At 47.1% G+C, this 244227-nt stretch overlaps 18 protein-coding genes and 2 long non-coding RNA genes across 26 annotated transcripts; 9 read left to right on the top strand and 11 right to left on the bottom strand.

The window, feature by feature from the left end:
• Positions 1–15151: 15151 nt before the first annotated feature.
• LOC131259989 (filamin-A) lies at positions 15152–63117 on the top strand. Of its 2 annotated transcripts, none has more exons than XM_058261610.1 (17): positions 15152–15251; positions 18323–18692; positions 25989–26475; positions 27824–29368; positions 29589–29827; positions 29970–30536; positions 31079–32214; positions 32296–32429; positions 32513–32645; positions 42386–42577; positions 42648–42867; positions 58950–59260; positions 59334–60282; positions 60363–60602; positions 60868–61058; positions 61128–61776; positions 61863–63117. In XM_058261610.1, the coding sequence occupies exons 2-17, from the start codon at positions 18407–18409 to the stop codon at positions 62045–62047; spliced, it is 7464 nt and encodes a 2487-aa protein (XP_058117593.1). In that variant the 5' UTR covers positions 15152–15251; positions 18323–18406; the 3' UTR covers positions 62048–63117. The 2 variants fall into 2 exon arrangements, with proteins under 2 accessions (XP_058117593.1, XP_058117592.1); XM_058261609.1 differs by lacking the exon at positions 15152–15251 and adding an exon at positions 26959–26973 and having other exon boundaries at positions 18345–18692.
• A 282-nt stretch (positions 63118–63399) lies between these two features.
• Positions 63400–64379, top strand: LOC131260916 (probable U3 small nucleolar RNA-associated protein 11). The gene has a single exon (XM_058262774.1). The coding sequence runs from the start codon at positions 63505–63507 to the stop codon at positions 64264–64266; it is 762 nt and encodes a 253-aa protein (XP_058118757.1). The 5' UTR covers positions 63400–63504; the 3' UTR covers positions 64267–64379.
• LOC131260915 (DNA-binding protein Ets97D) lies at positions 64272–66225 on the bottom strand. 2 transcript variants are annotated; one of them, XM_058262772.1, is made up of 3 exons: positions 64912–66225; positions 64724–64837; positions 64272–64655 (listed from the first exon to the last, which is right to left on the bottom strand). In XM_058262772.1, exons 1-3 carry the CDS (start codon positions 66116–66118, stop codon positions 64360–64362), a joined length of 1617 nt encoding a protein of 538 aa, XP_058118755.1. In that variant the 5' UTR covers positions 66119–66225; the 3' UTR covers positions 64272–64359. The 2 variants fall into 2 exon arrangements, with proteins under 2 accessions (XP_058118755.1, XP_058118756.1); XM_058262773.1 differs by having other exon boundaries at positions 64724–64834.
• A 417-nt stretch (positions 66226–66642) lies between these two features.
• On the top strand, positions 66643–68804 carry LOC131272257 (uncharacterized). Its single transcript, XM_058273926.1, has 2 exons — positions 66643–66809; positions 66879–68804. Exons 1-2 carry the CDS (start codon positions 66717–66719, stop codon positions 68529–68531), a joined length of 1746 nt encoding a protein of 581 aa, XP_058129909.1. The 5' UTR covers positions 66643–66716; the 3' UTR covers positions 68532–68804.
• Positions 68805–69302: 498 nt separating this feature from the next.
• Positions 69303–70452, bottom strand: LOC131259418 (retinaldehyde-binding protein 1-like). The gene is made up of 3 exons (XM_058260902.1): positions 70278–70452; positions 70040–70199; positions 69303–69966 (listed from the first exon to the last, which is right to left on the bottom strand). Exons 1-3 carry the CDS (start codon positions 70450–70452, stop codon positions 69303–69305), a joined length of 999 nt encoding a protein of 332 aa, XP_058116885.1.
• Positions 70453–76303: 5851 nt separating this feature from the next.
• On the top strand, positions 76304–77511 carry LOC131258461 (formylglycine-generating enzyme). Its single transcript, XM_058259786.1, has one exon. It carries the CDS (start codon positions 76375–76377, stop codon positions 77434–77436), a length of 1062 nt encoding a protein of 353 aa, XP_058115769.1. The 5' UTR covers positions 76304–76374; the 3' UTR covers positions 77437–77511.
• A 146-nt stretch (positions 77512–77657) lies between these two features.
• On the top strand, positions 77658–79201 carry LOC131258438 (uncharacterized). Its single transcript, XM_058259759.1, has 2 exons — positions 77658–77746; positions 77820–79201. The coding sequence occupies exons 1-2, from the start codon at positions 77707–77709 to the stop codon at positions 78890–78892; spliced, it is 1113 nt and encodes a 370-aa protein (XP_058115742.1). The 5' UTR covers positions 77658–77706; the 3' UTR covers positions 78893–79201.
• On the bottom strand, positions 79136–81404 carry LOC131258437 (traB domain-containing protein). Its single transcript, XM_058259758.1, has 2 exons — positions 81095–81404; positions 79136–81025 (listed from the first exon to the last, which is right to left on the bottom strand). The coding sequence occupies exons 1-2, from the start codon at positions 81201–81203 to the stop codon at positions 79677–79679; spliced, it is 1458 nt and encodes a 485-aa protein (XP_058115741.1). The 5' UTR covers positions 81204–81404; the 3' UTR covers positions 79136–79676.
• Positions 81405–84594: 3190 nt separating this feature from the next.
• On the bottom strand, positions 84595–128234 carry LOC131260068 (metastasis-associated protein MTA1). Its single transcript, XM_058261729.1, has 14 exons — positions 128089–128234; positions 123818–124696; positions 115929–116090; positions 106692–106799; positions 89275–89531; positions 88764–89084; positions 88477–88665; positions 88061–88333; positions 87667–87989; positions 87337–87599; positions 86604–87263; positions 86386–86510; positions 86181–86296; positions 84595–86084 (listed from the first exon to the last, which is right to left on the bottom strand). Exons 2-14 carry the CDS (start codon positions 123879–123881, stop codon positions 85520–85522), a joined length of 3426 nt encoding a protein of 1141 aa, XP_058117712.1. The 5' UTR covers positions 123882–124696; positions 128089–128234; the 3' UTR covers positions 84595–85519.
• A 557-nt stretch (positions 128235–128791) lies between these two features.
• On the top strand, positions 128792–131031 carry LOC131259119 (uncharacterized). Of its 2 annotated transcripts, none has more exons than XR_009178117.1 (10): positions 128792–128915; positions 128990–129133; positions 129205–129367; positions 129444–129584; positions 129659–129736; positions 129832–129981; positions 130069–130240; positions 130320–130446; positions 130544–130614; positions 130964–131031. It is a non-coding gene; the product is annotated as an uncharacterized LOC131259119 (long non-coding RNA). The 2 variants fall into 2 exon arrangements; XR_009178116.1 differs by having other exon boundaries at positions 128834–128927.
• A 7227-nt stretch (positions 131032–138258) lies between these two features.
• LOC131260509 (protein hairless) lies at positions 138259–166496 on the bottom strand. Its single transcript, XM_058262251.1, has 4 exons — positions 165313–166496; positions 143302–143448; positions 139923–143216; positions 138259–139513 (listed from the first exon to the last, which is right to left on the bottom strand). Exons 1-4 carry the CDS (start codon positions 166181–166183, stop codon positions 139485–139487), a joined length of 4341 nt encoding a protein of 1446 aa, XP_058118234.1. The 5' UTR covers positions 166184–166496; the 3' UTR covers positions 138259–139484.
• Positions 166497–166504: 8 nt separating this feature from the next.
• On the bottom strand, positions 166505–171033 carry LOC131260510 (uncharacterized). Its single transcript, XR_009178160.1, has 3 exons — positions 170630–171033; positions 168058–168752; positions 166505–167645 (listed from the first exon to the last, which is right to left on the bottom strand). It is a non-coding gene; the product is annotated as an uncharacterized LOC131260510 (long non-coding RNA).
• A 3400-nt stretch (positions 171034–174433) lies between these two features.
• LOC131261477 (mucin-2-like) lies at positions 174434–179968 on the bottom strand. The gene is made up of 4 exons (XM_058263520.1): positions 179726–179968; positions 177140–179627; positions 175275–176593; positions 174434–175197 (listed from the first exon to the last, which is right to left on the bottom strand). The coding sequence occupies exons 2-4, from the start codon at positions 179620–179622 to the stop codon at positions 174743–174745; spliced, it is 4257 nt and encodes a 1418-aa protein (XP_058119503.1). The 5' UTR covers positions 179623–179627; positions 179726–179968; the 3' UTR covers positions 174434–174742.
• A 600-nt stretch (positions 179969–180568) lies between these two features.
• On the bottom strand, positions 180569–181187 carry LOC131258883 (probable RNA 2'-phosphotransferase). The gene has a single exon (XM_058260275.1). It carries the CDS (start codon positions 181123–181125, stop codon positions 180598–180600), a length of 528 nt encoding a protein of 175 aa, XP_058116258.1. The 5' UTR covers positions 181126–181187; the 3' UTR covers positions 180569–180597.
• A 196-nt stretch (positions 181188–181383) lies between these two features.
• On the top strand, positions 181384–187864 carry LOC131261076 (titin-like). Its single transcript, XM_058262978.1, has 3 exons — positions 181384–181556; positions 181647–185119; positions 185343–187864. Exons 1-3 carry the CDS (start codon positions 181526–181528, stop codon positions 187560–187562), a joined length of 5724 nt encoding a protein of 1907 aa, XP_058118961.1. The 5' UTR covers positions 181384–181525; the 3' UTR covers positions 187563–187864.
• Positions 187865–194423: 6559 nt separating this feature from the next.
• Positions 194424–198284, bottom strand: LOC131271379 (uncharacterized). Its single transcript, XM_058272793.1, has 3 exons — positions 198159–198284; positions 197215–197653; positions 194424–196149 (listed from the first exon to the last, which is right to left on the bottom strand). The coding sequence occupies exons 2-3, from the start codon at positions 197624–197626 to the stop codon at positions 195992–195994; spliced, it is 570 nt and encodes a 189-aa protein (XP_058128776.1). The 5' UTR covers positions 197627–197653; positions 198159–198284; the 3' UTR covers positions 194424–195991.
• A 1926-nt stretch (positions 198285–200210) lies between these two features.
• On the top strand, positions 200211–202223 carry LOC131258886 (synaptic vesicle glycoprotein 2B-like). The gene is made up of 5 exons (XM_058260279.1): positions 200211–200244; positions 200336–200395; positions 200474–200798; positions 200873–201862; positions 201924–202223. The coding sequence occupies exons 1-5, from the start codon at positions 200217–200219 to the stop codon at positions 202132–202134; spliced, it is 1614 nt and encodes a 537-aa protein (XP_058116262.1). The 5' UTR covers positions 200211–200216; the 3' UTR covers positions 202135–202223.
• Positions 202224–202444: 221 nt separating this feature from the next.
• On the top strand, positions 202445–205292 carry LOC131271576 (probable ATP-dependent RNA helicase DDX43). The gene is made up of 2 exons (XM_058273052.1): positions 202445–202986; positions 203057–205292. Exons 1-2 carry the CDS (start codon positions 202698–202700, stop codon positions 204886–204888), a joined length of 2121 nt encoding a protein of 706 aa, XP_058129035.1. The 5' UTR covers positions 202445–202697; the 3' UTR covers positions 204889–205292.
• A 330-nt stretch (positions 205293–205622) lies between these two features.
• LOC131271577 (succinate--CoA ligase [GDP-forming] subunit beta, mitochondrial) lies at positions 205623–207931 on the bottom strand. 4 transcript variants are annotated; one of them, XM_058273054.1, is made up of 5 exons: positions 207825–207931; positions 207226–207373; positions 207013–207148; positions 206840–206939; positions 205623–206764 (listed from the first exon to the last, which is right to left on the bottom strand). In XM_058273054.1, exons 2-5 carry the CDS (start codon positions 207286–207288, stop codon positions 205801–205803), a joined length of 1263 nt encoding a protein of 420 aa, XP_058129037.1. In that variant the 5' UTR covers positions 207289–207373; positions 207825–207931; the 3' UTR covers positions 205623–205800. The 4 variants fall into 4 exon arrangements, with proteins under 4 accessions (XP_058129037.1, XP_058129039.1, XP_058129040.1 ...); XM_058273056.1 differs by having other exon boundaries at positions 207226–207362; positions 207825–207898; XM_058273057.1 differs by lacking the exon at positions 207825–207931 and having other exon boundaries at positions 207229–207620.
• A 997-nt stretch (positions 207932–208928) lies between these two features.
• LOC131261140 (tyrosine-protein phosphatase vhp-1) lies at positions 208929–243389 on the bottom strand. The gene is made up of 4 exons (XM_058263069.1): positions 242858–243389; positions 237478–237588; positions 231886–232110; positions 208929–212071 (listed from the first exon to the last, which is right to left on the bottom strand). The coding sequence occupies exons 1-4, from the start codon at positions 242916–242918 to the stop codon at positions 211212–211214; spliced, it is 1257 nt and encodes a 418-aa protein (XP_058119052.1). The 5' UTR covers positions 242919–243389; the 3' UTR covers positions 208929–211211.
• Between the last annotated feature and the right edge of the window lie 838 nt (positions 243390–244227).

Here is a 244227-nt window from a genome sequence, read left to right as displayed (position 1 = left end):
TGTTGTGGAAAACTTTCCGCAGAACGCTTTTTTTTTAATGCAGAAATTGTTTAAAATTAATTTACCGAAGGTCCAAAAAGGATTCAATGTTAAGTAGTCTAAGTAAAATAACTAATCCTCCATCCACGTATCGTTTTTGATGATTCGATTAATTTATGACAAAAGTACGAAATAGATTCACTGTCAAATATCATGTTCTCCAGTAAGAATTGAGATTAATTTGTGAGTATTCTCCATATATTTCCATTTGTGGTATTTAATTGTTTTATTTATTATGGTATGACGGACTTAGCCGTATTGGAAGATTTGTGATATTTCATCATTAAAACTAACCATGAATTCGATGTTCTTAATTTTTTTATCGTTAACTAGTTTTTCTCAACTACTCAAAACCAACATAATGGTCGTTAATGGCGTTGCGTTTGTCCCAATTTCTTTTCGAAAACAAAAATCCTTGCTAAAATCTTATGATTTGTCTCTAGTGGTCAGTCCGTCTAATGCCTCTATGGGAAGGTTTCACTTTCATCCGAACGATCCAGAACGGCGTTTTTAGCTAAATCACCCCTCAATCATGATGATCTTGCACCGCGATCATGAATCACTAGAAAAACGGCCCTCCCTTTTGACCCTCGCGGTTTTGCTCGCTGGCGCAATTCCGTGACGCATCGCTTTGATCCACTCTGTTGTATTGAAAGAAGGAAAAATAAAAGCTACCCAACGAAAACGAAGGCAACGATGACGACGCTCACGGCGAAAGCAGTTTGGCTCGTCCGGCTGGAAGATTCAAAAATAAAACTCCCGTTATCCCCGAACGAGATGAAACGAGACCCGCGGCCTGCGCTGGGGATGCTAAGAAACCCCACGGTTCCGTTTGGACGCCATGCTGCCCCTAACCTATTTATTTCTTCTGCCCGAACGGCGGGGAGAAGAAACTTTGGGTTGGTTTACTTTCACTGCTTCAGCCGTGGTGTGGATTGAAAAGTGTGAAAATGGAACTTTCGGGATGGAAAATTAAATTAAGAACTTCTTGGTAAATCTAATTCTTTGGTGTCTTGAAATCATGCCCGCCGAAACATCATTTCCATAATTTGCTACACCATTCCATAAACTTATCGGTCCATCGAGTGTATCGCGTGTCGAAAACCGAAAACCGGCGCGTCATCCCGATGCAGTAGATCCGGTGAAGCCCTTCCCAAAGCCTACCGATGGCGTTAGGGATACCGGTAAAGAAAAAGAAGAAGCAAATAAATAGGTCGCTGAACTTGAAATCGCTTGAATGCCGGTGAAAACGCAATCGAAAGTGAGTCCTCATCAATCCGGCGTCCAGGCTTTTATTTTTCTCTCGCGTCCCATCAGGTTCACGCAAGGAGGCAAAACGGGATCTCCGCTTGGGAACGGGAAAAGAAAGTGAACGTTCGAAGAAAATGGCTCCCGTGGCTCGGGGTTTTCGTTTTCTGTGCCGACTCTACCCGTGAAGAAGCTTGCACAACTGACACCACCCCTTCCTCCGACCAATTTGCGCTTAGCTAAAGGACTTTTTGATGAAAAAAGGAAAACGAACATCAAAACCACCACAAACTTCTTGCACCGGGATACAATCAAACCTGTTCGCTTTGTACGCATTTCGGGTGGCGTATGTTGCCGCTTCTTCCTTCCGAGACCTTCGGCGAAAGGGACGGTACCGGCATTAATCATCACGGTAAGGACCCAATCGTGGGCGTCGATGGCCCTGAACCCGGATCCGACTTCACGACGGAAGGAAACTGCTGGTTGCCAGCCACAGTGAGCCCCCATTCCGGCATCGCAACATTTCACAACAACTCGCAAACTAAATTAACCGACAAACGACGGGAAAAGCGTTTCGGTCGGTAACAGGTGGGCGCTCGTAAGGATAAGAAATTCGCATAAGCGATACCGGGACGCACGTTTGGGTCTGCGGAGCCCACTTCAAATCAATTCGACAGAACCGATCTCTGCGTGGGACGCGCGCCATGCTTGGCCGCATTTTGTTTGCTCTAGAATTGTTCGGTGGAAAACTCAAAGGAGCCAATCTACCTCGAGCACCCTCTGCTGGTAAAGCCCGAAGCAATAAATTCAAGCCCACTTTCGAATGGTCCAATTGTGCTCCCAATTTGAAGATGCTCAGTAGGCCATTTAGTCCATCATCCGTTGGTTGAGACCGTTGAGTCGTGAAAGACAATAACACTTCTTGGCAGTTTTTAAACCTCACACAAAAAGAAAGTTTTTAAATAAAGAATAAAGTGTCGATTATTATTATTCATCCTCACAGTAAACTGATGAAGTTCATGAGAGTAATTCAAAACTCTTTTGAATACTAAAAACGAATTCAAATGATTCTATGAACCAATAATTGCCCTACTTTTCGCCTCTTGTTTGTTAACGGAAACTGCTCCGGGCATTCACTTTAAATTCAAACCGATTTCAGGGATTTCCCTGAGGGTATGTATAATGGCGGAGACTAATCATGGTGCCAGGAAAATTTCTTGCTTTTCTCAAGCCTAATGGTACGTCGTTGATGATTATAAAACAACCCTAACGAGTAGCCTGTCGTCGATAGATAATTGACATAAATTGCTAGTCAATCTACCTCTGTCTACATAAGTTTTAAGGGTGTTTTGGTATCTTTCGGTACGATGACAAAAAGGACAGAGATTTGTCAAAGAGGAAAATGAAAGAAAATAGCGAGCTCCATGCAAACTGCGATGAAATTTTTCATAAGATTACGCGCATTAAATCAAAAACAAGAAAAAAAAAACAAGAAAAAAAAAGAAGAAACCAATTCCGAGAGGATCAAAGCCACTTTCCTGAAACCGTCGTCAGGCAGGCGGCGTTGTGACGTGATGCTAATTTTATTTGATCCAAAGAACGGTGTGCGCGTATGCCCGGTGGGATACGCAATTTAGCATGAAACCAGGGGATAAGATGTTTTAATCTTTCACGTTTTCGTCACCCGGTAGGTTTTTTTTATTTATATTGCCTTTCACGCTTTGCTCCGGAACGTCTTGTACGACAAAAGAATGCCCCAACTGGGAGGCTGCCGGTGAAGGTGAAAACTTTTTTCCTACGCCTGATGAAAAAGGGTCCTTCCAACAATGGCAGTGAATCGTTGTCTTGGCTGTTGATATTTTTTCTTTGGGTTCGTGTTTTTATGTTATACTTTAAACAGCATCACACACCCTTTAAATTTCCTGGTTTTTATGATTATACTATTCTTTCGAATCCATGTCAGATGGCTTATTTGAAATGAGTTTAAATTTAAGTAAGAATAACATTTATTAACTGATCAATTATTGAGAATTTTAATTTCACGTTAATATCTACTCAAAATTCGACTGTTTTATATGTATGTGTTTTATATATAAACCGAGAAGGTGTGGTAAATAAAATTAGTTAAATTATATCAAAACCTAAACAACTAATCAATTCACTGACATGCATCTCGCTAGATATTCGCTTATACTAACATTAGCACAAACTTGCACACTTCAATGTCATATAACGTTTGGACCGATACGGGACATGCATTTGATGCGAAACTACCGCGAAAACCACACCACGTGCCAAAAATGACGCGTGACCGTGAGCGAAGCTTTCCCAACAATCCACTCCCACCTGGAACGATGCCAACCGGGCATCCCCACCGCTCTGCGAGACAAGAGGCACTGCTGGACTTCTGCCGCAAACCACCGACGCATTTATGAGGTGAAACTATCCTAGTTGTCCTGCGGTGATGGACCTGTTGCTCACGAGCCCGTACTGTAGCAGAATAATAACGATCCAATCTCACTCGGGAAAACAGCTGGGAAAACGGCTGGCAAGCGAGAGCAGTAAAACCGTCGAAGCCACAGCTTGGCCGCTTTGGAAAAACGATCGGTGAAAATTGACAAACATTCAGCGGACATCGCACGTATACGTGTCGGGTCGTGTGTTTGATTTTATCCTTTCAACCTGTTACGCATTTTGACGAGCGCGTGGTCTAGCCGGTGGAAAACGGGGAAACCTCTCGTTTTTCACATACAATGTTGCTCAACTGTCGTTAAATTTGGGGTGTCAGCATTCACTTAAAGTTACCTCAAAGCTGGCGTCAAAACAAAGGAAATTAAAGCCCAAAGATAATTTGAAATTGTTTTCATAATTTTTAAACCGTATAATAAAGGGTAAATTTAAACTATGTAGTTTTTTCATTGTACATGTCTTTCAGAGACAATAAAGCTATAGAAATAATTGTCTTTATTTGACTTATAATGGATCAATAGCGTGCATACAGCTTTTCCACTGGTCAAAAGCGACATATAATGTAATTTTAAGTTTTAAAAAACCCTGTTTGCCGAAAAATATAAAGAAATACAAGCCATAAGCTTGTTTAATAATAATACGCTGCAACTGGATTCAAAGTTTTTTTCGTACTCGTGCATCAAGCCACAGAAGACGGTTCACTTGACTGTCACGTTTACAATCCCATCAGTTTGCAAATCCCCTCGCAAGCAAACCAAGAAAAACCGTCAACCTGCATCAGTACGCTCTAGTTAATCCCTTTGACTAACCATCGTGCGCCAGATTTCCTATCATTTCCGTGGCTCGTAGTCGGCGCCGAGGATGTGGGTGATTTTCCTTCCCAACCAACATCCACCAGTCCTTCGTCATTAATCTTGCCCAACAGTTTGACGGTGTGTCTTTTCCCCAAGCGCTCATTTATCATCGGCAAGAGCGATGGGTGAGTTGTTTCACTTGGGAAAATCCTGTTTTTCTTTCGCTTCCTTAAGAGAGCGGGCACTTATGATAATAACGTACATTAGAACATGCTCTGAGGCTCGGGTCGGGGGTTTTTTTGCGACCATGACCAGCCAACCAGCTGAAGGGCAGGGAAAACCGTTGCTCGGAAAACATACTTTACACGTTTACCAGCTACTGCGAGTCGGCTAAGTTGTTTTAGGCACAACTTAAGTATCCGCTTTAATGGAGCTTCAAACATCCTTAACTTAGATCGGCTTTGTCGGTTGACGTTTTTTTACTCCCCGTGGCTTACATAAATCACACAAATACACACGCATACACACATCATTAGTGTCCCAATCGAACACGAAACGCTCATTGGGTCCAACCTCGAAGAATTGCATATTCGTGTGGGATTCTTCGTAGAATCCCTTCAAGAAATCCTCCCTGGGGGTTTCTTTTTGGAGTGTTTACCGACGCTATATTACATATTTCTCTTCCCTCCCCATCTACCCCTGGGCAAGCGTGTCCTTCGTCTCTGGGAAGGTTTAAAACAACGTAGACTGACGGTGTGATGTTTGCATACGAAAATGATGCTGACGAACAAATATGAACCTACGAAGGAATGGAAATTGTTATGGGGATAAAAGTAACCTAAACCTCGTATTGATTGAAGCTTGTTTACGTGCCATTCAGTAATTCAGCAGATGGAATTGCTCATTGCAGAAAAGAAATCGATTCTCAAAACGTTCATATATGACTATTTTAGAGCACTTCTTAAAGCTACCAAGAATACCCTGTACACTATTTAACTTTAAACTAGGAATAATTTCTAGAATTCCCAAAATACTTACATGAAACAGACACTGAGTCTTCAGTTTTGCTTTATCGTCAATGTTTGATTTAGTTTTTGTTGAATCAAAACATTAAACAAAAAAATATGTATTTACTTAAACACATTCCGTTACATATTGGCTCTTTTCTTTCTAAACTTACAGTTAATCGCCTGACCAATTCTAGGATGGCAAACATTTGGTTCTTTGCTGGGAAAACTCGCAGAAAACGACTACAATAATCAACGTCAAGCCGCCAATAAACAACATTGAGTTTCCTTATTGACACAGTGTATTTACCCTTCGTACAAACGCTCATCCTTGGTTCTTAGTTTTTCCTCCGACTTAACCGGACATGCATAATTAAATTTCCTATCAAAACTTTTTTCCATCCTTTCATGTTGCTTCCGCGTACTCTACTTAATACTTTTCTTTTTACCTCTACGGGTAGGTTTTTCCCCAAACCTCCTAGCTTAGTGTTGGCCTTGTATCCTCATACATCCAAGCAGATTCCCAGTACGCTGTTCGATGGTTCCGTATTATCTCATTTTAATTAGCCTTTATTTACTCAACATGTCCCGGGAGATTGGAAGCCACGTAACGCTTGGCCAAAGGTACATATACTTTGCCAAAGTTACATTTGCTAACAGGGTGCGCATTGAGAGGAAGGAATAACTGTGAGAGATACTGAATGTAATTCGCCTTTAATTGATTGATGATAGGAAAACTTTATCCTTTCTATGTGGTTATCCCCAACCTAGCGAAGGAGCGCGCTGCGATGAGCGATTATTGAATTTATGTTTACTCGCTTTATTTTATTTATTTTTGTATGAAGGGGTACCCTGACTAAAGGAATCACTAGGAACAAACAATGGAATTTGACTTTAAAGTATTAATTTCACAATATACATGTTTTTTAGTAGACAACCCCCACATGCCTCCCATGTAACGTATCGTGATGATATATCTACTGTTGCATACATTCGGGTACTACAACACGATTCAGCGTAACGTTTCATAACGCATGTTAACGTTTTAAAATTAAATTTGAACTCGATGTTCAGTCAGCTTGTTGTTTACAAAAACTATTCAATGTCGCAATCAAATTGAAACTTAATGTGTATTAAAAAAATTAAACAAAAAAAAAGCAAAATGTGAATGTGATAAAATGTGAAATAATATACATAGCTAGTACATCAACTATTTTTCCATTTCAGATATGTATTTAGAAACAAATTTTTAGAAGATGTGATAGTTTTATGGAAATATGTTGTGTTGTTGTAAATTACACCTTAATATTCGTTATGAATTTCATACGATTCTTGAACTTTTACCATGTATATAAGAAGCTAGCGATTTCAATAACGTGTTTGTATTGCTCATACATTTGAAATAGTTTCGGTATGGAAACTTCTTGCGATGCAATAATAAAAATGGAAAACAATTTTAAAGATGATATGTTCGATGCACGTCGTAAATTGCGCTGCCTGTGAATGTCTTATTATAGTTTATAGCTTATTGTACTTGAAACAAAGCAAGCAACACATCCGGTCTAATGATAATGAAAGCCGAACAGTATCTGTACGCAAACATGATATCTTATGCCAATCATGTCGCAAATCAGCAAATATGTTGTGGCAAGGTGCAAGATCGAAACCCATCTATGTCAAACGGTTAGATTCATTCGATCAATTTCCGGTTGGTATATTTCTGTTTTGAAGGTTTGCAAGGCTTTAATATTCGTTAGCAAAAGGGGTGAGGGAAAGGAAAGGTGTTTGCTAGAGTTGTATTTCAATCTTCCATCTCCAACGAAAGAAAGTCAAGTAGAAGTAGCCAGGAAGAATACAACGTGCAATCCTATATGCGATCTCAAGATCACATCGATGAACATAAAAAAGGTTTATCCTTCACCGATTGACGAACTGGATGGTTCGACGAGGTCGGCCAAGGAATGCATAAATATTTTCGAACCACCATGTATATATATCTCTCTCTCTCAGTTGCTTTGGGTGACGCTGGCGCCATGTTTGGAGACCTTTATGATCACCCTTGCCTTCCCGCACGCCCGCTCGCTCCCTGCGATTCCTCCCGGACGGTCCACGAAACGTCCCCACTGACAGCCCCGGAGGTCACGTCAGCTGTGGCGCTTGCCGAGACGAAGCCACCGGTTACACGTACACAATCGGTTAAGATTCATTACCTTTTAAGGCGCTGCGAATGCGAGTAGGTCTGCGCCCGGGCTCTTCGGCGGTGGCTGCCTGCGCTTGCCACCACCCTTTTGATTGTCCCGCCCCGGATCGCGACCTAAAACGAACCAAATGAAGGAAAACGTCGCATGTTGGGCTCCTTCGTCCACTCTCTCACTGCGCCTTCCATAGCACCCTAGGGTAGCATTGCCATCGCCATTTGGAGCGTTGGCCATTTTAGGCGCACTGTCCGTGGCACTCCGTACGTATCCAAATTTTTATGATCACCACACGCGAGCCCACAGGGACCTACAGCTCGATCGTGCTTGTTCTGGAAGCTGTCAGCTGTGCAAACGAATGCGGGAAAACAGACGGCCAGAATGCATCCCGCCACACCCCGGGAGGCGGTGGGAACGGGCGGGAGTGAAACAACGCTGCAGAGAAAATCGTAAACAAATTTTCACTTACGCTTTTCCCCTATGACGAAGGTGTTGGTGGAATGAATCCGAAACGCCGGGTGGTAAACAAATTTCCTCACGCACGAACGGTCGGCAGAAAAGATCGTCAACTTGAGCGTCTGGGGCCAAGCGTGTTGGTGTGCGAGAGACGCTACGTCGGGCCAGCGAGGGATCCTTTCTGCGCAGACGCCCGTTCCCTTCGCGCATGTCCATCCGAAGGCCGAATCGATGTGCTCAATACAAACAGATGAGTCACATGTGAATTTAAGATATACGTCGATTGGTCAAAATACAACGTCGCTGAACTGAAATTTAACATACTCAACAGAGATCGAACAAGATTTTTTATTCTTGATTGTCACCAGAGTCTACTTAATAATTTACAAGAATAAACCTCTCAAGAATAGTGACTCTCAAAGAAAAGCTCGACGAACGAACTATCTAAAAGTACAAGCAATGTTGCCATAAATCCAGTAAGAAAACCGTAAAATAAAATCGAACAAAGTTTATCGCATGTCAAAGCCTGAATTCCGGAAATCTGAAATGATAGAAGCAAAACAATCTCTCTTAGCATAAAATTTGTCCCTTTTTTAAGAGAGAGAAACATATAATAAGAGTTAGAAAAATATATTACTTTATGAATATTTAACGAATCACCCTTTAGTTAAGCACTATTCACAGTCAGATCAATGTATATAAATCACTATCCTTTTACTTTCTTACCGTAATAATGTAGTCGTAAATTGATACGTATTCTAAAATCAACAAAACAAAAGTTTCAAAATCTCAAAAAAATTGTAAAACAAGGCATGGTAGGTGCTAATAATTCATCTTACAAGTGGTTTTGACCTACACAAGATCGAGTGACTTTTTTAACCAGCTTGATTAACCACTTGCAACCAGTGTGGGGCACCAATCTAGCCATCCCAACTCACCGCACCAGCCAAATCCGGCCACGAGAAGGCACGATCGTAGTCAACGTTCTCGGCTCGATCGGTAAGCACGCGTTTTGGTTCCTAAACGTGCTGGTCAGGAAACTCTGCAGCCTCAACTCTTCTCCCCCGGTGTCAAACTCAGTGTTCGATGGAGGAAGTTGATCTTCCAACCAGCGGAAGAATGAAGCAGTACCCGTAGATACTTATTAACGATACGAAAGTGAATGCGTGAACACCAAGTGCAGGATGACGCAAGTGTTATGAAAGCAGGGCCTTTGCGAGGCAGAAGAAAATAACCTACAGATGGGCTTTTCCACTGCCAAACAAGTGAATTTACACGGAAATACTATCAGTGCAATATTTAAATAGTTTTTCTAAGTGAATCAGAAACAGAATAGGGGCATAGTGAAGGCATGCGATGAGCGGCTGAAAAACGGTGGCCAATTTTCTTCTCGTTGAAATTTGCAATCGTGAAAATCTCATTTTCTATTCGCGTCCTGCCAAGGTGGTGGACGAGGCGAGACGAGGGTGGAATGAACCGGAGAAGATGGATGCGAAGACAGAAGCGCACACACGAAAACATATCTTCAACATACACGCACACACAAATGCAGAAAGCCGACCGTTTGTTTGTTTTCCCGTTCTGCCATCCGAGCGAGGCAGGCGCCGGAAAGGAAAATCTATCGGCGTGATCTTCGCAGCGAAAGGAAAAACATCACCTCCAAAGCGAGAAAAGCCCTTGTTTGCGATGAAGCGAGAAAAGGAGCGCGTGAATGTGTTTCTAAATGTGTCAACGACGAACAAGCGATTGAGAGTGAGCGAACAAGCGATAGCATCCACAGGGATGGGTTCTGGGAAGAAAAATTTGCGCCAGGGAAAACGCGGCGAGGTCGCATTTTCGATAGTGACAAAAACCATCCCAGACTGACAGACGTTGGCCGCGCCGTTCGGTTGCTCTGCGCTCGCATGGACGGGAGGCACTGCGCTAATTTGGCACCAGAAAAGCGGCTAGCATTGACATATTTTCCGCCCGGCTCGCGGTCATCCGGCGGAACGGCGTGCAGCTGCCTTTTGGCGTGCCGTTTGATTTGAGTTAACGGTCCTGACCGTCACCCCGAGCTATGAGCGATGGTCACATGGTCCGGTCCTGTATTTAGAGATTTTTTTCAATTCACCCTTGACTCTAATATTATCAGCTAGCATAAAAAGGAAATATTTTAATCCCGTGTTAATCCGATTCCATGAAATGAAGGAATCTGGACAATATGAATAATAGTGGCTTATTAGCTCATTGATCGTGATTAAGTTATAATCTTTTTCAAGGTTTGATTTCCCTTTCAAACTCCTTCAGCTATGTTTGTATCAAAGTTAATTTAAAATTTACTTTGCATAAAACAGTATTGAAGAAAAGACAATCGACACTCATTTAATTGCATACTTGAAAAACAATAAATCGATTATGAAAAATCCTAGCTAAAACTTTATTACTCGATGATCCAAAATTATACTTTATGGCCTTGTAAACATCGGAGAAGATTAGTAGCAACCATAAACCATAGAAAGACATCACATCAAACGCTTTGCCTGACGAAATGATGAAGTAACGCACGCGATTCAAGCTGACGGAAACCGCGATGGGAAATCTTGCCACGAAACTCAGGCTGGCAGGAGTTAAACTCCCGCCGGCATGAAAACATTGTTCGCGTTAAAGATGCGTAAATGCTCTCCCAAAACTGACACTTGTGACACTCTTCTACGGGGAACAAAGCGGGGAAAACGAGGAAAATGCACCAACAAGAAGCGTTTTCATTCTGACTGCATTCAAAACAATGGCCAAAAATAGACAGACACTACGCTAACATGGTACGCTGTTTTTTCTCGGCACGTCACACCCTCGTGGGGCATTACCCACACCCCTTCCTCCTACCAGCACCGAATTTTCCTCTTTTATTTGTGCTTTTTCTCATCGCGCTCGGATTGCAACGATTGGTATCACCTGTTCTACGCTGCAACGGTGCATTTGCACATTTTGTGAGGAATTGCACCCTCCGTGCCAGCTGAGCAAGTAGATTTTCCACCCTCTTAGTGTATCTCTAGTGTTTGGATCGAATGGTATCGAAATGTTTCCCATTAATAAAACATACATGCAGTTTTTACAGAGTGCAAGAATAACTTATCCATTTTAGAAAATGTTCACCATCTTTCGATCCATCTCGGTTTGGTGAAAACTGTACGATCGACACGGACCCCGGATGCGTCCAACAAGATACCAAAGATCGCCGGTTGAGTAGTTCATTTATTTTTAAACCATCCACCAACGGCGGAACGGCGGCTCTCGAGGAACCGATTGCCATCGGTGGAAAACTTAGCAAAAAAACAACCGACCGTACGGTGGAGTGTGTGCGGGAGGGAAGCATTTACCTTTGGCGAAATTTGAACTCACCTCTGCGATCGTACAGTGGGTGTATGGTGAGCAATTCGATCGCTGTTGATGGTGGTTCAACCCTGCGGAGAAGTGTAGTCCTAGAAGTTCTTGGCCTTCCGTTCACCCCGAAAAGTGTGACGGGAAGTATGTCCTTCCGATGGGCCACAGACTGAATTGACCGAAATGTGGATGTATATCGAAAAGAGTTGACGAATGACGTGTTAGAGAGCTCGTTAAACGAGTTCGAGTGGAGGCGAAACGACAAGTGCGAAGTGAACAGTGCACTCCAGGAAACATCCACACTTCAGACCGCCCAGTTGGAGGGTTGTAAATTATCCTCGCCATACCCACACGCAGTGGCTGCAGGTTTTCTCTTGTGTATTTTGGAGTGTTTAGATTTGTGTGTGTGCGTATGTGTGCGTGAGTATGTTTTGTATTCTCGAGATAGAGAGCGATCAGGTTGTTTCTTAATAGCATCATCCGCGTGGTTTCTTCGTTTCCGTGACTAAATATACCAGCAACCATATTGCAGGCAATTAAACACGAACACCGGAAGGTTCGGGAAAACCTCACGCCAAAACGGCCTTGCTGCGTCGTGAAAAACAAAGTGTTGCCACGTAATCTCCCAGCGACGATCAGATGCATGTGTGTTGCTGCGCGTATCGCGGTTTACAAAAGTGTTGCGGATTCTTCTCGTCCTCTGCTGCGTTCGTCTTCGCCCAGGCAACACAAAATAAACCAGCAAAACTCTTAAATACGGTGTATATTAAACGTGACATGTGTTTCGGTTGTATGGCCCGTACGTTGATCTATGTTTATTTTTATCCAACAGTGTAATTTATTGTGAGCAGAAAGGAAATACGAAAGGCAAATCTGCAACGCCATTCCTGTAAACAAATTCAAATACATACCCCTTATTTTTGACCGTTGAATCATACACGTGTTGATTGGCGATCTCGACTGATTGTGAATCATACCGAAGTGCCCATACCCTCCCCCGTCTTCAACGATACGTACTTGTTGCATGTTTCCTTGCAACCTACACACCCCGCCGGTTTGAGCCGGATTTGACCACGAGGGAAAGTAAAACACAAACATTGTTGGGATCGATCCCTATCGTACATTTCGACTAAAGTGCTCCATTCGAGTGCTGCATCGAGAGGGACAGAGGACACACGGCAGGAGCGTTTACACGGCAGTATACGGAGCAGAACACAGGGCAGGAGACCCTCGGGAGGGCAACAACCACAGCCTACACCGACAACTACTCCTTACACACTTCCCATCTCACCAGCTCACAGCAATACAATCCCTTCCAGCAAAATGGACGTCCAAGTGCAGGTATTTACGTACATTTCATGGTCAAACGCATAACGTTTGGTGGAGGTCTAAAGGATGCTTTCGAGTCGTTAATAGGCTTAGCTTTTTACTGACTAATGAAGCATATTCTTTGAAGAATCATATTTTGTCCAAAGCCCTATCAAACTGAACACCTTTGGTGAGACGCATTTTCCCTACAAAGAGTTACATATTTGTTACAAAGAGTTACGCACGCCTTTCGAAACACACACCTTTACTATTTCTGGCGTTCAAACAAGCGAAAATCGCCAATCACCTGAACGAGATCTTCGCCTCCGATCTAACCCATTCTTCGCCGATCCTTACACGTGTTTGCTAAAAATAGTTGCCCACCACTCAAAACACGAAACCTCGTTAGCTTCATAACATAACATTGTTTACGGCGCGGCCAAGCCTCGAGAAATTCACAGCTTGTAGGAAGTACTTTTCTTTCTACAGATTAAAAAAAACCAACAGTTTGCCGGATGGGGGCATTGGTTGGTCGCGTTCTGTGGACAGATGTTTGATTCCCTTGATTAAATTCACTCCTTCATGGCAATTTGCCTGCTGTGAATCACGTCCTTGAGCGATCTTTGGCCTTCCGGCGGATCTCGTTTAGCATGAATCAGCTGCTCGTCGAAACGAGAAAAGCATGGGGGTGTTTGAGAACGATCATTTGTGTTTTGTTGAATCATCACGAATAACGTATGGTAAAGGAAAGCGCGATGGTTGGATGTTGGTTAGCCGGAAAATGCGCATCATCAACGAGAGTTGAAGCATCACACAGCAAGTTGACAAAAGCAAGTCAAGGCGTGGGCGTACTAACGACATTCACTGATCGTCTTGCCGTGGGTTTGTTTTGAAATCCGTTTTCAAAAATATATGGAGAAAAAATGTGAGTTGTTTATTATGCTTTTCCTTTTTTAACTGAAGTAAAAGCAGATGTGCAAACTCCTCTGAAGCAAGTTCTTCGTGTTTTATTTTTAAATTACGGTCAATGAAGTTTAAGAAGTTCGAACCTCCATCAAAAACTCGGTAATTGTCCTTCGAAACAGTTTTTAGGAGTTACGAACCCAATATGATTACATCCCTGATCCACTGACCAGAGCTCGTGTACCTCCGGTTGCCTACATTTAGGAGCCAACCACCGATAGCACGGCAGACTCGCGCCGTTGTCAAGGCAACGATCAATTTGTTTACGTGGATTGTTTGCTACTGTTTCCATTGCCGAGCTCGTGTTCCGACTAGACTTTTGATTCCGTTGAATAAAAATATGGCGCGAGAAAATACTGATAAGTGATAGTCTGTTACTGCTTCCATGACACGTCTTATCGGGAGCTTTATCATTCACGTCCTGCTTGCGATAGTCGTTGAATTGGTGATCGAAGTACTTGCTACTTTATCATCATTTCGCTGCTAACCGGTTTCCCTTTGCCGGTCAGTTCTTCAGGCGAACGCAACAAGTGGTTCCCGCGGAAGGGCACGAAGGACAGGCGGAGAACAGTGAGAAGTGCGAGAAGAAAACAGCGAGGAAGAAGGGAGCAAAGGGTCCGACAGACTCGCAGAGAGATACAGTGGTAACGCGCAGTGCCGGCTATGAGCCGGATCGGGAGCTGCTGAGCGAACGTGGAGCCTCCTCGCGACGGAAACAGAGAGAAACAGAGCAGAGCCCCTGATTGAGCTGAGCAGACGGATAGGAAGCAAGGAAGGGGGAAGCCCCAAAATCGCAACATCGCGGCAATTAAGCCATGCGCGGCAGAGAAAGAGCCTCCGAGAACCGCGAGCACATAATACATTCCGTTGTTAGGAGCGGTGCCGGCGGCGGTGGAACCGGTCCGGAAGCGTCGTCGAGCCCGGCCGCGCGAGAGCAAACCGATGTGACCACTGAGAGACCACCGCCGCCGCCGCCGCGGCCGCCACCGTTTGCTCTCGATGCGGCGATGAGCCTTCAGCAGCGGCGCAGCAGTCAGCTACGTGATCCCCGGCCGGTGCGGCTGTCATCAGTTGAAAACGAACCGCGTGCCCAACGAGACGCACGATCGCCATTCGTCGCTGGAAACAGTTTCCAAGCCCCATCATCATCAACAACAACAACAGCAGCAGCAGCAGTAGCAGCAACCGGTGCTATCAGTAGTGACCATTGTGCAACGCATCATCTGTCTGATTCCGCGAGTGTCGGTGTTGGTAGAACCGAGTCGGTACCATCTCCCGTTCGGCACAGTTTACCCCGGGGTTTCGGCGGTGGGTTTTATCCCGGCCGGCGAGCGTCTTCGATCGGTGTTAGTCCCGGTGCGGCCAGCAAAAGCGGCAACAACAAATTGCGTGGCAGCAGCTGCCAAAAGGTAAACAAACGTGGCCACGTACTGCCGAGGCGAGGCTGGCAGGAGCGCAGCAACGACCAAAGAACGGTTGTCGTGGGGAGCTTTGCAGGAGACACATCATCATCATCTTCCCCCGCATCTTCCCTACCTCCATCTCACCATATCTCATCACCTTGCTTCTCGTCACCTGTCAGTGCAGCGGTTGTTTACATACGGCATTTGTTGCGGTGCACCGAGATAAAAAGCGCCACATTGTCGGATTACCGTGCGTTCGGATTCGCGTGTGACGAACTGCAATGAACCACTGCACTACTTTACTCGAACCTTGCCGGGACTGTAGGACATGCTGAGGGGAACAGAAAAAGTGTAAACAGAGGGGCCAAAAGTGAATGCATTCCACAGTGACGTGTAAGTGTTCCGGTGGAGAGAAACTGGAAAGAAGCAACCGCGGCCCAAGAAGAGAGTGCCCAAGAATCGCCGGAAAGACGACGGCCCGAGAAAGTAGAAGATGCGGAAAGCGAATGACGCTGACGCTGCTTCCAGTGATTCCCGGACCAATTCCGGCCAACGATGGGCATCGGAGAAGGGGGGGGAGAGCCTACGACCCCTTGAAGGGGAGGTAGTTTCATTTGGGAAGTTTTATGTTGCTTTATTCTTGAAAAGATAACAAAAAAAAAAAAGGTAAACCCGCACCCAACATCCTAACCGTTCTCTCCCTGTTCTACCGAGTGCTTTTGTGGGCCCTGAGAATTCGATCTCAAGCTGCTGGGGGAAGTTTAGGATGAAGAATAAATAAGATATGAGTAAGTTGGCACATCGACCGAAGAAGTGAAGAACTGGAACTGCGAGTGCGGTTCCCTTAGAATGTGTGAATCGCGTAGGAACTGCGTGTGGCGATGTCCGTGTGTCCCAGTGTTGAGCTAAAAGATCGAAATCTTAGTGTCCGCGTTGTGTTCAAAACGCTTCGAAAACATCACCTTCGGAACGGGATGACACGTACTCTTTCATTAGTGGCTTAATTGGTGTGTTCGACAAGCCCCAAAACAAGCGGTTTTGGCATGGCGCCGGAAAGCAAGAAACAGCCAAGAAATGCACCCCCACAAAAGCGCCGTTGGTGGGCTCCACTCGCCTTGTTTAATGTTTCATTCGCCCCAAATTATCCACACACCGGCTCCGAATGCCACCGCTCAAGGTGAACGCCACTATGCCCGGTGGCTCGTGAAGGTGTTTGGGAACCAAAGTGATTTCAATTTCAAATCCCATGGGAACCGCAACGGGTCCGGAATCAAATGGCGTCGAAAAATGATACCCACCGTTTGTGTGTAGGGTCACTTTCACGGCAAAGCCGATACGCGTTACAGCTTAACCGCTCATAATTTGCCGCTCTGGAGGTGGTTTTTCCTGCCCCGGGCTCTAACGCAGGCGGAGGACTACGGAGGGAATTTAAAGAAAAAAAGGCAGCCCAAACCTGACACCGAATATCGGTCACGTCGACGTTGCAAACTGACATGATAATCCAGCGCTTGAGGTGGCATATAACGCATTAACAAAAAAGAAAAGAACGTACCTTTATTTGTAAACAAGTCCATCGTCTGCAAACAACAAAATGTTCCATGCCAATCTTCCCCAGTCGTGTTTTTTTTTTGGTCCGCCTGTTCGAGGAAACAAGTTTCTACTACCGGTTTGTTTTATAACCTCGGACAATCAATTTTTTCAACTCATTAAAACGGTAAACTGCAGAATGGTTTTATATCGACGCATGTGCCATAAAATCTTTGCTGCAATTCGAACTTCAACTCGACACCGGAGCCACCATATCTGCACGATATGAGCAGGTTGTTTGTAAAATGAAATCAGTTGGATTTCAAATGAATCGCAGTTGAATCAGCAGCTTCTCAATGGCACTCTCCGGCGAATAGGGTGATGATACATGAGCCTTTGCCAGCTGCAGCTGAATAAGTTTAATGATTCAGACAAAAATCTCTAGCATAAACACCTGGCTTTATGATTCATCTGTGAGTCAGATGAACTTGTCACGAATGGTCATAATATTGCTGATCATATTTTACATCTTTTTATCGTTTATTTTCAACAATGGTTTACGTTATTGTTTCTCTATTTCCATTCAAGAACCGTTACGAATATAGGGTTTAGTTTCTGTCAAATCGATGCAACACATTAAGGGTCTTTTTTAGTTTCTACCTTTTTAAATTATCGTTACCTTCTACTGCATGTGATCGAGTGTGAAAATGCAGAACTCGCACGACTGTGAATGAGCTTCATAATTCGGAAAATAACTTTTTTCTGTGCTCTCTAAAATTTCATGTATATTTAACCCTTAAAGTCGTTTGTTACTTTCTGTAATCAATAACTAAAAAACTGTTGGTTACTTGTTATGATGTCTCGTCGCGAACTAAAATTTAACTGGTGCTCGTACATGTAACTAAACCATTTAATTGACTCTCGAGCTCGATTGCATTGTTCGTCCTGCTCGACCAATGAAACTGGTTCGTTTTCGGTGTTCGCCTCTGTTCGCGTTCTTTTCCAACGCAAAACCCTTCGAACCTGCGCGCGACCAGTTCAACGTTCCACAAGCAAACGAGAGAACTGGCTGTTGGCAGCGGCGAAAAGTCGATTAAAACCGAGCAGAAAGCTATAAATTATCAAGTCCCTTGCGTACCCGCCCCCGTCCCCATGTGCTGCTTCTCCAATCCAGCTCCTGCTTGCCAAACCCTTGCATCCTTCCCGAGCGAAAAGCTGCGCCATCGCCCTCCAGGGATAAGCAAAACCAAAGCCGATCGCCGGCGGCTTCCACCGGCGCTTTCATGCTCACGCATATGATCTCAGCACAGTCTCGTGGAGCGAGGGTTCGATCTTTGTCGATCCTCCGGATATCTTGCGTCTCGCACAGGGACATAACCCGGGATGGTTCATATTCGTCCCTAATTTCCCGCAGTGCATGAAATGAAGTAACTAATTCGCTCCTGCGACTCCGATCCCATCAGCCCGCACATTAATAAGTTTGTTTCCATTTATTTTTCCTTCTTATCCGACCCATCCTTCCCGGACCACCACTTGCACTTGCCACACAGGGTGCCCCGCAGTACTACCAGGAGTTGCAGCAGCAGCAGCAACCGCGCGACTACGACGACCCGGACGCGGACGAGGAGGCCGAGATGGAGGCGGAGCGGGATCTGGCCGAGGACGCGCAGTGGAAGCGAATACAGCAGAACACGTTCACACGCTGGGCGAACGAGCACCTGAAGATCATCAACCAGACGATCGCCAACCTCGAAAGCGATCTCTCCGACGGCCTGCGGCTGATCGCGCTCATCGAGGTCCTGTCACAGAAGCGCATGAGCAAACACAACAAGCGGCCCACCTTCCGCAGCCAGAAGCTGGAGAATGTCTCCGTCGCGCTCAAGTTCCTCGAGATCGAGGGAATCAAAATTGTCAACATCGGTAAGTCTGACCATCGGTTACTGATAGTTCTAAAATGATTAGTTTTCAATCAGTCATGTTATTCTGTTGAGCAGTTTTGGTATTATGTAATGGTTTAGCAATACAGTAAGCTTGATGCAAGTAGAACGAGGACATTGGTGCAATTGCGGAACTTGTTATTCAACTCTTTTGAAAACTGGTCAGTTTCCGAGGTCGAAGAAACACTCACTCCACCAAAACTTGGGAATCCCGGAATTGGTTCGTTAACCGTGTTTTTTGACAAACGCCATCTCCAGTTACACGCACACAGACAACACGTGGCACTTGAGCCAAACACTGTGAAGCCTTGGGTGGAAAAAAATGTTAAAACAAAAAACAGTCGAAACCCGCACCATGGGCATTGTTATGTACGTCGCGTTCTGCGCCAAGCGCTCGTTGGCGTGAGGATCGTCATTTTTGCACCAACACACCAAAGAAGCGAACTAAAAACATGCAGCAACAACAAAAAAAACATGACGATCTGCCTCGCCGAAGCCTCGCGGGAGCAGAAGAGGCAACCACTGTGGCTGCGTGCACAAAACCACTTTGCAAATTCCTTCCCGTGCCGGCAGCTGCCCGCAAACGCACGAACGCCGAAAAACTGTCGTCTTCCTATGGTTGGTTATACCATTCGAAACCTTCCGCCCTCCCTCCGGATGGGCTAAAGAACCGAAACGAGCCGAATTGCGACTGAAGCGACAGAAGAGATTAGATGAGCCCGATACGCGGACCCGTTGCCAAAACAAAAAACCAAAAAATGGCAGAAGGAAAAGCGGTCTTCCACGACCAAGGCCAAGGGTTCCGGAGGAGGTAACCGACGCCGAAGACATGCAACACAAACAGTCGGCGGTTTGTTTCTTCGTTCGCACCGAAAACTGAACGAATGAGGCAACGGTGATCTCCTGCATAGTTTGTGGGCACAAAACGATTTTTTTGCAATGGTTTTCGTGGTTTTTTTTTTTTGTGGGGAGGCTTGCATTTTAGTGACTTTTGTTGCCTTCTTGTTGCCATTTTTGCGTCGTTCGCCGGGCTTTTTGGCAAAGCACTGTGTGTGTTTGTGTATGTGTTTTTGTGTGTGCCGTGGGTTTGTTTCATCTACCCGCAATAAAGAAGAAAGCAGCAGAAGATCCGCTTTTATCTTTGCGTCTTCGCTGCAAAACGAAAGACTTCAACGACCCGCCAGCGACGAACCCGGCGACCAGCGACAAATGCTGCTGCATCTCGCACTGGAACGGGTACTCGATGGCGCAGAGATGTTTCCGACAGCATTTCGGTACGTGCACTCGTCGTGCCTTTTTGCGCCGGTTGCGCCAAGATGGTGGTGGTGCGATACCGATTCCGGTCGTCCGGTCTTGTTGTCTTGTTTATATGGACAGCGGCGAAAATATGGCACTCCGCCAGTGCACCGCCAGAAACGAGGACTCGTGCCGGATGGCGTGACGACTGTGAGTTGTTTTACAAATAACTCGGTTAATTAGCTCGGTGCGTTTTATCGCTCCACTAGGTGGTCAACCGAGCGAAGCTAAGCGTAATGGAATGGACATCGACACCAACGGCCGACACCGTGTGTGCCCTGCGTAACGCCAGCGGACAACTTTGGGTTTTCGCACGCGGTGCACCGAAGTTGGCATTCGGTTGGGAGAAAGCGAAAGCGTAGTCACATTGCGATTTTTAGTAGCATCTTTGGCAACCGGTCGATGTGCATCGATGCACCACTGCGGCCGGATCCGTTCTTGGTGTACGAAAGTGCAAGCGGCTATTAGGGAAAAAGTCGGTCAAATGTCTTCGGCTGATAGGAATGCGACCGATGCTCATAAACTGCTCACCGCCGAGGACGCCTTGAGATGAGTTTGACGAGCCGGACAAAGTCTCACGGAAAGAGGACTTTTGTTGACTAAATGATCTCAACTCTCAATTAGAAATCTCAAATAAATCTGACTTTAAATGGTAGAGCAAGTAAATAGTGGATGTTATAACTAAGGGAGAGCTGTTAGTTATATTTTTCATAGCCTATCGGATCTCTTTTGCAAAATTAATTTAATTTCAAACTTTTGACCACCAATTTGATTTACGTTATTTTAAGGCATGAGGCCCTCAAAAATGGAGTAATGGAATTATACTGGAGTAATGGAATTAATGGAGTAATGGAATTAATGAAGTGATGGAATTAATGGAGTAATGGAATTATAAAAATGGAATAATGGAATGATGGATAAGTTATACAAACCCTTCAGTTAAAAGCAATGTTGCAATAGATTTCTAAGTATCGATGGGTTGTAACCTCCTTGATGTTAAGCACGTTCCGTCATCGTTCATAAAATGCATATTCTTATAGATCGCGTCGCAGCGGCCTCTTACCATGACATCACCATCGATGTGTTTTACTTGCAAGGTGCATCTGGCTTATCGGTCGTTGTACATCTGCAACACGAGGCATATCGGCGCTATGTACACGTACCTACAGCTCCCACTTCGTCGCTTCCACCGTTTTCGTGACCTCCAACAAGCACGGACCAGACAACTCTTCGCCTTCGTAGGATTACTCACGGCGAGCAATCTCTCGTTCGTTTGCATACTGTTCTTACTCGTGTACGTTGGTTCTGCACTATTTTTGCTATCCACGGGTGTGGTTATTCGGAGCATTCCGCGCATGCACCACCTGCAAGTTGCATTTGTCTGCTTTGTGACACTTTGATTATTCACCACAACCTGCCCTCCGGGGTGTGTTAATTTGTATTCATTTTTTGAGGTTAAGTTTGCCAACTGTCTCGTCGCCTCCTATGTTTCCCGCCTGCATGCGGAAAAATCTTTGAAGCAGAAACAAACAAACGAGAAAAAAACACTTGGAGAGCGAGTGGAGAGATAACAAGACGCTGACCGCGATTGACCGAAAACGGGGAAGTATAAAAAACGTTAATTTCACACTCATTCGTTAATGCAAAACGACGACGTCCGGCTCGGGCGCCATGAGGTCATTGGAGGAGGAGGAGGGAGAATGCGGGGTGAGCGATCCAGCGGTTCGTTCATCGGAACGGATTTAACCGATGGCGTCACTGTGGCTTGTCAGCCCGAGCTTCTGTGTCTCATCTGCGTGACACAATCGATGTTCTGGTTAGTCGTGATTATTTTTGCCCATGTCTGAGTTTTATTCCAAGAGAAAAAGACGAAATGCAGCTTGACCGACAAATTGTCAAGGCCTTTGGGGTGTGGAAGAGTTTTACGAGTGACAATCAATCATTATCAGAGCAGAGCGCGTATCAGTTTTCTATCCCTTTCGAGCTCGTGCAATCAGCCCGGCCCTGATGATGATCGATGGGTTTTTGCGATGCAGTTGAAAATAGTGCCCGCCTTCTTTAACTCATAGTAGTGAACTTACTTCATAACGAGGTCAAATAAAGCCGAAAAAACGTGCATCAAAGGAACTGCATCCAAGCATGCCGTACCAACTTTGTTGTAGGCTAAACCCGATATATCGGAATTCCAAAATGGCTGCACAAATGTCAGCCACCACCGTCGAAAGGATGGCCATGGAGTTTGAAGTTGTCTGCGGCCGCACATACGCATGAAATTTATGCACGATCCACCACCTTTCCCTCTCCCGTTCCGTTTTTCTTCCCTCTGTTACAATGATGATTCCCACCTTCACCCCAACCAGTCAACAACAGTTGCCCTGCACTAATTTCCATTGAATTGGCCCGCGTGACGACGAAGCCGGAGACTTTGGGAGCTCCCGGTTGAAGAAGAAAAAAATAAACAGAATGGAAAAGGTAACCTAACCTAATCGGAAAAAGGAAAAAGTGGAATAAAATCTCCTCTACATATTCGGCGCTGTTAACGTCGATGGAGTTCGGACGACCAACGTCCGTCGCTCTGGCCTTGCCGCTTATGGACTAGGCGCAGTGCGCAGGCCGACGCGGGAATCGGATATTTCGTTCATATTTGGAGCCAGCAGAACGCATCAACCTAGTGTGGCAGGAAACAGGTTCTTGGGTTTTGGACAGCTCCCTGCACACAAACACACACAAACACACTCACCTCAGCGTCTTGTGATTCGCCCGTCTTCGTCCTCTCCGGCATGAATGCACCCTCGCGCTTTATTATACCCTTGCCCTCCCTCCCCCCGCGGTGACGTAATCGGTGTGGATTGTTTCCGATTTCTGAGCACGTCCGGGGAATGGGACATGATTAGTTCACTTCTCGCTCTATCTCGTGTTCTGCCTGGCGCCGTTCGGCAGGCAAAACTGCAAACCATCGCGATCTTCTCCAATTCGTTCTGCTGATAGCAATGGTGTCGGAGGTTCTACAAAGTGTTAGCAAGATGGGCACGGAAAAATGAAATCGCGATCATCAGACTGCTTGTTCCATGCTAGTTAGGGGCAGGAAGATGTGGGATCGAGACTGGTATGAAGCAAGGGGTGAAACCGCGGATCCACCAGACCGTGAATGCATCACGTACGTCCGATCGGGCTACCATTGCTGCCGCTGATTAACATTCTGCGAGCTTTCGGTGAGGCCCATTCTCGATTGCTCCACGTCCCTCAAAACCCTTCAATGCTGAGGGAGGGTCTCAATTTTCGATAAGGTGTTGGACAACCAACGACAGAAGACTACCAGTTTTGGTTTTCATTGAACATCTGATACTTTAAGCAGAATGTCATCTGTTCTGATATTCTAAAATTTCACGACATTCTTAGTGGAACTCTGCCCTTCTCCAAAAAAGAGCTACTGTAGCCTATTGCTTGACGAAATACTATAGATCGGTGGTCAGTCGTTCGTAATATCGTGGGGTACTAGACTCGACTCTAGACTCGACTCACCACTTCCAATGCGATCACAGTCCTCCTCGGTGCTGTTAGCGTATTTTTTTTAGTGGTTCCAATAAAAAGAACGTTATTACGTTGAGCCTTCAAATCACGCACTCAAAGGTTTAAACGGATGCTTCTCCAGTCTTCACGAAACCCCTGATGCTACGGTGAAGTCCCACATTCTGGCGCGCATTCCCCGACGTCGATACGGAATCGCACTCCGATTGCGCTTTCGCTTTCGATCTCACCAACCACAACGACTGTTTGTGTTTCGCTCCAGCAACGCGCTAGAGTGCGTACGATCGAAACGGAGCCCCGATGCAGACGCACATACGCATAATAACCAGTGCATAGCGACGTCGCTCTTCATGCGGGAGAACGCGTCAGCGCTGCTTGCGTCCATCGGCGTTTTTTATTTTTATTTTTGCTAGTTCATTAAAATTTTATTGCCTCCCCCATCAACAATCATCTCGGGCCGGCACCGACTCGGAGCTCTTCCGAGCAACAGACAGACTGACCACACGGTTCGAGTCCGGACTCGATGACTCAAACGCTAAATATAGGCAAAACAGGCTTCCAAGGAAAACGGACTGCCTTTCCTGTGCGTTCGGCCGAGTGTGTGAGTGTCCGTGTCCTCGCGTGGCACCTTATCCCAGCACCAGCGCGAGCCGGATCGAGCTTCTGATGAGGAGGAACCCTGTCGCGGAACCTCATGGATTGTAAGAACGACAAGCAAAAAAAAGGCCACCGTAACGCTTCAACCTCGCCATATCCGCGATGAACTTCGCGGTTGCTCTGCGGTGGTGTGTTTGTGTGAGAGTGTATGCGTACATTAACGACCCCCCATTTTCGACGGTTGACGATTGAATGGAGAGCCCGCGAGATGCAGTAGAGTGGTTAGCATTGGCTTCAAGGGAAGGCGCCTTCGCGAGCCCGGGCGCCTTTGGAAGAACCTTTTGCTGAGTTTTTACCTTGTGCCCATCGAGGCTCGTGAGGTTTTTCGCTGAAGTTGCGCCCGGCAGTGGGAAGGGTTTCGATCATAGCTGCTGCTGATGCTGCCGTAATCACACTGTTCAAGGCGTGCAGTTACGCGGAAGGCGGTTATTATCGACCCAAATAAATTGGACGGCTGCAAAATGCAAACAAGTCGCAAAATGCGCTGCGTGACAATTGATTTTGAATTATAACTGAACATTCAGCAGAATTAATCGAACCTTGAGTGCAATTCGCATGCCTTCAAACATGCTGTTGGATCTAACGAATTCGATATTGAAACACTCCAAAGTTTAACTGAACTTATTGACCTAATTGTGAACTGAAATAAGTCTCAATTTGAACAACACGCGGTTGAAAATTAGTCCACCCTGATGTTTCATGTATCAACTCAATTATTCATCATGTGAAATTCCCGTAAAAACCACAGAGTTTATTCTTAGGTCTATTCGGGGGTGCCCATGGCGCAGCGGTAGCGCGAGGAAACACCACACCACAGGTGTGGGATCGAATCTCGAGTCTGGCATCCTCCGGTATTACGAACGGCTGACCACCGATCTATAATATACCGTCTTTCGGTCACACAAACTCTCTTTGGAGAGAGGCCTTGTCCCACTAGGGGATGTCGTGCCACATAAAAAAAAAAAAAAAATTCTTGCCGGATGTCGCTTCCGTTGTTAAAATGGCATCTCGAGCCTTCGTTGAGACGTTGGATTTCAAAGCAACCTCTAAGAACGACATGGCATGAAGAAAAAGCTTCTCACATAAAATTTCAGTTCACTTTTTCAGGTTTGTCTCTTTGGGTTTTCTTTTCCCATCTGGATAACACTTTATTCTAGTTTCATTCAGCTTATTTAAACGTTAAAATATACGATTTTATATGTGGAGCGTAAATCTGAGAGTTTTGACTGAAAATGTTCAAATTGAATTTTTCAATTTCAATTATTATATTCCATTATCCAATTTTCTTGTACTCCGTGATCGGTATTGTAAACATTTTTTAACCGCTGTTTTTATTGAGCGCTTTTCAAGTTTTTAAATTGATTCTCTTAACTCGTTTACTGTTTTATTGTTTTATGTTTCAAATGTGTTTGCCAAATCTTTGCGCTTTTTTTTAACCCATCAACCGTAAATTCTTTGCTGTGTTAAAAACTTGTCAAGCCACTATCTGGGAAGACAATCCTCCGTCAATTGTTATGTGTTATTCAGAATATGCAAAACGGGACGATTTCGTTGATATCCGACCTCAAAGGCGATAAACGCTTACTTTGATGTCTGAAACACACTAAAAACCCAACGCCTTTCCTCTCGCCTTCGCTGATGATCACTGCTTTCATCCGGAACGTCTAAAAAAAGAACCCAACTGGAACTTATCAGCTGTGGGGTGGCAAAATTATCACGTCCTAAACAGTCGAAAGACGTAGAAGAAATAGCAGACCCGGATGACTGACATCACTGTGCACTTCTCCCCGTCTTCCAGACTCGTCCGACATCGTGGACTGCAAGCTGAAGCTGATCATGGGCCTTATCTGGACGCTGATCCTGCACTACTCGATCTCGCTGCCGATGTGGGAGGGCGACGAGAACGGTGACAACCTGGCCAACGGCAACGGAGCCTCGCCGAAGCAGCGGCTGATGAACTGGATCCACCGGCTGGTGCCGGACCTGCCGATCAACAACTTCACCAGCGACTGGACGAACGGCAAGGCGGTGGGGGCGCTGGTCGACGCGGTCGCGCCCGGCCTCTGCCCGGACTGGCCGATGTGGGACCCGAAGGACGCGGTCCAGAACGCGGCCGAAGCGATGGGCCTGGCGGACGACTGGCTGAACGTGCGCCAGCTGATCCGCCCGGAGGAGATGGTCAACCCGAACATTGACGAGCAGTCCATGATGACGTACCTCTCACAGTACCCGAACGCGAAGCTAAAGCCCGGCGCTCCGCTGCGTCCCCGTACCAACCACAGCAGGTTAGTTCTGGCCGACAGACAGGTCTAGTGGGTGAATACCATCGTTTCCCGAATGCGCCGTCTCTAGAACTAACTCCTAGCCCTTGGACTTCGCCGTGTCCTATGCCTAGTTCATCCTCGGAAGGGATACGTGTGCCTTTCAGTAGTGTCTGAGTAGTGCAGTAGTGTAGTGCGTAGTTCTAAGTTCTTCTTGTTCTTGTCTTTCCTAATCCTATCCCATGAAATCGACACTACTTCCGGGTCCATCGCGACATACCACACGTGACCATGCCCACATTCCGATTGCCAAAACCATTGCTCCGTCGTACCCTGTTTTTCGTACTCGTTTCCATGCCTTCCACCAACCCCCACGTATCCGTTTTCTATTCTCTATCTTTTTCTCTTTTTATTTCTACCTCTCTACTTCACACTACCATTACCGTGTTGCCGGCAACACGAACTTACCATTCCCGATCGTACTGCACTTACACTTACACCTTGCAGTGTTCCACCGCCACGGTAAGTTTGGTCGGGTTGTAGTTGCCGCTGCTAGTGCTGTTTGTTGCCATCGCTGCTGCCGCAAGGAGCTGGCCGTACAGGGCTGAAAAAGGGGGGCTAGAACTGTTTTAGATTACCACGCTGTTGTTGTTTCATTGTCGTGTTTCCTTCCGTGCGTTCCGCTGTTCACTGTTCACTGTATGCTTCTGTGCGTTCTCTCTTTTGGACGCACAAGGAAACCCATTGACACGATTTGGAACAGCACAACACTAATATTTTGGCCAGTTAGACACTTTCCAAAAAATCACCATTCTTTATCACTGAATTAGTATCTTGTTCTGGCTTATTATATCCCGTTTTAAATTTGATCCTGTTGAGTTCGTAGCACAAAAAAACACAACTCAATCGACTGTTCTGTCCTGGCGTGTGGACGCTTTGCTTTGCCATCCCCGATGGCCGACTTTTCCAGCTGCTCCTGCTCGGGAAACCGCGTCATGATGGTGTTGCCGGAGGGAACTTTTCGGTTACTGGTTTTGGCTGTACCTCGATTCGATTTCCAACGGTCACTTCAAAATTAAAAAAAAAAAAAACAAGCCCCCAAATTCCATCACACTTGTGCCCTTCCGCCTTCGCCCACTCCGTTTCCTGTTTGGTGTGCACGTGTGTGGTTGTGTGAAGTGTCTGTGTGTGTGTGCGCGTGTGTGAGTTGCTTCCATTGGTGCTTAGTGAAGGGAAAAAAATGGAAAAGTTCGCTCGTTCGCATTCCTCCCGCATATATTCGCGCTCTTTCCCCTAATTCGTCACCAATCATGTTGTTTTCTCATTGATCCTCTTTCTTCCCCCGTCCCCACACCGACCAACTCCTCCGCAGGGTACGCGCGTACGGTCCGGGCATCGAGCCGACCGGGCCCACGGTGGGCGCCCCGGCCAACTTCACCGTTGAGACGTTCTCGGCCGGCAAGGGCAACGTGGAGGTGGCGGTGCAGAACCCGAACGGCAACCCGGAGAAGGTGGACTGCCGTTTTAACAACGACAAGAACCTCACCTACTCGGTGTCGTACGTGCCGAAGCTGGAGGGCCCGCACCGCGTGCACGTGAAGTTCAACGGGCGTGACATCCCGAAGAGCCCGTACGAGGTGCAGGTAGAGAGCCAGGCGGGCGACGCATCCAAGGTGACGGCGTCCGGGCCGGGCCTGCTGCCGGACGGCGTGGTCGTCGGCAAGCAGACGCACTTCGACATCACGACGCGCGACGCCGGCAAGGGCACGCCGGAGGTGATCGTGCTCGATCCGGCCAACCACAAGACGGCGGTCGCGGCCAAGCTGCGCCAGATCGGCGCCGACCAGTGGCGCTGCGAGTACACGGCCAAGCAGGTCGGCCTGCACTCGGTCAACGTGTTCTACTGCGGCCAGCAGATCCGGGGCAGCCCGTACGGGGTGCGGGTGGCGCCGGTGTGCGATCCGCGCAAGGTGCGCGCGAGCGGGCGGGGCCTGCAGCCGGTCGGTGTGCGCGTCAACGACGACGACGTGACGTTCCGCGTGTTCACCGAGGGCGCGGGCGAGGGCGGTGTGCCCGAGGTGAAGATCTTCGGGCCGGGCGGTGTCGTGCCGGAGCACAGCATGCGCAAGCTGGACGCAACCACGTACGAGGCGCAGTACATTCCGCTCCGTGAGGGCCGCTACAAGATCCTGGTGCTGTACGGCGGCCAGGAGATCCCGAAGTCGCCGTTCGAGGTGACGGTGGGACCGCAGAAGCACACGTCGATCGTGGCGTACGGGCCCGGGCTGCGGTCGGGCATGGTCGGCCAGCCGGCCTGCTTCGTCGTCGAGACGAACGGCGAGACGGGCAACCTCGGGTTTAGCATCGCCGGACCGTCGCAGGCCGAGATCGAGTGCCACGACAACGGCGACGGGTCGGCGTTGGTCAAGTACCACCCGACAGCGCCGGGCGAGTACGCCGTGCACATCCTCTGCGACAACGAGGACATCCCGAAGAGCCCGCACATCGCGCAGGTGCTGCCGAAGGCGGACGACTTCCACCCGGAGCTGGTGAAGGTGAGCGGACCGGGCGTGGAGAAGACGGGCGGCGTCGTGGTCGGCCGGCCGACCGAGTTCACCGTCGACGCGACCCGGGCCGGCTCGGCGCCGCTCGAGGTGAAGATCAACGACGTGTTCTCCAACACGATCGCGCACAAGATCGTGAAGAACGAGAACGGCACGCGCAAGGTCAGCTACACGGCGCCCTCGCCCGACCCGGTCACGGTGGAGGTGAACTACGGCGGGGTGGCCGTCCCGCAGTCGCCCTTCCGCGTGAACGTTTCCACTCCGCTGGACGCGACCAAGGTGCAGTTCTTCGGACCATGGCTGGAGCCGGGCGTGAAGCCCAATGCGGCCACCCACTTCAACGTCGACGCAAGGTACGCCAGGGTGGGGTGGCAATTAAAGACCCTTGGTAGATTTATTGCCCGCTGCGTGGAGTACTCAATTTATTGACCACTAACGTGGGTAATGAAGGGTCGATTCCTTACTTTCATTTTTCGACTCTTCGCTTAAGACATAAGCAATAAGTCAATCCACAACCAAGGTAACTTCTCTCCCACGATCCGTTTGATTAATTCCACCCTTTTTCCGCACTAGAAACGCTGGCAACGGGCTGTTGGAGGTGAACCTGGTGCACGAGGAAACGCAGCAGAAGGTGCCGGTACGCATCATCGACAACGACGATAACACGTACGCGGTCGAGGTGATTCCGCCGCTGCCGGGAACGTACACCACGAACCTGGTCTACGGTGGGCTGAAGGTGCCGGTGGCGCCCAAGGTAACGGTCACGCCACCGGTCGACGTGTCCAAGATCAAGGTCGACGGGCTGGAACCGAGTAAGTATGCGCTCCCTCTATATATGTCCCCGTTTTCTCCCACCCCCACTCGAACGAGGATAATCGAACAAGCTTTGGCCCGATCGGGCAACTTCTCTCCCGCCGGGGTGTTGATGTGGTGGTGATGGGTTCCGTTCGCCAGCCGCACCGTTGAACAGTTTGCAGCAGTTCCGCGTCATCACGAACGGCATCGGGAAGGCCGACCTGGCCGTCACCATCACGAGCCCGTCCGGCAACCGGGTGAAGGCGCACGTCATCCCGACGGCCGAAGGGTTCCTGGTGAACTTTACGCCCACCCAGCTCGGCGAGTACCTGCTGAGCGTCAGCTTCGGTGGCACCCCGATCACACCGCAGCCCTTCCGGCTGCAGTGTCTGGTCGGGTCGGATTCGCGCAAGGTGCAGGCGAGCGGGCCCGGGCTGGTGCGGGGCATCATCAACCGGCCGGCCGAGTTCATGATCGATACGCGCGGTGCCGGCCAGGGTGGGCTCGGGGTGACGGTGGAGGGACCGTGCGAGGCGGCCATCAACTGTCGCGACAACGGGGACGGCACGTGCAACGTGGCCTACCTGCCGACCGAGATCGGCGACTACACGATCAACATCACGTTCAACGACGACCACATCGCCGGATCGCCGTACCAGGCGATCATCGTGCCGGAACCGAACCTCAGCAAGATCCGCGTCTCGGGGATGGGCATTCAGCCGCACGGTAAAGTGCGCATGTTCCGCTGTGTCGCTGTTGTTTTTTTGCATCGTTTTTCTGCCCTCACGATTCGCTTCCTTTTTTGTTCTGTTTTGGTTTTCCATCCGCCTAACCGTGTAACGAGATGTTGGTCTTTGCCAGGAGAAGCCTGCGATCACCGCCAACAACTGTTTGGAAGACTTTGGCTCTATCTGACTTCCATTGTAGACTGCAATTAGCAGAACAGAAAATCAATTCTTTGAACGATAATGTTAAGGGAATTAAAGACTTAAGTTCGACTTTCCAGATTATCAGCCAAAGTCTCTTCTGCGACCTTTTCCTTTCGACTGCGTTGTCTTCTAGCATTGACTAACAAAACCTCTCGTGTTTGCAGTTTTGCGCCAATGTCGTTTGCATGGTTTTCCACTAATCGAAGTCGATATATTCTTTCGGCCAAACCTAATGCTAGCTGTTTTTTTTGCCGCCGTTTGAGCCAGTTTTAACTCTCACTTATAGGTTATGTTTACTTGCCAAAATTGACTGTCGCTTTACCTTTCTTCCCCGTGCAGGTGTCATCATGAACGCTCCCACCGACTTCCAGGTCGATATGAGCAAGGTCGGGGACGATGTGGACCGCTCGAAGCTTTCGTGCAACATCTTCGATCCGCGGGGCAACGAGATTCCGAGCAAGCTCGTCCCGAGCGAGTCGGCGGACGACGTGTTCCGCATCATGTACACGCCGTTCGAGGCGGGCCGGCACACGATCGATCTGCTGTACGACAACGTGCCCGTGCCCGGTTCGCCCTTCGTCGTGAACGTCAAGTCCGGCTGTGATCCGACGCGCTGCCGAGCGTACGGTCCCGGCCTGGAGGGAGGCCAGACGGACAAGCCGGCAACGTTCACGGTGGAGACGCGCGGTGCCGGCGCCGGGGGGCTCTCGCTCGCGATCGAGGGCCCGTCCGAGGCGAAGATGAGCTGCACGGACAACCGGGACGGCTCGTGTGACGTCGAGTACCTGCCGACGGAACCGGGCGAGTACGACATCACGATCCGGTACGCCGAGAAGCACATTCCCGGCTCGCCGTTCCGAGTGGCCGTGAAGGAGTCGACCCGCCCGGAGAAGGTGAAGGTGTACGGGCCCGGTATCGAGCACGGGCAGGTGTTCGAGCAGGTGCCGGCACAGTTCAACATCGACGTCGGCAGTGCCGGTCCGGGCAAGATTGCCGTCAAGCTGAAGTCCTCCGACGGTCAGCCGTTGACGGCGCAGGTGCAGGACAAGGGCGACGGCGTGTACGGCGTGTCGTACGTGCCACCGAAGGCGGGCTCTGTCGTGACGGCGGACGTACGCTTCGCCGACCAGGAGGTCAGCTGCAGTCCGTTCGTGATGACCGTGCAGCCCGCGACCGAGCACAGCAAACCCGCGAAGGTGTTCGGGGACGCGGCGACCAAGAAGGCCCTGCCGGCGTCGCTGCCGGCCAAGTTCCAGATCGACGCGCCGCAGACGCACGCCAAGGAGGACATCAACGTCAGTATCAAGGGACCGGACGGGAAGCCGCTCGTGCCGAAGATGGAGCAGGAGCCGGACGGCACGTACGCGGTGTCGTTCGTACCGGACGAGTGCGGACCCTACAATGTCAGTATTAAGTGCGGCGGTAAGGACGTCCTCGGGTCGCCCTTCCTACTGCAAGCCATACCTACTGGAGAGGTAATTGACTGCACGCTTTCTTGTTGCCAACGCATATCCCCGGCCACCACTAATGCAAACGTATCCATTCCCTTCCGGCAGGCTGATAAGTGCAAAATGGTACAAGCCGTCCCAACCAACCAGGAGTATGGAAAGAAGAATCACGTCGCCATCGACGCCCGGGAGGCGGGCACTGGTGCGGTAACTTGCAAGATAGTTTCCCATTCCGAGGCAAGGTAAGCGGGCAAACAAACCGTAGGAGCACCAGGAAGGATGTATTCCACTCAGCGCCCTTTCTTTTCTCCTCTCCTATTCGCAGTGATGTGGACATTGACGTCATCGAAAAGGACGGATTCTTCGACATTTTCTACGTTCTCAAGGATCCGGGCGATTACGATCTGGACATCAAGTTCGGCGGAAGGAACATCCCGAACGGCACGTTCACAATTAAGGTAGACTAGATCTTGTTTACTTGTCTCTTGTTCACTCTTCACTATCTCTCCACGTTTCCTCCCATCCCACTACTTAAATTGGCATCCGTTCTGGTAATGGCTACATACAGAAAAATTTCCCATCCCATTAACCGGCACGTTGCAATGGGACTCATTTTGTTTGTTATTCCGAGACGTATGTCTCACTATATCTCCCCGCGAGTCGCATTGCAACGTACTGCTGGTATTCTACCTTAACCCAACGTACTTCCGAGGTGTTGGTCGTTTATGAAACAGAAGAAACGTGTTATTGTGTATCGATAAAAACAAAAACAATTCTCTCACATGGCATCAAAAGTACTCATGCTTAATGTTTCTCAACGTGTGTCCTATCAAAGTGTACGCTCTTGAAAACTTGGTGGTGGTTAAATAAAATCAAAATCATAGAACAACAAAATGAAGAGCACAGCAAAAAATACAAACATACCGCAAACACTTTTCCTTATCGTCGTCTCACTCCGTAAACGGATGGCCGTTCGCAAAAGACGATCGTTGAGCGATCATTTTGAACCGCAGCTTCGGTAGCGCCCTCTACATGTGGGCAATCGAACCGCAACGGAAAGAAAACGCTACGCTTTTGCTTACGCAGCCAACGTACGCAGCCAATGCGCAGCCAGTGGCTACAAATGATCAGTTGAACGACAAACCCGTTCCGCACCCGTCCGGGAGTTTGGATGATCGTTTTGTTGCCTAACGCTAGAGTAGATTAGAAGTCCATTGCTTGTGAGCGAAATGTTTAACCCTTAAGCAAAAAAAACACCCACACACCCCCACCATTTCGATCCTACTTTATCCCGGCGTGTTGATTTCAAGTAAACACCCCATGTGACATCCTTTTTCCGTCACAGACAGCGCGCTGCTCACAATTTAACATTCACATGCTTCACCCTGCGCTCGCCCAACCACTAACCATCCTCTCCTCCTCCCGGTGTCGTTTCCCCCTATACGCGGGATCGTGATTCGCGTGCGTCAAGAAGAAATATCTGCTGAATGAAAATAAATCTTGAAATGTATAAATTTTTACATCCACTCTGCGCCATCACGTTCCGGGCGTACCCCCACGCGCCGCCCGCGATGCGCCCATTTCGCGACTCATCCATTCTTCTGCCATTCGAATTAACCGTTTTCGCTCGTAGAAGTCTGTTTCGTGTCGCGTTCTTCCTGCGTGTCTTTGGGGTGTTAAAAATAGCATTTCTTTTTGGCGTGGCCCAGCACCACCCTCGCCCCGCCAGGATCCATCGCTCAACGGAACCGGCTGCGCTTGTCGTGGCAGCACAAGAGCGACAAGCAGCAAGTGTCCCGATCTTCATTGATGTTGCAGCCACTTGCAAACGAAGGGTTTCTCGTTTTGCTCTTTTTTTCGGTCTTGGCCGATCGTCTTGCGGGGATGATTTCCTACACGACGATCCATCGCATCTGTACATATACATACCTTCTTTTTCTATTCACTTTGTCTTTCACTTCGAAGAGCACTTGCTGCTTCTATCAGAGCGGCAACTGTTGGACTGCTCAGGACACTGTTTGTGAATTGGCGCTAATTGAACAGGATGTTTGTCATCCTTTCGGTAGCCCAGCTTTTTCGCTTCTTCTAGCACGCAAGCAACGCTTTGGGGGAAATGGATGATCGTCGCCATGCCTGTACGTACGCAAATGCCAGCGCAAATTTGTCGCATTTTGATAAACGCAAACAATTCCCCACATGAAGTGAAGCATCAAGTCCTTCGGCTTCTTTCCCCCCACCTCCCTCACCGCCCACCTCCCCGTACGCCGGTAAGGAAGAGTGATGTGTTTGTTTGTTTGTTTATGTGTTTGCCTGCCCGTTCCATCTGACAGCCACAACTCATCCTTGAGACACTCACCACGGACCGGTGCTAAATAGTGTTGACCAAATATCTTTTGATTTTATTCGATATTGCATCCACCCCACTTCCCTTCCCATTCCACCAACAACAAACCGTAGATCGGTTCCCATCGCTATCGGGATCGCTGTACAATCGCAACGCATACACCTGCACGAACGAAGCTTCTGTTTCATAAATGACTGACGTGTTCTTACCTGCTCTGCCGCATAATGCCGATGCTAGTGCTAGTGCCACTGTTAATGCCACTGTGGGATCAATTGCACAGTCACTGTTTAAGGCAGTTCTAAAAGTGTTAAAAAAGCCACTTCTAATATGCCCCGCAACAGCTTGCCGAGCAACGCAAATGAAAGAAAGTTTTGATACGTAATTTGATCACGTTAAGCACGGAGCATTTGGCACAGGTGGCATTAGCAGGTAGGTAGATGCATCGATTATTTATTCATATTGTATGGTAAAATTATTGGAATATTCAAATTATTTGAAGTAAATACTATCCAATGATAATTCGGTATTATAATTCAGAAAAACAGGTATGGGTTGTATGTCGAGATAAATTTTTAAAAAGTCTCTTAGCCACGAACTACCTATACACCGGGTTTAATACAAATACATTGTCCCAGCATACACAATATTTTATGGCAATGACAAGGGAAGCACGACAAGATGAAAACAAAATGAAAAATTAACGACGTTATTAAGCTGTTCAAGCCGAGGCCGGTAAAGGGTTTTGTTTTATGAACCATTATTATCATGACTATGTCGAGCGTTCATCAAACTAAGCAGTTTAACAGTGGTGCGGTGGTGTGGTGTCCATCTCACAGCGCGGCCAGCGCGACAATTAGTGCAGTGTGCCCGACTTCGTGCGAGTGCGTGCTGGCAGCAGACGGGAACGAACGAATATGCGCCAACTATGCTTCGCCTGCCGTAATTAATGGACGGCCTGCTGGGCGTGAACTTCCGCGACCGGCGGCTTAAAACGGGGCTACCGAAATGAAAATCGAAAAGCCGCTAGGGACGGCTTTCGGTTAAGATGTCTCGGTCGGCCTGTCAAAGGCAACAGTGTCGCAGGCCCTTCGTCGCCGATCACGTACCTGTCGTGCGTAAGACATGGGTCGCGTGCACAGCTACCTCACCCTGGTGCGTTGACTCTGTTGGGTCGAGAATTTTCCGGCACTAATCCCCCAATTTGTTGGCTGTACCAGATAATGTTAATCATGTTGCAAGAGACAAGTGAGTACAGGCGAACAATTAGTTCAACCGACGTGATTGGTTGTTCTGTGGCTGCCTAGACAAATGAAGCGCTCGTCAGCTCGTGTTTGTTAAACAATTGCCGTTGGAAGCCGTCCAAACACAGGCGAGTAAATCACTATTTTTCTCTTGGGGTGACTTAAATGCAAGCAGTGCAGAGAAACAAAGCGAGATCGATAGATATACAAAATTTTACTAAACCTAATTTCAAGTCAAACATAGTATTGAAAACAACTTGTTCGATGATCGTGATCAACAATGCTTCGTTTGGTCGGTGCCCTCGTGGTGTAAGCGGTACATTCTTCAAACACCATGCGCCTCCACCGCACACCGTCGAAGCACACCGCCTGCAGTTTGTTGATTTAAATATGGCAAAACATTCACCCTTGAGCAAATATTGCGCTTTCCAACCGTGTGCGGTAAGCGAGGGCGTATAAAAATATGCAGCTGCAACGTGCGAAACGGATTATTTATTTTATTTCCACCCCAAACCCGTCGAGCACAACATGTGCCTTTCTGCAAATTCGTTTCAATGCGAACGGAATCGTATCGGTTGTTCAGCAACATTTTATTTTCCATACGAGAAGGTATTCAAACGCGAGCAAAAACTACCGCCCCAATGGTATTGGCCAAAGGGGCGGAATCGATTTTTCCCACCCCGGGAAAATCGATCCGCAGTCGAGGGCGCACAATTAGCACAGCTGGAAAATTTCAGCTCACGGCGCACCGCGCACTAATGAACCGCCCGTGACGACGCACGGCGTTAATCGAGAATATTGATTTACCACCATCGTATCCGCCGGGCTCCGCTCCCTCTTCGCCCTCCCCCACTGCTTCGCACGCATAAGACGATCGCTTACGCACTCGCGTTTGTTTGGTGCCCGAAAGGAGCATCCTGCAGTGTTTATTATTTTCCAACCGCGTCAAGGGGGAGTCGATCGCGGGCGGGGGCCGTTACTTAAGGAAGCCGGAAGGAGGATGGGTTTTTTTGGAATGTGTTTGATTTTCGATGCGACGCGAGACTCCGAGCCGCACGTAAGTAAGTGTTCACTCAAACACAGCCACGTCCGACGGGTAGTCGGCATGGCCAGGGAAAAGCTGGAGCGAGTGAGACGGCCCCGAGTGAGCAGTGCGAGCGTTTGGCACGCAGTGCAGATGCCTGCCTGTGGCCCGCGTTTGATGATCGCGTGACCGTGTGATTGCGCCATATGTGTGCGCGCACGACGACATCGACGGCCCGGGCGGCGCAGGGTCGGCCTAACCGTGTCGCATTTGTCGCGTGGGGTGCGTGGGGGTTCCCCTGGAGACGAAAGGCGCGAAGGGTGGGTGGGAAAACCGACACCCGAACGGTGACCCGAAAGGTTGATCGCGGCAGCACTGGGCAAACATTTCGATCGCTTGTTCGCTAGTGAGTGGAAGGTCGGAAGAGAACCTCCGTGGACAACACTCGCCGGACCAAACAATAGTACACCCCTCTAGTCTCCCCGCACTCCCTCGCCTTTTGCTACCATCCTTGGTGCGCGTGCGTGCGTGTGTGTGTGTGTTTGTGTGTGTTGCGGCTGAGAAAAACCCGCCCGTATCTTGATCGGAGCTCGCAGCTTCTCCCGCACTTCTGTTCGGACGCTTCGCAGGAAAAGTCACACACGGGCCAACCGGTCTCCAACTTCTTGCGCTGGTGTTTGAGTTGTGGTGTGCGAAAGACACAGTGTGCGTGCGAGTGCACTTCATTGTTGCGCCCTTTTATCCGTTATCGAAGGCAGTGGTGTAGCAGTGTTTGCCGATCGCCAAGGAGAACCTTGCAACAAAGCAAGGAAGAAGCACAAGGATATTAGACTTCAGCTAATCGTTTGTCAGTGTATTAAGTAAAGGTGAACAAATATGTTTTTGCCCACAGGACGTCCTCTATTAAATTTAAAAATACCAACTCCAATAACCTGCACCTACATTGCCTCAACCATTGCAATGACACTGATTAAATTGTGTGTGGGTGTGTGTGTGTGTGTGTGTGTGCGTGCGTTTTTGAGGTGTACAAAGTGGCGAAACAGATATCCTGTTCCGGGCAGGCATCTCTGCTACTAAGGAAAACCTTTCCATTTAATCCTAATTACCTGTAGAGTTTCGCTCGTCCGTGCATATTTCACCCGAGTTCGTTCGAGAGAAAAACTCTACACCACAGTGTCAGCGGGAAAGGGGAACGGGTGTGCAAGCACACTTACACATAATTTGGGTACGAAACCCCGACGATTTTGCCCGGCAGCTGCTCGGTCGATGCACGCTTGTGTCGGTTGGAAAGGGGAGAGGCATAGCGTCCGGAAGTGGCGTGGCCGGTTGTATTTCCAGCGCGTGGAATGCGAATCTATTCGTCCCCATTCGAGCTGGACGGTGGGGAAGGAAGGGAACACGTTTGTGTCCACCTCCGGATTAGCGTGCGCGCTTCGTCTTCGAGGCGATGAAAAACGAACCGTTACGAATGGACATTTCTTTTCCGCTCAAACGAACCGAATGGATTGGACCGAAGTTTTCCACACATACCGTAACCGTCCGGTGGCCGGTGACGGAAAGCGGCGTCTTGTCACGGGCAGAACGCGCAAGAGATTTGTTACATTAGCTTTGCTCGCGATGTGTCAAAAACTCTTGTTAGAGTTTTAATTAATGAAGCATATTTTCAAGCTCACTCATTGCTTCAATTAAAGACCTTCTTATGGCGGCTTAAAAACATGTAGAATGTCTGTACCCTAGACAGAGTTATTGGACTTTATTATATATAGCGCCCGAATTAAAGCACCAAATTTATACACCTTGCCGTAAATTTTTACACCAAGTCGTATAGAAAAAGATCCATATTATCATTACTAAACCTTATGGGAAACAGGCTATTCACGGAACACAATTGAAAAGTTAAAGATCTATAACCCATTTTTCAATTTAGCAGACAGATATACTATGCCACTATAAGAGGATAAATCTTTGCCATAGAAAGTTCTAGATTGCACTGCCTTGAACGTTTTTATTTTACAACAATACGAATACATTTTAAACGATATCTATTTGACGATATCTATTTTTCACCTACCAATGCTAACCCTAAGACAAAAATAACTAAGGGATACATAGGCATGGGTTCTCCTGGTTTTGTATAGAAGTTTATGTAAAGGAGTCTTTATTTAAATCATTAAAATTGATTCACGTTCCAACTTAAAAAAACCAGGCTTCTTTTAATCGAACAAACAAATTTGTTTTACAAAATTGAAAAATGTAGACGATTGTTTAATTCAATTTATTTTGCACATAATCCTCAGTTTTATGAACTGATCATTCCTAGCATTGACGTGTCCTTTGTTTGCTTTTTCTAGTTCATCGAAGAATTTGAAACACATTTAAATTAGTCCCTCACAGCCAGGACTTTGCTGTATGTTTAGTAAATAAGTCCGGTGATTTGATTATGCGATATAGGTCTTGCCAAGACATGTTTTCAACATGTTTTCGTTTAATAACTCGCGATATCTTCTTGTGCGCGCACATAAATCCGTCACAACGAATCCTCAGGCCAGCAATTAGGATTTAAGGCAATGCGTTCGCGGCGGGCCACCCATTACTTTCGACTAATCTGTCCCAACTCTGAGGAATCCGCCCAATTTATCAGTCTTACGAAACGCCCGTGAAATCGTCACATCCAAGGGAGCATCGGGTGGATGAAAGATTAATCTCCCGCTGCCACATGTTGTGCGCGCCTAATTGGTTGGTTGGCGGTTGGTTTTTCGTGTTACCTTCTTTTCTCGCACGGAGGAGGCGCTCGGCATGCCCGATTGTCTTTCATTCTTCGCCTTTCAACCGTTACGCGGCCGTAAATGAGCTATCGCCCGTCGAATGCCATTTTGTTTTACTCTGTTGCCACCGCCGGATGATGCCGGAGTGGACGCCGCAGGGTGAGGCTCGCGAGTTGCGAGAAAATAGAAACACGCTGGCGATCAAGATTCCATCGGCAAAAAATCAACAACAACACCACCACCACCGAGGGGACAAGAACCCCCTCGCGCGCCTGTGGCTTTCTAACCTCGCCGTGGCCAAGGCGCAGGTGGCCGCATTTGTGGCCAACAAATTTTGCGCATTCTGCCCGCCGCGCAATGAGCGAGGAGAATTCTGGCAAGCGGATCCCATGCCCGTGCCGTTGATTGCTGCTGGCGAGGATGTGGCCGCAGGCGATATGGAAAATATGTTGTTTATGACCGGACGAAGAAGGGATGCTACCCATCGCGGTCTGATTTCGATCATAACATTGTGATCACGTTAATGATAGAGTGATGGATTTGGCAAGATGTTTATCCCGGGCTGTTCGTGGTGAGTCAGCGCAGGCAACCGTATTTTCTTCGTCGAAATGGAAAATAGAAAAAACGTTTTTCATTAAATCAGTTTGCGAAGCATGATGTAACCACACGATCTTTTTGAAGGCAAAGTTCAAATAGCAACATCAGGTCGTTTGTTTTAGTTTAATAAAATCGTCACCGACTTTTTGACAGCTGTCAGTTGGATGTAACATGATCCTCGAGATACCTTACTTTTATGCGCAGAAATTGCATCAATGTTAATGATGGGAAGACTTAACCAATAACCCGCTTCTCGACGGCATCGGACAAAGACCTCTCCCCCCCCCCCCTCCCTTCCCCCCACAACAGCATAGCGTCCCGGTTGTCGACTGCTGTGGAGGCGGACGGGGTCGCCAGCGATGGAAAACTAAATCACATTAATTTCACGGCGCGCCGGGAAAATCGGACGGCAAAAATCGTGTCCACCGTGCGCTCTGGCGGTCGGCGGGTCATGCGTGAAAGATTTAGAACGCCGGCCGCCACCGGTGACTACAATCTTGTTTTGCCGGAGCGAAATAGAAGTGGAATCTAAATTTATTCACACCGATCCGCACATAATGCGTTTCCATCGGGCCGGCGGCTGAAGGAACGCAATGGCGATTTCACCACAACCAGAAAGTGGACCCCGCCCGAGGGTTCGAGATGGTGGAAAAAAAACGCTGTTTACTCCCGCCCGCTGATGGATGCAAATGGCAGAATCAGTTGAAACGCTCTGGTGCTAGACGAAATTCAAAAGTGCTATAAAACCGCCATGTTGCTGCGAACACGATTATTATACTTTTTAATATTATGACTGTTGCTTGCGTAAAAATGGCGCTGGTGGAGCTAGTATTTCTCAAAACGAAGTGTTTATGTAGCGCAAAGTTGTCAAAAAAAAAACTAATCAAACATCACACTATTTGCAAACAAATATCTAATTGTAAATGATTTGGTAAAACGATCCCTTCCATTGGTAATGGTAATCTTTTTAAATAGACCATCCATTTATACTATAAATTGATCTTAATTTTGTTTGAAACGTTTGATCTTTACGATGATCTCTACGTTTGATCAGGAAAGACACATTTCGCTCGTCCTGCGAGTGTCGTGCGATTTGCATACCTTTCAGGGGTGTCTACTATTCGCTCTTGGCAACACTGTTCGCTAGTCGTGTTCCGTGACCTTGACCTAATTCCATGAAGGACGACCGATGGACAGGTGTCGATCAGCCCAAATGGTCCCTGCCGGAGCTGCGACCTCCGAATGGAACCAATTAGGCTAATTGCATTGTTCGTACGCCACATACCGCGGTACGTACAATTAGTGACGCACAATTAACTGCGCATTGCTAAGCGCGCGCGCTAAGTGTCACGCTGCACTGTGTTTTGCCTACCGATAGGCGTTTTTTTTGTCACCGCAGTGATCCTTTTCGCCCTCTTTCGTTTTCCACCCTTTTTTCGCTTCGCGTGCTCCTGCCAGACGAGCGAATAAACTCCGCCACCGAAGGGCGTGGGCGAGCAGGAGAAAATGTTATTTTTTGCCAACGGGACGAAAATTCGTCGCCCGTTATTCATCGTTTCTTCGGCGGCCGGTTCTTAAATTAGCCTCGGATCGGCCCCGGGACTCACCCGCTCCCCTTCCTGGCGCGAGAGTTCGAGAGTGGTGGCGACGGGAGGGACTCACATCTGTGCGTCCATCGGATTACGTGCAGGCCATGGCGAGGTGCACCCCTACTCACCACCTCGCTCAGGTTGCCGCGACGTAGCGGGAACCCCATGTGACACCTGTCTCCGATACGTCTTATTAATATGCGCTGAGTATGCGCCTCCGTGTAGCCGTTGGAAGGGGACAACGGGGGCAGAGGAAAGGGGAGGTGCACAAACGCAACACGACGCGCAGCGAGCAGCACCGTTTCCCTTTGAAATCGGTTTTCGCTGTTAATCGTGCTGTTCAACAGCGCGTTATTTCAAAGCTAATCCATCCGAACCATCGCCGCTGCGCCGGAGGACGGAGCGATGGCCGGTTGGACGCTGGTGGGCGACTTGCCAGAACATGCCGTTGCCATATCCGCCGGGGAGGGTTCGCGTGTCCGCACACCGTCCCGGGGCTGAAATATAGAACGACAGATGCCGAGCGCTCGCGCACGCTTTTCCCAAACGCTTCTCCCAAAAAACCCAGGGAATGACCCCATTTGTGTGTGCGCGCGTCGTCTTAATGTTCTCTTCCTCTCTCCGCCTCCGCCCCGCAGGCTGTCGAAAACGTCGAGGAGCAGGTGACGAAGAGTGCCACCAGCGCCAGCAGCACCTCCAGCAAGACCACCTCCGCGTCCGCCGTCAGCGAGAACCACAGCTACCAGCACCAGGAGTCCTACGTCGAGCAGGTGTCCTCGGTGTCCAAGTCCAAACAATACATTCAGCAGACCGCCAGCGAAGAGTTTCTCGTAAGTGTTCCCTCGGTCACCTTCCCAATCCTGCTCACTCACGTATTGCATGTTCTCCCGCCCGCGGCAGGTTCGGGAACGGCTGGTGAACGGCAAGCACGACAGCGTCTCCACCGTCAACAGCTCGATCCAGCAGTCGTCGGCGGCGAGCAGCACCACCACCACCAGCAACGCGAGCAACGGCACTTCCGAGCACGACAGCCACCATCTCAACGGGACCGCCTCCAACCGCTACCGAGCCTTCAAACTCGACCGCCTCAACACTCCGCAAACCGGTGGACTCGTAACAGGTAGGTCCTATCAGCTCGTTTGTAAGCCTTCCGTCAGTATTCGCCCGTTTAACGCCATCCCGCTTTTGACGGCCGATGAAGGACGCACGTCCCCGGCTCCGTGCCGGAAGCGTGTCAACCGCGTGCCCGTCACATTGTATGTCGTCGTTTAATGACGCCCGCTCGACCGCTCACTTGGCACCGATACATGCCAATCATTCATCTCCCCCCGGGGCGGGTGCGGGTGAGAGAAAAAAAACAAAAAAAAAAGACCACCACATTAAATACCAATCCGCGAGCGTGTGTCCCTCTTCGCGTTTATGAAGGGAATTCAAGGAATTTAAACCGTTTCCTCGCCCAAGTTGCTGACGACGCGCAGAGTCGGCACGTCAACCGAGCCGGGCGAGATGTATCTGTATCTGTTTTTTTTTTTGTTTTTCCACTGTTTCATGTCACCGTTGATGGCTCAGTGAAAGATTTATGAACTGCTTGATTGACGGGATGGGTGGCTTACCCGAATGTTTCGGACCATGTGGGAACATTAACCGGTTTTTCTTCCTCCGCCGGTATGCCGTTAATTGGCGCTTAACCATGCGGCCGGGATTTGCTTTATTGTCCTGAATATAGAACCGAACGTCTTTTGATGTACCGTGGGAAATGATATTGTACGGGAAAGGAAGAAGGTCTGCCACATGCCACATCGATTTGAAAAAAACCCGGAGCTAAATCCTGAAAACGCCTTCCTTTAGAGCGTATGCTCTGGTTTGTAGTATTTATGACACGCAGCCAACAAAGTTGTAGTAACAAGTTGCAAACAAACAACAGCACATTCCAACATACTAATGGATACACTCATCAAAAGCGCGACCGAACAGTGAAACTGAACTGAAAGTGGATTAAGCAAACAAACATATGGATCAAATGAAGAGACAAAAAGCAAAATGACATGAACGCAACCGTCCATGTGGTTGGTCCCGATCTCGATGCCGTGCCGTTCCGGTCGAAACCGCTCTCGCCCACATTCCCAACCCCATCCTGTCCATCCGGATTTTCGCGATTGTTAATACCGTGAGTAAACAACCCCCGGGCGGGCGGAGGAACATCAATTCGCATAACTGTCGCCATTTGTCGCACGGCCATCGCTCTCTCGGTGGGGTTTACGTTGTGGCGTGGATTATGACCCGATGCCCGGGACGGGCACGATCCAGCCCGGTTGCCAAACGTTCGTGCAGCCCGCTCTTCGGGTGCGCGAGTGCGATTTATTTTTCCCGACTTTCCGACTCCCGGGGGTAGATTTGACTTTCCCCCGGTCCGCATTCCGAGGCATGCCAGCTGCCGGCGTTCGCTTACGTAACCGCTTGTTTGATTGGGCGAAGGGACCCGGCTAACGATCCAGGAAGCCGGTCGCCAACCGCCGCCGAGCGTCTTACGTGCGGAAGAAAAATAAATCTGTTCCCATTCCCGTGCCGCAACACGGGGTTCGTTTCGGCTCCGCGACCGATTAATTATGGAAATAACTCACCGCGCGCAATTGGTCGGTTCCCTTTTTTCCTTCGGAAATGATACTGTCCGATCTCGTTTTTCGAACAAAAATCCGTTTACTACCGAGCGCTGGGAGTTTGTTTTAGGCGCTAGAGTCGGGAAAAAAGAAAACGAAACGCAACATGAAAAGATTATTTATCTTCCCGGGCGACTGGCGCGGTGTTCCGGTCGTGATTCGGTTCGTTCAAATACTAATTTCCAACTCTCGAATTGGGACGAATTGGACAGAAGAAAAGCGAATCGGGTAGGAAAATCCGCACAGGATAATAGACACAGAACGCGACGCGACGCCCCGTGTCCGGTTGCAAACGGCGGAGTTTTTAATCGTGCCCGGTTGGATCATCGTTTCCGTGCACATTGCTATTTCCCTCCATTGACGGATGACGCCAACACTTCACCGAGCGATCATGAAAGATTCGACGAAAGCGATTTGTTTTTTTGGTGTTTGTTTTCCCGCTGAATATCTTTCCCGATCTTTGTCTTATATTTTTCCCCACGAGTTTGAAAGTTCTTCTTGAACAACTTTGTGCCGGGCCGTTTTTCTTTTTACGTGCTATGTGAACACACATCCTTTGCGCTTCGTTTACCGAACCGTGTTTTTCCTCTTCGTTGAGAGTGTGTCCGCTCGGTGCAAGATGCCGTGCGGGTCACCTGGGGAGGTCAATTAAAATTTCACGAACATTCCCATCGACGAGATCTCGTAGATCGCAGGCCGAACAGGTGCGCGCCCGCCTTGTCTCCGCCGGGCGACTTACGATCGGGCGAAACGGATGAATCTATCTGCGCGTTTTTCTTGCTGTCTTGCTTGACACGTTGCACTTTATTGCTGCTCCGAAGGAGACCGATCAAACACTGGAGCAGAGCGGTCCTCATTTGAGCGGATCTGATAGCAAGCCCCAAAAGGGTGGTCGGGGAGAAATCGCCCAGATTTTTCCGACCCGAGCTGGACCAATCTGGACCGGGGCATCTCTGGAAAGCTCGTCACAAATGTCGTTCGCTCTCGCTCAAATGTTGCGCCCGGTGAAAGTGTCCCCCGAGGGGGGAAACCCCAAGGCGACCGAATCTCTGGGATTTATCATGCGGGATGCGGCAAGGGGACATCGTTCAAAGCCGGCCAATCGCTCGCACACGGCGTGCTGGGCGCGATATAAATATCCGCTCCGGACACAGTCCAGCGGTGGCCGAGGCGCGGGGAATGGGACGCGGAGAGATGGGTCCCTCGCGCGTCCCGGGGGCTATAAAAATTTCGTCCACAGCTGTCGGTGGAAAGAGTTAGCGCTGGCCAACGGGCGTATCACACTCTGGCGGGGACAGTTTGAATATCGCCGAGTTTTTATACGAACAGGAGGGGAGGAAAAAAAAACCGAAACACCCCTCATCATGACACGCACAGACCGTCGGATGATGGAAGATGGCCGGACCATGGCCACGTTGGCATAGTTGAAGTGAATCGGCCCAAAGGTATGCTGAGCCCGTGATGCGGGTTCTATTTTTCGCCGAGAAGCTTCCTTTTTTCTCCCGGATTTTGTCAGCGGAGGCAACTTCCTAAGGTTGTCGTTGTTCTTGTCGTTGGAGAGAACATAAAATACGACACAAAAAGAGTGATTTGGACGGATTCTCACCCTCCCCAACCCCGTCACCAGGCCGTGTTTCTGGTTGTTCTTCCCCGGGCGGAAAATCATCACACGTACGATTTATGAAAATTATGGCACATTTCGCGTACAATTCTCCCGACCCTAGGCTGTTTCGTGTCTGCGCTATGACGCAACAACGTCTTTATGCCAGGACGGCATCTTCACCGACATCCGTCTTGCGGCGAAATGAATGGTTTTGTTCCCGAAATTTTTCATTGGAGTGTGCGAAACGAAAGCAAAAAAAAAACAAACATTTGAAATTCGATTACACACCACCTCTGGTCGCCTTGCTTTTGTTAGAGCCTCACCGCTTGGTGGAGCTTTCGGCCAACCCGTTCCACGATGGAGACGCCCGGTACCTGGTGGTCTCGGTGGTTGGCGATATTTATCTCCGTCCGTTCTTTTCCGACGGCTTCCAACGACGGCCGGAGCGCCATCCGGCGGGAGTGATGCATCGTGGCAGCTGTGAAGGTCATTAGGGTGGTCATAAATCACCGCAGGTGCTTCAAGCCGCCGGATGGCCGATCGAGCGGCTCCGGAGAGTTGTGTGTGTGTGTGTGCTGTCATGTGCGGTTCCTTCTTCAAAACCATAATCCGGTCGGTTTTCTATGAATACCAACAGGTTGTAGCTGCCGGTGAACGTTTTGTTCATGTCTGAGCTGGTTTACAGATTGAATCATACTCAGTTTACAGATTGAAGCAACGGAAAACTAATTGAATTTTGATCCAAAAGTCGTTTCGAAAAATCTAATCGAATGTAATAAAGCCTTTTAAATGTAAATAGCAACTAAAAGGGGCTTTCCTCTGCTGTAATACGATTGCATTCCGTTACTATGCGCAGCTCCGTCAAGCGACACGCGTATCCATCGATCTCGCTCGGGGCGCGCAACGTTGTGGAAAAACATCAAGGCACGTCCGAGGCCGTAATCCCTTTGAATCTCATCAATTAAACATTTTCTCCCTCCTCGGAGGCGACCCTTCGAGCGCTGACGGCCGGAACTGGTTTTCCCGCCCCGGATGGCGGCCGTTTGCCAACATCCGTCGTCCCGGGCCGGGCAGCTGACATCGGTGTGTACCTGTGGTGTGCCTTCAACCCCGCGTTTTCGTTCCCCCACCCATGCCCTTTTGCCGTGTAATTTATTGTACAATTTGTCACCGTGCGACCGAACCGGGCTGGCGCGAGCCAGCACTGATCCGATCGATCCGCCCGCGGGAAGGACTCTCCGTGCGGAAGCAGTATCATGTTGTGCTACACTTAGTGCACTGTGCACTGCAGTGTACGCTCTTTCTCACCCCTCTCAGCCCCGGGCCCTGCTCACCTGGTCTTGCATACCGGGCACGATCGGTTCCAAAGCCGAGAAACATCCGCACGAATCCGTGTCCGATGAAACTATTATTAGCACCTCCGGTGAGGGGCGGGACGGACGGAACGTGTCGTTGTCCTTACCGTGTTCGGCAGGTTTTGCGAGCCGCAAATCTTGCCCGTTGGCCGTTCCCTTCAAGCACTGCATCTGTTCGGATGCTCGTGGCGTTGGCTGGCGAAACGCGAACTATGTTTCCCACAACACGCGTCCTGACACCTCGTCTTTTGCCGCAACGATACGACGAACGCCAATGGAAAGCGTCGTGTTCCAAATGATGGGTGCGAAAATTGTCACCTACACACGATGGACGGTGCACGATGTTCCAAATGGCCTTGCTTCGTGCAGTACCAGTTCAATGATCAACCAGCTCGGTGATGATGTTTGCACTGAGGAGGATCATCGGGATAGCGAAGGTCCTAGTGTGAACGTTCGATTTCTCTATATCTTTCCTGTTACAGAGATTTAATCTGTGATGAAAATGTGATCAACAAAGATATTCATTCATTAGTTTTTACTCAATTTATAATGTTACATTTATTACTTGCTTCAGCTCACTCTTCTTGATGAAATCTATATTTATAAAATTATTGTGTCACGATGTTAGTGTTTGAAATCCTCCTAAACGGCTGAACCATTTTTAATCAAATTTTCACACATGTGAATAGGTATTTAACTATATTTCACGTCTGGAGCTACCTCCTTTTTTAATTAGTTACTATTAGCTATCGCCATACATTGATTTGTTTGTTTACATTCAGCAATGACATATGCAGTGTAATTTCAACTCGCAGGTATAAACGGTCACAGCAGTTTCGCAGAGCGTGCTGAGTTGATTTGGAACAAATTGTTGTTTTTCAATAACAACAAATAATCTTTGTAATTTGTCGGTAATAATAACTGATTTTGTTTAGTTTTGGTATCTATGACATATGAGTGAACGCAAACATCGAAGTTTTTGAACTCTTTAACTTTTACAGAGCATGGCACCTATAGAGTTAACAATCAAAATGCGTTGTCAAAACCCAAATTTTATCAACAGTTGTATGGAGTTCAAAAAATATTCAACCGAGCCAGCTAGTATTTTGTAAACTGCAACCACGTGACCCTTCGTTTGCGTGCCGCGATTTCCATTCCACTTGCATTGCGCAAGACGCGCTCGTCTGCGGCTCGATGTGCCGTTGATAAAGATGTTACTTGCGCGAATTAATGATCACGAAACGGAATCTGCCCGAGGCGGCATTAATCCGGGCGCAGCGAATTTTTCACGGATCACTATCACCATCGTGTCCGCCGGCGTTCCCCTGGTCCGAGCCATGTCATGGTTTTTATTTTTATCTTATTGTATCAAAACCATTCGCGTGCTCACGTCCGTGACGTCCATGGAACCGCGCCCTTAGTGGCCCTGGCCCACGGTCGGCGGAAAATGTTAATTAAATCACCAGCAAATAGTATTTTAATTAAAGCGACCAATTTGTGTCGACCAGCGCCGACGGCAGTATCCTTTTTCCGCCGGCCTGGAGCGGCCCCGGCTGGTTGCGTGTAATTTATGCCGCTACGGTGCACGGTCAGATAAATATGTGGAAATGCAACCCCCGAGCGACGATCGTTAAAGACCCGCCCGGAGGTCGGGAAAAGGCCTTCTGAATGAAATATTTTTCCCCGAGCAGCAGATCAACATGGAAATTGCTCTTATCTGTTTTTGAAAATTGGGTTATCGTTATCGTTTCATTTTTAGCGCTGAATTGATTTTCGACCTGTTTAATTTGCGTTAAATTGACGTTCGAGGCGGCAATCATCGCTAATCATCGCAGGCGGCAATCATCGCTAAGGCGGCAATCATCGCGCGCGGCATCTCAAAATTATAACCAATTTTTAGAATGACATCAATAAGCATCAAACCATAATTAAGTTTGCATTCCTATCCATCATTGCCCATTGCACCCATGACGCACAGCAACAGTTTTCTATTTTCCACTCTTCCCCATCAATCGAATGGTTTTCCCGGTGTCACCATTTTTGGATACGGCTCGAAACGAATGACTAACTAAGGATGTCTGCTTAGTGTCTTTTATTTTGCAACATTCCACCCCCGTCCCCCTTCCAAATGTGGACATCCACGTCAGATTGTTGGCCACTGCCACGTCATCAAATCAGCGGTTCTGTCAGCCATTTTGTGGAACCGGCTGTCACGCGACTAACCATCATCCGGCGATGATGACGGCAACGATTAGCTTTTTCAGCATTTCTTTTCTAAGCCGAATTGGAAGCAACCTCTGCTGCGGCAATGTAGAACGCTTGGAAGTAGCTCCTCCACGACTAGCGTTTAGTTTAAAAATCTCGTTAGAATTGGTAAGAGTCACCGTGGAGTTTAGTTGTATTGTATATTTTCCCGTCTCACTATGTAACGTTCGATCTCGCACCTCCCCAGTTTTTTTTCCCTCCACTCGGTCGATCCGGGCACGACTAAGGAGGAGGGGAGGTTAAAGGGTGCCGAACGAAGCGCCGAGAGGTGGCGCTGTATCCGTCCAGGGGTTGCGCAGTTGTCACCGGTTTCGTCGGCTCCAAAAATATATATATTTATATCGTCAACCACTGAGCGCTGATGGCATCTCACGATCGCGATGGAACGGAAGGACGCAGGGTGGGAAATCAAACGGAGCAACGAGGTGAAGGAGGCAGGAGAGGGAGGGGAGGCATGGTGGAAGATCAAGTCAACATATGTACTGGGGCCGGGTGCTCTGCTTTGTAGCCGTTTCGAACCCAGCGACGCGCGTATGCTCTTCGAGGACGTCGCGCGCACCCGGCTCGTTATAAAAATGCATAAATTTATGATCCACCCAAGGCTGATGGGCAACGGGCAAAGCGATGCCGAAATTCCGAAACCGACCGGAAAAAGCAGGGGTAAAAGCAAGATATAAAATATTGGGTGAAAGAAGATAAAAAAGGCATTTTACGAAAATTCCGTTCGCATCGGAAGCGTAAATATTTTACCGAATGCAAATTTATGTGAATTTTTCCCACAGCGTCAATCGGTTTGCAGAGCATCGTAAATGCATTTATTTTTATTTTTAACTCAATATGAAAATATCCGTTACGTCTTGCTTCTTAAGCGTATGAAGCACGTGTTGTTATAACGCGTGGTTGAATTCGAATTTTAAAATCCCATTGCTTCAAACGCAATCCACACACACACAGACACACAACGATCGATCGATCGATCAAAGAGAAATGACACATTTTCACCTTGTTACCGGTCTGTGAAAAATCCTAAACACCCACCCATGGCTCCGATTTTCCGATGTTCCGGAAAAAAACGCTCTCGCGTCCAGTGGAGCTCGAGTCGCGCGTTTTGAAATCAAACGAAAAGCGAAAAGGAAAAACCGTCAAAGAAGGTCGTCAGAAGGCAGTAGTTGTAGCGCAGGAATCATGCTCGGCTTCCTGTCTGCAAACTTACGGTGGAAAACGGGTCACCGGGCGCTCGGATCGCTTATTCCGGTGTCGAAATATGTGTCACTTTCTGCTCGGAAACTCCAAACTGAAAATTTGTAACATTTTCCTCAACATTCGAGCAGCAGGGGGGGAGAAGAGGGTAGGATGGGGAGAGAAAGACGCGACAGTTTAGTATTTTCCATGTTTTTATTTTTCTTTTTCTCGTGGGCAAAAATGTCGTCCGATCCGAAATTTCCGACCCGACATCGGTTCCGAAATGGAAAAAGGCAGGCTAACCGCGACCCTACTCGCTCTCGTTTCGCTGATCGTCGTCCAGCCCGTCTCGGTGGGTATGTGCGTGTGCGTTTTCGTATGGCCGTGCACAGATGAGGCGGAAATATATTTTCATATTTTCTTCGCACCTCCAACCGCACCGCGCACCGATCGTTCAAACCGATGTCGATCCTTCGCCCCCGAAAAAAAAAGCAACGCCCGGACGATCTCGGGTTAGCGCTCCGCTTCGTGGCCGCTCCAAAGTTTTGGGTGTGGGTTCGTGTCGGTGGAAATGTGGAAAAATTCTCTCCCCTTTCGACGCGCCGGTGAGTGATCATCGTCGTAAAGTTTTATTTTGCAAATGAATCAAAAGAAAAACCGGGCCAGCACGAACCCGAAATCGAACAAGCGAGAAGGAGCACGATCGAGCGTGTCTTCGCCTTCTCCTGTGAGCAGAGGACAAGACACACACACACACACACGCACACGAGCTGGCAGGCGAGGGTGGCCGCGCTCGTTGGACGCGCAGCGCAGCTGGAAGCTGCTGGCGATCCTCGGAAAACACCTCGGAATCTCGTGCCCGGTCGTCGCGTTTATCAGTTGACGTTCGGTTTTCAGCTCATCAGCACACGCGCTCGGTGGCAGGCTCGCACTTCGGGTTTTTTTGTTTTTGACTTTTTTTTGTTCCATTTGTACTTGGCGAAATTGATTTGGTGTCCCGCCCACACACACACACACACCCAATTACACACGGATCGAAGCACGAATTACAGTTTGGAATCCCGTTTTGGAGCGCGACGGCAGTGAGCGTGCGTGTGTACGGACGTGCGTGAGTGTGTCCTTTGGTGTACATGCTGGTGTGTATGTGCGTGCGTTCGTGCCGCAATATCCGGTAGTGTTCCGGGGGTTTTTTTCCCCCTCGCTGCGGAAAAGCCCAGTGGAAAGCCCGCGGAGGAGGGTGCTCCAGGAAAAAATAGGAAGGAAAAAAGAATCAAGCGTGTGATTTTTTTTTTTTTTTTGGGGTATAGCAACGGGGACCAATCGGTCATTGCGACAGTGTCTAGTTCGAGGTAAGGGATGTCCTAAGCATCCTTTAACATGTGACGAATTTGGTTTTTCATTAGTTTCAATCGAGTGATCTTTTTCGTGGATTTTGTTTCGAACAAACGAAGTGAATTCGTCCTACGGGAACTTCCTCTAAAGGACATTCCATCTGGACAGTTCGGTGGGGGGAGAAATAAAAACTGTGTGCACATTCCACCTGATAGCGACGGGAAAATGCAACCACACCTAAATCTGTTTTGTACTCAAGTGAAACGGTGTCCTCTAGTGTTGGTGCTAAATTCCGTAACATAATATATCGAGGATGTATATGGATCTCGCTGTTCGCGACACCGTTTGCCAGTGATGCCGCCAGGATTACTGTATTCCACTGTGGTTGCTGCAGCTGTTGGGAAATCCACGATCATGTGTTCTTAGCACTGTGTCACGCAAAAATATAGTATAAAGCATTAGGATCGATGTGCAACATTGTGGCAAGAAATTATTTTTCCTCATTTTTCCCTTGAAAAGAGCTTTCCTTGCTTGTTTATTTCCTTCTCTATTGCTCGTTCAACTGTCCATCTTTCCCGATAGCGATGCTCTTAGTATTCATACTTCCATTCGGAAAAAAAAGATCTAGTGCGTAGAAAGAACTTCTGTAACCGATATTTCTGGACTGTCTCCGCCATTTTGTCCCAAAAGTGTCGGTTTCGATTCGGTTCGGATGTCGGTTTAGTGTTGCGTCGTTCGAGGAAAAATCCGACAGCTGCCCCTCCGCGCACCACATGACCCGTACACACACACACATATACACACACAAACACTCTTACACACGACGACATTAACTTGGAGCAGCATCCTGGCCGCATCCTGGCGTGGTGGACGTGTTTGGTCTCCGTTTCTCGCTCTCTCTCTGCCTCTCTCTCTCTCGAGCGAGGAGGATCGAGCTTGGAGACCCAAAGTGACACGCACGAACACATTCCCCTCCCCAACCCCGCCGCGCCCAGGGTGTAATAGCGTATCGGTTTTCACTCCACTCAGCGGCACACGGTTAGGTTTAAGACACAACCGGTTCGCGTTCGACGAGCGATTTCGACGGGAACGGTGCAGACCAAAAGGATACGCCGGAACGCGGGTGTGCAGAAGCGGCAGTAGTTGCAGCAGCAGCAGCAGCAGCAGTCTTGGGCAGCAGAAACGGGCGACACGAGTTCCCGTGCATCGAATTTTCCCCCCCAGCGCCACCCAGCGGGCTTAAGCGATCATGTGGTGCGACGAGGAGGAGCCGATTTCCGAACCGGTCGAAGCGTCATGGGAGGAGCACAGTCAGTTCTATCGAAGCTTTCCGCGCTTCATGTCGGTGTCGGAGCACGATCGGCGCGAGACGGTCCGGGTGTTCTTCATCGAGCAGGACGTGCCGGAGGTGGAAAACCCGACCATCGACTTCGTCCCGACCAACATGCTGAACGCAATCTTTCTGCACACGCACAAAGGTAACGCCGTCGGGGAAGGATGGAAGTCAAAGAGAAGGAGAGCACGGAGCAAGGGAAACGAAGGGTGGTGGAAGCGCCAGTGGCCAACGGTTAACCGAGGAAGAAAGCCTTGCAAAATAATGCCTTTACCAAACATGTTTCCATTTACAGGAAGCGTTTATTTGGAATTTAAAATTAGCTTAAAATTAGCAGCTCTCACAAATATTTGTATAAGAGAAGTCCCTAGTTTGAATCGGTCATTTCAAACATCACAATAAATTTAACACGCGTAAAAGAAAGCTATTTATGCTTGTATTGTGATTAAGGCGGGAATATTTCTCTTTTCCCACCGTTTAAAAATCCATTCAAAATAATCGCCCTCATTCTAAATGGACGACAGGAAATTTACGACCTCAATGAGCACGTTCCTTGGGCACTCATGGCAAGATCGCGGGGACTGCCACTTGATCGACGATTAAACCTCTTGTGAGGCATAAAGTACGCTTCATTCGGAACCGACGGTGCGCTTGGCGCGATCGCGTGCCACTCACGAGCAGAAGGAAAACCGAAACGAACCACAGGAAAATACCAACGCCGTCCGATTCCGATCAACGCTCGGCGCACAAACGGCGGCTCGTAGGACCCTTCACAGGCGACGCGCGCGGAAACTTGTTGATTTCCGAACACTTGAAAATAATCCCTCAAATTAACGGCGCTTCACCGACGGGTAAGCGTGTTTCCCTCGGCGAGAAAAACGATCTCCAAGGGATTCGGCCGCGTGTGGGGAAAACCCATCATGGCTGTTTAATCGTTCTCAACAAGTTTCCCGCTTTGGGGCACGTTCGCAGGGAAACGAATTCGATACTCGCAGATCGAAAGATGGGGGGGGGGGGGGTCGGTGCCGGGGGGGGGGGAATCTGGCGCATTGAGTGCTAAAATAAACAGCACTTGCTTCGTGCCAACATAATACTCAAAACCAGGTGGTCCACTTTGGGGCAAACAAACTCGCGTGCTCTCGAGGGCGGTGGAAAATATTGTGATGGAAATATTTTGACCTTGGCTTACAGACTACCGTAACGGTTATATACTGGCCACAATCGTTGCCACACTGTATCATTGCACGCTGCGACAACCTAAATGGTACGTGCTTTTTGGGATCGGAACTTCGTAGTTGTGGTGACTCTTGCTTTAGGTGAAACACGTGCGTCGTGAAAAATAAATACTATATGACGTTTTGGAAACCGATATGAAAAAATATTAGACGTGTTTAGTGAACATTGAACAACAATGAAACTGTGAGGTTTTAGCTGACAAATTAGCAGTTTTGTCTGAGATCGTTTATTACGATCTGCATCAAACAACGAAGATTTATTTTATTATTTCTCTTATACTAGTAGGATATGTTGGACTTTATTTGTTTTAAACTACAATCTTCTTTATTTTTATTCTCCAAAAACGATCGTAATTACTCTACACAGTATTTGAACGTAGTTTTAAATATGTTGTTTAGTTTTTCGAGAAATTAGTTCGCTTCCATCGAGTTTCGAAAGGATTAATTTTAACGTTAGCTACATTTTCTACAAGACGATCGTAGAAATTTCAATAATATAAAAGTTCAATTTTATCACTTGTGTGTGTGCTGATAATGTCGAATATTATTGAAGATAATTTGTTTTATTTTCCATTGGTTTGATATTCTATGAAATTTTCGAAGAATTGGACAAATTTTTCCATTTTTCACACCGGCCTTTAGTGGTTCTTTTCCCACCACTTGAGAAGTACAAGCCCAGCATCATAATTTATGAGCATCTTTCACGCACCGTTACACTCTCGCAGCTGCACACACGATCGCGCTACACTGTGTGACCCTATGGTCACACACACGCGCACCCCCATGAGCTCATTGCCACGCCACCGAGCCAGATGAAATAATAAATTTCCGTTTTTTTTTTCATCCACCAAAACTTGATCATTTCTTTTGGAACCGAGTGGAAAACACCTCGCTTAAGTCCGGTTCCATTTTTCCGCCCATTTTTCATCCCCCCCGCGGGGTGGGGCACAATGTTGGAAGCATCGTCCACGATCGATCGATCCACAAGAGTGTTCCTTATGTATATATATGTGTGTGTGTGTGTATGTGCCTGGCGAACATTGCAAACGTACCATGGCGAACGATTTCGTCGCCCATTACCTACATTTCATCCAAATGATTTCGAAAACGGGTCCGAAAAATAATGCCACGTTCTCGAGGAACGCCCGGTCCTCACGATTTGACTTAAAGCGGGCGCCTGGTGCCGCGTAGATCTCGAGAAAGGAGTGGAAAACATGCGCCACATTATGTTGCGGATCGTTAATAAAAGATATACAACCGTAGCGCGATGGAAAGGCAATGTTGCTAAACCAAGCGAAATGTGTGATAAAAATGTGTACAATGATTTATTTTTCCCGTTTTATCGGTTACGGAAACGTTCTACCTTATTTAATATAATACAATAACCCTTTTCTATGTATGTTAATTTTAGGTGGTTTATTTAAAATCTCTTATTGTTTTCAAAACCTCATAACTTCTGTCAAAAATCTCTTCTGAATGGTAGATACTAATTTCCCTAGGGTTTTTTTGCGTAATATTCGACCCCGCCAGCCCATCCCCACCCATCCCCGATCCGACACGCGATCGTGCCGAATAAATTGTATTTCTTATCCGACGCCATCGGATCAGGAAACTAAACAATCCAATAAAATCTCATCGAACGGTGGCATAAACAACGGGCCCGCGGAATGTTTACTCGTTAGTGTTCATCTTTACACATTCGGCTTATGATTGGCCGTTTTTCGGCGCGCGGAACTGCGGTGCGTGTGGGAAAAGCGTGTGCTGTTTAGGTGGCGAGTGTGGTACATAACCTCACTCCTCCGATTCCAGCGCTCGGAAAAGCGCCCAGCACAAGTGAATAAACATCCGAGTGGATTTGGTTTTAGGTCCATTTTCTTTCACATCTTCGGTGCGACCTTGCACCGTTATGTTGTCGACGTGGACGGTTGAAAAACATTGCAATGAAGCTTGTTTTGGGGGGTGTTTTGGTGAAAATGGAATACTGGACCTTGCTCGATACTTTGTCTGTTATCCGTTGTGCCGGTGTCTACTAATGTGCTAGCGACGATCGAGCTCCAGAGGACACGATTCAACCGTTTCATGACACACGCCAACAAGATGGATGCCGCTTTTCCGGGTAAAAGGAGGTGCACGGGAAGCCGGGAAAAGAAACACACAATCTCGCCCACCGTGATATGCGTCATGTTCAACAACAACGGGCGGGCCAGAGCGCTTGCTACGACAAATAAACAAACAGACAGACCTACAAAAACAATAGTCCATGTGCGTCTTTTAGTGGGACAAGACTCACTTCCGTCCTCCATCCATCGCCAAATGCACGAACTCGCTGAAGTTGATAGCTCTCCTCCGATTGGCGTGGAATAAAAGTTTGAATATAAATCATATAAAATTTCATCCAACGTTCAAATAATTTTAAATTTTCATTGAACCAAACTTAATAAATAAATATTGGGTAAGTCGAAGAAAGCAAACGTCTCATGGTGTTGATCCTCTTAAAATTACCGCAAAAGAAAACCCTGGGTCAAATCGTAGTAGATCGTTTGCATTTTTTGTCTTTGGGATCCGCTTGGGGCGAGATAGGGACAAGGTGACGCACGCCCGAAGGCCAACGACAATTTGGTCGCCCGGGTTTTGTGTGAGCGTGTGAGTTTGCATGACCTGCATCGAATGATACTTCCAAACCCTCGGGGCGGGGGTGAAATTTTTGAAGATCCATCCAAATAAATTGTGCCAAAAAAACAACAGGTGTAGCCAATATGTATCCCCACGGCGCAGGAAAATCCATATCGCCGGAACAACCCCGAACCGAAGCGAACGCTCGGAAAGAAGAAGCAGAGAGATAGAGGGAGGGGGGGGGACTTTCAAAACGCAAACGCAAAACGTGGCCGACCATCGGGGCCGAGTAAGCTCGAAGGAATTTTTATAAAAATACCCCTGGAGTGGATCACACTTTGCGCGTTCATTATGCGATGATGGTGGCGATGATGGTCGTAATGAAAACAGGGACGGAAAAGTGGGAAAACCTAACGCCGAAAGAGAAGTGGGAAACAATGTTGCGTAACGTGTTGTTTCCCGCGCCTTGGGAGGGGAGGAAACGATCACCGTGTCGAGGGTGTCGTGGTTGAGATGAAAGTTGTTTAGATGGACTTTCTTCTCGAATTATGAAATGAATATTTAGTTAACTGGACCTAGTTTTGTTTCTGCGCGATTGGATTCAACTGGTCTCCAGGCGATGTGTTAAGAAAATCCCCAATTCTGAGCCAATTTATTCCAAACCAAATCGTACGATCGCCCATTTGGAGTTTGCTAATCAACTTTCACAAAAAATGGAACACAGATTGCACCAAACTGCACCGATTGCAAGATTGCACCGAACTGAGATCGGAGATTAAACTGTGAAACAATAATTAGAAATCCAAAGATATATTCGTTTGGAAACAAATTAATTCAAAGCACTACAAAATAAATTCAAAACAGATTCACGTAAATAAGTAGAGGTACAGAAGGGCTACTATGGGAAAATCCATTCCATCCGATTATACACTCTTTTCCACGATCTTTTATTCGGTTTGATTGAGAATATACTAAACATAGGAAAGGAATTGCTATTCGAAGGTACCGCGATAGCAAGTGGACTGATCTTTCCCCTACACGAAGGATTTTCAAATCAGAGCAGAGAGTTATGTTCAAAAATATATGTAAAGAGTTATAGCCTAAATGATTTTAACACGTTGACTGCCATGCCTATCATTTTTTATAGCCAGCTGTCATTAGTTTCAAAAAGATTTTGTCCCATAAATAAATGAAAATAACCTTAAAACTAATAGTAATATTTAATACCAATTCTGTGGAAGCTAAGTTTTTGATTAGCCTTCAAAAATCGTCGGTTTAATGAATGTTATAAACAAATTTTACTAAAATATATTGTAAAAAAGTGTGCTAAAAACGCTTGGCAGTCAACGTGTTAACAACTAATTTCAACAAATTTTATTACTTAGAAGGACATCCTGTACTAAAAAAAATGGAGTACAATAAAGCCTGATCCTGATGACTGAGGACAATATGTGGGAAACATTGTGTTTCAAACAAAAACTATAAGCAACCAATGATACTTAATTTTAAACCATATTACAATTCCTTTCATTTCTACTAAATGTCCTACATCTGTTCCACCACATGGAAGCTTTCGATGGTCCGACCCTAAGTAGTAACGCTGAGTTTCATGTTTCGTTTCTTGTAGCTGAAGTCAAGATGCCCAGCGGAGAGGTAGACAAGCCGGTGATCGACGACAACCACGATGGCACCGTATCCATTCGGTACGACCCGAAGGAGGAGGGCATCCATGAGCTGGCCGTCAAGTATAACGGCGAGCACGTGCAGGGTTCGCCGTTCAAATTCCACGTCGACTCGATCTCGTCCGGCTACGTGACGGCGTACGGGCCGGGTCTGGTGCACGGCGTTACCGGCGAGCCGGCCCAGTTCGTCATCTCGACCAAGGGTGCCGGCGCCGGCGGCCTGCAGATGGCCGTCGAGGGACCAAGCAAGGCTGACGTAAGGCGGCGAAGCTCGCGAAGGTACTGGAGCTCCCAATTTCTAACACCCAGATTTTTCTCCCTTCCCGCAGATCACCTACCACGACAACAAGGACGGCACGGTGTCGGTGTCGTACCTGCCGACGGCGCCGGGCGAGTACAAAATCACCGTCCGGTTCGGCGACAAGCACATCAAGGGTTCGCCGTACTTCGCCAAGATCACCGGCGAGGGCCGCAAGCGCAACCAGATCTCGGTCGGCTCGTGCTCGGAGGTGACGCTGCCGGGCGTGATCAGCGATAACGATCTGCGCTCGCTGAACGCCTCCATCCAGGCGCCGACCGGGCTCGAGGAGCCGTGCTTCCTGAAGCGCATGCCGTCCGGCAACATCGGCATCTCGTTCACGCCGCGCGAAATCGGCGAGCACACGGTGTCGGTGAAGCGGCTCGGCAAGCACATCGCCAACTCGCCCTTCAAGGTGAACGTGTGCGAGCGCGAGGTGGGCGACGCCAAGAAGGTGGTGGTGACGGGCGGCGCGCTGAAGGAGGGCAAGACGCACCAGGACAACGTGTTCTCGGTGGACACGCGCAACGCCGGCTACGGCGGTCTGTCGCTGTCGATCGAGGGCCCGAGCAAGGCGGAGATCCAGTGCACGGACAAGGACGACGGCACGCTCAACATCGCGTACAAGCCGACCGAGCCGGGCTACTACATCGTCAACCTGAAGTTCGCCGACCACCACGTGACGGGCTCGCCGTTCACGGTGAAGGTGTCCGGCGAGGGCACGAACCGGCAGCGCGAGAAGATCCAGCGCCAGCGGGACGCCGTGCCGGTCACCGAGGTCGGCAGCCAGTGCAAGCTGACGTTCAAGATGCCCGGCATCACGTCGTTCGATCTTTCCGCCACGGTCACGTCGCCCGGCGGCGTCAGCGAGGACGCGGAGATCCAGGAGATCGAGGACGGCCTGTACGCGGTGCACTTCGTCCCCAAGGAGCTGGGCGTGCACACGGTTTCGGTCAAGTACAAGCAGATCCATATTCCCGGTACGTGCTCGACCAGCCCGAGTTCCGCGCATCCCGTGACCTTTCGCTAACTCGGTGCCATCTCATTCGCTATCTTGCAGGATCGCCATTCCAGTTCACCGTCGGCCCGCTCAAGGATACCGGTGCGCATCTGGTCAAGGCCGGCGGTCCCGGTCTCGAGCACGGCGAGCAGGGTGTGCCGGCCGAGTTCAACGTGTGGACGCGCGAAGCCGGCGGCGGCACCCTGGCCATCTCCGTCGAGGGTCCCAGCAAGGCGGAAATCGAGTTCAAGGATCGCAAGGACGGCTCGTGCGACGTGTCGTACGTTGTCAGCGAACCAGGTAAGCTTCCCCCACTTTAATGGCGACATAAATCCTTAAATCTGTCTCTCATCAGGCAAACTGCAAATGTGTCCTCAGTTCCTCAAAAGGAAACTCTTTCTCTTTGCTACTAAAACTGTACTAAAACATTGTGGCAGTAAATAGCGTGTTAAATTAATCCTCAGTTAGGGGGAAAGAAAGAAATTTTCTCACAAATTCTTACCACTAAATCCATTTTAGAACAGCATTGTACTAAAAGTGTATTGTTTCCGCCCCCGTTTTGCAGGAGACTACCGCATCGGCCTGAAGTTCAACGATCGCCATATTCCGGACTCGCCGTTCAAGGTGTACATCTCGCCGGCCATGGGCGAGGCGCACAAGCTCGAGGTGGCTCAGTTCCCGACCGGTCTGCAGGCCGACAAGCCGGCCCAGTTTATGGTGCGCAAGAACGGCGCCAAGGGTGAACTGGACGCGAAGGTAAGCCGCAGCGGGGTTGAGGGCAACCAAAGGGTATCGGGACCTAATCGAGCACTTTCGCTATGCTAGGTTGTGGCACCGTCGAACAACGAGGACGACTGCTTCATCCAGCTGATCGACCAGGACCAGTACTCGGTGCGATTCTACCCGCGCGAGAACGGCATCCACGCGATCCACGTCAAGTTCAACGGCGTGCACATACCCGGCTCGCCGTACCGCATCAAGGTCGGCAAGGACGACGTGGACCCGGCGGCGGTGCACGCCTCGGGCAAGGGTCTCGGCGACGTGAAGACGGGCGAAAAGACGGACCTGATCATCGACACGTGCAATGCCGGCGCCGGCACGCTCGCCGTCACCGTCGACGGCCCGGCCAAGGTCGCGATGGACTGCACGGAGGTGGAGGAGGGCTACAAGGTGCGCTACACGCCGCTGCTGCCCGGCCACTACTACATGACGATCAAGTACAACCAGATGCACATCGTCGGCTCGCCGTTCAAGATCAAGTGCACGGGCGACAGCCTGGCGGAGGCGGGCGGTCAGGAAACGTCGTCCGTCATCGTCGAGACGGTGGCGAAGGTGTCGAAGGGTGGCAACCGGACCGGCGTCATCCTGCCGATCTTCAAGTCGGACGCCAGCAAAGTCCAGTCGAAGGGAATGGGTCTCAAGAAGGCGTACATGGGCAAGCAGAACCAGTTCACGATCAATGCCGGTGACGCGGGTAAGTGTTTATGGGTGTGCGGATTGGCACCAGGCGCCTCAGATCAGCTTACTTAACTCATTCGTTTCTTTCCTCCCCCTTTGCAGGCAACAACATCCTGTTCGTGGGCATTTACGGACCGAAGGGCCCGTGCGACGAGGTCTTCATCAAGCACACCGGGCGCAACCAGTACAACGTCAACTATCTGGTACGCGAGCGTGGCGATTACATCCTGCTGGTCAAATGGGGCGACGACCATATTCCCGGCTCGCCGTTCAAGGTGGAAGTTTAAGCGCTCGGTTCCACCGCGCCAGCCGCAACGTAACGCCTCCAACTGCTGTCACTGTGTTTGTCTGTTTGTGTAAGCTCGGTCACTTCGGAGCGGACGTGGTCTGCAGGCGCACTCGTTACCCTTGTCCATCGACGCCCGTTAAGGCGTACGGCGTCTCAAAGGATGGAGCCATAATCGTCCTTGCGAAACAAAAAAGAAAAAAGAAACAAACCCATGAGTCAACGGAAGGGAGAGAAAGAGTTAAAGGATGAACAGAACGAGAAACCGATCGTCCGGGAAAACAAAACGAGCGCGAAAGCCATCATTTAAATTCGTATCCGCCGCGGACCTTCCACCATCCATTGTGCGCGTTTTAGTTTTTGTTTTTTAAGTTTTAATGACAGCTAATTTTATCAACCACGTTATCGTCTCGGGCACGTGGCGAATGTGTATCGTCCCCTTCTTATCTCCCACAGGATAGGATTCCGCCCGCGTGTCGTTGTGTCTTCTAAAATCTCCCCCCTCTCATGATCATCCCGGCTAGGAAGAATCGGTAGAAAGACAAACGCATTCGCGCCGTTTGAGCATTATAAGATAAAGTGTTTCGTTGTTTTTTCTTTTACTTTCCCCCTTCTCTGTTTCGTTTTGTATGTAAGCTATTTTTCTCCATCCCTGTCTTCGTTCCTTTACCATGTTATTTAAAAAAAAAATCTACATAGCTTCGTAAAAGTATTGTTTACCACGTGGTTTTAGTTTTATTTCGCTCGTTTCTTAAAGGCCAGCAAAATGGTAAAAAAAACACAAGGTGCATGTAATTTATAATTTTTTGCGTGCGATTTATTATTTGTTTATTCCCCATGTGTACAAGTAACGATATTATTCATTACTTTCCTCTTATAGGCCGCACTTCTCGCGCTTCTGTTTTACTATTTATTATGGTTACGATATTATTTTCGTTATGTCCCTTCATTGTGCCCCTGATGCCTTCTTTCCTAGTGGAAAACGACGATCAGTCTATATAAGGTTTATAAGTAAAAGTTGTCAAATCGAAGAATTAAAAAAAGAGACAAAAAAATGAATAAAGCGATTGTGTAAACTAATGCTGATATATGGTGCATTTTTTCGTAGCATATTTTTTCTATTTCAAGCCTAGTAAAGGTTTAACAAAACTTCAAATGAGAAAATATTTTCCGTGCATTTCAATATTTTTCTTGTTGATTATGAAGCCGTATGATAGAGTAAACGGTATTTAGACCAAATTTTTAAACTTCTCGCTACGTCAATATGAAACTGTCAGACGGGTACCGGGTAGTGTACCTGAATTAATTCTACTGACCTTTAGCGCTGATAAACGTCATTGGATTATCGTAAACAAACCGCATGTCGCACTACCGACTACTCAAGAAAAGTAATTGTCCGAAAAGACCGAGAATTGAAAAGTTTCCCTAGTAAACGTTCCCTCGAACAGTGCATCCACAATGTCGAGCTGGAATAAAGCGGCCAAATCCAACCAAAAGGTGCACCGCGAGCGGGCCCAACCCGCCAGCCGGAACCACCTTGGGATTCTCGAGAAAAAGAAAGACTACAAGCTTCGCGCGAACGATCAGCACAAAAAAGATGCCACCCTGAAGCTGCTGCGCAAACGGGCGATGAACAAAAACCCGGACGAGTTCTACCATCATATGATCAACTCGAAAACGAAGGATGGCGAACACCACGAGCTAGATCTGGACCACTCGTTCAGCAAGGACCAGATCAAACTGATGAAGACGCAGGACATCAAGTACATCGGGATGAAGCGCACGATGGAGGCGAACAAAATTCAGCGCCTGCAGAGCCGGCTGCACATGACCGACGTGGTTAACGAGACACCCAACAAGCACATTTTCTTTCTCGAAGAGGACCAGGAACCCGACGAGTTCGATCTCGCCAAAAGGCTTGATACACACCCGGATCTGATTGGGCGGCGCACGAATCGACCACACTTGGAGGACCTTCAGAAGCTGAAAATGGACGTTGTTAGTCCGGAAGAGATCACGCGCATCAATCATGAGCGTGAGCGCTCGTATGCTGAGCTGAAGAAACGGATCGCACGCGAAAAGGAGCTCACGATCGCGCAGAAAACGCTCGAGATAAAGCGCGTCCTAAAGGAAAAGCGTGCTCTCAAGCCAAAACGCGTCAAAAAGGGAACGGCTAACCGGGCGCCCGTCTTCAAGTTCAAATTCGAGCGCAAACGATGAGGTAATACGTTTTATAATCCAAATATAAGTGTATTTCTATAGAGCAAGTATAAAAAAAATACAATATCATAATGAACATAATACAAATAGAATTCAATCATAAAAATCCGTTTCAAAACTTTTCAACTCATCCGGTTCCATTGCCATGGGAGGTCCATCGTTCACCAGCGCCGACAACTCGGACGCATTGTAGCCGATCATATCGCGCAAGTCACATACGAACTTGTACACGAACCGCTTGCCATGCACCTTCGCGATCATATCGCCATCGTAGTAGTAACGCAAGGCACGCGACAACTTCTCGTAGTTCATCGTCGGTTTGTTCTTTCGTTCGCCCCACAATTGGGCAACCAGCTCCGGATTGCACAGCTTAAACTCTCCATCCGTCCCTGAAACCCGAAGCAACAAACGTAAGGTGTAATTTGCTGGAGGCATTCTACAACTTCTGCCAAATTACCAATCCACTGTATAATGCTCCGATGTTCGCGATCGGTGAGTATTTCCAAGAGGAATTGCCACAACTGTATCTGTCCATTGTTTCCCGTTCGATTGCCGCAAAAGCTTGCTTCTACTGTGAAGTTTCAAGAAAGAAAAGAAAGCGTTTTAGATAAATCAGCTACATACATCCAAGGAGCGGCACATTACCGGCAAAGGCGGTTGCCTTGGGTATTTTCCGGCGTATGGCCATCACATCGAAATCATCCTGATCCGCCGATGGCTTCTGCAGCGATGCGACAATCTTATATTGGCGTAGCATTTCCAGATGCATCCAAAATAGACCACCCTGATCGTTGGGAACTTTCAGCTTGAACTCATCTTGATCCAGCTCGCAAAGCTCTTTCCCATTGATGCACCAGTCCTGTAGCTTGATATCGCTCAGATTGAACGTCCGCACTGCCCACTGGATCCAATGTTTCACCTGCGCTACCGTCCACTCTTTCGGGTCTTCCGGAATGTTCAAACGTTGCTGATCCCGCTTGAACATATGATCGCAGACCCATGGCAGGGACCGAGTTTCCTCGCTCCCTAACTCGTTATCCGACTCGTCACAGTCGTCCAAGGAGTTATCCGGAAAGTGCATCGCTTCCTCCTCGGTGGCGGCGCTGACCTGAGATTTCTCGCTTGCCCGAAACTCTTTTTCTTTCGCCTTCTTGCGCTCCTTTTCGCGCTCTTCCGCACTGACCGAGTTGATAATGGCCGCCACCGCGTTTGCCGTTTCCTGTGCTTCCTTAGTCATGCCGGTCTTAGCGCCCGCACCAGTGCCCGCGTCCTTGCCGAGGGAGTCGTCTTTCGGGGAATCGGTAGAGAGTCTGGTCGTGCCCTTGATGGACGCTTCTACTTCGGCGATGGCCGCCATTGCCGCTGCGGCCGCCGCCGCCACCTCCTCTTCTTCCTGTGCCTTGCGTTTCGCTGCCTCCTTCGATTCTGTCTCCTTGGCCACCTTCTCCATGTCCTGTTGGTACTTTTCGAGCACCTCATCGGTTGGTTTCAGCACGTCCGCTATGTTTATGCGCCTTTCGGCCGGGTCCAGCTGAACGTTGATCTGCACCAATCCCTCCCCCTGGACGCACTGGTCGACCAAGGTCTTGTGCGACTCGAGCATGGTCGTGCCCTGCAGCCAGAATTCATAGTGTTTCAACGGGTAGCCTATCCGGTGTTCGAGCAGTCCGCGGAGGTAGGATAAATTGTCGCGCAAATCCATATGCACCACGATAACGTCGTCCTCGACGTCGCCGAGGAACAGATCGTTGCCGTTGGGGAGAAAGTCGGCCGTCGGCATCATCAATCCGTCCTCCCCGAGGGGCAACGGCAAATCCGGCACCTCGAGCTTTATGTTTAAGTGATCCATCATTGCTTTCGGCGGCAGCTGTTGGCGTACTTATTCGAACTAAATTTGATTGCACTAAAACATTCCTGGGGAAACAATTCTACTCGGCCTTTAATAAGCAACCAATTGCACGCGCGTGGCATCCTAAACAAAACATTGTCAACCGTAAGGTTACTGCAACGAAGCTGTTTATGTCTGTTTATCTTGGTTTTGACATCCCCAAAGGCACCAATATTTGACGTTTTTCGTTGTTCGAATCGTCAGTTACCATGATTGGAATGTCGCTGCTGTTTCCACAACCAGCTGTTTTACTGTTTTCATGATCGTTTAGAAAACTGTCCATTATTTTTCACACAACGCTCTTTTCACCAAAAAGCACTGCGTATCCCGGTTCCAAATACAAAAATGTACGATCATATCGGTGTCGATCGTGTCCAAAGCGATCTGTCAAACTTCACCGAACGATCCTGCGTATTCCCACCCTTGGGCTGTGTGGTACAAGACGCTGATGTTTTGTTTGTTGTTCGTCCCTGTTGGTTTTAAGAAGATATTGCGGATACTTGTACAATGAAAGAAAGTAGTTCGATTTGAGTGCACAAAAGGCGAATGTGGCGAATTGAATATGTCGGCGCCACAGGTAACCAATGTGGAGAAGGTACTTCCGAACGATGAAGAACTGGGACGAAGGAACTGCCGCTGGAGGGAACTGGTCAAGGTATGTAAGATCACATTTTTTTCCACTGCATTACCCACCAGTGATTTCCCAAATGATCTTTATTTATAGAAATATGAAAAGGATAACACGAAGCAGGCCGAACACGAAATGGACATCGACGCGGCCTTCGAAATACTCGACCAAGAAATGAGCAATGAAAGCTCGGTCAGCGACGTCGAAGAGGACTCATCCAAAAGTGGCAGCGCGGTGGATAATCCGGAAGATATCAAACAGCAGCTTCGAGTTGCGGTGCCGTCCCGTAAGCGCACCTGGGAAGTGAACGGGCTCAAGGAGATACTGGATGATCACGAGTTTCGAATGCTCAGTCACGAGAAGGTGGAGAACTGGCTGCGCAATCACATGCACAGCATCACGGGCCAATTCAACGTGCACTATCAGGCGCAGCAGGTGACCACGGTTACGGAGACGTGCATGGATGCGGACGCCGACTCGCTCTACTCGGTCGACACGGCGCAGTACATCCGTTCGAACAAACAGATCAGCAACAAGGTCAAGGTAACGACCATGATCAAGCAGTACGCAGTGACGAGCTCCATCCGCCACGGACGACTGAACTCACTGGGTAGCATTTACGACGATCATTCCAATAGTGCCACGCAACGGATGCTGACCAGAGCGCACTCTAAGTCCGATAGTTCGTGTGACGTGATGAGGCAAATCACTGCGATGCCACCGCATACAATTCCCATCGATCATCGTCAGCATCACCAACGCCATCTACCACAACCGGAACCGGCCGCTTCCGATTATAAACGCCGAACTAGGAAGAAGGTGTTTAAAAAAACTCTCCCTCGAAAGCGACCAACAGTGACTGGCGAAGCTGCCCGTGGCAATCCGGTTACATCACCTCAGCTCCGGTACGATCAGCGCGAAGTGTACGAAAAGGCACTTGAGCAGTGTGCGCGCATGAAGAAAGCCAAAGCTCGTCGAACACCCTGCCGGAGGGTGACTCGACGGCAGACCAGTCGCATGTACGCGTCAACGTCCTCATCCGAGGGTGAAAATCGGCTGGACGATAGCGACAACAACGACGTGTTCCGCGCGGGCCCTTCTCAGAGAGTGAAACCAATACTCGTGCCGAGGAAAAATCTCTTCATCCCGAATGCCGTTAGTCCGTCTTCACCACCAACACCACAACCGTCCAACAGCCAGCAAGCGGTACCACTCAATACTCCTCCACCAGCGACCAAATCGTCTCCCACCGAGCGGGAGATCGTAGAACCGTTTCAATCGATTACGCTCAGCGCCTCCAAGCGGAAGCGTCCACAGCCGGCTGGTCCGGCGGTGCAGAGTGTAGCCGGGCAACAGAGCCGGGAGCGTCCCAAGAAGCAGATCGGCATTCAACTGGACGGTTGCTACCATGACGAGGGGATCGTGATCTACCGGCCGAAAACCATCCGTCCGCATCTGGGCGCCCATGAACGGATCCTGCTGCGCATGGAAGATCTCACGCTGGACGGTGTCGTGAAGGAGCGCCATTTGGTCAAGTTCCGCGACTTCAATTATCGCGTCCACCCGAACTCGACCGTTTGCTTCTACCCGAGCGACTCGGACAGTGACGATTGTCTATCGGACGTGGAAAGCAAAAACAACGATACGGAGAACTCGTACGATGACGATGATCCCATACTCACGTTTCATCCGCGCAAAACCAACATGCTCAATGTGGTGGAGGTGCCGTACCGTCGGCGAATCAGTTAATTCCTTCGGCAGCATGGATGAGCGGGCTACTGAGAATTCTACACATATACACACACACACACCTTCCGTGGTTTCCGTAGGGGATGGAGTTTACTCTTAGGATATCCCTACAGCCACGTGTTCCTCAAGTGCAAATAGTCTTTTGAAAAGTTCTGATAGTTGGTAAGTTACAAACTTAAGTAAATAATCTTTCTCATTTAAAACAGCATCAAAATCGTATGGTTGCTACTTGAAAGACTTAAATAAATAATGGTGCATCGTACTTTTGTTACAAAATAATATCGAATCGGCCAATTGTCAGTAAAACTAGAAGAAAGAAAAAATTCTCAAACTTCTACGGCATATTAGGAAAACCGTATTCTTTCTAATAAACACTCTTTTAGCTTTTTTAATGTTTCAAAAATGCAAAAAGGTTTTTAGACCGCATGCTTGTTCTCCAAAAAACTAATTTAGTTAAAACATTGTTTAAACAGTTTCTTTCTTTGGCCATAATTTCTTGAATATAAATAACATTCCTGATACTTGAATGAAAACGATCTTTAGCATTGTTTGTTTCTTTTTTGTATCAAAAGTTAATTATATTTAATTTTCCTTAACAAACATACTGATCACGATCCTCACATTAGGATCCCGATAGAATCGTGATTAAGCCTATATTAAAACTAAATCGTTTTGCACCTGCCTCACTGCCTACCGGACTGTGGTCCCCCAACCTCTTCCCTACAGTACCCTTCTCCATCTTCTTCCACCAACGTATGAACTCCCGCGATCCTAGTCGACTTCCAGCTTCCGGAAGCTACCCGCCAATCCGTACGTCGAGTTATCGCTCGCCCCCGGGCACCCATTCAAAGGTTCCTTGAGGGCCCGCACCGCACCCTCCTTCGCCCCATCCGAGTACATCGCCAGGTTGACCGACATCTCGTCATCTGCCAGCAGCCGATCGCGGTACGCCTCCACCTCGGCTTTCCACAGCCGGATCATTTCCGCCATTGGCATCTCACCTCCGTACTCCTTCGGTAGCAGCCGCTTCTCTAGCTCGATGTCCTTGATGTCGGTGTAGAAGCGGATCCGCTCGCGCAGCTTCTGCGAGATGAGCGACATCCCGAAGTCGACCGCCATCTTCATTGCCGGGTTGATATTACAACCGTACATCTCCCGGTGGCGCATCGGCAAGATCTTCTCTCCGTTCTTTGCGATCCTAACCGCCTCCTTGATGGTGAACAGCGTCAAATACTGCAGTCCGATTCCGCTTCCGACACCCGCGTGGATGAACCCACGTATCTGGTTCTCCTCGTTCGCCGTCAACGTCTCATAGCAGATGCCGTGGATCTTCAACATGTCCGCGTTGGTGTACTCGCGCAGATCGAACACACCCGGCCGGTAGAAGATCACCCGCCGACCCTCGCGGTCACGCTCTGGCAACGCGAACATGTATCTGTCCAAGAAAGAGAATAGCAAAGTCACATACCATGAAGAACGGCAAGAATTGCAAGGGTCCTCGCACTTACCCATCGTCCAACAGCTTCGCCATCTTTGGCAACCGGCAGTCGAGATTCTTGAACGCGCCCTCGAAGGCGTTCTTCAGCAGCACGTACCGCTCGATATTCTCCTGGACGACCGGAATCTGAAACTTTTTGGCACGCAAAAACTTGAGGAAAAAGTTTGCATCTGGAAAGGATAACAAAGTGGAAAATGACAACTTTTTCAACGGCACACCAAGTGTAGCGACACCGCTCTTCAACGTACCCATTCGTATTTTGGTAATGCGCGGGTTCTTTTCGGCCCACTCGCGCAACATCTGGAGCGCATGGTCCCGGGTGGCCTGCGTTTCACGCAGCTCTTCCTTGGCGATCAGTCGCAGCTCGTCGGACAGCGTGAACTTGTACTCGTCCGCCTTCGTTATCGCTTTCGGGTTCTTCATCGTTTGTTCTCTGTAAGAATTGTTACCGCAACAGGATGTTCCGTAAATGATAAACTCCATAAGAGTGATAAATCCAATATAGTTTTAGCTTAAAATAACTCCTGAGGTACGTTTTTTCCGTAAGCAATCATTTCACTGCTTTTGCTCGACTAATTTTATACACATATCTGTCTATCTACATTTAAGTTAGACCACTTTTCTGTAACTACATTTGTCTAAGTAGTGGATTTTGAAACCTTGCAGTACTATGCTGTTACCTTTGACCCTGGTTTGTGCCTTAAATTCAAATTGTATTTTTGCAAAGCTTGTTGTTCATTTTCAAATCGTATAAAACAAATTATTTAAACAGTTCTAACATTATTCCCGCTACACTTGCGTAATTTAATTCAAAAACCAAAACGTGGAAGGTATCTCATAATATTAAAACTTTTTCCGTGGGCGCCCCTTTACCGATTTGATTAATGAATGGCTAGCTAAATCGGTTGTATAACAACGTGACACAGCTTGCCTCTATCCACTCCACACACGGTAAACCGTAAACGGAAACCACAATGCTAGATTATAACCAAATCGTTGTGTGTTGTATCCTTTCTATCTGCTACGACCGCATTGCCGATCGAACGGAGGGGTGCGTCCAATATTTGTCATTCGAAAAGTGGCGACATCACAGCAGGGAAATAACTTTAAACGTTTTCCCTTCGAACTTTTTTTCATTAATGTGAATGATAAGAACGATTTATCTTTCTTCACACCTAGGAGTTTTTATAAATCCACCTGGATCTCGAGTCCCTTAAAATCCCCACACCAAAATTAAATCACACTTTTCGTCAAACGCACATTCCGGTCCGATCCATTCCGCACGATCTGCGACACTCGACTGATCGAACGAAAACAGCTTCAGCTTCCCCTTCTGAATGAAACACGAAAATGTTTGTGTCCAAATTGCGGATTCGGTTCAATGTCATCCGGCAACCGGTTCCGGGTGAAGCCCGTGCGCCACTGATACACTCAAGCATAGGAGACAGTTCAACGCCTGTTGTCTTTATTTGCGATTCCAACGAAAGCGAAAGAGGCTGCGCGTGAGACAATCGAAAATGGTAGGAATTATTTGCAGGTCAATCTAATCTAAGCAAAATTTTAACAAAAAGGCATATTTTATGTTTCAAAATATTCTTCTCGGGCATTCCTTTGCCACACGCTTTTCCCGAGTTTTACTAAATGAGCTACAAAAAGGCTAAGCTCAACATGGGGCGGGAACCATCTGATTGTCTCTCATGTATAGGCACATGCTACCCTCGAGACATTCGCCATAAAATTCAGGTCACTGTGCCAATCAACCCGAGTCCGATTAGTTTAGCGTTAGAGTAACCACGCTCTCCTAGGCCAGATTTAACCAAATTGTACTCTCAACAAGGCACAACGACTGTCGCTTGCTCCTACGACGACCGACAAAACCGATCCGAACATTACGCAAGCGTGTTCCGTCGGCGGTTCAGACCACAATCAATCGCCACCAACCGATGACATGAAAAATCACCGCTTGAAACGGTCCTCATTGTGCAAAACCACAGGCTTTTCTTTTCAAATGATCTCTGCTTCTTTTTTTCTAGTCTTGATGTAACACGGACATCGCTTGAAATGTACTTTTACAGCAACATAAGAACCCTTCTGAAGTGCACAATGTGCAATATTTATCTATACACCAATGGAAAGCCTCCCGGCAATTGCCCAAGACGGCCTCTGAAAGGACGTTGGTAGTCGATTGCAACAGATTTTGCACCGCTCGGAACAAAAGACTTCAATGCTCCGTACAGCGATGAACGTTGGCGTCAAACTAACAACCAAAGTCTAGTCAGAAGAAATTACGTAAGCCGGTTGAAGACTGCTTTAAAGATGAGAGCAACTTATCCTATCATAGTTAGTATGTAAGCAAGAAAATAAATTTTGTATTCTGTTTTAAACTCTAAAAATTCATTAAAAACTGATTCTTTTCAAATGCTTCATCATAATGAAGATACAATGACGGCCGAAATGACCAATGTCGTTATCGTTCACTTTTCAACGCTGACATTTTTTTCTTGTACATAATTGTAACTGTAAAATTGATTAACACTTTGACTAAGACAATAGTTTTAGTACAATTATTTTTGATAACATTTGTTCATCAAATTTATTAACTCTACGCCAACCAAACCAACCTAAGACTAAGCTCCTCAAAGAATATTTTTTTAGATTACTACAGCTTTCCAATTTAATTAAATTATTTCTTCATGGTGAAACAACATTACACAACTCACGTTAGAAAAAATGATAGTAGAGAAATTTGAACAACAATAAATCACACTAAAAGAAGATAAGTTCTAGGTTATAATTGAACAGGTTTTTGTCTTTCTCCATTTCTTTGCAAGCTTATCTGAGTTTATTGATAGACAAAAGCTTTGGTCGCATTGCGAAAAACTATAAATCGTGAACAAACGATGCCAACGCGATAACCTTTGGCCACCAACATCATTAACTTGAACCCGTCCAGCGTCCAAGGGTTGTGTGTGGATTAAATATGCCCAAGATAGTCATTTAATTGCACACCAGTACTCCTGGCCTCCTCCTTGGAAAGCGTGGTAAAGAACAACACCAGCAGTAAAAGCCACGCTAAAAACGCATCACTAACTCACGGTCAAGCGCTGCTGCATCGTGACAGCGTGCACTTGCTGTGGACCATCTGTGGCAAGACCCAACACCGGTCCCACCGGACCCGTATTCCCTAACCCTAGGCAATTGCGTTTCCCAATGATGCAAACCCGTTGCATTCGTGCCAATGTGAACTGAACGGCGTCGGCTTGCTTGTTCTTCCCTCTTTTCTCCATATGCACTTCTTCTTCCAACAGATGCACATCGAATGCAAACTGTTTTGCAAAACCGCCCTTCCCTCCCGTTTTCACATCGGTCGAATACCATTAACTCGGTTAGTGCAAGTGCAGGTTGCACGCGGAGCGAAGACGAACCCCGGGAGTACGGCTGGCATTTGTGGTCTCTTTTCTGTTTCGTCCAGCCTCTATTTCAAGGTTACCCTACGGCGGCATCATCGATGCGGGCAAAGGGCAAACAACGGCTCGTTCGGTCCACCTTGCGCAATCCGCAAACTGCACGGAAAGTGCAAGTTTCTCCCTGCCGTACCTCATCCAGCATCCACATCATCATCATCATGGTCGAAAGCGTTGGTTGGGCGGGAATTACCGGCGTATTGTTGGCTAGAGCTGGTGTAATCACAATTTGCCTGCACTCGACGCGACTTAGAACATAAAGCGCGTTCCGGGGAGGTTTTTAGAAACCGGTATTTGCAAATAATCGCCGCCGACTGCTTGACTCTAAGCTGGTGCTTGGCACGGGAGTATGCAAGAATTAACGCAGGGCCACGGCCACAAATCACAACCGTATGATCATATTGTCCGTCGCGCTAACGTCGCGATCGATTAAGGACTTTCATAAAAAATGCAGCACGCATGCGAGTAGATGTGATGCATCTGGTAATAAACATTTGTTTGATTGATATTTGTTTTTTCTAGGAAAAGTACTTTTTTTCAGCAAATAATTAACGAATAGTATTAATCATACATTTCATGTAGAAATGAAAAATTGACATAAAATCTTTGCTAAGATTTTATTATATTATTTTGCTAACATAGAGCCGTTACCTACCAATTCATAAGAATGTTTCATACGATAGAGATTGTAATTAAAGGACAAAGTTAATTTTATGTTGATACGTAGTAGATCAACATCAACGTAAACCTTCACCACCTGTTCACCAAATACTTTTGAAATACTTCTAAATGGAACCAAGGGAAAACCAAAATAGAAAACGAATGTGGAAACCAATCTCTTTTTAACATTTAGCTAGAAAATCTGTCTGAGCTAATAATATAAATAAACAATTCGCTACAATTCGCATTTTAAAGCGATTTTGAAACAATAGTAGACTTTTGTAAAAAGTTCATTTTAGGGTGTGTAACTCTAAAACATTAGAAGTGTTTTATTTGGTCAATATCAAGTTTATTCCTTTCTCAAGTTTATCCTTCATCATCAAGTATATCCTTTCCTTTACTCTCATTTGAAACTCATGTTAGATCAATTGTTTGCTGCAAATATTTATTATCCTTTGCAAGCTTTTGCACCTTTCGCGGTGTTCAAAGACCGGTAGAATATTATCCCACGCACGGAAAAAGTAGTTGTGTGTCTCATAATCATCTACCCTCCATACAAAAATAGGCCCCACCACCGCCAGGACCTTGTCGGAAGGGGTGTTTAAATCGCAAGGTACTAAAATAATAGTTATTATAGCTACACCTTTCCTCCAATCAACGTCCCACCGGCCACCGGATGCCCTTTGACTTTGGTAAGGTTCCACATGCTAATAGATTGCTCCTTAGTGCCACTTAGAGGGGTTCAAGAACTGTGAACTACTCGTGGGGTGGCACGTGGTGGTTAAATACTTCCCGATTGCCCTCAGCAGGCATACCACCTATCGAATAATTAATCTTCAACTGTGAAGAAGGAGCAGGAATACACTATGCCTTGTTCACTTACCTTTTATTCTTCTTTGTGTTTAGGTGGAGATTAGAATATTTGCAATACTAGGAATTATTTATAGCTGAACTGATACCACTTAATGCCCGCCTCAAACGATATCTTTCTCGTTCTTGGTAGGTGCGGAATGGGAAAACTTTCGATCAAAACACCATTAAACTATATGAACACACCCAGATGTCTCGTTTTAAATATTTCTATCTACGTCCATTTTGTTCTATTTTTATCCTAAATGCGCACACTTTTAAAACGCAACAAAAGCTGACCACAAAACTTGATCCTCGCCTGCGTCCCGTCCGTCGGTCAAACAACTAATGAGTGGCACAACGCGAACACAACTGTCTCCAGCTTCACCGTTGTGGCCGTGCAAGCGTTCCACCAGCGAGTTTTGCTGACGGACAAGTTCTCGTTACCCCTTCCACAATATCCACGTACAACGCGAGTGAAACCGCAAAGAAATTTTGTGAAATAAGGCAAGAAATTGACAAAAACAAAACTCGCATGGAAGCCCACATTTTGTTGACTGCAGCAGCGCGACAGCTTTTGTTTTATGTTTAGTAACCTTCAACGATCGGTACATAAATATTACTATTGTACAAAACCACCGCAAAGTTCTCATGACGTAATGTAAAATGGAGATTGTGGCGGGTTTCGCGCAATTTTACCGACCCCGAGGTCCTGCCATGTTACAAAATGTTGATTTAAAAAACATTTATGTTCACCAACAGTTTTTGTAGAACCAGTGAAGTGTGTTGTCGCCTGGTCAGCAGTTGGGGCTTGAGGAGAAATTTCTCTTTTTTTTTCTTTAAACTTAAGTTTACCAGAATGGATTTAGTCAGTGCTCTGCAGAAACTGTTGGAGGGTAACTAAACCGTATCTTATTGAGCGTTTTATCAGTTGTGAAAACCCCGGTTTTCGAACAACTGGATTGTACAATGCTGTTTCACACACGATTTAGTTTTTGTTAACAACGGTTTTGCTTGTTTTTAAAGATTGGTCTATTATTTAGGATGTGAGAAATAAGCTGTTACTAATTTCTGCATAATTTTAACATTAGATTTTAAACCTCCTAACTACTACAATGACTACTTTTTATGTTTTCCACCGATATATTTTAATTACATGATTTAGTTTAAAAATCACGTGGTCTACATTTATATCAGTTGGCAGCACGGTCCTACTAAAGATGCATTTTGAAACGTAAACAACTTTTGACAGTGCATCTCAAAAACATAAAATATTGCAATTTGTCGGGATTTAGTGCACATCAGCTGTATAAATAAGAGTTTCTTATCAATTGACGTTCGATTAAGGCGCTATTTTTCGGTTACCGTTCAAATGGAGATACATAAATCCCTTTTAGTCGTTCTGATCATACAATGTCTGCTCGTGGTTGAGTATGTTCGACCCGATTGTGGGTGCAATAAACTCAAACGACAGGCGGAAGGACAGGAAAACCCCACGGAGCAAGTTCTATTTCCTAATGGCAAATCAGAAGATCACGAGCATAAACCAGAGCGGTTGGTGGATTTGGTAGAACATTCCAAAAAGTATGAAAAGATGAGCTTAATCCCTGGTGGAGAATACAGCATTGGAACAAACGAGCCTATCTTTGTGAAGGACCGAGAATCGCCGGCACGAACCGTATCGATCGGCGAGTTCTACCTCGACCAGTACGAAGTTTCCAACGCTCAGTTTCAAGAGTTTGTTGACCAAATGGGTTACACTACAGAAGCAGAAACGTTCGGCGATAGCTTTGTGTTTCAGCAGCTCCTGTCGGAGGAGGTGCGCAAACAGTACGAAGATTTTCGCGTCGCTGCCGCCCCCTGGTGGTATAAGGTGAAGGGCGCCTCTTGGAAGCACCCGGAAGGAGACTCGTCACGTGACATCAGCAACCGGCTGGACCATCCCGTTGTGCATGTCTCGTGGAACGATGCCGTTGCTTACTGCAAGTGGAAGGGCAAACGGTTGCCAACGGAAGCTGAATGGGAAGTGGCCTGTCGCGGGGGACGCAAACAGAAACTGTTTCCCTGGGGTAACAAACTGCTTCCGAAGGAACAGCACATGATGAACATATGGCAGGGTGCATTCCCGGACAGCAACCTGGCGGAGGATGGATGTGAGAGCACGTGCCCGGTAACGGCCTTCCGGCAGAATCCATTCGATCTGTACAACATCGTGGGAAACGTGTGGGAGTGGACTTCGGACTTGTGGGACGCGAAGGATGCCACCGCCGAGCGGAAACCAGGTGTTGACCCACCGAATCGTGTTAAAAAGGGTGGATCCTACCTCTGCCATGAATCTTATTGCTATCGCTATCGATGTGCTGCTCGCTCGCAAAACACGGAGGACAGTTCTGCCGGAAATCTTGGTTTTCGATGTGCTGCAGAAGTGAACTGAAACCATTCAAACTAGACGAACGGTTTTGTGATGTGCACAACCAAGTATTTTATCCTAATAAATCTCAATTTGAAATCATAATCTTACATCTTGGCAAATTTAAATCATTTTTGTATTTGTATTTTTTTTTAACAAATTCAAATTTCTTAAATCTGCTGGCAACACTGCCAAACATGAGGGATCTTGACATCAAAACAAACTGACACAAGTCACCCTGTGCAGAACTAAAACGTGTTGATCGTTTCAGTAAGATTTCTATTGCTTAAGAAAATGAAAATAAAACAGGAAAACCCCAGCTTTTCCGACCTGGGTAAGTAAATAATACAGGATAGAAAAGTGTCAAAAAGCTTGCTTATCCTAATTATTTTGTTTGGTTCCATCAGACTCAGCTTCGGACTCAGAACCAGGAAATGCCGAAACCATCTCTCCAACCAAGATAAAAACCGAGCCGGCAGAATCCGCTCCCGCTGAGGTTCCGGAAGAAGAAGATGATAATGATGAACTGCCAACATATAATTTCATCGAGGAGGAAGTGCCGGAACCTGGTTTGCAAGAATTAGCGCTCGCAATGTCCGCGGAAGAAAATCTGAAAGTTCTCGACGCCATGTTGAGCAAAACCCGCTTGCACGGAGCCATGGAGCTGAAACTGAAATCCTACATTTCCATGTTTCCCCACATCAAACCACTACCAGTGAGCGATTCGGTTGTGGAAATCGATCTTGCGAACCCGAACGAGGATACATGGATTCTGCAGTGTCCGGCCAACGTGGATATACACAGTGAGCTGCTGAATAAAAAGATCAACCTGTCGGCACCCAGCTCAAAGATTAAACATTGTTCAATCCCGCTAAATGCGGATGTTACTCCAAACACTGGCGAACAAGCAGTCGGATTGATGTGTGGTTCCCGGATAAAATCATTCGTCCCGGCCGGTTTCATACGCATACGCGAAACGTCGACTGTTCCTGCCGATGTGGAAGTGGCGGAAGATACGAACACCGTTGAGATTCCGTTTCCGGCCGATATCCGCCAGCGTCATCCATTGTTGGGGTACGACTTCGAAGATTCGATGGTTGTACCGAAACGGGTGAAAGAGCGACTCGTGCTGGCACGGAAACAGGCTGAACTTTTCTACACCACACCGGTGCCGGTGGCATCTGGCGGCGCGGTTAAAAGGTCTAAATCAAAATCGAAACAGATCAAACAGGAACCGAAAGCAATTACAATCAAGGAGGAACCCCTGGGCGACGTAGAGGATGAGTTTGTTTCACCTACAAAAACAGCGAAAAAACGAAAGGCAGATACATCGACTGTACCTACCCCAAAGAAAATGATAAAACTGGAGAAGGTTTCCCTGGAGGACGTCGTACCCGAAGACACTCAAGTCGTAAAGAAACCGACTACCATAAAAATGGAGGACGTCGAGGACGATATATCATGGTTGCTGAATATCTAACCTTCCCGAATAAACGTTATCGACATTCTTTTGCTGTACTGAAATGATCGCACGTAGTTTATATTTAATCCTCTCCGAACGAGAGGGATATAGCTTTACTTTATTAGCACATACGGAGAACAGTACCTGTTGATGTTCCTTCCCAACGCGTGTGATTTTGCTGGAATGCTGATAAAATGCAAATTTGTGCTATAATCCCGAAAACATACTTTCCATTAGGTGGATTGAAAAAAAATATAAATGTTCTATTCCTAACGCATCGTGGTAAGTGGTATATTTTGATTTACTTTCGGTCGCTACCGTCACCTTCTGCCGTTCGATTGTGTGTGTGTGTGTGTCTATCGTCTTTTTTGGCTGCTAGTCCAAACAGGGATAAATCCGTGCATTTTCTATCCCTAAACGAACAGCGGAAGTGGCAAGCCTTTCGAGAGAAAATTGATAGTACGGAAGTGAAGTGCTCTCAACAATATATTGCCAGCCCTAGAAAGCATATACAGTGATGTAGTAATGTTGTATTAGCTCACCATTTACAATATCACGAGTAAAACATTATCCATCGCATTTTGAGCCGGATCCTACACAAAGTAAAGCAGTTGCTTCGCCCTGTTGACATTTAATCTTGAATCTGAATCTTTAAAATAATAGAAACATTAGAGAGAATCTTTTAACTCCCGTTGTGTGTCAGATTCGGCTGAAAAAGCGATACAAAATATCTTATATGTTAAACGTTAGCATCACTGTAGTTATGCCTGTCAACGGGGGAAGTGTCCTTTCTTCCGAATAGTTATCGAAGCATCAATCGCTCCAGTCGTGGACGCGCGAACCGGAACACACCGTACGCTGCTAATCCGAGCAGTCCGTACTTCACTCCAAACTTGAGCATGCGATGTCCAAAGCTCGCCGGTGGAATGGTAATGATCGATGCGATACTCTCCGTATCCACCTTACCCCAGTGCCTTGCAATGCCGGCCGCATGGCCAATACCCACCACTCCGACGACGCGCACGGGTTCTTCCCTTCCATTCTCATGTCTCAAGGGAAGCGCGGCCAGCTGCAGCGAGTGACACAGATAGAGATCTCGCTCGTCGATGAACACGCGCCCGAACGCGGGAAACTCGTCGGCCATCTCGAGCATGATCTCCTCCAGTAGATCCTTTCGCTTGCACTGCTCTACCTCCTCGATGCTAATGTCGTCGTCCATGAAGAGCAACTTCGGGATCAGCTTGAGCGTCTGCCAAAGCGATAGGCCGCGGAGGGCACGCTGCAGGGTCACCTTGATCTGCCGATCACCAAGCTGTATCATGCAGTTCGGGATCTGCTGGGCTTCCTTCACCGCACACCGGAACTCGCCACCGGGCGCCATGCCCAGCTTCTTGGTGAACTTGGCATTCATGTTCAGCAGCAGAATGTAGAACAACCCATTGATAGACCCGTTCGTCCGGATGATGGCACGCATTTTCGCCAGGTTCATCTCTTTCGCTTCCTCGAGCAGCGTCTTTTCGTCGTACTTCAGGATGTGCACGCGTGACGGACATAACTCCAGCATGACCACGTTCGGGCGCACGTTACGCATCACCAGCGAAACGTCCCGCTGGGAGCTTTCGCTAAAGTGCGCCGTTCCGACCAGGTACACCTTTGCCCCGTCCGGTGTCGTCAGCAACGTGACCGTCTCCGGAAGGTTCTTGTCGAACTCTTCCAGCGTTGCGTACAGTGGGATCGCCGAATCGCATCCACTTTCGGCCGGAAGCTGCGAAACGTTTGCCGTGGTATCGCGGGAATCCTTCTCACCCTGCGTGCTGCTCGTCGCAGTCGATCCGTCCGACTGGGACATATTCACGCTCACGTCCGGAACACGCGGCGTACTGGCCGTTCGAGTCGTGCCACTCGTTTCCTCCTCATCCGAGCTGACGAACGATATGACGACATTGTTGAGCGTATCGGACAGTTCTCCGCCGCTTAGATCGAGACTGAGCGTGCTGGCCGTACTGTTGAGGGCGGTTGCGTCGTTCGTCTGATCCAGGTTGTTATTTCGCAGACTATCGAGCAGATGCTGGGTAGAATCTTTTACATTTTTCTTCTGTTTCACGCGCAACTTCTCATTCCAGTCTCCGGTAACGTTAACGTTTTCTATGTCTGTAATACAGTACATAAGGTTAAATCCAATGGCCAAGGGAAAATGCAACAGCTAGGGAAGGATCTTACCGCTGTTGCTCAAGCTAGAGGTATTCAGTTTATCCGAATCGAGCGTGGAATTAAGCGTCTGGTCCAGGGCACTGTTGTACTCGGACGACGAACTGATCGGGGAAGACATTTTCTCCTGTGAACCGAATCGACAGCAGGACACCTTATCTATCAACAGTCCACGTAATCGTTTGTGCACCACACCGTCATGCGTTTCTGCCCACGAACAATCAAGTACGCACTTGGTGCACGATCGGCTCACCTGGAATCTACGTCACCAATCTGATGAAATGACAACCGTTTGTTTTCCTCGCTGCACAAACACTGCATGGAAAATAAAGAACTAATCTATAATCACTCTCCTAGAGAACAAAAGAACACTGATGCACTTAACTGATAGTGCATAAACACGTTTTGTTATAAGAATCACATTTATTTAGGGCAGTTTTGTTCATGACAAAGTGAGTCGCTACGCAGCTTTCCTTTTTGTGCACGGAGCAATAGATGCAGGTGCAACAACAACAGCAACAGGCAAATGATTTAAAATAAGCAGGTAAAGCAACGTCGTTGTTTGACTTTTGCTTGTCAATAGTGACATGTAATCCGAAAACTTACCGTTAAGTGCATTCCTGCAATTGTTTCAAACAATTTCACACATAAAACTAGATAACATGGGATGCATAACTTAAACTTATGCTTTTTATATGCGGCCATAATATAGTATATGGCTTTTTTGGAATTTCTTAAAAACCGCACACGAAAGCAAGTTAAAAACATTCTTTATTTGACTTTTACTTACCCATTTAAATATCGCTTTGAATCAACCAAATTCGGAGATTAAACAACAGCGCACTTTGTAAGTTTTATATCATATTTTCTTTTTATCATTTAGGGAAAAAGTTTCTTATGCACCTCTCAACCATTCGACATTGAACAATTGCCCGCGTCGTGCCACGGGTTGAACAACTGTTGGTCAATTTTTTTGCGATTCGATTTTACAATTATTAGGAGTTTTCCTCATTCTTCTCTAGTGTAAGACATTTCCTTCTTAGTGTCACTGATCAACTTTCGCGTCACGCCTCGATCGCTCGACGTGTTTCCATACGTTTCTGTTTTTCTCTTATGCCCTCAACTGCATAGAAACAGATCTTCGATTCGTCAAGATATCATGCTCACGTTCAATTTATTTCTTCTCTTTTGTTATTCTTTTTATTCTACGCGCACAATCTGTTTCTTTGTCCTATCGTTCCACATTTCTGCATTTCTGAATTATTTATAATCCTTCGCCCACCACTAACAGCCTCACCCATTACTCTTATGCGCTTTTAGTGTTTTTACGTGTTATGTTTTTTTACAAGAAAAACAAACCTAACTTACTTCTTGGTAGATTAATTTACTAAATTATTCGTTTATCATTTATTAACTTATCTCTTGCTGAATTCCCTTACCATGCCACCTCAACGATGGAAGTGTGTAACCGATACGACTGCGTTCTGCAAATGCTGCTACCCACCGAGTAAAAAGAGTAAAAAATAGGATACAAACAATCCTTCATGCTCCTCCCTTTCTATAACGTACATTTGTCTTCTCTTCCCAATGTTCAATTAGGTTTACATAACTGGTTCACCGGAGGGTTCGGTTTGTTTCTCTTGCGGCTGGTGAAGGTACAAAAGAAGGTCGTTTCGCGAATGATCCATCGGATTTAAGACAAACGTTGCGATTTAAAAACCTTTGTTTGAGCAAAGAATTGACATTCATGGTGTCGTGTATCGAAACAAGGACAAACATTAACAGTACAAAAAGTAAACTAAGCATAACGGACAAACTATGTGATGGGAGGGAAACAAACAAACAAACAAACAGAATTCAAACTGCGCAACATAACATCTTATGCTGCTCCACCCCTCGTCACGTCTTGTACATCCCACACCATTCCATACACACTTCGGCTGCTACTTGTTTCTGGTTTATCATTTCGTTTTGCTACTCAGTCTTTATTCGGCAGGGTAGTACAAGTGAACAAATCATACGCAAACAACTAATGGAAAAGAAAAGATGGGACAGACAAACGGTGCTCTCAGTGCGTACGCAAACCAAAACATAACCCTATGAAGTAGAAACTAATGTAAGGTACTCCCTCTACTGTCTATCGTTCTCTCTAGCTGTAACTGCTATAAAACACTGCGAGAAAACCCAAAACGCGCGCGCAATCACCCTTGCGAAAGCATGCTAACAGAGATTGCAGAACACAAACAATTTCAAACCAGACAATCCTACCCGCCATTCCGCTAGTTTACTCCCCTTCGATTCCGTATCATGATCCGTTGCGTTGGGTTTCCTTTCCGTGCCTGCCTCATTTCGTTACCATATCTAATAATTGTTAATCTTCCAATCCACTCAGCATTAGACGGTTGGTGGTACGTTAAAATGGACTTCCGATAGGTTCGTGCTCGATGTTTCGAAAATCATTATGTCCACGCAGCTCCTTATCACTCCGGTGCTTTTGTTTCCCTTGAGGATGTTTACTAACTCGAATGGAGGACAGTAAATTAGCGATAGAAGTATTTGATTCGGATTTGCCAGTGAACCCGCTACGTCCTATCGGTCAGTTTCATGCTCTCGGTTACCCCGTTAGCCAATATTTGACCGTCCCATGCTTGGTGTTTCAATTAATTACGTCGCCCAAAAGTGAAAATTAAAGACGAAAACACAGCATTATTCACACGAATGCTGAGCTCCTTTGATTCTGGCTGAAGGATCCCAGTTTGCTCTGTCATTAGCGAATGGTTGTTTTCTGTGCTTTCCTCCTATATCAAATTACTTTTCTTCTCTCACTCACACGTTCCGTTCGCCCCCCGTCCGCTTACGTTTGCACAACAATTCCCCACACGTCGGGGTAAGAGCACACACTCACGCACGTACAGGTTTGTTTCCATAGTACATTACTTTATTTCTCAGCTGACGTACTCGAATGCAAATTTGCAACATGCATTTGTTTGTTTTGCATACTTTGATGCCTCTGGTGCTTCTACTACTTGCCGGTATCAAAGGGATTTAGTAGTTCAAGAGTTCAATTTTCGTCTTTCTTCAATGTTGGAGCACACAATAGTTTCGTCTCTTTGTGTCCATGTGTCCACTGTGAGTATATCGGTCGTTTGTTAAGCCTGTAGTTTAGTTGTTTTATCCAAATTTCCTCTAATAACCATACTCTCTATCTGTCTCCCTCACTCGCTAGCTTCGTCCGCTAGTCGTTTTGTCCGTTACCTCTAAGCATTCATCTTATTTCGATCATCGAATCTATTAACTAAAAACCGGTGCATTGGCTCTTCCCGGTTGCACCATATCATCGCATTCCTATTTCGCTCCCTATATTTATCCATCTGGTTTCTTAGCTCTTTCAAGTTTTTCTCTTTTTCTTATGAATCCCCCTCTAATCCTGATTCTCGTTTCTACTGGTTTTCTCAATTTCCCCCTTCCCCTTCCTATGATCCCTTCTATTGCGTTGTCGGTTGTTTATGTAATTTCTTTTTTTTTTTTTGTATGTTTGCTTTCAATTCCCCCCCTATGCGTTTTTATTTTTTTCATTTTCTGTTTTTTCCTCATTCTCTCCGCAATGTTTTAAAACTAAACCTATTAGAAGATGGATATTACTTGTTTTAAGGTGCAATGCATACGTCTCTTACATGTTAGGGAGCGTGTGGGGAGAGGGGTACATATTTGTTTGTACAGTAAACCGAAAACTAAACACAATATTTGCAGTGCTGCACTCTATGTTTGCCCAAATCGACAGATACCCACGATCGACCACGTAGAGAGGTTACCCGCCGCGCTAATTTCAGGTCTGTTCTTCCTACCACCATAGTTCATCCATTCCATCCTCAGTCAACCCCTTCGCGCCACCTACAGCTATTGTGTGTATATGAGTGTGTGTGTCTCAAATCACTCTTTCGCTTTAAGTTTCCTTCATTAATTGAGCAGTGCCTCCATGGTATAAGGATGCGGTGGCTGTTGTTGCGATTGGTTCTGTTGCCGATGCAGCAGGTGGTTGTGCTGATGATAGTTGTTGTGGTGCGATAAAGGGTCCAGTAGTTGTTGTGTGGGATGCTGAAGTTGTTGTTGCTGCTGCTGCTGTTGCTGCTGTTGATACTGTTGCTGTAGCATAAGTTGCTGCTGCTGATGTTGGTGCAATTGTTGTTGCTGTTGTAATTGCTGCTGTTGCAGATTGTTGTAGTGGCGCAAGCTTTGCTGCTGGTGAAGATGGGATTGGTATTGATGCTGCTGCTGCTGCTGTTGGCGATGCTGCTGACCCGTGATAGTGGCCTGTTGTTGTTGTTGTTGACGATGTTGTTGCTGCTGCGCATGGTGGGAAGAGCTTTGTTGTTGGTGGTGTAGTGGTTGTTTGTGGTGGTGCTGCTGCTGCTGGTGCAAATTTTTCGGCGGTTCGGGTCAGTCTAGGATTACAACCTGTAGATCACTGTTATTGCTATCGGTGGCGGTGGTGGCGGATCCACTAGCACCACCACTACTGCTACTGTTGTTGGTGACGGTGCTGCTGCTGTTGCTGGAGTTGTTGTTGGCGGAACTGCTACTGTTCGACAGCACTGCAGCAGTGGCGGCGGCGGAGGACGACGCAGGCGCCGACGAAGATGCAGATGGTCCACCACCGACGGGCGAAAGAATGGATCCTCCACTCCCACCGAGCGTCCCGCTGAGTGCGAGCGATGAGGCCGCGGCCAGAGGATGAACGCTGGCCAACGCGGCAGCCGCAGCAGCCGCTGCATTGAGATTGAGATTAAGGTTGGCCGCGGTGGGATGCTGGGCAACACTGGCGGCGGCCAGTTGTGCCGCGTGACCCAGCTGGGCTGTCAGCTGAGCTGGAAGGTTGGCGGGGGTTGTCGTGACCACGGGCAAGAGCGCGGCCACGATCGCCGAGTACTTCGGGTGCAGACTTCGCCATGGTTTCCGGGCGGCACGGCGAAGCTCAACAATTGGAATCTCTCGCCGCAATTTCCTTTTTTGGGGATGGACGGAAAATAGGTCAATGAATGTTTCTTTTGTTAAATGAGGTCTTTTATTTAATAGACCCCGAGCGCACGGGATTACTTACCGGCCAGCTTTGGTAGAACGGTAAAACACATCATCCGGGGCATCGTTCCAGCTGATCACTTGCTTCCGTCCAGAACCTGTTCTAGCCATTTGGGCGATTTTTGGTTTGCCATTCATCTGGAAGACCGATTGATGAACATTTGTTAGAATAGTTTCATTGGCTCATCTTTAAATCATGATATTTTTAGCAAAGGTTTGAATCTTACATGATGTCGTGGAAGGGGTTGACCGGCAGATTGTGCCGCAGCAATCATCGCCGCGTACTGCTCCGGTGTAGGCCGATGCGAGGGCATGGGGTCCTTGTTCGGCCGTTTAGCAGGGGGCGCAATAGCTGCACGGAAAAACAAATAACGAATGGAAAAAATAATAATTATGACAAGCATGTCACTCTCTCCGTGTTCCGATGTAACACCCTACAACTTACCGTCAACACCGTTTGCTTCCTCGTACGTCCGTCGTTTGAGTGAGGTCGCCCCGGAGGAGGCAACACCACCACCACCACCTCCTGCCATCGCGCCCATGCCGGACGAGGAGCTGTTTGTTGTGAGTGAGGTCGCGTGAAGGTTCATCGACGACATTCCACCACTACCGGCGACAGCACCGCCACCTCCACTGACAGCCGAAGCACCGCCGGCCACGGCCGAACAGCTGGAGCTGGAGGAACTGTTGCTACTATTGCTCGCACCGAGTACGATCGGTGTAACCGCTAGCCCGCCAGCGCCAACCAACGGGGCCAATTTTCCACTGAGCGCACTACCTACGGTTCCGGCGAGGTTTGAGGCTACTCCACCGAGCGCTACGCTTGCGTTCAGCTGCTTACTTGCCGCCTCCGCCGCGGCATCACACTTATTTGGTATCCGCTCGTACAGCAGCGTGCCATCCGGAGCTTTCGGAGGCTTCGGGAAAGCCACCACGTCCGGCTTTGGCATGTTCTCCTTCGGCGTCAGCAACAACCAGTCACCGACGGTGGCGCCCGGATTGCCGAGCCGGTTGGCGATGTGCGTTACACTGCCGCGATCTTTCTTGCGGAAGGTCAGCAACCGTCGAATCTCAGCTATACTTTTTCCCGCTTCGGCGTGAGCAACTGTAATGCGAACGAATTTCCCGTTAGCGTTGGACAATAGATTGTAGTTTCATCTTAAAATAGCCTCACTTACATTCCTGCTTGACGCTGGCAATATTGATCGCGTACGACGGTTGACGGGCAGCCTTTTTCGAGCGGATAATGTGCCGACACAGCTGCCGCGAGAGACGCGTCGTCAGGGTCGTGTGTAGGTAGAACGCCGTCCGCGTCTTCATGATTGGCCGGGGCGAGCCGGACCGGATCTGGATGCCGTGCGCTTGGGTGTAGTGCCGCGCCAGGTGAGCTTTCAGCTTGAACTCTTTGCCACAGTTCACGATCGAGCATTTGAAGGATGGACTGTAAAACGCAATGTGAGGGTAAGTAAGACTGCCGAAGGTGTTTATTGTGTGCCACTTAAACATACCTGTGCGGTCGATGGTTGTTCAGTCCAGCACCGGCCACACCGGGTGCACCGGCGTTTGTTGTCCCGATGCCAACGGAGGCGGCGACAGCGAGTGGCCCGGAACTCGCCACGATCGTCAGATCATCATCGATATCACTGCCGGGGTTGCGCTTTTTCAGCGAAACCGGTGACGCGGTGCTGCCGCTGTTCAGCGTGGCCGCCGGATCGATCTCGCCGTTGTCCGCTAACCTGGACGCAACTTTAAGGCCTCCGTATCGCTTCCAATAGTTCCAGCAGTTCTGGCACAGCCGATTGCTGAGGTGCACCGGACCCCAGGAGTACCACTATCGAGCAGGGGACGAATGGTTTATTATTACAAGGTTCCACAAGCCACAGGGAAACCCCGGTTCCCTACCTGCGGTGACGCCGTGGTGGCACAAGATTCACACGCCCTGCTGCTACTGTACATCATCATGTCCACGCTGCCGCCATTGGAGTTACCATTCAGGATGCTCTTGTTGTTGTTCGTGATCAGGGCCGGGCTCGGTTTGGTGTAGTTCGGAATGTAGACCTGCTTCAGCTTCGATTCCGCCTCGACCGCCTTCACGCGCTTCTGTTGCACGTACCGGTCGGTCGTCTTCCACATGTAGTAGTATTCCACTATGCTTTTCAGCGTTTTCCACGGAAGCTGCAATAGAAGGGGAACATTCGGTTAGTGGAAAAATGAACGATACCATACGATGATTCCACGGTCCCTCTTTCCCTCTCGTCGAAGCACTTATCGGTTAGTAAGAAAAATCCTCGAAAGGTACTTTACTGCCGTTTACTCACAAAGTCGTTTCTGATATCGTTGAAGTCCTTGCCGTACTTTTCGAGCGCGTCCTCGAACAGGTTCGCCTCCGAGGCGCTCCACTCTTCCATCTCGTCCCGGCACAGTACTGGCCCGCTCGACGGCACCAGCGAACACATAGCAGTCTCTATCGAATAGTTGTGTTTGTGTAGTGTATCCATTGCATGAAACTGTCGGGGGAGGGATGAGAAAAAAAGCAGGGAGACCAGAGGTTAGGTTAGGCCATGGGTTTTTTTGACGACAGGTGATTCAGCTAGGTGGAACTCACTAAGGTAATATCACGGCTTGCGGCAGCGGCAGACATGTGCAGGGACGGTTGCTTCACCGAGCTGGTACAGTCGAGCGCGCGTGCAAACGTCCCGACCGACCGGGACACCACCAGGAATTGGTCGATCTTCTTGTCGGTGAGCGAGTGCTGGGGCGTCCAGACGAGCGTCTCCAGCTCCTCCAGGTTACGTTCGTCCTTCTCGCCCGTCTTCAGCAGCTGCTGCAGGTCCGTCTGGTAGCGGGCACCGACCCGGATCTCCCCCTTGTCCGCCAGCAGCGTCTTCTGGGTCGGGTCGAACACGAGGCAGTAGAAGAACGTGTCCTGCGAATAGTTCATCCACAAAGAAGAAAAACAACCCTCCGGTTTAGTAGGTTTCACCCTGCCGCAATCAAAACAACAAGCACTCTGCAAATCCTTCCGCCACCAGCTGTGGGTGCACAACTCCTGCCCTCCTTCTTCCCTTGCAAATCGCAATCGCCGGGTTGGAAGTCGATCCTTTACTACTACTCACGTCTTTGTTCAAGTAGCTGAGCAACGATTCCTCCTCGTTCAGCAGCGTCACCGAGCACCGGCCCCGGATTTGGGTGGCCGGCAGGGTTTCGACTTGCCGCGACAGGAACAGTTCCCGCTGCTTCATCTGGTGGCGCTGCTTTGGGTTCAGCTGTTCGCCCCGCTCACTGCCACCGCCTCCACCGGCACCACCACCCCCGCCACCTCCTCCTCCTCCGCCGGCACTGTTAGGGCTGTTTCGTTCCTCCTCCAGGGCAACTGTTGGGGAAAAAAAGTCAAGAGTAAAGGGAGGATTATTAGTTAAAGATAATTGGGAAAATAAAACATGCTCTTCAGTGTTCAGCATATGTAAGTTACAAATAAAATAGTATGCAATATGTATTTAATTGAAGTGTTCAAAACTGTATTCTTTGCCACATTTTGAAGGGTGATATATTTAAGTAAAAATTATCGAGCTTTTAATAAAAAATGTCTCCAAGCCTATTTGCGCGATAAGAGAATGCTCATTAGCTTAGATAAATCTAAATACGGATACTTTTGCTCTTTGAACAAATCACCATCCTGACACAACGATGGTCGTCGTGCAAAGTTGTGTGGTGTTTTGTTAGGTGACACAGCAGAAAATACATAACCCTGTCACTGCACCACTTTCCTAACCCCCCAGAGGACACCCGAAAGGTGTTCCGTGTCATCTCGGAAAGCGGGCGGAAACACAGCAAGCGCCACCGGATGGAGACCGTATTAATTAGGCATGCATGCAATCAATTGCATGCTTGGCCACGTCGCTGTTGTCGGATCACGAAACAGGCGACGGCAGCAGCAGCGCGTTCATGGCTACAACGTCGGAGACAACGGAGAGAATGGGAGTGTGGGTGGGAATGGGCGATGCTATACACCACTAGTTGTTGACCGCTAGTGGGACCACCATAGAAGGCCCCAGATTGCAGCAGCTAGCCTCGTGCGAGGGAAATTAATTTTCCGCCTAACGCTAGCCATTGATCTCGCTGACGTCAACTCTTCCGGCGGTTACTCTACGCATGTCCCAAAAGTCCGTGTTGTTTCTTTTTGCACTAAACTAGACAATTATAAATGACACGACGGCGTGTGCGGAACACTTTCGGTGAGACGCTGATAACCATTGTTCACACACCAATAAAGGTCGCTCATATTACTTGTAGGCACCATATTTTTATCATCATCTGCTAGCAATACTGTAACAGAACAGAAGCCGAGTAAGCACGCTAAACTGTAGCGTTTTTAACTGTTCTTGCCCGTCTCAACGTTGGTCCGTCCCGTTTGGCACTTATTTGCATTAGCAGCCGCTTATCAGTTAATCGTCATCGCTACTTTGCACCAATCGCCGTCACGTTTGCGAGCTGTAAAGCTGTGAACCACGGTTGTCGATGAGTAAACGCTTTTCTGGGAATTTTTATCATTTCTCCTAGGATGCACACACTTTTGGACACCGTTGCCCGTTGGGTGCGTGTGTTTATATCTTCGATTTCTTAAAAAAAAACTATTTTTTAACAGAACAAAGTTTGCAGCTGTGATTGTATGCTAGAATTAGTGTTATCTCTAAGCAGCACCCTCAACGTAGCATAGAACTGTGTAGCATTATTTTTTTTATTAGCATATTGATTCGTCTCTTTCACTTTAGAAAGCATTTGGTTCACGTTATCGGGCAGCTGTTGGCAGGGCCAGCGCAGATGGTTCCTTATCATAGACTTCGAATGGTCTCAACCCCTGCCGAAAAGGGTTTTCTTTCTTTCTTTCTTACTTTTGTTTCATTTTGTTTTTTTCTTACGGCTCAACGTGTGTCATTTTGCAAACAGAACTACGCGTTCGATGCTTAACTTGAGAATGTTCTCGTGCTTGTGGTGGATGGAACGGGTTCGGCACAAACAAAAATCTCCTGTCGAATATCGATTACCAGAACGGAATCTGGTTGTCCAGAAATTAAATGTTGGCTTTTAGGGACAAAAAACAACCACCCCCAACAATGGAAATGGAAAACAAGAGGGAACGATTGTTCAGGGGGGAGCTATAGAACCGACACCAAAATAACGGGGAAAAAAAACGCGGACGGACAGCGCTCGGCGAAAATTCGGAAATTTTATTAAAGCAAACCCGGACCGGCACACCAACGCGAAAAGTGTCCTTTCAATCTTCCCTGCTCTATAAATCCTTCCCACCCTATTCCCTCTTCCCCATCCCTGGCCACGGCATCGTCGAAAACGAGGCAGTGAAATTTTCACCAAAGGACAACGCAGGCAAAACCTAGTTCGGGCACAACACCACCGAAGGCTCCACCATTTTTCCCTTCTTTTCCCATCCCCTGTCTACCTCACTCTTTCTCTTTCACACGCACACAAGGAGAAACGATCTGCGTTATCTCGGTCTCGTGTCCTTTGCCCCCTTGGAGAGGCAGTGGCCGGTGGAGATGGGGCGCGAAAGGGGCGGTCGTACTTGCGCTTTGTTTACGCACACCATTACGCATGCAGTCCTTCTTCCGTTTGCCCGCTTTCGGATTCCACCGCACAGCACAAATCAACGGTGTCCCATCCTGTGCGGTACTGGCCCTCCCCGCCCTTCTTCCTGTACTGCACCCCATCCCCGGGTGTGTTCACCAATTTCCTCTCCGATCAGGTACCACACCAGCACCCCACACGCCACTCCATCATCCACCTATTTCCCGTACGCAAACAAACACGCACGCAGGACATGTGAACGAAGCGGTCCTGGAGGGAGAGGAAGCACGGTAAAGCAGGAAGGAAGCAGGGGAAAACCTTTTCCCGTACGTATCCTAACCCTAACGGGCGGAACACACAAGCGGCGCAAAAAAGAGGAGCCGTCTCTGGGCGAAGGACTTCTATCAGAAATTTAATATACGTGCGCCGTGTGATGGTGTGTGTGTGTGTGCGTGTATGACGCTACGGACGGTACTGGTGCTTCGCTGCGTTCGATTTCCGTCTGCGGACCCGAGGCGCGCGGAATGAGGTTAGAATTGATGAGGCTGATTTTTGTTTTTGTTGGTTCCGTTTTGTTTTGTTTTTCACTCCTTATTTGAATACGAAAAAAGCCACCCTCCCTCCCCCTCCGGGGGGGTTCGAATCGCGAGGCCACGCGCACTTGAGTAGGGTTTCAGCAAAATTCGATTTAAACACTACCCACCGCCCACCGTTTCCTCCCCTGTTCCACCCACCATCACCCCCAGTAGTGGCGGTGGGGAAACGTTTGACAGATTTCCATGGCAACACACTACCTGCCAAGCTTGGCTGTGTTGTTACGCTCCAACGAATGCGCCACCAATGTCGGTGCAGTGCTTCGAACCCACCTTCGCCCTCACCCAAACCACCAGCCCCCACCCACTCAACGGTCATTGGCGCAAAGATGGAAATACCACTACTTCCGGTCGGGCGACTTTTCACCGACGCGAGCAAGTGAGAAGATCCGGCCGAGAGCGAAACTTCTGACGCCTCTCGGTGGCGGGGGTCGATACATAAATATGCACTAGCGTGCGTGTGTGTGTGTGTGTTTTTGCTTTCGAGCAGGGAAAATGCGCCGGCAAAGCTGCGTTCGCGTCAAGTGCTAGTGCTCTAGAAAATCAAACATTTTGGGGACGGAAAGGTTCCCACGTAGGTGTCGGTGTGTTTCCAAAAGCGAAGCTCTCCATTTCAGTTGGAATTCAACAATAAACCGATGAAAATATAGAACATATTCGATCAAAATCGAAAGAGCTTATCGTCCTTGTTTTTATAAGTTACAAATGAACTAACATAACCCGCTTTTGACGTATTGCATCGGCGGTCCTGGACAGCCGAGCGATTAGGCCGGTAAGAAAATTGACCCATGACCGATGAGGCGATGTGGGTTCGAATCCCAACCGAGACTGACTCACCCTTGTGCGAGGCGCTTGACTAAAAGAAAATTTTTGACCAATTAAGGATATGCTCCTTCTTCACCCAATTAGAATTTCGGCGTGACTTAGTTAAAAAAATAACTTTTCACATTAGTTCGCCCGCTTGAAGGCTAATTGCCCATGAGCTAGAGAAGAAAACTGTGTTGAACTGTGTCAGAGAACTGTTTCCTTTAAACTTTAGCTTGAGCTACACAGTATAACAAATCGTAATTGAAAATTATATGGAGCGTGCTTTTAACGCATTACGCATCTTTGCTACTAGTTAGCAATCACGAATCTAAACCTTTCATATCAATCAAATTTTGTTCTGGACTAATAAAGCTTTCCCTGCAATTGACCCAAATGCCTCAATCCAAGAATTCCATAGGTTGTACGATATCTTGCTTCGATTGTTTGGAATGGTGTTGCAAATGGAGCATACTTTTATCAATTTCGACCTTCTATTTGTTTATATATTAATAAGAGCTGTGCAGTTCCGATTCAGATACATGAATCTCAAAGATTCAGTAAAAGAATCTCAAAGAAAAAATGCAAAAAGAAGACCACTTTTTAGTTTTGATCGCTTCATGAACGCCAATCAAAGAATGATGAAGATTCGTTAACACTAGAACCATTCAATTTCACTGGTTAGGACTTTTTCAATCACATTTTTTTTCTTAAGGTTAAACAATTCTACCAAATGTTAATGCATAACTTTCACACATCCAATAGAATGTTAATTTTGATGTGTTCAAAAATAATTTTTTTTTTAATATTAAACATAAATCGCGGTAGAGTTTCAAGCGTTAAGACTGCGGTAGTTCTAGTGTTCATGAAGATTCATTAATGTTTCGAAGGATTCATCAACGTTTTGAGATTCGAATCCCGAAAGATTCACAAATCAATCTGAATAAATCTTCGATGAAAGATTCCGATGAATGAATTTCGTCTAAAGAGTCATAAGGTACTACACTAATATTAACGTTGCCTCTATGTTATATGTTTTACGCAACACAAACCGAAAAACGACCCCTTCAAGGAATGGTTTTGCCATTTTTCTTTTTTGTAATGGATTCAGGCTTGCGTGGGTGGTTGGGTATGTGTGTTGGTGTGCGGTTGATGGAGTTTGCTGCTAGGATACGGAATGAGAAAACTGAAGGGACAAAAAAAACCTTCTACATCCCATACACACGTACAACATTGCACGCACCGAAAAACCGTACTCGAGAAGCTTTCACCGCTTTCATCTTTCATTTGCGAGGCGAAAAGAGTCGCAATCGAAGCCCCAAACCATCCGCGCACCCCATGTCCACCCACCCTTCAACCCCTCGCCGCCAGTGAGATGATGAAAGCAGTAACCACCGTCGATTTTCCCGCCCACCCCCAGTGTGGGGTGGGGTGGTGTTTTTTGGCAAACGGCAAACGGGGACAACAGATTGAACGCCGAGGCGGAGTAGTGATGAAATTGTGGGGGATTCAGTTAGCTACAGTTGCGTTTGCGTTTGCGTTTGCATGTACCGGTCCTCTCTCGCTGGCAGCTCTGGAGGTGGATGACGACGTCCACCGGGCGTCGTTGTGCCCGCACCAAAAGGAACGGGAAACCCGGAGCTCCAGTGTGACCGTGGCTAAGGTATGTGCGTGCGTGAGTGCGTGCGTGTGCGCCAGTGTGTGTTTATGAGGAAACGAGAAACCGACGCGGTGGGGAGGAGTGGGCGAGGGGGGTTTGAATGAGAACGAACCCGGGGTGCTCAATATTTAATGAAATTTCTCCCACTTTTCTAATTGCGCAAGCGAAACCATCCTCCACCATCCGCCGGGACGGACAGTTCCCCCGTCCCCCTCCCTCGCTCCCTTCGGTAGGCCCGAGCAGAGAAGGTTGTATCGAAAATTTTCGTATAATCTACCACCCGGCCCCGCCTCTAGTCAACCGCCCTACCACCCCTAAAGGCCCACCCAACGCTGGGGAGCAGTTTCGGCGCGGAGCTTTTCTCACCAAACCAAACGAAAAAAAAAAACATGCTCGGAAAATAACTAAGCATCAAAAACACAATTCACCAGGGTTAAATTTTCCACGCGGACGCTAGGACCGCTAGGGTTCGAGGGTAGCGGGTGGAAAGCATCAAGGCGGGAAACCCATTTTCGCGAGTACCGAAAGCAGGAGGACGGACAAGCGGAGGATCCGGATCTGCAGCCTGCGCTGACGACTGTGCTTGCCCTTACTCCCCCCCACCCGGTCGCGGTCCACCGACCGAAACCCGGCTTCGGCCCACGGGCGAAGGATTTACATACCAGCCCCAGCCGACCCACCAACTCCTCGCGCGCGCACATACACACTACGAGGGCAGCAGCAGCAGCAGCACACACAGACACTACCGCAAAACCCTGTGTGCACACACGCTTTCATTAGAAAGGTAGCGCCCTGGTTCGGGCCGGGTTTCCGCACGAACGGATGCAAAGGAGCTCGATGGGTCCCGCCGGAGTTTGGGAGCGCGCGAACCCATCCGTCCAGCCAGCGGTCCGGCGGAAATTCCTGCCGCTGCTGCGCGTGAATGCCATCAATCGCCCGATAGAGGGCGCCCTGGTAGAGCCGTCCGAGTGCGTTACGGTGGAGCATCTCTATGGTTTTTTCTTTCACCGAACGCATGCATATTTTATCCAAAGCACCCAAAGGGTACGCTCTTCATCAACGATTGCCTTTAACCGACCGCACGCCTACGTGGACATTGGGCGCTTGGAAAGTTTGATTAAACTCCCGCGAGTGTTATTAATACCTTGCCGTCCGGAGTCTCCGCAGTGGAGATGCTAAAAACGTACTTATCGACTACTAACCATATCATGTTTTAGAGATTATAGTTCTATGTAAACGAGCACAGTTTGTTTTGGTTTCCATGCGTTTTTTATTGCAAAGTTTAAATTTTAGTAATTGCTTGAATCTAATCAGCTCATTAGATAAGATAAGTATCAGCACATTAGATTAGATAAATAGGGATTTTTCGCTCGTCCACGAATGGGGAAAAGAGCATGAAGAAACAGCACGCAAATTGGCAGAAAAAAAGATAAAATCGTAAAACGTTGTAAAATGTTGGATTCACCGGAACGACAAGATGTTAAAGAAGGAAGGATAATACCATATACTGCATGATCCAAAAAGGATTTTAATAGACGATTAATTCATATCTGTATTGGAAAGAAGTCAAGCAAGGATTATCATGTCTATGGATATAAACGATAATGTTAATAGACTGAATAACAGACACGCGAAAATTGTTCTCTCGTTTAACGATTCATCTTCCTTGTTATAGGCGATATTAAATCCACAGAAAGGACATATTTTTAACTCAATCTAATGGCTTTACTTTCGTTTGTCCATTTTAGGTGAATATGTTTCAAATTAAAATACAGTTTTGAGTAGTATCCTATTGCTTAACAGTAATATAACCATTCAACGCCATATAACTTTGTTTTAACTTTTCATCGTCTTTACTCATATGTATAAATAAAGTAAAATGAATTGTTTACTTTAACAAGCACGCCTTTTCAGTAAGTGTGGTCTTGCTTATACCCTTCGAATAGCCAGAAATTCCGTGGAAAGAAACGTTGTGATTCCATCGCAGAAGAAAAAAAATCCATTAAATATTCACGACCCGCATACAAAAGCCCGGGCCGCCGCAAATAGCACTTTCGCGCATTAATTATACGCTCAGCCATCCTTCCCGATCAATACCGTCTCCTGATGGCGGAATCGTGACGCGTGTCGAGTGAAAAAATGTTGCGTTCGGGCCGTTTTCCTTGATCAGTTCGCAAGCAAACATGAACAATTATTAGCGACGAGATAAACACGCGAAGAAAAGCCCACGAAAATGCAATCCATTTGATAACACGCGAACGAAATATCTTAGTCGAAAGGGTTCCAAAATTATTTTTTCTTTAACTTAAAACTAAATACCGATACATCTTTATCCAAAGTCGCTGCATAAAACGAAAACCCTTTGAATGGGGCTCGAAACAGGTTCTCGATGGCGGAACTGGGAGGGAGAGAGAGAGTCGCCTGGAACGGCATAAACCTGTCCCGGGTCCCGTAAATTGGCCCGATAATAACGGTCACGGAGGGCAACGTCTTTCGCTAATGTCGCCAACCGGTGTCAGTTCGCGGTTTCTCATCCCGGGATGCGAAACAGTACTCTCCACTTCGTAAGCGATCGGAAAACTTGAGAGGCCGGCAGGAGTTATATTATAGAATGAACAGGAAGAAAAGGCGCTGAGAAGAAACAAATGAAACATTCAAAATTACAATGACCTTCCTTTCGACCGTTGATGAAGCTTAATGTGCTTGTTCTTTAAACCATTTAAAGTCCCCGAATCTCCGCAAATGGCACGTTGATAGTAGTGAATGGATAAAAGATAATCGGCGAAGCCTCGGGGATAAAAAAAAGCAAGGACGATTGCACTTAAAAAAAGGGAACCACACACTGCCAGTGGTCAACCGCAGAACCCGATCAGTCGATGGCAACCATTCTATCAACAAGTGACGATGAGGTGGTGTGAAAATATGCCAACCAGAGAGAAAACGTAACACAAAACATGACACACCGACAGCAAAACAAGCACACACACGTCACCCGAAACATAATTATTGTGCTCCCCATGCTGTTCCACTGTCATCCATCGTGGTTTTTGATTGTGCGAGTTATTTATCGAAACCATCGGATGTGTGCTTTTTTTTCCTCGCTCGAAGTATGAATTGATTGTTAAATTTTCCAGCGAACCCCTGAAAAGCAGAACCATATGATGAAGCATACCTGTCCCCACCTGGTTCCCAACCAAACCCAGCATGACGCTCGCATGCTGCACTCATTGTCGCACTTTCATCCCCCGCTCATTATCGGTCCATTTTGGTGGACGGATTTTTCCGAGTGGTTTTATTTTCCTCCCCGCACCGGGGTATGTGACAATGGTCAGTTTTCTGACCGAGGCGGCCTTGCCCCAGCTGACACCCAAATGACGTTCCACCATTAATCGGATCACTCACAACACACACCAACACACAATCGATTGAGTGAATGGGATTTTTGGATGGAAAAATGGCGTGTGCTGAAATACACATTAAAGTGCTGAAAATTATCGATCACTAGGTTGTAGTAATTTAAATATGACGACAATATTTAAAATAGTCTGTATGGTGAATATTATAATGTGCATTCTTGGGCACAACATTTGTAGACATTTCTGAAACATCGGAATTGACTTCGAGTGTTACATGCACAGGTGTGTATTACCAAAATCTTCTTTGAAAAGCCTTCGAACCTTGTCGATCTTAATTAGTGTATCTGTGGTAAACAGAGCACATTTTTATGATTTTCATTAATCATTTTTAACAAGCATAGTAAGTTGTGCTTAATCCAATAAATCTCCAATTTGCTAACTAATTTTCATTGTGATTTTAAATGTGCTATTGCAATAACTGAGCCCGGTACATTCTACCATGTTCGAGAGATCTTTTTTGCATGAATCGTAGCTTTGAAAATGAAATTTTGAAAAATTACCACTTAAAAATAATAAATCAAAACACTCAAAGATAGATAAACCGAAGAGCAACGAAAACATACTAAAGTGCGTAATTTTATTCCATTTTATCAATGCGTGTACACCGTTTTCTATATTTTACTTTTGGCTTTTCGTTTTGACAACGCCGCCCCACAAATCATACCCCGCAATCCCCCACCCAACATTCCTTCCAACCCGTCACTAACAACCATTTCCTCTTAAATCTCGTTCCCGAAAGAGGAAAAAAAAACTCCAAAAAAGTTTCAACAAACACACATACACAAACACCAAATAGGGAATGCGGAAGCATTTCCGGGCAGCGGGAGAAAGCGCATAAACCACCCAACAATGGGAGGAAAAAAGCAAACTGGGAGAGGCGCCTCTAAGATGTGCATACGGCGCAGGGTGGAAAGGGGGGCGCGGATGAGGGGAGAACCGGAGCCGACAGAGAACGAACGGGAAGATGGGTGGCGAAGGCCGGGGTTGGGGGCAGAGCGGAGAATTATTAGGTGGCCACCGTGTGCCACCGCCCGACGGTTGTTTTCTATGTTGGCGAGCGATACGGCGCGGTGAAAAGGTAGGCAGCAGCAGCATTACCCTAACCCGCAAATAGCCCCTCTCTCTCCCTCTCTCTCGTCGCTTCAAACGTCCCTTCGTTGGTAAAGTCCCAACAGATCCGACACTCCGGCCGGCGACCGTTGGCAAAAAGTATTGAGCGCGCGCGGCGTTCTAGGCATCATCCACTTTCCCACCCATTTCGGGGGGGTTGGGAAAAACTTCGTTAAAAGAAGCACGATGGAGAGGGTGTGTGCGAGGTCTGGGAGAGGGGGGTTGGGTTGGTTCATGTAAGTCAGCGACGAAAAGCGATGGGTAGAGAATGGGGATGGCCGTTAAGTAGATGTTGGCGGAAGCTCAGTGTGACGGCGGGAAGGGTGTGGGAGGGTAGTGAAAATTCATTCGATGTTCAGCATTTGCAGCAGGAAAGGGAAGGAAGGGAAGTAAGCAATGGGATGGTGGAAAAAAAAAGGAAAACGAAAAAGGTTCAGAACGAGCGAAGCGAGATTGTTGGAAGCTCATCGAAGGATGCGAGAAGGAAGAAAATAGTAGATGCCTTGAGGTGAGGGAGGGGAGTGGAGAGAGAAAGCGGTAGGAAGTGGCGGGGGTACACACCACCACCACCACCATCGGGTGGTTGAGAGTTTATATTATTTTCTGCATACATCGGGGCGGATGGAGCCAGGGATGGACCGAAAATCGAATCCCAAGGTCCTTTGGCGGTTGGGGAGGAGGGGCACGAAAGTGGAAAGCTAGGGGAGGGTGCCTCCTCTTTTATCCCTTCACTCGCTTTCCCTCTGCCGAGAGAAGGTAGGGAGGGGGGCATTTTGGATATACCAGTACGCAGGAGCTCCGGTGGAAATTGGTAAAATTTGTATGCGCCGTTGGTTGAAAAATGGGGAGGCTGGGATTTGTTGTTAAAAAGAAGACGGCACTCGAAATGCGCGGATTCTTTCTCCTTGCGGGGATGATGGAGTTTGGTGGCTGTTGAATTAAAAAAAAAGGAATGAAAAAACAACAACTCAACAACTCCTAATGAAAGCGAACGGTCGAAGCGACACACATTAGCAAACGCCCAGCTTCGTTGTGGAAAATCCTTTTCCCCCGAAAGAACTCTACATACGCGGCTGGACGCGGTGTGCAATCGCACTCGGTTCGGTTAACGGTATTTCATTGAAACTGTACCTGTTTATGTGTCTATGTGTGTGTGTGCACCGGTCATGGGAAAAGGATTCCGCCAGCGACAACAGAACCGAACCGGGCACGTTGGGGAGTTTGGCTCAACGCTGTCGTCGGAAGCAGAAAGGGGAGAGGTTTGTGAGGCAAGGTGGGGAGGGAGGATAACGAAGGATCCAAACGTTGGGTGGAGGGGGACATGAGGGAGAAGCTAGGTGGGGGTTAGGGAGGTTGATGAGATTTTCGGGGACGGATTCGGAAGGATGGCGCGGAAGAGGAAAAACCAACCAACACTGGCGATATATATATTTATCGTCGCGCCTTCATACCCCCACTATTTTCCCCCAGACCCACCCCACCAACATCATCTGGACAGTTTTGCCTCCCGCTCCCCCCAATCGTCTCTCCTGCTTCGCCACCTGCTCCACGCAGCATTGCATCGGCGAGGCTGCGAGAGGGCCGATCTGAACACGAACGAGTAGAAGACGCCGCTAGAGGGAGGGGGGTGTGTTGTGGACCGGGATAAGATTGGCGAGAGGATGGAGGGGAGGATATGGGAGACAGTGTAGAAGGGTCAATGTTTGAGAGCCACCCAGCGCGTCCTTCCGATGCAGCACGAGACGGGGATGATGTTGCGTCGTCTGTGTGTGTATCCATCCTTTCGTTGGAGCTACACAAGGATTGATAAGTTTCCACAAGAATGTAGATAATGTTTACGGATTTCAAATCGTTTTAGGATTTTTCCAATTTTCTAGACTTTTGTAAATGCCTGATAAAACTGCAGATTTCTAAATATTTTACACAGGAAAATTGAACGGTAACAACATTGATTTCATTCATATTATTTTTAATAGCCAGTGATGTTGGGGGGCCATGCCTATATATCTTTCAAATGAAAACTCCTACGACAAATCCTTTGGTAGTTACAAAGTTTCATCTTTTGTATAGCTTGATTTGTGGTTGGTTTAAAAAAAACTGCGGTATGAAACATTTTATAAGCTTTTTTTTATATATTTGATGATAGCTCGCGATATTGTATGAAGAAACAGCTGGGCCTGCAGGTAACCACGACCAAACTAAGCGAGACAATCAACGTGTTAATACATACGCGAGCTACACAAAAAAGGGAAACGTGCAGAACATTCCAACACACCACTCAACCGGTTCCCAAAACACAAATGAGTTTTATTGTTTTACATATAATTTTTGTGTGGGGCTTAAATATTTGAAAATGTAATATTGTTTTATTGCATTGAAAACGGACTTTGAAAACAAAACGAAAAATAAATTGAAAAATGTAAAAGAGTGTTTTCAAATAAATAGATTTAAATATTTAATAAGCTCGATGACACTGAAAGCATCTACTGTACTTTTCGACTTAGTTTGTTCTGATGGCGGATCGATTAATTGGAGTAAACGTTGGAATTGCTAACAGAAGATGGAATGCCCTAACCCACATGATGATACCCATAAATATTCGGTGGAGACCTTCCGTCGGAAATGAAAATGTTCAAATTGAAATTATGCTCCCGTCACGCGGTGTTGCGGAAACTTATCAATCCACCCGGTACCACTTCGCGTGGACGGCAGAAGAAGAGAGCAACGTCGGAGCCGCATACGCCGCCGTCGTCGTCCTTTCGATAATGATGATGGTGTGTTGGCAGCGTTCTCTGTGTTGGTGCGAACTGCACAAAACCGAGCCCGCGTTCTGTTCTTGCCAGAGGCCGCCCTCGAAAGGGATGGAGCAAGCGGTGTTAGGACCGGAATTGTTAGGCCCTTCTTTCGTCCCCAACCCCCCCACGATTGGTGATGGAAGATGGTGAAGGTGACGATGGAGTGGCTCGTTCGGTTGGTTCGGTTTCGGTTTGGTGGTTGATAGTACTTCCTCCTAACGGGTTGCAATGGTACCCACCCCCCCCCCCCCCCCCCCCTCTCCCTTTCTCCACACTTCATGCCGCCACCACCGAGAGGAGGAGGTAGTAGAAATACAAAGGCATGGGAGAAGACAACAAGGACTAAAAAGGAAGAACTGCCCCCGGAAAACGCGTCGCGAGTGCGCCACCCGGATTGTCCGCGACCGGTACATTCACCGCACAGCGGTGGAAGCCCGGGATTTCCGGTTTTCCTCCAACGGCCGTTCCACTTTAGCGGCGTGGTTCCACCGGACAACGACTGGGAGCATTTGTTTTCTAAAGAGAGAATTCGCCGAGAGCCGGAAAGAGAGAGAAAGGGAGAGAGAGAGAGAGATCCGGAACTGACCCACGTTCGGTCGAGAAGGGAGGAAAGGGCATCGTTTCGGTTAGTTTGGCGGTTTTCGCATTGAGCAGACGACAGTTGCCTTCCATCCACCTTCCACCCAAACCCAATACGATCCACATCCTTCTGTCAATGCATAAACCACCCTCACACCCTGCCGCGCTTCCACCAACACCAATCCTACGGCGAACGATACATCGTGGCCTTTCTCCGTGCGGAGTTCTAACCTGCTCCACTCTTCCTTTCCTTCCACTCGAGCACCCGCATCCAGGGTCGGGGCCACCTCGTGGAAAAGGTTTGCATATGAACACGAAAGAGCGCGGAAAACCTAAGGGGAGATGAAGGTGAAGGGGAGGTAAAGAATGGATTTTGCTTTTATGCTAACAAAGCAAACTAGAGCCATCGTTTGTCTCCCCCTCTTCCTCCCCGGCGGAGGGGTGGATGTTGCCTTTAATTTTAAATTCTTCTCAAACATTCGCGCACATGTGATGGGGGGACAAAGGATGGTAGAGTGCGGGAATTTTCATTAGACGCCACACAACGCACACTGATTATCGTCGGCTGTTCAACAGATTCCGAGAAATTCAAACGTTAAAAACAATTCCAATCACTACTGTTTTTGGTTCGGTATGAAAACTACAGTGGTTGAGAAAAATACGTTTTAATTTATAAAAATGAATCAAACTAAAAAAGGAAAACATCTTTTGAGAGCCCAAACAAAACAGCTCAAGTTGCAAAACAAAAAGCTCACACATCATCATCGTGCCTCTTGGTTGATTATGATACACACTGGAATACGCAATTTGCCAAGTACATCATTAAATTAAACAAAAAATACCATGCTTTGTGCCTTTTAATAGTGTTCAAACCTTACCCAAGCTGGCAAACTTTTTGAGTGGCTTGCGTCCTGTTGCATGAGATTCCCTCTACACAGCAGCGTTTCATGGTAGTGGTTCCTTTAATTACCCATCGAAAGGACTGCATGAAAGGCATATTTTTTAGCTTCTCAAGTGATCATCGTTCGCCCGTGGAACAACTCGTTAAAAAAACGGGGTCAAGCATAGCAAGCAACTTGTGGAGTAAAGAATGTTTGCTTTCTGTTTAGCAAAGATTGTATTTTTCTGTGTATTTTAGTTTTAAACAAACTCGTTTTGAGTTGAGTTAAATATAACAATATCGGGTTGCTTATTAGGGATGAGGGAAATCACAAATCTACTGTACATAATAATTTATTACATGTTGAGACTAAACTAAAACATGTGATTCTCTATCACAGGTTAAAGTAGGTTCTCATCTTCACCTGTAACTTTACTGACTTCATTTCACTTACTCGTCGGGAGAATCCTGCGCATAATTTAAAAACCGGTCAACTACTATGAATACTTTTCCCGCACCTTAGGTGAAGGTGAAATCCCATCCGACAGATCCGTTTCCAAATCAAAACCATCTCTTCACGGGGTGGGAGAGGGTATGCTTTCCAACCCTTCTCGAGATGATGACCATGATGCAGAAAAAAAAGAAAAAGGATATAAAACTAGACGGAAAGGAAAACACCAAGGCGCAGCAGCATTATGGGAAATGCTCGTCCAAAACTTGTCTCTTCTTCATCGTCCGGGAAATTCGTTTGTTCTACAAGCGGAGAGGGAGTGGGTAGATTTGTGCAGGAAGGATAGAAAAACACTACCCACAACAACGAGGGAAAAGGATCGGTTTTAAAATGAGACGCGCGATGGTACGGGGAAAATGAGAGCAGAAGTATATTCCTCCTAACCGGCTGGATGCTGGGAGGGAAAAAGAAAAATCATACCGAAACACACTTCGCCCTTCTGGCCCCGCCGTGGCAAACGCTGCGCCCCTCGGCGAGGGTGGTTCCGGTGGGAAAACGGAACCGTGCTAAAGCCGTAAGGGAGGAAAAAGGCAGACAACTCCTCAATTGTCCTTATACCTCTCGCACACGCTTTAGAATTTTCTCTCACGATCGTTCTCTCCGTAAAGCAGCCATGGACTCTACCACCAATTTCCCACCCGACAAGTTTCACGCATTCGGTGGCAATTTCATCTTTTTTTTTCCTTTACCTTTTTCCTTTCGCCCACCCACCCTAGGAATGGGAAAGTTAATAATATTCACTCCTTTTCCCCCTTCAGGCCCTCGCGTCTCGTTGGCGTGTGTCTCGAATCGTTTCGGGCTTAAAAAAAACTGTTGTCCCCGTAACACCAGCCAAACCAATTGTGAGCCCTTTTTTGGGCCCTTTTGCCACACAGTTTTCACACTTTTCATCTTCCACAGCTAGCCAGCAGCTCTAGCCAACCGCATGAAGCGCGACACCATTGAAGAGACGAGCCGAGAGAGAAGTGTTTTTCGGTGACATTTCCTATTTTTTTTTTTGTTTACAAGTTACCCCCATTTTGTTTGGTAAATGTTTCAAATTCAATTCCTGTTGCACGCCACTCAAGGGGTTTACTTTTTCCACCCTCGCTAACACGTTTTGTTTTAGCTCCGGAGGTGTCTTCGTCGGATCAAATAAAAGTGCGGATAGTCAAATACTTTACGGGCCACAACACTTGGAAAGTGGGCATCTGAATTGAACTAAACTTTTGATTAAGCGGCACACCGTAGGATAAGTTTTGTTTAGTTGAAGTGAACACATTTTACATAACGAAAACTTAGAACCTGTGGAAATTCGCTACTGATATTTACTTTTTTTCTTCAGTTGCTATCTCTTTTTGCTGCACACATTCTGCTTATTGTTTATTTAGATATTTTACTAAATATGTCCTAAATTCCTAATATAAATGTCTTAACTCAGACGAACTAAGGCTAATGTTTGCTCTATCTTATCTGTAAAATGAGCTTCATCAGACAAATGCAACAAAGTATTTGCTTGAGGTTCGAAAAATCTACACCCAACCCAACTCGTATCGTTTAATCGTTGCATCGTATTTCATCCAACCTTCTTAACGATAATCATTTGCAAAATTCCAGGGTTCTGCGCGGCTGCGGCAACAACAACGATGGCCACCGTCGAGTTGGGTCGCAAAGTAAAACACGATAATACCCTAATTGCTACCAGCACTTGGCTCGCCCCGGTGTGTGCGCATGCAAATTAAACCGATCGGATTCGGAAAAAAGGGAAGAAAAGGGAGAATCAAAGCGAACGGCGGGCTTCGAATGAACATTCCAACCACGCCCAAAGGCTCGGCGGCGGCGGTGGCGAACTCTAGTAGTTCCCACCGAAAAAGGCTGGAGCCCGCACTGGTTTGCAAGAAATACTGCTTGAATCTCCTACCCGAGGGACCCGCGTCCATTATCGGTGGATAAAGAAAACTCCCAACTGGATGCCGGAGGTAGATGTTCAGGCAGGAGTAAAAGATGAATTTGGCCATCCGTCTATACGCGGTTCCTAAACTATAATTATAGTGTTCCGACCGTCGGAAGGGAAGGTGCGGCTCCGCTTTGGGTGCAGTAAAAAGCAACGGACCGATCGGCAGCATTCCCTTCCCTCTCTACATTGGTCGCTTCTAATGTCTGCAATCAAACGAAGAACTTTTCCAACCGGACCAACATCTCGATCTCGCGCACGGTTTCTGGGAAAGAACGAAAGCGAAAGAGTAAGGTACTCGAGCCGGTAGTCGCAGCCACCTGAAAATAATGAGACCATCTGATGGCAAAATGATTGCCCCCCGGGCCAAAGCACGATAAGAAGCTCTAGAGCACTTTCAAAAACCCGTCGTCGCCGGCTTTAAAGATTTAACGTTCGCAAAGGACGGGCAACGGTGCCTTGCCGGTATTGCTCCTCCATGTCGAGCAATTTTTAATATCGTACTTATTCCGGAACTAGAAACAAAAATAGCTATTTCGCCTTTTCGTTTCTTTTTCGCCGATGCGCTAAAACGTTGAGATTAAAATTTTGCATACCACCGAATGCCCGGAAGAGAGTGCGCCCTAAAATGTGGGAAAGAAAATAAGACAAGCAAAGCGAGGAACTAACCTAGGGCAGGATCCAGGACGGCCTGAGCGGCCTGCTCTTCGCTGACTGGTGTCTTGAGCCACATCTTCTTCAGCTTCATCGCCGCCGGGGAGTCCTCGGATGTTGCCACTGGAAAAGAGAAAGGAAACGATAGGTGCGCGATAAGAAACAGGGAGACCAATGCTGAAGCCGGGCGCAGTTCTCGACGTGATCCCGTGTATCGCCCGCTGCGCCGAGTTACGGACCCGAATGCCGGTTCCACAAATTTGCCCGAGGGGACTAGTAAGAACACAGGAGAGAGAAAGAAAAAAAACCCGCACAAACAGTAGAAACTTTCTACAGGTTTCTATCGTTCTTTCAGTTTTGTTGTCTTCTCTTTATGGAACTCCAAGTCAAGCAGATAACGAATCGCACGACGCCATCTCCAGTTTGGCCCAAGTCAAGAGCCCGACGGCGCTCGCGCTCGGGTACAGCGTTTCTGGAACTTCATTTCGGGTGTCTAAGCAAAGTTTGATTGAAAATAACACACGGCACGCCGCACACCGAGCCGCACAAAGTAGACAACTAAGTTGTCCTTCGGTGGGTGGAAACTTCCGCGGGAAAACCGGAGATAGAAAAAAAAAGTGTTTCACTTATTTGATACTGCGATTGCTATTGGCTACCGAATACTTATGAAAATTTCCTACAACTAAGGATGACATACTGAGTTCATGAGGGAAAATAAAAACCAACATACGTAGAAAGGCGGACAGCTTTCACCCAAAAATGTAAAAGTATTACTCTCGTCCCCTGAAACAAAGGGTCTTGCTTATTATGTTTCCGTACATCAACCGTTTTCGCTATTATTTTTCTCTAACGCACACATTATTGAAATAGCGCATTAACTTTTATCTCCACGACATCTGTTTTTGATCTGCATGTCAATGTTTGTCCGTAAGACAACCATATCTGTTTCCAACGCATCCATTTTTGTTTCTAAGGCACACAGTTTTTTCGTTAAAATTCCAATTCTTCATAGTAGAAACAATTGAAAATATACGGCCGGATTATCATTGTCAGCAAAAAAAAGTACGTAGATAAAAATGTACATTGTAAATCTGTAAAAAAAAACGAGAATAAACAAAATGTTGCGTCAAAGCTTAATGCTTGACAGCTTTAATAACCTAGAATAACCACAATTTCTCTTTTCTCTGTTGTTCTTTAGGATAGAGACAAAAATAATATAAACATTAATAAGTTAGAACTACTGTCTAGCCAAAATGACCCAAATGGACAGAAAAACAACAAAATGAAGCATTCCAAGGTGATTTATTTAATACTTCAATGAAAAACATTCTTCTTGGGAGTCTAAGCTGTTCGAAGCATATTTTTCTACATTTTTTGCTAGATAGGAGTGTGTTTTTCCTTTCAAATCTGAGGTTTTTGTCATTGTCCTCCTTTTAGGCCCAAAACGACCTAAGTACAGAAATGAGAGCGCACATACGCTTTTAAGGCATACATCTAATGAAATGAGACTCCTAAATACTGATGGAACCTACGGTCGGCGCTACAAAACCCCAAACTTCATCCGTTATACCTCAGTCTCCAATTAGCAAGGCTCCAACAGCCTCTCCAGCGTATAACCACCGCCATCCGACAAGCCATTACCTCACGGTTTGACGCAAATTGTCAGCAACTAAATGCGATTCCCTTCCATCCCTGTCGCTGCTTGTTATCGCAAAGTTCAGATCCCGTTCTCGCTCTGATCCTCATCGATGAACCGATACCTGCCCGAAGAAACGGAATAGTTGGGAGTACGCGCCAGAGCTGCATCAGCTCCAACGATGCGTTGGTCCCCTTTTTTGCCAGGCTTTTTGCGTGTATGTGCGTCTGTTGTTGGTGTGCTTTCGTTCGAAGCGTACAATTATATGCATTCCCAATGAAATTCGCATCCTCCACCCTCAACTCAAGGCCGTTCTTGCTGTGAGGTTGTATGCAGAAGCGACTTCACACCCTCCATATTCCTCCAGCATCGTCCACCAGCACTTCTGGGGCAAAAACGCATCTTCCTGTGCAGCCTTTGTGTGAAGCAACCCACACGCAATCACATCTCACATGCACCCTCTACCGTGACCCACCCCACCCAACAGGGTTTAGCAGAACCCTCCCCCATCCCATCCCGAGGCATCATTCCGCGAAATCAATTCCAAAATCCGAAGCGAGCCGTTCCTCAGAGTACCAGGACAGAGGTGGTGGACTTTCGGGAGGGCTTTTGTATATTCTATGCAGACGAACCATGCTGCCCGATTCCTTCCTCCCGTAACCCGATCCGCCCAACGCAATCCCGGGTGCGTAAAGTGAAGTTTTGCCAAGGCTACATGGCGGCGGACCAACGGAGCACACAATGGAGCAGTCCGTGCAGCAGTTGGCCGAGGTGAGAAACCGACGAAGGAGGAGAATAGTTTATATGCGAGCAGACTCCTAACCTCCCACTTCCGGGACACGTTGACGCAACCAGATGTATGCACACACACACACACACAAATACACAAGCACGCGTGCGTAGCTTATTGTATCCGGGTGCATCCGGGTGCACCGAGAGAAGAAAAGCGCTGCCGGGAGAGAACGTGCCGCGTCCATCCAACGATGAATAGAATTCAATCCATTTCCATCCCGACCAACCCACAACCCAACCCCCCCGACGTTGGTGGTGGTGGAGGTTCTGGCGAGAGAAAGTTTAGTTAGTTTCGATCCCTTGTCCCATGTGCACCTCCCGCATCCGGTTGAAGGGAGGCAAAGGCGGGCGGTGTGCGAGCGGAGATTGCGCTTTTATATAAACATATAGTTGGGACGGGTTTGGGCTTGCTCCTGCTTCCGAATTATATGTGCAGCCGGCCCGCGAACCCAGTGAAACGGACATGGAGCGTGGGGATGGGGAGGCAAGGGTAAGTGGACACACATACGGTCGCGAAACACGCTTTCGCCTACGCGAACGCAGACAGACACACGGCCAGGGGATGGAAAGGAAAGGGGGCTTCCCAAGTGGCTTCTTTCGGGAAAACGGCGTTTGCAGCAACCCATTTCCCCGGTTCGGCAGCAGATCGGCGTCAAAACCAGCCGACAACGACGACGACGTCGACGTCCGTGAGCCCCGGGAATATCCGAAGCAAAAGGCTCCATATCACCTCGCAGACGTTTAAATCCTGCGCACACACGCACACACACACATACGAGAACACCCAACAAACGAGCCCCACTGCGGTGCGAAAACGGATGCAATTGCAGCTGCAGCGGCAGCCGCAGTGGAAAAGCGACCTGCAACGCGCGGATGACAAATCGGGCCGAAAAGAGGGTGGGATGGTGGTGGATACGTCGATGTCGGGAGTACCAAAGCCATTCCATTGTGCAGACGGAACAGCAGTCACCCTTGGGTTGGGAGGAAAGCGAGCTGTATCCTTTCCACATTCCGCTCCAAGGTGAGGGGCTTGCAAAATGGATTGATATGTTTCGCAAGCCAGCCGAAAATGGCTATTAGAAGTGCAGCGTGCTATGACTACATCACAACAACCTCGTTTACCAGCACAAACGTCGTGTTTATTCAACGGAATTGAGCTCAAACTTGAGAGTTTTCCAACAAACAACAAGAGAGTACGAACCATTTAACGCTTTCAAAAGAAATCGGAAATCTTTACTAGAGCAAATTGAATTTTACCTGTTACAAGAACATAGATCTTACTAAATTTTTAATCTAAATAAGTCATTCTAGTTATTTTATGGTGAAACACTTAATATTTTGTTCAAGATCGCAAAAGTACTATTCATTGCCGATACCGCATCATTTCCAACCCTTTGTAAAGCTAGGTTCTTTAACACGTTGACTGCCATGTCACCCAAAAGTGGGTGACACCAAAAATCGGTTCTAAAAAGTTTTTGACCATTAAATAAATGAAAATGCAACATAAAAATTGAGGTAATATTTAATATTCTTTAGGAAGCTAAGTTTTTGCTTAGCCTTCAAATATTCGTTTAATAAATGTTATAAACAAATTTTATCAACAAAAAAAAGTGTGTTTAAGTGTGTGTTGTGTACAATTGTTGTGTTTGTAAAATGTGTTTAAGATTTATTAAACTGACGGTTTTCGAAAGCAAAACGAAGACAGCTTCCCAAAGAACTTGTTTTAATAATACTATAGTTTTTTTATGTTCCATTTTCATTTATTTATGGGACAAAAACTTTTTAGAACTAGTTACTGCTGTCACCCACTTTTGGGTCAACGGCAGTGCCTTTGGCAGTCAACGTGTTAAAACAGGTGTGTTTTCTAAATCAGAGATATGAAGTAAGCATTGATGATGAAAATGATGTATGCAATATTTTCGACAGTTTCGACAAAACTGTTAATACAAAAATGCAATGTCTAGAGACTAGGAAGAACTTATAGAAAAGTTTTAAATGTTTGTAAAGATGGAGAAATGAAACGGCCCTATTTCTACCAAAATCCAAAATGTAAAAACTTATCAAATGTCCCTTGTAAAGATGATATCCGAAACGAGCTGGCAGGATTTGAATCACCGTCCGATTCAGTTAACTAAAACAACAGGTGAAAAATGGTTACAGTTTTGTCTGAAAATTTTCCACGAAATGATCAACTCACCGAGTATTCCGTGCACCCCCGTCGGGGGACGTTCTATGAACGCGAAAATGCATTTCCTCGGTGGCCGGAGTGCGATCGATCAAAGGTGCACACAAACACACAGCTACACGAGAGACGCGGGGGTAGGTAAGGAGCAGCGCCGGAAGCGGACGGTGAAGAACAGTTAGACAAGCTAAGGACGTGCATCGCGGACGAGCATGGAAAGCTAACGAGAATTTTCGACCATTTGCGGTTCGACGGAAACGGAAATGGTTGTGCCACTGGGGATTGCTGGTGGGCGGAATGGGGTGTGGTAGGAAGTAATATTTGAAACACATATTTGCACTAAATCTCTATAATATAGCGCCCTACACGGTGGCCATCGTTGTCGTTGCGCGCTACACTTGGGGAGGTGCTGCTACGAAACAGCTTCAGACTAGTGTTGTGCTTAATGAATCTTTTGGCGAGATTCATTCATATGAATCTTTTACCTAAGATTCATTCAGATGGATTCATGAATCTTTGCGGATTCGAATATTCAAAGCTTAATGAATTTTTCGAAACCTTAATGAATCTTCATGAATCTTTCATGGTTCTGTCATGAATCTCCCCGATTCTGTCATAGGCGTGGACAATGAGACCAAAAAAAAAAAAAAAAAGGTGGTCCCTCAACCGACTTTTGGTTGGTGACTTTACATCATTTGGTGTGTCTTTGGGATTCATGAATCTCGCGGCGAAAGATTCATGAATCCCTTATAAGGCAGAGATTCATTCAGATTCATGAATCTGAATCCGATTTACACAACTCTACTTCAGACACTCTCGGTCGAGAGCTCGGTTGTCCTGGCCGTCGCTTGCCGTCGATGCAAATGGGTTCCGCCGCACGCCGAAGGTGCGTGGCGTGCATGTATTTGTGCGAGCCCGGTCGATGGGCGGCGGAAGCACCTCCAAAATTCCAGGGAAAACTAGACGACAACGACGCATGTGTGTCGGTTGCTTTTAACCGTTCCGCCTGGACCTGAACCGGCTCCTCTTCAGCGGTCGACCAAGTTTCGAAACAAATTCGATCCATCTCTGGGAGAGCGTGGGGTGGGGGGGGTGGGTGATTTTACAGGTTTATATATTTTCCCGGGGCCTACGCACACGCATCGTGGTCCGTTGAAAAATCGCAGGTGCGCACCAACATTGGAGGCAAGGTGCGTTTAATAATGTAGAACCGGAGCCTAAACGCAAAAACCCGGTGCCGGATCCGTCCAGATCACAGACACACACACACACACACTTGAGCAACATCCCCATGTGCGTATCTTTCCCGGGCAACCACCAAGGCTGATACTCCAATTCTTCCCATCGATATGGAAACGGGGTGAAACTTGCCCAAGCAAAAAGGAAATAGAATAAAAAAAGGTATCGAACTAGTGAACGCTTTTGGTAAGAACGTTCACCAACGAGCGAACGAGCAGAGAGAACCAGTACGGCACTCTCTTTGAGCTGGTGCATCAGCACTGCTTCGGTGCATCTGCAGCACATCATTAAGAAGCCTTCGAAAAATGCGTCCGGTTGGATGCGGTCAGCTCCCGGGAGCTGTTTCCAGGAAGTTCGCTCTGGACACGGAAGACCGCCGTAAGCTACATGGGTAATAATTAATTAAAACAAACCAACGGCCAGATACGCACACAAACAACATGAGGGAACTATCTCGGCTGGGTCTATTGCGTAAGGATATAGGCGTCATCCTGGAAAGCCTTCGAGAGTTTGATGTAGTTCTCGACCGGTGGGTTCATCTGATATTTTTAGTAAAATGCGAAAAAGAAAAACGCAATGCCTGAAACAGATTAGCTTTTTTTAGGGAATTGAAATGCGGACACAAAAGACAACATTTTCCCCAAAAATCACTTCGAAGCTTTTGTAATAGGTTTAAAAGAAAACCACAATGAAGAACTGCACTAAAACTCTGGAAAACTAACGATCGAAATTAAGTTCATTTTGCCAGCTGGCCAAAATATATAATTCAACAATTTGCTTGCGAAAATCTGGAAAAACCCGCACAGTACTATCAACCGAACAAAGACCTTGCGACCTTCGCCCAAAACCACCAAATGGCGGCGCACAGATGTCGTTCAGATATATGCTGTTACAGCAGCAGCACGAGGCAATATGTCTATTTTCCCAACCGTTGGGCAGCTGTGACTTTCATATTTTTGGTATGACTTTGTTCCGTTTCCTTCGACACCCCTCCCAAAGGTCAAGTGGAAAAGATCAAAGTTCCAACTCCCAATTGCTCCCGCAACAGAATAGCATAATCTCCTTGACCGGCACAACATCGAAAGGCGGACAAGAAATGGGTTCTTTAAAAACAAATGATCGTACCATTGTGCATCGTTATTATTTTGTGATTCGGTGTGAGTTAAACCCCGGACTGCTTTCATCTCTTGTAAGAGTCAAGCGTTCGACGCCTTTCGAATCTTTACCTATGCTGTATGTACTCCTCTAAACGCACTACGCCTTAGATGGTCTTGCCAAGGACACGTTGTCTAAAGTACAATTGGTATTCTTGCGTGGAAACTTTGTTTATGAACAGAAACCTCTTCGCTAAATAACGTTGTAGATGCCCTGATGTATGAACGGTACGACAAATATGAGCAACAGACAAATAAACCAGAAAACCTCTGGAAGAAAAAATGTGCAATGTTATATACATTCCCCATCAAATTCATGAAATTCTTTCTTAAACAACGATGATTTCATCCTTTTTTTTTAAGGAAGAAAAGTGTACTTTAATATATGTATATATTGCGAAAGAAAACTTCAAACTCGGCGGATCGCAATCCACCTTCCGCGGTACTCCCCTCTTTTCGAGGACGAAGTAGCTCAAAATGGGAAAGAAAGCGGTGGTGTGGGATGAGGCGGAACCGGCAACGATCAGCAAAGAAAACGAAAACGAGTAAACCTGCCTCGTGCACCTGCTTCCCATCTCAATTTTCCCCCGTTCGCCCATCGCTTAGTCGGGAAAAACACACAAACCGCCCATCCTTCTCCGGCCCTTGGCAACGAAAGTCAGTGGAGGAAAAGTCGAGCAGATCCTTTATCATCAGATTTTCACCCTCCCCGGTCGCCCCAATCGGTTCCGTTTAGCCGGAAAGTCCGGGAAGTTGCGAGTTGGTTGGCTCGGCTGGTAAATCAACATACCGCGCGACTCGGTTTGCCAAACTTCGGCAGCTTTGCCCCAGGGCAGCATCACCACCGCAACGAGCTTCGAGAAAAGCGTCCCAACGGGTCGGAAGGGAAGGGGTTGAGACGGGCAAACAGAACGGGGCGGAAGTAGGGATCTTGCTCCTTTCTTCGGTATCAGTGTTGCCAACGTTGCACCGTATCAGGCAGTCGCGTGCACCCGATCCAATTTCACTTCGCTCGTGATGCCTTGACGTTGGGTCCTCTCTCTTGAGCTTTTCACATTTTCCACCGTCGCCGCCATGGCTTCGTTTGTCAAGACGGATGGCGTCGGGATACGATGCTACGCTGCCGAGGGCGTAATATGCACACAAAATTATACACCACTTCTTGCCATTGCACTTCGGAGGTGCTTTTATCAAAATTGTTTCTCAATTGTTGTTTTTCGAAGAACCAACAAAACCAAGTACTATCCTTCAAAGCTCTACCCTTACATTTTGCTTGCTGTGTTTTACTAGTTGCATTAAAAAGTAGAAATTGAAGTAATTATTTTATTATCCTACATACTAAGTAAACATTGCCTTTTCCCCAAGCTTTATGAAAATTATCTTTAGTATGTAAAATTGTTAAAAACGATTTATAGTTGGTTGTGGCAATGTTATTCTTAACATAATTTATAATATACCGTATTTCGGTCACTGTAATTCTCTTTGGAGAGAGAGGCCTTGTTCCACTAGGGAATGTTGTGCCACATAAAAAAAGAAACAAAAATATATCATTTGGATCCAACACATACAACCTTTCCAAACTGGTGTGATGATGTCCTAAAATTTGTTTTTCCAATACCAACGACATAACGGTTGCGGAAAAATAATCAAAATCGGCCCCGTTGCCTGGCGATGGCACGTTGCGAGGCGTCGTTATCGACACCGTCGCTAGTATCGCATGCGTCAAATAACAATTTTGGATCCAAATTTCCACCCACCGCTTCAAACATGCTAGCAGTTGGCAACAGTCTTGAAGAAAACGATGAACGATTGTTTCCTTCGTTCGTTTTACTCCTTCGGAAATGTTCCTCCCAGCTCCGGTACAACCAAATCAACCGAAGTGTATCTCGTGCGGTGCGAGAGGAAGGAGTGTGTATCGATGTTCCGAGGAGTTCCGAGGAAAATGGTCACCAAGAAGGAACGACTCAATGACGGAACGGCGGAATTTTCCTAATTAACTAATTAGCCGAGCTTCGGCGTGGGCTCGAGAAGTCTATCTGCTTGACGAATTGGGAAGCATCACTGTTCAAAGGTTTTTGGTTGTTTGGCTGTTCTTTGCTATTTTATTTTAAAACAAATTTCTTCTCGTTCAGTTTGTGTAATAAACCAGCCTAAAAGGTTACTGAAAAGCCAACAACAAGCGGAGACACCTACAGGACTTTCGTGAATACTCTCACTTACTTAGTGGAAAACTTCCAAACTCTACTTACTTTGGTGCTTATCAGCTAATTGCACGAGCGGTGTCGGAAGATCCCTTCGCCTGTAGAAGCACATCACTTTGGCCTCGACGTTGCCGTTCGGCGTCTTGTTGAGCTCGTCGATGCGCCGGATTTGGTACGGTGTCGTCGACGATGTCTCCACGTAGACATAGTCTGAAAAGGGGACGAAAAACAAAGAATGATTAAAAGTCAGTTAATGTCGCAGTTACACGATTGTGTGCCAATCGAAGAAACTGCTGAAAGTTCTAGTGTATTTCAAAAAATAGCATAAATCAAACATATAGGTTAATCATTAATTGAATCAACCGTTTAATGTGGTTGTCGAAAAGTATTTCGTGCAGTCAATATCAAAACTATCCTTGTGTGTTCTTTTGGAAAACCTCCTGCGCATACGGCGTTCGTTGGAAAGGTTGTAAAATCACTCTAGCCAAAATTCAATCTCGAAAACTGTCAGGTGCAGCAGCATCGAAGTCAGGTATGCACGCACCAGCCATTACACCCTACTTCCTGTAGGGCGCTTTCCGCCAAGTGAAGCACAATGTTATAATGAGAAAAATATATCCTAGCAAAGTTATGCTTCCGGGCTAGAGTGTGTGTGTGTTTATGTACTTTTTTTCGGGTTCAATAGATCTGGATCCAAACGGGCGGTGTTACTTTAGCATCATGCGCGCTACCTTCAGTATCGTTTTAAGAACCACACGAAGAAAAAACCTACAATGACGTAACATTTGATCAGGCCTACACTCTTCACGTGTTTTATGTTCTGCTGATTATGTAAATACTTTTGATTCTACTCAATATTGTCGATCACGTCAACACGAAAAACTTAATCTTAAACGCATAGCATCAAAAAAAGTCTGAAGTGTATGTTGCATGTTTTGTAGCGGTGTTCTTTCAACGCGTTTGATATATTAAATGCTTACAATAGAAATCAGTGTTCAATGTATCTGTTTTTTTTTTACTTTTTACATGTCAGAGACTTCGAGGAGCGTTTAATGATCCCGTCGCTTATCGTCTGAGTGTTACGTCAATTAAAACACCACCAACCCACGAAAAACTACCGGCGAGAAGAGTTTGACATTGAACTACTAATTGTTATTACTTCCACCCTTTCGCAGGGACACCGGGATGATGGGAACGAAAATCAGATCATGGGTAGGTGATAAAATGTAAGCACGGGATAATGGCACTTGACAGGTCGTGCCACAAACGATCTCCTCCACCCCCACTACCACCTCACACCTCGCCAAACGCTGACGCTCCCAATATATTAAATGCGATCCAAGCAGGAAACATAAATCTCCGCGCGCTGTGCGATAGAAGGGAAAGCACAATGCGCGCGTTGATGATGTACACTTTACGACACACTTCACCCAAACGAATGATAATGATTTTGTTCTACACGCACACACAAAAGCGTAGGTAAGTTGGAGCAAATTAGGCAAGGGTAAACAAAACTAAAAGAAGTCCGGAGAGTTCAGCAAGAAATTTGAAAATCGTTAAAATAAAGTTAAATGACATGGTCGGGAAAATCCGAATTTCTCCACACTCTATACGGGAAAAAGATGGCTGGATTGAAGCACAATCCATTCGGTGTTGGAAAAGGCAGCGTTTCGCGTCCATTCATTTTCAACGCGGAAGTCTCCTCGTTAGCCACCAGCATTTAAGCAACATTAAACATTTGAAAGAAAGAAAAAACCGGTTGTAAAAGCGATTCATGAAAACCACAAACATAAACCGCAGTTATGGCACCACCAGCGAAGTGCAGTTTTCCACCGCAGCCTTGCCACCTTTAAAATCCTGATGCACTGCAGATAAGCAAAACAAAAAAAGCGAAAAAAAGCGAAGTAACCACGCACGCACGTTCCACGCAGTGAACTGGATGGAAGAAATGTGGCAAATGGACGGTCAAAACGAACGGGAAGCAAAGGTGGCGTAGGAAAATAACCACCGGTTTTCCCTGGGACAACACAAAAGCGCCGAGGATGATTAAACGCGCAGCACAGCAGCAATTCCGCAATTCGCTCCATTCCGATAGCGAAACCACGGAATCGATAGCGGAAAAACTCCAACCAGTTTTCCCGAATTATGGGCATCGTTCACTTGGCAGTGGTTAAAAAACGGAGATAACGTGCAACAGGCAGAGAACGCCTGCTTCTTGCAGCTGGGCATATGAGATGCATCTGGTGCATTGGACATCTGCAGGACAAGCGGTAGGAGAGGGGAAACCCACCCGCTCTTTCCTGGTACTGACTAACCGTCATATGATTCATCAATGGACTGAACCGAAGGACTTGGCGTCAGGGGCAGAAATGAGGCTAATTAAATATATATAAAATATGTGTCCACATTTCCAGCCGGTGTTGTCCTCCGACACACCACAGGGGAAAACCATATTCGCCGATTCCACGGAAGCTGTGGCGATGTTAAAGGGAACAGCGCGATATATTAAAAAAAAAAAAGATAAACACACCAACCGATTACATAATTTTACATGACAATGCGGTGTTTTTCACGGCCAATGACAACCGAATTGATTTCAATTGAACAACGATATATTCATTTTTCGATCATCACCAGATAAACGTTTGGTTCAATTTAAAGAGTTCCTAATTTGAGCATTTTGAGAATGAATTTAATTGATTATGGAGTTTTTTTTACATACCGAAAAATTGCCTATCATAAAGTAGACACTATAAAGAAGGAATTTCATTGTACAGCGTTGTAATCGATCATTGGTTCCTTTATCGCTAGACAAAACTAATGGTTCCGGGGATCTAACATTTTGCGAACGAGTTTGACGATACAACTAAGCCATAAATATAATGAAAGAAGATAATAATGAGAATAATAACCTTTTTCCCTTGCCAAGTTGGTGCTGCTTAAGGTTAACGCTCTGCTAATTGTTAAATTATGGAAATTTAAACCATCCAACGAATAACGCCAAAACCACCAGGGCCCCAAGAGCAGGCTCATTACCATGTTTTCCCGTTGTTTTGCTGACGGCCACACAACGAATAACGACCGATTTGGTGTGTTTTCAGTCCAAATGGTAGAGCCAGGAGCAAGGGGGGCCACAGAAAAATGGTAGGTACGTATTGAAATACTTTTTCCCAAATAGTATACATTTGCTAACATTTATTTATGCTCGTTTGCGATGCATAACTTGATAAATTTCTTTTGAAAAATAATTAACCATCTCATTTCCACAACATCCAAAGGAATTTTATTGCACTTCCCCCGGATCAAAAGAAGCAAAAGCCAATTTTGCAACGTGTGTATGTGCGTTTGGCGGTAAGAAAATCAATATGACAATGAACTTTTCTCGTGTCTGCGCGCGTTCGCTGGGCAACGACCGCCGCCGTTTTCCGAGCTAGAACGACGAGCTTGACTTTTGGGATGAAGCAGCCGCATTCTTCCGGCTCCGAAAGGATGAAAGATTTCCGTTTTTCCCAATCGTTGTTGGATTTGGCACGTCGTAAGCAGATTTTTGGGATTCGTGAGTGTTAAGCTTTTGTTTGAAAATGTTTTGCGACCACAACGAAATGCCTATGGTTTTTTTAATTGATCCCCTTTATCCCGGTATGGTTCCCCTAGTTGAAATATTCATTTAACGTATTAATCTCATGACTAAACAACGAGTCAAAGGGAATGAACTATACGCCAAAAACTGAAAACATTTAGTTTCATAAACATAGCAAACAGATTTGAAAAGTAAGCGCACTAAAATACGATTAAAAGGTCAACCATGATTTTTCCTATTGTCCGCGCGCCACATAAAGGGCTCCAGCCCGTGAGAATGAAACAAACGAACGGTCGCAAAAATGGCTAGCAATTTTTACGCAAGGGTCAACCGTAAGGTGGTTTCCAAACCAAAATCACAGGCACTGACTGATGATGCAAGACAAGCGGGAACAGAAACTAAAACGCCTGACCAAACGACCAATGTGTTGGCAGTAAATGTCGAAGCAAAAATTTGCTACATAAGCAAAACAAGTTTTATGAAAACATGAAAAAGACGACGGAATGGCGGAGGGTGAGTGTTGGGTGAGGAGGTGGAGGAAAACCGTTTGCGCAATAAGTAACCACCCCACACACACACACACACACAACCCGCATCCACCTTTACTTTCCCCCGCCCCGGGGGTTTGGTGTTACTTTCAAACCGACCCATTTCCAATCGGTCCAAAGCATTGGGTGACCCGTTTGCAGCCATTCTGCTGGAGAGCGGGTATAAAACCGACATCATCGCGACACACCGAACCGAGGAAAGTCAATAACAAAAAAAAAACCAACGTGCATGGATCATGCGCCTTTTAAACGCCACGGTACGAAAAACTAGCCGCGTCTTGGCAGGACAGGAAATTCATGCTTACCAACGACATCAATTGTCCTACCGCGTAGGAAATGGCTAGGGAGTACCGACCGAACATCGAAAAGAAAAATTATACTCCACTGGTTGCTGGTTTGCAAACAGTTAAAAATAAACAAACTATTGAATAAATGTATTTTACAGTACCCATAAGATTTCGGAGCGAACAACTATAAGCACCGTTTTGCCTGCAAATTCCCTTGGGTCGATCTGTCTTTGCAGTGACTTCCCTTTTCGGCCATCGTTAACCTTACCGCTGTTGTGGTGGCCATTTTCACATATCCACTCGTTTGGAATGCGCGTTCGGAGCCATTGAAATGGAAAGAAAGCCGGTAAAATGGTGAACCTGCAACATTAAAAACCGTTGTAACGGCGACCCGCGGAGAGCTAAACCGAGTACCGGCCAAAGACAAAGCGATTCTCACCAATTTCTGGCTCGTCAAAACCAAAGACCAAAGGCGACTTGCAAAGGGAGGCCTGGCCAATTCATAGGGTAAATGTTAGAAGAACAGGCCGCACGCCAATAAGACTAGCTGTTGGACGTAAGACTGCTGGACAATGAACTCCGGCTGGAGATCCGGGGCAGCGCTAATGAGTTGGTATCTTATCTCGTAGGTATCTAACATCATTTCTGCGTTAATTTGACCTAGTTTGCCTTTCGAAAGGTTTGCTCGGAGCCGCACCGGAAGACGGCAGATGACGTGTGAATGTTTGAACAACTTGGTTGCAAAATCCACCAATTCTTATCATCCACTTTGGTTAAACATTATTTGGGACATAATGCCAATATCGCCGGTTCGTGTTGCGAAACAACGTTAACCATCCTCCACCATCTTCTTTTCTGTTCTTCCGGTAGACACACCGAGGTGCCTAGAGCGGCAAGATACGCGGACTTACACACACAAACAACTCCCATGCCCATGTCCCTCAATGACCATAATCTTCTCATTTCTTTTATTTTCTTCTTCGAGCTCCTCACATTCCTCTTCACCTAATTTCTTATTCATTCTCGCCTTCCCTCTTTCTCTCTCTCTCCCTCTACCGCACTCACCTATCATTCCTTTCTTTCATTTTCTTGGTCTCCATCTCCTTTCCCGTTCCTCCTTTCTTCCTTCAGTACGTACACGCCGGCCGGCCCTACTGGTCCATATCATCATCAGCACACAGTCTGCGCACGTTGGAAAGTTGTTGACCCTGAACCGAATAAGAAGTGGTCCCAGCCAGCAGCAAGTCACGCAGCAGAAGAATACCGGATTCACCGTGCGCAAGAAGCGGTGGCACCGGTTGGAATGGGGAGGAAGAACAGAGAAATAAGAAAGAAACCCATCCTAGCCCCTCCAAGAATGGGACGGCCAATGCCGCAGCAACGCAACGGGTTCGGTGACGGAGGAAAAGTTCTTTCGCAACCCTCGTCGAAAACGGAGCAAAACGGAACAACCGTAGTAACGAAATGCTTCGAAATTCGAATTCACGACCAATTCTAAGATGGCATACACATCTCGCCGGAACGAGTTCCAAGGGAGGTAGTGGTGGTGGACTGAAATTGCGAATCAGTTGTTGGGATGTTGGACACGGAAGATCCCGCGTGAAAAGCCGCAAACGAGAGGAGAAGAGGGTTGGTGGTATGAGTTGCTGGCGCTGCTTTCTCGCCAATGTCTTCAGCAGGTATCACGCGCGATTCGTTTCGATTCGCGAAAGTATTGGTGTGTGTGTGTGCGTGCCTGGCGAAGGAACCTAGCCCGCGATCCATTTAAGATGAATGGCTCTGTGTGTCCGGGAATAGCCGGTCTTAGCCTCCCCTGCCGAGCCCGTCGTCGACCTAGACTGTTGTAAAAACTTCTTTACCATTGGAGGTCGAGGTGGATATGGAAAACAGAGAAGGATAAGAGACTTAAGGGACGGAGAACTTACTATTCTGGATGAGATCTGGGTTTGACTACCGGTGCCTAACTACCATCGCAGCCTGTCCAGGCGGTGCTTACGCCATTTGCTTTTCGCTCTAATGAGAAACCATCAATAATCGCCAATCTTTCGACGAAACTTTTGCTCTGTCACGGTTACGCCAACTCGCGGGAACCACGGAAGAGGTAATAGAACTTAGATCTTGCTTCTAATGGCTAATTTCTATACCACTTCCTTAGTTTTGTTGAACAAACCATAGGATATTGCTGAACTGCTTGGCGTTACAAGTTAAAGCCTAAGGAATTCACAATCCAACAAATGTTTACTGGACCATTCACAGGGTTGCCAAAAGCTATCAATTAAGGAAGTAAGAAACATAGACTTTCGGAAAGTTAACGTCACGTTTTCTGAAACGGCACACTCACTTCTTTCAAATGCCGCACTTCGTCCTTCCATCGGTTTTATAGAGCTAAAATTAAACGATGGCAAATATTTTCTCACACAATCACTTAGCGCCAATTGCGCGGGGTGTGATGTGTGGTGTGCCTTGGAGCGATACTACTGGTTTGCGTTTTGAGCCTTCACAACGATGCAGTTTGCACGATCTCACGCGAGAAGAACAAAATGGAGATGGCCCGCTAGGAGGCAACTTTATTGCCAGGAAGTTTCGATACCACCAGGCGGAAGGTTGGGCAGGGAGTAGCGATAACGATGCGTGAATGCGAGACACACGTACCAAACATTCAAAAGGGAGCGCGTGGAGGATGATGATGATGTTGGCGAGGGAGCTCGCGAAATACGGTATCTATTTTTAGTTCCCCGTCGTCTAACGCTTCGATCGGCGAAAGGCAATCAATTCCCACTCGGCGTAAGATGCAACTAAAGAGTGAGCGTAAGTGATGCATCAGAACGGATGAAAGACGGAGGACGGGTTCCTTCTTCGGGGCGTATGATAAGATTGCGTCGTCGATCCGTTGGATTGAGAAGTGAATTACTGTTCCGTGAAAAGGAATGTCATTGTTATAAGGTTTCGATTTTATGCAAACACTGAAATAATCACCTGTGGTGATCATTGATTAATTCATTAGAAGTCATCCGAAATTCTGAGAGACATGTCCCTCTGGAGTATGTTCAAAGGAATGAAGCTCAGGAAGACTTTTTACTCCAAATTTAACCGTTTAGGAGCCGCACTAGCTCGGAGATTCATGGATTAGAAAAGCCCCAGCTCATAAACGAAAGCATCCTCCGCCACGGCCAGTAACTTCCTGCGATTTGATCTCAAAATAATCAATGTTACATGTCAAATATGATTTGCAGATGATTTAGTACTCGCTCAAACTATGAAACGCTTACGATGTACTTATTATAAAGTGAATTATGTAGACACATGAAACAGGGAATATAACCAAGATTTTTAGTCACAACCCAAGAGTTGTGTAATTCAGATTCAGATTCATGAATCTGAATGATTCTTCGCGTTTTAGAGATTCATGAATCCCAAAGAAACATCTAGTGTGGAAAAGTGATGAGTCAAAAATGGATGGAGGGACCATTCCTTAATTTCATTGAGCATTTTCATAACTTTCCTAAATTCTGCAACACTTACCTCCGACACGATACATGTTTGTTGTCATAGTTGCTGAAGTTTGTATTGCTGCGGTCTCTTTCATGAACACCCCCTCTCACTTCCACCGGTCACCAACAACGCTGCGCGCACAAACACACTAGAACACTAACACACGTGTAACACGCACACACCAAACACCAAACGTGGCGCCTCCTGAGAGCTACTGCAGGACGATCCTTTTTTTTTTCTTTGTTTTGTATGTGTGTTTGTGGTGGTGGTTTAAATTTACGTTCAAATGCACTTCAGATTTTTTTTTCTCCACCAATTATCGGTTCCGTTCCGGACACGTTAACGTTCGAAACGTCGCGTTATCACTCACTCGCAGCCACCGGAGCTTGAGTTAAGGGATGATGGTTTCACAAGAAGGTAAACAACGCAACGAGAGCCGTTTTCCCGCAAGCACAACCCTTCCTCTTTTGCTTGCTGGACACTTGGTGATCGGCACCTCAGCCGGCCGCAAATGACGCCAAGGGTGGCCACAGCCGACGCACTTACAAACACCCACACAGCTAACACCGCAACGTCGTACGCCGTGTGTACGGGCGGGTTTTTTTCTTTTTCCCTTGGGTTTGTTGGCCGAAACCAATTTTCCTGACCACACACTATCGATGAGCACAGACTTTAGACAGCACAGTTTTACTTTTCCCACTTTTACGGGCCGCTTCCAGTCTACGGATAACAGTATTCACCGTCGTGAAGGGTCAAAAACGCGATTGTAACACAATTGTGTTATTTGTTTGTTGTTGATTTTGTTTGACACCGCGACAATGATTCAACTTATTTGATCCCAATTCTAGACGGTTGGGTTGAGCTTTCCTTGTTATTTACACGCAACCGAGCAGCACGCGGGAATGGTTTCTGAAATACAAAAAATCACACATAAATAATTATCTTCTGTTCCACCACCTGTTCTCAGTACACTTTGACGAAAAAGAAACAAACGCTCCGCGGTTCAATTCTGATAGTTTACATAAGACATTGGAAGAAACCCATGTGGTGTTCGCTTAGTGTTTTGTTCACAACATTATTTCGCTGACCGCTATCGATTGGGAGTGTGATAAATAATTCAACGATTACCATAAAACAGGTTAACCTCTCACATGACGCAAATGCTTCGCCGCCCTTGTCGAACGCGGGAGCGAAAGGACAATTTTGGACGATTCGCCAAAAACCAGCACACACGCGCTTATTCCTTTCGATGCTCGTACTGTTCGTGTTCTTAGCGAACTTCTGATCCACATTCTGTTCCTACGGTAACCGTTCCATTTCATTTCACAGCATACTCTTTATTCGCGAAAAGCCTTAAGTATTGCTTTCCACCACCATCTCGGTTGGGCGAAACGGGGTCGCCTAAATGACACAAGAAGAGAACCAAAGCACGTACATATGCTTGGATCAATTGGCTCTTTACCTTTACTTGCCTCTTTCTTGTGCGCCGGATGATTTATTTTGATGGTAGCAATCGCTGCATCCGTTTAGTTTCTAGATTGACTTTGCATTAACTTGGTTTGGTTGTGGTCTATCGACAAAAATGTCTTTAATTCATGAAAAACCTCTGCATGCTCATTACTTAGATGAATCCCCTGGCAAAAGATTAAAGTATTCATAGAAATTAAGAAACAGAGATGGCCGCCATTGACTGGTACCGACCCTTCGCGAATTAATGGAGCCTAAGCGGAAACAGAACGAAAGGGGTGCCTTTCTATTCCGCGCACAGCAATCATTTAAGGCTATCGCTTTCTCTGCGCTTCCTGGCCAGCGTAAATGTTGTGGCGCCGGTCGATACCGTAATATCAGCCAATTCGTGCTGTCAAAATTGACCCGTTAGCATCGGCTCCAGTAGCATTCAGGTACTGGGTATCATGGAACAACGCCAACGCGGAACACCCGGCCACTCGAGCCAATGGATCTTGGACGACGAAGAAGCATTTTGAAGTGAAGTTCTTCTTGCTTCCTCTTTTTTCGACTGTTTCTTTAGCCTTTTCCACAAACAGTACCAACACGGTGCTCTTATTTTCCTGCGTACATCTTTCCGCTCCGGTCCACATTCCGACGTGCGCGTCACGTTTTCCCCCGTTCGCGGCTATCCACGACTGTTTATGTCCGGTGCCGGTGCGCGGTGGCGTTTCCATCCGCACCAACATCCCTCTACTGCCCGTTCCCCCTTCGACTGCTGCGTTCCCGTTATGCTCGCGTCGTCTCATTACTAGACTGGCGGTGGGGACGGGTGCTTGTCGCTGGATGTATGTGTGTGTTTTAAGTTTTTCTCATTTTTTCGCTTTCCTTTGCATCTGTCGATCCGGTGTCGGTATGGTGTTCCCCTATCGGTGACCACGGTACGCTTGTAATAAGCTGCAGTTGTTACCACACACAGGATCAATAAACCGTGCGTGACGGCAAACACACGCAACAAAAGAGACTTCCTTTTCTGGGCAGAAGATGGGAAGGTTAATTTTCTAAGCATCTTCATTTAAGCAAGCCCCATGGAGATGTTGGTCAACACAATGGATTGAAGTAATCGGTTAGCGTCATTCCGCCACACCTTCTCAACCAAACACCGTCAACAGCACCTTGAACATCCAAGCAAACCGGCATGACCTTCTCCGCTGCCGTCTGCAGTTGCAGAAGAAAGAAAGAGGTTACGCTTCGATCCACCATGTCGCGTCATGTGCACACGACGCCTGTGCTTATCACTCGCGATGTCTTCCTCATGGTTTCTTCCCATGTGCACTGGCCTACACTTTTTCTCCCCTTCACCACCACGCCACCCCACGTCGGAGGGGGAGCTGGTAGGGCGAATAACCAAGATGCACCAATTGTATTTAGACGACTTCGCGATGTGCTCGCGCTTCTGCGGCCCGCTCTTCTCTTCGCGACATTTTCGCGCAGCACACCATGAGCATGTGTATGCGCGCGCGTGTGTGTATGTGCTTGTGTGCTCATCCGGATGGGCTTCTCGAAATCAGTCGGTATGGAAAAACTTTATTCGCCACCGCCGACACGGCAAAGACTCGTCGAAGAGTCGCACGATAAACCTTTTTTTCACCGCTTGATTTTAATTTCTTTTCTTTTTTCCCTCCTTTCCATCCTTTCCTGACCAGTGGGCCGTGGACCGATCTTTCGTTCGCTTTCTCTGCTTTCGTTATCCCTTCCCGCCTTCTCCGTACACTTTCGCGACCGGACCGATTTATCCCTTTGCACACACACACGCGCGCTCATTGCCATACCAACCAAAGGGTATCACACTTGCTCCGGCTGCAATTGGCCGCACTTGAAATGCGCGTCTACGCAAGCGGCACGCACTAGTGCCGATCACTGCTCGCCTTTAACATCCGCCGTGGCGATGGTGCGATGGTGATGGTTGGACCCTACGGTTGCCTAGAGTAGAAATTCACACCGAATAATATGCAACCCCGCCACCGCCGCCGCCGCCGCTGCCGCCGACATCCCGAACTTGTCCGTAGTCAACCAACCGAAACGCGAACACACAGCACGGCACACAGAACGTCCCCACCACCTACGTCCACCGCCTCGCCTCCTCCAGAAGCTCTATCCCCCTCCTCGACCTCTGCGCAAACACAAATTCGCATTTCCCTTGCGACCGCGATAGCGCACCTTTTTCCCGATAGCGGCAGATGATTATGTTGAGAAAATTAACTTTTCAGCTTTTACTTGCTGCTCTCTATTTCATTTTCACTTTGACACCAGGCGGCGTGATGGGGCAAGTCCCTTCAGCACTCAATAGATAATGATGGATGGCGATTGCCAGATTGGGCCCTTCCTCCTTCCGTAATACGGTAACGTACATGTTAATCGGTGCATTTGACACTCTCTCCTCGCCACCTTTCTTGTCTTTGTCAATTGGTCAACCTTTGGTTGATGAAATCAATAAAAAAAAGAAAACAAAGATAATCCGCAAGCACTGTCCTGCACATAATCGACGGCCGATGATCCCCTTCATCCGTGGCAAATGCCCCATTGCACCGTCCCGTTCGTCGGCGACGAAACATCAGCCGCGAACGACCCTACGAAGCACGACGATGTTCTGGATTGCGGAAATCTTCTGTATCCGACCCTGGGCCGGTGCCGCTCTGCATTGCACGGAAGCGCCAGCTAGTTTATTATCACAGGAACGAGCGCAACGCCGAACCACAAAAAGGTTATGTAGAAGAATGAACCACCGAGCGAATGAACGAAGGGATCGCAGATGAAAAAAGATGGAAAAACTCATTCACGAATTTTTCACACACCCGCACTAACCGACGCGTTGGCCACCGTCACGAAAACGTCCACTCGGTTCTCCGGTGCGCTTGGTACGCTTCTCACCGTGCCACACCAGCAAAACCCGCGTACTTTTAATTGTTTTCCTTCGGAACACTCGGCAGGACGCTTCGTTCGCTTTTTCCAAGCTCCGCCATTTTGCTTCTGACGGGATGTGCCTCGCTTGACAGCTTGGCCGGCGATGAAGTTATGCACACTGACACAATGTTGGCAGAATCAGGATTCGGAAGATTCGAAGATTCACAGAATACACAGAACTACCCAACCAGCCTGGATTTGGGTTCCATTTGAAAATTGAGCATCGTGGAGAAAACTCCATACAAAAAAAACCAGCTCTCTCGGACTTAGCCGATTTTTGCGATGCCACTCTCGATGATTGCCGTCCGCAGATGCCGCGATAGTGGCGGAGACCCGTTGCTCGCGGACTTAGCCAAATTTTTCGATGCCGCTCTCGAACATAGCCCGCCGCAGATGCCGCGATAGCAAAGGAGCGTCCTTTTTGTGCGATCGAACGAGCGCGACGATGTGCGTGTGGGTGTTTTTTTCCCGTTCGCACGGCGCATCTCACACGCAGAGTGATTTTGACACATCGAAGTAAACAACGCAGCACGGTAAGTTCGCTAAAGTTTTTCGCTGATAATTACATGTTATTTTTACATTTCAGCTGCTACAGGGCATTATTTCTTATCTTCAATCAACCAACAATCGATCAACCTACGATTCAGACCAGTTTGCGACGTAATTTAGCCGCAGCGTGCGTGAACACATCATCGTGACAATCCTTACCAGCCTAGATGTAAACAATCTGGTGAAGTGAAAATGTTTCATTCGATGTTTCATCATTTCGCTTATTGTATTTTGTTCTTGCAGCACTACAAACTTAAACTGCATGTTTAGTGATGACAAGTTTTGGTTGCATCAGTTGCACTGCATTCGGTCATGACGGATATATTTTAGCAATCGGTTCAAATCTCCATCGTTTGTGTATCCATCATCCGGATCGTAAATAGTCAGGTGAGTCGAAGTGAAAGTATTGTTTATCCGAAATGGATTTCCCCATTTCACATTTTGTTCTGCGATATCAGCAGCGCATCCGGTGTAAAGTTTATCTTCAGTGCAAGCAGTGTGTTTGTCATTCCGGTGGCCTGGTTTCGACTCAGAACACTTGCACATATCCTGCTCGGTATACATGGACAAAGGTATCGTGGCGTTGGATAACGCATCAAAGAAACTTCTTCAAACATGCAGGTGAGTTGTGATGTGCGTGTTTGATAATTTTTATAACGTTGCTAATTACTGTTATAACATTTCTTGATTATTACAGTGTAGTCATAATGCAAGAAAGGCATTGTGTTTAGATTCCATCCAGCCGGCTGCTCGTTCGATGACTAGACGGGAAAATTAAGCTTGTGCGTGAATGTATTGCTTCTGCTATTTTTTATCAAAAAATCAACAAAGAAATCAGGTAAAGTATGAAACGAACATTACTTTTCAATAATAGGTCAGTATAATGGATTTAATATAAATCTATTCTTTCAGCTGCATCTGGTGTCACAACAGCTTTTATGATGATGCGTGCTTCCGCGGAGCTAGAGGTTCGGCATTGCCGAATATCAGGTGAGATTAATTGATAAAATCACTTGACTGATAACAAACACTTCAAAACCTTCCACCAATATATTTACTATTGCTGTGGTTTTTTCTAATTTCAGCTGTATGTGCATCTTGTTTTATTTGTTCTGTGCTTTCTTCATAACAAAGGAGTCTGTATTAACATGTAGTCTGCATGAACACGTTTTTGGACGGACAGAGGAAACACACTCTGATTGGTATCATCAGAACAAACAATCGGAATCAATTAGGTATGTAAAATAAGTGATGGAAATCTGTTACTCTACGTATTTTTTGTTAATGAGCTTTGACACAATGTTATGATACTTTTGTTTTAGCTGCATGTTTGATGGAAAAGTATTATCAGCCTGTCAGCATTGCTTTAGTAAATGCCACGCTCTCGATGGCAGTTACATTGAAACATAAACGAAATGCGCTTGGAACATCTTAGTGGTATGACATCGAATTCAAACTTTGAGAATTTAAATGAAGATCATCGGTAGTAATCAGGTAAGACATGAAGTTAAACTTGACGATTCGAAAGCGTTTGTTAATATCTTTATTTAAATAATGTTCACTTTCTTCGCAGCACGAACGTTCCAACACGATGTGTGTAAGGATTCGCATTCATCAAGGCATTCAAGCTTAACGTCCACGATAGGTCAACGCCACTAGACTTTTTTTATATTAGCGGAATATTTCTGGGATTTATTTAGGTAAGTAATCTGCTAAGACATATCGAAATAGAACCATAATAACGCTGTGGGACACGTATTTCCGATTTTATTTTCTAAAATCATTGAAACATTTTAGATAGTCCGCCATTCATCAGACATCCTCCGCTTCAATGCATTATCATAGCTGATAGACGGAAAAATCAACTGGTAAGCTAATATTTTATTATTTAAAACATTTACGATCCTAATTACACCAATCGTGATTCCAAGGGTGATATCGTGATTCCAAGGGCTTCGAAAACCTAAATTTTTTTATTAAAAATTTGCTTACGTTTACTGCATCAGTTATTATACCTAAAAGGTTAACGTAAACTACGAATATCAACTATACCGAGTTGATTAGGAAATTTTATAATTCAACTATATTCAATTGATATCTTTAACACACAATAACAACAATTCTTTATTCATATCGTTCAACAATAATATCGACTCGATTAAGATTTATTAAGGCAAATAATTATTTAATCTTATTTTTCTTTATTTTTCATTCCAGATTTATATCTACATTGCAAAGAACGTGTAATTTGTGGTTAATCAACAAAAGAAAGTGGTAAATAAAAAGAAAAATAAACTGAAATTATTTTCGTTCAACGTATTTATTCGGCGCACGGGCTGTGACGTCACAGCCAAGCGTCGGAGTGAAAGAAACAAATACACCGCGGGGAAAAGTAACTCAAGGCCCTGGGGTGCTCGCGCGCTCACCACTGAAATAGCCCGCGAAGACGCTGCTATCGCGGGGAGTTGTCGCTGCCGGCTATTATTTGCCGATAGCCGGCTATAACCCGCCCAACTCGAGTTTATAGCATTGAAATGGGTAGTTGGGTACTTACAGCGGTGAGCATCACATCAGAAAGATATGACTTGCTTTTATTACGGAATAAGCGATTTATCAGTTGTGATTTGAAGGGGATTCAGATTGGGATAAACTTTTCCAGACCCGCATTGATTGGTTTACATCGTCTCGCGATTGTTTTAAGGATTGGGATTCGGACTTGGGGATTCGATTTACCCACCACTAGAACGAAGCTGCAGCGCGCCAGCTTGGCCATCAACAAGCTTCAAAAACCTTGGTCACAACTTGAAAAACTAACTGAAATAGCTGATTTGTTAATAACTTTTCAGTGCCTAAGCCAATTTTAGGAACAGACCCCTCAAATGAACGATCATTTGAAGGCAAACAACTTTATACAACATAGATTGTACCTCGATTCTTAGTTCTCGAGTGTGCGATAATGTTTGTGTGTGGAAACTACAAATTCAACGAACGATGAAATATTACGAAACATTTCATTTATAACAATGACCAAGGTTCTTGCAACAAAACGGTTCCGCCAGTGGCACTGCCTACAATAGCCAATTCTCGCATAACTTCGTGTCGAAGGTAACTTTTACCATTGTTTCTTGTTTTTTAGAAAAAGAACCTATGTGGGAACGGGATAGCACCTAGGTGGGTGTCAGTGCTTTGTCGCACAATATTTCGCAAGTGTTTCTGTTAATTTTAAAGTTTTAAAAAAGTTAAATGAATTTTATTGTTTTTGCTAGACGAAAGCCTCAATCTGGCTATTCTGGCTAATGAAAACCAATTTTGTTGACAGATAACATCGGATACCACCGAGTACAATAAAATTGGACAAACGACTTCATATGTCAAAACCTGACTCGGTAGAGCACTTACACCAACCTTACACGTTTTCCAGACTGCAAAAAAAATCTAGCGATTCGCGCGACATCACGCAAGGTTTTTTTATATGCACGCTTTCCAGACTGCACCGTCGCGTAACGCGACGTCGCCGGACAGGCGCTGAACACCATGCAAAAAAAACCTAGCGCGATTCGCGCGACATTGCGCAAGGTTTTTTTTATATGGAGTTCAGCTCCTGTCAGGCGACGTCGCGCTGTAGTGTGGACCCCGAGTTACTGATTTTAACCAATAGCCCCTCAAACGAATAGTCTATTCAAGACAACGTGACTTTTGTCTCAAGTAAGTACCCGGTTGACAAAAATTCAAATTTTTTGCAGCTGTCATGTAGTACCAGCAAGTTTTTCCATGGCAGATTGCTGGGACTCTTGCTGGAACTACATAGTACCAGCAACAATGTCAATTTCTGTCAACCGGGTAGTAACATATACTACATTTTGACCCTCTTTTCTAGTTCTACTAGTATTTCTCTGCTAGATAAGAGAGAACAAAACAATCGCCGGTTGAGATAATCGAGCTGGAATAAGACCCGGTTCGACGATTCGATACCATAGTTTAAAGAGGCGCTAAACGCATTTAAGCTTGGTCTAGGAAAAACTTGAAAGATCACATTTAGGTTTATCCCGTGCCACTTCGAATTTGAATTTCATAACCACTTTTATATTCAGCGGCTTTCATTCTCACACGTGTATTCAAATCTTCTTCAGAAAAACAAGCTGAAACAAAATTAGTTTGATTAAGATGTTATGTGATATTCAAGGGTCTCCTTATAAATTACCGAACCCTAGCAATTTATGCTTTCCATTTTAATTTTATTTTTTATTTTTCATTTTATCCATATTCACTTGATAATAGTTTTTCACTTACGCCAATATTATATAAAATATAAGGAAAAATGAAATACTGTACAGCTACTTAATTTCGGTAAAACAAACGAAATTATCTTTCCATGCGCACACAATCATCTTACAATTCTGTTCCTTGCTGATGCTGAGTTATCCCGAAAATCTTGTTATCAACGTTCACCACTATGCTGATGCAAAGGAAAACTGATACATTGGAATCTTCTTACAGCAGTATATGCATATGCCAGTACCGTGTGAACGGATTTAACTTACGTAACTAAGCGAACAGCGAAACTTAAGTGTGAGAACCAAAAACGATCTAATTTTAAAAATTCTAATGAAATCTTACGGTTTCTTTCAGTGTCAATTGTCTTTACTCGCTTTAGCTGATCGTGTGAGGAAAACATCGAATTAATGTTGATTGTAGGGCAGGTCGGTCATGTGGATAATTTCGAGCCAGGTTACAATGGATGAAAAAAGGCTACACTTTAAACGTTAATCGCAAAGAATACCAAGTTGGTGAAACTAGAATGTGTTGAATTTTTGTTGGTACCATCTTAAAAAAGGTAGGTACAAACTATACAGCAAATTGCAGCTAAAAGTTCAAATTCAAATAATGCAGTTTGTAACTGTGCTAATCTCTTTTTGGTACTGATGCTGCGTGTTCCGATTGTACAAAGGGAAATGCAAACATCTCTACCCACATGATGTGGGAAACTTAGTCCAGTTTAGTTATGACTCTTCTGTTGTGGGTCTTAGTAGGGGAACATGTACATCTATACTAGGGAGTATATAAAACCCGGTCCTATTTCACTAGTTCGCAGGGTTGTCTAGGTTGTTATCTTTTGTTATAATCTCTTTGTCTATTTTTTGTTGCATCTTGTTTTGCAGTTCACTTCTTTTTGTTCAAAATAATGTACATGGTTTGTTTAATCAGTTTCCGCTGTTTTGATGTTCGATGTAAATTTTTCCATATTCATTTATATTCATGATTCATTCTTCCTTTCTGCATCGCATTATCTCTTCGTCAATTTCTTGAAATATATATCCCTCTCATTAAAGTTATCGAATAATGTTAATAATAGGTACCTTAATAATAATATAATAATATTAATATATATATATGACAATCTAGTACAAATATATATATAAGTATATATATTATATATGAATGTATATACCTAACTTTTATATATTATAACTTTATACAAAAAAGGAAATCTTTCAGTTTTCTGCTTTGTTGGTTTCGATGGATTTCACTCCACTGTTTCCTACGCTCAGGGTTCCCACCATCTTCATGTTAGGCCCTCTTTCGTTACAAGCATTACCTCCCCTTCGGAACCGGTCCCATTTAACCGTTCGTTGGCTTTTCTGCACCACGGCAAGAGGGCAGGCCACTTCCGGGACACAGCGTTTGTGGCATCTCGCACGTAGTTTTTCTGCACGAAAAGCAAACCAATAAACCTCCAATCAGTCCGACATGATATACACCTAATCTACAGTTAAAACCCCACACGTCACAGGCAGAGATAGTGCGTCACTGCTGGAAACCATTCTAAGCCCATACCCACATAAGGCTTGCGGGAACCCACAATGGCTTCGCCATCATGCGAGTAACCTATTTTTACGTTTGTTAATCTCCTTAATTTGAATGATGAACGGTGTCTACTCCAAGGATGTATATGTTTCCAAGGTACAGGACGTTTTTATATGGGGCTGAGTTCTTTTCACCATCTTTTCCTTCTCGTTTCTTACATATGCAACTGTTTCGGGTTTGTTTGTTGCTTTCATTCACTTTTGATTTACTTTCAGTGCAGTCTAACAACGTTAAATAAATAAGATAAATTAACAAAAGCCCTTCGTTCGATGTACATAATGATGTTGAATGTGTTGAAGCCGTTCACAGTTTGATCCGAAATACATATTGTTTCCCTTTTTGTAATTGTGCGCCGTCTCAGACGAAGATTGAGTTTTGTTTCTACATTTTTATTCACTACGAGCAAACTTTTTACATTTCCCTTAATCTGTCCAACGTACCGTAGTTTTCCTGGGACCATTTACGTTAGTCATACCCGAGCAAAAGCGAGCTATATAAACTACTATGCCCGAATAGGCAAACGACTTGCGAAGCAAACACTCCTTATAGTGACACAAATTGTAGCGGTAGTAGAGTAGAAGCAGTAAATTGGAGAAAGGATTCCAACCCGTTTTGTCTTTGCTCTCTTAACCCAATACACGACTTTCTTAGTATGTGTATTCATGTTCCATCATGGAACTGCGGAACAATACACAATTCTACGGAATGTGCGCGACTGTTTCGGTTCGGCCCGACGGAAGAAAAGCTAATCCTTCGCCAACTAGACAAACAGGCTCGTTTCAGTTTGTTTCCTGTCCATCAAATGCACATCTGATGAGTACGATGAGCGAAATACTAAGACTAATTTGACTGAATGAAGATTGACTGAGTGAAACTGAAATCTCTACGGTTGACAAAACTATTGCCGGCTGACTGACCCATTCGTTTACTTCCCCACCGTAATTGACACATAACCAAAACATATGATTTAACAAACATAAATCTCCAATGCTGGGCATTCTAACAGAAAAAAAGAGTACTATTGTCAGACTAATTATATGCACGCGCTAGTGACGCATAAAGCAAGCCGTAGACGTTACATATTAATCTGCACAGATGTTTGACGTCTACAGCCTTTCCTTAGCTATTTCCAACATCCCCGAGATATTCGGGATATCTGGAGGGATGTTTGACAGACGATGGGTACGAGAGAACAAAGGAAATCTGTAGACGTCAAAGATCTGCACAGATTAATATGTAACGTTTACAGCCAGCTTAAGAGAATCGAGATCGTTTAATGCGTACAACACAAGACTGTTCGCTTGGTTTTTGGCACCCTGCTAGCTACACAAAATGAGCGAAAAAGAAACTTTAAAACATATAAAGGTTTTTTCTAGTAAAAGGAAATCATTTATGCAACAGAAGATATGAGTTTCGAAATTGAACGAACTAATGTATTGAAATTAGATTTTGATGAGATGCTACAAAATTTAGTTAGCTTATAATCTGTTGCCTTACTCTTCTCCTCAATATTTTAGTTGATTTGCAAAGTAAAATTGTTTATAAGCCAAGTAAATAATACTAATGCATTCATTATTTTATCGATCAAAATAGCGGTTTTTAACCCTCGTCATACATTTTACATTCGAACATAGAAGCAAAAGTTTTGGAATAGATTTCGTGCGAACATATTACCGTATTTTCGCGTATATAACACGACATTTTTCATTCACATTCATTTTCGAAAAATTGGGTTGGTGTTTTACCCGAGAATTAGTTTTAATAGTATGTCTTGTATCGGTTCTACATTCCTGTCAGGCATATTCTTGACATATCTTCTTATATAAAAGAAATTGTGTAAGTAATTCTTTGTACAACGTACGGAAAATCTTTTTAAGTTAAGATTGATACTGGAATTTTTTTTTACATTTCAAAACGGGTAAAAAATACTGGAGTCGTGTTATAACATCAACCTTGAGATGTTATACAAGCAGAAATACGGCACGTTCGGAAAATAACAATGTATCGAATATAATCAACAATCCAACCTTCAAGAATCACTATTTGGGTAAAATGTATTCTACTTTTCTTCCTACGCACTTGTTGCTATAGCCGTTTGATACATCTGACAAAACAACATGGCACAGAATTAAATTAGAATTTTGCCAATAGTGGGAGTATTTTTTAAACATAAAACAATATACAATTAAATCACGATGTTACGAACAGTGTTTGTTCTCTCGGTTTTCTTTTGTCAAATGGAATAGTCCCATTACAGAAAAGCGAAAAAACAACCAACCGTAACAAAATCAATAGGCTGTAAAATGGCAACCATTGTAAAATCATTAACACATGGTTAAAATGAACATACTTCACACGAAAGCTTAATTTTGCACTGTGCCCATCGGGTCCGTAAGCAAAGAAATACTTAGCTGACCATTACACTTGACATTGAACTGATGTCGAAAAACCAAAATTTTGATCGCTTTCCAAACATAGCGCCATTACTCCGATCTCTGTATGATAAATGGTTCCTTTTACCATCGTGTACGTTTTTTACGATCGCTACACAATTTGAATGCTTTTGCTCGTAATCTATCGACAAGTTAAGCAACTTTGTTACCACTTCGGTTCGCTACTGCACAAATATATGTATATATCTCAGTACAAAAATATGATCTGAACATTTCTTGCGTTGATGTTTTCTCCGTGTTCTACTCTGGTATGTTGCAGGTAGTCTCTATTTGCCGTTCGGTTCCAACGACATACACACTTGTACCAAGTAAGTTTTGATTTATCTCACTTTGCGTTGCTTTGAAACTATTTTGACCGCAATTGTCTCCTCGTTTTCCAAAGTAATGATTTTGGTTTGTTTGTATCGTTTGTTTCACTTTTGTTTGTTTTGTTAGCTTGGGTGAGGGTTTGTTTTGTTTGTTTTTGTTTTTAGTTTACTTCTTTGTAAGCATGTTTGTCATTTTTGTTTTCGTTTTCAAAGGCACACAATATGTTTTTTGTTTTGTTAAATTTTTGTAACCGTTCGTTTTGTCTCCCTCTGCCCAGGTGTACAAATACTTTAAAAATCTGTTAAAAATTTTGACACTTTCGACCCTCGAATAAAATGCTTTTCTGTGCATTCTAATGTTACGCGATTCTACTGTATGCGTCTTGACGCTGTGGACATCCGTCGTCCCAACGAAGCGACCTCCGTTGAACGACCACGAGTTTTGTATATAAGGTTTACGTGTGTACTGATTTCGGTAGAAAATAGATTTTTTCGTTCATCGATATAAACCCCACTACGGTCTCTCAAAGTGAGTATATAAAAATAGCGAAAAATATTTCCTCTACCTTTGTTTGATCCTTGTTTCGTTTGTAATGTGTATCGTGTCTTTCTGATACTACAATTATTGTTTCTAATGATTTTGTTCAAATCTAGTTGTTTTCGGCGCTGAGGTTTACCTCAGATGTGTGCATGTGTGCCTGTCTTTTTTTTTTTTTGTTAGAATGCGGACTCTACTTCGGTTCCTTCTGTTTGTATTTTCCTGCCGTGTAAATAGTACACACTTTATCCAACCCGCAAGTATGTGTACACCCCATGCAATTAATCTCGTTAAAATACACGAGTAATTTTAGTTTTAACTTTGTTCAGTCTCTAGCGAGCAGGCGAGAGTAAATAAATCTTTCTTTTTCAAACATCTCGACCCCGACTCGTTTTATGTTTGTTTTTTTTTTTTAATTGTCCTTCAAATTCCCAATTCTGTGTTCTGTGTCTTGTTCTTTAGTAAAAGCTAAAACATAAAATGTTGGTTTCACTGTTCTAACGTTTACTGTTGGCTTTTCCTATCCACTATATGAGATTCATTTTGTCCTCAGCTCTGTGCTGTGAGTTTGCTTTTCCCGGTCTCTCCTGCGCTACACTAAACAAACACGAATCACATACACTTTACGTCGCATGCACATAAAACATCATTAGCCCATATTACTATTCATTTGCATGTTCCCCAAAGTGATCCAGCAGCACACGATTATATTTAGAAAGCAGTTTTGTGATGAGACCATCTGTTTTTTCGCCGAATGAAAGTGTTTCAATGTTTGTACAACAGTTGATGTATTTTGTCAAACAGAAAACAACCACGGGTGTACCACATTTGAACTGCAAGTGTACGATTGTGTTGTGCATATACGTATATTAAAAACATGGAATAAGGATATGGATGAACAGTTGGTCATCGTTTCCAGCACTGCTAGCGTTCGCGAGGAAACAACAGATTTGGTTCTGTACTGGACTGTCACATTATGCAATTTCTACTCCCTTGCCTTCCCGAACTATCAATGCCTTGAGGGTGTTTGAAGAATAAGCATGCATTGGTAAAGAGTATATGGAATATCTCATGCTACGAAGATATTAGTTCCGCACGTTTTCTGTTACTTCCAAACGTTTGTTTTGCATCTACCATTAACCTCCTCAAAATCCGCATTTAAATGTTGCTTAGCAAAAATAGTAGTGTTTCTTCTCTCCCAGTTACGCGACAAAATATTTCTTCGCTCCGTGGCGTTGCGTTTACTGGTACAGGTTTTGCCGTCATTGTCCATGATTTGGGGCATATTGTGCACCTCTCCATGGTACATTTTGTAAGTTAAAGCCTTTCCCCAAAAGGCTTCCACTTTATCCATTCCTCTTTTTCAAACACCTTCACTGTAGAACAGATAACGAAACGATATTCATACTGCTTGTAGCTAGACGATGATTCCAGTACGATTCCGATCAACGTACACATCCGTGCGATCAACGCAACGAAAGGACGAATTCGCTGTTCTCCACAGGCGTAGTTGCTCCGCATCATATCATTAGCCTAAGGCATGAGGTCACTTCGTTTGGAAGGGCGAGAGACCTTTAATGTTTGGACAGATTGAGAGGTACATCTGAAAAATACAAGAATGATAGCATAAGCAAGAGGTACTACTTGGTAAACGTCACGACATAGCATCCAAACGATCATAATTGGAAAATAAGGAACAAAAGTGAAGCTAATTAAGAATTTGGCATGCATAATACCAACCAATTGCAATTGAAAAGCATCTGGAATGGAATGAATCAAATATGTTTAAACATTTTAAAAGAAATACTATTCGTTGCCACTCAAAACATTTAAAAAATTGTTCCAACTTAAAAATATCAAAAGCAAACTAAATGCAAAACATTGAGAAGGAAACCGAATTGAAAATTTGCACTGATAAGGGTAGCGAACCAAATGTCAATCACAACAAGAGAGAGAGAATGGTTAATAAAAAAAGGTGACTTGCTCCAATAGTAGTCCCCCACTGCCCTTACATGATCGCTGTCCTCGCAGGCACTCACCATTGCTGGGGTCTTCTTTGGCGGCGGGAGCAGCAATGGAATGATCGTGATGAGGGTACCCTTCCCCGCCACCACCGCCGGTGGCCCAGTTTCCGGATGGAACGGCACCGCGTGTGGATGGGGAGGAGGAGGAGGAGGTGAGCGCAGTCACACTGTAGTTAAGTGCTGCTGCCGTCGAAGTGGCCGGAATCGACTGGCTGGAATGTAGACGCTGGTGCTGTTGCTGCTCGGAGGGTCTGTTATCCGTGACGTGAATAGGTGGCGAAGAGGAGGCGGGTGCGATCCCTTGCGGCAATGGTGGTGAGAGTGCGTTTCGATGATCCATCCGTCGACTGTCGGTGGATCCAATCGTGGCGAGGGAGGCGGGTGGTGGTGGAGCGATCATGTGGTGTGGTCCTTGTGGCGCAACGGCCGCTATGCCGGGATAGTGCATCCAGAGCGGATGTCGGTAGGCAGCCGCAGCCATCGTTGCGCTATACATTTGGTAGTACGCTGCTGCCGCTGCCGGATGGAATGCTGCTGCCAGTGCGGCTGCATTTGCTGGTGAGCTGCTGCTGGCGGAAGATGAGCCGCCGGCCGATGGTGGAATGCCGTGCCCGGCCGAAAGCAGTGACGCGGCGAGTTGCGGTGGGTAGAGGGAATAGAATGGATTGGCCGAAGCTGCCGCAACCGCCGCGGAGTGATGATGATGATGATGATGATGGGGCGAGGGCGAAGCGATCACCGTGCTGGGTCGAATGACTCCTCCTGTGGCACCTGCCGACGATACGGGCATACCGGATGCATAGTGCATGGTGGCGGACGAAGAGGATGCCAGGGACACTGGACCATCAACGGTATCGGAAGAAGCAGTTCCCGCGCCATCCGGAAGCAGCTGCAGTTCTTTCTTCACCGATAGTGACGACGATGAGCTGGATGCGTTGGAGTGGGACCGCTCGCGTGACGGTGAATGTCCACCAGCACCAGTACCGCTCATCGACGCTGCCGAAAACGGTTGCCTCAGTGCGGCCGTCTTCTTCGGCACGGTGCGCACGTTACTACCCGGTGAGCTACTAGTTGTTAGAGCTGCCATTGCGGAAGTTGGCGTAGTGGCAGACCCATTACCATGACTTCCACTGCTGCTGCTAGTACTACTTGGCGAAGCGCGTGGTGACAAGTTGCCTCCCCCGCGCTGGCTCTGCTGCTGATGATGCTGGGGATGATGCGCGGACCCGGAAGATGGTGGTGGCGAGGACGGCAGTGCACCGCGCCCAAAGTTTAGCGGGGAAGCACGCGAATAGTGTTGCGGAGACCCGTTGGTAGCCGGTGGTGAGCTGGAACTGTTGCCAGCGAGGTAGGCGGCGCGATAGGAGGACGACGAAGATCGCACGTACGGTGGCGTAGTGGAGTCGTTCGTGCTGGGCGAAGGAGAAAAGCGTGCCGACGAAGGGGCGGATGTGTAGCTGCTCGGACTGCCACCGTACGGGTGTTGCCGGTAGCGGGTGAATCCGCCGCTTCCACCGGGTGTGGTGCTATGGTGGGCCGGATGATGGTGCCCGGAATGATGGTGATGCTGGGGCGTCTGTGCGTGCTGGTGGTGCTCGGGACTAGGGCTGAGATCCGGTGAACGGATTGCACCACCGTAAGGTGGGCCACCCTGCTGCTGTTCCATAGCACCGGGGGAACCACCGGTGGCACCGTTGCCGTAGTTCGGAGAGCGTTTTTTGCTACCAGCGCCATGGTATCGATTGGGGCCGTGATACGATCCTGGTTGGGGGTATCCGTGCGCCTGCGAATGGTGCGGAAGTAGCGGATGATGTTGGTGATGCAGGTCCATCATCGTCGGTGACTTTGGAGACGACGTCAGCAGCTGCTGCTGGTGCTGGTACTGCTGGTGTGGCGACAACGGATGATGATGCCCATGAAGTTGCTGCTGATGATGGTGCTGATAATGACTAGCTGTGGATGTGACGGAGGCAACCGAGCCGGAGGAAGAGTTTTGGTCCGGTTTGCGATGTGCCGCCGCTTCACTGGACGAGGAAGACTCGCTGCTCTGCGTCGTATGTCCAAGCAGTGAGGTTATGCTGTAACTGCTGAATGGACGTGCAACGGGAGTCGCCGTCGGGGGAGGTACCGATGTGGATGACGCAGCAGCCACCGGTGACCTACTACCTACCCCGTTCGTCAGATGTTTCCCACCAATCGACCCATTGGAACCAGATGCGGCACCATTAAGGTGTCCGTTCGTTCTGCTACCACTACTTCCGTTACTGCTACCATTCATCGCACCGTTTGTTGGCAACGCAGAAAGCGGAGTAGCGGTCGTCGCGGTCACAATGACCGGTGTACCACCAGCAGCAGCACCACCACCACCAACACTCCCTCCACCACCAGACTTTGGACGCGATCGTTTCATTGTGGTTCCACTGCTACCCTCCTCGAGCGATACCTTTTCCAGTTCACGAAGGATACGCTTCCGGGGGGATACATGCTGCGATGCGGCACCACTCCCAAACACCACGTTCCGCACGTTCCCATTACCACCCGCGATCGCACCTAACCGAAACGATGGAGGGGCATGGTTGGCGACGGCGGCGGCGGCGGCAGTCGCTACCCTCTGCTGTTGTTGCTCCGATAGTGCCTGCACGATCGCCGCCAGATCCTTTCCCTCAGCCCGTTTACAACGTCCCCGGCCACCGCCCCTCACGTGCTCGGGCTGATAGTGGTTGTGCCCGTTCGAGAGCGGATGGTGACCGTTACTACGAGGTTTCGCGTTCGTATCCTTCCTTCCCTCGGCCGCTTTCCCCGGGTGTTTCTTTTTACTCTTCGATTTACTTCCCGAAGCAGCGTCTCGCTGTTCCGGCTCGTCCCCTTCACTCGGTGCAGCAGGTGTTGGTTCGGACGTGTCCATCGGTGTTTCCCCATTGCTGCAGCCATCTTCCGTCGGTTTGTTTGTGCTACCAGTGCTAGCCGGACCTTCAGTGGAATCTTCATTTCTCCCCGACTCCTGCGACGGCGAGGGTTCCGTTCGACGGCTTTCGATGTCGAACGGTAGCAGTGGACCAGACTCGGTCTGTTTTACTTCTGGCGGCAGGGTGGTTTCGTACGGACGGCGCCGTTTCCGACGTAACCGGGCGCGGGTATCACGCGCTAGCCGGTACCGCACGTTCGGTGGTCGGAAGTAGTACAGCGCGAGCTCCTTCGAGATGTTTGCACGGGGGTTCGCCTGCTTCCAACAGTGATCCCGCTGCCAGGGAGATGATTGGATCGAGCTGTTGTCGTCAGAAACTGCAAATGGCGAGGAACGTATTTTGGTTTAAATTGAGTTCTGTTTTCCTAAAACGATCTCAACGGAAAAAGACCAACTACTTACAACTGAGCGAGGTGGAACTTTCGTGCTTGTGAAAGTTGGCACTGGTAGAGGATACGGTCGGGGGCCAGAAGGTTTTGCGCGGTACCGAAATCCAGCTAGTTTTCTCACCCTCTTTCGCGCGTGCCAGTTCCAGAATAAATTTTCCATCTGCAAAAATAAAAAAATCCAACGTAAGAGGGAAGCTTTAGTGATTGGTTCGTGGTTATGGGAAAATTTGCGATACATCATATTAAAGTCACAGTAGAATTAATTTACTTAAACTATTCTTCATTTAAATGTGTTAATTTAACAAAATTAAACACATAACATTTTAATCCAAAGAACGCATTACGATTCTTTATCACAAGCGACTTGATCGTAGCCCGAACAAAATTCTGCATTCTATCAATTTTATGAATAAAAACTTAACAAGCTTTTCAGTTACTGTCACTTCACTTTCCCCATCAGCAACCAGATAAGCAGGAATAGTAGTTCCATGTCCTACGCTCGATCGCAGAGATCGTATCGCACCTGATCCTCGCGCACTTTGTACCCAAACAAAGCACACACACACACACACTGCTGGTGTGATTTTCCAGAAACGTGTCATCTGTGTCTTTTCCTTTCTCGTTTCTTCCAGCTTCAGTAGCAGACAGCACAGCACGGTCGCTGTTAGCTCCGGTTGAGTTGACCGTTTTCTCCATTGTTTTTCCGCCACCGTGCGGAATCAACGATGTTGATCTGTACCATTTCTTTGCCAGCGTGCTTGGCAGTATTGTGCATCTAGTGCTGGTTTTGTTATTTTATTTTCTTGTTCCATTGCCCTAGAGGTACGGGACATTATGTGTACAATTGTTCGCCAGTACGCGCCTGTTTTTTTGCTCTGTCATTTGTTTGAGACTTTCCAGGGCGGAACAGTTTCCGTACGTGCGCCAATTTTCCATTCACGGAAAAGAATGGCTTATATAGATGGAGGTTCAGTTTAACACAGAGCCTTGTGTCATGTTGTGTATGCCTCTTGAAGAAAGTCCATCAAGAGTGGCAAGAAATGGAAAATCTATTCAATGCGGCGATTCGCATGGCGGATTCCGAAGAAAGCAATAGATAATACGTAATCTATCTAAAGTCATGCAGAGGAGAGAAGTTGCATGACTGTACCTATACCAATTATTCAGTAGTGATATGCCAATCACAGCAGATAATAAAAATGAAAGATGAACAGCATGCAAAACAAAACAACATCAAAAAAACCAACTATGGAACCCAAATACCAGGCGCTGGTCACGAAAACCTTTTTGAAACTCTTATTTATACTTGTCAACCATTCAAATGTGTAAAGTATTGTCGATTGATCGAATCGAAGATCGATTACTCCCACGCCATTGCTAACCTTTTTCAGCTTCAACGACCATGCTTAATCCGTTACGATTTATTGAACACATTGTCGATCACAGTGTAAAAAGTCCCATCGAACGGCCGACGGAGGTAGAACAGATTCATTTAGATCCATTCCCTCCGATTCCGACCGCCAAGATCATCGAGTCTAATGCTTTTTATTATCTCCCCCGAAACACAGGCGGGGAACCCGAGATAGGGGATGTACGGCAAACCAAACCGCACGCTCAAGACCATTCCAGACGGAGCCGAAAATCCCGTGGGAGCAGTTCTTCCGGTAGTTGCCCGTTTCGAACCCGATCGCGGCCGGGGCTCGAAAATTGCTCATCATTCGCTTGAATCAGTCGTAGGAGGGCCAGGCACTTGCCAGTTCCTACCAGCACCACCAGAGGACGGCGACAGCCGACCGAGAGGGCAACCAATGGCACGGGATGGCATGATGGGTGAGGGGCGGTGGTGAATCTGGAGAGATCATCGACGGAATCAAATCATATAATCATCATCCGCACCATCGCCGTCGTCGGCATCTGCCCACGCCCCACGAGTTTCCTGGGCAAAGCGGGAGGAGAAGTCTTTCGAAAGGTAGCGGGTCCTCATCAACGAACGACAGCAGCATCGTTTGATTGGGTTAATGCAGTCCAAGAATTTCTCGCCCAGTGGATGGGAGAAATTTAGCGTTCGCATGTGAAATGACCGGGCAGGGGTGCGGGGTTCGCTCATTTATGGTCACTTTGTTTCCGTTTAATGACCGACATTCGGTGACGTTAGGATGTGGATATTGTCGTCTTCCAGAGTCTGTTTTTGCTGTAGGTTCGAACGAAAGCAGGATAACACAGCACAGATCATATGAATCTAGCCAACTTGGACCGATACGTGTACTAAATAACACACTTGCTTCTAATTGTGTTTGAAGTTTTGGGGGAGAAAACTTAGAAGAAGACTCTCTGGAAGTTTATTACATTTGTCATACAAAGAAAATTTATAACTAGGTTGTACAATATATAAATAATTAATCTTAGAATGGCCAAGATGGCTGTTATTTTACAATGGACTATTTTCGGAGTCGAACAAGTTGGAAAATGCGTAACTATCGGATGTATAACGATGAGATTGCGCAGGATTAAATGTACTTGGACGTTTAGGTGAAACTTCATTCGGCAATGATGTAAATCGAAGTCGTCTCTAAAGTTTTTAATTTCTTCAGCGTAAGTTAGGATAACACAACTAAATTGTAGAAGTAAAGTGATCTATAAACAAAACATTTACGTGGTGCAGCCAAAGTAGAGGAGTTTAATGCAGGCGGTGCTAGGGAAAAGTAGGCGCAGGATATGTTACAACAGCACACCAGCTGGAGCTAGCATCTGCTTGCTGCTAAAGACTCATCATCGTCATCATCATCATCATCAACACACGAGAGCAGCGTAACGATCAACAAAAAAAACAATCCTCATCTCAAATGGATTCGATACCGACTGTCTCTGTCTCTCCTTCTTTCTCTAATACGCTAAAGACATTGGCAAACAAAGAGAGAGAAATCCCGAAGAAAGCAGAAGCCGCCGCAGAAAGACAGTTCAAATCGCGCGAGAAGATCGCGTTCGCCATCATCTTCGCGGAGTGAGAGAGAGAGAAACAGAGCAGCGTCTCTTCTCATTCACACCCCTTTTCCCCGGGACATTCCGGCTACACATCACGAGCATGATCGCGCGACGATCACGAACCCGCCGTGAAGCGAAAGAAATAGAGAGGGACAGAGGGATTGGTTGCAACACTTCATCTTTCGACGCAGACGAGGCTCGTGCCTAAGCGCGGCCTTTAGCGCGGCGCGCACGTGCCCTTCCTTCTGTATTGCAGCAGCAGCAGGACGGTGCGCGGCTCCCTTCCCCTTGGAGGACGGAAAGCGGGGAAAGCGGACCGGAAGAGCACGAGCCTAGCGCGCACACATTATTACACATCCACCAGAGCGCACTCTGCGCGCAGCAGCACACACTCACAGCTTGGGTTTGGCTTAGGCCATTCGCGCCGCCACCGCCGTCCTCTTGCGCTGCTTACTTCTCTTGGCCGCTTGGTGGTACGCTCCGCGAAGCGGGCGCCATTTGCCACGCTGTTGTCATAGTTGCCCACCCTCCACCCCTGTCCCGTTGTTTCCTCGGCGCACGCCATTCGGTGAACTTTCTCTACCTTTTTTCCTATCTTTTCTCTGTTTCGTTCGGCAGGATTTTGAAGCCATTTCCAGAAACGCACCGGCAAACCAGACGCGAAACGGTAGCGTTGGATTTACGCCAGTTGTTAGCTGAACGACGGTACAGTGACGTGCGATGGTTTTGCACGTGCATCTTTCTGGCGAAATCTCCTAAATCAGAGGTGAATCTTACAGACGGGTATAACTGTTTAGAAAATAAGGTTATCACATCAAAGAATAATGAATTGATTAAAACAAATCGATTGTGGAAACGCTATTCTACAGTAAAACTTAAATTGTTTGTAAATTATTTATCAACAACATGTTTGGTGCTATCCTTGACAGCGCAAAACACAATTGTTCTGCTAAAAATAAGTGAGCAGTAATGTTTTAAAACTCATATCGGGATTTCAATTCCGGATTTTTCTAATGCGGCAATACATTTCGTACTCAAAAGACAATCACCTCGAAAAGTCCAAAACCGTGTCCTCAATGTCAATCAAATCCAATCCATCCGAAACCATCCTAATTATTTCGATCTACTGTTACATACTGTCTTAGTTTTGCTGTTGGTCCTGCCAGCACTGTAACGATTCCAATTATTCCAGTACCAGCAGTGTATATGGAATTTTGTTCTTTTTTTTGAACGACTTCACCATTCTGGTTATTATTTTTCTCTACGGAAGGTACCTTCTACCTAAAACCGACATGAGTTGGATGACGATCATATGGCGCTCGACACTTCAGTAGACAACGCAGTGACACACGACACCCTACGGCCAAGTGTTCGTCGCGCGCCAGTCTTGGTGCGGTGTGAAATGCACTATGGTGACGGGCCTTAAACGCCCAAATAGATCCGATGACCTGAAAGAAAGAGGGGCCCCTAACGGAAAACACAGATGCACTGGAACGAAGGACAGTGGGTGAACGGGGGTGGGAAGGTGACGGTGGGGTGGGACAGGACGATAAAACGAGCACGCGTCCCCGGGTGAAAGAAAGGGGGTAAGTAATGAAAACATCAACAATGATTTTACCACCCCCTTTCTCCGGCCACACTTTCCAACCCACTCCCGACGCCCTTCACACACACACACACACACACACACACACGCGTGCAATAGGGAATCGCGTGCCCATGCTCTTGCTGGAAAAGGGCATCCCTTTCGTGCATATTCAGGTTCCATCTGTACAGCTCTTGTGTAATACACACTGACACACACACACACAATGGAAATGGCTCTTTCTCTCTACTATTCTTCTAAACGCTTCCCTCCCGGGGGCACACAATTCCTCCACCCAACCCTTGATGTGCCCGCAACCGTGCCGGTCTGGTGCCTTCCATTGCACCCTTCAGCTATCTCCCACCTTCCACCGCTGGTAGTGGCAAACGCAAGGCACAAACCAACATTCCCGTCACCTCCCGGCGCCTCCACCATGTAGGGTTTCCCTTGTCCACGCACCGCCAAGCACGTACGTGGCCGCGCAACACACAAACGCGCGGGCGCGTGTCACAATCATTACGGCACACACCCACATTCTGCCCCGTCCTCGCGCAATTCAACCCTACAATCCATATCGCCCTTCCTCTCCTCGCTGCGGTCCCTTCTTCTGGCCAAAAGCCCTGCCTCTCCGCCACCTTCTTCCTGACGCCACTCTTATCATCACGCCCTTTTCCCTACGCGCAATACGAAATCCATGACGCCCACGCAAGCAAACAATAATGGTACGCGCCTGTTCGTTCTCTCCCCGCCCCCCTCCCTTTCTATCTCTCTCTCTCGCTCTTGCACCCTTTTACGCGCAACCACACAAACACCAGCACCACACGAACGACGACCCCGACCTGCCTTTCTCGCCGTGCAGTTGCGATACAGTGCGTTGCGGTTTTTATCAGCGGCGCGCAAAGGCCTCTCTTTTGCCTTTTTTCATTTTTTCTTTTTGTTTAAATTTGCTCCTCCAGTTTATCTAATCTTTCCCGGCACTATCATCGGGGGGGTCGGGTCTATCGGCCTGACATTTTTTTTTTTTTACGCATTTCCCAAATCGTAAAGTTCAAAATGAACCATGATTCAGCATTTTTCCGCCAAACTTGTTTTATTGTTATAAAAATGATAACATGTTTCCTTCGCTCTACAGTCGTTGAAGTCGATCGATGTTTGCGAAAAAGTTGTCGACGAAACTCTTTAGAGCAATTGTCACGTCCAAATCGGCATTGGTTTGGTTAGCATCCCTTTTTAAATTCACTGCCCCGCACACCGATCCGTCTTCCATCTCCTTCGCACGTACCGTGGAATAATGCTTGCCGTCTCACTCTCGCTTGAATTTCCCATACCATATATTCCCATGCCAGATGCACGAAAAACACCCCTCTTAAACATGCTGAAAATACAAATTGTATGCCCTTCGGCGAACATAAACTCACCCGGCACACATACATTCGATCGTTGAAAGAATTTTATAGTCAAACACATACACACACACACACACACACACATTAAAAAGGAATGCAAAAGTATCCTACATCCGTTCTGGTTGTGGCGTTCGGTTCAGGTGAGGCACCAACGAATTTTCCCCAAAAGGGATCCGAGGACGAGAAACTATTGGGCTTCGTGTCCTGCTTCCGGAAAGCGTTCGAAATTACGAGATTACAAAAATCAGCAAAAAATAAAACACACACACAAAAACACAGGGCTACGCTAGAAGTAAGAAGAAGAAGCCTTTAGAACGTTTTCCGGCATTTCCGGTCCGGGGCCTTCCTTCTTCTCTCAGTTTTTCCCTCTCTGTCACTCCCTCTCATCAGTTATGCATCCCTCCCGGCTTACGAACAACGGTATCTGTATCCTTGTTGCACATTTGATTTTCCCTGCTAGTGCCATCGCACTTTCTCCCACACAATGCGCGAAGCATCATCATCATCGTCATCGTACAGCTATGTCAGACTTAATCTTTCTTTTTCTTTCTCTCTTTCAACAACATAACACACACTTCCCTCTTCATTCCTTTTGCGTATCCTTTCCGGGGCCAGTGGCACACGACAAAAACACGAGATGAGCGACAGATGGTAGATTTTTGTGTTCCGCTCGTTCCGTCGTTCCCCTTTCCGGCGAACGGTTGTTGGTGGTGTGTCGTTTGCTCCTTTTTAACCACGGCTCAAGTCCTTTTTCTGGGTGTTATTTTTCTTCCCATGCTCCTGCTTGTATGCTTCCTCTCCGGATGGCACCCAACAACGGGTTTTACAAAACCATACAAAAAACCCCCACGCCAAAAAAGTATCTACTACTACGTCGATTTTCGTGTACGCCTGTGTGCTTTCTTGTTGGTTTTTGGGGGTGATTTTTAATGGGAACACCGTGACGTCCGGATTCGAGATGGATTTTATTCAACGCATTGCTGATCAGTTAACCAGAATGCATATGAACGCGAATTTTCATTCAAACTTGCTGGACACGAAGTGCACTGAAGTTCTATCATTCTTTGGTAGGTGGATAAACTCTTTGATTTGTAATCATCTGTGCAAGATCAAATAAATGGGTTTCCAAACACTACTTCTAAGAAAATATAAACTAACTTCCTTGTGTTGAAACACTAAACAATTCCCACCAACGTGAGTTACGTAAAGTGTAAAGAAAATTACTAGTTTCGTTTTGAACCGTGACAATTCCTTACAGGTAAAGCTGTAACGAAACCGATACTTGGAGGAATATTCTGAAACCTTCCAGTGAACCCATAGCGAAGCACAACCATTTATTCAACCTACATCTTCACTCCCGTCGGCCAACTGTACTACTGGTTCATGTCTTTCCCTTCCGTAAACACCCGCAAACTTTCAACGATGCTTTGTGCCCTAATGATCGTTCACCTGTCGGACGAAACATATCGGTCATGGTGAGGGTGCGCGCAGGGGGGTGCAGATAAATTATTTACTTTTATTTAAATGAGCATCGCCAGACCTCCTCCTTCCGGAACAACCGAAGTACACTCGAATTACGCGGCACGCGAGAACTGCACTCCAACAGTGAACATGTTGGGGCAGTCCTGTGTGTGTGTGTTTGTTTGTGTGTCTGGGGCGAGGCTGACGTGAAGACCGAGGTAGCCTCCGCCAAGATGTTGCCCTTGCGCCCGGTCTTGTGGGACTGCCCTTCTAACCGCGTGCTTCTGCCGTTCAGTGAGCCGTTCGATTTCAATCGAACGAATAAACAAACAAAACCCGATGCTCATGTAGGACAGTGGGATCCGTGCTTCCGGAAAGGGAGTTTTTCAAGCGCAGATGACCCGAGAGAACCAGCAATCCACCAGAGGTCCCACAAAGGCACATCTCCATTTTCCCGGAAGTCCTATGTTGACGAAAACCAGAGGAAAGTTGTGAAGCGAATGGCTAAATGGAAGATAGATCGCGCGCGCGTGTCTCAATCGATGGTAATTTCCCCTGATAATAACTACTGGCCTCGTAATAGAGGGTTACGAACGGCAAGGAACCGGGAAAATCTAAAAGTACGAGTAACTGGAGCAAACCAATCCGTGTAGCAAAACGTCTTCGCAAAAGGTTGCGCCGATCGCTGCGGGAAAGGCCACTACACCAACCAGACGAGGGCTACTAAAGACTTGTTGCTGTCGGGTATTTTCCAGCAACAACGAAAAAAAAACACTGCAACCGAGGGTTGGGATGAGATGTAATAAGTGCACCATCATACTTACACGGTGGCGAGGAAAATGACTACGGCACGCAGAATCGGTGGCGCGCTATCGAAACGCGCGGAGAAAAATAATTATTTATCTAGAGCGTGACCTGCGGGAGGGGGGAGGAGGGAAACGCCAAGGAATGGAAGGAGGGAAAGCCTGTGTCAACATACGACAAGGGAAGGGCGAGGGGTCAACATGGAAATGAACAGGCGAGTTGTAGAGTGCCTGAAAGAAATTCAATGTAAGAAGATGGTACGAAAACTCTGTAAGAGAAAAACATGTGCATTCGGAGAAAATTACCGCAACGAGAAAATTGTTGTAATTTCACATAAACAGTATCAACAATATGGGGAAGAAAAAATATTCAGCACAGATCGACCCAATACCATACTGTGTAAATGAATAGTTTAAATTATGTTAGATACGCAAAAAAAATTCCGAAAATTGCACTAACGCTCAGCATAAATAAAAAAACTGCTCAGCGAAACAAGTAGTTGGCAGTAAAATAAAACATGATGAGCCATTTGCTTGGTAACATCGAGGAGTTGTACCGATTGATAAATGATTTATCAGAAGTTAAAATCAAGAAACAAACTGATATGACTAAAACAACTGAATAAAAAACAACTAACATGTAGAAACTTCCAATGATTCGTTTCGATAATTAAATTTACTTTATTGTTTAAATATCGGTTCATCAACAATGTCCACCTTATCTTCAACTGTTACTAATTGATGCTTTTGATTGCGAAAGATAAATTTCGTATGCATAAAAATTCAAATCTACTCTGATCGCTAGCCAACGAAAGTTCTGCGGTAGTTGTTGTGTTGATGCTTTAATTAAATCATAGAAGTAGCTCGAAGAAGTTGTATGCTGAAACGACTTTATGAGCGCTCGAATAAAACTACGAGCCGATTTGGAGTAGGTTCGCAAAACAGTCAAAACAAACGACCGTTAAGCGAAAAACAAAAACATAAGAGACATACTGCCATACTGCTTTTCCTGAACAAGGGCTGGTGTGTTGAGCAACGGTCGGTGATTTATTCGTGATGCTGTCACTTTTTTGCTTGCTTGCACCCGGCCACTGCCCCCAACCCACCAGAGGCACAGCCCTACTTTCGCTGGCCGCTCCGGGAGAGGCTCCCCGACATCGCACCAGGAAGACCAAAGCAACAGCACCAGCAGCAGCAGGAGAGATTACTTTTCCTAGCGGCTTTAGCATAACGAAACGACGCGTGGAGGGGTCTAGAGTAGCGAAGTGAACGAGAAACTGAAGCGAGACAAACGGAAAATTGTGCCCTGATGAGGGCAAACACCAGGGTTGGGCTGACAAGAGGGTGAGGCGGGTTGGGGAGGATGGTGGGGAAGCTTTCCACAGGGTCCGTGCACACGCCCGGCCCGTGTTTGGTTGATCGTGTTCTACGAACCGAAACATTTTGCGCTCGTGCCCCAATCATGGCGTTTTTTTTCTGCGCTTCCTTCAGTTGTTTTCATCTTCATTTTCCTCTGTTTCCATCTTTATGAGATAGGTTTTTTTTCTATCTCTCTTCTTCTATCTTTTGGTTTTTCTTTTTTTTTACATTTCCTTCTGAACTTGAAAACAATATTTCTTTTCTGACCCATGCTAAGGGTGGGTTCTTGCCCTCCTTCCCCCCCAGCTATATTTCACTGTTCCCCGATTTGATGTACCTATTTTTATATGTTTCTTTTATGTTTTACTTTTTTGCCCCTCTGTAGCACCTTCCCTTCCCACCTTTCTTGCACTGCACACGATGACGAGTGTGATTACGTCCCGAGCTCCAGCGCACCTGTCCACCCCTTTGCCACCAGTGAACCATCTCGCCCTTACCACCCCATACCATCCCGTCCTCTTCCTGCCCTCTCTGCAGCATCCTTCACTAAGGGCAGGTCGTGGTAGTTTCTTTCCCTGCCGTGTTTCGTGTTGTTGCTGCTGGTGCTGCTGCTGCTGCTGCTACACCTGTTGCCAGCCAGCATCGAAGGGTACGGCGGGCGGTCGTTGTCTTCGGTTTCGCTCACCTATTCCACCTTGCACCCATCGACCCCCAGCGCCTTCCTCCCTCCTCCCTCGTCACATCAACTCACTCTCGGCCGGTGGTTGGAGATTGGGAAAACAAAAAAAGGAGAGTTCGCCCTGTTCTGTCTATTGCTTTTCCCGCTTCATAACACACAACTTTGGGAGAGCCAAAGAAAAAGCTACTCCTAGCATTTGACCCTCACAGGAAAAAGATTTAATAACAACCAGTTTCAGTTTGATTTCAATCACAAGATCCTTGAAAACCATAACGCTGTTTATTAAAGAATAACAGCATTAAAAATTGCTTTGTGAATCAAATTCCAAACAATTATTTTATCAAAACCAAAAGTTGTAATAACTTGGTGTTAAAATTAAATAAAAGTTAATAAAAGTAATTCGTGCTTACGAGTCCAGGGGTTTGAAGGTTCGAAAAATGTTTGCAATTAAGATATCAGTGAAAGTTACTATAGCTTAAACTGGCTTTAATGTATTTGTTTTATCCTGTTTCAAGGTAGGTTTCTTTATTTTCCTCCTCAAGCAAGATTTTTCTTGATCTTATTTATTAGTTATCTTATTTCGCCCATCTTTAAATACTAAATAATATCGATATATAATTCAATGTACAATTATGAACACGTTTAGCAGTATAACTCTTGTTTAAAAAACAAACACTTGAGCGAAGCTGATGGGGAAATAAAAACACGCTCTAGGACAGGGTAACCTCTGCGAAGGTTGTAATCGTTGCTGGAACATGCTGCATAACGCCACGCCATGTGTACCAGGAAATTGACGGTCCGCCGTCGGTGGTGACTGGCGGCCAGCAACCACACCCGAACACAATTGGAGCACAATCCGCATTCGTAACCACATTTAAAGCTGGACCCGGGCGTGGAAACCCATTAATCGGTGTGTGCGTTGAGCTAAAAGCTCGGTTTTACTGCGACGACACGCGATCGCCGGCAATAAAAACCCAATGGTCAATTCCAATTTGCCCCTTCTCGTCTCGGATGGAGGCCCACTGGAGGCGGCGGCCACCGATCGAGAAGGCGATCGTCGTTATTATCACACATTTAACACCGGCTGCGTTTCGCGCTGCACATTAGCCGTCCCCCCACTCGGTTCGCCAATATCGTGCGGGGAGGAGGACGAAGAAGGGGGAGGGGGTCGATTTTTCACGGCTCGCAACGTGCTTTTCATCAGGGGGCCCCGGTGCGTTGGCTTGGTGGAGCGGGGTTTATGCATCCAAAACGGGAGGAGAGCAACAAAGGCCGAAGGAGAAGGCCTCCCAAAACGTCGGTTCGATCCGGTACCGGGAGTCAAAAGGTAGTTGCCTCATCTATTTCATCTCTCGTCCGTCTCGAGGGCCCTCCCTCCCCGGGTAGACACCCTTTCACATTGAGGTGTCATTTGATTTGCGTGGCTGCAGCCCCGGAGCCTTCGAAAGCGAAGAAATTAAAAGTTGGAGCTAAAAAAAACCACACACACACACGGGGGAGAGAAAAACAAAGCGAAGAAAAAACGATTTCCAACCATCCACAAGATCGCGCCAGATCGCGGGGGGGGGGGCGCAACGAGCGAAGTGGAAAACGAGAGCAGCAGCTTAACGCACACCGCAACGATCGTGTCTCGCTTGTATCGCCGCGCCATCATCGCCGCAGCAGCCCTTTCCCTTCTCTCAAACCAAACGCTTCCACCACCAGCACCCGGCCACCAATAGCGCTTGCAATCCGTCCATCCATCTCCAATGTGTTTGGCACGAGCCACAAAACCGATGTTGTATTTGTCCACCCCGTGCCCAAGTGCCCGCGCAGTGGCTTAGGCGGGACGGTGTTGTGGTGTGCGCCACGATCCGCGCAGGGTTCGCAACGCGTGCCCCAAACGGATGGGGAGGGGGTAAGGACGGAGGTTGGAGGAAAAGGAAACCCAACGCCACCGCCTTCGGAGGCGAGCGAAAACGGCGGCGAATTGGGCGTACGATGGAGAGGGCATGACAGCATAAGAAACATGCTAGAGGGGTGGAGATGGGGAGGGGGGATGGGGAGGAGACGAAGGAGGTGTGAGCCGGGTGGCAACGTGCAGGGGAGCTGGTTTAAGGTAGGTAGGTGGCGATGGTGGCGGTGGAATGTAGCACGAGCCCAATTTCACCGTCTTAACCCCCCCTTCTTCCTTACTTCCTCCTCCATCTCCTGGGGGTAGCTAACAACCCCCCCCCCCCTCCCCACCCTCTGATCATCCTTCAACCGCACACGTACACACACACGTACACACATACCACTATCTTTCTCTTGTCATCGGTTGGATATCCATCTTCGCGCCATCGCCTTTTCATTCCAACGAATGCTCCAGTCCTATTTCCCCGGGTGATCGCTATCTCTCTCTCTCACACACACACTCATTTTTTTCCTTATTCTTTTTGCTGGTTTTCTTTACAGCTCTATCACTACCCCCTTCGCTCGAACCAAACTACCCCAAACCCCCCCCCCCCCCCCCCCGGTTTTACCGACCCTCCACCGACATAACCAAAGTCTACTTTATGAGGCTGCCCATATTTCTTCTCCCTAATTCCGTTTCTCCTCTACTCTTTGCCTTTCTTTCTTACCCCAACGTCTACTCCCCACCCCAACCTTCTCCTCTTCCCATATTCTCTTAACTCTTTCTTTCTCTCCTTGCCGCTGTTCCTCTTCCCATTGCGGCCATTGGGGAGAAAGAAGCGCCAAAGAAGCGCGTTCATCTCCTCATCATCGTCGAGCAACAACAAAAAAACGGAAGGGAAAAATAACCATGGATAGAGCCGGAGAGCCGGTGATTAACCAAAAAAAAACAGGTAGGGAAGAGCGGTGGGGGAAAGGGGTTTCTGGAGGCTTTATCTTCTGGCCAGTGTTGTACCGAACTGGGAGTTTCTACTAACGTTCAAGGAAAGCAGAAAAGGGGTTTTCTTTAAATTAAATAAACAAAAAAATGCTTAAAACAAGTTTCTTTACTATTAAAAATTAACGTTTGAAAATGGTAGTTTTTACCAGATTTTTTCGAACAAAAATACAAATATTTAAAGAAAACTAGTAACAAATTGAGTGTCGAAAAGGTTGGACAACACTGGAGAAGAATTGTGACTACGGCTTTCTTGTTCAACCTAATGAAAACTGTTTTTGGAATCTAATGTTTTTGTTACCGTCACAAATATTACCATCACGATCAACATAATCACTAGGACTTGATTGTTTCTGTACTGTAGTATGAAAATTTATCAATTACACCTGTTGGTATTGCCACCAACCGCACACAAACGACTTGGTTTTAATGTTATTTAGTTGAAATAAATTAATTTTAATAAAATAAAATTCCAAAATAAATTTCAAAATAAATAAAAAAAAGACGGATTTGAAAAAGTGTTGTGCTTAATGAATCTGAATCAGATTTACACAACTCTAGTTTGAAAGCGTCTCGGAATGCCTAGCATGATTGGAGGATGATTTCGGAAACAAAATGTAAATTCCGCGAGGTAGATGTGTACAAAAGGATGCGAACAAAACGCGACTGGTAGATTTTCTACCATACGATACATCACTGGCTGCAGCACAACTACTACGTGGTGCACCCATTTTTTTTTCTTTTTACTACTTTTTCATTCAATCCACTTGCTTCTTGGTTCTGTTTCCTTTTGCTTCGCTTCATTTTCCCTTCCTTTTTCCAACCACCCAGCGCGACCCGCCCTCCTCCTTCGAGGGGTTTTACTTTAAGCGGATGTGTTTACTCTTCTTGCTTTTCACCAGTTTTGATTTTTTTTCCGAGCATTTCTCTCTTCCCCGCCAGGAGTTGCTCATAACGCCCTGCGGTTTTCCCTGCCCGCGCTTGGCAGACACGGGCGTGCGGACACTTACCCTTTACACGCACCCTCACCTCCATCGTCTCGAGCTTCCTCACACGCGCGTCAGGCTGGGGGAGATTCCAATCCCGACGCGGTCCTGCCTGCCCTCCAACCAACCGGGGCGAGAGGGAGAGACGGTAAGCGGCCAGAGGTACCGCCTGGGAATCTTATGACTATCGAGGGTACGGGTGGGAGGGGACCCACAGTGGTGGATGAAGTGGCGCAGGTTGTGGACATTAGTGATTGGACGCGCACGCGCGCGCGATCGCCGTAACAGTTTGCCACCACCGTTGTTGTTGTTGTTGTTGGGTATGTGTGTGTGTGTGTATGTGTATGTTTTTCTTGTCTTTCTCTTGCCCCTTACTCGCTCTTTCTCCGGCTTCATTCCATCTGCAACTTGTAACCATCTTGCCCCCCCACCTTTTCCAGCCCCCCAACGCGCGAACCGGGAAAGCCACACAGCCTTTTTGTTTTCTTTTGGCGCGATTAACTCGCTACCACACCGTCTCGTCGTTTGAGCCACCTTTGGTAGCGTGGATTAGGGTAGGCAACAGAAGGAATACGCGCGCGGAAGGTGAGGGTACCGATTTTCACGTCCCGGTGGCCTGTGGCAGAGGAGAACGGACAAAAAACAAATGTGAAGAAAAACGAACAGGAGCACAAGAAAGACCGATGGCAGGAGGCCGTTGGAAACGGGGTCGGCGAGGGGGGAAGGCAAGCGCCACAACGAGAGCCACATTTTCCAGCATTACCAGCCGCAACGATTTTCCACCGCTCGCCTCGGCAACGCGCAATTCTGTTTTTCTCCCGCAGAGGATTTTATTTTTCCATTCCTTTCGTCTTTGGCCGATTCTTCGCGCGTTGGCCGTGCCGCGCGTTATGCGCGGCCGCTGATTGGCACCGTTAGTGTTTTGGGGTTTTTCCCCCTGTTTCCTTACCGACCGAAGGCATTGGTGTTTTTATTTCCCTTGCCTGCACGCTTCTGGCGTCAAACGATCGTGGCGCACAATAAGCAACATGGCATTGTTTGCAGAAGAAACAAGTGTCGCAAACTAGTGTGTATGGCTGGATATGTTTGCATTCGCATACCTGAAACCCATGACGCGATGAAGGAAAAACAAAGGTGTACAATGAGTCCGAAAAACAACAACACAAAAAACTACCAACAAGAAAAGTGAACAAAAACAATCACAAACCTATCGCCACGTTTATCAACATGAACCGGCACATGTGAGGAAAAAAAAAACAAATTAAAACATACGAAAAGGACCAAAGCAACAAAATTAGGAAAGAAAAAAATTAATTAATGAAGTCAATGTTTATACAATACAACAACATGATGAGGAGGAAAACATGTTTTTAAAACGGCATTTAATATGCACGACGCAAGTTCGAAAGCACGCGATCGATAGTCTAACATGATAATGAAAGTGTAAATTCTTCAAATACGGTGCAAGACAAGGTGAGGTCCTCGTGTAATTTTTCCCCAAAATTAAAAACCTCACAAAAACACACCAGATTCACGATTAATTATCAATGGCATAAGACATTGAAGGCAGCATTATCTAATGCACCAATAACAATTAAATTAAGCCGAAATCTGACCGATGGCAACGGCCACAAATTGATGCATTTACTGTTGAATAAACATCTTCAATGGAAGCAATTTCACTCGCTTCACACCTATGGCCATCATCAATCGTATCGCATTCGCAACCGAATGGTTTTCTTCATTTGATTTCAACAACAACACAAAAACAAGAAGAAACAACCGTACTGTGCCGTGTAGTTGACCCCAACACCTCCGCGCGCGAACACAAGCTCAATTGTCGGTGGATGATGGTTCGATTGGCGCTAATTATGTTGTTAAATTAAATTACCAGTAATGGTGCCATATTAAATGGCCGAACCATTATGCTTTCCATTTTTATTGCTGGCTTTACATACACCCCCACCCCACCCCTTTGGCGATTGTCACGATTGTCCTTTCTTTTGGGTGGAGGAGGGAGGGGTGAGAATTGGCGAAAAAAGTGTAGTGCTGGGTGGCACGTTTCGCCGATTAGACAAGAAACACACACACACACACACACACAAGCACATATACATTAACAACCACACATAAATAGCCACCGAAGCTAAACGTAGCCGCTTTCCCAATCATGGTGATTATGCTTAATTGCACAATTAGGACATGGGGAGTTGAGTTGGCCGCTGTTGTGGCCCCGCAGGCGGCGCCAGCTACCGTCACTTTCACCGCTCGGTGTTTCGTCACTGAAGTCGGGGACTTTCTGCGAGGCGCCCGTAAGAAACATTCCGTACAATCGTGAACCACTAAACAAACCGCACGTCCATTTGGCACGTCTTCACTAATGATAAGGCCCACCTGCGGTGTGGCAGGTAGGTCTGTTTAGCGTGTGCCTTTAAACGGACCGATTCGAAGAAATATTTCGCATATCGATGGATGCAAAGTGTTGGCATCGATTTATAAAAAGGTAGAAAGAGGAAAGAAAGGAGTCACGTCAAGTATTATGATTAGTGTTGGGTCAAGTAACACTTTTCGATGTGCCGTACTGTGGTACCACACACAATTTACTGTATTGTGCATTTGTGGTAGCACATTTGTGTCATACAGTCATACAACGTCTCTATTTATTCAGCAACACCTTTTAGATTCAAAATGTTCAGTGTGGTCAAAATGTTCGATTCAAAAAGGGTATGCCACTTTCGTTGTATCTCTACGCGTAAAAAAATCACAAAAGGATGCAAAAGTATCCCAGAATTGAACAATACAAAATTAGTACACAGTTTCTAAGGAACAACGCGAATAAGATGCATAATTTTGCTTGATATAATGCATGCTCGATGAGGGCTGTAGCTTAAACTTAATATATAATCCATAAGCAAACCAATGTTTGGAAGGTGTTCCTTATAAAAAATTATTAGTTGTTAAAAGCTGATCTATTCGAAAATCCAGTTTTTAGAATTTTAAATTTTTGTCCTTTTTATTTCAAGTATTTTGGCGCCTATCGAGCTTCAATTGTAGCCTTTTTTAGTATGGTGACAGTTTTTTTATACAAATAATAATGTTTGGATTATGTAAGAACGATGTTCAAACTTAGAAATACTGGAAAATTTATTCCTATCCTATGGTAGTTATGGAATTGGTACACCAAGGAACCAAAGAACGGTTAAAACAAATTATTGGTATAACGTTATGACTGTATTATTTGGTAAAACTTTACTGTGGTACCACAATTTTTTCCTGTGTCGTGTGTGATGTCACACTTTACTGTGCTGTGTGTGTTGGGTAGCACAGTAGCACACGACCCAACACTAATTATGATGTGTCCGGCGATCCGAAGCATCGTTTATCTACCACTTCAAGCAAAGGCATTATAAATTGAAGGATTTGTTGAAGGACAATAAGAAGAAAAACACGTAATTGAACAGAAAATGAATGAGGAATATGATATAAAATATATATGCTTAAAGTTTTTATGGAAAAAAGGAAAAAAAATGAGCTACAAACAAGCTATCTTACATTACAACTCATTAATGAACAACTTAAGAAATAATTGGAGATCTGGCGTTACTACATTTTCTTATAGTTTGGTAATAGAACGACGAATGAAAATCTAGTGGTGATCAAGAAGAAACTCTCATACAAAACGATATTCCTTCGGGCTTCCTTCTTCACCGGAAAGCCTCAATTCAATTGTCTCCTGCACGCTGGAAAATTCAAACTCTGCCCCGAACACTTCCACCACCCGGAAGGCACATTATGGAATCTTCAACAAGTTAGCGAATAGAAGTGTTTTACTTAATTTCATTCGACGAAGAAAGAATGAAAACACCACCAACCAACAACATTATCTTTTCGCGCTGGAGGGGTTCAACATGGCGGGTTGTTTTCTCGCGGCCCATTTATCGGGGGGTCCGAACTTCATGGAAAGATTGAGGGTGGGGTGGTCGGAGGCCAGCTGTCGAAGGAGCCCGGAACCCGCGGGGAAAGGTGATCGTTATTTCAATTCTCTCACGCATACTAATATTCTCCCATGGTATATTGTTCTTGCTCGCGAGCCAGGAAGCCGCCGCGATTCACCGACACGGTCTCCCATTGTTTCACGCTCCTTGCCACCCCCGCAGCTTCTTCAGCATTTCCCCGCGAAGGTGCATCGTCAAGTTTTTTTTTAATTTTTTTTTTAACTCTTTTTCCATCAAAACGGAAGACTTTTCCTCGGGGAGACGCGAGCCACCTCCGCCACCGTTACGCTTCGGCGGTGCGCACGATACGGACCCGTGGACGCGCTTTTCGTAACCATACGGTTCGAAGGAGTAAGCAGCAGCAGAAGTGACCCGGCTGTTGGTGACCCCTCTGGATTTTCTTTCTTCTTGCTTGGCCCGCTTAGATTGGTGGACTTAGATTGGGGACGATCCGGTGCCGCAGAGAGCAGTGACTTCTTGGGGAGGAAAACCCGCAGGAACTGCGTGGGGAAAAAAACAGATAGCATTGTTTTGGGGTTGGATGAGGAGGAGAGATAAAAGCTTGAAATTTATTCCGATCCGGCAAAAAGTCACATTATTTTATGTTTCAGTCACCTTCACTCAAGCCACTTGCAAGTTTTATCATGTTAAAAGGTTATCACAAGTCACAAGAAATTTTTCCACAAATTATTAACAAAAAAAAGGATGCTCTCAAATTAATCATACATAACCTACGTAAATGTTAACCCCCTGCGATAACGCACTGCAAACCTAATGCGTAGATTTTCATAATACTTGGACCTGGCCTGATTAGTGCCAACTCATGTTTTTAAGCGCATACGTTGATAAGTTTCCAAACAAAATTTCTTTCATTTCGTTCTTTATCCAAAAATCGAGTCTGAGATTATTTTGCACCACGAACGAAGTTGGCTTAGTCAAAACCCAAGACTCGAGCCACCCAAACGCTGTAGAAACCGACTCGCCGGGATTTAAATTAATGTAGCGCTTCACATTCCATTGCCGACGCCATTGTTAAACCTACCTCACACGCTACACTCCTTAAACCTGTCTGCCATTCACGGCACATTCTCCCCGCGAATGCTCCTACACCAGCGAAAAGACAAGCCCGAGACAAACGAATTAAACGACGAAATAAGTGTACATTGTTCCGACACCACCGCCTACGCGTTGTTATAAGTGAATCAAATGGATTGAGTGAGCAAAGTCGCGGGGTTGACTTCGCTACAGCGGCCATCGAGGGGAAACCAGAAGTTTCAGAAGGGAAAGACACGGAAGGTTTACGTCGAGCGGATTTGCTGCCTTTTCGAGCTACGTTCTCACATGCTGGAGTTGCGACATTTGTCGCAAAGCCACAAACTTATCAATCCTGCGCATAACTTGAGGCCACGCGACACAATCGCAGGATGGTCGCATCTACTAATGTGCCTTAGTGGTACAATGTGTTATTTTTTACATTTGTCTTTTTGTTTGATAGTCAAGCCACCATAGGACGATGCGGTGCTTCTGCCTACCATTTTTTTTTCGGATCCCCAATCATTGACCCCAACACATTTGCTTCCATTGCACTATGATGCCTAAAACGGGTAGACAATATTCTGACGATAAATTTTCTTACAGATTTTATTAGAACACTAACAAAACTGCACAACAACTGACGAATTGTAACATCTGCTAGAAATAATTTCGGTTTGAAATAGAGTTAACATGTAATGTGACAACAATTTTTCACCATACAACGATGTTTAACGTTTGATTCATTTTGGTCAACAACAAACAAGAAGCTTGGTTAACATAACACTCTTAAAAAAAATTAGTATATTTAATTCTTTAGTAGCAAAATATTGCTCGAAAACGTAAAATAAAAATCATACTTCCCACTCGCAACCACAGTGAGTAAAGATTACGATTTTGTCCAGCAGCTTTTGCGCATCCGCAGTCAGGAGATTTTACGTCAATGAAGAAACATATAGTATACAGTACCTCCCAGCGCCAGCCGCACGTAACATCGGATGACCCGAGGGGGAACAAGAAACCGTACCGAATGGCCATTTCCTTTCACTCGGGAAAAAAGTACGAATGAATGATAGGCCAATCGGCACGATAGGCCGGGCAGTAAACAATAAGAAACAACAAACAAACGGTAACCGCTGAAAGCCACCAAACCAAGGGAGGTACGAACGCTGCGCCCCAATTGTCGTCACACGGCCGTAAATCTTGAGGCGGCTAAGGAATGCTCCAAAAAGACGAGGCACACAAAAAGACTTCCCAAAAATAAATCGCCCCAAAACGAACGAAAGTCATGCTGGTGACGCGAACCGTGCGCCACCACCGTCAACTAATCGGCGCGCGAAGCGATAAGAACGTGGACGTTAGCCGGTGCTGCCACCGCCGAGGAGGCTCCCATCCCGGAGGCCGCTTCAGCCGGACGACGACGACGACGACCACAAGGGTGGCTTATCGGTGGCGGCTTACACCAGCCTCCACCGGAGCTCGAACCCCGATGGACTGGTGTAGGTCGGGTCGGGTCGTACCGTGTGCCGGGGAACGCCCTTATCGCGCAGGCGTACGGAGGTGTGGCAGAGAGCGTAATCGTGCGGCGCACGGTTATGAATCGGCCAGACGGCCGCGGTCGCGGGAACGACCGATGGAATGATAATTGTCCCGCGACGATAAGGACCCCCGCCGTTTGGTTGAATGCTGTATCCGTGATACTCCCGAGGGCCTGCAGTTGTTAGGTAGCCTCCATCATCCGGACATTGGCGGGTTCGGTCGAATAAGAAGAAGATATAACCGCACCCACACTGCACCGGAATGGTCAAGATTTGCCGAGTGTAATCATTCCCGCTCTTTGTTTCCCTGAGAAACACGCCAGGAGGTGCTTGCGCCCCGATAAAACCGCGATGGCCTGAGTATGGTGACCTCGCCAAACGAATTCAATGTGACAATGGATGTCCGATAGGATTCTCCATATAATACCACACTGTTGGCACTCCATGCTGAATAACCTACCACAATGCTTCCCACGAGACTTTTTTTCGAAATCCATCAGGCATTTTTACTTTTGATTGTATGATAACCCCTGCCAGGTTATTGGACGATTTAATCCTTTACTCAAAAATTCATGTTCACACCTTGCCTCTATCACGGTGCTACTTTTTCGCTCGTCTATGCAAAATGCGAAAGAAGTCAATCAACGGTAACGACAGGTGATTGGAAAATGGCCAATGGAATGGAAACACAACCACATTCCAAACACCGATGTGCTAATCACTCACGGCAAGGTGTGTGCGCCAACAAATCAATTACCACGATCAACAGTGATCAGAACTGTCAAATGGCTTCCAACTTCAGGGGCGGGAAGATACGAATCATGTTCGCAGCAGGTGATGTACCCAATATGCACGGCAGATTGATGTTGCCGCGGGACAGCGTATTCAAACTGCAGCCATTTTAGAGGTCAAGTATTGAGAGTATTGAGTAAAATAAAAGAATTTGGTAAATGTTATCCAAGTTTGTATTCATTACATTTAAGCCTTGTGAATTGAGACTAGAGCAGGAACATTTCTCTAGTGTGCCTTCGCTTTACCTTTATGTACATAAGCCGCTTGAAAATTTGGCTTTGAAAGTTATTACAATCTGTTCATGATGATCGGTAAACTTATGTTCACAGACTAAGCACAAGCCCTAGGGACTTACAGATAATTGAATCTTTCATTCACTGCATCGTCCGTACAAGGTGTGTGCAATTGGAACTGAGGATTCCATCAACGAGAATACGATTTCAAACAGATAAATTGCGCATAAAATAGATAAAATACCCACAAATGATATGCGCTTGATTCTCAGCAATTGGGAGTGACATTTGAACCACCTACCTTTGAAGAACTGTAGCCTGCCACCGTGCACCGCCGCGCCAGCGCCGGTAATGTTTCCCGGTGAGATACAGTTTGCGCCATTCAGTAACGCCCGGCCACCGGTAACCACCGGTGGTTTCACCTTTCCAGCCGGTGCTATCGCTCCGTCCGCCCCGTTCGTGGAACTGTGATGGCGTTCGGTGGTTGGAGAAGCGGCGCTCGACGCTGCTGCCGCGGCCGCTGCAGCTGCGGCCGCCGCTGCGATCGACTTGAGGGCACGTTCCTTCGGATGTACGACACTGGCGAAATTGGACACCGGGGTTGGTTTCGCCGAAAGTGGTTGTTCGCCCGCGTCGGACAGAGGGTGCGATGCTTTCGTCGTTTCGGCCAACGACGTTGGCGACAGGGACGTGTTGGAGGAGCTGGCGGTTGACCGTGCGGGTGATCGGTCAGGCGATACCGCTGCCCTCAGCGAAGCAGGTGACGGGGTGCCTCGGGCGGCATTTTCAGCGTCACCGTTGGCAGTGGCCTCGAGCGGTCCATTCCTTACACTTTCATCCACCTCCGAACGTAACGGAGAACCTTCCGTTGGCACCGTCGGTGCCGTTGACGATTGATCGGTTCCGCTGTCGGTTGCTGCTACTGTACGAGATGATTCTTTTTCACCGGGGCTGCTAAAGTTGGCCACCTCCTCCGACATATCGACCGAGCATTTTGTCAGTATTTGGCTGAGGAGTTCTTTGCGCTTTTGCTGCTCCTGCTGCTGCTGCTTCTCCAGTGACTCTACGGGGCTTTCCGTACGGTGGGTAACGCCGGCAACTGCGGCGGACGCGTAACTACTGGCTGTCGTCTGTAGGTCCTGCGGTCCGGGAGCCGGATTGATAACGTACATGTCGCAGCACGCCCACCAAACCGCAACCTACTGCCGGCTAAAATATGCGCGAGTCTAGGCCGATTCTAACACGAGCCAGCGGAATTGAGGTACACTCCTTGCGACGCTGGTTTAGATTCCCCCAAACCCAGCGCGAAACGACTGACTATCCACGTATGAGTATCAAATGTTTTAGTAAACCCTCGCATAGAAAGGCATGACCGAAGACGGTCTTTATGCAAGAGAAGACAGTACGCTGGAATTCGGGAGCAATGTTGAATGGGTTTCACTTTGTGACTTTTCCTGCGACAAGGATAATACCAGCAGTCGACATTTGTCGACCAGATTGCTCAACGAGGATCCAACTGCCTCCGTCAAGCGACCTCATTTCGCCACCGATAAATGACTAATTATCACGCCCTGCGCGATGGAACGTTCCAAGTACTAATATCTGCGTTACGTAGTAGAATCATAACGCTCCAGCATCATGTAAGGTAACGCGTTGCCTGGTTTCTGCTCCGCTGTGTCGGTCGACTCGATCGTAGTAACCGACTTTGCAAGCCACTTTCGCTTGCAATCGCCCGTGTGCTTTTGTCGGTAGTCTCAGATTTCTCTCTCGCGTTTTTCAGGCTACTAGACTCCTTGCAGTGTATTTTCGGTCATTTTATCGATGCCTTCCTTTGGATGCGAGACATTTGGGAGTTTGCTTTAGCTGAGTATATATGTGTGTGTGCGTGTGTGTGCGTGTCTCATTCCACAACCATTTATCTTATTTTCTCCCATAACACGCCGTTCGCCAGCGAGCCGGTTCCGTTGCGCCGTGCAACAATGTAGCTGCTGATAAACATGAACTTTCCTCCTGTATGCTGCCGTCCAACGTTCGTGAAACCGTGTGAGGTGCAATCGATCGGCTGTATCTGTCCTAGGCACTCCAGTGGGTTCGTGTGCATCATGCCATGACCCTTATGTTGTGTTCTTGCTCCTATTCTGTCGGTGGCTTAGCACGATTTTCCGTAAGTTAACGTTAAACCCGTGAGTATTGACACCGTTGTGTTCTTCTGTCCCAACATTACCTCCATTACGTTGCGCACCAAACTCATCATCCGTCACTACATGCCTCGTCGAGGACGTTACAGGGTAGTGCCTCTTTCCAGATGCATCACTACCAGAGCTTTCCCTTTTTTGCTCACCGGAAGATAGGCTAAACCATAAGAAGGCTACGTGACAACCCCTTCCACGAGCTTCTCCTCCCACACGAAGGCACATGCACAAGAGCCTTGCCGATGTGGGATGGTGCCGCACGTCCTTGCCGCTACACGAAAAATAGTTGCATATGTGGTGGTTCCAACTCGTTCAACACGCAACCGCGATGACAGCTTCGCAGTTTCGATGTGGGTATCGGGTACTATCGGGTTGGGAAATCGTTGGCTGGTTGTAAAATGCTCATACAATAATCATCCGGAGTGCTGGAAGCAGCCAATTCCTAAATAGAAAGAATCAAACAAATGGAAAATTTATATTCACCATCTAACGCGAGACCTATAATTATAAAGCTTACAAGGTAGGGAATAATTTGCGCCTTTCGGGTCTGGAAGGATTTCGTCAAATCTTGAGACTTTGGATTTTACTATATTACTGTAAATGAAACTCTCGAACATGGAGTCCCCCGAGTCTCCGATCAAAGATTTGATTAAACTTCAAAGCTTTGTAGTATATAATCATTTCCATCCTTGGCATAGGATGGCACACTAGGACACAGCAGAGAATGTATATCAATGGTCTATGTACTTGCATTTCTGCACATTTCTACGTGGGGGTCCCGCCTTCGGCCATAATTCCACCCCAATGCTATGCTATGCCGCATATGCGCAGGAGAAACATAGGCTAATGCTTACCGTAAACAAAACACCGTAGGCGGCTCGGTCAATTTAGGTAATTTAACGATCCCTTTCGCTCAACACTGCACTGGGTACCGGAGGTAGGGGCAAACTACGAGTGGGTGCCATCCACCGGCGGTTGCTATGACGACCGGCCAGATGTGAGATGTTGCCAGTTGTCACCGTACCGACGTGTGGTTCCCGGATGGAAGATGATTACTGGTGGCAATTATTAATACCACCACCGTCGACGACCACGACGAGTTGATTGCCGATTGCGGCTGACATAGCAGCGTGAAGAAAATGGTAAGATTTCGTCTTCAGAGCCCACGAAATAAAGTGTACGGCCATGCGAAGTTTTTCTTTATCGTTCTGCTTGAATATCGGACCGTTACTGCACTTAACTCGTATCAGATAATTTCGCACACAGCATCGTTTTAGAGAAAATAGCGAACTTTAAAATACACATTGTTAAAACCAATTACAGGCATACAAACACATTGATAGGGTAAAATAAACACTAGTACAGTATACGAAATTTACACTAGTTGCTGAGAAGCTGTTGCACTTTTCGTTACGTTCCGGAATTGGGTAGTTACTGTACAACACAAATGTACCGGCGTCTTCACTACATTGCACTCGAGTCGCAGCAAAAAGGGATACTATTTTCCGGCTGGAACCGAATACAGACGGTTGAGGGTAACTGTGGCAAGCTGTAAAGAACATTAAAAAGGGAAATTGCTTAGAGGAACACAAGCACACATATTGAACGTACACACTGCGTAATAGACACGGTAGCTAGTGCTGTTTTGCATGATTGAATTTTCGGTAGAAATGTAAAAACACAATTTAAATCGCTATTTTCGGCATTCTATTCCATTCATTTCATAAGTTGCTGTTGATGCTGGTGCTGCTGTGACGGTAGACCATCATCGCTGTAGCACCATTTCGCTGCAACTCAAGTTCCCCAACGGCACGCATACAAGCAAGGCCGGATATTCCGGACGGTACACTCACACATGTTGGGCCCCGCGGGCTCGAATTTTCACTACTGTTTGGAAAGGCTCCTGCTGATTTCGTTCTACACGTAGAAAAAAAAAACCCTCACGGTACAACGCAATTGCACGGGTTTTGGATACCGATGGCCGATATGTACGCCTAATGGGGCGTACGTATTTTCACGAAAACGCAAAAAACACCTGTCAACGACGAGATGGCGACGACATCATCGTCCACTTCCGCCGTTGCACCGAACTTTCATCCCTTCATAGGGCGGTTTCGTTTCATTCCGTTCTCTCTGGCCACTGCTTACCCTACACACACGGCCACTTATTCGCATACCCGGTACTATGCAATAGACATACGCTAGGGCAGGATTTTAAACCGTTTTCCCGGGCGCCATCACGTCGTCGTGGCCATCATCCTCACGGTGGCCGTTGTTATGCTAGGATGTTGATTACCATCGGTGACACTGAATGCCGTTTTCTGTCGTTGCGTTTGCACATTGTTCTTTTTGGACAAGCTCCAGCGCCAGCAAAAACATCACCGCTCATTTTCATTTTCCGAACGAAGCATGCGCGCTGGCACTTGTTGGTCTCTGTACTATTTACAAGCTGCCCGTGTTTTTCATCATGTGCGAACCTTGAACTACACTTTTGTTAAACAAATAAAAAACAAACGTCCCAAGAACAACCCATAGTTTAAAAAATCGTGGCAAGCCATCATCAGTCTATCGAATAAACTGTTATTCATTCAGTTCCATTGAAGGAAATGCCACGAATATCTGCCTCCGATTTGGTGAAGATTATTCGGAAGTTTTGACAGGTGTCATGCCAAGTGCAAAAGTGCGAAAGTGCACTTGATTGATAAATACCTGCCTATCACTTTAAATCACACCATCAGAGTGGTGTGGGTGAAAAGAAAACGAAACACCCGCTTCATTGTCACAGAAAAATGCCACCTTGGCGAATGTTCGGAAAATGCCAATTCATTGTAGACCGGATCCATTTTCCGATTCGATTGAAACTTCGGCAGGACCCTCCCGTTCCACTCCATGCCATTTTCATCAATTCCCGGGTGTCCTGGTGGCTGCGACAAAGGGCTCCCCACATCCGGTGCGATAGTTGGGAATTAAAATTACGCCGGGAATGTTGAGAACGCCATCATCATCATCGCCGCCGCCATACAGGAGAGTCCGGCGGAGGGAAAAAAGACCCCGCGAGCCCCAACCGCGAGCAAACCACCGCCGAAAGAGACGAACCGGTTCGCCGTTGCTACGATACACGAATTTGGTGTTCGCCCTTTTCGCTCCCTCTGCCGCCATAGGCCGCTGCTTTCAAGCGCATGGTGCCGTCTTTTTCGCTCTCACTTAAATTCTTGCTACGACGTCACTGCTTCGCTGCGGCTTCATGTTCTTCTGCAAGCAGTCATTCTTGTCCATCCTGGTATCTCCAGTCTGCCTTTAATCGTCAGCATTATTCTTTGGGATTATTCAATGGTCAGCATTAAATCGCGTAACGCAAGAGCTTAGGGTAGCTAAATTTTCTTTAGCATGCACAAACTCTGCAGTTTTTAGCAGCAACTCTCGTACCGTTTTGGTATCTTTTTATTTCCCTCGACCGCCGATTCTTGATCTAACACCAGGATTATATCGTACGTACACGGATTGTTTTGAAAGTGTGGGTACACCGTAGGCTGTTGTTCGCTTCATCTCGCTTGCCCTAACTTTCTCCTTCTGTCGCACTGCAGGCTCGTGATAGCCAGCACATAACATAGGTTTCTATTTTTCCTTCTTTCATTCTTTATGCCTTGTGGCATTATTCTTAACACATCACAGCACACTGTTTCTTTGCACGAATTGCTTGGTTTGAATTTTGCTTATCAATCAAGCCAATCACTTGTACCACGCACTACCCATTGCACGGGAGGAAAAAAAACCCCGATACCGACCGTCTTTCTCTGTACAGAAACACGCGATACGCCGGACAGTTCGCACGGTGCGGTGCGGCTAGAAAGGTGCGCTGTCGAGTCGACACAACACAACACTACCGCGCGGCTCGTTCCGAGCATCGCAGCAACCCGTCGTCTTCATTCAACTGCCACGCGAGCAGGACGGGCTGCGGCTGGATAGGGGCACCACGGTAGACAGACCGAGAGCAGCGCATCTAACCGTGGCAATGAATGAACCACAACCGCACATTCATACATTCCTTCCGATGAACTTGCTGAGCAAGTGGACCATCGTGGCGACGCGGTTAAAATGACGGTTGATCAAAATATCTCCCATGCTATCGGAGCGGGATGGGCTAATTGTGAGAGTCACTGGTCGGAGCAAGAGGGCACAATAATTCCCACGTTGATCGGGCAGCACAACCAAAGCCCTGCTATATCCATCACATTCTCTCCGCGTAGCTGCCATTTTATGTTTTCAGTTCACTTTTCCTTCGTTTCCAAACTCGCTGATTGTACTAGAAATGTAATATTTTTTTTGAATTATCTATACAACACCAAATTGTGCATATTTCTTACGGATACCGTACCGAAAATAATGAAAACATTTTTCATGTTTTTCTAAAACGTGTGAAACATATAGTTTGCAGCCGTAGCTTACGTTTTTGGTTTTGCGTTAAAATAATATCACTCAAAATCAGTTATAATCGATTTTAGTTGACTTAATATGAAAATTAGAACTCTAATTTTTCGTAAAAAACATTAATTGCTCAGTAATCAAACATACGATTTACAATTAAACTGAAGATTTAAAAAAATCCCTCTCAAAATATCCCATTCCGGACCAAACGTTCATTCAGCTGTGTTCCACTTCCCACGCGTTCCTTCTGTGGCACGTGGATGAATATCCCTGTCCATTTTGATCCCGTGTGTATTGTCCGATGTTGGGAAAATTCCCCTCGGCGTGGGAAACTAATGCCCGTTCGTGGTCGTTGAGCGTGGGAAAAAAGAAATTCTTATGAGAACTTTAACGTTTGCCAACGTTTAATGGCTTGGTAAACGGTGAGGTTTGGTCAGGACTTTTGCCGAAACCGGTTGCGACGGATTATTCGTGCGCGTTGCCTGAAGAACGAATTAATTTCCTTGCAAAATGGGTTAAAATAATCGAACAATTCTGTATTACTACAATTGATCCCTTATTGCCCTAAGGGAACACACCATTGTGCCGGACGAGAGGAATTTCTGGTACAGTATTAATTGAATTTCAAAATGGTAGAAACCAAACCAAGTCGTATCTTAACCCACTCTAATATAACTCTCCAAATAGTACCGAGTTTTATTTCCCAAAAACACAAAATATCCTTGAAAACACCAACGAATTGATTCCCACAAACAGGGGACTGAGGTGGTGTTTCTCATGTCTTCTCTTCCATGCGCACTGGTAACGAACGATGAGAAGCGTGCGTCGGAGCAGGATGAAACCATTTCTCCCACGGTCGGTTGCTATAGCAGCGAATGGCTTTTTTATCGTGCGCTTTGGTCTCTTCATTCCGAGTCTGCCAAAGCGTTTTATAAGGATATAGAGAAAGAGGGAGTGTGAAGGAGAAAGAAATAAACTCCAACGGAGAAGAAATGAAAGAGAGTGTAAAGTATCTCGCGCACGTTTTGTGTGTGAGAGGGAAGGCAATTCGCTAGCATAAAGCAGAAAGAGATACAAGAAAAAATGGGAAAAAATCAACGATTGCATCGAACCAAATGCAGTAGCCTACTCCGTGTAGCTGAGTCGAATGCATCCGTACTTTAGTGCTTGAAAAATGTATTTTAAAGTACTCACAATGATTAATCCTATTTCAGTTTTCGCGCTCAGATAGAAACGTCCCTCGCAATACGGCCAGAATCAGGAAAAAGTCGTTTCCCCTCGCTTCGCTGCCCACACATGTGACGTTGCATTTCCTGTTACTATTTCCGATTTATCTTGCATCTTCTCCTTTTTCATCTTTGACCGGTAGCCGGAAAGAGATAGCAGTGCTGGCAATGTGTTCCTCCCCCCCCCCTTCCTCCCTCCACCTCCTTCCCTTCCCTTACATGGGACAAAGTGATTACGCTTCCCGATCGGCCTTCTCCCGGCGCATTCCGCCTGTGTTGCATATTCATCCACTCCGGTTTCCAACCGTTTGCTTTTCCTTTCCGTTGCAGTGCTTCCACTGTACCATTATTTTGTCGGTGCATCCGCTGCCGAACCAGAAGCGGCGAAAGAATCAGGAAAAAAGGGCAAACACGAATAAATACCATCGCATAGGCGTAGCGAGAGAGAAAGAAGGCTGAAAATGGAATGAAACGTAAAGGAGATGTAGGCTCTTCCTTAACGGGAAGACGTGAAGGATCCCAGGAAGTGATACCATTTCGTTCCACTTCCCAGTGACCCACCCGCCCCGTCCTGTAGCGTGGAAGGGAAGGAAGGAAAAGAAACTATGAAAACACCCTGGGTAAGGGATCCGTGTGGTACGATTCTTATTAAAAATCGCATCCCTTCGCTCTCCCTCCACACTGGGAGGTTTCGGGGTTCATTGGACGAGCAGGCCGACGACAAAGGGAGGAAGCGCAACACCGCAACGCGCGACAAGAATAAGGTAAGGTAAAGATCATTCGAAGAAGAAATTTTTAAAAAAGGGAAAAAAACTATGAGGATGCATCTCATCTCATTCCCATGCCACTGTTGCAAACGACGGCCAGCAGCATCGTCTGCGTGCGTTCCTCCAAGCTGTCTGCCGCTCGATCGGCTGGGAAGAATTTTGAGAAGGTAAAAAAAATGAATATAAATACACACAAAAGAAGGTAGAACTCATCTGCATTCACGATCTGCAGCACACTACCACCGAAGCCTGCATTGCATGCCTGCATGATTTCTACGCACGTCGCGCCGTTAGCCGATTTGGTTCCCATGCAAGGCACTTTCTTCCCAGGGTCGTTTTGGATATCCCTTCTTTGCACCTTCCGTTCTTTCCACGGTTCGCTGTTGGTTTTTCCATCATAATCGAATAAGCTGATGATAAGCCAATCTGATTTTCATCGATTTTTTTTAACTGTGGGAATTTGCGGGAAGACCAACATGTTTTTCGAGGGAAGATTTTTACAGCCTTTACCAGTAGAGGAGAAGCTTAGTTATTTTGTTTAAAAAAGAACCATCGAAAATGTTAGTTAAAACCGCTATAAAACGGGATTATACAGACCCTTTCTAAATGATAAAGTGAACCGTTTTCAAGTAATTTGGTGTGGAACGAACCCACAGGAACCTTCAAAAAATACCTTATTGAACATGATTTGGTAACATTGCAACTAAGTAATCCATTCTCAACTGATGAAAGTGTACATTTTATTAGAGGTTGCAAAAAACAATCCATGTCTCGGGAAGATGTCATCAATATTTGCAAAACAAAACACGAAATTTGGCCCCCATAAATCAACTATCGTCGTAAGGATACATATTATTTTTTATAGTTAAAAATTCAATAAACTGGAGCATTTATCACACGCTTAAATACTACCATGTTAATAATTGTTAGTATAGAACAAGAAACCAAACTGCCCTACGTAGGGGGGAAAATAATAGTAAGAATAAATGTTATACTTCAAATATAATAAAAATCATTCTGTTTTGCTGTACCACTTGCCGGGCTGGTGTTTTAAGAAGGCAGAACATTGTCATTTGAATTTCCCAAGTCGGGTTCCCACAGGGTGCCAACGGAGAGGCTAATTAGGTTTGCGGGTGATTATCCCGATGCTTCATTTGCAACTCGAACCGTCGGTTTGTGCGCACGCCTTTCAACAACTTCGACTGCTTCGAGCGTAGCTGCTCTATCGGACGGGCGGATGACGTTCCGGGTACCGCCGCTACAGACGTCGACTGCGACACTTCGGTGCCTGTTGCCTGCTGTTTAGATTTGAATGCTGCCTGGTACTGCTGCAGTCGATTCGTGTTGCTACTCTGGTTCGCCACTTTTTTCCTAGGTCCCTCTCCCACTACAACCACTCTGGAAGCCGCAGTCAACACCGGACGCACAATGTTGGTGGCCTTCGGGTGAGCTTGTTGCTGACGGGGCACGGCGGCAGCTGCCGCTGTCGGTTTGCCAAATATAGGAATACTACCTCCACTGGCTTTAAAGATAAATGGTTTTTGTGCGGCCGGCGCTTTCTTTTCCTTTGCTGGTCCTGCAAATAATAAGACAAGGGAGTCAAGGGGGTCCGCAATGAGGGTGGGGGAGATTGAGAAAGCAATGACTACACACCTTCGTCGGATGGTTTAACTGCTAATGCAGCAGCAGGACGAGCGAGCAATTTCGTAGCAGGACTGGCCGTGGTCAAGATCTCCTTTGCTCGTTGATCCTTACGCTTCATGAAGTCAGCAATCGATTCCATCCGATCGAAATGGTTGGCGTGGATGTTCTTGAAGTTCGGCACCTTACGGCATATCTTGCTTGGCTTCACGTCGCCCGCCGTTGGTTTGTGCTCGGACATGGAACGCTTGCGGGGGCCAGCCTGTTTCGTGGCGGATTTCGCGGTCTCCTCTTGTTTCTGCTGGAAGCTCTTCATCACTAGTCGCTCGTCGATTTCGTTCACCAGTATGGTCGAGTTTGCCGGACTGTGGAAAGTAACGTTCCGTTTGATCGTCGTATCAACCTCACTGGCCGACAGGGATCGTTTACGGCCTTCATGCAGCAGTAGCTTGGTTACGGCGCGTTCCTTCAGTGGGCCCCCGTCTTGTACCAACTTCATTGCCAGCGGAGTGCTGGTGGCACTTCCACTACCGCCAGCCTTCGGTGCGATGGTTGCAGCAGCATCGATTTGCCGACAGAAAGCCATAGCCGCCGGACTGTCCATTATTTCGATAATCTCTGGAGCTTTATCCGGTGAACACTTGTTGTCCGTGTCTTTGTTGCTTTCCATAGAACTAGGGGTGTGCGGTGCTGTTGCTTCCGGAACGGGGTTGGACAACTGCTGCTCTCCAACTTTTGGTGAGTCAACCGTTATGTCGATGGCGACGTCAAAAGTTTCATCCAATTTTTCTTTTTCATTGGACGCCGGCGTTTCCGGTATGATCCTAATCGCAGGTACCGCACCACCATCATTCCCATGGACTTCTTCGTGGGTCGAGCTAGCTGTCGATAGAGGTTGCTTAACATGCTCCACCACGTTCTGTACTTCATCTTCTAAATATTCAATTTCGCCGAGCGAGCAATCTTCCAGCAGATCCCCATCTTCCACCTTTAGTTCATCAATAGTACCTTCACCGGAAATATCGAGGGCGCGCCGATTGCCACTGGCCGTTTTTTCCGGTCGAATGCTAAAGGCAACTTCTTTTTGGGTATCCTTGCCAATTGTTGCACTAGTGGGCAGTGCAACAGAAGCGATGACATTAGCAGTAACATTCTGTGGCTCGGCGTCACCACCTGCATCCGAAATTAACAAGTTGTCCTCGCGAGTTTTGCTATCCTCCATTGGCTCAACCTTTGATACATTGCCGGAGATGGCTTCGCCTTCAGAGGGCTTCTTACATTCAGTCATAGACAAGGATACATCGCACGTTTGTTCAAGCTCGAGTTTCTCGCTGTGAAGTTTGGGTGGGGATAAGGGAAGAAGCCCGTTCGAAATTAATAACATTAAATGTTGTGCACTAGAGAGCTCATATCGACGCAACGCTTGTATTACTATATCTTTACAAACAAATCATTTGCACGCCTTCTAGCACACGAGATTTTTTGTAAATTTGTCCCAATGAATAAAATGTTTGTCCCAAAATGTGTTTATACTATTTAAAAAAATAGAAATGAATTCGTTTATTGAAATTTCTTTGACACAAAACGTACAAATGCCTGCTCTATTTGTTCATAGAAGGACATGCAAATGTTGTGAAATTCAAAAACCAGTACATATATATAAAAATATGAAAGCACATTAGAAACTTAAATGAAATGAAAAAAGCATGCGAAGGATATAGGTTCTAGTTAATCACTTAACGATACTAAAAATAAAGTTATAAAAGAGATCATACGTAAACGGTATTAATATGAATGTCTTTCTTATAACTATAAGCATTTGGAAAATATGTGTGTCGTTTCTCTAAATAAACGAACGCACTATAAACAAAACTTACCCAATTCTAGGATGCTGACCGACCGACTTCTCGCCAACGGAGGCTGGGATGGTGCCAGCTGAACCCTCGACAACGTCACTAGCTACTTCGTGTTCCGATTCCGTTTCAACTATTTCATTATTTCGTTGTACATCCGTTTCGGGAATCGGCGATTTTTTCTTCTCCACTTGTGATGCTGCCGTTGAGGGCCCTTCCGCAACATCGACTCCCGTGTCCATGTCGATATGCGATTGAGGATGTCTCTTGGCAACATCGATTGCAGAATGTTCCTCTACCATGCGGGTCGACGCACTCTGAAGATTTGCGGTGGATTTTTTAGTGTCCTTCGCTGCTCTAGACTTCACAACCTGACCAACGCTATTGTTTGTTTCGTCATCGCCGTCGTCGTCGTAGAACTTTTTCGGTTTGAGTTTTCTTCCCGACCGGCTGCTTCCGGTCTTCTCTGCAGAGGTAGTGTCAGAAACACCCACCGATTGGCTTGTTAGTGAGGAGCTATTATTGTTCTGTTTTTCCGACGATTCGTTAACATTTGCGAGTGATTTCTTTACAGTCCGAGCCGAAACGAGAGATGTTGGCAATTCCAGAGGTTCAGAGGTGCCACCCGATGTTACAGCTCGGTCTGGTTCATCGGTTACGGACACATGATGCTTTTGATGGTGGTCATCTACGCCCCGTTTTGTGACAAACGAATCCAAGTGAGCTTCAATGTCGTCATCGACTGGCGCTGGGGGTGCTTCGTTTGACGTGGCCTTTACAAGTTTACTCTGTGCGACGTCCGTTGCATTAACCTCCGGTCGATCAGTGGCACCGTCATATTCGAAGCCAATTATTTGTTTCACCTTAATCCTTCTTCCCGAGCGTGAAACTTGCTGCACCTTTGGCGAGCGCTTCGACGGTGTTATTGCCAAACCTGTAGTGCTAATTTCAGTGTCGGTCACCTCTTTGCGAGCAGGATTCTGTAAGACCAACTTGGGAATCTCCGTGTCGGTCTGTGATTTAGAAGAAGAAGCAAGTTTATCGGTAGTCATTTTTTTCCTCGGCGACATCATTTCTCCAACATCAGTCGACTCGTCAACGCTGTCTACCTTTCGCTTTCTTCCGCCTTCGCTCGAATCGTTGCCGTCAAGAACGGGTTGTTTACCGGAAGATTCCATCTGATCAATTTCAAAAAATTTCTTCGGTTTCAGTTTCCTGCCAGAGCGCGACAAAGATGCCACCGCCAGAGTATCGTGTGTCGAAGTGATGGAATCTTCCGATAATTTCTGCCCAGCTAACATCCCGTTGTCTTCAACTGTGACGGCAGTTGGCATCAAAGATTTAACGGCACGTCGCCCAGGAGTGCGACCAGGTGTTTTGCTAGCTTGAATTGTATCTTTCTTCGGTTCGTTTTCCGATTCTGGGCCCAATTTTGGCGGTACGTATGATCTTCCCCTGGGCTGATTCGGTTTCAATAAAGCTGGTGCAGGGCTATCCTCTCGTTGCTTCATTAAGGATTTACCTACCGGACGCCCCGGGGTGCGTCCTATCTTTCCAGTGGTATTATCTTTATCTGCTTCGTTTTCGGTGGTTGAAGATGGTTTTGTCTTACGACTCAGATTCGGCGATGCAACCACCTCTGGATTATTTGCGCTAACTTTCGATACGGACTTCGTCGATGGGCGACCCGGCGTACGACCCGTTTTAATACTCGCGGTATTTATCTCCTCCTTTTGCGGCTCAGACGCTGCGGTCATGGTCGATGCTACCGGTTTGACTCTTCGTCCCGGTGTTTTAGGGGCGGCCGTTGCAGGGCTTGCAGTGCGTGAAGATGTCGCTTCAGAATCAGAATCGTCCCGTACAGTTGTTTTGCGAGACGCGGAACGGCCACTTTCCTTTGCAGTAAGTGACTTCCCACGACCGTCACGGGCTCGTACCGTCTCCTCTTCCGAATTCTGCCCGGAGTCTTCATTCATCGTTCGCTTTTTGGCAGATCTCGACGGACGGCCGGGAGTTTTGGTAGATGCCGGAAGCACACCTTTTGACTCTTCCAAAGCCTTCCGAGGACTTAGCAAAATTTCACTCTCAAAATCGATCAGCTTGCTCGGCACCTTTATCTTGCGTCCTGACTTCGAGATACCGCTGTCGTCCACAGTAGCTTTTTCGTTCTTCAAGCTCTTTTTAGGCGTAGCTGCGAGCGAGCTGATTGTTTTTCTGGTCGTGTTGACGGTTTTGCGAGATTCCTTCACATCGTCGGAGGAATCTTCCGCCTTCGTCAACGCGCTCTTCCCAGATGTGGCTTTAGCTGGGCTACCAACAGCATCAAGAACATCTTTGGTTTTCCGTACAGCCGATTTCTTAGCTTCGGCCACCGGCGCAACCGGCGAACGTTCCGGGGAGTCCAGATGTGCCGGTCGTCTCACCTTCCGGCCAGATTTAGTGATGGCCTCTTTGGTCAAGATGGATTCCACCGTTTCGAGGTGACGTTTTTTCGGAGTATTCTCCATCTTATCTAGATGTTAGAGATACGTATCATTTCGGTTAGGCTGACAATCATATTGCTCGTATCAAGCCACAAAGCTGGATCGAGGCACATCTAAATCAACTTACCGACGCGAAGCTGTGTTCGATGAGAAGTTTGCTGGTTACAAACAATCCACGCAGTGATGGCGTTATCGAAAAGTCAACACTCTTCCGTACAGATGCTGATACTTTGCGTCTTTATCTTGGTACTGTGCGTTGATAGAATACAGCAAGTTAACTTTGTCAGAAAATTGAAACAATAACTTTACAAAATGGAAATCTTCGTTTGAACAAGCAGTGTACCAAGCAGCGGTGAACTGTGATCGTTTGTTATTTGTCCGTTTTTTCGTTTGCAACTGATTTGATTAGTTCTCTGGATGACCGTCGCACTAGCGCCGCGTAACGCCATCAACTGCTGGAGCTGTCAAAAATGGCTCTATTATTTTTTTGAAGTTACCGTTGAATATGGTTGTTCAAATGCTAGTTTACGAACAAAAAAGTAGACACACTAGATAAACAAGAAACAACGGTGGAAAAAATAATAACAAACAAATACAGCTACGATTATGCAGCCCTAAACGCCAACCTACTCATAGTACAGAAAGCAGGATCAGATTAACCTAGGTGAATAAAGGGAAAAATTCGAAAGATTCCAACCAGACCACGACATCAAACCATGGTGTCTTCCAGTCATAGCACACGAAAGTAAAACCTCAAACTGTATTTTGGCAGGACATGGTCTATCAAAATACTGGTTAACTAAAATGAAAATCATTCTTCAGGAAATTGCGCTAGTGCCTAAACTACCGCAAACAACAAAATACTTCGCGTTCAAACTGCACCAAAAGAGGAACAAGATATACTAGTTTATTAAAAAAAAAGGAATTGGACTTGGCAACTACAAAAAAACTTTCAATTTGTCTTGTTAACATTTTATTGTTCACCTTGTTTACGGACTGTTAGTCCCAAATTTCCAAATATTCCGCTGCTATATCCTGCCGGCATAGAACGTAACCGTTTTTCGTCCGATAGAACGTGTGCGCTTTTGGGGGCCTTATTCGTAGTATTCTATAACGCACCGACGTTTTAGGGGGTGGTGCATCATACATATGGATATAATGTCTTCCCATGCGTTTTAATCCATCACTCAGAATAAGTGGCAGTGCTTTATCATTCGTTGCATGAAATAGAAACTCCGGTGGATCGATGACATCATAGCTCTCACAGAATAGCACACTGTGGCCATTCACTGCACGTACCGCTTCGCCCCGTACTTCATAACGTCCCTTTGTATCTTGTGCTACAATTTCCAACATACGATTTCGATTAACGCCGGGACAACTTTCTTCTAGCAAAGCGAAGCTAATGAAACCGTCAGCATCCATATGTTTTGCTAGAACAGGCGAATGACGCAGCATCCAAGAAAATTTTTGAGGTGTTATGCCGGCACAGTGACGACTACCTTGAGCTCCTCTTCTCGTACTCATAGCGACTCTCTGCTCTATAACATATGTGCGTATCGAATATATTTTCAGATAACGAATGCAAATCACCCAGAATTTTAACTTCTCTCTTGTTTTCGTCCCTTCTACTTACTAAAAATAGGATTATTCTGTAAACATGAAAATGTGCGAGCTCGTTTGACATTTTGTAACGCAGCGTAGCGTAACGCTCTGCTATCCGGTGCGATTTCGAAAGCAACGACAGCCGTCTGTCAAATAGATCAGAAAAGCGAGCGGCACTGGTTGACGAGGGAAAAACGTGGATCGTGTTTTCACTGCGCATTCAAGCAAAACGTCGTGCTGTTGAATCAGTTTTTTGTAATTTTTCTCGGTGATTTCGTTTATTTGTATACTTGTGCAGTACTGTAGGTTGTAGTCTCACAATATGAATACGGAGGAAGAAGTTCCGGCTAGAGGTAAGTGGTGGTGCCATAACCAATGGCAGTTGTAGCAACTGGATGGTCGATCGTACCGTATAGTAACGAATCTTGGTGGCCACTTTGCAGTCACACGCGGTGCCCTTCGTCGGCGCTCAATCGACCAAGATGCGACACCCCAAAATCCGGCGGGTTCCGGCACCGGCGCTGCCGGAGGAACTCCAAAAAAAGCGACCAGCACCAAAAAGGGGTCTACACTGGGCGCAATTCAGGAGGCTCAAGGCCGCCCATCAACACCGGTAGTCGGCGGTCGTACTACGCGTCGTCGAATGTCTGAATCGTCCGACACACCAACCACAGCCCCGAACAAGGCAGTTCAGATCCTGAAGGATGCGGAAACTGGTACCGGATCCGGACGGCGTTCGCGTAACAACTCGCTGACATTGACAGAGGAAAATGTCGAGCTGCTGAACCAAGCGAATGAAGGGACCAGCATGGGCGGGCGCACTCGCACACCGGCCCGTCTCCGAGCGTCCCATGAAGCACTAGTCAGCACGACGCCCCAAACGGCCCCGCCAGCCGTACGGCGTTCAACTCGGCGCAACAGCGTCACGTCGGACGATGGTTCCATACAGTCGCTGCCAATCACCACTCCGAAGACACCGGTGGTGCGCTCACTCAAGGAAGAAACCATCGTCGAGGAGGATGCTAGCAGTGCCGATCGTAGCGAGCCGGAGACGACCACAAATCGGAACACTCGACGCCAGGTTGGCACACCGAAGGCTACTTCGGAAAGCCCTCGACGCCAGGTTGGCACACCGAAGGCTACTTCGGAAAGCCCTCGACGGGACGCTCCTAGTCCCCTATTGTCGGTTAAAAAAGAAATGACACCGACTCGTGCAAGTGTCTCTCCAAAGCCTCGTAATTCAACACCACGTTCGAAAAACGTTTCCTTCAGCGATGACTCTAAACAGGAGGACCATCAGAGTGGCTACCCGAAAACGCCCACTTCACCTGGAAAGAAATTTGTCTTGGTTGAGGTGAATGATTTGCGTAACACACAGCTAATCAATGGTGCGCCGAAGGTAAATGCTGAGATAGATTTGAATGGAAGTGCCGAGAAGGATAAGGCGGTCAAGGATGTCCTAGCCGGGTCACCTACAATCAGTGTTGATGGGGAGAACTCTGAAAGCGACCCACCGAAGGCTGTCGAGGTAGTTAAGGAGCAGGATGAAAAGGAACAGAAAGACATTCCTGCTTCCCCGGTAGCAGTGAAAATGGCCAATACTCCGGCTAAAGACAGTACGCCGATGAAAACGTCCGAATCCATCCCGGTTGGTGACCGTTCAGAAGTGAATGCAAATAATATAAGTGGTATCGAGGAGCTGGAATCCTCTATGATCCTCCCATCGTCCAATAAGCCGAAATACTGGAGCAACTCGGTGCGCGGTACCGCCACGCAACCGATTGACTTATTTACAGTAAGTAAGCAGGAGAAGGGCAGCCCCAAGCACGAGGAAGAACAAAAAAGCACCAAATCGCCTGACAAGTTAGTTGAACCTAAAGAAGCCGAACGCCATATAGAAGAAAAGAATGAAGAGGACGAAGAAGACGAGGAGGAGGAAGAAGAGGAGGAACGGGACAGGAATGAGCTAATCAATGATGAGGCGATGGAAGTGGACGGTTATCAGTCAGGCGATTCATTGGATGCCGAAGTAAGACAGGAGATGCAGGAGAATGAAATTCTGGATCATGGCGAGGATCTTGGCAGTGAAGATACGGCCGACGAAGGCGCCGCAGATGAACAGTACGAGAACGATTCGTTTATCGTATCGGACGACGATGAGGAGCTGGACGAGGATGCTTTGCTGAATGGCACTGGGGATGATTTAAGTACCAGTGGTAGCCCGATCAAGTCGGCAAAGAAAGCAACCACCACACCCCGTCGCCGGATCATTCAAATGGGCGATGATAGCGACGAGGAACTAGAGGAAAAATTACTCTCGACACCGCCCTCTTCGGATCAGAGCGTTGCAAACCGATCGTTGGACATAAAGCGTTCAGCGAAACGTCTACAAACGACTGACGAAGAAGCCTCTCCAGAGAAGAAACCAAATCGTCAGTCGGTGTCGAAGGACGAAACCGGAGACCGGAAGGTGTGTACACCGAAAAAGATACCGATGGAGAAATGTGACGACCCAAAGGATACTCCGAAGAAGATCGAAAGCACTCCAACAAAAGTCCTTCCGTCGACGGCGGAAACCGATGTGGCAAAGGGTGGTACTCCGAAACAGTCTACTAATACTCCGGGTAAGCTGCAGTCTTCTCAAGAAACGATTACTCCTGCAAAAAGTGTATCTGATATTACCCAACCTGATACACCCTCAACGGCGGATGTTTCGACGTCGCCTAATAACACAAAGGAGGAAGGCGATGAGTCATCGCTAGACGAACTTAACAGCGTGTCGGTCGTACTGTCCCGTAAAAGCCTTCCCGCCAGTTCAACGGAGGATCGGCTATCGGCGGACAGCAAATCGGAAGCACGTAAAAGTCTTCCTGCGAGCACTAAAATGCAATTCACCGAGGAAGTGACAACGGAGGATTTGCATCCATCGTCTTCGAATCTTGACGCGTCGTATCGAGAGCAGGAGGAGGAGGAGGAAGATCAACAGCAGAGCGGCAAAGCTGCGGAGCAAAGTAACGCCAGTGAAGATGCGGTCGATCAAGAAAGAACCGAAAAATCCGCCATTTGCATCACGAGTGATGAGGAGTACTTTGAAACTTCCGATGTTATTGACCTGGCAGAAGAGAGCAAAGGAAAATCGGTAGAACGGGAGCTGCCCCAGGAAGAGAAATCGGAGGACACGGCCTTGGCTACCAAGCAACAACCATCGCCGACGGTAGTGGTGCCACCCGTCAAACCGGCCCGAAAGTCTCTTCCAGCGGCACCGCTGATTTCGGCCCAGTTTTATCTCGGCGCCTCGAAAAAGGAAAAGCGGAACACGCTCGGTGGTGTTCCCTCAACCGTTGGTGCGACCTCTACACCAAACCCGAAAAAAACGAACAGTGCGAAGACTGCCAACGCCTCATCGAAGCTGGTGGCTAATCCGTTCGCTATGGCTTCGGCCAAGAACGCAAAGGGACGTTTGTCCATGGATGATGCGGCTGTCAAGCAGACCAAGACGGATGATCAATCGATGCAAAAGACGAAAGTGAAAACTCGTAACTCACTGCCGACGAAGTTGGACGGCGGGATTCTGGCGGACGGGGCCAATGCGTCGAAGAAAAAGAGTGACCCATCGATCATGGAGGAAAGGGAGAAGCACGCTGTCGAGCAGGACGAACCAGAGCCGATGGAGGTCGATGAGTATATTGAGGAGGAGAACGAACAAAACGATGATGGCGAAGGCGAAGGTGAAGACGAATCGGAGCCGGAAGAAAAAACTACTAAATCATCTGTCGCGAAGCCGAAAACTCCGCTGAAGCCGAAGAAAGCTCTTGAGGATTTCGATATTGAGAGCATTCTTACGCGGTGCAATGAGGTGGTACGAGCGAACAAGGAACGCAAGAAGCAATTGGCTACACTGGCACAACAGAAACGGGTAAGTTGACGACGCCTTGGTACGTGCTTCCAAAGTAATGTCTGAAAACGTGGAGTATTATCATTCTTTTTAACTCGCTCTTATCCCTTACATACCCCAACTGCAAAATTAAGGCTCACGCTCTGATAAGCCAATTACGTCGCAAAGAATTTACAGTTTTATTAAGTTATGTTGGACTATTTTTAAATCTACTTTTCCTACGACTACGATCCATTTTTAACAGGACGAGAAAAGACGGCTTCGGGCGCTTCGTGAGCAGCAAGAAAAAGAAGCAGCTGCCAGCAAAGGTGACAACACCGTGAAGGACCAGCCAACCGATTCCGAGGACGAAACGACGGGTGATAAGCAACCGAACGCGACTACCACCAGCAACAACGACACTACCGGGCAGTCCATCCCAGGTGGTGGACAGCAAAACGATGAGCCGACGAAGAAAAAGAAAAAGCGCAAGCCGAAGATTAAGAACTACGTCCTGGAAGAGATGAAGGAGTTAAAGAAGGACCACGTATCGGAAGCGTTGCTGCGCAAAATGGAAGCGCGAGAAGCGAGAAAGGAGCGCAAGAAGGCGAAGCGTGCGGCGCAAATCAAGCAGCTTAATAAGGAAAATGGGCTCTCGGTGGGGGGCGGCAGTGCGTCGGATGGTGGTGGTATTGGTGCGAAGTTGCAGAAGGTAGCGGCAAAGAAGAAGCAGCAACAGAAGAAGGAGGAAACTGCTGCCACGGAGGAGACGAAGGAACAACCCGCGGTACGTGTAGCCGTTTCGGCGTTTTCCGTTTTCCAGCAGTTGCAGAACAATTCGAAACCGGTCAACGGTGGTGGTGCGGCGCTTGTTAACAGTACGATGAAAGGTCCGCATGCGGGAGTGTTGTCAGAGGTGAAGAAGGGCCTCAAAAAAGGCCCGGAACCGGTGGGAACGATAACAAAACTGAAAGACGGCCAACCAAAAGCACTTCACTCGGACGAAGCGGCAGGGTTGAAGAAAATCGGTAAGCTAACTTCGGGCTCGGAAGTGAAGGAGATTGCTGGGAAGCCGTCCAAGGAGAATCGTCAACCGACGGTGGAGGTAGTGGCGAAGACACCTACTGCAGACAATGTGGTCAGCGCGAAGAAGAGTAAGATGGCAGCGGCACAGAAAGCGGCAAGCGAAAGTCAGCTTCAGCAGCAGCAGCAGCAGCAGCAGCAGCAGCAGGCTACGAGTTCGTTTGAAAATGTCAAAGCTAAGGAGGCCATGACAAAGAATGTCGCTTCGCTCGATTCCGCCGTTTTGCTTCCGAAGTCTCTACCGGATCCAGTCCAAGAGGAAACGCGTAAACTGAAGAAATCGAAGAAAAACAAAGCGGGCAAGTTGAGTGCAGCGGAGGGGGAGAAGGATGTGCAACAGTTTGTTGAGGAGAAGCAGGAGGTGGCGATCGAGCAGGACCTTCCGAAGTCGGTGCCAAAAGAGAAGAAGTCGAAGAAGAAAGCACAGGAAGTAATTCCGGAAACAGAAGACCGTAGTGGGTTGTTGAAGGAAAAGAAGCCCAAAAAGAAGGCGGCCGCGATGACTTTGGAGGTGGCAGAAGAAGCGTTGGCAAAAGAAGTCCCGGAACCAATCGGGAAGGAAAAGAAGCTCAAAAAGAAGTCAGCCGCTGCTGCCGCCATGAGACACGATGGGGTGAATGGAGAAACGCTGATGGCTAGCGCGATCCGCGAGGTTCATGCAGCAATCGAGGGCTCGAAAAAGAACAAAAAGGCAGCCCAGAAGAAAAAGCTCGTGGATATAGAAGAGCAGCAACGGGATGATGGTTTGTTGCCAACGAAAGAACCTGCCAGCGATGCGCCGAAAAAACGCAAGCGCGATCCGATCGATGGTTCGACGCCTCGGCCGACCAAGCTGCGCGCTCTTCAAAGAGCCGACCACGGTGGTTTCGTGGAGGCAACGGTAACGCCGGACAAGACACGTCTGAAGCGTAACTTCGGGTTCGAGGAGCTGCAGGCCACACCGAAGGCGGTCGGTTTCAAGGTGTCCTCGCTGCTTCCAACCGACGAGCTGCGCACCCTGGCCGAGGAGACAACCAAGGTGGGTAAATTGCAAAGCACCAAGAAAAAGGGAACGATGGTGCCGGAACCGAACCGCGCGCTTCCGTTGCCGGTGTGGACGCGCTCCGGCTACTTCATGGAGATACCGGAGGAGAACAACAAGGGAGGTGTCGACAAGCGTCCAAAAAAAGCGACCGATGCGGATGAGGATGCGGGCTACATTTCGCTGAAGGGCCACGATAACTTTAAACTGAAGACTCTTCGGAACGGTGATGGCGGCGGAGCCGCCTCGTCGTCGGCCAGTGTGGTAAAGCCTCATCGCATCGACAAGGCCACGGTTGCACCGTCGGTTATCAGTTTTAAGCGGCAACAGTTGCTTGAAAAAACGGCCCATTTACGCGAGAAAAAAGGTGGCCGGAAGTAGTAGAATAACTCACACCCCGAAATTATGCCACCCCCCCACCCATCCTGTGCCCTTTTGTACATAGGCATCATATTTTTCCTCCCTTTTCTGCTCGGCGGTCATGCGGCGGGGGGTTACTCTTTTGCTCATAATTTTTATTCGTTCCACTTCAAGTTATTTCCATTCCTTTTTTTAAATCTCTCATATATTGGACGAAATCAAAATGACCCAGAAATGTAGCGATTGCGTGCCGTAAAGAAATGTGTGTATGTAATTATATTGGAAATGAAAATAAAATGAACTTTCTGCTGGTCTATACACAACTGTTGCAAAGTGTGTACATTATTTGACGACAATGCTGATTACAATTATCCATCTGAAGGATAAACTGATATCAATAGTTTTCTTTAAGCCTTTCCTTCCGTTTCAAACATCTCCATCGATGCAGCGTTCAAGTTTGGCTCGTACAGCTTGTGGCTGAACACAAAACCTTGTGGACAGGGAACTGGATACCCCACCAGCAAGAACCGTTTCGATCGCGAACCGGTCACGCCTCCGCCGTGGATCAGAAAGTGACGCATACACCAGTCAAATTTGCCGTCGCACTCGCACCGCCGGCGTTCAAAATTTCCGGTTGGGAAAAGATGTAACCGATTCGATTTTGTACCGAGCGCTCGTTAAAAATTGCATACCTGCAGGGACTTTGTATGGAAATCGTATGGGAAACGGTATCACCGATTCGAATTGTATATGAGAGCGAAGAATGGAGAACGTAACATGTATGTCCCTCTCACGTTTTTTTCATACATTTGTTTTGTTTATGTTCCGTTCTACCATTCGATGCAGCGAACAGTCGGAATGAAAACTACACGAAGTTTAAAAAATGCATGATATAAATTCTAAAATATCTCTGTTGCGGTTTATCGTAGCTAAACACAATCCGAAGACATAATCTTAACCTGAAAAGAATCTTGTCAACTCAGGTCATAACTCCTAAATCGCTTTACAACTGATGGAGTTTTGAACGATTTTGAAAGCATTTGCAACATTGCCATATGGTTTTACAAAACAACAACTGGTAGAAAGATGTCTCTTTGGACAAAGATGGTACCTGCGAACAGATACCATGTGTTTGACACGTTGTTTGAACAAATCGATCACAGTTCAACATCAATGAAAATAACAAGCGCATACGCCGCGGTGTAAAACATAATTTTTGTATCGGGAACAAAGTACAAAAAAGACACAATCGAGTGATTTATCATATTTATGTGTTACCATGAAAGTAAAGTTGATGAATTAAAAATCCCGACGACCGCGTTGAATTTTGAATCCAACCACGCACTTTCTCGTTTTCAATCAGCGAACAAAAAAATCACAACTTTTCCGTTCCACCAGGCTCAAGTAGTGCCAGGCTCAAAGCACCTTCTGTGAAGGGTGGAAGCAATGCGCAATCAAACTATGTGCATTTCCTGTGCTTAAAGGAAAGGTACAAAAGAACGGTATTATTTTTCCGGCCTCGATCACTCCTCTCGCGTAGATGCTACATCCGATATTGCAGTATGTTTTGCAACAGTGTCACCAACACTGAATAATTGAATGCATACCATCGTGTTGTCCAAAGACTTCATGTTTTCAATAACCCACTCGATCGATTTTCATTATACAAACGCATCACTAGACGAACTCCAATATTACAGTTAGGCCATGTAATATCGAACCCCAAGCATTTGTGTTCATAGGAAACTTACAAAGTAACGATAATTTGTCCGGCAGTGATCTTTTTTCTATGCGCCCGTGCAGTTGCTACAGCAATACAAGAGTATGTTTTGCTACTGCATTACCCACGCAGAATAAACAAATGCAATAATTGCAATAATTGCCGAAATAAACAAATGCAAAATAATATTGTGGAATTTCCAACCTAAATCCAAATTTTACATCAAGAACATTAGCTTGACGAAATCTTTTCTCTTCAACATTGGCATCACCTGCTTGAAGCCATCACAATACAGGAAAAAATACCAATATAGATATGTTGCAAATTGCTAACGTTTGAAGAGGAAACCGCGCGAGTGAAAACTAATGTTGGGATCAAAACTAGCGTAGAAGACGCTCTGATTTCCTCAATTGAAAAATCCGATCCGAAGCCAATTTCTGCATAAAAAGCATGGCAACATGGCGGTGCTGGGAGGCGGGAGAGAAGGAAATACTGTGAAATATCTTGTAAATATCGTTATCATTACCCGATCTATCCGGTCTGTTAAACTTTGGAAGCTAAGTACGAAGAAAAGTTCCTTGTGGAAAAATCATAGCTTTGAAAATCGTTATCCCGCATTGCATCATATCCGCTGGCACATGGTATTATCGTTTTCCTTTTTTTCATAATAAACAGAACTTGTTACATTTTAACCACCTTTGCATCGTTTTGCAACAATTTTACACTAACAACACTAGAAGATTCCGAGTGGATGATTTTAATTTTTATAGTGTGTGTTTGCCTTCACATCACAGTGGTGTGACCGACCGAGTGGTAAAACGAGTGTTGTATTTTGTTTTGAATGGTTTGTGACAATTTTTGCAAGGGCACCTATTTATACATTTGGGTTGTATTTACGGGCAGAAGGAAGGGTCTGAGGGAATCTCCGTGGAACTTTAAAAGTTGTGTTTTAAAAAGGACTTGAAGTTTGTCTAAGACCGCAAGCCGCTATCTACCACCGTTTGGGCGCAAGTGCCAAAAAACATGTTCCCATTGAATCCTAAAAAAGTCATTGACATCAGTACACAATGAGATGACGCGCATTCGATTTCTTGAATAAAAATTTTTTGGTCAAAAAATATATATTTTTCGAATAAAAAATGACGACCATCAATTCAATACATCCCTGATTGCACCTTGTTTACATCACTGACCGGGCGTCTCCATAGCCAAGATAATCTATCTTGTTTGTTTTTTTTTTATTAATTTCGTCCGTTTAGTGTGTGTCCCAAACTCGTTGATATATATTGGGTACACAACGTGTTGGATTTATGGTTGGCAATAGCCTACCTTGTTTCCAGTATTTCTTTCAGATTCAATCATGCCATTTCAAGGGTTCGGGACGTCAACAGCGCTACATACACGACGACGATGCATGAGCGAATGAGACGAAAAACACATGTGCGGCCAGAGCCAACATCCCAAATACACGTCCATTCCGCAGGAGCATCAACTGCCGACTGACCGACCCGTCTCCGACCGCTGAGTGCGAGCGTACGCGCACACGCCAGCGGAACGAAAGAGAAGAGATAGGCAAGACAAGAACCGATATGGGGGAGGGAAAGCGTGGGAACTTTTTTTTGCGGTTTTGTGCGTGCCTTTTGCATACTGATTCCCATTACCCGGGACAAAACGGGGTTTCTCAGCTCCTTCAAGTATGCAACACGGTGTAATCGGTATCGCGGGTCGAATGAATTCCCCCGGTTTGACTGGACGACCGTTGAGAGAACCGTTGAGACAACCGGGATCCATTTTGTATGGAGAAATGTTCATTTTGTGTTGGATGGGTAGCCCATCCAACACAAAATGAACATTTCTCCATACAAAATGGATCCCGGTTGTCTCAACGATTCTCTCAACGGTCGTCCAGTCAAACCGGGGGAATTCATTCGACCCGCGATACTGATTACACCGTGTTGCATACCTATAGGAGCCGAGAAACCCCGTTTTGTCCCGGGTAATGGGGAGCGGTATGCAAAAGGCACGCACAAAACGGCAAAAAAAAGTTCCCGCGCTTTCCCCATATCGGTTCTTGTCTTGCCTATCTCTTCTCTTTCGTTCCGCTGGTGTGTGCGCGTTCGCTCGCACTCAGCGGTCGGAGTCGGGTCGGTCAGTCGGCAGTTGATGCTCCTGCGGAATGGACGTGTGTTGGGGGTATTGGCTCTGGCCCCACATGTGTTTCCGTCTCGTTCGCTCTTGCATCGTCGACGTGTATGTAGCGCTGTTGACGTCCCGAACCCTTGAAATGGCATGATTGAATCTGAAAGAAATACTGGAAACAAGGTAGGCTATTGCCAACCTGAAATCCAACACGTTGTGTACCCAATATATATCAACGAGTTTGAGACATGAGGTTCACACACCAAACGGACGAAATTAAAAAAAAACAAGCAAGATAAATTATCTTGGGTATGGAGACGCCCGGTCAGTGATGTAGTCAAGGTGCAATCAGGGATGTATTGAATTGATGGTCGTCATTTTTTATTCGAAAAATATATATTTTTTGACCAAAAAATTTTTATTCAAGAAATCGAATGCGCGTCATCTCATTGTGTACTGATGTCAATGATTTTTGTGAGATTCAATGGGAACATGTATTTTGGCTCTTGCGCCCAAACGGTGGTAGATAGCGGCTTGCGGTGTAGGACAAACTTCAAGTACTTTTCAAAACGCAACTTTTAAATTTCCACGAAGATTCCCTCAGACCCTTTCTTCTGCCCGTAAATTCAACCCAAATGTGTAAATATGTGCCCTTGCAAAAATTGTCTCAAACCATTCAAGACAAAATACAACACTCGTTATACCATTCGGTCGGTCACACCACTGCGATGTGAAGGCAAACACACACTATAAAAATTTAAATCATCCACTCGGAATCTTCTAGTGTTGTTGGTGTAAAATTGTTGCAAAACGATGCAAAGGTGGTTATAATGTAACAAGTTCTGTTCATTATGAAAAAAAGGAAAACGAGAATACCCTGTACCAGCGGATATGATGCAATGCAAGATAACGATTTTCAAAGCTATGATTTTTCGAGAAGAAACTTTTATTTATACTTAGCTTCCAAAATTGAACAGACCGGATAGATCGGGTAATGATAACGATATTTACAAGATATTTCACAGTATTTCCTTTTCACCTGCCACGCAGCACCCCCATGTTGCCATGTGTTTAATGCAGAAATCGGCTTCGGATCGGAGTTTTCAGCCTAGCTTGTCATTTGAGGAAATCAGAGCGTTTACGCTAGTTTTGATCCCAACATGACTTTTCACTCACACGGTTTCCTCTCCAAACGTTAGCAATTTGCAACATATCTATATTGTTATTTTTTACTGTATTATGATGGCTTCAAGCAGGTGATGCCAATCTTAAAGAGAAAAGATTTCATCAAGCTAATGTAATTTTATTTATAAAAATATATTTCAAAATATTATTGTTCAATTGCATTTGTTTACTCGGCGTGGGTAATGCTGTTGCAAAACATACGTTTGTATTGCGGTAGCAACTGCACGCGCCGATAGAAAAAAGATCACTACCGGACAAATTATCGTTACTTTGTAAGTTTCCTAGGAACACAAATGCTTGGGTTTCGATATTACATGGCCTTATTGTAATATTGATGCGATTGTATTATGAAAACCGATCGAGTGGATTATTGAAAACATGAAGTCTTTGGACAAAACGTTGGCATGCATTCAATTATTCAGTGTTGGTGACACTGTTGCAAAACATATTGCAATATCTGATGTAGAATCTACGCGAGGCCGGCAAAATAATACCGTTATACCGTACCTTTCCTTTAAGCACAGGAAATGCACATAATTTGATTGCGCATTCATAAAAGGTGCTTTGAGCCTGGCACTACTTGCGCCTGGAGCAACGGAAAAATTGTGATTTGTTTGTTTGCTGATTGAAAACGAGAAAGTGCGTGGTTGGATTAAAAATTCAACGCAGTCGTCGAGATTCAACAACTTTACTTTCATGGTAACACATAAATATGATAAATGACTCGATTGTGTCTTTGTTGTACTTTGTTTCAGTTACAAAAAATATGTTTTACACCACGGCGTATGCGTTTCTTATTTTCATTGATGTTGAACTGTGACCGATTTTTTCAAACAACTTGTCAAACGCGTGGTATCTCCTCGCAGCTACCATATTTGTCCAAGAAGACATCTTTCTACCAGTTGTTGTTTGGTAGGAAACATATGGTAATGTTGAAAATGCATTCAAAATCATTGATCTTTGATCGTTCAAAACTCCATCGGTTGTAAAGCGATTTAGTAGTTATGACCTGAGTTGAAAAGATCCTTTTCAAGTTAACATTATGTCTTCGGATTGTGTTTAGCTACGATAAACCCCAAAAGAGATATTTTGGAATTTATATCATGCATTTTTGAAACTTCATGTAGTTTTCTTTCCGACTCTTCGCTGCATCGAATGGTAGAACGGAACATAAACAAAACAAATGCATGAAAAAAACGTGCGGCGGACGCGCGAACACAACGAACATGCATACATTTTACGTTCTCCATTCTTCGCTCTCACATACAATTCGAATCGGTGATACCGTTTCCCATATGATTTCCATACAGAGTCCCTGCAGGTATGCAATTTTTAACGAGCGCTCGGTACAAAATCGAACCGGTTACATCGTTTCCCAACCGGAAATTTTAAACGCCGGTGGTGCGAGTGCGACGGCAAATTTGACTGGTGTATGCGTCACTTTCTGACCCACGGCGGAGGCGTGACCGGTTCGCGATCGAAACGGTTCTTGCTGGTGGGGAGAGAACTTAAAGCAGTGAACGAAGTGGGAAAAGGAATGAATTTTTCTAATACCTTTTAAAATTACACAGCAGTTTAACAATCCATGTAAAATTTGGATGCCATTTTCTCATCCTAAATTAGCCATTTGTCTCAGTACACGATTTTTCACAAAATTACCGGTGTTTCTCTCCTACAAGATACATCTCCTTTGAAGGTACCAAATTGCTAGAAGGGTAAACGTTTTTTGTCTTGACCGCTTACCAGGTATGATTTTGTCCTTTTCTGTATGCTGCTCTCGACGTCTTCTGGTGGTGTTTTCGGGTATACGAGGAAGAAATTCAACAAAACCGTAATAATCGTGTTTCAAGACAATTTATATTTCTTTTCCTTTGCGTTTCTTTAACCCATGACGTTTTTTAACCGTGTTTTTTTGTTACTGCTGAGTGGAGAATAATAATATAGTGTCACCATTGTTTTTTTTTTTCCTGCTAGAATTACATCTCTGCGCCCTAACGTTTACGATTTGCCCGCGCACTGCAACTTCATGTTTCCTGCTACACACACGCGGCGTGTGTGTTTTGGTCCGGATACTTTCCCCGTACAGTTTTAACCGTTTATTTTGGCTGCCTGCCCCCTTCCTCCTGTGGTGCAGTTTTCTCTTTTCCTTTCCCTGTTTTCAGTACTACATTAAAAGCTGAACTCTGCCAAGATCCTCTAGCGTGTTATGCTTGTATTAACGCAAAAAACAGTAGTAATAAGGTAGTACAGGTTCTATAGTTAAGATCGTTACCTCAGCGATGATAAACTTTGCCCAATCCCCAAAACATATATGGAGATAAAACGGAAGGAAGAGGAGGGCGGGCAGCTACACGCGTTTGATTAGTACAATTAAATAATATTTAAAAAAAACGTTTGGAATCAGTCTCGTCAAATGTACACACGATAAAGGATACGACCAAACGATTCGAGAGCAGTTCGGTCCAAGGGTGGCCCAAAACAAAAAAGGAGAAGGTGGAACCATGAGGGCACAAACTGTACACCAACCGACTTTTCTCGCTGCCCTGGCTACTTTCGCTGTATTTTTTGTTTTGTACCGCGTATATTACACTGTCCAGCTTTTACTAGCAGCAGCTGGTTCTTCTCTAAAATTGGCCCTGTTTTATGCTACGACCAGATTGACCCTCACCCCTTCTTCTTCTTCTTCGTCTCGGACGCAATGAGAAATGCAACGGAATCCTTTAGCCGCGCTGTTCCGCGAGCGACAGAATTCTATGTGTTAGTAGTTACAACACACAACATACACCACCGACGTCACCATCTTCGCGTTAAACTGGGATCTCTTTTGCTTTACGATCGTTATCATTTATTATTTTTCTCTTTTCACCGTGTTCATGGAATTACCGTCATATATGAGCGTTTGCCTCATACGTACAATAGAGTTATACGAATGTTCCTGCCTGCCTGCTTGTCTCTTTTCTAAGGTAATCTCGCGTCTGTTATAAAAGTAGCTTGAGTTTGCCGCAATATTATAGAAACTAAAAACAATCCTTTTACTGTGTGTCTCGGTTGGTTCGCCATACGGGAAGAAAGACCTCGCGCGACGCTAGTAGCGCCGGGATTACTTTTGCGTTTGCTGGTAAATTGGCGTGCTTTTCGCTTTGTTTACTGTTACTGTTTATCGCTTGTTACTGTTGTTATTACACTGTACTGATGTTTATATTTTTCTTTTTAACGTTCTGCAGTTTTCTTCTCCGTCTCCGCCGCCACCGTCTTTCACTTTCTCCTTCCGCTCTCTGCCTCTGTCTAACTCGTCTTTCACACACAGCGACGATGCGGAGAGGACTTTCTTCTTCTCTTTACCATCGTGAAAAAAACGGAGTGTGTGGAGTGTTGCTGTCGCTTTGGAGGGGTTGGTTGGGTTCGCTTAGAACGCCAGACCGTTACCTTCACGCCGCCGGTCATCCTCACGGTCCCGTCTGTCGTCGTTGATGATGGTATTGATCATGTCCCGCGCGCGATCAATGTTCAGCTGATCGCCCATGACGGATACATTATTGGCGCCATTCTCGTTGCGAGCCTTGTCTGTTGGGGTTGTAGGTAAGCGAGGAGAGTTCGGGTTTGTATAAAGAGTTCATCACTCAAACGCACGTACGCACGCATCACACAGTTCGATGGGGTGTGGATTGAATGAAGGGTGGAAGGTAACAGGGCGTTGACGGGAAAGATTGGAGCATAGAACAGAAAAGATAATCCGCTGCTGCTGGATGATCGATAGCAATGACACCGGGAGAAGACGGTTGATTACTGGTCGACAAGGACTAAATCTTCGACGAAACCACCCACCCACCTACCACCCGTCATCCACGCATACACCCACCAGAAAATATGTGTGCGCATTAGCTTTCTCTCATCTCTTCTCTCTCCTGCCCTCTGGGAGTGTAAGGGGGGAGGGGGACCAGTTTTAGCGAAAAGAAGGGCGATATACCTTCACGGGCTTCGCTACTATACACATTCAATTTCCTGCAGCCTGCTTTGATTTCAGCGCCGGGTTCAAGCGTTCAGTTTCACACAAGAAAGGAGTTACTGTTCATTTTCTTTTACATATGACGACGTCACAGCTTGCCTTGACAGGATTGTTCTGCATATAGCAACGTTTCCCACGTAGTAGTAGTGTAGCCAGCCACACAACACACGGTGAACAAATGCTTTTCAACAACATGACTATTGGAAGGTTTCTTTTTTTTCTCTCTGGTTCGACAAGCACCGACACACTGTGTTTGTAGAGGATGCGCTTTTCAACCATTGCAACCGGAATTGTTCGCCATCGCCTCTCGTTCCAACCAACAGTATTAGACTGGCGTACAACCGTTTTTCTCCACCACCGGGCCCTGTGGCCGCTTGTGCCGTGTACGCGGGAGAAAGGAGGGAAACGGTTCTCCCTGCTCCGTGTGTACGTCGGCGCAGCTTCCGGATCGATCCACTGTGGATCCCGGGAAACCATCAACAGGACACGTCGGTCGAGTAGTGCGCTGTACCGCATGCGGTCAAGTCTTTTACGTTACAGTATGTGCCAAGAGCTTTCACCACAATCATCCTTCTTTTCGTTCTACGTTACATCTTCTACTAAAGCAAACAACACACGCTTACCAATCTGCACCGACACACGGCAACGGTCCTGGATTTCGCGGATCTTGTTACCGCCGCGACCGATAATGAACTTCACCTTATCGGCCTCCACCTCGAATACCTCGGTCTTGGCCGTGGCCGGGTCAATCCTCGGCGGGCCGCGGCTACCGCCACCGCTTCCACCACCGCCTCCATTGCCACGGTAGCCGCCACCGCCGCCACCACCACCACGGTAGCCACCGTCGTCGTCACGGCGTCCGTAGCCGCCCGAGCGGTAGCCACCGCCGCCGCCACCGCTACCATTGCGGTCGTAGCCTCCACGGTCGCTACGGTAATCCCGGCGTTCCCGGTCGTAGCTGTAGCTGTCGCCACCGCCGCCGCCGCCACCGCTGTATCCGCGGTCCGAATCGTCACGTTCTCTCCAGTCTGGCATGTTTGCAATGATGACTTCTTTTTATCTCTAGAAGCCGCGTGGAGAAAAAATAATGGTAGGAAGAAAACAGGGATAATTAGATTAGCCTGCTAGAATAAGGAGCAAAACTCGATGAAAAACAATTTGTGCTACCAAAGCTGTTTCAAAACGTAATAACTAGGCACAAATAATACACGATTTCCGGGTACCGAAATGGTACCGCAAAATGCCGTTCGTCCTAAAAACAAAATGGAGTCCGGCGTGTGGAGAGAATGGTTGGATGGAAAAATTTCACGCTTCACACCTTTCATCTCCCTCTTGCACACACGCACACCAGGCCTAAGCTTGTCGCACGCGCACTGGCGGCTATCCGACGTGGGCATTAAATGGAGATTTTCGCAGTAAGTGCGTCACCTCGTTTTTGGCTAGAAGTAACGATAATTCCACACCAAAACTCATGCCGGCCACCGTGTCAGGCAATGCGCTATATATTTTACTACAAACCAATTTCCAGGGCTGAACAAAAACCAGGTAAAACAAGAAAATTATGTACCCTTTGCTGCTGCAACTACTGCTACTTATACTCCTTCACGAGCACACGGTCAACGGTTTCACGGTACGAAATTTATCTTCCCCGCACGAAAGTCGGATGAAGAATGAACGGAAGTGTCGATTTGCCGCAAAAGTCCTCCTCCGGACACGGTACAGACACCTTGGCTGGTATTCGCCCTACGAGCGAAAAGGTAAAGCAACCTTGATTTGAAATTTAGATTTAAAAAAGTCAAATTGCAATTTCCTTCTCAGTTCCTTAATCGATTTCTATGAGGACCCATCAAACGAATGGTCTATTTAAGAGATGTAACTTTGTCTCAGGTATGTTGCTTGGAGCAACATTTGACCATTTTTTCTAGGTTTTCTACTAACTCGACGACAATTCGCCTTTTCGCTCAAAAAACGAGCGACAAATATGTGGAGCTAGTGGTGGGTAGCTCAATCCTGAACCTGTAAATAACCAGCTCCCATGGGTCATGGCTTGGCGACTTTAGGAATTTAATGCCTCAAATACGTTAGATATATTGTAATATCCTACACTCTTCCATCCTCCATGATAGTTATGCCATCGCGCTGTTTGGTTGAAATGTTGGGATCATATCAAACATGTTCGCTCCGCGATAAAGCCCCCGCCGGGGAATAGCGAAAAAAAACATCAAAGGACTTGCCTCACTGTTTGACCCACGACAGACTCAATGTGAATGGTAAAGCTGTCATATTTGTTCGTGAAACAAAATAAATGCCACTATTCTCGGAATTAATTCGAGTACATCAGTTAGTTTCTGTATAATTCTCCAAAAGGGTTAGGGTGCTCGTGTTGTTTGAATTTAATTAGAGGAAGATTATCAAATATACTGACTTTCTTACGTAAATCTTTCAATGAATTTAACAAATGATATGAAAAATCGGCAAGTTAGGTGTGCGCGTATGAGAATGGATTTGGAATCGGATTTGGAGATCCGCATCTCAGATTAGATTTGAATCCAAAGATTTGAATCCAACCGGGAATCCATTTTCCCAACACTAGTCGGATGAAAAATGAGCGGAAGTGCCGAAATGTTTCTTTTCGAAGATTACAAAAGCGGTCTTTTTGTCATGTTGGTAGCACTGCACAGAGTTTGAAATGGCTGTCATGTACAATTTTCCATACCGATTCATAACGGTTTAACGACCGTTACAGTTGGTCAATAAATTGTAGAAGTTATTTTGCTCGTTATTTCGCGACAGCTGTGCCATTTGTGACATCAACATTGTAAATTTTTTTGATGAAATATGTGAATACTTTTGAAAGTTTCTAGACGGTCATTTAAAATATAAAAAACCAATGCAGGGAGAGCTGCTTCGTTTCTTCATAATGAATTGAGAAAGCGGTAAAATGTTTTGACATATTTTTACCATCTATTTGCACTGGCTATTAAATATGAAGATAGCTGGGAAAACATCAAGCATCACCTCATTTGCTCGACATTTACAAGTCGGGTTGGTGTAAAGCGACATTTGATAATGGACAGATACCGAACACCAAAAATGAAAAAATAAACTCCTTTGTAAAAACAATGATTTTTAAAATGTTGTTCCCAATTGCACACGCCAGCAATGGCGATCCTTATGCATCATGATCCCCCCAGCAGTTCTGACTGTTGATGTCGTCACAACGATGTTATCAAGACGCAGCTTCACCTGATCCTAGTGGTCCGCGGAAGCTGATTGCTGCTGCCAGTGGGGCCCACCCAGATTATGGATCTTTGTTTAATTTGATACCCCCCAGATTTGATAAAAAATACCTCCCGGCAGTCTGGAGCTTGTTGTTAGGTCAAACAGTTACAGTTTGTTTTACGAGCTCTCCCGCGAGTACCGAGGGGGGTTTGTTGCTCAGTGCAGCTGTACGGCAAGATTTATGGCCAAGCCATATCCAGGCTCCATGGGGGAGACATCATCGCGGTGATATAAAGGGATGAAATCAGCAAAACCCATCGAGAATGCTGCGAAGTTTGCCACGGTGAAAGTCAGACGCCATTCATCAAAGATCGCTAGCTAGGTTTAACGATATTGTTTTACAATGGAGGACACAATTGAAAAACTTCCCGGTAAGTTTACAGTGTAACAAATACAGCCCGAAGCAACCCATGAGTCGGAGGTGATGTAATATTGAACGATTATATTGTTACTTTCTTGCAGAATCAAAAGATGTGCCATACCAGCGTCCCGTAAAGCTTGACGATGCTCTCTTGATGACCAGTGAGTTAAACGAGCGTTTTTTAATCTTCACAATATTTTAAGTGTTTATTTTCTTTTCTTTGATTTGCTTTTCCCTAGAATTTGGTATTTACAATCTAGTGTTGATCACCATTTCCGGCACCATTCTCGCTGCGGTACTGCTGGAAACGTTGGGCATTAGCTATGTGCTCCCGGTAGCCGAGTGCGATCTTTTGCTGACCACGAAAGAAAAAGGGGTCCTTAGCGCCATTTCGTTCGCCGGTATAATTAGCAGTTCCCACTTGTGGGGTTTTCTGGCTGATACCCGGGGGAGAAAGACTGTCATAGTTCCAACGCTGTTTCTAGCGTTTGCCTCAACTGTGGTGTCGAGTTTTACCACCAACTTTTGGCTGATCACCGTGATGCGGTTTTTGACGGGATTCTTGTAAGTCAAAGTTTTCCGTCCAATGTGATAGCTGATATCGTTGACTAACCGATTAAATTTTATATTCATTACAGTATATCTGGATCGTCTGCCACCATTTACGCTTATTTGGGAGAGTTTCATGCAAAACGTAACAGCTCACGGGCCATCATGGGTGCTTCGTTCGTCTTCGGAGTTGGTTGCATCTTACTGCCCCTGATAGCATGGTCGGTAATTAATCAGGAGTGGGAATTTAACGTCCCACTGCTCAACATCGTGTATCGTCCTTGGCGATTGTTTCTGGTAGTATGTGGGCTACCGAGTTTGGTGTGCGCCCTCGCGTTGCTGCAGTTTCCGGAAAGCCCAAAGTTCCTCTTCTCGCGGGGTCACGAGCAGGAAACGATCGCGATCGTGCACAAGATGTACCGCTGGAACACCGGCGGTAAAGGTCCTAAGCTAACCTTCACTGCCCTACTGCAGGAGACCGAAGCACAGCAAACGAAAGTTCAGCGGGAGGAAGCGGCCAACAATAAGAGTAGCCTGTGGTTGCTGAAACAAATGTGGCAACAGACAGCACCGCTGTTCATGGGACCATATTTGAAGCGTACGACCATCATCTGCGTGCTACAGTTCGGGATCTATCTGACGTCCAATGGAATGTACATGTTCTTCCCCGACATCCTGAACCGGATCGCTGAGCTGGAGGATAGGGGTGTCGAAAGGACAACGGTTTGTAATGCTGTATACGCTACTCGGATGAACATTCCTCTGGAGAGCGGGCCCAATGCGACAGCATTACCTGAAGTGTGCCACCAGAAGCTGGACATTTCCGCCTATGAGCATTCGTTCGTACTAGAAACGATTTATGCGCTCGGATTTGCCGTCATCGGACTTATCGTGAACGCCGTTGGTCGGCTACCGATTCTACTATTCATTTTTGGATTTTGTGGCATCTGCGGCATACTCATCGTCTTCATCGATTTGCCCCTGCTGGCGATCTGGTTCTATCTGATACTGCTGACGTGCGGATTTTGCATCAGTGTTGTAAACGCTTGCACGGTAGACCTTTTTCCGACCAACTTACGGTAGGACTGTTCATATTGCGACACGTTTCCAGAATACTGACTTTGTAACTTTCTTTCGCAGTGCGATGGCCGTTTGCATTTCGTTGATGTTCGGAAGACTGGGCAGTGTTGTGGGTGCAAACATCGTTGGCATTCTGCTGGATTCCCACTGCGAGCTTACATTCTGGATATCTGGAGTTTCACTGATAGGCTGCGGGGTGCTATCATTCTTTATTCCAAATATCTACAAGAGAAACGGCTCAGACGATAGGATTAGTATCTCATCGCGATGAACAACAAATCATCATGCACGCGATTGTAATGATGTGTACAAAACTAATATGTGCAAACATAGTTCTAAAGCCTGATGCTGCAAACTTACAGAGACTGAAAACTATTAACCCAATAAATCGTTTTCTAATCGTTGCTTCGTGCCTAGGTTAGAATGTAATTGGTTTATCACTTATTTTAAAATAACTGTCAAGACAAATCGCTTTTATCTGTGTCAACATGACACTGTGTACTCGGCGAACGTGCCTGTCCAGCTGTCAGATCTGACCGGTCATTTTCGCGGTCTACCTCAGACAATTTGCAAGAATTGCACTTTTGTTACCCGTACCGGATCGTTTGCGAGGCAAATATAAGGATTCCAAGAAACTTACATTCTTTTGGACTGTGATAGTAACAAGGTAACAACCGAGTGATTTGATACTGTAGCATAAAATCTCAACCCTCAACGTTCTGCTGATTAAGCAACTTGCCTTGCTTTCGCACAAACACTCTTCGCACAGTGAACTTTCCACCTGTACGTAGAGTATACTCCTTTTGGAGTCGCACTATTCGGTAGAAACGATCGATGTGGGACGATGGGGAATGCTGGGACGTCGACACCACTGGTACACAGTCCGTTGTCGGAACAGTACCATCTACTGTGGAATCCATTTCGGAAGATTACCGAGGCCGAGGTTCTAGCCATTGCCAACAAAATATGGCCGGACAGGACAGACGTTCCCGCAACTACCAAAGGTCGGATGGAACAACCATAAAGATGGAAGTAAGCGACCGCATGATACCGCGGCTCATTGGTAGAGGAGGCGCAACAGTGCGTCAGCTACGCGAACAGTCCGGAGCGGACATCCAAATAGGTAAGTCGGTACGGAATGTAGCATGTCAGATCGGAGACTAATTTCGTTGCGCTCAATGTTCAATTTATAGACAACAAATCGGGTACGGTACGCATCTCTGGTGTGCTGAAGGACGTGGAAGCGGCACAGAATGCAATTAATGACATTATTAATGGCACACGGTCGGAAGGCTCCCGCGGAAGCGATTACGCTCGATCCGGTGGCCGAATGGATCACGGCGGAGGCTCTGGCTATGATCGTCGTGATCGCGATCGTGATGGTGGAAGCCGCTACGATAGTAACCCGGATCGTGGCTGGTCCAAAGGCACTGGCAGTGAGAGTCGCGGGGGTGGTGGTGGTGGTAATCGTGGTGGGTATTTCGATTCGTACGACAGTCACAGTCGCTCGGGCGGATACTCTCATGGCACACAGTCGTCATCCAGATCTTACTCCTACGCACCGCCAGCCAATGACGATATTATCGATTGGGAGGCCCTGAACAAAATTTCCGACGAAGCGGAACGAGAACGGTGGTCCAAGTGCCCACCGTTGACAAAACAATTCTACCGTGAGCATCCCGACGTGGCAAAAATGTGCCCCGCAGAAGTGGCCGCGTTTCGTGAGGAAAATAACAATATCGTCGTTGATCGTACGTTCAAAGATAAGACAGGGGAGAAAAAACCCATCCCGAACCCGATCAACGAGTTCCACCAGGCGTTCGGTGACTATCCGGATCTGATGGAGGAGCTTCAAAAAGCGAAATTTACCAAACCGACCCCGATTCAGGCGCAAGCGTGGCCAGTGCTGCTGAGCGGGGAAGATTTGATCGGTATCGCTCAAACCGGTACCGGCAAAACGTTGGCCTTCTTGTTGCCGGCGTTCATTCACATCGAAGGACAGTCGGTACCGCGGGAGGAACGTGGTGGCCCCAACGTACTGGTGCTAGCTCCGACGCGTGAGCTTGCCCTGCAGATTGAGAAGGAGGTTGGAAAGTATCAGTTTCGAGGAATTAAAGCCATCTGCCTGTACGGTGGTGGCGATCGTAGGGCCCAAATGAACGCGGTACGCCGTGGAGTGGAGATCGTTATCGCTACCCCAGGCCGGCTGAACGATCTTGTCCAGGAGGGTGTGGTGAACGTGTCCAGCGTCACGTATCTGGTGCTGGACGAGGCGGACCGAATGTTGGACATGGGCTTCGAGCCGCAGATCCGCAAGGTACTGCTGGATATTCGACCCGACCGGCAAACGGTGATGACCAGTGCGACCTGGCCGGATGGGGTGCGTCGGTTGGCGCAAAGCTACATGAGCGATCCGATCCAGGTGTACATCGGAACGCTCGACCTGGCGGCCACGCATACCGTGACGCAGCTTATCGAGGTGATGGATGAGGACGATAAATTCTATCGAATCATTGAATTTGTACGCAACATGCAGCCCACGGATAAGGTGATTATTTTCTGCGGCAAGAAGTCCCGTGCGGACGATCTGTCGAGCGAGTTCGTCCTTGCCGGTATCTGTTGTCAATCGATTCATGGAAACCGTGAGCAGAGCGACCGCGAGCAGGCCCTCGAGGACATCAAAACGGGGCGCGTGAACATTCTCATAGCGACCGATGTGGCTTCCCGCGGTCTCGACATCGAAGACATAACGCACGTGGTGAACTATGACTTTCCACGCAACATCGAGGAGTACGTGCATCGGGTTGGGCGAACGGGGCGTGCGGGCCGGAGTGGAATCTCGCTCAGTTTTTTGACGCGCAGCGACTGGGGCGTCGCGGCGGAACTCATCAAGATTCTTGAGGAAGCAAACCAGGAGGTTTTGCCGGAGGTGCGGGACATGGCTACTCGTTTTGCGGCGAAGAAGGATCGGGATCGTCAGTTCGGCGGAGGAGGCCGCAGAGGTGGCGGAGGGCGGCGTTGGTAGTTTCTTTTTTTCTATTCAAATATCATTTTTCTTTGCTGATGCGATACTTTGCAATCCTAGAAGTATCAAAATGTCGTCGATATGATATAGTGTTGTTATGCCAAAGATATAATTGACAGCAGAACTTGGTAGAATGGCAACAAACACTGAAAACGGCGCATATTTTTTCATTATTTTCATACTTATCTTTTCTCTTCTAACTAAGCGCAGCACATGGTGCTCAAGTTCTAATATCTATAGTTTTGTAACATTCAATACCACAGCAACCATTAAAGGTTGATTTGAGTACAAAAAGCTAACCACAGAGCCTGTCATGGATAGGACACGGCAAATGAGAACTTGTTTGCTGTATTTTTCTCTTTTCGATTTTGGATTAAATAAATGTAACGAATTACCGCATCGGATACTTATCTGTCGTTGGTTTTCCTAAGGCATCAACATATTTTGAATAAAATTAGTTAGTGTACCACTGAATGAATTGTTCTGAATCACCTACTTTAGGCAGATTTAAGCGAGATTTTCGTAACTAGCCGTCAAATAAGATGCTTAAACAAGTAAATGAAATGGTGTTAATGTTTTCCATCCTTTTCCATGGCTGTTCAATGAAATCTATAGTTAACGAATTAAGTATTACTAAGTAACATATTTTCAACATTGATTTTTATCCTTTCAATTGACAAGATTCATGACCATCGAAGTAGAGTACAATGAAAACAAATAAAAATGAAGAATTGTTTTAAAAAATCAACTAAAAATGCGGTACATTATTTATTCACGACTCCATTCACCATTGTGTTTCGACCCGAAACGATAAAAATTCCGAACGCCTCACGCGTCCCAAGGCGCATTCGGAAGACTTTGATGCGTTGCAATGCAGTTTAACATGCGAAAGTGCGGTGGACCTCATTGGAATTAGATCGATTGGACCGCTTTGCGGGCAGCCTCGTCCAGATCGGCGGCAGAATCTATCTTCAGTCCGGACTCTTGCAAGATTTTCTTCGCCGCGTTTACGTTCGTTCCTTCCAGTCGTACGATCAACGGCACCTGGAGGTTCATCGTTTTCGTCGCACTAACGATTCCGTTCGCGATCGTGGCACAGTTCACGATGCCACCGAACACGTTGACCAGGATTGCCTTCACGTTCGGGTCGGAGGTTAAAATCTGGAAGGCCTTCAGTACCTGTTCCTCCTTTACGCTCCCACCGACATCCAGGAAGTTTGCTGGACTGCCCCCGTTCAGCTTGATGATGTCCATGGTGGCCATCGCCAGGCCGGCTCCGTTCACCAGGCACCCGATGTTGCCCTCCATCGCGATGTAGTTCAGATTGTACTTGGACGCCTCGATTTCCTTCGGGTCGGTGTCCTCGTGCACTTCCATCGCAAAGATGTCCCGCTGCCGGAACTGCGCGTTGTCGTCAAAGTTGAGCTTTGCGTCGACGGAAATCACGCGCCCATCGTCCGTTTCCGCCAGCGGGTTGATCTCGATTTGGACGGCATCCACCTTGGTGAAGAGGTTGTATAGTTTTGTGATTTCATTAGCAGCTCGCTCGACTAGCGGCCCACGGAACTCCAAAAATCGGGCCACTTCGAGGGCCTGCTCGCGCGTAATCCCACCGTTGATGTCGATCGGAATGGTTTTGATTTTCTCCGGCGTCTCCTCGGCGACCGCCTCGATGTCCATACCGCCGGCGGGTGAAGCGATCAGCACCGGTCCGTTGTGCTGACGGTCCATCACGATCGAGAGGTACGTTTCGCGCACAATGTTTATGCTGTCGGCCACCATCACCTTCTTGACGAGGATGCCATCCTTGGGCGTTTGTTTGGTGATTAGCTTATGACCCACCATTTTCTCGACCAGTGGAATAACTTGCGACCGGCTGCAATATAAAAAGCAATCAATTATTTTTATTCAACTGACAGTTTTGTAGGACCTTCCAATAAGCGATACTTACTCCTTGGTGATATGCACACCACCCTTGAAGCCATTATCAAAGTGACCTTTACCCCGACCACCAGCAAGGATCTGTGCTTTAATAACGTATTCATTTACATCTAAAATTGGGTGACATCAAAAGATTAATCTTGTGTGGTTTGCAACATAAGATCCTAAATGATCACAACTCACTGAAATCCTTTAGGACATCCGCATCCTTCTTGCCTTCCAGAATACGAAAGTTTTGAATTGCCACTCCACTCTCTTCCAGAAGTTTCTTGCTTTGGTATTCCAATAGATTCAGATTTCGAGACGGAATCTTGAGTCCCTGCAATAAACCGTGTTAATCAATGTAAGTGGGAACGATTGTTATTTGCTTTGGTTAACTCGTCTTCCAATACTTACCGCCTGCAGTGCGGGCTTTGCCAATCGAGAGCAGACTTTCGACAACGAAGCCAGCGCAGCCATGTTTCTTGCCGTTGCGATTGGTGTCTTATCGCGTGCTCAACTGTTGGCAGTCGGGTTTGTTCTTCGGTACACTGCTGAGGTTGATCTTCCCGTGAACACATACAGCGAAAAACGCAACGTAGTTGTGATTATAAATGGAGGAAAAAGATTAGATTGCAGGCTGCACGGTCGGTATGATGATGCTAGCAGTGATTGTCCCTTGATGGGCAGTTTAATTGATGTGTTCAACAATGATAATGTTATTATTATGCACGTCCCATGGGGCCGTGGAAATGGCACACAATACACGTTCGATGATTGAAACTAATATGATCTCCAAATACAACACATCAAACTTTTAACGATTTATGGCAATTTTACATTTGGCCTCCACTTAAAAGTATGCTTCTTGCCGGCGAGACACATGCCTCAAGGGTTAACGATTACGACATCAAAACATTGGCCGGCATGGCTGCACGAGACTGTACAAACATTGTGTTTTTGGCAATTATTCCTATAAACATGCCTTATTTGTGCGGTACAAAGATGTCATATACCTTCGCTTTTTTCACACTAGTTAATAGATTTTAAAATTGTTGATTTAATCAATGGGAATAGTTAAAACAGCCAGAACAGCAATCTTGCAATGAAAACAAATACGTTTGACGTTTTACTTTCCCTTCGACTAGCAACATTCGGTGTTCGTATACTAGCCGATGGGTTGGAAGCACATGTGATACTTTTAAAAAAATAGTTATTGACGGTTAATCGGGTTTGTTGAATCTGCAGTTTGAACCTTAGGAAGGGTAAGTTCTTTATATTATATTTTTTTAATCAAAGAGAGTGTCTTAAACAGTTGAATTTTACTATCCCACATGGAATTTCACTTTGAGAAAAGACAGCAGTTGACCGTTGTAGTTACGTTGTATGCACAAGTTAATGAACAAAATACATAACCAATTGATGAAATGAGGCATGTTTTAGGAAGAAGAAACGTTACTCGCGGGAATTCCATAATTTTACAACGTTATGTCTGGTGCTATATTGCCAGTAGAGTAGCTTTTCTATCATCAGCATTCACTGCTATCGATTATTTTCCTCCGTTCACCGATAAGATAGGCCAAAATGTATCGCGTAATTGTTTGCGTTTGCGGAACAGTGTTGCTTTGTTTCAAGCTGTTCTGTTTACTGCAGAGAACCTGCTGCGCGGTGACTAATCATTACGGCAATCTTAGGTTCTCCATCGGTCTGTAGTTAAAAATTTCACAATTGTATTTTGAACTATCATGGTGAAGTGTGAATCTTACCAAGTGCACTTGGCTACAGAGTGATTCATTTATATTGCTGGTATAAATTGTAATAAAATATAAGATGTAAATATTTTTTGATAAATGCTACTTATTTTTATTGAAAAGTAGTTTAGTTTAATATCGTTTTTTCCTTTCAATAGTAAAACAAAAAACTGCTTCGAAGTATAGCATGAAAAAAAGCAATATTTCCGTGAATGTAGGGTAATATTTCGCATAATATTGTACCTATTGTTATCATTATTTATTATTTAAAAAAATTACGTTTAGGAAACCTATTATACTTAAACAATGGCGTGCCCCTTTTCGGAATTTATTATCTCCAAAATACATTAAAGAGGTGGTTTTGTTTCAAATGACATGTTTGTTTTGCATTTTTATTTATTTCCACTATAATTGTGTTTCTGTTTTCATCTGCTTCGCTCGCGCTCACTTGCTTACTATCAAATGTAATAATTGTAGCAATAATAATAATAATATTAATAATAATAATAATCTTTACAATTATTTTTGATACACACTGCCGCACTAAACTGTCGCTCGGTTTGCTCCTCTGCGGATTACTTAACAAATAAGACTAGCATTTGGTTTTTGTTGGAACTTTTAAGACTAATAACTTTCTGGTCTTAGCCGTACCCAAAGCGGGGGGGGTGAGGGAGGAGAAACCGCAGTAATTAAATTCCATTTTGATAGGTTGGTTTTTGCTTATTTGTTTGTTTGTTTGTTTCCATCTTATCGTAGTTTCAGTACCAATGTTCCGAGAGCAGTCGCAATTTGATCGCGACTTGTTTGGTGTTTTTGTTTGCCAATTTTTTTTTACGAATTTCTTCCCGCTTCTTATCTTATCTTGCATCTATCTTGAAGAACCGGAGGAAAAAATAAAAAAAAATCACACGAAACACCAAAATGTGCACATCATCCATCATAGGTTTGCGAACACTTGTCCACTTCTCCACAGCTCTTTCACGCTTCATCTTAAAATTCCGGTTGAATGTCTCTCCCCCTTTTCCTCCAAGGGTGGCCGTCCAATCCGAGGACTTGACTTGCTGTTTCCACTCTTTAACCATTAGTTTGTTCTTCTGACCGCTTGAATTTAACTTATCGCACACACTCGTTTGGGTTCAAACTCAGTAACTCTAGGTCTATGTTTAAGGTACGCTTTTTTATATTACAATTGTTGTTTCATATTACATCTATTTTTTATCCTTGGATGTGTGTATGTGTTTATGTGTGTTTGTGTAAGTGTATGAATGTGTCTGTTTGTTTTACGTTCCGTTGCAATCAATTCAATCCAGCTACGCTACATAATCTATCTATTGTCCAATCCACGACAACACATTCTTCGTGTGTACTGTTTGAGAGTGCGTTATTTTTAGTTTATAGCTTTTTGTTTCGAATCCTTAAGTTTAATTTCCTCATATTTGACTTTGCTCGAATCACGCTCGAAGATTACCGCCGACAAAATCTGCAGATGCACCAGCTTCTTCTGATCGAGTGATCGACACGCTTGATGGAGTTAACACCGTTCTTCTTGCGTTCTGTTAGTTAAATGCATCTGACACGGGGAAGTTGCTCTCTCTCTCTCTTGCACTCTATATCTATCTCTTTCTTTATATGTATGTCCTTTTATCTCTCAAACACACACACGCATACGCAAACACACACACACGCAAAACACGGTAATGACCGATACTTCCTGCTAGATGACACGCGAGTTTCTACAGTATAGAAAAGTGGCCTGGTTTCTCACAGGGAAGGAGTAAGAGAGTGGCGAAAGGTAGAAGATTGGACGATAAAACGGGTGGTTTTAGCTACAATCAAGACCCACATCCGTCCTCCTAATGCCACCTATCCTGCCTTGGTTCGCTCTCTAATTCTTATCATCATGAAATTAGCGAGCAGCCGTTTTGGAACGCCGCAAACATGATATGGCTTGGTTTAAATTGTATCTTTTGCCTTTTTTCCCCCACTACCTGGCAATGCAACCTTAAATACCTAAACGACACACACGCGTGCAGGAGAGGCCGCGAAAAAATGGGATTCCAGCTTGCTGTGGAAGTCGCCCCTGCTTCAAGGCAAAGTAAAATACTAAGTAAAACGAAAACGCCTTAAAAACTGCTACTGGAGCCTAGAACAAACAACGCAGGATGCCGTGGGTGTTGGGTCCTTCGATGGCCCGATGGCCGCGTTTCTATCAAGTATGAAGGGTTTAGGGATTCCTACGCGATATAGTACAATGGGAAAGAAAAACGACCAAATGTGACATTATTTACAGATGATCGAAGAACGCTGGACACCATCAACGTATTGTGAAGTTGAATGCACACGCGCCTCCGACTATATATGATCCAAATGGGAAAATTGTGCTACTGTACACGCGCCGGCTAGGCTTTCATACGCGCGGCCAAACGTGTGACTTTGTGTGTGCGGGTGTGTGTGTGTTTTCGAAGGCTTTTTGCTGGTACGTTCAGCACGACGCTGGGCTGGGTTGCGTTTACTTCCACTTCCGGCGCGAGGTAAGGACACGTCGTTGCGTCATCGATGTCGTCGTCGTCGTTGATGGCGCCGTTGTTGCCGTCGTTGCCGCCGTTGCCGCCGTTTGCGCCGCTTTCGTATCGTGCGTTGCCGGTTCCTCGATCAGGAGGATGCGTTCGCGTTGCGGCGATCGCTGGCGATGGCGTTGTTGGCTGCCGTGGTCGCCACCGCCGTCAGGCTCGAGGGGCGAATGCCGGTGAAGGATGGTTTCCGGCCACCGATGGCCGGTGTATGGATGGCAAGGGTGGGCGAGGGCGTCGACGAGGACGAACCGGAGGCGTTCGAGAGCGACGACGGCGACGACAGCGACGAAGGGGACGACGGTGGCGAGATCGGCGTAGTCGGCAGCTTTAGCGTTAACCGTGGCGGCGGAAACCGGACGCCGTTGAGTACGCTGGACGCGCGGAAGACGCCCGCCATCGACGACGATGACGAGGAGCCGCAGGACGCGCTGGACGAGTAGGAGCTGGTGCTGGTCGCGCTACTACTGCTCGCCACGCTGCAGCCACTGTCGCGGTTGTTGTTCTGGCAGTCGGCGTCCTCGTCCAGCTTATCGTCGCCCTCGTCCACGCACTCCATGGCGACCACGTCGTCATCGTCGGTGCTGGCGGGCCGCTGCTGGCGCCGGGTGGCCACCATCTCCTCCGCGAGCGGGTTGTACTTGGTGCAGTTGTCGATCAGGAAGAAGGGCGGCTGGCCGGTCGGGGCCATGATGGGCGAGGGCGACGGTGGCGGCGGTTCCAGCTTGCCGTCCGCTATCAGGTTCTGCTCGAGCTCCAGCAGCTGGCCCATGAAGTTCAGGTTTGGCGAAATGATCGGGCGCGCCAACTTCACCAGCTTGTACGCCTCCAGCAGCGACAGGCCCTTGTAGCGCATCACGTACGCAATGGCGATGGTGGCGCTGCGGCTGATGCCAGCCTGGCAGTGCAGCAGCACGGTCGATCCCTTTTTCCGGGCTTCCTCTGTGGCAACGGAAGAGAAAGAGAGAACAAGAAAGAAAAAACCATTAGTGATCGATCGAACGGGATTCTTTTTCAGTGAAAAAGGAAAGTCAACCAAAACCTTTTCGGAGGGGACGAAGCAACAACATAATCACAACCAAAGGGAAAGAAAATCCCTCTACTCTCCCGGGGGTGCCGTGATAAGGAACTAAAGTCACATAGCCGTTAAATTACGCCCTTACGGAAAAAAAGGATTACCATCCGGTAATCGATCCGGTACGTTGTTGAAACACGATTCTCTACTTTCCTTACGCTAAAGGAAAAGCAGCTGCGTGTGATGTGATTTTCCTGTGCGGAAAGTGGGGTCAACGTGTTGGAAAAATCGTCACCGGATTTATGTCGTAATCCTGGGCCCACTCTAAACAAAGTTCTTTCGGAGCTATCTTGACTTCCGGTGGTTCGTCAGTCCGTTCATTGTTTGTTTTTGCGATCTCCCCCTCTCCCCTCCCTTCAAACGAAGCGGGAAAAGCGAGATTTGATTTTACAAACGCCGTACGGCGAGATGGTGATAGGGGTGTGTGTGTGTGTGTGTGTGCGAGATGCAACGAACATTATGGCCGTATTTTTAACCCTCCGATGGCACAACGGCGGCGGAGGGGTCGTCGGTGAAAGTATGAGTCATACACGATTGCGTCCCGCGCCTCGCCCCTCGCAGCGGTCGTCGATGCAAGCGAGCAGAGTACGGCTCGCGGCCAACCGTTCACCGGAAGACCTAAGTCGCACGTAGTTCACGCACGACCGCTCCTCCTTTTGGGTGCAACTGCGCCGGCCGTCGGTTACCGTCGGTTTCGTAAATTTAATGTCGCGAGAAGGACGTCGATTGGTTCGTTTTTAATGTTTTGTTGGCCACCGTTTTATTTTGTCGATTGAATTCCAAATAATAAGAACGCCATTGGAGCGGGTGAAAATGGTTTGGCTAAAAACAAAAAAAAACACAGGCAAAACAGAACAACAGCCCTCAAGAAACAACGCATGTAAGACAAACGATTGTTTCATCGGCGTTCGACGCCGTTTGTGTTGATTAACGACACACCGTTTCAACAGAGAGAACCGTCTGGGCCTGTGTGTAACAGTGGAAAGTGTTGTTTAAAAATGTTTAGTGAAAAGCACAGACCTTCGGGAGCGTTACGTTTTAAAGTGCGGAACGCTTTTCGGGGTCAGTTTTAGATTTTGTTTTTCCAAAATTTTTGATATTTTTCTTTCACAAAATAAATTATTGTAAAAACAGTTAGCCACTCTCTCCTCGTGACTTATGTTTTTGAAACTCCTCCATCCTTAGTCGGTTTTGTTTTTGGATCGATGAGTCAAAATAACAACGTGTTGTAAACCGGAAGCGAGCGACGGAAGAGTGTAGGAAAAAAAACCAACAACCGAACTAACATTCAGTACAACGCAATAGTTGCAATTGAAAGTTGTTGTAGGGCGCGCAAAAGGGGTGCATCATCTTGGATGGAACATTGTTTATCTACACGAATTTCCCCGCGCCCCCTTCTTGTGTACGAACGAAAATGCACCCGAAACACGCGCCCTTCCAGGCGTGTGTCTTTCTTGCGCTTCCTTTCCTTCCCTTACTAGCTTCCTGCCATCCGGTCGAGGAGTTTTATTTCTAGACCATGAGTCATAAACATGCGTCGCACGCACGTGGGAGTAGAGGGAAGGGTGGCAGCTGGAACTGAGGTGTGAGGGATGGGCAGGGAAATTCAAGAACCCAGCCCAACAGCATCCACACGCATCTGCACGCACTTCCTGCTTGCATAATGGGTTTCTTCGTTTCATTAACGCGATGATGCTTTGAAAGGGTCCTAAATTTAGATTTTAGCATAAACTTAACCAACATCATTGGAACGGGTGATTCGTAGAAAGCATGTCGATTCATAATGCCATTCCCTAACTGGTTTCTGGACTCTCAAACTACAAGCATAGAGTTTAGGTTTGTGAACCAGCTCCCACAATACTTTAAACCTCAAACGACGGTTTAGCGTTGTCGTTTGATCTAGCTTCAATTTCTCAAATTACGCGGGATTGCAAAACGTTAAGCGCAACAAAACATCCATTTCTAAAGAAAAAAAACCCTTTTGCAGACCCGACCTCGATGACGTACTCCCTGGTAAAGAAATTGAAAGCGGAGTTCCGGGGATTTGTGAAAAGGGTAGGAATAATGAATAATAGATTCCTCCCGGTTTGATGGATGAATTAAAAACTAATCAGAATTAGTCATAGCCGTCGGGAGCGTTACGGCGTAGAGCAGAAACAACTCATCCTGCACTCATCCGGGCGGGGATATTTGATCCTTGCGCCCGAAAACTCGAGCAGAACAGGCAGGAAAAACGGAAATCCCACAGGCTCCGACGAAAAGGGCGAGGGAAATCAATGCTTTCTAATCTAACAACCAACGACGACGAATGTGATATCCATTACACAAATAAGAACTCAGGCGAAGAGTCCTGTGACTGGCAGGGGGAAAGTTAAAATAACAAAAAAGAAACCAGGAGATGCATTACGCACATCTCCTTCCTGTTGCGGGCAGGACTTCGGTCCTTTCTTTCCCCCACTGTCTCCGCTTCGGGGTGCACTTTTTAGAGGTTCAGGATCTCCGCCGTAACCGAAGACGCCGTCTGTGCTGCAAGTTTAAAAACCCCTTAAAACGAGACGGGGAGTAAAACATCCCGCCGCGTTGGACGCGTGACTCATCGCAGCACACAGCTTCCTGCCAGGCTCCGGCCGACGGCGCACAAGGATAATGGCGCGCGATGAGTCATGGTGGCGGCTTTTGGGCGCAGCAGGACGAAGGACTGCACTCCGCGCTTGCCAGCGTGGCGCCAGGTCCGAGGAGGGAACACTGGACGACTCCTCCCGGGGACGTAGAATTTGCTGCGCATCACGTGACCCACGTGCGGTGTCTTCATCTCCAGTAATGCGAATTAGTAATCAATTAATCAACCAATCTTTCTCATCATTCCCGAGGTGGACACAAGTCCAAAACAGCGGAGGGGGCCCACACGGCGGGGTAGCTGACATCATCGACCAACGGCGAGACACGGTCGCGGAGAGATCGAATTTCCACAAAGACTGCCACACAACAATAGCATCATCGTTTCTTATGTCATCGATGTAAGGCGGGCACACACACACACACACACGGTTCGATTTCGCGGGTCACAAACCCCGTTAAAAAGGCCGACCTCCTTGCTTGCGCGACCACTCTCGCCAAAACCGGCCGGTCGGATGGAAGAATGATCATCTTTTAAGTGCCCATCATCTGCCTCCCCTTGCCCCCCGCCTCCGGGTGCCGGAGAACGTGCTCATCATTGTATCAGCGTGTGAGGAAAGGGAGGGGGCGAAGGGGAGGATGGACACAGCAGCTTCAGGTGACCTTGGATCAACCCCCATGTTGTGCCGGTGTTTTTTTTTGGTATTTTTTCCTCTCTTTTTGTCTGTTGGGTGGGTGGGTGGTACCGCCCAAAAATGGCAGCCCCCTTGGTACAGGGGTGACGGGGCGAGGGAAGGGAAGGGGGAGAGAAAAGACAACACCAGAATTGTCAATCGCGATGACTCATACATACGGGGTGTTGTACCATCCGCACGCGTTTGCGTTTCTCAAGTGTGGAGGGAAATGGGATGCGAATGGGGGGGGGGGGGGGATTAACGACAAGCTAAATCGAATTGGAAAAAAAGGTAAAAAAAACCTAACCACACAAACCACACACCACAGCACAGCGAGCAACAATAATGGAGGATAAGGGATGACAAAATACACCCTCTCGAAATACGATCACGTACGATCGGGCGTTCATTCGCGTGTTTGTGTGTGTGTGTGCGTTTGGTTGTCGAGAGGTGTCGTAAAACAGATTGAAGAGCCTTTTATTCCGTGTCTCAAGAGTGCTTTCGGAAACTCGTGAAAGATCAATTTCGATGTTTTGCCTGTTTTTTTTTTAATGTCTTTGTTTACTGTATGAAGCATTGGCATTGAGGATGTGTTTTACAAGCAAAGATACAGAGGTGGGAACAATCAACAAATTTAAAAATAAATATAACCAAATTTGCATAATGAAATTTTGAAAAAAAAAACCTAAACAAAAACCGATAGATGTCTATATGATGAACTTCGTGATTTGAGCTAGGAACTTATCAAAGAGCTGAACGTCAACAAAGCTATACCGAGGACTTCAATCAAGCGCTAATGTAATTCAATTAAACAAGATCTTGTGCATATCGAAATGCAACCAAATGGCACTTCAAACCGAATGGTTGAGATCATCGTTTACTTTACTATCTTCTTCCCACAGCAATCCAATGGGGTCCTGACGCAACCCGCGAGATGATGATGATCATCAACAAACAGTTCCCTGGATGTGCTCTGAGCCGGACCCTTCCTCAGGAGATAACGGCGCATCGGTGGTGGTTGTGGGGTCATTCAAAAATCCCTCCATTGATTCATTCATCATCGGGATAATCCCGCGAACGGAACTCTGATTCAGAGCGAGCAAAGAGCAACACGCGGATGTTAATGGAAAACTGCGCCGTTCTGTCCCCTGACATGCAAAAAAAAAGGGCGGCCTTTATTACGCGGTGTTTATCCAACGGGAGGGAATGGGGTGGTATATGTAAACAGTTTGAAACCATGCCGCATGCTGCAAAGCGAGTGCATCCAAGTCGTGTGTTTGCTGAGCTTCCTTCCGCCATTATGGATAGTTAATTTATAGTTTGACGAGTGACGACGAGAGACGGCAGTACTGATTCATTCAAATTAGGTGGGGTGGTGTTTAAAATTTTCCATTATTTACGACTGCGAAACCGCGCTTCGCCATATCGAGGCAACCGCCCTTTCAGGGCGACACGTGCTGTACACAACGTGGTGGTGCTGAAAACCCATCCCATGACACACAAATATGCTCCCCCTCGCTCAGTTCATAAACAATAACATACAAAGAGTTTCCCTTTTGGGGTATGATTTATAAAATGGTCGTGTCGGAGTCGTGCTTCCGCTTGTAGGAAGCGAATTTTTCAGGAGGATAAACCATCGCTCAGCAAAATTGCAAGGAGGTGGTGTAGAAATAGGATATGCCACGCGAACCACCCGAGTAGGGGAACGGTGGGTGGTAGCGGAATTGTAATAAAACACATTCCTTGCATGCTTGCCATTCTGCTGGCAAGGGTATTTAGAGGTAGGAGGATTACAAGGACGTTCGGTTCGGATTGCGAACCAATTCTGCAGCTGTTTCGGGGTGAGGATCTAACGTCCGATGCTTGGGTGCTCTTTTCCTGCTGCCATGCCGACACTGGTAAAACAATAATTCTTCTCGATTAGCAGCAGATGTGAAAGTGGTTGCGTACATATTTACACAATACCCGGGACCACAGCACCACCCCACCAGAGACAAAGAAAAAAAAGGGGGAAAAGAAATGCAGGTGATTGTGGATTAGGGTTCCTCCTTTCAAAGTTCTTCCATCGTGAAGGGTGCAGCAGCAAGAAGGAACAGTTCCCAATGCAAACTTCAGCGCGCGCACGTCCCTAATCATCCATCAACAGGGATGCGGCGATCCGACGGTTTCTGGAACACGACGTCACGATCGAGACCTGCGATAGGAGTGTGATGATAGTTGCACTTTATTTTATTCCCACCCGATACCCGCTTTTCCCATGATGGTGCCGCCCCCCGTCCGTCTGTCGGCAGCACGACGGCGACGTTTGGTCATTAATCTTCTGCACGGCCATGCTCGGGGGGGGGGGGGGGGGGGGGGGAACCAACCGTTTGTTTTGCGCCAAATCGCAAGGAGAATTGTGGTGTGTGCCTTTGCCCAGATGAACTTCATGCTTTAATTCAATAACACTCACCAGCGGCGACGAGCGAGGAGAGGACATGCATGCATCGGATGAGGATATTTAACGCCCCGCAGGCGACGATTGACGATTGCACTAATTTCCAATTCGCCACTTGATAGAAGGGCAAGAAGGGAAAGCCGGCTCGGTTTGGAAAGCGGGAGGATTGAGAAATGGTTATTGGGATCCGTGCCGACATTACGAGTTACGAAATTGGTGTAATGGTTCGGGGTGGGAGGAATATCTAATCTGTTGTTTCGGTTCTGTTCAGAATAGCCTAGGAGTATTCGTGAGAATGTCTAAAGCGTCTAAATTGCGTCTAATGGCACTACCGGACATTGCTAGAGCTCCCAGTAAAGCGAATCGCTGAGTTCCTGGCATGTGTAAGGGACATCTTAGTGTTTCTTGAAATCTTCGTAAGTGCTGATTTCTAAGACATCAAGTTCAGAATTCTGAGAAAGAATTCAGACATTGCTGTAAAGACCTTCCCAAGCCAAACAAGAAGATATTGTATGTCTTGACAAACACATTATGGCCAACATTAGGAGTACCACTCGACGCTTTCCAGTTCCAGCTGATCACTTTTCTTCAGCAGTCTTGATTTCACACAAACCCGGCACCGGGCGAACAAAAAGAAGCGGACAAGATTTCCCTTCGGGCTCGGAACGGAGCCGTTTACCAAACCGAATGGTTGCTCGAAAGGCCGCCACCCCTCTCGTCCGTTGTGGAATGTGGAAGTCTCTTCTCGCGTGACCGAGCTCTCCAAACTCCGTTGGTCAACTTTCGTGCCGCGAAAAGAAGCTCCACCACCGCTACGCTGCCTCCGTGTCCCTCCTCGCGGGTTTCCTGTGAGACTTCTTTCCTAATACCAGGCCACAAATGGGTCGCTTTCGTGTTGGTGAAAAGTGGTGGCGCTTTGCGAAACCACTACACACCCGGCCCGACCCGTCGGTTTGGTCCATTTCCAGGAGTTCAGTTTTTCAGTCACGTTCTCCAGCCGTACGGCGGACGGGTGTTGGTGGGCTTCTCTCTCCTTCTTGCCATTCCAAAGGGCTCCGCAGATGAAGCCTTCTTGTAAACTAACGTGCCTCTGAAACTCGGTGTCTGTCGGGTGTTGTGTGGTGTTGTGCTCACGGGTGTTCCGGTCGAACCGGTTTGGGGGACTTGCGGGTTCCCTTCTCTTTGGCGTTGTTGCCCCCTTGTTGACGCGAGGCTCCAGCAGCGCTTGGATTTCAATACCTCCCCTCCCCCCCTCGCCTGTGGCTCGGTGGGATTGCTTGCGTTGCTGCCCAGCAACGGCCTTTGCCATGACGTCACACGATTAGGCAAAGGTCATCGCCGAGCCATAGAGCGGGCGAGTGAGAGAGAAAGAGGAGAGCTCGAAAGATTTTGCGAGATGAGTCACCTGGGTTGCTTCACGTTCGTTGCAGCCACATTTCGTGGGATTTCGCGTTTTGTTGCTTGATCGTGACCATCACCACACCGACGAGATGGGAGGTGTGTTGGTGACCCTCTTTTAGCTGTGTTTTGTTTTGTGTTTTTTTTTACTTTTCTACCCCCCCAACCAGACGGCGCCTTTCTCCACAAAGTCGTGCCTTCCCAGTCAACACGACTGACCCTGCACTGTTTGATCTTTGGCCAGCAGTTCGGCACAAAAGGAATCGGTTTAAACGCTACTTACCGTCCCCGCTACTCACCATCCGCCATCGCTAAACGGCGGAAGAGCTAATGAGAGAACCACTCCAAGTGGCCAGGGGTTGGGGGGGAAAAGACAAAGAAGAAAAAGACGAACACCAAATCCCAAACATTCACGAACCACCCTCGCCTTGCCAGCGCATGTATTACTCATCATTTCACCAGCATCCACACCACCGTCCAAGGGTCGCATATGGTTCGCTGGCAAACTAACAAGGGGGACCCTAGCACGGGAAATGGAACTGGAACCGCACAGGCGAAGGAATCGTTAAATTCATTGGTAATTTTTGGGATGACGGAGGGGCAGGGCGGGTTTGGGAAGGCAGTTAAATTATCCGGCAATGCGAGAGAATGGTAATTGAAAACATTGGCAACAGACGGTTTTTCCGAAGCGGGAGGAGGGGTGCGCGTGTTTATGAGCTTCCGCCCTCCGAAGTCTTGGTTGGATCTCCTTTTTCCGGCGACCGAAAAGTAGCCGACCGTCACATCGGGTGGCGGTCTGTTGTTGACGGGGGAAAAATCGAAAGAAAAAAAACCGAAGGGTGCCGCACGCACCATCTGCAGTTGATGTGTGCAGATTTGGCCGGCGGGAACCAGCTGAGAGCAATAGGTATATAGGCAACACAGCAGACCCAGCCAAGATTGTAGTCGCGCATGCTTGAACGCTTGTCACTTCCGTTGGGGGAAAGGAAGTTGTACCAGCAGCGCTAGGAGAGACTCAAAAACACGTCACTCAAATTGTAATCCGATTGTTCCAAGTGAATTTTTTCGCCAAAGAACTTCCTCTCTTCTCGAACGGCGGCACTTGAGCAAAACAAAGTACAATGAAATCACAGGATGTTGTGTGCTGAAGAGAGGGTAGCCGAATTTTGACGCAAATGAAATCAGCATCAAGACATCCAGAAGGGAATCCCCAGCCGGTTACGACACAATGAACAACCAATCCTTCCGCCGTTACAAGAGATCCCAAGTCCCGGTATCTAATTAACGATTCAAACAGTTTGCTGCAGGGAATGACGGACGGACGGGGCGGGTTGTACGCAACCCCAGCTCGTTCGGAACCCGGTTTTTGCTACCCTTCGCAGGGTAAAGATAGAACAGAAATAAGCAAAAACCAGAGGGAATGAAATCCCCGACCGTACGGCGGGATGACGAGTTCATTCAAACATCAACCGTCGAAACCACAGCAAACAAAAACACCGTTTCCGGATGATCCGAGCAGCAAGCCGTCGATACCTTCGGCAGAGTTTCGTCTGTAATGACAAAAAAACTCCCAGCATCTCCACAACGATTCGTCTATTTTCGTCCACCGATGAGTCATCCATTCAGACGTTCCGTTCCCAGCGCAGAACAGTTGGTACTGAAGTGCAGAGTTTTCTATTCTAACCACCACCACCGTTCCCTTCCGTCGGAGTCGGGGTGGATATCAGTATGCAAGCGCAGGGGAGGAACTTACAGCCGGAAGCCACAGTATCGGTAAGTGTGCCGTGATCCTTCCGGAACGGCACACCACCATGGGCCGAGGGTAAATTAACGGGCGAATGAATGAGTTGCGGGTAGCCATTGACCAACCGGGTTCTGGGTTCTAATCGAATCGAAGAGCGTATTTTTTTATCACCCTCATCTTTCATTCGCCGTGCCGTGGCGTTCGGAACTTCCGATCGAGGGTGGGGAGAGATAGTCCTGAAGACTGTTGGCACCCGTTTAGCGATAAATGCCACAGCTTCCGGCGTGTTAATGGGACACGTGCGACCACAGGAAAAGTCCGATGGTGATCTCTGCGCGGCTCTGCGGGATGGCTGTCGACGATAACCGAATGGATCATTAATAATTTTCGCTCCATTGCCATTTCCCCATGCACTAATGGATAGGCAGGAAGTGGTGGACACTTCTCTGCTTGACTACGGTTCTCACACACTCCACAATACCGAACTGTCCACCTAAACGACGTCATGTCGTCATTAACGGCTTACGCATGTAGTATGCGGTCGTTATCTGTCCCTGTAGTGCTGCTGCTGCTTGTAGATGGATGCCAGGTTCCGGAACAGGAAGACGCGCAGGATGTCAGTCGGTAAGCTGTGCGGGAGCGCCCTTGGACTGTGATGGAGGGTAAACACCGGCAGTGATAAACACGAGAAGCGAATCTCGAGGCGCCAACCAAGTGACGCTGACGTGTGAACAACAGCGACCAGTGGAACCATTGTTTATGCAGCGCAGCCCAGAGAGCAAGTGTACAAATATTACAAACACTTTCAGCGAGCCTTTACATAACAAAATCATCACCCCCAGAAGGAGGACAGACAAGCGGAAGGTCCATCGGCTGTGTGTTGTTTTGACATCACTCATCCCCGACCGGTGGAAACTGACCGCTACCACTATGGGAAGAGAAGTGGTCAGAAGGGAAAGATGCTTTGACACATCGGGACGTATGCATTTGACAACAGAATGCGCCAGACTTTGGGACATGGGTTACGATGGCGGGAAGAGAAGTGGTCAGAAGGGAAAGATGCTTTGACACATCGGGACGTATGCATTTGACAACAGAATGCGCCAGACTTTGGGACATGGGTTTACGATGGCGCAAGAAGGCGAAACTTGTGTACTTGTGACACTCAGCTGTCATCGGTGTTATCTTCCGTACGTGAGTAGAGTTGTGTGTGTGTATGTGGGACGATAAAAGGATTCATTATTGATCGAAGGCCTGTGTCAAGTGAAGTAGGTGTTTGCCCATTTTTTCGATGGCGCATCGGGCCTACAAACAAATGGCTTCCATTGAAAGGTGCAACTTCTCGGCACCGAAACACCATCAGTACTTCGTACAGGGCAGACCATTTTTCTAACGCCCGCCTGTGACAACTTGACGCCTGCGATCCATTTTTTAAAGACGGGTAATTGAGACTGCAGGTTCCAAATGGGTTCCAAACACCTCAGACCAAGCGAAGGCAGTGCTCGCCGTGCGCTGCGGGGCAACATGGCGAAGAGATGGCACAATAAATCCATTTAGAGTGGTTAGTATTTTTAGTACACCATCGTGGAACGGACAGTCTACGGGCCTCGTTCCTTTTGCTTCTTTCCCCCCCCGGCGCAACGGAACCCGATGCTCTTGTCACCGTAAGGGTTTATAGCGTTCAAGTCGTCGTTGTCGTTGGTTGATAGTTCTTATCATTTTACCACCACAGGTCGGTCCACGGTACCTCGAAGCCGTGTTTCTGTTATGACACCAACCGTGACACCTCCGCGGATCCCGCGAGCCACCCTCGGTATGCTTCTACTTGGCAATGGTACTGCTTCTCTTTTTATCACCTTCCTCCGTTTGCACGATGAGTAGCAGAAACAAAACGAGAAGAAAAAAGGAAACAAAAAAAAAAAAAAACACCCCGAGAGGTGATAAAATACAACCTGCCCACGTCAGACCGAACTGGGCAAGTTAAAATAAAAAGCTGTACAATAGAAAACAATCCTTCTGCCCTCTGACGGTGGTGTCTTGAAAAGACATCAAGAAACCCCGAGAGACGTCGTCGTCGTCGTCGTCGCTGTCGCTGGTTGTGGTGCCGTATCGATTCTCTATTTTCACAGCGTTGCCCCATCATCAGCACCAGCCTTCAATCGCTCGGCCCAGTGTGTCCCCTTATCGATCCGCTCGCACGCCCAAGCCGTGGCGAAGGGTGGCACTATTGAATAACGACGCGCGGCCCCGGTATATATAAACACACGGGCGAGCCAAACGAGGTGAGTCATGTCGGGCCCGGGCCGAGCGATTGTTGCTCCGATTTTCATGCCCTGCGCGCCTGCGACCACTCTCTGCTACTATGTGCCTTTGCTGGTTTGTGCTGTGTGGCTTCTTATCAACAGTGCAACCTTTTGCCAACGTCGTCGTCGTCGTCGTCGTCGGAAGACACTGGAAGCAGTAAACCTTGGGGCGACACAAAGGATGGCTTTCGCCTGCTGCCTGCTTGAGCCTGATTCTCATTTTCCTCGGTTATCGGATTTATGAGGTTGATAATTTGCTGCAGCTCTCCGGGTTGGGCGGCGTAGATGACATCATGGCGGTTCGGGGCCAACTGAAGACCGGGTGTCTCGAGCTGCTTCCTAATCTACGATGTGTTTAATCTACTTGAAAACAAGACTCCTTTCGGTACGATAAACCTATGACATTTTTAAAAACAAAATCTAGAGGCTTCCTCAAAACTGCTCCGAGATTAGACAAGGATTGTTTGCGAGAAAGAAAAAAGGGAAACCTGCTATCAACATTGCTTCCAAAATTAACCTCAAAAGAACATCACCACACCAGAGGTCATCATAAAAATGGCCTCTTCTAACGTGAGTCGCACCAGCTCGTTGATTGATATCACTTTCAAAGTGGACGCTCAATGCTAAAAACTGATTGGTGGAAACCCAAACGTGACGTCAGGCGGGCCAGGGAAAAAAAAACGGAAAAACAATGTGTTTCGGTAACTTACACGAAAATATAAATCCTTCTAACGCATCCAAATTACCCCAGGGTCCCGAGAGGGTAGCTCTAGTCTAGCCGTAGCCAACGGAGCACATGCTTCCCGAGTGTTACCCGCAGGCGGAAAAACAAGTACCACCGCCACCCTTCATCATCACCCCCCTCTAATGTACGCGCGTGTCCTTGTGCGCAGCAGAGCAAATCCTGCCCAAAACATTAGGCAGACGCCACACATTCCCCACGGACCGTAAACTCCGGGACACAGTGCTTTAGTGCTTTGCATATATTTAATACTTTGCCCAAGGGGTGCCACAAACGGCCGCGCACGGTGCGTTTAAAGAAAATCCCCGTCGAAAAACGGTTCCAATGGGCCAAGGGAAAAGCGGGCAAATTTAGATAAATTCAAGATAAATATTTAGACTAGCGCTAAGCCGACCGGAGGGGGGATGGTGTTGTACCGACGTTCCGGTCCGGGTTTTGAACCATCCCCGGCGAAGGTCGAAATGGTTCTTAAAATTTCCCAAAACTCGTTACACAAATTTCTTCGTCTCGGGGATTCCCAATGGATGGTCTCTATTAGGGGTGGTATTACAGGTGAAGGGGGGAAGAAGGGTGCATGGCCAGGCAGCACATTTCGTCCTGTAAATATTCACAACCCCTGTGTGAGAACTTGCCGTGGAGGAAGGTTCGGGCGAAATCCGAAGTAATGTTGTGCCTGTTAGATCGGTTGTTTGTCTCATATGTGCGTTCTTACCAGTGTCCCCTCCCGCAACTTCTTCGCCCCACACGACCTGTAAGCTAAACATTCATGTATTTCCACCAGGCACCACTTTCCGATGGTATTTATCTAACCTTTTACCAGTCAGCAACGCCGTCAAATGGTGCCCGGCTGAATGAATCCTTCCCTTCCGGATCGGCTCACGTTATCGTTTGAAAGTGGCGTTTACTCAGCTGCCATCCGCCGGTGGCTGGTTGGGCAGCAAGTACCGACCCTGTTTATCTCTCCTCCCCTCGTCCCGCACTCACCCAACTCCTCCGAAGGGCCTCCGTTGCACCGGATCTGGCAATTGATCGACGAAGGGTGCGAACCAATCCCCAAAATAGTAAGTCGAGATACAGGCAGAACCCGCTCGGATGGTGATCGAGTGATCAACAAACAGAGAGGGCAGCAACACCGCGCTTTTGGTTCGATACAGTTTCACTCTTTCAGGCAGTCATGTGATGGGGAAGCAGGCAAATCGTCCCGCTAATCAGCACCCAGTGTCGCGCCATCTATTATTATTAGCACTCAATTATAGCCCACCCCACGAATAGTCGTGGTTGGCGTTTCCGCGGGGTCCCCCTATTGCTATAGAGCAATTGAAAACAGTAACACCACCACTGCCGCCCTCACCCGCCGGTCGGCCGAGCTGAAATAGTTCATAATTGATCTGCGATGATTCATCGTCACTCGAGCATGGCGTGGTATTGCGCACTCGACGCGCTGGATGGAACCGGCGAACCCGCATTGGAACATGTTGTTGTTTGTCGCCGCAACCGTTGATCGATCGAGCCCTACTCGATTGAAGTGTGTGTCGTAGGGGGTACGGCCTTAACTTTTTCCCTCAAGTGCTTCACGACGAGTCCTTCCATCAGGCGCAAGGCGCAGCGGGGGGGGGTTAGTGTGGGTTAGGGTACTTTACTTTCCCTTCGAGTGTTGTTGCTCGAATGCGAACGCAAACCGGAGTCGACAATTGAACGGAATTTTCCTTCCTTTCCCCCGTTGGTGTTGGTTTCGAGTACGACGGGCTTTGCTAACCCTCTTGGTTGAAAATGCGTCATCACCACCTTCGGGAGGATCTCCACAGCCATTCCCGCACGCCTCGAAAAAAGCAACTGTTCATCGTTATCTATTGATATCATGTCATAATCAATTTCTGGGCCAGCTGCACCCCGCATCCATGCAGGACGACAGCAACCCCACGCATCCCTTCGAAGGTTCTTCCACTGATAGGCTTATTATCATATCGCTCCGTTACGTTTGTCCTGGTGCTGATACTATCTCCCCCAAAACGCACGTATCCCACACTACGTGGTGGTGGTTGTTGAATGTGCCGGACGGACAAAACAGACATCCAAATTAGAACAACACGTGTCGCTCACAAGGGGCTTATCGGGCGCAAGGGCTGTATCAGCTAGCCGCAGGCAAAATGTCTACACGTGGCTGCACCAACGCAGGATACGTTCCTCTTCGTGCCTTCCCGGGTCGCGTGAATCATCGATCCTTTGGAATACCCGATAAAGGACTAAAAGGGAAGGTAGCTCGTAAACTCGACCGGGTGGAGGGAAAAAAACAAAAACTCAAACAAACTTTGAACGAAGTAGAAAGGCTTAAAGTCTGTGAAGAAATTTACCTCGTTCCAAATGCGCATGATATTTCACGGCATGCGGCGCAGCACCAGTCCCAAAGAGGGGAAAAAAGAGCCAAACTAATGGTCGAGGATTTGCTCCACACACACACACAACTAGTAGAACAACTTTAGGCCACCGTGTTCCATTTAATTGCGTCAAATCACGAACGGCGCTACCGAAGCTCTATTTTCGGTACGCGACGCGATGCGGAGAAAGAATGGACTTATAAGTTTGGTCCCACGGCAAAAGGACCTGAACACCAGCAACCAACCGACGCAGGTTGCGGTTCGTACACGCGAGCGTACACGATAATCGCCTCCGGTGGAAGCCACAGGAAGCGAACCATGGTCACGAAGAACCTGGTAGCTTTACGCCATCGTGAGTCACTGCATGTCGGCCTTCTTCCTGCCCATCCTCGTTTGTACTGTGCGCGGCGGCTCACGTTTCCCTCGTGAAGGTCGCTTTCCATGGAGGGATCCCCGTCCTTCTGTCGCACTTCGACGGAGACCACCTTGTTATTATTATTATTCCTGCAGGGGGAGGTCCTCATTCGACCGCCGAAAAATATCGTCATCATAACTCCCCCACACGCGCAACATTTCCTTTTTAGGCACACACACCACGCACGCATCTCGGTGTAACCTGTTGGAAACGGTGTAGGAATTATGCTACGACAACCGTGGCACAGAGAGTGACCGAAGGTAGGTATCATACCCGGTGGTTCGGCCGACAATACGGCCATCGGTTCCTTCGTTTCTCCCCCCCCAGGAAGCAGAAGGTACTGGGATAGAGATTTTTCCTTCGTTCACACGCAAACCCCGAAACGGACGCAAGTGTTCCTTTCCTTTCCCCCTTTTTCCGCAGCCCCTACAGTAGGAGAGTTATGGCAGGAGCACGTTGGAACACTTTCGAAAACATTCCTGTGCAAATTCCTCCAATGACGGTAAGCACGCAAGCAAAGCCGTGAGAGCATGCCGTGACATTGACGTAAGCATGCGGCGAAGCACTTTTTCGGTCGACGACGGGGGGTTGGAACGGCCCGAAATGGAGATGGTGGTGGATGGCATTCTGCAGGTTCAAGAGAACATAAAAAAAGGTACTGTTCCCAAAGCACGAGTCTAGAGTCTAGGGGGATCTGATTTGGTTTCGTTTTAGATAGAACAGTTTAGGAGTTGTAAACATTTAATGAGTACTAATGATTTCCCTTCCCAAAGTGTTTGATAAGAACCAGGCCGCAAAAAATGGTAACGATTTAGATAGTTCAAAACTAGCGTTTAACCTATGTGCTCTTCTACTGCCCACGGTTTGTCGCCTTCTCAGACAGCCTTCATACGACCCTGCGCACATTGGGGGTTCGGCAGTTCCAGCCCATCTGGACCGAGTCTGCCAAAGCGTGGTGGTGGTTTCCAGTAGCTACCAGACTCCCTCACACATCCCATGTGCCGCTGAAGGCCGCGGGCAACGGTTCGTTCGCGTGGCATTTACTTGCGCTGGCTGGCTGGCTGGCTGGCTGGCTGGTTTCTGGTTTCTTACTAGTTACATTTACTTACATTTGCACCATTTTCGAACCGTAGCCTCCCATCCCCTTGCCCCGGAACAGGGAGGGGAGGTGGGTGTGTACGGCGATTACGAGCCAACTGCTCCACTTCCTCAATGTACCAAGTACCACACTAAGGTCTACGCTCCACGAGCGTATACTCGTACAGCACACACGGGGTGATTTAGTGCGGAGCCGAGAGCGGCGAGCGCGGTTTCATATCATGCCATTTAATTGTGTGTTTAAATTCAGCTCGTGAGTCATCGAACGAACGTGGAGCTCGCGGATGAGACGAGCGGCCCTGATGGGGGGGGCGAGAGGGAAGGGGGCGGCACAACTTGCGCTAGCCAGCCAGTCAGACACACATACACACGGCGCACGGAACGGATGGGGATGATGAAGGGGTTGCTTTGTCGCTCTCCGACCTCCCACCGAACCTGCCCCGTGCCACCCTTAAACAGCCGTACACGAACCCCTCCTCCCCCAGCGCACATCACCCCTTCTCGCACTGGTCCATTCTTTTTAGCTATCAGTTTCAACCATCGGTAGCTCTCTCTCTCTCTCTCACCCTCAGCGAACGGGCGTGTGTGTGTGTGTGTGAGAGCTTGAACTGTCTGTGTACACTTTGGTGTGCCCTGCGATCGGCAACATTTAGCATCGCTAGGCGCACAGCGACACGAATCATCCCCCGTTGGGCCACCATGGCTCGTTTACTATGCTAGGCTAAGTAGGTTGTAAGAGTCGTAGTAGTAGCAACATTACCCGTGTGTTGAGGTAAAGGGTACAGGTGCACACACAGCTGTGCATTAGGTTGGTTTGAGTGTTTGTAAAGTGGCATTTGGCGAACGAGTGGTGGGAAGGTGCAGGTTTCTACTAAGCAGGTGGCTACTCGAAGGGAGCTTCTAACAGCTGCCACCTAAGCGAGAAGAGATCTGAGGATCTGATCTCAAATAACGACGCAGCGGGGAATCTACAGATAGGATGCTGTGTGCATTAGCTTTTACTACCGGGATGGATACCGGGTCGACAACCGTATCCCAATCCCCTCTAATTCCTCGTTAATCCTTCGCGCGTCATCAGTCAAAAGCGCAAATGATTGTATGTGAGGAATGTGTCACGCACTGTCAGACATTCCAATTTGTGCTCGCTCTTCCCGCTACAACACTGATATCACCTGTGGAGGCGGGTATCACCTTCATCGAAATCATCCACCCCCTTTTTGGCACGTACTACCTCCAGGGGAGCCCGCGAACTTTGGAGTAGTCTCTCGCGGGGCGACCCTGAAACTGCAACCGTGCGTTGTTGACTCTACCTTCTTTTTTTTTGCTTTGTGTCACCCCCCCTTATTTAGAAGGCCTCCCTGCCTCTTATCGGCACCGCTAACCGCAGCAGAGCGACTGATAAGCGTTGCTGCTTCTACTTTGCCGCATCGATATGGTTTTCCGAGCATTCTAAAAGAAAGTACACTTTCCGGTGCCAGCTGTGGGTCTATTTTCGATGTTGCGAGGCATTAGTATGATTATGTTTCCCTCGGAAACATCCCCGAATGACATGTGACCTACGAGAGAAGTGGTTCGTACGCCGTATCGCAAAGCCGCCAGAAAGCTGTGGTTGGCCCAAATGAAAAAAAAGGGGGGTACGACTTGAGGGCGCCGTGCTTCCGGAAGTTCACTATCGGATAAGCTGGAGACTAGAGACTCGTGCCTTAGGCGTGTGAACTAAACAGAAGCGTTTTTTTTTAAACACTTTATTTTACCGTTTATCCATCGGGGTCGTTCAACCACTCGCGAGAGAGACGAACACGCGTTTTGACAACTTCCGGGTGGGGAGGTTCTGTGGCAGGATCCGACACCAAGATCCGGAAGGGTCCCCGACGGTGGTGATTAACGGGACTTCGGGGGAGGGGGGTGAGACGGCTAAATTCTACCACCGTACCGGTTTTAGGTAGCGTTAGCTCTTTCATCAGTCTCAGACAACCGTTCCGCGGTGTCGCCAGTACAAGGTCGTCCAGAAATTGAGAACTTCCTTCACCGCACGCATTCCTCGCGCTGGTGGCCGCTCGTTTAGCGAATACCATCACGAGGCGGAAGGTGTGCACAGTGTGGTCAGATCTCCTTCCATTAGTCAACAACAACAGAGGCCCCTCGGGGATCTCGGGGACTTTGGGAGGGATTCGTTGAGAGGAAGCATGAGCCGGCGAGGTTGAATATGCTACCGATCTTTGCGATTTATGAATTCGCAACAACGCAAAAAAGGACCCACACCCACGGCGGGGCATTGGTGGTGGGGGGAGGGGGTGGTTGGTAGCGGGACAAGTCGGTTGAAAAATAAATCCAAACCGTTTGACTAAGACGGCACGGCTCCGCTCACATACTGATGCTGATGGGTGTGGGGTGGGGTGTGTGTTGGGGTTGTGGACGGTGGTTGATGTCATTGCTATATTTGAACCGTAGCACACACTCTCTCTCTCTCTCTCTCTCTCTCCGAACGACTGTTGGCAACCACCGCACACAACAAACGCGACCCTCCTCCGGGGCTTTCTCGAACCCCTTCCGGTTCCGTTCCAAGCTACACTCGACAATCCTTCCGTCATTGGACGTACGTAATACGCGTTCGGGGCACACAACAAGCGTCATCATGTTTTAAACACTCGTTTTGGACTCGTTTTCCACCGTTTCGCGATCGGTCCTGGTGGGATTTTCCATCCTGTGCCTGAGGAAAACACCACCAGCGCCAATAACAAAGTATTGGCGCGGTTGTTTGTTTGGAGTTGCATTTTCGTTAAGAACCCACAGCTCGTTGCCGGCCGGCAAAAGGTTGATCCAAAAAAAAACCAATAATAACAGAAACCAGGACATACCTCCGCGTCGGTGTGCCCTCTCCGGTGGTACGCTTTCCCGAACCCAGTTGCAATCCGTTTTTGCTCCATCCGCACGTCCGGCTGGTGGGTTTAAATTTAAATTCTTACGTATCCTCCCCACCGAACGGGATGATGATCAACGGTACGGTTTGGAACACACATGTGGGGGAAAGTAGAGGAAGAAAAAAATAACCCCCTTTAAACACACACACACACACACACACACAGCTAAAAGCGCGTGTTTGTTTCCGGGACTAATCCCCATAAAATCAACTCCGTTTTCTTCGGGGACGTCGGCGGGAACGACCACCGTTGAGAGGTGGCGCGTACCAAAATAAACAAGATCAGATCGCCAAATAGCATTTTTATTGTACTATATTTCCTCGGCTCATGTGCGTATACATGTTGCTTTTTGAGCTTCTCATTTCCCGACACGCCACCGTCCCCCTCTCCCCCCCCGGGGGTGGGGCCTAGTGGCGCAGGCGATAATGATGCGAAAACCGGATTCCTCCTTTTTTGCCCCGTTTTGCCCCGTATGTCCACTTCTTTTCGTCAACATTTTGACACCGGGCGAACACACTGGGTTGGGGGTGGGGAGGATTGCGCAGGTTTTTGCCTTGCCGCAATGTTGACTCACTCTGACCGGACGCCGCGGCCGCTGATGCGCGCGATGAGATCAGAGAGAAATGGTCGTTAACGTTTCATTCAACTTTGTGAGAACCTTTGCTTTTGCTGTGTGTTTGCCCTACCCCATTCTCAGACAGCCGGGGAATGAGATATGGTTGGAGGATGCGGCCAAGGACAGTGCCGCACCGGCCACTGGCACACGGACGAAGGTGAAGATCACCTGCCGCAACTGCAGGATCCGAAACACGGACAACAAAACAAAGTGGGACACATTTTTAATTCCATATTTTTGCACCGGTGAGCCGGTGACTCATTATCATTTTTACAAAATTTTAATTCCTCCCTTTGGGGAAGTATTTTTATTTTAAGCTATAGCAACAAGCCCCAAACTTACCGATAAATTCGAACGCCTCCTGGAAGTACTGCTTGATGTTCTGGTGCGGCGTGTCGCTGGCCGGGATCTGTTTGTACTTGAGGCCCGGCTTGAGCTGACCGGACGGCTGCTGGCAGGTGACGTTAAGTACGCAGTTTGCACCGACGGTTGACGGATCGATCGCGTCCCGACCGTTGCCGAGCAGCAGATGGGGAAACACGTGCGACGCAGGGTGTGATTCGATGTCTGTGGAGGGGAAAAACAGAAGAAGAAAAGCCGAGTGAGAAAACGCGTCCAGTTAACGCCTCGATCTTGACTGACAAAGAATTGCACCAAAGGACGCGGTCGTCGAGGAGAAGGTTCGTTCCGTCAGTCAATGGTAGCCGATGTCACCATTTTGTGCAATTTTGTGATGGTGTGACGAATGAGCTCGAAGTGCGGACGGAAATGCCAAAACACAAACGCAGTCGGCCTGAGTCACGGCTTTCGGTCACGTTTTGAATGGACGTCCGCCGAATAATGCTACTCTCGATTGGGGTTGGTGGTGCGAATCATCGGAAGAACCTCTCGTCGTAGATTCTCTCTGATGTAAAATCCGGCGGACAATCCGCTATCAGAAAGTGATTCCGTTTCCACAGACGGCCAGTGTCCTGTTTTCCCGCAAGTACTGGCGTCAAAACTTCAGCAAAATTATGTGTGTCGCCATTTTTTTTTTTCTTGAATGGCCTCCCCGCCTCAAGCGGTCGATGCTCTGGTTCAAGTTCGTTATCGACGAGTTGGGGTGTTTCCCATTAATTGGCCATTCATAACCAGCACACCAGTGGCCTACCACCAGATGGTTGCGACTGTGTGCGCGAATTCCGGGTTCTAGCCAACGACCCAACGAAGACGGAAGGTGCCGACGGTGGAGGCAAGTGGCCGAAGGTGTTGTGATTCCGCTGCAATCAAGCGTTAAAATAGCTGACACGTTGGGATCGCGCGCGCCACCTCGATGAAAATCAACAACGGCGAAGAACCGACCGTCCGACATCGAACGTCGATCGATCGTGGACCGCTTTCGGGAAGTGCGTAGTCTGCGGTTCAATTAAAGTTCAATGATATGCCGGTTTGGAGCCACGGAGGGCAAACCGCGTCGCCATGCTATAGGCAGGGGAAGCCGTCGACACAGTTGATTGGTCGATTTCGAACGGTATATGCTCTCAATTATACTGTCCCACTGTGGCCTGAACCTCGTATGGGAAAACGAGATTGGAAGTTCGCTCAATTGAATCGCCAGACATTTGACGCGTTGCGTGTATCTCGGGCCCACAATAATTGCCCTAAACTGGGCATCAAAGCTTGGGACTCACTCGGAGTCGATGAGTAACTCTAAAATATCGGTTCTTGATAGGCCTCCATACACTTTCCCTGCCGAAAAGCAGAAGGAAATTTTCCGAGCCATACAATCTTGCACCACCAGCTGTCACTCCCAATTAGTCCGCACACTGGCTGACGGAAGCGAAGCGAGGGTGACAGAGGAAAACGAAAACATGCTGCGCCATCTGGAGCTGCAGAGGGGCGGGTCTGTGGTTTTTCTTCCTCCCACAGGCAACCTTCTTCTGTGCTGTCAACCGGTGTTATTAAAAGGGCAATCTTGTAAACAAACACGAACGTTATTAAACGCCGATGACTCTTGGCTCCAAATCAGAGTTGTCAGCTCACACGACGGGGTTGTCCCTCCGTCTCGGTTTCTTCGTTCCGGCGCACCCCGTTAATGCGCCAGTGGCACTGAATCTTCCTCCGGGTTTGTGTGTGTTTCTGACACTGCACCACGAAGACCGCAGTGAAGTAAGCTCCTATTAATATCAATATCCCCCACACTTTCACGCCCCTTTTTCTCTTTTCCGTTGGTCCCGATGGACACCTTCGCGTTGTCTCTTCCAATTTCGTCGATTTTCCACTAGACTTTTTTTTTCGTACCGAACAGCGTGATCTATTGGTTGATCAACATACGTGTGTGTGTGTGTGTGCGTCTGGGTATGCTTGTGTGTGGGTGAATGCGTGGGGGAAGGTTAGAACGGCGGGCTATCGAAATTCCATCGAGCCAACATCATAAGCATCTTGAGAATCGCTTGAGCCGACTATAGAGATCCAAAACGAAAACGTTGAAAGAGGGACCTTTCAGATCCGGACGCCCGTCCGTGTGGGTTTGCTGGGAAGCGTTTCTGCTTTACGGGCTGAACGTTTATGAATGTGCATTCCACGCGGCACACCAACGCCAAAAAGCGTGCATGCGAACCTGTGTCACTCCAGCGACACTCGGGGCTGCATATCTCTTATGTCCGTACGTTACGAACAGACTTGATCCGGCCCGACCAACTGTTCTCGTATCGGCCTCGCAAGAGCGGCCTTAGGTCACAGCAAGTTGGAGGTCTCCGTCTGCACGGTACTTGGTGGAGAAAAACTCATGCACAACCCCAGCCCCAGGCACCTATTAAACGCCAAACCAATACACACGTCCAGCCTCAAGAGACGTGGCAAGAAAAAAGGGCCCACAATGGGGCAAGTTGCCGCCCGAACGCCGAACTTTCGGCGGAGCGGGCAAACGGAGAAGGCTCGGGACGCGAAAAGTTGTCTGACCGGCCTTGAAACCGGATACGACGACGCGGCGGTTGATTTTCTGGATGCCTGTACCTTGTCGTCATACGTGCAGGCACACCAACAGCATAAGCCAGCAGAGATCGTTCCGCGGTTTCGTTTGTCTTCTTCACCTCGTACACCTGGAGGTCCATTTGGCGTTTATGTTCGTTCGTTGGATGGTGCCTTGGTTTGCTCCTTTGGTCGCTCGTAGCGTTTTCAAACAGCATCTTCCGTGTCGACAACGTGTATGAGTTTGTGTGATTCCTCGAGCGGTGCTGCTTTCGCCCATCACACGAGTCTTCAAAGTCTCGTGCATTCAACAGGTGAAATCGTTCCCCAAACGGGGATTCCAAAGCTCCGTCGAGAGACTTATGTCTTATAGATGTGAACGCAACGAGGATCGCCTTTGAAAGGTTGCCAGATCAGGAAGTGTAGGGTCCATTGGCTTTCGCCTAGCCAGAATTGTATTCTACTTGACAGGATTTTGTTGTCAAACCTACTTGGATTTAGTTGTTAATGGTCATACAAGGGAGACTGAGTACCACAGCTCTTTGACGTTTCAATTCTCCCAGTTTCAAGCATCCCAACCTAGCTTACTTCGTTTGGAAAGTCACTCCGATCGGTTGATTACGTGACACGGTTGTTGCCGCACTGTGTCACCGGGATGGCGGTGTACCTCTTCAAAAGGATGAGCTAGATTCGCTAAAGACTTTCTGCTTTTTTCCTCTTTTCCCCCCCGATGTCACACTCGCTTTTTGCACCTTTCGGGTTTCTTTGCTCACCCTCTCGGCACAACCTCCGCATACTTCACAGAGCGGGCGCGTCGTTGGGGTGATGTTGTCATTCGTCGTCGCCACTAGTAGTTTGACAAGCCGGATGGGAATGATGATGGTGCCACGGCGGTGGCCGCGCTCTGCTGATGTCATCGCAATGTTTTCGCCCCACTGGTTTGTGGCCGTGCAAAATGGTATTTATTGCAAACCTCTCTCCGCTTCCCAACGCCGGTTCTTCCGTTCTTTGGCTTGAGGAAGAAAACCCGCACCACCAGACAACCCGCCCACCATGCCGAACAAACACGGGCCCAACACGGGCGGACAAACGGACGAACGCCAACCAAAAAACGGCGAGTGACAAAATGGATTATCGAAAGCAAATTGGGCGAGAAAAGGGAAGGAAAAAAAAAACCACCGGTGTATTGCCGGTGTTTGCCGATGATGCCATATCGTGGTCGGGTAAACGAGGCAGAGGGAGGGTTGGAGGTGGCTGGCTCTAGCTCATCTCTGGCGATTTATTTTCTTTTTTTTTGTATTTTAAGCCGCAACGGTCAAGTAAAATAAAAGTGGACGAAAAGCAACGTCCCGTGCCGTTTGGTTATTATCCGCCGGCCGGCCCGCGAGTCCACGAAAGGTGCGTATGAGTCAGCGAGAAACGGTTTTCGTGTAAATGTGTACCCCCTCAACCCGAGAGAGGTCCATCAGGGATCACACGCAAGAATCTTTTTCTCTCTGCACAGGTCGGGGCCGGTAGTTTTTGATTGTGGTTTATAAATAAATGAAACCCAAGCGGATAGAAAAACAGGCCTCCACTTCGTATTCCATTCACCTCCTCGCCTCATGCCCTTCCTCCACCTTGGTGCGATGATCACCGGAGCCCGTCGTCCGGTTCATCATCGCCAGCCATGAGCGGCATGAGGCAAACCATTAGTGATCCGTTCGCGTCAATTGGGTAATCGCGCACATTGCGATCCTGGGTAAGAGGGACACAGCTACGGGCACACGAAGATGGAGGCTCGAGCCCCCGCCGCCGCTCGTCCACACCTTCTTGATTCGGCTCTTCAATTGCGTCACGTTATGCAATCAAACCTAACCCCGACAGAACCAAGCAGGCCGGATTCTCGTTCCTGCCGATGTAGAACTACGTCGCGCGCGATTTTCGGCGAGTGTTTGGTAATAGGCAATAGACCGTTGATTTTATAATCATCCCGAGGGAGCGCGATAGAGAGCATCAACCGTTTTAGGAACCTCTTTGGCCAGCGACGATAGTGGATTGGCGTGGATCTCGAGACCACGTCGCGGGAATCGTTCGCGGCGCAACGCGATCCCGTTGATCTCCGGAGGCCATAGGGTCATCTCGGCGGGTAAAACAGCGGGCCGTTGTTGTTATCGCCTGTGGCCGCGTGTGTGTGTGTGTGAATGTATGTACGTGGTTCGACTCTCCGGGCGCGTCTTATTTTTGTACTCGCATTCATTAAAAATCAACTGCTGACCATTGCCCGTTTCCTTGATGACCGCACGCGCTCTGGGGAGAGATGCCCTTTGGCGTGTCCCGGGATTGACGCCATAACAACACACAAAACGGGTGTTGCCAAACAATCTCTCTGTCGCTTCCCTGCGCTCCCTCCGCTTGGTCTGCCTTCCCCAAGAGCGCTCCGCAACTGACATTTACAAGTGTCCAGTGACTGCTGGGCGAGTGACGTACGTCTGTGGCGTGTGCGTAATGTAATGCGATCGATGTTTTGCTTCCCGCTGTCTCCCGCAACGTCCGCATTATTGTTTACAAGATGTATATTATTCCATCTTTCCTGCTGCTTCCTCTTTTTCCTTCCTTTTGCCCGCTCTCCCACCGGTTGCCGGCTAAAACAAAACAAAAAGCAACGTAAAAAGTAAACAAACGTAGGCCTATTTGTCGCCTACCGGCCGCGTCCGCCACACGCTATCAAAAAAGGGCCGAAGATGCGTCATATGCTGTATGCGGCCGATCGCAAGAGTGGGTTGTAGAAAGTTGACCAGGTTCGGGGGCCGAAAACCCACGTCGTTGCCTAACCCTCCGTGTGTTTTTGGGTTGGATGTTGTGAAGTTTCTGCCGTTGTCAGCTGTCATGTTTCCATTCTCTCACCGTGTCCCCCATCGGAGCATTCTTACGGGATGATTTCATGCTATCGGCTGTCGAATTTGTTTGCATTCCTGCTGAAAATTTCACAGTTCCAAAACTTACCGTATGATACCGCGGGACTAGAACAGCTGCGCGCCAGGGGAACCCGGGTGCTGGAGGCGATCGATGAATCATCGCAACTATCTTTGTGCCGTTTGTGCTGACCATGGATGGCTGCAATGAAACGGAAACAGAACAGAACCGGAAAAGCGAAAGTTATTAGTAAGGGTGTGGTTATTCATTTTCGGTTATGATTTTTGTCTATGCTAAATTTAATTTGTAAAATAATTTAAAACATCAAAGTATCGGCTCAAATAGCTAAAGTTTAATTTTCTCCAACCTGAATATCATATTTTTCTCGTTACCAGCCAAACGCCACATGAGACGTATCCGTCGTGAGCTGGCTCTCTCTCTCTCTCTCTTGCGTGAAACCTTTAAAGGTCGTTTGAAAGGCTGGAGAAATCCGCGCCCGCAGACGGCGGCCGGGCGGGGGTGGGAAAAACGGAGGAGTTGCGCGCACGAAAAACCAGTTCCAGGCCTGGGGCCGCGTTCGCCTAACGTCTGTGGTATGCGCGTCGTGTGTCTACGTACGGTATCGTTTGCTGTGGGCAGGCGCAACCGAAAACCTGACCGAGCATTTCCATCCGAGCTTCAAACGTTGCTGTCGATCTTCCGGCACGAAGCAAGCGTTGAAGGAATTTCGGTGGGAGTAAAACAAAACAGGGTTCCAATAGTATACCGTCGAAACCGTACACTCCACACCTTGGGGATTGAATGTTGTTGCCTACCAAACCGTTCCCCCCTATCCGGCTCAACGCAACGGGGTTTGTCACAAATCGTAACCTAAGATGCGTGACGACTGATGAACTCTCTGGCTCGCGATCGCCGTGATGCCGATCACAATCGGCTACAAATCGGCGGAGATCGAATCGATCCGATTTGAAGGGATTACCCTTTGGCGGCTCGCCTCCCGCACGGATCGACGGTTGTGTGCGGTTAAACGGTGTCTCCGATCTTGTGCTCGAACGTGGTTTTTCCTCCGCCGGGGCGTTCCGTTGTGGTTTCCCGGGCGGAAAGCAGTTACTTCAGGAAAGCCCTCCCGCGATGCAGAAATAGCATCTAACAGTTAGAGAAAGGCGTGCTAAAAGGATGGATTTGCCATGATGACTCCCCAACGTCGTGCCGTTGCGCTTCCCATGCCAATGCAAAGATAGCGCAACCGTGAGTCACGAACGAACCATTTTGAGCGGTCGGTGGAAGGGTGAAGAAATGGTACGGCCAGTAGGGTTTCTTTTCCCGATGGTCAAACCGGAGTGGTCGGTTTCCCGAAGCAACTCCGAGAACTGCGGCGAGGCCTCCCGGGCGGAGGGTGGAAAATTCGTGCCTTTCGAGTCGTACAAGGGTACAGGTACAGCTAGAAACATGTAGAGACGCGGGTAGCAGCCAAATCCACGTCGAGTTCTAAGCACCACGAAGCGCTGTCGAAGCCGGTTGTGGCAGAGGCTGAAAATAAATCCTCTTTATTGCTACACTTCGTTTCATCATCATTAGCAAATCGGGCGTAAATCAGCGTGATTTATGTGCGAAACAACGCACAGGATGATCTCGGCATCGCCGCTGACTCACTGGCCTAGCACGTGAGGGTTTGTTTTTTAAATTTTTCCCCCCTTGCCGTTGACCAAGAAGTAACATTGAGGAAGCATTTTCCGCTCACTTCCGAAGGGTAGAGCGGTTGCGTTTCAACTCCGCAAAACCGCCCGACTGGAAAAATGCACCGAATTCGAATCGGGAAAAAGCAACACTTCCAAACGCGGCGAGACGGCGTGGGTGGAAATAAACGTACACCCACACACGTGTGTACATTGAATTCCATACGTCGATCAGACATCCCCGCAGCGGGCTTCCGTGATGTTGGTACGAAAATAAAAATGCTCCTCGGCACGACTCGACGATGATGACGACGACGACGACGAGATGGCGGCGCGTCCTTGCGCGTGAGAAAAGTTCAAACTTAAAAATAGTTCCCAAATTCCATTTTCCGACCGACCGACCGACCCGAACGATGATCGAAAAGGAAAATTACGAGGGGGGGAGAGGGGATTCGGCGCACTCGCCCATCGCAATCACATGGCGATGATCATGTGCATCTCCACCAGTAGACGGCACGACGTTTCGGCCGAAAGACGGTGGCGTGCGTTGGATGGAGATGGGCGGGAACGGAGGGAGGGGTTAAGGTGAATTATTTTCATCCTGCACTCCTCCCCTCGTCTGTCCATCTCCCCGAGCGCACTGCTTTGCTTTGGTGTTTGTGTGCAAGGGGTTTCTTTTTTTATATCCCTTCTGCCCTCACTTTGAATGATCGTTTCTTCGGGGTTTTCTTTCGGGATCTACATCTCTTATGCCCGCTGCGGTACTTGCGAACTCGAGCATCGACCGCAGCGCATTCGTACTCTGTCTAGCGCCTGGTGGTGCCTCCTCTCGCTTGCACTCTTTATTTCGATCGTCGAGCGAATGGCTTTGGCATCTGGCCAAAGCCGAGATGACTCATCTTCGAAATCGAGATGGATGGGGTTTTCTTCGCTTTGTGGAACCACGTTGGTTGTTGCTACTAACCTACCACTACCTTTCCCCCCCTTTCCCTCTATCTATCTCTGCCACTTTTCTTCACGGTTTCTTTCCTTCGCTAGGTCTCCTATTTCTTAGATCGTGCGCAGGGTTTACGGCTTCGAAAGAGCACGATCTGCGGTTACCTTGGTAAAGGAACCAAGCGTACATAGAGCAGGCGTGGGTACTCTTGTTGCAGATCAAGTAGAGGATGGGGAGAGGTAGAGAATCTACACTGCACTGAAAGCAGGCACATGGACAAGTGGTTCTATAAAACCCTCTCCTTCGTCATAAAACCGCAAAATAAAACCAACCAAATCCACTTATCTAATCTCTCAATCCCTGGGAGTAGTTTGCGTCGAGTACTATGAATGTTGCAGTGCATTGCACAAGAGGTCATTCTCAAGAGGATCGGTGGGGTTTTTCAGGACAGGAGCAGAACAGTTTCCGTTGGGAAAGTCGGGAAAAATGTGTGCGGAGGATGTTGAACTTCAAGATGCTTTGCGAATACAGCTTAGGATCTCTCAGCTCGCAATGAATCACTCAATACTACGGACATTCCGACAATGACAAAGAAATCAACCAAAGTCGGGCACTTCTGGTTCCGCACCAGCTCGTGGCCACTCTTTTTACATTCGGCATTCCGGACACAAATAGTTGAACGATCGCCCATTAACACACACTCGCTTTCTCTCTTTCTTTCTCTCTGCTTGTGGTGACGCGACCTACCCTATAGCCACCCCTTGGAGTACTTCGCAGGTGTTTGCAAATGGTTTTTGCATGTTTCATCGGCTGCAACCCGAAAAAAGAAAACACCAAACCTCAATCGAGCGGATCTGTGCGAGACGATGATTCAATCTTGGCTCGGTTCAAGAAGGTTGATTTCGGAATGTCAAACTGAATGCAGCGTGTGCTGGGCTCGAGATCTCGGACTGCGGAGTTGGAGTCAAACGTGGTTAGTGTCTCAGGTTGTTTCTAGACAGACTAGAGTTTGCATACAACGCAAAAGGAGGACGCCATTTTCCAATATTTACTTGATTATTCACTCAGTGTAAGCTCGCTTCGAACGAGTTACGAGAAGAGGCAACAATGTAGAAAGCAATCTACCAATGAGAGAGCCAACGAACATACCCTTGATGTATGTGTAATGAAATTAGAAACCATATGCTGGGAGTTCTGGGAACGCGTCTGCGGAAATGATCAATCGCTAGGCACAGTGAAAGTCGGTGATAGTACACAGTCCCGGCCCATTCATTGGAGTGATCCCATTCGCGATAATTCTCGCGGGACCGCTCGGCTTTGTTTGTCCGGCGAGAGGAGTTTATTAATGAAAAAAGGTCCGCATTTGTCATGCCGTTCCGTGGTGGGCGAGCGAGCGAGAGGAGGATGCACTTCAATGATGATCATAGCGAACGCACCAAAACCCTTCCGACAACGCGATCCTTTTAATATCAACATGAGTAAATGGTCACGCACCGCAATGGCGGTAGTTCCCGGAATGCGCTGGAGCATTTCCGTTTCGCTGGGCGAGTACGGACGGACCAGATGGTCGGGGAGGACCATGGTGTGGTGCGATGGTGCGCATGGACTTGCAGGCGAGTCAGCGGTTGCCTACAGTTCTTGGAAGCCCGGCATCGACTGGAGTCTTCTTGGTGCCAAGTTGCATAGGTTTCTTCTTTCGACCGGCTGGGATTCGAATTCCAGTTTCGAAGCTGCAGCGCATATGCAGCTGATGTTACGATTGAAGGCCACGCTTTTTATGCTCGCTAGACACATGTGCGGGGTTTTGTTGCGTCCCTTCGATGTTGATCCACACGCTTAGTCACCTGTAGGTTTTATTCGTTATTTTAACCTGAACTCACAGATACCCACCGAAAGCCATTTTGGGATGCGTTGCTTGATCCAAAAAGAAAGTGAAGCACTTGATACGCCACAAAATTATCCACAGACAAGCCTGACGACACCAAACACTTGATCCAACACAGGTGAGGCAGTGTCTGCTGCCAAAAACACCCAGGAAGTCTGGCGGATGGTAAGAGACGGCGAGCCAAACGAGATCTTTGTTACGGATGAACTGCTAAAGATTGGTGATGATCGTCGTACTGATGGGATTTTATGTTTCATCGTTCCTTTTTTTCTTACTTGTTCTTGCAGTGCAAACACAAACACACTCCTTCGCTCAGTTCCTTACGTGAGAGTTGGCAGTGCAGAGAAAGAGCATCACCACCGGCCCCGGGTACATAGTAGACAGTGTGTCCACCTGCAGTTAGTAAACACCGGGCGGTACCTGAAGAATACGGAACCAGCCGCGGCGAAGGGGAAAGGAATTTTATGAGAATCTAATTATAAACGTGTCTTCAGTATGAATTGCACGCTTTCGAGGAGATGCCCTATGGGATGGGGAATTGTTTGTTGCTGGTGCCGCACAGCCGGCTGCTATCAACACGTCCATTAGGAAGGTGCGTCATTATGCCAAATTATTGCCTAACCCTCCTCTGCCGGTTAGCAAAAAACATTTTTTCACATTATATTGTTGTTTTAGTTTTAGTCGTTGTCTCTTCTGTACATGTTCTGTGACTCAGAATAAAGGATATAGACATGAGATTTCCTATAAATTAACAGTATTTAACATGACTATTGCGTATTTTACTTAGTTGCAGTGGTACATTTATACAAAAGTTACTGAAAGAACAACTTAGGTACTACATTACACGATCACAACCCAAGAATTCTGATTTCTGACAAGATCAAGTACATAATCTGTTTTACTGTAAGGATCGTTGAAGCCTTGGAGATAACTGAGGTTCCCCCAGGAATTGAGGATGACTGTAGTACTTACCATGTTTATCCGTAGGCATGAATCGGAGCATCAGGCAGGGCGATTTGTGCTTCATTCTCATTTTGCTGGACGTTTTGGCGGGTTTGCTGCTCCCGGCACTGCCCTGCGATGTGACGCTGGTCGCGGCTACGACGACGGCTCGCTGGTCGTCCTCGTCACTCGGGCTGTCCCTTCCGAGCCGGCAGCAGTCAGAGCGCACTAGAGTATTTATCTTTGCTACACGGGTATGCTCGCTAGTTTATGGAGGCCTAAAGAAGGCTTCTATCCCACCGGAGCACTGCACGTGTCCAAATGCTTTGGACGAAAACTACACACTTTGCGAAACACTTAACTATCACACAACCACCTGCTGCGGGAGCGATTGACTCGGATTGCGTGGGGGGTAGGTACACTGGATGCCAAACTGCACCACAATCACTACACACATTCACCGTGCACACTGATCACAATATAGCGATTAGGGGTGTTGGATGCAGGTTCACCCGACCTCTATTAGTAACTCGCTGCACCAGCGATGTTGGCAAGTGCACTTAAGAGCAACGCTGCTGTGTACGTCGCAACAGCACAGCACACTACGATCGCGCTTACGCTAACGAGCGCCAATTGTTGAGGCAAAAGGAGAACGAGCGGGCGCTGCAGATGCCTTATTTCGCGGCGTTGTGAGAATCGGTCCACGTTGGGACTGCTCGCACTGCACACCTCTAGTATGGCAACATATGAATCACACATGCAATACACACGGGCTCATCACCATCGGCATCATTATCGTTACGTAAGGTTACGGCGAGGCAGCGCTCTCGATAGCAATACCCTTTTTTTCGTGTCGACTAACCTTTTGCTTGTTCTCCAACCACTCACGGCAATCACGATCGAGTTAGCAATTTAAATTTCTTCCGGATGTTATCAAACTGATCGTGCGTATTTAGTGTGCTTGACAGTAGGCGGACACAATTCGTTAAAAGGCGCCCTTTTCGTTGATCGCTTCAATCGTACTAAAATCACAAATGATGCTTCAAAATCGATTTCTTTCGCTGTCGTTGTGCTGTCGTTATCCTCGCTATGTATGAGATGTACTCCTGGTTGAACTTTGATTGATTTCACTTCGCACAATAAATCCCAAGTTTGTCGCTTCGAATTCGATCGATTAGCGAGGCGGGCCAGTTTCGATGATGATCATTGCTTCTCTCGAATCCGGCTTCGACAACATCGAACGCAGGCTTTCACACGGTTCACTGTCGTCCACTTATGCACTTCGCAAAAAGCGTGTACCTTTTTGGCGAATGGTTTGTGTGTTTCGTAGAATCGTAAACGATTACTCACTGCTTCGTTACTGCACGCACAATGTATTTCGTTGTGGCAAAAGAAAAACC

This window comes from Anopheles coustani, chromosome 3, assembly GCF_943734705.1.
Source record: "Anopheles coustani chromosome 3, idAnoCousDA_361_x.2, whole genome shotgun sequence".
In the NCBI taxonomy this organism is placed as follows: Eukaryota; Metazoa; Arthropoda; class Insecta; order Diptera; family Culicidae; genus Anopheles; species Anopheles coustani.
The sequence above is the reverse complement of the archived record's forward strand: the minus strand, read 5'-3'. Positions and strand labels throughout refer to the sequence as shown.

Bases quoted from the DNA above. Each gene is read 5' to 3' on its own strand.
- LOC131259989 (XM_058261609.1), top strand. From the start codon at position 18,407: ATGGAGGCGGAGCGGGATCTGGCCGAGGACGCGCAGTGGAAGCGAATA. The intron at 42,578-42,647 runs GTAAGTGTTCCC...CGCCCGCGGCAG, and splicing joins CCGCCAGCGAAGAGTTTCTC to GTTCGGGAACGGCTGGTGAA. The intron at 60,603-60,867 runs GTAAGCTTCCCC...CCCGTTTTGCAG, and splicing joins GTACGTTGTCAGCGAACCAG to GAGACTACCGCATCGGCCTG.
- LOC131260916 (XM_058262774.1), top strand. From the start codon at position 63,505: ATGTCGAGCTGGAATAAAGCGGCCAAATCCAACCAAAAGGTGCACCGC.
- LOC131260915 (XM_058262772.1), bottom strand. From the start codon at position 66,118: ATGATGGATCACTTAAACATAAAGCTCGAGGTGCCGGATTTGCCGTTG. The intron at 64,838-64,911 runs GTAATGTGCCGC...GAAACTTCACAG, and splicing joins CAAGGCAACCGCCTTTGCCG to TAGAAGCAAGCTTTTGCGGC. The intron at 64,656-64,723 runs GTAATTTGGCAG...TTCGGGTTTCAG, and splicing joins GAGCATTATACAGTGGATTG to GGACGGATGGAGAGTTTAAG.
- LOC131272257 (XM_058273926.1), top strand. From the start codon at position 66,717: ATGTCGGCGCCACAGGTAACCAATGTGGAGAAGGTACTTCCGAACGAT. The intron at 66,810-66,878 runs GTATGTAAGATC...CTTTATTTATAG, and splicing joins GCTGGAGGGAACTGGTCAAG to AAATATGAAAAGGATAACAC.
- LOC131259418 (XM_058260902.1), bottom strand. From the start codon at position 70,452: ATGAAGAACCCGAAAGCGATAACGAAGGCGGACGAGTACAAGTTCACG. The intron at 70,200-70,277 runs GTACGTTGAAGA...TATCCTTTCCAG, and splicing joins CATTACCAAAATACGAATGG to ATGCAAACTTTTTCCTCAAG. The intron at 69,967-70,039 runs GTAAGTGCGAGG...TTTCTTGGACAG, and splicing joins GCGAAGCTGTTGGACGATGG to ATACATGTTCGCGTTGCCAG.
- LOC131258461 (XM_058259786.1), top strand. From the start codon at position 76,375: ATGGAGATACATAAATCCCTTTTAGTCGTTCTGATCATACAATGTCTG.
- LOC131258438 (XM_058259759.1), top strand. From the start codon at position 77,707: ATGAAAATAAAACAGGAAAACCCCAGCTTTTCCGACCTGG. The intron at 77,747-77,819 runs GTAAGTAAATAA...TGGTTCCATCAG, and splicing joins CCCCAGCTTTTCCGACCTGG to ACTCAGCTTCGGACTCAGAA.
- LOC131258437 (XM_058259758.1), bottom strand. From the start codon at position 81,203: ATGTCTTCCCCGATCAGTTCGTCGTCCGAGTACAACAGTGCCCTGGAC. The intron at 81,026-81,094 runs GTAAGATCCTTC...ACTGTATTACAG, and splicing joins CTCTAGCTTGAGCAACAGCG to ACATAGAAAACGTTAACGTT.
- LOC131260068 (XM_058261729.1), bottom strand. From the start codon at position 123,881: ATGAAAGAGACCGCAGCAATACAAACTTCAGCAACTATGACAACAAAC. The intron at 86,297-86,385 runs GTAAGATTCAAA...TCGGTCTTCCAG, and splicing joins AACCCCTTCCACGACATCAT to ATGAATGGCAAACCAAAAAT. The intron at 86,085-86,180 runs GTAAGTAATCCC...TCCCCAAAAAAG, and splicing joins CGTTCTACCAAAGCTGGCCG to GAAATTGCGGCGAGAGATTC.
- LOC131260509 (XM_058262251.1), bottom strand. From the start codon at position 166,183: ATGTACGTTATCAATCCGGCTCCCGGACCGCAGGACCTACAGACGACA. The intron at 143,449-165,312 runs GTAGGTGGTTCA...TTATTTTTGCAG, and splicing joins CAGGCTACAGTTCTTCAAAG to ATGGAAAATTTATTCTGGAA. The intron at 139,514-139,922 runs GTAAGGGCAGTG...TGTATTTTTCAG, and splicing joins CCTGCGAGGACAGCGATCAT to ATGTACCTCTCAATCTGTCC.
- LOC131261477 (XM_058263520.1), bottom strand. From the start codon at position 179,622: ATGGAGAATACTCCGAAAAAACGTCACCTCGAAACGGTGGAATCCATC. The intron at 176,594-177,139 runs GTAAGTTTTGTT...CAAACTTCACAG, and splicing joins GGTCAGCATCCTAGAATTGG to CGAGAAACTCGAGCTTGAAC. The intron at 175,198-175,274 runs GTGTGTAGTCAT...TATTATTTGCAG, and splicing joins AGTTAAACCATCCGACGAAG to GACCAGCAAAGGAAAAGAAA.
- LOC131258883 (XM_058260275.1), bottom strand. From the start codon at position 181,125: ATGAGTACGAGAAGAGGAGCTCAAGGTAGTCGTCACTGTGCCGGCATA.
- LOC131261076 (XM_058262978.1), top strand. From the start codon at position 181,526: ATGAATACGGAGGAAGAAGTTCCGGCTAGAG. The intron at 181,557-181,646 runs GTAAGTGGTGGT...GCCACTTTGCAG, and splicing joins GGAAGAAGTTCCGGCTAGAG to TCACACGCGGTGCCCTTCGT. The intron at 185,120-185,342 runs GTAAGTTGACGA...CATTTTTAACAG, and splicing joins CACTGGCACAACAGAAACGG to GACGAGAAAAGACGGCTTCG.
- LOC131271379 (XM_058272793.1), bottom strand. From the start codon at position 197,626: ATGCCAGACTGGAGAGAACGTGACGATTCGGACCGCGGATACAGCGGT. The intron at 196,150-197,214 runs GTAAGCGTGTGT...CAACCCCAACAG, and splicing joins CCGTGTGTCGGTGCAGATTG to ACAAGGCTCGCAACGAGAAT.
- LOC131258886 (XM_058260279.1), top strand. From the start codon at position 200,217: ATGGAGGACACAATTGAAAAACTTCCCG. The intron at 200,245-200,335 runs GTAAGTTTACAG...ACTTTCTTGCAG, and splicing joins CACAATTGAAAAACTTCCCG to AATCAAAAGATGTGCCATAC. The intron at 201,863-201,923 runs GTAGGACTGTTC...TTTCTTTCGCAG, and splicing joins CTTTTTCCGACCAACTTACG to TGCGATGGCCGTTTGCATTT.
- LOC131271576 (XM_058273052.1), top strand. From the start codon at position 202,698: ATGTGGGACGATGGGGAATGCTGGGACGTCGACACCACTGGTACACAG. The intron at 202,987-203,056 runs GTAAGTCGGTAC...TTCAATTTATAG, and splicing joins CGGAGCGGACATCCAAATAG to ACAACAAATCGGGTACGGTA.
- LOC131271577 (XM_058273054.1), bottom strand. From the start codon at position 207,288: ATGGCTGCGCTGGCTTCGTTGTCGAAAGTCTGCTCTCGATTGGCAAAG. The intron at 207,149-207,225 runs GTAAGTATTGGA...GGTTTATTGCAG, and splicing joins CAAAGCCCGCACTGCAGGCG to GGACTCAAGATTCCGTCTCG. The intron at 206,940-207,012 runs GTGAGTTGTGAT...ACCCAATTTTAG, and splicing joins GGATGTCCTAAAGGATTTCA to ATGTAAATGAATACGTTATT.
- LOC131261140 (XM_058263069.1), bottom strand. From the start codon at position 242,918: ATGAGAATGAAGCACAAATCGCCCTGCCTGATGCTCCGATTCATGCCT. The intron at 232,111-237,477 runs GTAAGTTTTGGA...TCCCCTCCACAG, and splicing joins TAGTCCCGCGGTATCATACG to ACATCGAATCACACCCTGCG. The intron at 212,072-231,885 runs GTAAGTTTGGGG...CCGTTGCCACAG, and splicing joins GGAGGCGTTCGAATTTATCG to AGGAAGCCCGGAAAAAGGGA.